This window comes from Pholcus phalangioides, unplaced genomic scaffold (genome assembly GCF_987345545.1).
Source record: "Pholcus phalangioides strain wild (caught in Gottingen) unplaced genomic scaffold, Ppha-v1.0 ptg000039l_1, whole genome shotgun sequence".
NCBI lineage: Eukaryota > Metazoa > Arthropoda > Arachnida > Araneae > Pholcidae > Pholcus > Pholcus phalangioides.
Genome location: NW_028301625.1, coordinates 25,044,233 through 25,312,471, shown reverse-complemented (window position 1 = coordinate 25,312,471; position 268,239 = coordinate 25,044,233). Strand labels below are relative to the sequence as shown.

The 268,239-nt window shown below is 35.0% G+C and overlaps 3 protein-coding genes and 1 long non-coding RNA gene across 15 annotated transcripts; 2 read left to right on the top strand and 2 right to left on the bottom strand.

Moving 5' to 3' along the window:
- Nucleotides 1-18,155: 18,155 nt before the first annotated feature.
- LOC149065754 (solute carrier family 35 member E3-like) lies at nucleotides 18,156-47,454 on the bottom strand. 2 transcript variants are annotated; one of them, XM_089253792.1, is made up of 6 exons: nucleotides 47,019-47,454; nucleotides 35,793-35,903; nucleotides 31,060-31,221; nucleotides 29,934-30,016; nucleotides 25,981-26,119; nucleotides 18,156-19,382 (listed from the first exon to the last, which is right to left on the bottom strand). In XM_089253792.1, the coding sequence occupies exons 1-6, from the start codon at nucleotides 47,427-47,429 to the stop codon at nucleotides 19,335-19,337; spliced, it is 954 nt and encodes a 317-aa protein (XP_089109918.1). In that variant the 5' UTR covers nucleotides 47,430-47,454; the 3' UTR covers nucleotides 18,156-19,334. The 2 variants fall into 2 exon arrangements, with proteins under 2 accessions (XP_089109918.1, XP_089109919.1); XM_089253793.1 differs by having other exon boundaries at nucleotides 18,515-19,382; nucleotides 47,124-47,454.
- A 19,509-nt stretch (nucleotides 47,455-66,963) lies between these two features.
- Nucleotides 66,964-98,561, top strand: Taz (tafazzin, phospholipid-lysophospholipid transacylase). Its single transcript, XM_089253761.1, has 7 exons — nucleotides 66,964-67,286; nucleotides 82,628-82,756; nucleotides 89,604-89,861; nucleotides 91,211-91,273; nucleotides 92,327-92,379; nucleotides 94,663-94,740; nucleotides 97,114-98,561. Exons 1-7 carry the CDS (start codon nucleotides 67,001-67,003, stop codon nucleotides 97,213-97,215), a joined length of 969 nt encoding a protein of 322 aa, XP_089109887.1. The 5' UTR covers nucleotides 66,964-67,000; the 3' UTR covers nucleotides 97,216-98,561.
- A 33,392-nt stretch (nucleotides 98,562-131,953) lies between these two features.
- On the bottom strand, nucleotides 131,954-244,659 carry LOC149065751 (uncharacterized). 11 transcript variants are annotated; one of them, XM_089253824.1, is made up of 18 exons: nucleotides 244,255-244,614; nucleotides 224,225-224,312; nucleotides 175,309-175,466; nucleotides 169,641-169,730; nucleotides 167,985-168,068; nucleotides 166,448-166,649; nucleotides 162,978-163,065; nucleotides 161,760-161,859; nucleotides 160,540-160,611; nucleotides 149,606-149,805; nucleotides 147,939-148,028; nucleotides 146,929-146,990; nucleotides 146,351-146,494; nucleotides 145,732-145,872; nucleotides 135,805-135,951; nucleotides 135,085-135,243; nucleotides 132,913-133,008; nucleotides 131,954-132,340 (listed from the first exon to the last, which is right to left on the bottom strand). In XM_089253824.1, exons 1-18 carry the CDS (start codon nucleotides 244,348-244,350, stop codon nucleotides 132,306-132,308), a joined length of 2,052 nt encoding a protein of 683 aa, XP_089109950.1. In that variant the 5' UTR covers nucleotides 244,351-244,614; the 3' UTR covers nucleotides 131,954-132,305. The 11 variants fall into 11 exon arrangements, with proteins under 11 accessions (XP_089109950.1, XP_089109953.1, XP_089109951.1 ...); XM_089253827.1 differs by lacking the exon at nucleotides 147,939-148,028; XM_089253825.1 differs by lacking the exon at nucleotides 160,540-160,611.
- Nucleotides 213,841-230,659, top strand: LOC149065752 (uncharacterized). Its single transcript, XR_016195623.1, has 3 exons — nucleotides 213,841-213,955; nucleotides 228,787-228,931; nucleotides 230,486-230,659. It is a non-coding gene; the product is annotated as an uncharacterized LOC149065752 (long non-coding RNA).
- Nucleotides 244,660-268,239: the final 23,580 nt, after the last annotated feature.

The following is a 268,239-nucleotide window of genomic DNA, read 5'->3' as shown; positions in this document are numbered from 1 at the left end:
TATGGTTATGAAGCCAAAAAGCATCTTTTATTTTATTTTCCAGGAAATTCAAGCATATTTTTTCATAAGTGCTCAATGCAATCAGTATTCATATAATTTTTTCAATCTTTTCAATTGTCAAAAAATTTTGAAAATGAAAAAATATCATGAACCAAAAAATGCTTCAAAACTAAAAACAAAAATTTAAATGTCATCAACATCCGGTCCCTGGTTATGACATAAGCAGATGTCTGGTTAATATTGATTAGTTTTCTTTTCATCTGCAAAATTCTGTGTTTCATGAAGCAGTTGCTAGCCATTGGTGCATGTTGAATTGTTTTGGACATTTGTAATTTTTATCTTTATAATACTCTATTATTTTATGTTAATATATCATACAATTTGTCAACCTTTACACAAGTTTGACCACATCAGCAATTGATTGGTAATACCCTATTATAGTGTGATTCATCTTCATGTCACTAATACAGTAAACATTAAACTAATGCATTTTATTTTAGTAAAATAGAGCTTTTATGATATAGGTGTCATGTATCATTTTGGGTGGTCCGCAGGGTTTAAAATTATGAGTTCACTGTGTATGAAGTCTGCAAGGTTGGCAGCCACTGTTCTATAATGTTCATAGTACCAGTAGTTTACTACCCCAATGTGCGCTTGCCATGCTAATGAATTTTTTATGGAAACAAATGTTCCTAAAGAGATTGCTTTTATTTCTAGTGCAATTTGATTTTTATACGAGATTTCCATTATTTTTAATTTTATCATTGTGTATTTAATTATTTTGCCATAAAACGTAAGTGGAAAATTTTTAATTGAGCTTTTTTTAATCTGAAGTTATTTTCTAAATTTTAATCCATTGAATTTTTTAAATCAAAAAAAAAAATTTAGTACATGAGATAAACACACCTTTCATCTGAAAAATTTCGTATAAGAATTCAAATTATATTTTTTTATCAGATTTAAGTTATGTGACAAAGATGTTAAAGCAATTCCAATATCTGTTTATTTTGCTTAGTGTTTTCCGAAAGATATATCAGCAGTGGCAGCCCTACAACTTGCAAGTTCCCATACAACTACTTTTTATGAGGCTCCTGAAATGGCAATTGATGAAAAGTTTTTGTTCCAGATTTGTATTTGTTTGCAATCTTCTCGTCAACTTCTAACTTCCTATGATTTTTATCAATGTTTCAGTACTCTGTCATTAGCTGAGCTCAGCTTTACAAAGTTTCCATTAATAGCCATACACTTTTGAAGATGCTCACATCACAAAGAAGAATATGTTCCAACTATGACATCCACGTGGAGTAAAAGAGTAAAAAGTAAAGGCTGAAGGTGGCACCTTGTTTGCGTGTATTTAAGAGGCTACTACTGTATATCAGTGAGTGAAATGAATCTCTTTTTATTATGCAGAGCAAAATTATTTGGCTCTATAATTCATCATAGGCGCATGGAAAACTCAGGGTACTTGAGCTCACCTCCAAGAATTCACGACTATAAAATGTAACAGCCTTTTTTTTGTGTACACATGACATCTGACAACTCTAGGCCCCCTTTTAATGCTTTCCCTGTGTCAGTGCCTAAGGACACTTTATGGCTAGAGAATGTGAACTTATCAAAAATATATTTCAAATATAAAAATATAGGAATTTTGTCATGTCAGTTTTTATAATGATGTAGGAATTTCTAAATATATATAAGCCCTTTCAGTACAGGCTTTTGGCAACAAATTTTGACGATTTGCAGTTGAACTAGCAGAGATACATCCCAAAAATTGGTACTAATGTTGATCCATAGGAAATGGAGGCGAGAAAAGATTTCAAGGAGAAAAACATTTCTGCAAAGGGCTGGTTTTAATTTTTTCCCCTCTCCTAGCCACCCTTTCCTTATGTGTGTAATACTGTTTTTTCACTCATCAAACCATAGCGAAGGAGAAAAGAAAGAAAAAAAACACTGAGGTGAAAATGGGGAAAAAAAGTTTTCGATTACAGGGTACCACACAATAAAAAGTTTTGAAAGAAGGGAGTGAGAGCTCGAATGTATTTCTTATTTACACAGGGCAGAGATATCTTTTCTGTGATCAGAGGTGCTGGCATGAAGAAAATATTAGGAGTGCTGAAAGCTGCTGGTGGTTCTGTAAATATGGGACTTAGGTGCATACGCAGGAGAGTTCATTGCATTGTTTTTTCCTAAATTATTGGGGGCTCAGCCTCCTTACAAAATTTATTGAGGGCCCTCAAATGGCCTCAGCCCCTAGGTTCAAAAAGTTATGTCCCTGATCATTAAGAGGGTTCAGAGATACCTTTTACCTAATTGAGCACTGATTTGACTTGAATATAAAAAAATGAAATGTTAAGAAATCAGTATAATGGTGCATTGGTTAATATTCAAGGGGGGCTTGAATGTTTAAGTCATGACAAAAATTATTTAAAGTACATTGAATACAATTGTATGTGAAAGAAAAAATTTGGTACTTATTTCAATATGGGTTAATATTATGAGTTTTTTTTCACTCAGAATGACAGATAAAAAAACCAGTTTGACAATTGTAATGTTCATTGAAAGTTGGCAATATTTCTGGAATTCTAGTCATTAAATCAATGCTGAATTACAAAAAATAGTTTCAAATATATTTTAAATAACATTGTTAACCTACGCAAACTTGTCAATTGATTTCTGAAAGAACTTTGATTGAATAATTTTTTAACCACACCAAAGATCTTTTATTTCTTAAGAATATTTCAAAGATTTTCTGAAAAATTATCGTTCAAATGAAAAAATCTTATCCACTGCAGCTAATTAGCGTTTAAAACTGTAAAACAGATGTTTCTTTTTTTTCTTATGGGTGTGACAGATACTCAAGCAGCAGTATGATGATGGAACTGTATAAAGGGAATATGCATCAGCGAGTTAAAATTTTTCAAGCATCTCTAAATGGGATTGGGATTTTTCTTCAAATTTTCTTTGCTTTTTCTATAGGAAAAATTAACTGGCTGTGATATTGAGTTGCGTAATTTGATTTGTGAAAATCTACCATAAGATTTTTCTATCATATTCCAAAACTTCAATCCTTTTTGATGAAAATTTTTTAATTTGATTAAATTTTCTGTTTCATTACCTAAAAATTACTATAAATAAATTTCATAATTTTATTGACAAATTTTTCAAAATTTATATTCTGTTAGGTGGAGGATGTTTTAATTTTTTGGACTATAACTTAGATTTCTTTCCCCCTATACACTCAAAAAAAGAAACTTGGTTTAAAAAGGTCAGATTTGTTATCACATGAAAATTTTTTTCTGATGTACAGTAAGTCAACCCCCAATTTAGCAAGTCAGATAAAACAAATTTTAATTTGTTCATTCAAGAAAAATTGTTATATTGGAGTTGAGATTAACACAAATATGTACACAGAAGCCTAAAAAAAATTGTTGAATCAAAGAATTTGTTAATTAAATCAGGGTTAGACTATATATCAGCGGTTCTCAACCTTTTTTTACTCACTGAGCCCTTTCTAATTTCTATGATGGAGCCCCTCAAGCCTCGGTTTTTTGTTTATTCATCAAATTTGCTGACTTATTTATTTTCCTCGAGTGGCCATGGAATCCCCGGGGAGTGCACATGGAGCCCCAAGAGCTCGGTGGAGCATCAGTTGAGAACTGCTGGTATACATAATGCACAGACATATATATGTATATCTATTCAAAACATACATATTTGATGCTAGATATTTTAATTTTAAATATTTTTTTACTGTATTAACTTCAAATTTCACTTTTTTGTAATGACATCTTGCACGTGAATCCTCCCATATGTTTTGGGGATTTTCCCTGTTAATTCTATTGTGATAGCAATCAAAAATTATGTTAAATAAGACAAATAAAATCACTAGTTTTTTATTCTAATTTATAAATTAATTACACAATAAATAACGGTTGAAAATATAATCTCTTTCTTTGGTTTCTTAATTAATGGTTATCAACCAAAAGTAACTTTCGACATATGTACTATTTGTCAGTGCAAAATCCAAGTACAAAAATAAGTTTCAATATGTATTTATCAAATTTCTCCATCATAAGGTACCTATTATCAGCACATAAATTCACAATTTATACAAGTGGTGTGTGTATATGTATATATATTCATATTTCAGTAATTGTGAGAGAAAGCTATAAGAAATTCTGAGACTAGAGAAACAATGTGAAAATACCTGTTATTTTTGAATTGGATGCTTTTTTTTTTATAGCTGTCTTTTTTAGTTTTACACTTAAGTTAGCAGTTTAATTGTTCTTTTTAATGACTTGTGCCATGTAGAGAAAGACAAAGCAGCTTCATGGCTCTATTGCGATGTGAAGTAAAGGTGCAGTTTTTGTGCCTTTGTTACATGTTCATTTTATGTGCGACACTGCACCTACAAAATTCCAAGAAAGAACTGCTCTAAAAGTTTAATTTCTATGCAGTCTTTTACATTGTATTAACTTTTCATATGGAGACCAATTTTGAGCCTTTTATTGGTGTTATTTTCCAACTTTTCTCCATGACGGGTTTTAGATGAATGATTTGAGACATAAATTGACTTTATATGCATAATTTTGTTTTAACAAATACTTCATAGTGCATATTAGCCACATATATCTTTACAAAAAATAGTTATGTTGTACGAATCATAGTAATGTCTTTTTTTTAACTCGTGGAGAAACAGTTTGTAAAAGAGCAGTTAAGTTGACATGAGGTGTTGCTGGCAATAATATTTAAGTTTGGAGATGTAAAATGATGTATACAAAAATTCTATGCAGTTATAAAAATTTAGACTATCACGAATGATTCTTGTTTCAGAGAGAATTAAGTATAGTTTATGTATAGTTTACTTGTACATTGTCTGCTTTGAAATAAGTGAATTTTAGAATGATTTTAGATATTTTGTTTTGATAGACCACAACAATATGTTGCAATAAAGTTGTATACCTAGCTGGCAGTTTTCCCCTAAAAGATGCATTCTTTCTTGATCAGCATGGATTGCTGCTCTTATTGGGTAGCTATATGAAAATATTATCTTTGTAAATATTATTCTCAAATGCTTTACTGCTTTATAAAATTTAATTCAGGAGACTAAATCCTTTGAACATTATTAACTCTGCATCTACATAGTCTTATTTAAGTGCAGACCACTGAGGATTTGCCTCAAATTGAATGGGCATATTGGGTTTTATTTATAACTGCAGTATATCTCTTTTGCTTGATGTTTTTGCCAGTCATATGAATAGTTCTCTTGAGTCGTTCTTGTTTTTTCTACTAGTTTATGTGCATCCAATAAAATGATGGTTAATGTAGTTTCAATAAGTGAAATGAATTCTATTAAACTTTGCTGACTTGGATATTAACACTGCCTCAAATTACTAGTGCTGTTATTTTGAGATATATTTTTAATATAAAGGTAGAGTTATTTGCAGAAGGCATATGTTAAACCTTTTGCACTTTTTGGTAGCCCCTTATGCATCACTTTCAAAGTGGTGAAAAGTGGCTGTGATGGAATGTGCTGTTGAGTCTTAAATAGAGAAAGAAAATATCTGAATAGAATTATATGTGACATGGGAAACTATTATTTCCCTGAATATTTTATTTGGCTGTGCAGTTCCTATCATATTTTTTACGAACTGAGTTATTTGATTTTTATTCAAAATTGAACAAATTTCTAATATTACACCAGATTTATGCTTTTAGTTCAAGATCATGTTTCCTTGTGCATAACTTTTTAAAAATATGCTGTATAGTTTAATATTACCATTGGAATATGTGTAGGCCAACATATCGAAAGATTCTGAAAAGTGTTCTGTTATTGTCAGGGTTTATACAGCAATTTCACTGCCATTACAAGATCGATGATTGTATACTGGGACTGAAGCCCAGTAAATGATGCATGTAGTGATGTATTAAATCTTAAAATATTGATATTTATTTGTTACTATTGTTGTTAATGTTAGTACAACACATTAGCATTGTTAAAAAAAAAAACTGTTGCTCATCAAAATGTTTATTCATATCTTGCAGCTGAGTTTTATGCTTTCTTTTTTTTAATGCATTTGTTCCTTACAGTTTCTGGTTTCTCAGATTTCTTTGTAAATTTCAATTTTTTCATTCATCACCCACCTCAGAGCTTTGGGAAGAACAGAGTGGGTAACTTTGTTACATCTGCACAGTTTTACAATTTATGTCAAAACATTTGTAGATATATTTGTGACATTTTATGTAACCTGCTATTGTTTAAAAAAATATTCCTCTATTTTTAGTTTGTCATTTTTATTCGAGTTATTTTTTTGTGTATCTGAATTTTATTCTTGTACAGTTGAACTTGGTTAATTCAAAATCCAGAGTAGGGTTACAAGACTCATCCTTTAGGATGTCATTTCAAGCATCCTCGTACATTTTAGAAAATTTGTCCTGCTGTTCTATTTTTTAGAGTTCTGGAATTTTTTTTTCCAAAGAAAATTTTTTTCACCCTGAAACATCTCTACATTAATATAACAGTTTCTGATTTTTTCCACACATTTTTTCCACACGCACTTTAACATATCGCTGTCTAAATTCCCAGAATACAAGAACCCAAGTTGCCTCTAAGCAGGGCATATGCTGCATATTTTAAATATAGCCCGGCTTGCTCCAGAATAACATGAAAAAGACAGTCTGAAACAGCTCTGGAAGAACAAAACTGCAACATCCATTTTAAGAATACCATAGTTTGCTCACCAATAGCTAATGTCGTATACTGGGATAGAGGGGGTGTTACCTCTTTCCATCCATAAATAAAGAAAATAGCATGATTCTTTTTTCTGACAAAAAAGCAATGCTCCCAAAATAAAAAAAAAAACCTCACCTTGCTCTAGGCAAAATAATGAAACCAACCAGACTGTGAATAATTCATTATAAGCGAGGGGGAAGCTGATCGTCACGTATTCTTTTTTCAGCGGTTCTGTTTTAGTTTGAAAAAAATACAGGGTGTTTCAAAAGGAATCACTTGATTTGAAATGTGTATATTACGAAAAATATTGAACACAGACACTTAAGATTAATAATTATAATAAAAGTAATTATATTACATGGCTAATCAAAGTTTTTTTACAAACCAAATTAAAGGTGCTCAATATGTCCATACGGTAGTCGAATTCGTCCCAAGCTTTGGTGAGCATGTTAAACTTTTACAAAAGCTTAACTTTTTTGTTAATAATTTGTCGTAGCTGTTACATTATTCCACTGTTCTGGAATCTGCATCACTATAGAATTTCTTGTTTATGATCAACAGTTAATGAAATTGCTTCCCAAATTTTGCACTTTCTAACAAATAACAATTTGTACTTTTTAATATTTTCTATATTCTCAATGATAAAAAAATGTTTCAGATTTTGAATGGTATGACTGGATCCATAGGTTGAGCAACGTTTATTCATAACAAGTGGTACACAATCTTGATGCATTCTGGCTGAACTGAACAATGTTAAAATAGGCATTAAATTTGGGGGAAAAATATGGCATTTTGAATCTTTCCTATAGATCGTTATGCAGAGTTTAAAAATAGCTCACTTGTTATCCAGGCACTGAACAGATAACCTTTTTATGAATTTAGATAATCTTTGAATAATTTTGTGGTTTTGTCTGTTTCTTGACCAACACCTGTAATTTTTTTTTAATGAGTTGCTGAACAATAAGTAAACACGAAAAGGGAACTGTATTCTAATGCATGTTTTGGCTTTCAAAGGGAGAAAAGTTTATGGGAGTAGTATGGTAAAGTTAAAGGGAGAAGAGTTATATTTATCTTCAGGACTGGCCCTACATTTCATAAACATTGCTTTGCAGATAGAATGCTAACCTAGCTGTTCAAGCCAGAAGTTAATGCAAAAAAAACGCCACCCACTGTGTGCGGAAAAATAATTCATCTGAATTCTAACTTTGGTCTTCAAAGATTTACAATTTTTTGAACTGTCTATATTCGGTTGTCCTAGAAAATCATGATATATTTACCTCGTACTTCAAATTATCTAAAATAGAAGAAAATTGAATTAAATAAGCTCTAGAAGTTTGTAAGAGAATTAGAATTTTTGGATAATTTTTCCAAGTTCTACTTATACTAAAGTTTAACCTTTTATCTACTTATATATAGACTGTATTTTAAAGTATAAGCTTAGATAATCATGTGCTAACCAATTGTTTGAAAAACAGAATTTTTTCATCTTTAATCAGAACTGAAATAATCTACCAAATATAAACTTGGATAATTATATTTTCCTACTTTTCATAGAGTGGTTAGATATAAAGGGTTTATGTACTTTACACTGTTTCAAAAATTTGTTTTCCCATCCAGTGGGAAAGATGTGAATGGGGTATCCCTCTTTTTTTCCTCATCTCTAGAGAAGGGAAACTACAGGTATATCCATCCTCACTTTTTGTGTTTTCATTATACAGGGTGTCTACCATCACGGAAGTCCCGAAAAAGTCACAAAATTTGAGTGAAGGTCACAGATTTTTTTTGATTCTCCAGAGATTTTTTTCTTAAAATCTAGGCTTTGGAGAAGCTCTCTGTGGCATTCAATGTTTTTTTTTCTTCTCAGGTTTTATTCCTACTTTTTTTTGTCCGGGAGGGATGGATGGGTGAGTGAGTAGCAACAGAAAGGAACAATGTCAATGTGTAGCCACCCTACATTGGGGCAGACATTATATGGGGGAAGGCAAAAAATAACTTTTCTTTCTTTGCTTGTCTAGACCTTTCAACATCTGTAATAAAGCAGTGTTCTCACGATCACGTGATAATTTCTAGCGTGGTCTATGGCAGTAGGGAGTCCTCTTGGGAACAATATTGGTTTTCCGTAGAGAGGACATGACCTTCCCACAGAACGTGAAGCAGGGCTGTTGGATCTTTGGCGATTCCTCAAGCCAGTTTTCACTGAGTGGGGGCTCTAATGAATTTATAGCATGAAAAAACAATGGTAATTGTCCCGGGCCTTAGCATTATTTCTGCAGCCGCCGCTATGGTGGTCGAGTGGTCATAGTGACGGACAAGGGCGTAGCCAGAAATTTTGTTCGGGGGGGACCAAAGTGACAGAACAATGGATTTGGCCATCTTTTTTCCTTTTTTCGGTCATTTTCTTACATTTCGGGGGGGGGGGGGAGACCAGACCCCCAAGTCACCCCCCCCCCCGCTACGCCCTTGGTGACGGACTCGCATCGCGAGGACCCGGGTTCGAACCCCACCGTCACCATAGTGGTGGTCGGGTGAAGTTGGTTTTCTGTGGTTCCCAACTTCAAGGCGCGAATGCGAGCCGATCTCTCCGTTAAAAAGTCTCGCCACAGAGCAACAGGCCTACAAGAATGCAATCATTACTAGAGCCCAGATTATATGCACTAAAAAAGTGGCAAAATATGCACTTAAAAATGCAAAATGTACTCTTAAAATACCAAAATGTGCTCTTAAAATACCAAAATGTGCACTGAAAATCTCAAAATATGCCTTAAACACCGCAGAATATGCACTAGAAATCTTGAAAAAATCAAAAATTCCAAAATATGTACAAAAAATGAGAAAATATGCATTAAAAAAATCACCATGCAAAAAATGTGTTTTTAAAATGGCTCTTTTCTATTTCTTAATGCATATGTATTCATTTACAAAAAAAATATCCCCCCCATATATGCTTATATAAGAGGGGATTTTTTTTGTGCCCCTTGTGCATATGACATCTGCATGCAAATAGCATCTACACATTTTTTTGTTTGGGCGCAGTAGCCCAGGTCGATATGACACTCGCCTGAAATACCAAAGGATATTTAGAGGTGTCACGAGTTCGATACCCGGTTCGTCCTTGTTAGAAACTTTCCTAAACCTTTCCGAACTGAAACGGTGACATCACCGAAAAAGATTGCTACCGCAGAGAGTCCCATCGAGGGGTTAGCGCATTACCCATTCGGTGCGGTGAGTATAAAATAAACGTCTGTCGTTCGGAATCGGTAATAAATTGTAGGTCCCGCATAATTAGCCCTCGTGTGCAGAAAATGTCCGTGGTGAGACAAAGGCATTTTTCAGTTTGTTGTAGCTGCTCAATAACGAAAATATCAGTAACAAACGAATTTTGAAACTCTTTCTAAAAAAAATTAAAACGTAAAATCGTAAAATACTTTATAAATATGTTTCAATTCACTAAATTTCACCTGCGGGGAAAAAAAACCGATGTTATGAAAATATGAACAATATTTATTTGAATAATTATAAAAAAAATAGAGTGAGCTTGACTAAACCTTCAAAAAATATGCACTTATAGTCTGAAAATTCTTTGATTTTATGCATTTATACGCATTAATGCTAAAAAAGGCCACAATATGCAAATGCCTATGCACATATGCATTTTCATATAATCTGTTCTCTAATCATTACACTTCACTCATACTTAGAAAACTTGATGGCAGATGGAAGCGCTACACACAACAAGCATTACACAGAAACAAACTTCACGTCAGATTCACTACACTCACGCACGCATTCCAACATGTACCAATTCGTTAGAAGTTCTGCAGAGGAATATGGACGAGGTACGTATCTGGGTCAGTAGTAGTAGCCCTGTCAGCCCCATCCTTGTGAAGGCCAGGTGAAAGGGCACAAAATTTTTCCCTCGCGAAGGAGGAAAAAAAAATTTAATTATCACACACATATCAAATTTTTATTATTTTTTGATCGCGTCGATCTTTACCGACTATCTATAGCGAACGACGAAACCGTACAGTATACGCATGCGACAGAACGAGAGCGTTCAAGAGAAGACAGACATCGGACTTGTTCACCATTAATTGTGTTGCGACACAACATTTAGGCCGAATTTAAAGGAGTACCTGTGTTTCCAAAAGTGTGCGTCGCGGCTCCTGGTGTTGTGACGAGCTGAAAATATTGATTTGTGCACCTATATTTATGCTTTGAAGTTGTTTTATATGGTGAAAATATCTGCCAAACTTTTTGGGAAGCCGCCGATGAAACATGAATTACGCAAGGGAGGCAACTGACATTGAAGGACCGGACACACCCCGCTTCCCATCTCAAGGAGATATCGAGGCAACTGACAAAAAGAGAATAATTGGAATACGATGAAAAGCTTGCGATCTACATCTAAACCGACACCTAGACATAACGATAGAGCAAATAACAATCGTCTAATATTAGACTTCGAAAAATGGGAATAGGAAAAGGAATATGTGAAATCCGTCCTTCGGAAGGGCCCTTGGTTGGTCTAGTGCAGGGGCGTAGCCAGAAATTTCGTTCTGGGGGGACCACTTTCATTTAGGGGGGGGGACCAAAGTGACAGAACAATGGATTTGGCCATCTTTTTCCGTTTTTTCGGTCATTATCTCACATTTCGGGGGGGGGACCAGACCTCCAAGTCCCCCCCCCCCCCGCTACGCCCTTGGTCTAGTGCAGTGTTTCTCAACCGCGGGCCCCGGCATCCGCCAAACCGGGCCGTGAGTGGTTTATTTTTACCCATATATTTCCCAGTAACTCTTGTATATGCCCAGGCCTTCCACTCAAGAAAAAGAAATCAACCGTGCCGCGGGATTCCAAAGGTTGAGAACCATTGGTCTAGTAGCCCCACATCATACAGTAGGGGGCCCCCTAAGCGAGAGATCTTTGGCTGGCTTAGGTCAAATTTTTCACGGGGCCCCGTATAGTGAGTTTATAGTGTGAAAAAAACAAAAATGAGAATTATCTCATTTAGGGTCCCCAGGCTGGAACCCTCTATCAGCCCACTACTGTGCTTCCCTCTTAATTGTAAAATCGGCCGGACTATGTACTTTTACACGATGGTTTCTTCTAATTTGTTTATTTTACCTACGCCAATACGTTTCGTCTGCGCGTGGTAATGCAATTTATATCCCGGGAGGGACAGAGCCTGGGTCGTGTCTGGTCTGTCGGAGGTAATGCAATCAGTAAAGAAACGGGCTCATATATTCGTGCACAGTTTATTTAGATAGCGTTTTCTTCTGATGCGCGTCGATATTCCGACGGCGAACTGCCGATTTCGACAGTCGGCGCCGATCGTTGAACCGACTGAACAAAAAACTGCTCGATCAATTACACCTTGCTCCATTCAACGTCGTTCGCAAAGCGTATTAAAGATTTAAAATTAAATTATTGATACGCTTTGGTCGTTCGGGTCTTTTGCTCTGTTTTGAGTCCACTATTGCTATGCGTTGCAGCGCAACGCGGCTGTTGTGCACACGGCTCAATATCGATCAATAGTGTGTTCGATAGTAGTTTTGCATTCGCAGGACGCGTTTTGTATTCAATGAGCGTGGGTGCTCCCACGGCGCTTGCTTTGGAAAGTTTTGGATGATGTAGGTGGCGAAGAAACTCCGATACGACAAAAAAATTGATGAGGTGTGGGGATCTAGGATTGTCAGACGTCCGTATATACGACCCGCAAGGGCGTATGCAGGAATGGATTGCATTGAATATTCATGATCTACTGAGGGCTTAGGGGTTTTTGCAAGTTGGTTGAAGCCATGGGTGGGGATACAGGGGGGAGGGCAATAAAGACGATCGCCACTCCACCCCCCATTAAAAACATTATTGGCTTAGGCAGAAGATGGACATTGGTACCCCCACCTTGTTGGGGGAAACAATCTGTATCCACTTATGCTCTTGCGCGGGGGCGAGGGCTTAGGGACCGTTCAAGTATTACGTCATCATCGATGGGGGAGGGGGTTTTCGATTTGCTGACTTTTGATGACAAGGGGGGAGGGAGGTTTTGGATAATGCTTACGTCATCAACCACCTTTTATGAAAATATTAAATATTTTTAATGGCATCTTATACTCGGTGAACCAAAAACGAGAAAAACCTTTCGATAGTATGTGGGCACTTTTGAAGTAACATTCCCTTATTGATAAGTGCCCTACAGAGCCACTTTAGTGATCTCTAAATGTTTCGCGGATCCAAGTGATCTGGAAATGTGTTCGGGACGCTAAAGTGCTCTGGAACTGTGCCACACATCACTTAAATAATCTGAGAATGTGCATGAAATGGTAATTTGAGTGATGTAGAACCACACTGGGGGCCACTTAAGTGCTTTAAAACTATGTCACGTGTCACTCAAGGGATCTCTAAATGTGTCACGGATCACTTAAGTGTTCTGGAACTGTGCCCCGGGTCATTTAAGTGATCTGAAAATATGCCACGGGCCACTTAAATGTTCTGGAATTGTACCACGGGACACTTAAGCGATCTGTAAATGTGCCGTTTAGTTCATGTTTACAAAATTAGGTTTGAAGAGGGCAGGCCACATCAAGTATACCCCAGGGCCATATTTGGTCCGCGGGCCAAGGAACTTTATGTGATTTATCATTATATGGCTTAGAGCAGTGATTCCCAACGTGGGCGTTAACGCCCCCTTATGGGCGATGGTAAGTTCCAGGAGGCGGTAGAAGCAATGGGCATAACATAGGATCCTATGGGTTAGATTGCGTTGGGGGGCGGTGGGAGAAAAAAATTTCTGAAGAAGGGGCGATGGGACACAAAAAAGGTTGAGAAACAATGGCTTAGAGGGTGGGTCACGATGAATTTATTAAAGATAAATTTTACACTCATAACCTTCAAATAACATTGAAATTCACAGAAATTGATTATAACAACATATAAAGGTATTTTCTTCCGAAACTTCAATTAAAAAAAAAATATTTTTTTTGCATTAAAAAAATAAATTTTTTTGATCGTGGAAAGGGGGCACTAGAGAACCCCCCCACCGTGTACGTCTCTGATCCCACCAATATGTGTTAGGTTTCAGAGGGGCAGAGCTGATGACGAAATTTTGCTGACAAAGGGGGGGGGGGGTCAAAAATGGCTAAAAACTTGCTTACGTAATACTTGAACGGCCCCTTATGTGGCTTGAGTCCTTCAAGGTCCAGTTTCTATGAGCCGTTGTATTTAAATTTAAAATTTTTAAAAACTAAATTTTTTTTGTTGTTGTAAATTCACTTGCGTTCCCTCTCATTAAGACCCGCTATTTTATTTACCCAAACCTCACTAGGTGGTTGCTACTCACAGTTTGGGAAACACTGATATCAGAAAACAGTCCAGCATGGCTCCCAGTCGTCCCATTTTTTGGTAAAATGTCCCACTTTCTAGTTTTTGTCATACTTTTCCTACTTTTTAATGAAATCCTATCAACAAAATTCCTATAATTGATTTTAATTGAGGAGAGAATCATGGACATAATGCGAAATAATACAAATATAGTAGTTTGCAATTAATGATTCTGCCAAAGCAGAAATTTTGTATTGTTTCTAAGTTTATTTGGGGGGGCGGGATGTCATGTGGACCATTTGGTGATTTAGTAATTTTTCATTTGCTTAGTTTGAGGGTTCTACAAGTAGAGTAGTCGTAAAAACTTCTGTCTGGTTGAAAAAAAATAATTTTGTATTTAACTACTCTCTCTTCATAGTCATGGACACAGTAACTAACATTCATCATTCAAAATTATGGTGCACATTTTGTGTATAGGTGAAACAACAGTTTGCATAACAAGCAGTTGGGTAAATAGACCTATTCTAGGGTTTATGACTTTGATGATACCCAGTAGCATTCAACTGTCTTCTGTATTTTTGGGGCATGCAGAGGCATAAACAATATTTACAATGCTCAAGTAAAGAGTTGGAAATGAAAGTGCTTCATTTGTCAAAATGATTACACTACTTTACTGCACACCAACTTGTCATATATCGCCATACAGCAATTTCCAACCAGGGAAGTTGGGTGGGAAATGAAGGCACCGTCTCGGTGGTCACTCTAGGCTCTGTAGGTAAAGAAGTTATTTCTGATTTCTTCCCTGGATTCGAACCCGTGGACCTTAACGGTAACCTTCATCGTGGAAGACGAGAATCTTACCACTGCACCACTCGGGCAAAATGATTACACTGGCATTGAACACTAAAATTTAAACAAATCCTTTTTAAAAGGGATGAACTGCAGTAAAACCATCTGGTCCACTTTGTATCGTACCTTTTGTAATTTACACATTTTGCACTATGCTTTTGGAAGTGGTATTGAAAGAGTGTCATTTTTAAAAAACTTACATATCTTCATAATTTGCTGTGTGTATTGTCGAAGAGCGTTGACAGACTGGACTGTAAAAGACTCCCAAAGAAAGAATGTAATATATATATTGTGAGGAAAGCAGAAAAGAACCTAGACCCTATTTTGGCCAAAAATTGTTTTTGTAACCAAGTCATTTCTGTCATTTTTCTTTGGCTCGAGTCAATCTTACAGGATACTAAAAATCTTACAAGATACTGAAATAGTGCTATGAAAAAAAAAATTAATTTTGAAAATTAAAAAAAAAAACTAAAAAGTTTTAGGGATTTTTTTAATTATGGTATGGTTATGTTGTCTATAAGAGGGGTACCCCCCCTCCATCTTCCTACTTTTTCTAAATTTTTGAGTGGGAACCCTGCGATTGAGAAAAGGTCACAGAAAAGTCCCAGAATTTTGCTTTTGGTGACACCCTGTTATAGTACGATTTTGAAAGTTCATTTCAAAAAATTGCTATCTATAAACATTGACTATGATTCTAATGATTTTAATACATAAATCACAGGTTGCAAATGAAAGATATGGCATGGTTTGAAAAAAAATCTGTTGAATTTGGCGAGACATGGATGAAAGAGTCAAATACCTTTCATCACAGCTTATTTATTTAGCACTTTATTTTCACGTTAAGGAACAGCAGGAATGAATGATACAAAGAAACCATTGTTGTTAAGCTCCCCAAGTAAATAGCTGATTTTTTTAGCCCTTCAACAATGCCTTCGAAATCATTTCCTGAAGAAAATGATTCCAATTAGACTAAAAGTATCACATTTGCAAGAGAGTATTCAGAATTCTCTTGCCTACAACAAAAATTGTTATAGAGAGATAAAAATTGCTGCCAGAAAAGTTAAACCCAGAATGCTTCATAAAAAAAGTTATCAGCCTATTATTTCAGAGAAACAGAGATCCCTGCTAACTAGAGCTAGTACATTCGTCATGCGATTGAAGACTAAAAAATATATATATATATATAAAATAGCACAAATTAAATTCTTTTATCTGGCATATATATAAATTGTTGAGATTCATTTATAATTTTGAAAATGAATTATTCAAAAATTCTGCTGGATCTAAAGTATCAGCTTTTCATCTTTCAGCTAAGAAACTGTCTCTCTCTCTAGATCACTCTTTTTCTACTTGGCATCCCAGCCAGCCATCTTCAAGGATCTGATTTTCATTCTGCTTTATGTAGAACTTGGAACTTCTGAGCAAAACTGGGGGGGGGGGGGCAGGTCTTTTTCCTCGGGCACACAAGACCAGGGTGGGACACCAAAATATGTTTGACCTGGTTGATCAAGTATTTAGTTGCTGTTTTACTTCTGTGGGTTCTCTTTTATGTATTCAACCTTTGATTTAATTGTCGGTCTAGACCAGGGGTTCTCAACCGGTGCTCCGTGTGAACTCCCAGGGGCTCCGCAGCTGCTCTAGGGGAAAAAACCAGCAAATTTGAAAAAATAACAAATATTTTTGAGTAATAAAAATAAGGCAGTAACCTTTGATGAATAAATAAAAAATAGGCCTATGGGGCTCCACCATAGAAATTATATACCAGAAAGGGCTCAGTGACTCAAAAAAGGTTGAGAACCTCTGGTCTAGACCAGTGGCTCTCAACTGGGGGCCTAATGGTACTGGGATACTTCAAGCGGGCCACGGAAGAAAATGAGGAAAAGGGCCATGACAGGTGGTTTGAAGGGCTGCAGAGAGCTGAGAAGAAAAATTGAGGTATGAAGAAATAAAGCTTTTATATTAGTGACTATACACTTACAGAATCCAACAAAACTACCCATGAAACCAGGGTCATTTTAGGGCATATGCACACCGGGCCTCACCCCCTACATTTTGCAGCATGTTCCATGGGGGGGATGGGGGTTTTTCGCAGGCCCCCGGCTAGATTTTTCTCAGACCCTTCTATATTAAATTTATAGTGTGAAAAAACAAAAAATGATGAAAACCATATCATGTCCCCGGCTGTTCAGTCCCACTCTTGTGAGGGTTCTATGCCCATAAGTGACCCCCACCTAATGATATTTTGTATAGTACAATAAATTTTGAAAATAAGTAGGGAATATGTAGGCTGTTTATTTTCACCTAAGTGCAGGACAACCATAGCATCACTTTGTTTAGGGGACAGATGATATTGAGACAGCCCTGAATAGAACTCGGACTAGCGAGGAGCTCAATAAATTCTAGCAAAAACTGGAGACCAATCTTATTTACAAAGTTTTCGTTCAGTATAAATTCATAGAAAAAAATCAATTCAATACGTGTAAAGGATCTCGCTTCTAGATGAGGGTCGAAGACTCTGGGGAAGTCAGGAGAGCCACGAGAAAAAAATTATGCTTCAAAGGGGGGCCCACGGGCAAAAAAAGGTCTAGACCACTGTTTCCCAAACTTCTTGTTCCATTGTCCCCTTCATCAGAATGTTTTCTCTTGTGGCGGGCGCTAATTTGTCACTGCTAACCTACGTCATCGCTTCAGGGGATGTTCTGCTTGTAGTGATGTACAAGGAGTCGTTGCCAACCTTCAACACAACCGATCCACAGTTGTTGCATGGATCATGTCATTTGCATATTCTCGGAAATGTGAAATGTGTGCTGTGTATAAAAGGATTGAGCTATGTTATGTTTTTGCTGCTTTACTCCGTTCACTCACTGGTTATAACTGTTAATTCTCAAATGTAAATTTATATTTTGTCTGCTCGCAGCCCGTAGTGCTGAGTAGCATATCTTAACTTCTAATGTAATCATGTTTAATTGTTAATTGTTGCAATAAACCTGTTACTTGTTACCGCTGTGTCATCCGTCTTTCCATGAGTACCTTAATCCGTTGTGAGAGATGAACACGCTTAATCCTGTCTGACATCGTCTGTAAGGATCCTATTTTTGGAAGCACCTATCTATAAAATACATCCCACTCAATGATAAATGTAAGAGACAGGAATGTTGTGGGAATCTTAATATGCTAAGGTTGCTGTGAATAAAATGTTTTGAAATCTCGGGAATATTTCACCAACACAGTGTGTACCTAAATGCACATATAAGACATTCACAACAGAAAAAGAACAGGCTTTATTTAAAAATGTTTTAGACTAGAAAAAAAATAGCAAAGTTGAAATTCACTGGAATATATTATTTTTCTTGCTCTTAAAATTATTTGCCATTTACTTGTTAAATATCAATTGTCAAGACTTGAATTTTTCTATTATTCACTAGTTCACATACAGAGGGAAGTCAATTATTGGACCTATACATAAAAATACATTTATGCAAAAGAATTTTACTACAGCAGCTATTAGTATTTAATTAGCCATTTGCTCATTCAAATTAGATCAGATAATTGACATTTTAGTGCATCTTCAATTTCAAATCACCCAAGATTCTACAATCAATCACAAGAATAATGCTTAAAGTAAAAAATTTCTTTATTTTGAAAAAAATAAATCTTTACATTATTTCACAAGCTTATAAAAAATGTTTCACATTAAAAATACAGCACAATAAAAAATACCTTCTAGGCATTTAAAATTGCAAGAAGTATAAAGTTTAGTTTTTAAAGTATAACATGCATAAAGTTTGAGTTGTTAATGAGGCTTTTTGGATCGTGTGATATTTCCCTCTTTCTTTGAGGAACATACAAACCATATCCAAGGTAACCAACATGGTGACTTCCTCTGCAGCTCATGAAAGATTGAAAGAACAAATATAAATTAAATAAATGCAGAAATGAAAGATTTCTTTTTTCATTGATGGGTGCTAAATATTTCGATTTTTTTCTTTTTCAAGTTCAAGTTATCTATCTGCCAATCCAACTACCTTAATTGCTGTGGAATTACTTCAATGTGTAATTTATGAGCCATTATTATTTTTTTTTAAATTAGCCTATATGAATTGATGCAGTTGAATATTAGAAGGCAATAATGGGACATGAAAATAATGGATACTCAAAGTGAGGATGATTGACATCTATTCAAAAAGCCCCATTATTAATTTTTTTTTTTTCCAACCAGTCATCTGGTCATGATGTGGTGGTAGTAGAGAGGGAAATTAATTGGCCAGATGAATGGTTAAAAATGACAAAATATCAATATTAGACCATTAATTGATTGCACAAGAACACTTCTTTGGAACAACTGATATTCTAATGATGATTTATTGATGATAATGATGCTTTAATTGAATATCATGCTGACACTCTTCTTGTACTTCCCCATCTGTAGGTCTGGTGATCACTTGTGCAGAGTTGGTAACTGTTGGGCATGTTTCTGGTCTTCAGCCTATAATGTTAAAAGTTAATACATTTTCAACATTATTAACATGTTGCTGATAGTATCATTCAAAATGAATCAAGCCTCAGTTCCAGGCACATAGGGGGCCTGTGCCCCACAAAGGGCTGTATTCATGTTTTTGCTGCACCCTCCCATTTTAGTCCAACTTTTTTTTTATACCCCCTTACGCTTCTCCTATGCCATTACTAATAAATCTTAAGCAACCATGGGTGGAGACAGGGCCGTCATTTCAACTTTTTCCAGGGGGGGACAAAGCACATGTACTCAATGTTTGTATATATATATATATATATACTATTTTTAATGTATTTTCGAAAGCCAGGAAGGGCAACGGCCCCCCCCTGACCCCCCCTAAATGACGGGCCTGGGTGGAGATATGGGAAGGGGGCAATGCTCCCCTCCAGCATCAAAAGTGAAGCTGACTGATTAATGTGTATGCATATATATGAATTGACATCACCATCGTGTCTCCCCCCCCCCCAGACTTTAAAGTCTATTTCCACCTATGTAAACCACAAAGAAAAGAAAATGTTCTAAAAAAAGTGGTACATGAATGAATGAACGCCAGGGTCTCTGCCACCGGACTTATCCCGTTGCAGAGATCTCTTCCAGCCCAGCTTTGTGGTAGAGTCTGGAACAAAGTGAGTGCACCTAACAGTCTGAGTGTGTAGCTAGTGTTGTGTATGATATTTCAGTGCTGCCATCTATACTTCAAATTGTGAGTGAAGTGTAATGATTGAATATTTGTAACGTTGTAGGCCTGTTGCTCTCTGTGGCGAGACTTTTTAACGGGGAGATCGGCTCGCATTCGTGCCTTGAAGTTGGGAACCACAGAAAACCAACTTCAGCCGACCACCACTGTGGGGTTCGAACCCGGATCCTCGCATCGCGAGTCCGTCACTATAACCACCCGACCACCACAGCGGCAAAAAAAAGTGGTACAACAATGTCCACTAACGGGACCGTGAAAATGTGGCCACTATTAGGAAGTGGCTGTTATTGGGAATAGCCATTTTTATTTCAGAAAAAAAAAGAACTATAAAATTTGTGATCTAACATGTAAAACTATAATCCGTTCTGTAATTGATTACGATATACTGTAATCATATAATTGATTATATATAAGAACATATGATTATATTGATACTAATAATATTATAATAATTGATTAATCAACAGAGCTGCTGCTTGAGAGGTTCAGGTGGGTCTGGTGCCCAGATGAGGCTCAAATTTCACCATTAAACTCCCATTCAACATTAGAAGGGTGGCGCCAAAATGTGGGCTTGCCCCAGCTGACCAAGCATCTAGCTACAGCCCTGTTAATCGATCTGCAGCGCTATTTGACATAAAAAAATTTAGGCTTGCAGTGGTGCTTTGTCCTGGCTGATAAAGTATCTAGTTGCGGCGCTGTGAGCATGTATGGTCTAGTTCATAGTTCCCAAACTTTTTGTTCTATCGCCCTCTTCTTCAGAAATTTCTCTCTCTCATCGCCCCCCCCCCTCAACTCAAACAAACCCATGGGATCCTGTTATACCTGTAGCTTCTATTCCCCGGACCATTCCATCACCTACCGGGGGCGATATTGTCCACTTTGGGAAACACTGGTCTAGTTGATCGCAGGTGGGAATAAAGAACTGTTTTCGGGTTGCTGGTATATGGTCTGTATCTGTTTTTCCCACCATCCCACCAAAGTCGTTTCTGTTGTATTACACCTACCCATTTTAGCATCTCTGTATAGGGTAAGAAGAGCAGTTAGAGGGTGGATTTGGCACCACTTCTAGTTCAGTGGACACCAGACCAGCCTGCTCCCTCCTAGTTGCGACCCTGCATGCTCAACCCATGATGCGTGGGCCAAATGTGGCCCTTGGAGTCATCTGATGTGGACCGTGACAATTTGCTGTATTTTTGTTACATTCTTCACATAGGTATAGGACATGAAATCTTATCAGTGTGATTAGAAATATGATAAACATGTTGGGGTAGATAGAGAAGCTATCCATACTTAGAATAAGAGACAATCATAAATATTTTTTATGGCCATTGTATAATATTTTATCATTGTATATATAGTTTTTATAAATGCATTTTTAACTGGGTGCTGTATTTTAGAAATATATGACATTCATATTTGTTATGAGCATCTTTGTCTCAGCCACCTCGTTGGACATTTTGCCTGTTGTGGCATTGTATTTGTATTTCAATAAATAACAGAGATATTCACTTTATAAAACACAAGTGAGCTCTACAGAAAGTAATACTAAAAAAAAAATCTTTAAGCGGCTCTCTTTGTAAAGTTTCCCTTTTGGCACATGGTGCCAATTACCTTAGACATTCTAATATTTCAAACTACAAATGTAAAATGTAAACTTTTAACCAGCCGTGCGTGTGTTTATTAGGTCATGTCCACACTCATATACAAAGTCACAGAACACAATGTTCTGCAACAATCACGGAACAAATCTGGTGTTCTGCGACTTTTCATAGATAAAAGTTGCAGAAGACAACCATACTCATATACAAAATCGCACAATACGTTGCTATGACTTGTCGTTTGACAAATAGAGTGATTTTTTTGCGCCACTTTGTATATGAGTGTGTGTGAATATGACCTTACACATCTGAAAAGCAAGTAAAGTTTAGTTTTCTTAGGAGTAGGTTTTTCTGCGCCACATGCGCAATGTTAATCGCCAGTGCGTCCACATGCCGTCCACTCACCAACAAGAAAAGGAGTATGGCTGTTTTACTACAGAGTGCAATATGCCTAACGCCAGCGCTTTGTGTCAGACGTGATTGGCCGACTGCTTCTGGAGGAGTCAAGTGCACCACACGTTTGCGATTTACTTTACATTTTTGTTGTTTTCTTTCCTATCCCTTCAAACCAAAGCATGCAGATGACAGAACAGCTGATGCACCATGCTAGGAAAACACAAATGCATAGCATGACAAAGTTACACATTTCTGACGATGTGAAATGGTCCTATTTAGTTAATGCGGCACAAAAACATTTGCTCATACACTGCTGGCCACCGTAAATGCAACACCCTGAAGGAAGCATGCAAATAATATGAAATTTACAACATGCATTAGCGGAGGTGAGATATGCAAATGATTAGAATTTCAGCGCAGACGCACATCACGCGCGCCTGTGGCGCCACTTCAAAGCGCTATTTAAGGCTTGGAGATTTCGACGATTTGAAGTACGGCAATTGTGTTTTTCTTGTGGTTTTTTCAAAAAAACGATCAATTATGCCTCGTAGAAAACAGCGATCATCTTTTGATCAAGTATCCGAGTTCGACAGAGGAAGGATAGTGGCCTACCGAGATTGTGGATTATCTTTCAGGGAAATCTGTAGTCGTGTTGGACGAAACCAAACAACTGTAATGCGGATATGTGATTGTTGGATGGGTACGACGGGCAGACGTGTTCGATCGCATCCACCTCAGTGCTCCACTTCACGTGATGACAGGCGTATTGTGCGTATGGCAGTGACGGATCGCTCAGCCACATCACGAACCATAGCACAGCACATTCAGTCTGTACCGCATCATCCAGTGTCTGCGCGTACCATTTGACGCCGTTTACAGCAGAGTGGTCTGTCCGCAAGACGTCCATTGCTTCGTCTACCCTTGACACAGAACCACAGACGTCTCCGCCGCCAATGGTGCGATGAAAGAAGAATGTGGACGGCACAATGGAATGAAATTGTCTTTACTGACGAGTCACGCTTCTGTCTGCAACACCACGATGGTTGGTTTCGAGTCTGGAGACACCGTGGAGAGAGGATGCTGAACAGCTGTGTTATGCACCGCCACACTGCGCGACCACACGTGGCACGCATTGTCCAAAGGTTCTTCGTCAATCGCCAGATTGAATTGCTTCCCTGGCCAGCTCGCTCTCCGGATCTTTCGCCGATAGAAAACATGTGGTCCATGGTTGCTATCAACTTTGGCAATGCGTGGAAGCTGCTTGGTCTGCTGTACCCCAAGAACACATCCAAAGTCTCTTTGAATCAATGCCGAGGCGTGTGGCAGCGGTGATCTCCAACAATGGCGGCTACTCTGGCTACTGATTTTGGCAGGAACCACACTTCACAGAAGTCTATAAATTTAATCATTTGATGCTTGGTCAACATGTTATCTACAAAATAAATATTGTAGCGATATCTCTTGTCTTTCTTGGTGTTGCAATTTGGGTGGCCAGCAGTGTAGAAGAGTGGTGGTCAAACTTTTTCTGGAACACAGGCCAAAAAATAAAACATTTTGGCAAACCAGACATATTCAGACATTGATTCATAATTGGAATTTTTATACTTAGAAATAAAGTGGCAGGATGATCAGTGTTGTATACTTTGAAGACTGCAACTATTTCATTGCAAATGAGAGAAATGGTTCATCTTTTACAACTGTGGAAAATTATAAATAAGTATATTTTGATAACTTTATGCATATTTATTACATATGTGTTTCATTTTTTTTGCATGTGAAAAAGTTTTTAAATCAATTTCTATTTAAATTCTCATAACTATTTTTTCCATATACAAAAAAAGTGCTCCCCCCTTGAATGATGAATTTTTAGTTTTCACTCCTTTAAGGGAGGTCCCATTGACTTTTCCAAAAATTATTTTTTTCTAGCTTTTTTTTTAAAAACACCAAAATTGAAAATTTCTATACTATTATTTTGAAATCTGTGGCGGGCTGGATAGAACCTCTAAGTGGGCTGATAGTTTGCCCATAACAATCCTAGGAAAACCTGGCTTAAGACAGGACAGCATAAAGATCGCTGAGAAAACATGATTTAACCATTGTCACTCTCTTAGGGTTAGTATGTGAGTCAACCTCATATGGTTTTGCACCCAAAATGAAATTAAAAGTACAATAATATTTCTCTCACTTTTTTTAACTTTAATTTCTTAAATGAGCACTAGCTTAATTTTTTTTCTAATTTACTGATGTATCATAAAAAAAATGCATCTTATGCCTCTTATTGAATGCAAGTATTACAGAGGATGAATCCTCTGATCATAAATGAATAATAAAATGATAAATCAAAGAGAAATGAAATTTGCGATTGATTTATGATGATTTTGCATCAATTATCATTAAAGAGAACCCTGAAAATACAAAATATATGAATATATCAAAAATGAGTAGATATATTTTGATATTGCTTACTTTGTTTTCATTAGAAATGTATATAATGAAGAAGAGCTGTTCCATTTTTCTTGTTGGTAATCTTGTGTTTTCAATTTATGTACAACCAAATTTAATTTTTTAATACTGTATACAATTGATAAAAATGTGGGTTCTGCCAATCTCTACATTTGTTCTTTTCCTTTTTTTCCATTTTCAGGAAAACATCACATGAGGAGAGCTATCTTTATAGGACAGTAAGCAGAATCACGTGACCCTGCCCTCCATTCTGCACCATGATTTCTAATTAGGGACTGCAAATGGATGTTGTTCTAGACTGACCAGCTTCATCCTATTTTGGTTCCCGAAACAAGTTTAAAAAAACTGTATTGAGATTGAACTCGTCCATTCAATTTATAGCCACTTAACACTGTTTCTGTTTCCCTGATGGCCAACCATGGCCCAAAGACTTTCATCGAAACCCTGACCAATGCCAATAAAAGAGCCTTTGTTGTAGAAGAGGATTCTTTTATTGTAGTGTCTACTCATCCTACAGCAGGACACACATTTCCCCCATATGGCTGGCATCATTAAAATTAGAGAATACTTTCCTTTCTTGTATTCAGAAAACCTGCATTGTACCTACAGCGTGCGTATTCTGTTTTTTTTTATACTTTCAAAGAGAGCTGAAATTGAACCATTGAAATGCTCTTTGCGGTCAGCTGGGAAGGGTGCGGCAGCCTCCAATCAGGAAAAGAACCCCCTTTTTTCCTTCCAGACCGCTGAATAAACATCCTTTAAGATAGCCCCTCCCCCTTCTTTAGGGAGTATGTGCTGAACTCCATCTTTTTAAACGTAATCTGTAATAAGTGGTGCTTTGCACCACTTTGCACAAATAGTGCACGATCACTATTCACCATCTTGCCTTTACTTGTGACAATACAATTTGGGAAGGCGGCAAATAACACTGTGTAAATACCAAGGTTAGATAATCATATATTTTTTTTACTTCAACTGCAGTCTGTGGGAAAAAAAAACACAGACAAATAAAAATAAATAATATGGTTTATTTATTATATATTATTTACCATAGAAATAAATATACATGACACTTTCACACAAGTTTGTTAAACACGTGAATTTCAACAAAAAAAACCCCTTTTTTCTCTCCTCTCTTTCTCCAAAATTTGCCGCCCCTCTGCCTGCTTAGCCCCCCCCCCCCCCCCGACTAAGAAATAAAAAAATAAATATTTTTGAATATTTTTATACAAAAATTTTTCTTGAAAAAAATGTCTTTTATGGTTCCTTAAACTAATTCTGTTAATTTAAAATGTTTTTTGTCACATTAACAATCACATAGCATCAACAAAATATACAAAAATTATGTAGCTATATGATAAAGCAATAATAATTCATGTGCTTCCGTAAACTTTGGAATTAATCTTTTCATGCTCACCTTTATGTATGCGTAAAGTGAAACTCCTAGAAAAGTAGTTGCAATTCCAAACAGCTGAATCGGCAGTACAGGTTCTTTGAAAAAAACATATCCGCCAAATAAAGTTAGACAAAACTTCATTTGTCCTACAACATTATATCTAAGTAGCCATATAGGATGGATAATATGTAATATCATGGCTAATGTGTATATAAAATCATCATTAAAATAAATTTGTATGATATTTTCAATGTTTAATTTTTTTGGTTGATTTGTGTTTATTGCATGTCAAAATGCCCTTTAAAAAGAAAAAAAAATTAAGTTGGGTTGATATCTTTACTAGGACCATTTGAGTTAGGTACATATATTGTAACTCAGGTGTCTTAACTTGAAAAGAAAAAAAGAATCATTTTTAAAAATGAGGCACACATATGTGTATCCCATTTTTATAATGGTTTTAAAAATTATTCTTTTTTTCAAGTTAAGAACCAAGTTAAACAAGTTAACCACTGTAGCAAAGAGAGTATGAAGAAAATATGTACAGTAAAAGTCTGATACAATGATTATACAGCTTATAACTGGAATCTTAATATAATCAGCGATTTGTGAGTGATTGTCAAAATGTTAATGATATAAAAAATATTTGGTTAGAGCGGGTTTTAAAAATCATTAAGATTTCGCTATTATGCAAAAAAAAAAAAAATTGAAAAAAGATTAGTTTTTCTTCCTTCCCTTGAGAATTGAACTAAAAATATGAATAGCTATCAATTATCACCTGAGACATAAATATTAGTCTGAGGTAGTTCCAACAAAAAAATGTTGACTCAGAAAAGTCACATATTTTGCACCTTCTTCATATTTTTAGGCTTTCCCACAATACACACAGGATATGTTCATTTGCTAATATTGGAACAAAATGATCTAAAAGGTTATAAAAATGCAGACATAACAAGAATTTCATACTGTTTATAACTTGACAGAGCAAAAAAAAAACCAAATCTGCATTTCAATGTTTTGTTCTTTGTTCGTGTCAGCCAAAAGTCATCACATGCATTAATGTTTTTCATGTTTGTTCCAGTTTTTCTTTGTTTGTTCAAGTTTTAATAGTTTTCTACTTCCTAGGTTCATTTAATATTTTTTTGAATGCGTGCCGTGATGTGTGATATTTTCTTAACTTATTCTATGATTTTGTCAAAAAGGTTGTGACATTATACTTAATAAATAAAATTATTTCTGAACTGTTTTTAGTCTGGTATTGTCTTAGGACTTCTTTTATAAAGATTTAAATTGTTCCAAGTTAAAATTAAGGCACTTAAACATGCAGCCCAACACACAAAAACTATACTGTCCCAAGTTAATGTACCATGCCTAATTTGGGGCAAACATTTTTTTTAGGTAATAAATGTGCACCTAAAATTTTCAAATTATCAGTACAAAGAGCCTCTACACCTCCTACAGAATGTGTTTTTTTTTTTATTTTAACGTTTCATTGAGGAATTGATTTTTCAGTGTAAAGTTCAAAATTGTCCCAAATATGTATACTTGACTATATTGAATTTTTAAATTCATGCATAAAATGGTTTCATAATAAAAACATCCATTTATTTTATGATTTCTCACAAGAAAGACAGGTAAAAGTGTTTTCCGAATCGAGAAGGTGTTACTTCTTTCAAATTGGAAGTTGGCATATTATTGTTTCAAATGAAATTTTTTCATCTACTTTTAGTCTGATTGTAAGCTGTAATGAGACTTTTTTAAAGGGTAAACAAACTCACATTTGTATTTTGGATGACCATTTCACCCTCAACAGTTGAGGTGTGTAAGAGTTGAAATAACAGTGGTTTTGAAAACAGTAATCTGAATATTTAATTGACCAATTAACTGTTTTTTCTCCACCAAAATCTTACTGCTGTTATTTTAATAGTAGAAATTAGTTAATAGACATTTAAGATTTAACCCTTTTACATCCAGGTTTTAAAAAATTTTTTTGGATGATTTATGGTTGAAGCACCAGCTTATATAGATATATATGCAAAAATAATTATTTCCTTTTTTTTAAAATAATTCTTTTTGCATATATATATTTTTGATAGAACAAGTGAGCAGCACCAGCGCTTTTGTCATTCAAAAGATATTTTTTCACTTCCTCTTCATTTTTATCCTACTATATATATATATATATATATTTCATAAACTTTTATTATTATTGTGTAGGAAACAAATGGTAAAAGATGAGTGGAGCAGGTTTCCCCACCCCCCAGTCACCTTTCTCCTATCTAGGTGATGCCACATATTTTTTACTTATCAAACTGTAGCAAAGGAGAAAAGATAAAGAAATGATGAAGTAAAGGGGGGATCATTCCCATTCATAGGGTTACCAAAGAAGAGTTGTGAAAGAAGGGAGAAAGCTCTTGAATGCATTTCTTCTATCTATTGTAGGCCATACCATAAAACCATACAAATAAACACATTCCATCCAAATATGTAATGTAGGCCAAGATATCTCACCCCTGTACAGCAAGAGGTTAAATCACCCTTTGTTGAACAAACACACAGTGCATGCTTTAAATTTTAAGGCATTGCACTGTGTGTTTGTTTGCAAAACATGGCAGATTCAGGTTGCAATCTTGAAATGTAACAAGCATTCAAGAACTGTAAACCACAACATGATAAACAACATCTGCTGTCAATAATAGAATAAAAAAAAATATTCCTATCAGTAGTACAATAAAAAAAAATACTGCTATCAATCAATACAAATAAAAAAATACTGCTATCAATCAATACAAATAAAAAAATACTGCTATCAATCAATACAAATAAAAAATCATCTAGTGAAGTTGCGCAAAGACATGCTGAGAATGCAATACAGTGAAACTTTGATACAACGATACTCAGCAGACCACGAAAAAATATTGTAGAGAGATTATCATTACATCAAGAAGCAGAAGTTTAACATTAGAGTATAGACATTTTCAAACAAGACTTGAAAAAATACCGTTGTAGAGGGATTTACTGTTATATCGAGTATCATTTTAGTGAGGTTTCACTGTATTTTTAGGGCTTTTAATACTCCTTGCAGGCCAAAGTTCCTATCAATTGGCAGTTCTATAATTAGCTCACCAACCCTCTACTATGTCTGTGTTTGAATACCAGTTGGGCAATGGTGGTTTCTTTTCCCAAATAAAAAAGAAGCTATGAGTTGTGGTCCAACTAATCCATGAGAGTGACTGAAGTGGAACAAAACCGTAGTTAGAGATAGAACTCAAAATTTGGAAGGTAGGAATGATGATGATGTTTTAATTTACATATGATATGCATCATTATGCATTGGGCTGCGGATCATTGCCCCCCCCCCCCATACATCCCCATGGAAAAAGAAACAAGTAAGAATCATATTTCACTCCTGGAATTAGCAAGTTTATTTTTTTTCCTGTCAAAAAATAAAACATGAATTTCTTTTCGCAATATTTTTCTGATCACAAATCATCACGAAACCAGACTACTCCAAAGAAAATTTCGTTGTGTCTGCATGCATATTGCAGTTTATCTAATGATATCACAAATTATTATTTTTAACTGTCCCATATCTAACTCGAAACCAGAAATAACACATGATGCACAATCATTACAGTTACATTTGTTTACATAACCTAATGCTAGAGAGTACCAATTTGTTTTATCCTCTAATTTAACTTTATTATCCTCATTTTAACTTCAATCCCTGTTCCCCAACTCATCTTTTAAATACTGCATGGTGACCTGTCTTTTGGTGATTTTTTTTCCTTGTGTATTATTGTAATTTTTCTTTCTTTATTAACAAAATATGTTGGTCGATTGAATATGGACAAAAATTTGAGAATTACTGAAAACTAACTTCAACCCCTACTGGGATAAGACCCTGATTTTAGCTAATGATGTCATTCAATTACCTACACAGCAAACAATATTATAAAACAAGTATTAAAGGATACGTCACAGCAGAAGTGTTTCCAATTATCCAATATATAGATAAGTTTATCAAAAATGCCACTAGACCCGATGTAAGCACCAACAGCTGAAATAAAAAGTTTGAATTATATTATAAAAGCTTTTAAAAAATAACAAAAATGATTTCTACATAAAATATTTCTCATGATATGTAGGAATTCACAATTAATCAGAGGTTAAGTCATAAAGGCATCACATCATTGTGTGTGTGATCATGAGAATTGTATCTGCACATCTTACACTAAAACATTTATTCACTGAAACAGAAAGTATTACATAGCCTGCAGAGCTGTTTCATACTCAAGGCTACTCAGTCTCTGCAAACCAGATTAATTTGTTAATAATGAAATTGTAAAAAAGTAAAAATAAATATATTTGTTGAAGCTAACGTAGAACTTATATAAATGAATTTTTCTTTTACATTCTCACTTTAACCCTTTTGGGCATGCTACCCTTTAAAGTTGAAATTTCACAAAGAAAATTTGTAGGCAGTTTATCCAGGCCTAGAGGAGTACGCATGTATAATCTTGTAAAGATTACACTTACAGTTTTAATTTTGTGGGTGTGCCCAATCCTGAATTTGGAACTCGATTTTAGGCAAGCTTTGAATGTAAAAAGTTAAAATTTATACAGAATAGAGAGATTAGTGTACAGCCAACAACATAACATAGAATTTTTTTTCTGGAAATCTTTTTTATTCCCAAAAAAAGAAAAGAAAATTCTTTGAAATTTAAATCCATTTCTTTGAAAAATAAGGGTTTTCAAAAAACAAACACAGCCCAAAAGTATGGGTCGGCTTGTGTGGTGCTGTTATCTAGTGTTGAAGAAGATGGTTCAAAGTAACCCCTAAACTAATTTTCATTTCATTTGTTTATTTTCAGGGAAAATTTGAAAAGGAAATTTTTGGGTGTGCCCAGACTGGGCACACTGAGTCGAAAAGGGTTGAGGTTATTTTTGAACATTGTTTTCATGCATGCTAGAGAAGCAACAAACATAGGCATGTCTTATTTATCATTGAAGAATTAATTCATAAACATTTAAAAAATACTTTTGTTGATTCTCTCAATTATTTTTAATTTCCCTTCACACATATACATAAAATTTTCTCACTATGTCTCCAAATGACCAATGATGAACAAATAAACCTCCTTCAGTCCATGGAGGTTCTATTACAGGCAAACAAACACAGAGAAACATTGCAGATAAAGGAGCCAAATAGTACAAAAGCTGCATAGAGTCCACTTGAAATTCTCTCTGTTTCTCACCAACCCACTGAAAAAAATTGTGAAATAATTATCAGAAAAGAATGAAATAGCTATTAAATAGGTTGAAAGTCTGTAATACACAACAGATTTCAGAATAGGTTCTAGTATAACATAGGGATTAACACAATATCAATCAGCAATATTTTTTCATATCTTATTAAAAATACTCTACTACAACATAGATGAGATGACAGAATATCTCTTTCAGAAACAAGTGAGATGCATTACATCTTTTCCTTATTCACTTGCCAGTATACATATTTGTTTCAAAAAATTAGAACACCCAGGAAAAATGTACAAGAGCAGTTCGTGAATGCTCAAGTTGGAAAGCCAAAATTAACAAAACAATTATAATTTACATTTACATACTCTAAGAGGTTCTTCTTGAACATATCAGTGGCAACTCATAAAGTAAATTGAATGAATCCTAAAATGATAGATCATTTTTTCCTCTTTTATTTCAAAAATTAGAACACCCAGAAAGTGGTTTCGAAAAATTAGAACACCTGACTTAAAATGGATTATTGCATGAATATTTTCAGCCAAAATTTGTATTAATTTGATCGAATAAGTGTTGTATGTCTTTCCTGGTTATGTATGTAAATAGAATAGTTCAAGCTGCACATTATGACTAGCAAAAAGGGATATTTCTGCAAACGTAAAATTACATATGTATTTGCTTGGACAGTATCAGAAAATGTGTGTGGATATTGTATGAATATATTGTACTGCAGCTATCTTTGACCTTGACAATGGATTTTATGCATCAAGACATTAAATTGATAAGGCTCTGGCACAGATCTGGATCTCAATGATGAATCCCATCATCGCCATTGAAGAGCCAATATCAGCTGGTTTGCAATTGATCCGTTTTTTTAGTTTGACTCCACAACCGCTTGATAAGATTAGCATAGGGTACAATCATCAGATATCATGAAACTACCAAAGTATTGATGATGCTTGATGGACTTCGCCGAATTCTTGATGCAATCTGCCTTTTCCATCTTTAAAAAAGTCTTTAGCTGCTGGAGCCAAAAAGTAGATGCCAATGAATCAGATGGGTTTCTGTTGATTTAGGTATACATTTGGCTATCTACATTTTGATTCCAGAAGTTGAAGACTTGTATGAAGATGAAAACTTCATTTGCCAACAAAATTTGACATGTCCAAGAAGTTGTTTCCTTACTTCAGCAATTCACATAGGATTTTGTTACCATTAAAAATGTTGATGGTAAATGAAGTTTTCATCTACATACAAGTATTCAACTTGTGGAATCAAAAAGTGGAGAGCCAAATGTACATCTCAATCAAGAGAAGTCCATCAGATTCATTGGTATTTATTTTTTTGCTCGAGCAGCTGAAGGCTTTTTTTAAGATGGAAAAGAATCAAACATCATCAATATTTTGGTTGTTTTGTGATATCTGATCATGAAGTCATGCTAAAAAACTGATTAATTGCAAATCAGCTGCTATTGGCTCTACAATAGCGATGATGGGATTCATGATCGAGGTCCAATCCAGATCTGTGCTAGAGACTTTTCAATAATGTCTTGATGCAGAAAATCCATTGTCAAGGTCAAAGATGGCCACAGTGCAATATATTCGTACAATATCAACATGAGTTTTCTGATACTCTCTGTCCAAGCAAATACATGTGTAATTTTATGCTTGCAGAAATGTCCCGGTTTTTCTAGCTGTAAAGCACACAGATTGAACTATTCTAGGTTCACATACATAACTACGAAAGACATACAACACACTTATTCGATCAAGTTGATATAAATTTGAAAGAAAATATTCAAGTCCTGCAAACTACGTGGCTGCAGATGTTGCCAACTGAAAGGCAGAGATTTTTTAGGGCACCAACTGAAGGGGTAGGGCAATTTTTTATTACCAAAATATCATTCGCTTGCACTTGAAAAATGTCCAGAACAGGCTCTGTTTATGTAATAATCCATTTTGAGTCAGGTGTTCTAATTTTTTGAAACAACTTTCAGGGTGTTACAATTTTCTGATGCCCAAGAAGAACATCTATGAAAATGGAAATTACAACCGCATTGTTTATTTAAGTATTCATGAACTGCTTTAGTAAATTTCTAGGATATTCTAATATTCTGAAACACAAACATGTATATATGTATATTTTTCTATTGATGCAGTGGAGGCTTGTGGGTCAAAAAGCTGGGTATTATAGAAAAAAACTCGAAGAAAACCTATTATTTTTTGAACAATTAAAAACAGAGCAGTCTGGAATGAAACTCTTTGAGAAGATCAAGGAGTTACACATTGATTGACTCACAAAAAAAAAAAAATAATAATGTATTATTACATTATGAATGTGTTAATTATTAATTATTACATTAAATAAATATATTATTTATTTATGTAATAATAATTTTAATTATATTAATGATCCGTTATATCATAGTAAGATTATCAATATTATCAGAATTATTGAATAGAAAGAAATCTAAATGAATGAAGAAGGGACTCAGAGATTAATATTATTTGCGGGTCATGTAAAGTTAGGCTTATAGTGAACTTTTGATAGAGAGTAGATCATGTAAAATTACGTTTTTATACGTTAATTTTTTAAACATTTTTATTGTGGTTCATGTTACTCATTTTATTGGTATTCAATGTAAAAATAAACATCGCAATATTCACATAACGATTTTAGGCGCAGAGTTCTATAATACTGACTTGAAATTTTTTTTCAAAAATAAACAAGGAAGCAATAAAAAAAAATGTTTCAATTTAAAATAATAAATTCACACAATGAATATCAATCACTTTTTCAAAAATTTGCGCCATGAATATCACTTTGCAAAAAGATATGTCAGACACAAATAATTCCACGAGCATACTTAACAAAGTGCAAGGAAGTGTTGTACATAAACATTACACTGTGTAGTTAGCCAAGATAACCAATATTTTCGAGATCTGTGCTCCAGCAAGAGTGCAAAAAATAATAATTTTATGTGCCCCACAAGCAATGTATTAAGAGAGTACATAAAGAAAAACTTGTTTTTCCCACTTTAAATCCCTGTCACACTGCTCACCATATGCTTTCAAAAGAAATTATCATATATCCATCTGTATAAACTTTTCCATTAAAGTTCTTTTAAAAATTCATGTGAGTATAATTTTGACTTTTTTCTACAACTGACTTTTTTCTGTCTTGTTATTGGTAATATATCACTCAAGTTGACTAGAAATATCAATAACTAAAAAACTGCAAAAAAAAAAAAAAAACTACCTCATATTTGCATTACACATCCATTCAAAATCTTATTTATAAGAGGGTCCATATTTCAAATTCAACACACAAGAATGAGACAAAGTTTTAGAAATGCTCATTTCAAGGTATTTTCAACATAACGTGAAAAATTTGCTGAAACTCAAAGTTTAAAATAACTTGGGGATGTTGACACAATTAAATGAGTAAATACATTTTTATGACATGGTCCTAGCAACATCTTAAACAGGGATGATTACTTAATTCCCCTTGCCCCATTTTACTTGCAAACTGTTGATCCTAGAGCCATACTTCCAATTTGAAAAATTATAAAAATAATGTGTAGAACTCAGATACATCATTTATGTTGCAAGAGGTTGTATAGTTATTGAAACATAAAAATTTACTTCTTATACAGACACCCTGTCTTTAAAAACCCAATTAGAAAGTTGTTGCCCCTTCTTTCCTGAAGCCAACAAAAAAATTCCACGTTTTTCAATGCAATAATCACAGAGATATTTGAGTTAAAAAAGCAGAAGAAAGTTGGGAAAGAACAGCATGAATCAGGGAAAGAAGTGTTGTTTGTTAATTTATGTGTTTTTTCCCAAAATTTTCAACAAATTTTGAATTTGAATATCTTTGCAATTATTGCACTCAAAAATGTGAAATTTTTTTTGGTCTCACAAGATGCAGAGCAACAACGTTCTAATTAGGTTTTTAGGACAGGGTGTCAGTATAAAAAGTTAATTTTTTTATTTTAATAATTAAAAGTTTATTTTTTTTATTTTAATAACTATACAATACCTTGCAACATGAATGATGTATCTAAGTTCCACACATTATTTAGACAATTTTTTTAAATTGAATTATGCCTTTAGGATCAATGATTCACCAGAGAAATGCATGAAGGGGAATTAAATAATCACCCTGTATACGAACTCATATATAACACTTCAGTTAAAAAATCAGTAAGTACCTTAAACATGGACGTATGCAGAATTTTCTCAAGGGGGGAAGGTTTCAATTTTTTTTCTTTTTGGGGTGGGGTTTACGTTTTTCCCTGCAAAATAACACTATAATCTCGGCATGGGGGTGTAATTAAAGTGTGTGAAACAAAAAGGGCATATATATTTAATTTTTTTATTAGATACTTAGAGAGATGCAATAGTAAATGTATAGATACTTAGAGAGAAGAGAGTAACAAAGAAAATAAAATATTTCAGAAATCCTTCATTATAACAAGTTTTTAAGATGCTTTTTCTTTCACAATATAAGAATATAAGGGGTGTGCTTTCTAATATTCTCTTTTGAAAGTTTTTAACTGATGCAAAGAAACTCACAACTTGATAAAAAGATGTAATCACAACAGCAATAAAAGCAAATGAGGTCCCAATAAAATTTAACTTGATATCATAGGCTGAATTCAGAGTGACACCTATGCAAATTGGAATCTGTAAAAAAAAAACTCTTTATTAATATTATACATAATCGTTCCTTATTCAATTCATAAGCAACCAAATTAATTTTCAATATATTTTTCAATATATTTTTAATATAAACATCATAAGAAAAATATTTGTAAACTGAAGATGTTTCTAAATCTTTGGAAAGAACATCAGGCTTTTCAAATAACTAGCAAAAATAACTGGTATTACCCGGGAAAAATGGTAAATGCACAAAGTATAACACAACATACATTAACATATTTCACCATTTTTATGACCCCATGGTTCAAATCTGTAGAATAATGGTCAGGGCAAGATATAGACTTGGTCAAGGGAATCAAGGCCACCATTAGAAATGAAAATTTACTCTGTTGCCTGAGGCAAGGATCCATTTTGGTGTCCTCAACTCATAATTTTAATTGATTAAAGAGTAAACTTGGTGCCCTTCCTGGTCCATCTACAGGGTGAACTAGTGCTAGACACTCCTCCCCCACCCTAGTCTACCTTGATTGCGATCCTGAAGGGAGTGCAGAAAAATGCTACACTGGCTCTTGATGATAAACACTGCTTGAGCTATAAAGAGAAACTTCATGATTTTTTTAATATGTTGTCATTAGAAGAGAGTAGGTGTCACAAAGGGAGATATGATTGAATTAAGATATCCAATGGGAGTGATAAGATGGACCTCGAGTCATTAATGTACTGTCAATCCAATGCTCTGACAAGGGGACACCAGCGTAGCCCCACATAATGCAGCAGGCCCCTCTATAGTAAATTCATACTGTCAAAAAACAAAAAATAATAAGTATCATACCAGGCCCCTGTGCTGGTGCACCCTTGTGGGGGCTATCAACACCAGCATTGATTGGTTAGGATCAATTACAGGTTGTGGGGTTGCAGAAATTTTTTTTCTAACAGAGTTGAACTAAGAGAGAGAGTAGCCTATTCATACTTTTTAGGCTGTTATGCCATGTTTGAGACGTTTTATCAGCAGATGTTTCATCCACTACTGCAATACAACAAGGAGACAAAAAAACCTCCTCGAAAGACTGTAATATACTGCCATTTCGGTAGAAAACTCTGCAGAATTTGTAATGCCATTGTGAAGTGGAACAAGTGACGTATCTATGTTGGTATGATGTAGTGGCTTCTGATTGAGTGTGGGGGAGGGGGTCTGAACCAAGATCAAGATGGTTAAAAGAAACCAATGCTCTCTAGTTCCAATCCCGCATTTAAATTTAAAGACTCTGAACCAAACCCACCAAATCAGAATCTGCCATGTCATGCCCATGGCTCCCACTAGAGTAGGGCCGACAAGACTCCAGCCTGGGACAATTCTCATAATTTTTTGTTTTCCACACTATAAATTCACTATAGAGAGACCAGTGAAATATCGGGCTAAGGCCCTTGCAGCAGGATATGAAGGCCATGGTCATACCAACATAGATACGTCACTTTTTTCATGTCACAAGGACAATGCAGATTCTGCACTATCTTCAACCAAAATGGCAGTAGATCATGGTCTTAAGCGTCATATGCACGATGATGACCACCAGAGTAATGGACAAAACACATCTGTTGATAAAAAGCCTCAAACACAGCATAACAGCCGGAGAAGTATGGATACTCTTATAAACTCTGTTTTGAAAGCTCACCTTCTCTTTTCAAAGTTGAAATAGCTTATTCTCTGTTGTCAAGTATTATATTCAAAGCCCCATTTGACATATTTCAGAAAATACAGTATTAACATCAGGAAAAATCAAGAATCTATTAATGTTTAATTGATGACATCCATATTGATATAGGCCAGGGTCAGGATTTTTGCCAAGGATTTAAAAACCAGGGCAAAAATGACGAAAAAAAAAAAAAAATTGACTCAATGTGTGTGCTATATGTAATAGTCTTGAAACAATAACAATCAACTTTATAACATTGTATTGTGAAGAAATCTGATGGAAAATACATGTACAAATAAATAGAGATACAGTTGATGCTCGTTATGACCCCACATTATAGCGATCATTCCATTACAATGGCCTGTAGGAAAAGTCACTAATGTTTTCATATAACTATCCTATATTTTTCCTTTCACTACAACGACCACCTGTCATCTGGGACAATCATGGTTGTTATAACAATATACAATTCTTTTGTATTGATTTTCTCTAATGATCCTAGATATAATACGAAATCGAGAAGATAACAATAAATCCTTCTACAACAATATTTTTTTCTTGATCCAAAGAGTATCATTATATCAAGATTTCACTGTATAAGGGTTAGCAAGTTTTTGCAAGTCCATAGGTGGAAAAACCATTGTAAAAACTGCCCTGGAAAAACAGATTCTTTCCCCATATATACATGTAAGGCATTGTTATGCATTTATTTTTCAATTTATTATGCAATCACAGTTTTGAACTCAAATTTTGGTTTAATATAATCATTTTTAGGGTTGGTAAGAGTTTTTGCCATAGCTGGAAAAAGCTAGAGTAAAAAACGTCCTGACAAAAATAGGGGTTTTTCCAAGCATAAAAAAAATTGATACTTCCCACATTTATTTATGCAAATAAAAAGCCACAGCAGGCAAAATGCCCAACGAAGTGGCTGAGAAAAAGATGCCCATAACAAATATGGATGTCATATTTCACACAAAGACAAATTGTTTAGAATGTGAGTAATTGAAAGAACAACGCTTGACATTCCTTAAACAAATCGCCAAGTCTTCAAAGCGTATTCGCGAACACCATAAGTTGCTGAAGGGAGCGGAGCTCGGCTGTATATTGAGTATCCAGCAGAGGTTCATGACCTTTTCAGTGCATACGCAAAGGAGATCAAGGGTAAAGACTAGGGCTGATCCAATTAATTGGGTCGGTTAATCGATCAATTGTTAATCACAGTTAAAATTTTACTTGAGTTAATCAACTTGATCAATAAGATAAAAATTCAATTAAAATTTTTATTAAAAGTTTCTAATTTAACTTGATTTATTTGACTAAACCGATTAAATGTTTTAAATTATGTTTCTATACATAACATTTCAGAGAAGTGACTGTATTTAAACATATTTGAATCAATATTTTCATAACATTTTTTTGACATGAAGAAACGCAAGTTGATTCAATGAAAACTAGTGATGATTTCTAAAATTACAGATAAAAAAAACAATAAGATCCAAGTTAAGAAATTCCAGGATATGACAAGCATGTTCAGCATATCATCCCCCCCATTATGCCTGAGACATGAATGTACAAATTTTCACTTTTGGGTTTATCAGCTGGTTGGATCACTTATATTTGCTAAGTTTTGCAAGAAACGCAAATGCATATCCCCTATTGAAACACTATTTACAAGAAATTTTAAAAGAATAACTTTCGTAGAGTAACATTCAAAAGTCGCTTTCCAAGTACTAGAAATCTGTACATTCAGGGGCGTAGCCAGAAATTTCGTTCGGGTGGGGGGACCAAAGTGACAGAACAATGGATTTGGCCATCTTTTTTCCTTACAAGAAATTTTAAAAGAATAACTTTCGTAGAGTAACATTCAAAAGTCGCTTTCCAAGTACTAGAAATCTGTACATTCAGGGGCGTAGCCAGAAATTTCGTTCGGGTGGGGGGACCAAAGTGACAGAACAATGGATTTGGCCATCTTTTTTCCTTTTCTCTGTCATTTTCTCCCATTTCGGGGGGAGACCAGACCCCCAAGTCCCCCCCCCTCGCTACGCCCTTGTGTACATTCATGTTTCTGGTAAAGGGAAATGATATTTTAATAGCTTAAAGCAGGCAGCCTTTATTTCTTAATCTATTTCTATATTTGTTTACACCTGTTTAGTGGATAGATGCGTGAAATGAATACAATATGTTTTTACAGTATTAATCAATATTGTATAGTTACCAACACTACTTTTGCTATGGATGAATAACATTTGAAAATATTCAATTAAAATTTCCATTAATCGATTAAATATTTTTGATTAATCAGTTAAAAATTTTAATCGATTCCCAGCCCCAGTAAAGACTACACAAGGTACTGAGTGAATCAAGCAGAGTCCCCAGAGCGCCCATCTAGGGGTCCCTCTGGATGGAAACAAAGTCCCTTTGGTCAGGTTCAGTGCCTGGTGGCAAGTACTGAGCTGATATGAATAAAGTATGAGCCAACTGAGGGCCCCTCACAAATTTGCCGACAAATACATAGAATATCAAACGAGACAAGCAGAGACTACACAGAGCTCACCTGGGGGTCCCTCACTGATGTAAACAAAGCTTATTTGGCCGGTACCAGTGGCGGCATGCTGAGTCTGAATAGATAAAAAAAACTATCCTGTGCTGTACTGAAACCAAAACTGTCTTATCATGGCCCCTACACATGAGAAGGCAAAAGCTACGGCGTGTAGGTTCAGCTTTTTTTCTGATAGTATGCATGTGGCCATTTAAAGTTGAGCGGTCACATGCATTTTCCGTAAGTGCAGTGTGACTGACTGCGGGTAAGGGACTATCATTGTGTGTCCACAATACATATTTAATTTATAACTGGTTTGGTTTTTGTGTGTCAGGTTTGGATTAATTTTTTCCCACAAGCATTCAAGGATTGTTTCTATTAAACTAGAGATTTAGGGTATCCGAAGGATAGCTCAAAATTGGTTTCTTCTGGTTGATCGAGATCCTTATTTTATTCATACTGTTTTGCTTGATTGTTGCCGAAACGTCACAAAGTGAAAAGTTTAATACTTTCACAGGGATCAAAAAGTTACATTAATAAAGAAAGTATCTACCTACTTTGAAATGAAAAGCTGGAACAAAATGTTTATAGAATACAGGCGGATATATTTTTATTTGTGCATATTATTTTGTTCAGTTAACCGTGAACCTTAATTTTTATCAAGAAAAAGACAAGGAAGTAGGATTCTGGGAACATTTTAAAATAATAATTCTTCATTTGCTTTTGATATTCTTCTCTCTTTTCATCCACAGAGTTTTCATTTATTTGTACAATTGCACTTAATACTGTTAATATAAATTTTTTTAGCTGGTATTGTACACCCATGCTGAGTTGGCCTCTGGCTACATCATGAAACGTCCCGATGGGTGATTCCATTTATCTTCTTTCAGTAAAAAGGTCGCAGGGAAAAGGAGGTTGGTATTTTCCATTCGCGTCTTTTGCGCTATTTTAGCGAGTTTTTCCTTCCCCTTTTCCCCCTCCTTGGAAAATGATCCCTTCGCGCATCAAAGGCCAACTCAGTATGGGCATACAATAATGTGAATCAAAATTCCTCACAATGTTTATAAATATAACACATTATTCAGTCTGCCCCTCAAACTTTTTTTTGCGTACAGTATTTTTTGTGAGGGTAGACGGAACAAATAACCAAATTTATTGTCAAAAACAGCTTATTCATTAATTGTAACACTAGTTGCTGCAAGCAATTAGCTTATGGAAAAATATAAAATTTTTATTAATAAGTTATAAATTTTAATTTAGTTTTAATTATATATATATAACTACCTTTAATTTTTAATTAATTATTTTAAATTAATTTAAATTTTTAATGAATTTTTAAAAATATTAATTTTTATATTTTAACATGTTTAGCGTCTGCGGACACTGGGTTGGACCTCTCTGATCGAAACCTTCACTGTAAAAAATTGCCCCCTCCAACACATCACCCTGGATCCGCAGCTGATCCCAAGGCTTGTTTGGTATCTGCTATTTTTAGAAGACAATTTTATATCTGAAGTCCAATGCAAAGTTTAAAAATAATTCCTACTTTTCACATAGAAGAGTACCATAGCATTATAGTCATAGTAAAAAAGAAAAAGACAGGTGATCTTTCTAAAATTTGATCCGAATTAACCAATATCTACAGGTGTCTCTGAACTCATAGGCCAAACTTTAAAGGAAGGTAAAATACACATAAAAAACATTTTTTGTATAGCAATGTGGGGTCGGAAGTGAAAAGTGTTGGCAGAAAAACATGAAATGCTGAGGAAATGAAAAAACTTTTTATTTACATTAATAATTACAGTAAGTGCTCAAATGTGCCACTACCAACATCGCTACAGGCCTGGCAGCATCTAGTAAGTGATTGGCACACCCTTTCAAAGATGTACCATTTTTAATAAGACTTTTGCACAATGATGTAAACAAAAAGCTTTTTTTCATTTCCTTAGCATTTCGTGTTTTTCCACCAACATTTTTCATTTCCAACCCCACATTGCTATACAAAAAAATGCTTCTTTATGTATATATTACCTTCCCTTAAAGTTTGGCCCGATGAGTTCAGGTACACTCTGTACATGCATTTCTATGGAAAAACTGTACCCCGACTTACATGGTTGTCGTCGGTCTCACCTATTGCATAACTTCGGGGTATTACTATAATTTGTCTATTTCAGAAAGAATTGTTCACTTTGAACAAAATTTGCTACTTTCATAGCAAACACAATTGCATGAATGGTAAGGTATTAGATGTTTTAAAAACTTTTGTAAAATATAATTTATGCTCCTTCTTTGATTGATGAAATTAATAAGCATATATATATTCTTAAACCAGAGTTAGTGTGTTTCAAACAGTTTTTTTTGTATAGAATTTTTCCTGAAATGCTAGAAAAAAAAAAAAATCTGGGAAGTACCAATTTTTGATGCTTGGAAAAATCCCATTATTTTCAGGACATGTTTTACTGCAGTTTTTCAGCAATGGCAAAAATTCACCAACTCAAAAATTTATTAATTCTTATAGTGAAGTTTGTATTCAAAACTATCTTATTTGTATTTAGAGAATTAATCAAATACACAATAATGCCTCATATGCATAAATGGAGGAAAAATCAATTTTTGCCACTTGAGAAAAACCTATTTTTGCTGGGATGGTTTTTCTACCTGTGGCAAAAATTCACCAATCCTGATATAGGAAGTGTATTTTATTTTGCTGAATTTATTTTTCCATCTTTGCTATGATTTCTTCAATTATGGGTTGCTATGGGCCTACCGAGAAATATTTACATCCACATTTATTATGGGTTTTTTCTTTATTTTCTTCAGCCGCTTTGTTGAGCAATTTGTCTTTTGTAGTCTTTGAATTTATAAAAAGCATAACCTCCTAAATTTTTTATTTCAATTTATTTGCCTAATACAGTGAAACCTCTCTGCATTTTATATTGAATTCACTATCTTTATATGGCTCTCAATTATACGACTTTCACAGTTATACAACGTTTGGTTTCGGTCGCTATTCATTCTTTAACATTTCAATGTTAATATTGAAATACTTCATTTATCTATGCACAACCTCAATTATTTCTTGTTTTCACTTTGACCTGAACTCCAAATCTTTAGAAAATATCATTTTCATCCAATCCCCATAATTTTTACAGATTGCAAAAATGTTTCGCTGAAATAGCTCTTCACATGCATATTGCCTCCGCAAAAACCTTGAAACCATTAAATTATAATATTTTCTTCGAGATCTGTGAAGGGGGGACCATTTCAAAGAAGTTTCAGTTATGTAATTTCACATTTATACAATGTTTTGTCTCGGACTCTTGCCCGTCGTATAAACAGATTTCCACTGTGCAATAGACTCTCAATGATTTGCCCATCCAGTAATCCAGTGTTTTTAGGCTGGTTTTATTTTCTTTTTTTCTTTGAGCATACAAGAGGAAAACTTTCTGCTGTATGTCTGTGCAAAGTTTATATTATTCAAAAATAGGTTTTTTTTCAACTAACTTCCAGTAATCCAGTAATTTTGGTAATCTGGCACATCCAGATCTGAGTGTTCACTGTATTTAGATATCATTCACACGATGCAATATTATAATAACTTACCTGAAACAATTATACATGTATAGGCTAATTGAATCACTAAATGTAAAAAGGAGTCATGTCACATTTTTTCAATTTTTATGTTTTGATGGATTCATGTAATAGAGACGCCAACGCATCGTTTTATGGTAAAATGGGTCAAGTCTCGCCTCTAGATGCTGAGAAAAAAACGGATGTTAAAAGTAAAAAGGTGTCAAGTCCAGGACATTTACTTCTCAAGACCGCTAACATGTGGCAGCAGGGTTTTCCTGTTGAGTTACCTGCATAAGAAGGTTTTCTTCATTTACATTGTTTTGTTGTTATTTGTTATTGTTTTTTGTTTAAAACGTAGTAGTTGTTATTATGTAATTATGTTGTAATTATTAGTACAGAAAAGGAGCAAAAAATTTTATGATGCAATGATAGAAGCTAAAGAGAGAAATAGAAGCTTTGCTAAGAAAACAGCGATATTTTCCATCTGTGTATTGACTATATGGCTGTATCCTTACCTCGGATTCCAGTGCAAGATATCTACTATTTTAGGCAGCTGAGTGTTAATACCTTCGGTATTCATAACCTAAGAGATGGTAAAATGAAATGTTTCGTTTATGACGGAACAAATGGAGACAAAGGGCCTAATGAAGTTATGTTCTTTTTGAAAAAATATATTGATGGAGCTGAAAATGGAAAGATCTTGTAACTTTTTATGGACAACTGTGGAGGGAAGAATAATAACACATTGATGAGGTTTTTTTGATGTTCTTAGTAGAGTCAGAACGTTTTGAGGAAATTAAATTAAATTTCCCCATCAGAGGGCATTCTTTTTTACCGTGATAGGGATTTCGCCCTGATAAAAATACTTATCAAGAAGAATGTGAGATTGTACACAGTGGACCAATATATATATATGGATTTGATCAACCAGAATGCATCAAAGTACGCAATATGTCAATGGTATTGGCTCACAAATCTTCCCACTAAAAAAACCTTGGTGTGCCACTAATAATACTCCAAAGCAAAGCTTATTCATCGACAAAACTTCCAATAACCAAAGTAAAAGGGATGACTTGAATAAAACAAAAAATACATCCGGATGGAGTATAATAATTTTTGGGATCAGATTTTTTGTGCACCAACCATTAACTCATTAGATGCAACCGGAAGAGGAGTACTTTTGTGATCCCTGTCTAATAGAAAGTTTGTATAGTATAAAAGCTAAATAAAGTTTGTTTCATTGCATACATTTGTTTATTTATGTGTTTTCCTGAGACTTTTCATTAGAGAATTGGGGCTCTAAAATGTTTAATTGTAAAAAAAGGTCATGTCCGTATCAGATTTTACTCTGTCGTGGCTATTCTTAAGTAATAAAAATTTAAAATCCTCTCTCAAGGCTTCATTAAATGCATTCCACATGCAATTAAATTTGCAATTAAATTTTTTACTAAAAAAAGATCTTTTTGCCTCTCCTGAAAACTTGAGAAAATGTGACATGACCCCTTTTTACATTTAGCGATTCAATTAATTTTGAGCAATTTTTATCTCACTGGTTCTAACATGATTAATTCTTGCAGGCTGAGCCAGTTGAGAAGGTTCCATTGTAAACATATATAATTTATTGCATATTTTCTGCATGAGATTATATATATACATATATAGATAGATATGTCGCACACTTGATTTGACAAGTGACAGCAAATATTAATTATTGACACTTTGTGGCCTTCTGAAAGGACTGGTCTCTCTTGAGAGCCACATAATGCATGTACTCAGGGCCGGATTAACCATTAAGCAAAATAAACAAGTGCTTAGGGTATCAGAAAAAAAATGGGGCACCACAAAAAGTTATCAAAATGTTTTTTTTATGCAAATTTTTTTTTTTTCCAGCACCAAGCATCCAGCATAATATCCTAGAATTTTTGATTGATTGTATAGCTGAAGACTTTCAACAAATGAATGGCATAAATGCAGAAAACTAATAATATTGCAAAATAGGGGATAACGTTAATGCTGAGCTTTTGGAATGAAATTTCGTGCAATTCTCATAAAGTAAGCTTGGGCCTTCTTAACAGCATCAAAGGCCCAACTACCTTGGGCAAACTGATTTTTCTGAGGTCTCTTTACTTAGCTAAAAATATCTACTTATCAATTTACATGCTAACTCTCGCAAACTGTGAATATATCTAATTTTTATGAGGTCCTCTGGCTGTTTCCGGTCGAGTCCCCCACGCATCAAGAGTAAATCAAGTTCTATAGAATACGGATGTGGAGTTAAAAATGTACAAATCTTTATGAGTCATTAGCAGATCAACTGCATGGTTTCAGAGATGATGCAATGAATATGGAGCGAATGAGTAATGATGAATTCAGGATCGTCATCTTATCGTTAATTTGTGTGGGACAGTTTCGATGCCCCTCCTGCGTATAAGCAGCACCAGTAGAATAATCCCAAAAACTAGCAGCTGTGTTCCCAGCCTGATGAAACACATCCAAAATCATGGTTTTCTCTGCAAATCATCAAGTACAGTGCACTCATATGGTTTAAAAAATTTTGCATAACTTTAATTTTTTTGCAATGTTTGTAATTATTTTTCTCTTTCACTCCTGATTCAGTGCTTCGTGCGTTGGCATAGGTTACACAGCCTAGAGCCACCCTTTTGTGGTTTGATCTAGATCCTCTAAATTTTAGGTACTGAATGACTGTGGTTCATCAACAATAAGGTACCTGTTAGTACTGTAATATCGGACATATTATGATTCAGTGGTTGCTTTTGAAGTCGGTTTATGAAATCCTAACAAGCAGTCGATGTGAGAAAATATCTTGAAATGTTTTCAAGATTTTAAAAAAAAAATCTAAAAATTCAAGCTGTGTTTTTGAAAACTATGAAAGAAAAATTCCAAAAAAATTCCAAAGATGTTGCAAAAAAAGAAAAAGAAATCCATGAGATATTATGGACTTTGCAAGTATAAAAAAGGAACGGGGGGGGGGGAGAATTTCAATATCCATACTTGAAAATATTCACATCGTACATAATTTGGCGCTTTAGATTAGTTACTTCTGAAATTTTAAATTTCATTTGTTTTAATTTATAGATTCAGTATCAAGTAAAATATACTTGTAGGGACCAGAGGGGCGACACCGAAATTGTTCAAGTGCTTGACATTTCAAATGTCTTAATCCAGCCCTGCATGTACTCAACGTTTATGGTTTTTTCTTGTTTTATTATATTGTTTCACGTGAGTTTTAATTCCAAATTAAAAACAAAGCAGAGAAGTTCAAATTTACAAGTAAGAGTACTATAAATGTATGCAATGCATCAATGATCCTACCAAAGTCAATTGTATCTTCAAAGGAAACGTTCTTTTATATAAAAATTTTTGAATTATCATCACTGTGGGCATTGTTAATGTTTTGAATATTTGATATGTTCCTACAGTGTTATGACCCAAAGAGAGATTGGTGAACACAACGAAGCCACAAAATGATATGGCAACAGGAAGAAGCTGCACTATTGGCAATCTTTTTGAGCTAAAAATATTAAACTTTTCACAAAATTGCAAACCAACAAAAGTCAGAACAAAATGTATAAAAGTCAAAGTAACGTTCGGAAAGCCCGTTTTTACATAAACCAGCTTATTTAGAAGTACTATAACCACGGAAAGAAATATATTTGAACCAATACACAACGATGTCCTATTAAAATAACACATCTCACTCAAATCACCCGGGTTTTTCTTCATGATTGTAAACAAACATAGTTTTTTAATGAACGACCTTGACTCTGAGTTTATGCTCTGGTGAAAGATTTTTGGTCTTCGCCCGATGGCCATATCACATAAGACTAACCATATTTTCTAAAGGAAAATGTGGAATATGAATTGACTGACCATATTTTCTAAATATGGAGAAATACGGGAGATTGGGATTCCAAATACGGAAAAATACAGGACATTGCCAATTATTGCCAAAAATTACGCCAAAACCAAACAAAGTTGCCAAATATTGTTGAAATTACGGAAAAATCGCAATGGCGGGAAAGGAACCATTACTGCAAATTGCAGTAGATTAAAATGAATTCCACACGTAAAAAAACATTCACCGAGACAAATGAGGGAGATTAATATTCTCATTTATAGTTGTAATTATCATTAAATAATTTATGAGTTGAAAAATAATGTCAATCTTTGACTTAAATAAAGAATAAAAATTCAAGTAGGCTTCGTGTAAAATACGGAAAACCCAGGAAACTTTCACCAAAAAGTCGGGACAACAAAAAAAACAGAAAATACCGGGACTGTCCCAGGAAATACAGGAGACGTATGGTCACCTTAAATATGAGGCTTTTTTTTGGATCACGTGATATTTCCCTTTTTCTTGAGGGACATACTTGGTAACCAATATGGCGACTTCCTGTGCGACTCATGAAAGAAACAAATCTAAATTAAAGAAACATAGAAATGAATCGTTTTTTTTTGTTTTTAATGGGAGCTAAATATTTCGAAATCCTTTTTAACTTCAAGTTATAGATCCGCCTGCTTTTCCTTCAAAAAATGCTTCCAATTTTCCTGCGGAATTTCTTCAATGTAATTTATATGGGCCCATAATTAATTTCAAAACATCATAAACTATATAGATTGATGCAATTGGATAATATAAGACAACACGAAGACATTAATTCTCATTTTCGCGCTTGAGAAGATATAATTAAAAAGTTGAAATCAATGTTATTGCATGAATATCCAACACAAAAGTGGGTCTGGCTCATTAATTTATATTTAATTTTCTGGGCTTCGTATCTCTAAGTGAATTCAATATTTCGAAAATGAAAAATTCAATTCAATTTTTAAAATTATTGATGTGGCAGAAAACCTCACTAAATTTCCGCATTTCTACGCTAAAATCGGCAATTTTAACATTGTCTCTATAGGAATCATCTAGTGCAGCGGTTCCCAACCGGTGCTCCGTGCACACTTCCCAGGGGCTCATCGACGACTCGAGGAAATTAAAACAAATCAGTAACTTTGATAGATAAATAAAAAATAAGAGGCCTACAGGGTTCCACCATAAAAATTATATGCAAAAAATGCTCCTCGAATGAAACAGGGCTCTGCCATAGAAATTATATACTGAAAAGGGATCCGCGAGTCCAGAAAGGTGGAGAACCACCGATCTAGTGTATGTCCCTCAGAGTGATGCTGATGATGATTATGTCGTCTATTCGAAAAGCCTCATCGGGATTCTAAATACGGGACTATCCAAGCATTGCAAAAATTGATGCCAAATTATGCAAAAGTGCCAAATATTACTAAAATCACTGAAAATCGCCAATGGCAAGAAATGAAGCACTACTGCAAATTACAGTGGATTAAGGTGATCATATATAGGGCAGGGGTTCCCAACCATTTTCAGTTCGCGTACCCACGACCCCGAATCCTCCAGGCATCTCCCCCAATCTGTTTCACCCATTGCAAATTCCGAAAACTTTTCTAAAGACGGTATATATTGAATTAAATTAAATGGTCTATTTTTTGATTATATAGTTTCTATTTTTGAAGTAGCCAAACAAATTAACACAAAGATTGAAAAAAATGTGATATTTGGGACTGTATTGAATTACAAAGTTTTGAAAAATTAGACTCAAAACAGGATTAATACAAACTCAAATCCGGAGCTGCGTTCAATTTGCTTCTATATTTACTTTTTCTATAAGTTATATGAAGAAAAAAAAAATGCCCGTTTTTCTCTCTCTCTCTCAACGAACTCAGTGGTACGGCAACGAAAACATGGCTTTTTTAGAAAGTTCACTATGTTCGACCGCTTGACGAAGGTGTGACTTAGTGGAAACAGTAAAATAATAACGATTCAATCAGAAACTTTTAATCAAACTTATTACGTTACGAATTGACGCATTCAAAATAATTTTTGGTTTCGAATTTTTCTGTTGATTCCCACTATTCAACTCTGATTTTTTTTCTCAAGGATATTTTAGTGGTTCAAGGTGATTTTAGGGTGTTTTTGGAGCACTGATTCTGAATCTGACATTGGTTTTATCAGATCGGCTCTAGTTTTTGAGCGAATGAAAGTTGAATTTCGATGGTAATACCATAAGCAAAACGCGTATCTATTGGGGGGGGGGGGGCGAAGCAAAATGCGATAATTCATGAAATTTTCGGAACTTCTATATGATATTGCATACAATCAATCCGTTGAAAATTACCTGTATCAACGTTTTTGGTTAAATAAAGAATTTTGGTAATTAAAGAAAACTTTGACTAAAACATAGGAAAAACCACACTACATTTTTTCAACAAAATTCGGGACGGAGGAAAACAAAAATAACGAGACTATTACGGAAAATACGAGACAAAATGAAGGAGGTATGGTCACTCTATTCGCAGTGTGACTAGCTCATTTTATTTATTTTTGTGTTTTATATCATAAAAAATCTTATTTTTAAATCCTCCTCTCCCAACAGCGAGCTCTCGATCCACTCAGGCCATAAGCCAGCATGCAAATCACATTGGAACTGTACTATATGTGTGTGTATCATTTATAAACTTAATCATCATTTAATAATTTTTGTCGCACCACGGTCATTTTCTACATACGAGGGCTAATTAGACCGGGCAATTTATTGCTGATTCCGAACGGCAGTCTTTTTTTATGCTCACCGAGAGGTTGGTGCGCTAACCCCTCAACGTGGGACTCCCTGCGGTAGCAATCTTTTTCTGTGGTCATGTCACCGTTTCTGTTGTACTCCTGCGTCAGGAAAGTTTCTGACGAGAACGGAGAACGAACCTGGTATTGAACTCACGACACCTCTAAACATCCTTTGGTACCTTTAGGCGAGTATCTTATCGACCTGGGCCCTACCACGCTCACTAAACTTTAAAGATCACCGATGTCTGGTAATGATATAAATGTGATAATGTGTTGAATAAAATAGGAAAGTGAATAAAAATTGTAAAAAAAGTGGCTGCACAGACTACATTGAAATATTGATACTGTACCGAAACCATCAGTAGTTTTGAAATCAGGTGCCCTAATACACCCTAAAACCATTAAAATTCCCTTCGAAACATGAAAATGTTTTGTTTTCAGGCCTAAAATTTTGATATTTTAATCACAACGTTTAATTCTCAAAAGTTTAGTTTTATGGTAGTTATTAGAGCCAGTATTATTCGAAAACTTTGAAGAATAATTTCATTACTGAACATTTTTTTAAGGTCAGTTTAGTAAGAGAAAGTTTCTTTCTCTCAAACCGAACAAAACTTCGATCTATCGCTATGGCCAATTTACTACCGAGTGAGTTCTGCCGGGAATGTGAGTGTGTGTGCCTGATATTCTGATTGAGTGTCTAGCGTTGTGTCTGACGTTTCAATGCTGTCATCTATATTTCAAATTGTGAGTGAGGTGTAATGATTGAATATTTGTACCGTTTTAGGTCTGTTGCTATCTTTTGCGAGACTTTTTAACGGGAGATCGGCTCGAAGTTGGGAACCACAGAAAACTAACTACAGCCGACCACCACTGTGGCGACGGTGGGGTTTGAACCCGGGACCTCGTGATGCGAGTCCGTCACTATGATCACTCAACCACAACAGTGGCTAAAAGGAAGATTGCATCTTACATTAGTAAGTGATTGTCCATTGAGATGCATGCAGAAGCACGGCGTGGGATGGAGAGCTGAACCCGCTCCAGCATGGACGGTGTCACTGTCGTCACTGCCGCATGCAAGGCGGTTACGAAATCTTCTTGCGAGTCAAGCGTATGCTTATACACATGAGCTTTAAGATGGCCCCATAAAAAAAATCTAAAGGGTTTTGGTCAGGGGATCTAGCAGGCCATTGTATTGGACCACCGCGGCCAATCCACCGATTTGAGTATTCTTGATTTAACCACTCGCGGACATTCGATGCGTAATGGGCCGGTGCCCCATCATGCTGCAGCTAAAGATTTCGCAAGATAGCCAAGGGAAGGTCGTCAAGGAAGTCTGGGAGGCAATCTCTGAAGAAAACGAGGTAGTTTTTAGCAATCAGACGGTGTGGAAGCAGATATGGTCCCATAAGATTGTTGTTTATAATGTCTCACCAAACATTAATTCCCCAACGAACCTGATGAGCATTTGGACGTGTTCAATAGGGATTTGAAAAATCACAGATATGGTTGTTACGGCTGTTAAAGACACCTTCACGAGTAAATGTTGCTTCGTCAGTTCATAGAATCCTATTTAGGAAAGTGCTGTCATTGGAATGCTGTTGAAGCAGGCATTGACAGAATTCTTTCCTTTTCGGATAATCTTCTGATGAAAGTGCTTGCACCCGTGTGTAATGATACGGATGCAAAAACTCATCGTGCAAAACGTTTAAGACCCTTACGTGACTTGAATTTAATTCTCGTGCGATCACTCGACTGCTGGTCGTTGGATCCAATTCAACCAACGACAACACGTTATCTTCGAAAACCGGTGTTCTTACGGACGATATTGGCCCAGCGTCTACGTTTGGTTGTGGTAATACACACCCTGACTCGCGCAATCGGCGGTTCAGTCGCAAAATAACTTTATGGTCTGGGTGCTTTCGCGTTGGATACCATTGACTGTATAACCTTGCTGCTTGCAAGACTGATCCGTGGCACTCACCTAATATAAGGTGCATGTCACAATATTCTTGTATGCTGACTGCCATCAAATCAGAAATTATAACAATAAATAATTAGACGCAGTACTTTCTGGAGAATAAAACAAAACGACTAACGCTTATCTATATATATAACCTCTGTGAAGCTAGCTTTGTGAGATGCAAACAACCTGTTCTGACTTGTTAAGTCTAACTTCCAAGTTATAGATTTATTTCAAGCCTAAGATAAAATGTTAGTAGACCGTCAGGATTAGGTCAATTCCAAGGCCACCATTACCAGACACGAAGCCGGTAGAGAAAACGTTTTTCCTCTCTTTCTTGAAAAGTGCGAGGGAAAAAAAACTGGTTTTTATATCTCTTTCTTTTTCTGTATAGCAGGGTTAATACATTTTTATCATTGTCTAAAACGCCAAGTTATACATTTGGTGAATTTGGCCGGAGTTTTAAGTGACGTCATCAATTTTTAAAGCGTTATAACTCATTAATTATGGGTCAGATCAAAAACGGAAAACACTTTTCCATATTAGTTTTTCACAAGGAATCACGTGTGTAATTATTGGGCGGTCGATAGTTACCACCCTGTATAAGTGAGAACGCACAAGTATATCCAGATCTTTCTCAATATTAGAAATGATTCGCTTTACTCTCTACCAACAGTAAAGTTTCACACTACACAAAGAAGATAAAGTCGTTTTCAAGGGAGTATGCATGCGGTACTTCAGACTTCAGAGATTTCAGGAGGAACTGATGCAGATTACCTATCAAAACCAGCTACAGCAGCATACCACAAGACTGATGGAAGTAATAAACATTAACCGCAAGACTATCTTAGGTCGTAAAAAATAACCCACTCGCACCTTAAGAGTATCAAATGGTGGATGGAGGAGCTCAAACGACAAAAAAGGCAAGTACGAGCCATCGAGAGAAAACTAAACCGTATGAAGAGGACTGGACAGGATATTCATGACACTATGGCCTCCTTTCGAAGGGTTCGAGTACTTTTCAAACAAGCAGTAATACAAACCAAATCCAGCTCTTCGAAGAGGCTCTGCACGCAAACTACAACGGCCTATAAGGCAGTATTTCCGCCTAGGCAAACTCAGATGCAACTTCCAATGCAGTCCAGCTCCACACAAAAAGATATAGCAGAGCAACATCTGGCAAGCCTTTTCCAGAGGTGTGTACATCAATACTAACCCGAAACGACCATCTGAACAGCTCTCTTGCATAGCCACCATTTGAGGAACACGAGGTCTTACGAATAATACAGGGTGATTCAGAAAAGATGGGAAAAACTTTAAGAGGTGATAGTACACACCAATACAAACAATTGTCATCAAAGAATGCATGGTTTAACATGAAACGCAAACGCGCTAGCGCGTTTCGAAACGGCCGCTCCGCAAACGTTAAAACGGTATTCCTGTTGAAATTTATCGGGAGAAGAACACCACATGCATGCAAATGTAACCTGGGGGAAGAAGAAGAAACTGTATGCAAATCTGCGTCACAGTGAATAAAAGGCACGGTCGCCAGCCCTGTGAAGTTATTCCAGCGTGCAACCGTTCTAACAGTTGTAACGTACGGGATAATAGCGCACTTTAGTAATACTGAAAAAGTAGACATACATGAATAAAATGCATGTCTGCGTAATGAATGCGTAAATGAAATGAACGTCTGCTTTTTCAGTATAACTAAAGTTAGCTATTATCCCGTACGTTACAACTGTTAGAACGGTTGCAAAACCGTTGAAGACTTGCATAACATACAGCTTGGAACAAAGAATTGGGCGGGGTGGGAGAAGTCATTCACTCTATATGGGGAATATAACATTGAATTTACACTGCAACAATCTTGAGTGGATCTCGCCCCGATCTTGCAACTTTAGTTTGTCGTTTTGGAGATTCACTTCTAAGTATATTTTTTACCTTAAAATAAAAAACAGCAAATTTAATCCATATTTTAAATATTTGGATACTACTTTTTCCCTAAAGATTTACCTAAATTCTGGATACAGTTTTCGCTATATCAGATATTTACTGCACGCTAGACTGAATTTGATCTGCAACATTAATCGCTTTGGAGATTCCTGTATTTTTGTAGTAAACACGTAGTATACAATTTTTACATGTTTTTTTGCTCTTGTGAATCATTACAGGGAATAAGATTGTCCCCTCTTAATGCTCAATAAATTTCAATTTCAGAGGCGATATATTTGATGAAAAATGAACCACATAAGATCATTAGGTTTTTAGATCTTCGTAATGCGATGACAACTTTGAAACCTTGATTTTTTTTCTCATAAGCTGAGAATATAGAGAGAGCAAGCATAGGCGGAGATAGACTCGAAAGTCTGGGGGTGGGGGGCATGATGATGATGATGTCAATTCATATATGCGCAAATACATTAGATCAGTCGGCTTTACCTTTGATGATGGGGGGGGGGGGGGGAAGGGGCATTGCCCCTGTGCCCCGATATCTCCGCCCATGAGAGCAAGCCATGAATAATTTTTTTTTGAATAATTCTGACTTTTCTAAATGTTGACATCACCACCACCACCACCACCATCATCATCAGCAACAACAACCATTTTCAATCCACTGCTGGATGAAGGTCTCCTCTAAATTTTTCCATTCTGCTCTGTCTGATGCTTTAGACATCCAGTTGACTCCTGCCACACTTTCCTGATCTCATCAATCCATCTTGCTTGGGGACGCCTTCTCGGACGTTTAACACCACGGGGGTACCAATCTAGAATACTTGCGGTCCATCTGTTGTCCCGTCTTCTTGCAATATGTCCAGCCCATTTCCATTTCGAACGTTTAATTGTTTCCATGATATCATATACCTTTGTGTGGTTCCTTATCCAAGTGATTTGTTTTCAGTCTCTCCTTGTGATGCCTAGCATACATCTTTCCATGCTCCTTTGTGTTATCTGTAGCCTTTGTATCGTCTTGCTTATGAGTTTCCATGTTTCAGCTCCATAAGTCAGTGCCGGTAGCAAACACTGGTTAAAAACTTTTATTTTCAGACATAATGGCATATGACTCTTCAGAATTACAGTTTTTGCTCCATCCAATCCTGATCCTTCTGTTTATTTCATTAATGATTCCGTTGTCCATGGTAATTTCTTGTCCCAGGTATACATAGCTTTCTACTTCTTTTATCTGTGTTGTTGAGCAAGATTGTCCTCTTTAACGCGAAGGGGTTGAACATAACTTTAGTCTTTTGCAGATTCATTTTCAAGCCCACCTCAATACTTGCCTTCACCAATTATTGTATCATTTTCTCTAGTTCGTCAGGATTACTGCTGATAACAACAATGTCGTCCAACAATGTCGCAACCCGAAATACTTTGAATTTTATCACGTCTAAAAATCAAATAAATTTACAAATTTTTTATCGCAATTTATTATCTTGGTATGTGCCCCAAAGCCTCTCGCTGTGAGAAAAGGAAATTCCGACACAAAGCGAGAAGTGCGGCTTATACGGAAATAATTTAAAAATTTATTTGATCGGAATTTATTGTCCTGGTATGCGGCCCAATGTTCTCGGCTGGGAGGAATGCAAATACCGACAGAAAGCGGAAAATGCAGCTTATACGGTGAAGATCAAAATTTTCAATTCGACCCCGTTGGGATTTTGACCTGTCGGGATTTCATCTATCGAGATTGTGACCCGGACCCGGATTAAGTACGGATGTGGATTACAATTTTTTTTGCATTGCTGACATATCTAAACATAAGCTAAGATTCCCCATCACATGATTTTATAGTACGAAAAATTTAATTCCAGTTCACTCTCTCTGAACATGATTGACATTTTCACGAAAATATCCTTTTTCCTCCCCGTTCTTTCTATACTCCTGTGTGTTTAGTGATCTTTCCCCACATATAATGTATCTTTCTACTATAAATACACTGTATATAAGAGAAAGAGAATATATAGAGAAGAGTGAGAAAGACAGAGTGCGAGGGCGAAATCTAATCTGCTTATCTACACATTATACTGTCTTTCCCCTTCCGTTTCTTTTTTTTCTTTCCTTCTTTTTCTTCTACCTTATTCTTACATGCGCGAACAAGAAATTTTTTTTAACTATCGCCGATGCTGAATAGAGATCTCAACTTTTGTTCCCAAAAGCTTGTACGTGAAGAGATTAAGGGGAAAAAAATTAATTTTTTTCATTAAATATTTCCCATTTTATTTGCTGAGAAAGGAAATTGTTTTCTCTGGGTAAAATTGAGGCCTCTATTTTTATCGGCCCGGTGCGACCGCAACTTCCACACCTGCCGAAGTTCGGGCCCGATTATGAGACAATCTTTTCATGCATTAGCTGAATCTGTTGAGGGAATCCAGTTTTGTAATTTTTGATTCGTACTTTCCAAGAATATTCCTCGTATTAGTAATTGGCTGTCCTGGATCAAATTAGTTTGTTAAACTAGATGTCTTATTATGATTATTTGATGATTATTTGTCATTAGATATGCAAAATTAGAATATTTTTTGCAAGATCTTTGAAGGAAACTCCATAGCTTTTGCAACTGTTTATGACTCTTAACGATAGAACTGTGATTTGCGTAAGTGCGGTTATTTCAATTGCAAGGTCACGATGTCGCTGAATTTGTCTTATCTTGAGTTGTCTTCGTAGACAAAGACCTAACTCTGCGTACGAAGAAAATTTTGAGGAAAATTACATTGAAGGGCTCTACTTCTCTTTGTCCTCGTTCGACCAATATCAAGGGATCTTCATGGCAGGCAAGCCAGTTTTCTGTACTTAAGGAAAGAAGAATAAAAACGATTTTTTCCCCACTTCTGTCTTAAAAAAAAAAAGACTTCAAAATTATAAGGAAAACAGTCTAAAGAAACAAAAATTTTTACTTATTTTATATTATTGTTATTTTTTTAAATAGCACATTATTAATATTTTTCATGAGAATGGCAAATGAGAAGTCAAATTGTCTGAGAAAGAAGATATTTTTAAATACACCCCCTTCAAAACAAAGAAAATAAAGGTATAATGATCCTGGTTTCCGGCAACAAAGCTTCCAATGCTGTCTTTTTCTTTTGGTGATGCAAAATGGAGCTGTTGTGTAGTTTTGACCAGGTTTATTTGCCTCTAATTGAGTCGAAATTTTTTCTTTTTGTTTATTTTTACGGATATCAGTTCAATTTCGTATGCGTATATGCTACCTTTTACAAACTCTACCATTCCCCCCAATAAAATTTACTTCAACATTAACATCAGAAAAAAATTTAAAAATATATTACAATATAATAGAGGATGCTTTTTTTAGATAAAAGATCAAAGTTTTGAAGATACACATATTCATTTTTGTCAGATCAGCAGCTCAAATGAATTTATTTCGCATCGAAAATCGTAATTTTAAATTACGATACTCATTAGGTAAAAACGACTGCAGCAAAACGTCGATCATTTAAATTAATTGACGATCTTAATTTAATTGTTTGTTCCGTTGGTTCAAATGAGTAGTGCTGTGTACTAGTCATTTCGCGAAGAAAAAGAGTCCGAAAAGAAAAAAATTCTAAGGTTGATTCTAGAGCTGTCTCTAGAGAATCATAATCCCCTTAAGCAAAGTTCTGGGCCTCCCCCACCTGACAGGAAGTATCATCTACCAATTTACATACTTTCATAATACCAATTTACATACTTGCATGATACCAATTTACATACTTGCATGATACCAATTTACATACTTGCATGATACCAATTTACATACTTGCATGATACCAATTTACATACTTGCATGATACCAATTTACGTACTTGCAGACAGGGTGCGACCGCACCAGGCTGCTAAATTTTAGGGGCTGCAAAATGGGACAAAAATACTTTGATTACATTTTGACTAAAGCGTTTTAACAAAGCAAATAGCTTAAAATTCTGTTTAAGACCTCTAAAATTCAGACATCGAACCCTTTTGATTAGGGATTTCACTAATTGAAGGTGGATCTATATATATAGTGCTCCGGAACAGAGGGTGGTGCTAAATTCTTCGTTTTTAAATTATTCTAAATTACGTGAGGTAGGCATAATGCATACTTTGCCCGGCTGAAAGAGTATCTAGATTCAGTCCTGGATAGATAATTAGTACTCTAGACCCCTCCACACCTCCAACCTTTAAGCCCTTGGGTGCTCACTTGCATTTTTTTGCTGGTCAGCTGCCAGCTGGCACTCTTGTCCGAATTTATTGCCGAATGTTGTTTTTTTTATGACCATGAATAGTAGTTTGATGTTCATTCTCGCGTGCCCATGTAAACCTGGCGTGACATGGGTGTTCATGGTTACTGGGGGATTGGAAAACTTCACTTTAGAAAACTTCACGCCGCCAATCTGTTTTTGCACCGAGCCGAAAAAAAATTCAAGCTCGGCCCTGCTTGCATAACACCAACTTACATACCAATGTACAACAGAAACACTGACATTTTCCTTCCTTAGAACATATCGCCCCCTCATGCTAGAAACACGAATGTGCAATGTCCTTGGGAAAAAAAAGAACGAGGGAAATGAGAGAGACATTTGTGAATGTTTACTCTACCAATGTTAAGCTATGGAAGTTATTTTCCCAAAATGTTTTGTAACATGTGTTTCAATAGGGATACACATTCGCGTTTCAGGCACAACTTTAGATTGCAAAACGAGGTATCCAACCAGCTGATAGAAAAGTGAAAATTTGGACATTCATGCTTCTAGCATAAGGGTGACGATATGCTCTGAGGAAGGAAAATATCAATGCTTCTGTTGCGTACTGTCACACTCCCCTGGATTGCGAGGGGTCGATGGTTTTATTCCCTGCAGAGGCACATGGAATTTTCCTCCCAAAATTCTCTCCGCATCGTATCCATTCATCTGTATTTTGTGTCATACAAAAAAACAGCAAAAAATATATTTTTATGACTAATAAAAGGAGAAGCTAAAATGAAAAACTACGACATAAAATGAGAAACTAACGTGAAAATTCAGCAAGACTTTGACTTTACGTCAAAAATTTTCCGTACATCTTTTTATGGATCATTCGAATTCAAGAGAAGGACGTAATATAACGTCATTGTGTTTCAAGTCTGTAGCTGAAGACATTTTCATTAAAAGCTGCTAATCATTGGGAAAATGGCCAATTATTTTTGAATTGGTAAAAAATGCTAATGGGTTGGAAGTAAAAGGCTATTGCAGATTGCGTAAATTAAAATGTATTTCATTAACCTTTTGATCACCCGACACCACCCAACCCCCTCATCCGGGGCAATGGCTAAAATTGACAATGGTCGATAAAGCCTGGGCGGTGCACGGTATGAAATGAAATGAACCTTTTGAGCAAGACCGCTGTGGTGGTCGAGTGGTCATGGTGATAGACTCTCATCACGAGTTCGAACGCCACCGACACCACAGTGGTGGTCGGCTGAAGTTGATCCTCGAAGTCCCAACGACGATGCGCTAATGCGAGTCGATCACCCCGTTAAAATATCTTTTTACAGAGAGCAACAGGCCTAAAAAGATATAAGTATTCAATCATTACACTTCATTCACAATTTGAAATATAGATGGCAGCACTAAACATTCTCACGCAACACTATATACGCACTCAAACTGTTAGGTACACACACATCCGGCACAACTGAGTCGGTAGAGAATTGCCCGTGGCGATAGACCGGAGTTGTGCTCGGTAGGACGGCATTGACGAGATAACTCACCTCCTCAAAAGCCTCTTATTTTAGCATTGGTGAGATCAGATAAGTTGATTTCTCAATGGAACAATTTTCCCTACTCCCTATCTTTGCTTCAGCGGAAATTCGGAAGAAAGTCTACTTCATTACGGCCGTATGCACCGTCACAAATAAGATATGCCATTTTATAGGGGAATTAGTGATTACTACTGTGCCACGAAAAGCGTTAAAAAAACGTTGATCATCATAAATAAGAGAAATTCCTATATTAAATTATGTACTGTAAATATATTTATAGTCAAACTATCATAATACCACTTTGAAGTTATGCATTTATTCCCGATTTGGGTGAAGATTACAAGTTAAACTGAGTTTCATATAAAAAACGAGAAAAAAATTATGCATTTTTATGGACACTTTTGTCGCACTACGGTCATTTTCTGCTCGCGAGGGCTGATTAGAACAGGAGCTGCAGCTTATTGCCGAATCGGATCGGCAGCGCTCAACATTTTCTTTTCATGTCTCCCCGAAATGTTTGTGTGCTAACTCCTCGGTGGGGGAATTTGTATAATCATCTATCGCCGTTTACGTTGTACCTCCGCATTAGGAGGAGATTCTGACAAGGACGAACTATGTATCGAACTCGCGACACTCCTGAACATCCTTTGGTATAAATATTTGTAAGGGAGCACTATCTCATCGACCTGGAAGACCGTGGCCATGCATTTTTTATGGAAAAAGCCGATACGGCAAAAAGTACTACAAGGGTCGTTCGTTATAACGACCATGCGTTATAGCGACCGTTCTATTATAACGACCGGTGTGATAAGTCTTAAATTTTTTTCCTAGTCATACCATGTTATTTTTCACCCGATACAACGAACAACAAAGACCATTTAATCCAATACAACGACCGAAATCATTTCTGCCTCGTCCCTTTTATTTGCAAAGGAATGTACAAAATCCGTGTTTTTTTCGTTTGTCAAAATTGTGTTTGACGTTGACCCTTGATATTGGAGAATTCGATACACAGGTACGTGTGCATGTAAATTAATTATTACAATTTTATCATTATTTTTTAACTTGATGCGTTTCCACTGAAACTGATATATTGTTTTTTCTTTATTGAATTATTACTGATATATTATATTATTTGCAGCATTATAAAAAAAATACTGAAATAAGTATTTATTTTGTCGAAATATGAATTCTCTTAAGAAGCTAACTTTTTTAAGCGTTCGATATAACGACCTCTCAATATAACATCTGTTTTCCATGAACAAGTCAAAGGAGGTCATTATAAAGAACGTCTGATGTACAAGGTGATTGAAATTCAAGTTGTGATTTCAAAACTGTAAAATAAGAACCACTGGTCAGAATGACTTCAAAATTTGTATGAATACACTTGAAGAGAGAGAGCAATGGATTTTTGTTTGGCGAAGAAAAAAAAACTTACAAATTTTTACCGATAAGTGACACACTGTGAAACACGGTCAGTGTTCTGCTACGAGTTGGAAGTGTAAAACTTCATGTTCCACAACAGAGCAGAGTGTGCCGATGGTAATGCTGTGGATGTGATGCGTAAGGGTGCGAACATAATGCACTCTGGTTTACGATTCTGCAGGTTTCCGAGCCTGCGCTATGGTCGTACTCTAATGTGGACCTTCAACTCAACCAAGTTCGCAATTTGACCGCTGTACACAATGTTTTGAGGTACCTCCACAGGCCACAGCATAACCACCCGATCTTCGTTGAACATACACTCCGATCTGTTGTGGAATATGCATTTTTGAGTTTTAAACTCGTAGCAGAAAATGGTGGACAAAATATTGAACGTTTCTTGTGTAAGTTGCTAGTGTCAGGGTCTGTTCCTCATAAGTTCTCGCCCCCTGACAAATATGATTTTTGAAGCCCTTTGTACATAGTACTAAGGTAAAAGCATACGCAGGAATAAGGGGAATGTGGGATGTGCTTAAAAAACAGAAAGGAGCTAATTTCGGCGCCCTAGGGACGTGTCCTGTTTGCCCACTGTGGCAAAACGGGTGGGTCATGGCTGGTGTTTGTTTTGTGCATGGCCCCCACAAGGGTGGGGCTGATAGGGCTTCAGCCCTAGGGGCCCGGGACAAAAACAATTATTTTTTGATTTTTCATATTATAAATTCACTATAGCGACGCCCATGAAAAATCCGGCTTGGGGGCCCACCAAAGATCCCAGCCTAGGGGCCTTACCCCAGGATGTGGGGGCCATGGTTTTGTGAGTTGCTGTTTCCATGAATTATGAAATTTTTTGCGAAGTTAATTAAATTGCCATTTTGCTCTGGTTGTGTATGAGACTTTTGAATAGACGTCATAATCATCAGCATCACTTTCAGGGAGAAGCAATGGATGATCCCCATAGAAATCAATGTTAAATTGTCGATTTAACCGTAGGAATGCGGAAATTTAGTGGGGTTTTCCGCCACATCAGTAATTTAAAAAACTCAATTGAATTCTCAGTTTTCCAAATATTGAGTTCGCTTAGAGATACGAAGCTCAGAAAATTAAATATAAAATAATTAGCCGGACCTACTTTTGAGTTGGATATTCATCAAATAACATTGATTTCAACTTTTTATTTACATCTTCTCAAGTATGAAAATGAAAATTAATGTCTCCATATTGTCTTATAATATTCAACTGCATCAATCCGTATAGTTCAGGATGTTTTGAAATTAATTATGGGTCCATAAATTACGTTATAGAGATTCCGCAGCTTTAATCCAGCATTTTTTGAAGCAAAAACAGGCAGATCAATAACTTGAACTTCAAGAAAATTTTTGAAATATCTAGCACCCATCAAAACAAAAAATTCATTTCTACGTTTCTTTAACTTATATTTGTGTCGTTCACGAGACGCGCAGGAAGTCGCCATATTGGTTACCTTGTCTACGGTTTGTATGTCCCTCAAAGAAACAAGAAATATCACGTGATCCGAAAAGCCTTATTGTTTCCATTGTGTTTCCTCATGTTTCACAAGTACACTGCAAGCCTTTTTTTTACATGTTAACTGGCGGGGATTTTGCCCCACTAGCCTTTCTATTTGCCCCACCAGTGAAGATAAAAAATGACCACCGGTGGGGCAGAGCCATTTTGTTGTTTTCCTGAAGCAGCTTCAACTTCAAACCCTACCAATATGAAGGGAGTCGAAGAAAAAACTCACAAAAAGATTTCGTCATTTGCGAGGCCGATTTTCTATGACTGATCTCTTTTCTTCAAGAAGGAAATGGAAAGTCCAACTGAAAAGATAAGTTTTCCAGGGACCGACTTCTCTGGAATAGGTCTTTTGCTCTAATAAAAAGTCAGACAAAGAACAGATGGAGGATGGCCGAGGTGAAGGATATGACCATTGATTGATTTTATTTTTATGCTGTTTAAAGTGAAAACGATTTAGTTATATAGTATAACCCTCGGAGTAGAAAGGATCTAAAGTTACTAGGTTGTCATCAGATGCAGGGGTTAACACATTCTATTTAAGAGCAATATAGATAGATAAACATCATTGTAGTAGCACAAACCATTCAAATTCGGACATTGGGTGGTCTTCAGATCCGAAGAGAGGAGAATGAAGAAAGAAAATAAATACTGAAGAGAGAGTACCCCGTTTATACAACATTCAAAAGACCAAATCACGGCATGGTTTTTATTTAGCCGTGATTGTCCCATAATTTTTATTTAACTTTCGGATTATACTTAAAAGGCATCTGAATATGAAGAAAACAAAGAAAGGTCATCTCAAATTATGATTTTTTGATAAATTTAATCCAATGATGACTTTGCCTCTTTACTTTAATCTCTCTCTCTTCAGGATTCTTACGATTATTTTACAAATGACAAAAAAAAAAAAAAAAAAAGAAAACTAAAAACAAATTTGCAAGATTTTCTGCGAACGATACTGTTTATATTTACAGATTTATTTTTATTATATTTTTTTTTTTTGCAACCGTCTCCAAAAGTAACTCGGCATATTTAATTTATTCACAAGTTTCACTCTTTCATAGATCCAGAATTTTTTTTGTCGAAATTTTCATTTTACGTTCGAGAGAGAAAGGAAGGGGGAAGGGTTTTATTTTTTTCAGAAATTATAAGCTGATTCCACGTAGCCAGCTAGCAAGCAAGAGGTACCACAGCCAAAGGAAATTCTACTGGAAATGAAAGAACGAACTCATATATTGTACTTGTTTTTCACCAGCAGACCAGTTGCAAATGCTTCAGGAATAACGATGGGAAACGAAGCACTAACACAATGAAAAAAAACTCGGAAAGAACTTGTAGTATGTGAAGAAGAAGTATGGTCTGTACATCTAGTACAGTTGCTTTTCGACAAATGTAAATTATTTTGTTTATGGCTCGCCGCGTTTCCCCGTAGTTCACAAAAACTTACAATAAACAAACCATTTTAGACTCCACTTTAAAGGGGTCATCAGTTTGCTGAATGTTTATGTATCCGTTTACAATCATACTAAAAATTATGGCTTTTCTGGCGATAATATTCGTAAAAATATTCATTTCAGTGACGTCTTTTGCTACCTACAAAAAAATTGAAATCCTATTGACCGCAATGAAACTTTTACCGAGTTTCGGGGTTCAGTTGAAATGAAAATGCCGTGCATATATAATATACATTAATATGTATAGGAATAAACTGCGACCGAAGACAAACGTGTATAATGAATGAGTAAAAGTCATATAAATGAGAGTCATATTAACGAGCATTCCACTGTATTGTGGTTTTATGAGTGTGTCTGTGTATACTGAACCCCACTATGTGAGTATAAAATACTTGAAGAGTGATTCCGTTACTATTGAATCTCAAATGCTTGTAAAAATTAGAGGTGGAGGAAGGGGAGAATGGCATGGCATCTGTTTTTTGGGGATGCGTTGGTGACAGTATCTCTTTGTGATGAAGCTAGCCAATGGCCACTCTCAAGAAGGGCCATACAGTAACCACCCATAAAAAATACCAATCAAGACCTGGGGTATTGTCATGGCAACACCAGAAAATAAGCAGTATTATGTTGGACGAAGGTGGCAACACTTCAAGGGAATGACATCATGCCGGGAATGGGTTGTAAATATTACTCCGTAATAAAATAGTTAAGAGTTATCGTTCAGCTCCTGATTCACTTACAGAAAGGGCTCATAAAAGACAATAAAGATATTATATGCCACACACAACGCCTTTTTAGGAGAAGCTGTGTTACGTAAGATGAAATTTGAGATGATTATAACAGGGAATTTCATGTTGGGAATTTATTATTCGCAAATGCGGACTTGTGTAAAATTGCTTTTTGTCAAGATTTTTTTTTTAAAATTGAATATTTGTTTCACATCTCTTGTTGTGTTCTTTTTGGATTGTTTTCTTGTTATCGTTGAAAAAGGATAGAAATCAACATGTATATTTTAACATCGGAAAAAAGGTAGCATTTTTTCTTGTTTTTATTTTCCATTCTAAAGTTTCAGTGCTAGCATGTGTTTCTTTAGTGCCTGCTCAAGCTAGAACAGTGCTGACAACTTATATATTTTCCAACTAGACCAGGCCCTGTTCTTGGTCATTTTGGGTGGAAAAATACCCATCTAGTTGCTAGTTGTTTGTCTTTTTCAAAAAAATTTCTGGTGTACTAGTAGTCTATTATTAAATCACGTGAAAATACAGGAATGTTCCTGGAAATACGAGATGTATGGTCATCCGAATAATGATTAAAATTAATTCTGGTTGTTTTAAGTCCGGTTTCTAGTTGTTTTCGATAAAGAGATGAATCTCTTTTTTTGAAAAACGTTATAATTTTATGACGCTATACAATGTCATCTTGCTTCCTTTTGTACTTCCAATAATTTTCTACCTCGCATATGTTTTTATATTGTTTTTAATCAATGTCAGCACCACGCAACCCTCTTCGATCACACATGCCACACACACTCTTGTTTTTGCCTATTTAGTACATTTTTTGCGTACCTTCATTTATCTATGTTTGCAAATGTTATAAACTCCTGTTCTGCATATGCTATGCAATTTCACCTTGCATCCTTTTGTACATGCAATAATTTTCTACCTCGCATATGTTTTTTATATTGTTTTAAACCTCCCTGTTTTGCATATGTTATGCATTAACAGAGAGAGAGTTATAATTAATTAATGAGTTTAACAATTAATAATTTTATTAGTTAATACTTTTATTGATTAATAATTTATTAATTAACATTTTTATTGATTAACATTTTTATTAATTAATATTGCTATTAAAATTTGAAATTTTCGCCAACTACAGTCGAATCCCGTTTTAACGAATACCGTTATAGCTAAAATCTCGTTCTAACGAACACTTTTCTAATCCCCCAAATAAGTTTACACAGGAACAATGCTAGGTAACCTGGAATTCCTTTATAATGAAATTTCGTTTTAACGAAGTGATTCCTCCGGTCTCTTGGCATTCGTTATAACGGGATTCGACTGTATATCATTTGTACGAACACCCTGGAGCTTACTTCGCTTCCAGTGCCCCACCAGTTTAAATTTCTTATAAGCCTGGTACAGTGCTTAGAGCAGAAATAGAGTGCTTATATTTCTTCTCAATGGTACAGTGTCACCTATCAGAAAATTAGTTTTAGTTTTTTTCCCTTCACCAAACAAAATTATGTTGCAGGAATATTCATGCAAATTTACAAGTCATTCTGATTGGTCGTTTTTATTTTGCAGAGTTCTCAAATCGCATGACATGACATAATTTCGCAACTTTAATAATCCACTGTATGTATAATGTCCCGTAAAATAAGGGGTCATATGGTCATCGTAGTAATGACTACTTCCGGGAAATCCTCATGAGAGGAAATGACGTTGGAGTTAGAGATAAAGTGACGTAATTTCCTCGACCAATAGGAACGTGACTTGATTGTTGGGGGTTTGATGCAAGAAGACGGAGCAGGCTGAACTTGTTTCAGTTCAAACTTCGAATTCGTTGATGCTGGTCATGTCGGATGATCGATCCGAAGTTTTTCTTTTCCTGCAAAGTCAGCCAATGAGCAGCTGCTCTTCAAGCACCATGTCGCGCATGCCCTTAAAAACAGAAAGCACTCGTTGCGATGATGAAGATGTAAACACTGATCTGGAAGACATGCCTACCATCGAAAATTGTCATTCTGTGATGAAATGGCCTTTTCCTTCGAAGTTTCAGAACTTTTCTTGGTGGCATTTAGGAAGTGCAATTCTTATTCCCACCATTGGAATAATCAGCAAAATCATGACAGGTGAGTGTTTAGCACTTCACTGTGTGTTTGCAAGAAACACCTATCTTGAGTTTGTCACAATTTAAGTTACAATGTATCTTATAGCAACAAAAGTATATGTGATGATATACATATGTAGATGCATTCACTTCCACTAAAGTTATGATGCTGAAGAACAATGAAAAACACCCATGCCAGTAGGAAATGCACAGGCAGCTCATACATATCCTAAGGGAAGGGTGACCCAGTAGGCAGCTTATACAGTGGAACCTCCATAACTCCACACCCCAAGGGGGTAGAAATATACAATTGAACCCAGATGTAATGAATCGGAAGAAATTAGCAATTTTATTCAACCTGTTTAAGATCACAAGTGTAATATTCCGTCCAAACATCAATGGAATATATTAAAACAAGTTCTCTGTTTTATTTCCCTTTTTTTCACCATGGCAAAGTTTTATAGCAACCTTATCAAAATCACCTCTGTCAAAATTGTCTTTTTTGGCTAACCGAAAAACGCTTTCTCTTGATAACCCGCAACAACTTTTTAGGCACCAAAAATATTTTTACCTAAGGAAAAAGGCATAAAATAATGCTTCTTTTGACATTTTCAGGACATATCTTTCATTTTGGCAAATATACTGCTATAAATTCCAAACCTTTTTGTGCTGTTCTCAGCCTGTAATTTAGTAACTTCACAAAGAAAATTTTAGGCACCAATACCAATTTTTCAGTCACTGTGGCAACCTGGCACCAGGGATTTGTCCAGCTTTGATATATAGTTACGAAAAATATCATAGCATAATATTTGAAGAACCCCTCGAGACAATCTGTTGCCAAACTGGAAATGTCAAGATATGCTCAAAGCTTCTAGATTTATCTAGAAGGTCTCCAGCCACAAAACCAGAACTATGCAAGAATTCTAGAATTTTCGTCATGTCTATAAAAATCATGCGATAGCCAGTGGGAGAGAGTTGTTGGATTTTATGCTCAATAAGAGAACTCTGATTTGGTTAGCGTGTATCTCTGCTTGTAAATACATGTAAAAATTGCTGTTCTGTAAATTGTGACGTCTTGAAGATTGTTTCATCCTCTGCTTATTTCAAGGACTTGTGAAAAATTATCCAGAACAATTTGGTGTCAGAAGTGGGATGCTTCAAGGACTTTATGGGGAAAACAAGAGAAATGAACAAGATGCGAGAACAGCTGAACCAGCTGATGTCTCTGATGTGACAGATGAAATTGGGCATTGTGGAAGAGATGAACAAATCTGCTGCCACTGTCAACATGTCCATCGCTGCCATCAACACCTCTATCGCCGGTGTGAAGGACGACGTCGATACTGCCATGGCTGGGGTGAAGGAGGACATAAACACACTGCTGTCACAGAAGTGAAAGAAGACATTGCCATCAAAGGAGTGAAGGGAGACATCGCTGTGTTGAAATTAGAGTGGACAGAATGGTCGACGTCGTAAAGAAGGAACTCTTCCAAGAGATGAATGCAGTTGACGAGAAGCTCTCAAAAAGGACACTGGAGCTGGAAAAGAAATTTTGAGAACCTGCTTTCCGCGGACGCTCACCCTGTCCTGCCGACCATAGCTGACATCATGCTCCAAAGCAGAATGTTTTGCATTGTTCTGCAACGAGCCCTCGGCTGACTGGAAATGTTCGGCAGTAAAAGTTCCCATAATTGTGTTTTCTTAAAATTCTTCCAGATTATTCTGAGACGTATGTTGTAGATTTTGGCATATTCTGCTTTGGGGATGTCACGTGGCCGAACATAAAGCCCTCGACATACGACGAGAAGACATTGTGGTCGATCTTCAGGACCAAGTTCGAGAGGATTGCCTCCACAAACGGATAGGACTGTATGCTCTTTATGCTCAAGGCCTTCCACCTAGATGCCACTCTCCAAGGTTCTACAGATGATTGTCGCTGAAGACCGATCCAGCTATCCAGCCCTGACGAACACGCTTGAGATGAGGTTCGGAGAAAATTATCTCAAGGACTTTCACTGGCTGCAATTTAAGACCAGGCAGCAGAGGGCTGGTGAAACATTGCAAGAACTGGCTATGGACATCGAGAGGCTCTCGCAGTTGGCTTATCTCGATTGCCCGCCAGACATTAGAGAGGGATTGGCCTTGTAGAGCTTCAACAATTCCATCAAGGACCCAGACATCCAGCAGGCATTGTGTCTGGGCAAATATAAGAACTTGAAAAGTGCTCTTGTCTACGCTATGAAATTCGAAGCAGCCCAGCAAGCTTTGAGGGGAGAGATGAATGGACAGCAGTGCTGTTGCTGAGGACTCTACAGCGGATATCATCAGAGAGCTGGAAGATCTCCTGAAAAGTGCCACCAAAGATCGTGGGACCCGGAAAGACAAGTCATGGGTGTACTGGAAAAGCCCTGAAAAAGGCCACTTGCGAAGCACATGCTCAGTCGCAGCTGCCAGTATGGGAGATGCACCATGCCGAGTGCACCATGTTTCACAGTTGCATGGTGGAGACCATGTACTCTACGTGAGAGGCGAAATTGATGGACTCCCATGTAGAATGGTAATCGACACAGAGAGAGAAGTCAACGTGAGCATCGTCAGGACGGACCTGGCTCAAAAATTCCAGCGACGACTTCTCTACGTATCACCATCGTTGCCGCTGCAGTCACCGGAGAGAGAGAATGACTGTGCAAGGAAAAGTGGAAGTCTTGATGAAGTTTGCCACGGTCACCTATCAACACACCGTCTTTGTGACCGACATAAAAGAGCAGTGTATCATCGGACTGGACTTCCTGAGGAAACAGATTTTTTTGGACATGAGAAATGACCAGTTGCACACACTGAGGGAAAATATCACTCTACTTGGATGTGGTCTGTAACATATCCATGGGTCCCCAGTGTAAAAGTCTGAAATCGTCATTGCATAAATACATAAATGTTTACTTTTTGTTTTCATTGGCAGCGGTGGTTGTGTGGCGACGATCAAGGCTGATCGTGATGTTTCCGGCTTGTGATCATATGTAAATGATATGACCTTAAAGCCAATTGGCTTGTTTAGACACGTGCGGCCGAGAGTTTTCCCTTTAAATACTGGCAGTATGTTGTCACAATCGCTCTATTTTCTCCGCATTTTAACTCTGATAACTTCTTGTTTGTTAGCTCAAAACGATCAGTTGAGGTTGTTAAACTAAAAAAAAAGTCATGTCATAAATTGAATAACTGTTGTTCTATATTTCCCGGCTGGTTCGGTGGAAATGATTTTATCACAAAAGGTTTCGTAATGAAAGTCTAACAGCTTTTACGAGTTTTACAGCACTGATCAGCTCATTATTGGCCTGCTCTGGATGATGAAACCCTGAATGGATCATTGGTGAAGGAGTCGATCTACACCAATTTACTAGTTTCCAAGGACTTTCATCTCTAATCTCTGAGAGATCTTTGCCTATTGCTGGCTGGCTGTGATTTGCTATAAACTCCGGAATTTTGTTCTTCAATTAGCAGTACTAACTTGGATGGATCTGCATTGTGTCTACCCTGGTCTATGACCAGAAAGGTGATATTCAGCAGAACATGGACTTCCCATGGTGAGAGCGAACCATATCTACTGAATTCAAATTTTTGAACTCAAAGAAAAACTTAAATGTAAAATTGTTATTAATGAAAAAAAATTGAAGGTTAACCTGTTAATATGTAAATTTACAAAAAAAAATCTAAGTGTAATAAAGCAATTGAAGTGATACAAAACAAATTTGTTTGTTTATTTCCTGCTTGTTGTCTGCTTTAACTGGATAATTCGTAACTGGCAAATTTCCTCCAACGAAAGAGTGATGGCCATTCCGGAAGCAGTAAAAGGTTTCATCCCCTTTGGCATGAAGAGGAAGATCCATCCTCAAAAAGAAAAATTGCATAAAAATGTTGACACCCTGATAAGAGGACCAGGTCCACAGAACCGTTGCCATTGCATTAAGGCTGAAGAAAAGTACGGGACAGTGAATCCTGTAGTGAGACAGATAACGTCTCAAGTGACGACCTTTGGAGCAACAAGAACACCCAGAAGGCCCAGCTAGAAGATCCTGACATACGACAGGTAATGGACTTGAAAGAATCCACCAGAAATAAACCAGTGTGGCAAGACGTTGCCTCTTCCAGTCCAATGACCAAAAGATACTGGGCGCTATCGGACTCCCTGGTGATGGGAGATGGCGTGCTGTACCGCAAATGGGAGTCAGAGGATGGAAATACGTTCCAGTGGCAACTCGTCCTGCTAAGGAGTCGTGTGAAAGAGTTAAAAGAATTGCACGAAAGCCTGACTGATGGACATTTCGGCATGATTAAGACTCCAGAAGGTCTGTGAATGATTCTGTTTTGACAAATTCAGGATCCATGTAGAAGAGTGGTGCCACCATGTAGCTTGTTGAATATGTCTTCGATCTTGGGTATTGAGTATCTGTCATCATGAAGTTGATTGTTTACAGTCACCTTGTAATCAGCACAAAGTCTTAGGCTCTCTTCACACGGGGAAACTGAAGTCCGGCAACTGATAAGAGAAACCTTTTCCTGAAGACGAGTACGTATATCGCTCTGGACTCCCTCACATGAGGAAATTGGCATATTGCCGTCAAAATATTGACCGTGACTCAGTCACTTGGCAACTGGCATGCTAGTCACTGCCAACTTTTGTTGAAGAAACCAAGAAACCGCCTCTAGCATTCCTTCATATTTTCATCATTCGAATAAATTGAAAATTAATCCAGAGTAGGCTATATATAATTATAATTATTAGTCGAAAGAATATAATGAAATTTCGACAGACTTTCAGCTCACAGGTAAATGCACAATTTCTTTATTTAAATTGGTATTATTTTGAAATTATAATGAAATCGGGCATCAGAATTATTTCTAAACTGTGGGTGCTCGTCTTTAGTTTTATATCGGAAATTTTAATTTCTGAATCAATTCTGGGAGTGCTCGGATCCATGTCACAAATTACTGTGGCTATGACGCCACTGAATGAAATAGTAAACCAGGCCTGTCATTTCAGCTTTTTCTGGGGGGGCAAAGAACATATACTCACTGTATGTATATATATCATTTCTAGTGTATTTTTGAAAGCTTTGGGGGGGGGCAATAACCCCTGATCCCCCCAGATGATGAGTCTGTGGTAAACACATGAGCCCACCCGGGCACATTTCAAAAGAAGATGGGCATCACGAAAATTAGATCTGGTAAAAAATTTCAGGAGTAACCAAGTGAATTTGCCAAGTAGGAAAAATTAGCCTCAGAAAAAAAAAAAAAAGCTTGAGGGCTTATGATGCTCTTAAAAGACGGCCCTGGGTAAGCACCTCCAGAAATTTTCAAAATACCGTCTACTTTCACAACATGTACCAAAACAAGCACGTGTTGTATAGGGATGGTCCCTGATTTTCCCCCTTGCTTGGAATGTCTAATTTAGGTCACGCACATCTGTGTGTGTGAGTATTTGGGGAAATCATTCCCTTAAATGTAAATTCATGTTGTTTGTCTCTAGTTATGCCTACAGTTTATTTTTTGCCTCTCGGAACTGTAGCTTTCGCCGTTTCATCTAATGAAACCTACGTGACAATACTTTAACTAATAAACAATAAACTTCTATAATAATCAATCCAACATATACCTACTGAGAGGCATACTTATTGAGGAAAAACATATTTTATTGTGAATTTTTTTCCATTGAAATCACTCAAAGCAAATGAAATTATACTAAAAAATTATATAATTTTACCATTTTATTTTCATTTCAAAATGATATCATTTTGAATAAAGAAATTGTGTATTTACCTGTGAGCTGAAATTCAGTAGCGATATTTCACTTTTATAATAGAAACTAATTTACTTATTTCTTTGTAACGATTTTTATTTAAATATAAATAAATAAATTTAGATAAATTTTGATTTTTCCTATCCCGGTTAACAAGATAGTACTGGAAGATAAGAAGAACTATAGACTGGGCTATTTTTACTCAATTCCCCGGGCTTTGAATATTTTTTTAGTAGCGCAGTGTGAGGGAGAACGGGCAACTCAGCTCGTTCAAGTCAACTCAACTCTCAAGTTGAGACAACTTGGGTTCGATTTTAGTTTACCTGTGTGAAGAGGGCCTTACAGAACCGTCAGATTTTGGCACAATGCCAAGTAGAGTTCCCCGTTCTGAATGATCCACTTTTTCTATGATCCCTTGATCACCCAAGTTATCAAGTTCTTTTTAAACTTTTTCACACAAAGCACATGGTGCTGGACGTAGTTTAACCATAGCTGGTCAATTTGTTGCGCTACAAATTTGTAGCAGCTCCAATTCGTCGCATTACAAGTTTGTCGCAGCTCCAATTCGTTGCGGTACAAATTTGTCGCAGCTCCAATCCGTAGCTGTACAAGTTTGCCGCTGTGTCAATTATATATATTGTGACGTCAATTTATATGTTATAGCGCAGAATCAATTCATCGAACTTTCACTGTACATGTTCCACGCGAGCTTGTATGTAGGTTTTTGTCTTACACGTGAAATCAAAAACCCCCAAAGCAGAATGTGCCAAAATCTGCGCCGTACGTCGCAGAACAATTAGCACTACTGCAGAACAATTTGGAAGAATTTGAGAAAAAGTGCAAAAAAACACTATTACATGTATGGGAATTTTTACCGCAGAACATTTCCAGTCAGGTGGGAATGTTTAGCACTATCGCAGAACAGTGCTAAACATTCTGCTTTGGGGTCAAAAACATGAACAAAAGTGTACACGCAGTTAACGGAAAGGTCATCAAAATTAAAATTACAATATCTATTACATTTAAAAATTTAACTGCATATAAAAATTTAATTACATTTGAAAATTCACTTATAAAAATTTGAAATGTTAAATAATTGATTTTTGCTGTGATAAAATTTCAGTATCTCCATAAGGACCTGAAATATCTAATTAATTAATGATTCAATTAAATTAATGTTTAATTTTCACCATGTAAGCTGCACTTCCCGCTTTTGTTGGGATTTCTATTTCTCACAGCGAAGGGAGTTGGGCGCAGATCAAGGGTAGAAATGTACAGTGCTTATGAATGACGATTCGATGAAGTTTTCATATTGCCCACAGGATGAGCACCGACAAAGACCATGTAATCACCAATAAGAAAGACGACTATGGGTCAGTCGCATAGATAAAATATAACCATTAATCTTATGTTTATAATCAGTCGCATATCTTTGGCTGGCTTGTTTGAATATTTTCACATAGTTTTCATTCGTTTTTGGTACAAGGTTGGTGTGCTTCGTCTACATTTTTCTGTTGGCAAAAACATGGAATATTGCAAAACCGAACGTGAAAATGATATTTTGGTTTGCATGTGTGTTTAAAAGTTTTCCCCCCATAATTCATGTTCCGAAATTAGAAAAACTTTTAATGCAATTGAATGAATTAGCCTATTATCAATTTTCTTTATTTGAGTTTAATGTTGTATCATAAAATAGAGATACAGATTATACGGATGACAAAAAATAATGTAGTAATTCTTAAATTAAATTGTTTGAATTCAATTTAAATTACAATAAATTGAAATCTTCTCATACGTATCGTTAAAAAAAGGTGGGGTCAACGGAATGCAGACCATTGGCCTACGTGCATAGAGCCCTCCCTCATGAAGCCGATTACGTACTGTTTGGCTGGACACCCTTCGTCCTGTTGCCAAGAGCAACCGTCTTTGCAGCTGCGTAGCATTCTCTGTTCTGTTTCGACGGGCTGTTAACCGTATATACCGGTCATCAGTTGCTGTAGTGGCGCGTGGCTGACTTTGCCCTGGTCGACGTCTAACATTTCCTGTTTCTTGGAATCGATTCCACAGCCTTGCAACAACACCTCTGGCGACTCCAACAGCGTCCGCGACACTACGTTGTGTTTGCCCGGATTCCAGTCTGCCTATAACACGCCATGCCATGGATTCTGGTAAATCACGTTGTTGAGACATCCTCAAGTCACCTTGTCTCAAAAAAAAGTATGCGCAATCGAATTTCACAGTTACGGCAGTAAAACAGACGTTTCTGCAACATCCCGATTTCTGCCCTTATCTCCTTTTTCTGGTTTTTGACGTCATGAACTTTGATTTGCATACGAAGTTTTCTTCTTCCGTTTCCTGCTAGGCTTTAAATTATGGATGATTCATTTTATGTTACTTATCGGTATACATCTTCACGTAATTTTGTTAAAACCATGTGCTCCCCTAATTGTTTTGAGCAGTGTAGTTTTCCTACCTGTGTGTGGGTGCTATTCAAACCTTGCCTCCCTTCTCTCTTTCTAGTTCATGTTCTTGATCATCAATTACTCAATTTTGGTTACGGCCTTTCACTTGAACTTGTCATCTTGGGATAAAGCCCGCATACCTCCTCCCCACCCAGGAAATATCGATACATTGTCAATAAAAAATTCCTTAAAGATATATTCTCTGCATGGATACATTTAATAGTTAATTACGCAAATCGTGCTGGGGGGGGGGCATGTTGATCACAATTTACACTCATGTCCATAAATTAAGGATAATGCCAGCTCCGGCAAATAAAGGTTCAGAAACAAAACAAACGTTACTTATTCATAAAGCCCATTATTAACCAAAAGATAAAGAACAAAAACGATGGTGTATGTACGATACCATTCATAAAAACTACGATTTTTGCTCTCTGGAGCAATTGTAAAAAATATCTCCTTTACAGAAACTTACTATTACATGGTTGGTATGATGGTTAATACATTGTATGTCTCCCATGCGATGAAATACAGTCCGTACAACGCCTAGGCATGCTGAGTATCAAATTATCGATCTGATCTTGGGGAAGATCACTCCACTCAGCAAGCAATGCTCTCCGAAGTTCCGGTACACATGTAGGAGGTGGTTGACGGGCTGCAACTCGTCGGCCAAGCATGTCCCACACATGCTCTATTGGATTCAAATCAGGTGAGAATGCTGGCCATTCCATACGGGTTATATCCTCAGATTCAAGGCATTCGTTTAGGATGTTTGCTCGGTGAGGACGGGCGTTGTCATCCATAAACACAAATTCTGCACCCCTAAACAAACGTACATGTTGTTCCAGAATGATGTCCCGATAAATTTGGGCTTTCATGGTTCTGGTTTGAACATGTAGATCTGTTCTGGAACCCAGTATAATTCCACCCCAAACAAGCAATACTGCACCACCGTAACGGTGTCGTTCAATGATGTTGTCTTGGTGGTAACGGGTACCTGGCGTTCTCCATATGAAAGTCCGACGTGAATCAGACTGCAAGCTAAACCTGGACTTGTCAGAAAACATCACACAAGCCCACTGTGACGGTGTCCACATTTCATGTTCTCTACTCCAGGCTAATCGCTGCTGACAGTCAGTTGCTGTGAGCGGAACACATCTGACAGGCCTGCGAGCATATAGACCAATATATCCCAAACGTCTGTACACGGTTTGCCTTGAAACTGTGGTACCCGTGGCTGCAGATAGCTGACGAGACAGGTCGGATGCTGTGCTCCGTCTGCTTCTTTTGGCAGTTACTGCCAAATACCGGTCTTCATTCGGCATTGTGACTCGGGGGCGACCTGTACTGTAACGTCTACTGACATTTCCGTTATTTTGGAATCGTTGCCAAAGCCTAGAGATGACACTTTGGGCAATTCCAAGTTTCTCGGATACTTCCATCTGAGTACGCCCACATTCCAGGCGGCCGATAATTCTACCACGTAAAAAATCATCCACATGTGTCCTCTGTCTCATAACTATTCGCTTATGGCACTGAGCGCCTTACAGAACTCTTGTGAACAATTTCACTTCTTTGCCACCATTCCTTATATACCCCCGTCTTACACTCTCGTCATTGTCACGTACTATCGGCATCATCTGGTGGCTTCTTGAAATTTGCATATCATTCTTGCAGATGTGTGTGATAATTCTACAGGTGAAATTTTTACTTTAGATTTCAATTTCCGTGTGATTCTGAATTATCCTTAATTTATGGACATGAGTGTATTATCTCGATGTGCACCCCCAACGCTCCTCGCTGCAAGAAATGGAAATCCCCCCTGAAAGCAGGAAGTGCTGCCTATACGATGGAAACTAAATTTTCAAAATTTATTTGATCCCAATTTATTATCTTGGTGTGCTCCCCAACGCCCCTCACTACGAGAAACGGAAATCCCGGCAGAAATGCGGCTTATATGGTGAAAATTAAATTTTAAAAATTTATTGAATCCCAATCTTGGTGTACGTTTCAATGTCCCTTGATGACTTCAATGAATACTTTCCTTCATTTTTTAAAAATTGAAACAGAGATGGGAAGGGGGAACATTTCCAATAAATGAGAAAAAAATTAATTTAATTTTTTACGCCTAAAGCAACTATCCTATTTATAAGATCACAACAAACATATGAATTTTAAAGCAATTCAAATTTGTCACGACGGAATGACTTTGCTACAACTTTGTACAGCGACGGAATGAGTCTGCGACAAATTTGTACCGTGACGAAATGAGTGTGACAAATTTGTACTGCGACGAGTTCGTGGCACGGCTAATTGACGCTACGACAAATTGAACGCAACGAATTGTCTCCTGACAAGTTGAGCGCAATGAATTGACCTAGACCCTAGTTTAACACTGGTTTGGTATCTTTCCATAATTTTAGGGTGCATGTATCTGGTGCATCTGGAATCTTGCCCACTGGCTGTTGAAAGACATCAGAGTATTCATTGACAATACTACTTCACCAACTCTGGCCATATCGCTATACCGCAATTTACTGCCATTAATGAGATGGGTTGGAAATGAAGGCGCTGTCTATTGTTGGTTGCCTCTAGTTCGTTAGGGAAAATATCTTATCAATATCCTCGCTCGAGTTCGAACCCAGGACCATGACAGCAACCTTCACAGTGTTAGACGAGCATCTTACCACCATGCGACTCGGGCGCTTCATTGACAATACTAGGAACAGATCTTGTTACAGCATACACTGGAATATGCTTCACACTTGTGGAATCATGAATATAATTTATGTGTTGATATCCAATTTACACTAAGGATAGGTTCTTTCTTCAAATTGACAAGGTATAATTCTTCTTCACTGGATTTAGCATTGTAGCATACAGTCATTTTGACGCATCAAATGGGTTTGAAAAATTCACCTGTATAACTTCATAAAAATATATTTGTTTACAGGATTGGATAATTTAGGTTTAAGTGCCTGTAGTTATGTTCATGATGCTCACACAGCTACCAGAGTCACGTTCAAAATGAAAAATTTTCCCATTTAACTGAATGACTGCAAATATTCTATCGTCTTTTTCAGCTGTGTCGGTGCATATATCAACAATTTGGCTTACTTGAAAGTGATCAGGATTTTCCACATAATGAACACTATTTCCTTCAGATTTGCCTTTATTTTTCCATTTCAGGAGGTCTGTAATACATACTCTACTGATGTGGCCTTTTTCAATCGCTAACAAAATTATGAGCATTTTACAGAGCATAGTTCAGCTTTTTGTAGGATTCTTCCGCGGATTTTGGCCTCCTGCAATCATCGTAAAAATTTAGCACATAGCATGAGGTTGATAACAGGTTTTTCAGCACTCTGCATTTTCATAACTAGGTTTGAACTTGGCGGTTTTTGGAAGTTCTTTTAATGTAGCGATATAATTTGAAATTGGCTCACCTGGGTGTTGTGTGCGACAAAGAAACTTCATCCTTTTGCAGAGTGATCTTTCAAGATTTTTAGCAGGTCCTCGTACGTCTTCGATGAAGTGAGAGACTGGAAAGCAGATGATAATACTTGAATCCGAGACAGTTGATTAGCACCATCTTCTTGGCTTTGGAGACATCTGGTGTCGAATCTGTGAGTCTCGGAATTGTTTATACCATCGACTAATGCTGTGAGTAGTTGGAAGTTCAACACCAGGGTATTGTCGATGAAAAGCAGTTGTTACGGACTCACACTTTGTGAAACTTAGAACAAAACGATTTCTGTTGTGCAGTCGCCATCTTGACAAACACTGAAGTGGCGGCCGAAGGAAGAGCATTAGGGCTACCTGTCGGCAAACTGCGTGAAACTCTAGATTTCCCTCTTTCTATCTATACATTATTCTATCAAAACGGATTAAAAGCTGAATAGTTTGATTTTTTAAAATCAAATGATTCTTTTTGAAACACCCTATATAATATACATGCAAAGTTTCAAGTTTTACAGACCTCTGGTGTAACCACCAGTGTTGCATACAATGTGTTATTTGCAATGCAAAAGCCTTTGGATACCATTGGTGCTGCCTAATCTCTGGATGGTACAAAGAGAGCGATCTATTGCCTGACACATATTTTTGCGTTCTTCTCTGAAGGCTCTTACCCACCTTGCTATTGTTCAGTAAGGTGATGCACCGCAAGCCTCTTGCAGTCCTTGGTGACAAGTTGTCTGCTTCCAAATTCAGATGACATCACTAGTTTAACACACAACAAGCATTTCTGAGAAACAAACTTCATGTTTTGGTTCACAACATATACACACACATTACAACATGTACTCATTCATTGGCCCCATACTTTTTTCACTTTTTATTGATAAACTCAATCAGGGTATCGATGGGATTACCAGTGAATTCGCGGATGCTGTGAAGCTAACGGGGGTAGTCAGGAATCAAAGCGGTAGGGAGTTGCTCCAGACCAACTTAAACAGGATTGGAGCATGACGTTTAGCGTTGACAAGGGCATGGTCGCTCATTTTGGTTCAAACAACCCACGTTTCTCGTACGAGTTGAATGATCTCACTATCCCGGATGCAACTAGGGTCTCCGATTTGAGAATTCTCATTGCCAAGCGGTTTAGGTTTTCTGAACATTGTTCAGCGATGGTAAAAAAATCTTATAGAATGCTCGGTTTCAGTTTCAAAAAAGTGTTTTCGCGTTCTCCTAAAGTCATTCTTCCACTTTTCCAAGGCTTAGTTTGTCCTGGACTGGAGTATGCTGTAAGGTTTTGGAGACCATACCTGCAGAGGGACATAGACTTGGTTGAAGGGGTGCAGAGAAGAGCTACACATGCCCTTATTGGCACACTGGGCTCAAGTTATGAAGAGAGACTTCATTTTTTGCATATGTTTACATTGGATGAACGCAGGTGTTGGGGAGATATGATTAGTGTTCAAAATTTTCAATGGGATGGATAGGATGGACCATGAATTATTATTACACCATCAATCCACTGCTTTTACAAGGGGACACCAGTATTGATTGGTGAAGGACAATTCTAGATTATGGTGTCACAGGGAATTTTTCTGTAATAGGGTTGTTAATAAATGGAATAACTTACCCCCGGAGGTAGTAAATTCTAACACAATTGACACGTTTGAAAAGAAATACGATAAACATGTTGGTGTAAATCGAGAAGCTATCCATACTTAGAATAAGACAACCATAAGTATCCTTTATGGGCATTGTATAATATTTTATCCTTTATATATATTGTTTGTAATTGCATTTTTAATTGGGTTGCTGTTTTTTGAAATATCTGACATCTATATTTGTTATGAGCATCTTTTTCTCAGCCACCTCTTTGGGCGTTTTTCCTCTGTTGTGGCATTGTATTTGTTAAATTTTCATTCCATACAGGAATGAATATAGACAGTGTGTGTGTGCCTGTGGGGTTTAGTAGTAGTCCTTGGTGATACCATTGTGCATTGCGACCTCTAGCACATTCAATTTTTAACCACTTCTGGTCTTGCTGCGGAAATATTGCAACAGTATTCCGACTGGCTTGTTCACAACTGCTCTGTTCTTGCTATCACTGTACATGCTCATGGAGGGGAAAGGGTGAGCTCATTTGCTCTGAGGAAGGGTAGACATTTTACTTGTGGTATAAATGACATGGCCAACCATGATCAGGGAACAAAAGATAAACATTCATATATTAATTATATTTCGCATATTATTTCCAGAAAACAAACAAATTAGAGCATAGAGACTATTTCAGACTTTTCCACCAGGGGTCTGTGAATTATGTTACATGTTCAGAAAATGACACTGGTGTGACAAAAATGATCAAATTTAAAAAATACTCAAGTAGTTTATCCTTAAGTCGAATCCTGCTAAGTATAGATGAAGCTTAGTACTGCTTAATATATCCGCTTATATATACATGAAGGAATTCATGAAGATTGGTCAAAATTGTACATTCACATTGATATCATGTACATATATAGTGAGTGACAGTTGATTATATGTACAGGGTGCCTGTGTAACAGGGCATATATTTTACTGGCGAAGCGTTGATCCTAAAGGCATACTTCCAATTAGAAAACACATCCAAATAACGTGTAGTACTTAGGTATGCCATTCATGTTGCAAGGGGTTGTATACCTCTTAAAATAAAAATGTTAACTTTTTATACGGACACCCTATACTCAAGAACTCAATTACAAAGTTGTTGCCCTGTCTCTCCTGATGCCAAAAAAAAAAAATCCATATTTCTAAGTGCAATATTCACTGAGATTTTCGAATTTGAAAAATTGAGGAAAGTTGGAAAAAACAGCATTAAATGTGGGGAAAAACAGTTTACTCGTATTCAACTTTATTAACAAAGTTAATAAAGTACTTTAAAAGTAAAAGTAAGTAAAAAATACTTTATTCAACAAAGTTAATATTTTATTTTAATAACTATGCAACCCTTTGCAACATGAATAACATATCTGAGTACTACACGTTATTTGGATACGTTTTCTGATTGGAAGTATGCCTCTAGGATCAACGATTTGCTAGTAAAATACCATGGTTACCTATACACCCTGTATATAGAGATTACTATGCTAAATTAATTACTTTTGAAATTATGGATTTATTCAGAATGCATTCTCACAATTAACTAATACAAAATGTGCAGTGAAATTGTGAAAAACATTTGCAGAAAAATATGTTGCTATCTGCGAAATAATCTCAAGTTATTTTAATTATCTTATTTTCATAGGTTATTAGTTGCTATTATTAATTAAGTTTTCTGTAAAGAAACCTATTCGTACATAAAATATAAAAACTAAAATGCTTAAACATATATCTTACATAACCTTTTTATGTTAAAATACCTCAAACTGTCTTGAGAATATATTTTGTAAAATGACAAGATATAGTGAATATATATATATCTTATAAAATGACAAGATATAGTGAATATATATCTTATAAAATGACAAGATATAGTGAATATATATCTTATAAAATGACAAGATATAGTGAATATATATCTTATAAAATGACAAGATATAGTGAATATATATCTTATAAAATGACAAGATATAGTGAATATATCTTGTAAAATGAGTAATTTTTTCCATTTTTCAGACTGTTTGAATACATTCAGGGTTCATAATAGAGAAGTTCTAATAGATGCAATTGATAACAGGCCGAAAGGAACACCTCTGTTAACAATTTGCAATCATCATTCTTGTCTTGATGATCCTATGTTATGGGGTATGTTGTTTTAGATGTTTTACACAAATTGCCTAAATTTTAAACTCTCTCCATCCTTATTACAAATCTATATCTCAGATAATAGGTATTTACAGGAAAACCTCGTTAAGTCGTCACCCTAATAATTCGTCTCTCCGGTTAAGTCATCATTTTTCTTCAGGCCCTTCCAGCGTTTATAGACAATAATGTTATTAAACCCTTGTTTACTCTTCTCTAATTTCAGTTAAATCAACACCATGAAAATTTTGATAGAGAAGAACAGATTATTTTTATGGCACCCAAACTCTCTAAAAAAAGGGCTTGTTAATAGCATTGCCATATGGTTAAAAGTCACCATAAAATCCTATGTACCAAAACGGGACAGTTTAAGTAACAAAGGTTATGCTGGGGAAGTTCATTTGTAGAGTAAGGTTTTTGAAACGTTAGGGACTGTTTGAGCTAGACCTGATTTCTGCATGGACCCCCACTAATTTAGGGCTTCAAATTTAAGCAAAATATCTTTGTTGAAAAACCTTCTGTTTACTTTTCCCTGCCCCCAAGTCAAAAGTGGATTCAGTGTTCGAGATTACCTTGTAGCTGTATCATGAACTACTGATGAAGAATTACAACACTAAAATTAAATTTCATGTATATGTAAAATTAATGTGCAATCGAGTTCTATTGTGAAGAAAAGCTAACTATTCTAACAGTTGCTCTGATTAGTCTAAAATAAAAATTTCTAGTATAAATCAAAGTTTACCAGTATATTTTACCATAATAAGTTAAAGAATAAAAGATCAAAAAAGGTAAAGAATTTCTATTTTTTCTTTTGCTATCTATAAATTTTATTAATGTGGGCTCTTCACAGAGAAACACGGCATCTATTTTCCAAACCTTTATTATGCGCACAAAACATACAAGACAATCACACACATACATAACAAAAAACGCAGCCTTTCCCGCTGACTTCTCCCAGCGAACTCCTGTTGCCAAAACTAATCTTTACAATACTACTTATTCCCCTGCGTGCCGCAGCACCATCTACCGATAACAAAAAAGAACTACAACTAAAAATCCTACAGCTCAGCCATCCTGCGGCTCACTGACCTCAGTGACATTTTAAATGGAACACAATATTCGTATAAGCATGAAAAATTCAGAACATAAAATTTGTATCAGCATAAAAAATTCAAAACACAAATATTCGTATACATTTCTAATAACGTTTCATGAGATCAGCTGCAGTAGCAGTAGTCGTGCTGTTCAAGACCCTCTGCAACTTATCAACGTGCTTGAACCACTTTGTTGCATTGTCAAGAGTCAATTTGGTTAGGACTGGTATTTAAAGTATGGTGGATTCTTTCTACCTGTCCGTTCCCACGAGGAACACCTGTGGCAATCTCCAAATACACGATGCCCTTTTTCAGCACAATAATCACTGAAAGCTTTCGAAGCGAATGCTGAGGCTCAACTTCTCTAAGGTGTCCTCTGCTGATGTAGACTTAACTGAATACAACCAGGTGAATTTCATGAACACATCTACAGCAGTTAGCATATGCTGATAATTCTTATTCGTTGAAGGTAAGGGACTTATGAAATCAATGTGATAAGTTTCTAGTGGTACATCTGCTTTTGGGATTGGGCTCAAAAACCCTTCCTTTTCCCTACATTTTTTGTTTGCCAATATGCATGGAACACAACTGAGAATAACTTTCTGTCAGTATTCTTCAGATTCATTGTCAGCAAGCAGTGCTCTAAGGGCACAAATCTGTTCATCTTCTAATTGGGCATTCTTCAGTTTCGCATCAAGGTGTCATTCCCAACTATCATGACTGGGTGTTTACTTGAGGCGTCGACATGCTGCATCCTATGACCAGGCCTATGAGTGATTTCATAATCAAATTCTTCCAGAAGAAGAGCCTATCTAGTGATTCTTGTAACAAGATCTTTCTTGTCCATGGTCTTCTGAAATGCTGAACAGTCTGTGACAATTTTGAATATTACCCAACAGATATACTCAGAACTTCTTCAAGGCTTCGATAATTGCTAGTACTTCTAGCTCATAGCTACTGTACTTCTCCTCAGCGGGACTTGTTTTTTTCGATATGTAGTAAACTGGATGTAAGTTTCCGTCATCAGCTTCTTGTAGTAATACTGCACTGTTACCATGTTTGCTGGCATCTGTATGCAACTCGGTTCTCCGCCCTTGTTGAAAAATACTTAGCACTAGACTTTTGGTTGGTAATGTTTTGAGCTTCGTGAATGCTTCTTCTTGTTCAGGACCAAGATCAAATGAATGGTCTTTTCTCAACAAATCACTTAGTGGTTTGACGATCTTGGCGTATCCACTTTCTGAAATATCCTACAAGTCCTAATAACTCGGGATTTGCTTCATGGGACAGGAAATTTTTTCACTGCTAGTGTCTTTTCCTCGACTGGTGTGTCGACCCATTTTCTACAATATGGCCAAGGAACTCACTCAACCTGTCATTTCAAAAATTAGCATTTTTTTAAATTTGATCTCGAGGCCATATTTTGACGCCAATCTCAGAGCAGTTTCTAACTTATCTAAGCCCTCCCTTTCATCAGCCGAGGGAATGATCAAGTTGTCCATATAAATAATAACAACACCTTTGTTCATGAGGTCCCTAAAAATGCTGAAAACATACCTCTGACACTTGGGCTGGTGCTTAACCCGAATGGGACCTTATTAAACTCAAACTAACCGTCAGGGAACAAGAAGGTACTTTCTACAGTCTTCATCAACATCTACATAGAAAAACCCATTTTTAAGATCCAGTGTGGTGTACAATTTTACACCCTGCAACTTATCTAGAACATCTATCAACGGCAGAGGAAATCTGTCTTTGATGAGCTTCCTGTTCAATTTTCTATAATCAACACACAACCTAGTTGTGTTGTCCTTTTTCTTCACCAGTACCACTGGGCTGGCATAGTCAGAAGAATTTGGTCTGATAATTCCTTCTTCCAGCCATTCATGGATCTGCTTGTCTCTCAGGAAATACTAGGCGTCAAGCTCTCTGATATACAGGTGTTTCATCATTGAGAATAATTCTCATAGAGACATTTGTTTTTTCAATCTTTTCCGGCCTGTAAGACAAAACAGTCTTTCTTAGCTTCTCCCTCACTTCTCTATCACAAATGTGACCCAGTTCAAGTTGGTCTTGATCCAATTCAGATATCTGCATGAGCCAATGTCCTTTCTCCTCTTTGCGAAGAGTGACTTCACTTTCGTCGAAGTGCAATGAAGCCTGTTTTCGGATTCTAGCTCCAATCACTGCTTTGAAAGTTCAGTTGTGTTATGGGTACAACATGCCACGTAAGGGTAAAGTTATTTCCGTCCAACTCAACTTCCTGTTCAAAGGAACCTTTAGTCCACACCTGTCCCGCCCCAATTTCATCTGTTTAGTAGGAACCTCTCCAACTTCAGTACCGTTCCTGTGTTCGGTAATGTGAGTATCTGACGTTTTCTGCTTCTCGCTGTCCTTATTGAACGATGTTGAGCAATTGTTGTTCTTGAATAACTCGGGACACTGGAACTTCAAGTGGCCCACATTGCCACACTCATAACATCTCATCTGACTTTCGTTCTTCTCAGTTTGTCTATTTCCAAACTTCCATCCTCCTCCTGCTTTATTTTTGCCATCCTTGATTTTACAGAACTTATCCTGGAAATTTTTAAATGTTTATTTCGGGAATTTTTGTCGTTCCCACTCACCAGCATGTAATGTTTTGACAGGTCTCTTAACATTTTCGTAATCATCAAACTTTTCTGACAGTTCAGTAGGAGAGACAATTACTCCATTCGTCTAAATGATAATCTCGGAAATCAACTGGGCTTTGTTTTTTAATTCAATCCGTGATGATCTAATCCCTTAACTGATCGAATGTTGTTACTTTTAAAGCGGATGTCCAGCCATCAAAATATGCGCATAATTCATGATGAAAGTCTCGCCAAGTACCGGTCTGCTTCTTCTGATGCGAGACAAACAGCTGACGAAACTTTTCCGCCGTCAATTTAAATCTTTTCATCAACAGTTCTTTTACAAAGTCATAATTCTCCACATTCTCCTCGGACTCTCGTGCAATCAGTTGGTTCATTTCATGAGGTAATAGTCCTAGAAGATGAGTGACCCATTCCTCCTTTGGTAGTGATACCCAGTGAGCTTGCCGCTCAAAGAGCACAAGGTAGAGACTTATATCATCACTCGTATTGAACCTTTGCATCAGGTTTTGGAACTCTCTGCCTGGACTTTTAACATTTTCAAAATAAGTCCTTCCACCTGATCGGGATTCTACCTCGATTTTCAGTTTCTCTATTTCCAGTCTCATACGTTGTTCTTCCAATGCGTCTCTCCTCCATTGCTCCTCGATTTCATCTCTTCTTCGCTGCTCTTCCTTTCTATCACCTATGATAGTTTTCAGCAACTCTTTGCAAAACTCCTCATCATATTCTTTGCTTTCCAGAATGTCCTTCTTGAGATCTATGATTTCGAAGTTAGGAGGAGGATCCAACCCCAATTCACTTGCGAGCACCCTCAAGTCCTCTTTTATAGGAGTTCTTCAGAAGAATGTTTAGGAGGAGCATGTGTGGTTATAAAAGTAGTAGCCCATCCTTGGTGTAAGTTTGAAAAATAAAAATAAAATAGACTTACTAGAATTTTTGAAGCTGTTATAGCGAATGCTTCCTAATTTTGAAACTCGCTATAAATGCATTAGATTGCTTTTATATCTTTAGCATTTTGAGAGTGAAGCTGTACTACAGTGCTGTTTGTGAGATGAGAAATTCATGATATTTAAAAAAAAAAAAAAAGAGACAAATTTTAAATTTGTCTTGAAAATTTGTCAAAACATTTCTTTGAATTGAAACCAGGTGAAGTTTCTCTTTGTGTAATAAAATCTGGGATAGAATTAATAAATTTTTTAGAATGACTTCTAGGTATCACTTGCTAGACAAACTGTGATGGGGGAAACCACTACCGCATACATACACTCATTGCCATAAAAATTTGCGCACCAAGAAATAATTGTGGGATCGAAAGGAAAGTTGGCCTGAAGGTACATGTCGGGCAGATATGCAAATGATTGGAAATGCAGCGTGATTGTGCATTGCGTAATGCCACTAGAGGGCGTTGAACTTCGTTCTCCTTGGAGTATAAAACAGGTAAGCAGAGCTTGCTGGAGTGTATTTAATCGTTTGCAAAGGAAATGCTGAGGTAGACATGCCGTTATGCCGCCGTCGAAGACCATATGAGCAGTTGTCAGAGTTCGATAGGGGAAGAATCATCGGGATGATGGAAGCTGGGTGTGGTCATCTCGGCGAGTAGCTCGTCAACTAGGCCGTTCTGATTTTACTGTGAGGAGGTGTTGGGACCAGTGGACAGAAGAGACGTCATTTACATGGCAACCAGGTTCAGGACGCCCTCGACAGACCAGTCGTCGAGAAGACCGCCACATCATCCGAAACGCACGCGTAGAGCCAACTGCCTCATTGGCCGCTATACAGACACAGGCAGCAGCTTCACTACGGGCCCCTGTGTCTTCCTGAACCATCGCAAGGCGCCTGGCTGAAGGACATCTGGTATCGCAGCGCCCATTACGTGTGCTGCCAATGACACCCACCCACCAATGCCTCCGTTTGGAGTGGTGTCGAGCACGACGGGATTGGACTGCAACAGAATGGAACCAGGTCGTCTTCAGCAACGAATCGAGATTCAACTTGAGCAGTGATGACAATCGTGTTCGTGTGTGGAGGCCCCGTGGTGAACGCTTCAATCCTGCCTTCGCTTTACAGCGACACACCGCTCCCACAGCTGGTGTCATGGTATGGAGTGCCATTGCTTACGATACACGGTCACCCCTAATATTGATCCATGGCACAATGACAGCCCAGCGGTAAGTCCATAACATCCTTCAGCCACATGTGTTGCCACTCATGGCAGGGCTCCCAGGAGCCATTTTTCAACAAGATAATGCTAGGCCACACACAGCAAGGATGTCACAAGACTGCCTCTGCCACATTACCACCCTTCCCTGGCCTGCTCTATCCCCAGATTTGTCACCAATCGAGCATATCTGGGATCATTTGGGACGGCAAGTTGGACACCCTACGAGGTTGGTCGAACTAGAGGCGCATTTACAGCAACTGTGGAACGAGATGTCTCAGGACATCATACGGAACTTGTATGCCTCAATGCCCGCTCGTATCGCATCGTGCATTCTCGCTAGAGGGGGTCCAACAGAGTACTAAAACTTCTGTTCATCTGTACTTTTTTCTGCAATAAATGATTCTTTTTCTTGGATTTTCTAATCACTTACTTATATCAACGTAGTACTTACGTGTGTAAAATTTCGTTTCATTTTGACGACTTCTTCTGGGTGCGTAAATTTTTATGGCAATGAATGTATTAGGCATTGGTCGAATATCAAAATTACATTTGATAGGACACAACAAATCTTCTCTTTTATCTAAAACAATGAATGATAGTGCTCTCAAACATTCAACTGTTTAATTTTTTTTTTATTACTGCCTTCCCCCACATCAATTGGCATGCCAGGAAATACAAATTATATTTGCTTTTATATCTTTTGGGGTATTGCAAATCGCTCATAATAAGGGAGGTTCTTGTTATAAGCAGCACTTATATCAGACTTTTATTGCATTTCCTATTATTTCTTAGTAGTTCGTTCTACATATCTAATTGATTATCATCAAGTACTGTTGTAATATTCAAGTGATATAAGCAACTTTTATATTATTCAACTGAATTAATATTCAAAAATAATTTTTTTTTACAGACCAGTATAAGCTGAATTAATCAGTGTTTTTCTCATCATTATATTTTAGGCATTCTTGATTGGCGCCACATTTTAAGTAGTAAAGTAATGAGGTGGACAGCTGCAGCTCATGACATTTGTTTCACCAATGATTGGCATTCTCAGTTCTTTGCTTTAGGTAAAACATTTCCTGTTATTCGAGGTGCTGGTGTATACCAGAAAGGAATGGATTTTTGCATTGAAAGATTGAATGCTGGTGCTTGGGTGCACTTTTTCCCAGAAGGGAAAGTTAACATGGCCAAAGCAGAATTTCTGCGATTGAAGTGGGGTTAGTATACAGTGTTATATATTCTGATGTAAAATTTAATTTCCCAGTGAGAAAAATTGAGTTTTAACTGTTCAAGTTATGCAGTTAGTTAATATGCAAAGGATCATCTAAGCTCCCCCTTTTTCCAACTCTGAACAAAGTGTGTTAACATTTGTCCCTATAAACATGTGTACTTATAATTATAAGTCCAGTTTAATCTTTCGTTTTTATGGGTTGAGTTTTGGCAGGGCTTGCAAGTCATTTTCTTCGAAGCGATATGTTAGACATCTTTGGTAAGGTGATCATTTTTGACACAGAAATATTGTGCTTAATAGTACTTTATCTGACAGGCATTTCTGAATGATCCAACATTCTAACAATTTGCCTGTCTGTAGTTGTTGCAGCCTCCCGCATCATGGCTATGGCTCATAATTGATATTACTGGCTCATAGTGAATTCTATGTTTAGATTGTTGTAAATCAGTTAAAGTTTTGTTAACAATAATATGTACACGTAATTTCCTACCTTTTACTTTTAGCATCCACATTCTACAAACCAAACCTCTTGGTAAAATGGGGCGACATCTGCATTTTGTGTAAGCTGTGAAAATCTGTTCTGTTTTTATACCACACACCTGACGTGATCCCGAGTCATAGTCCTGATTGTCTAATACCAAAAACCATTAATTTGCATAAAATGGTGTTTGTGCCTAAACTTTTGAAACACCTTATTTTCACACTTTGATGAGCTCAGCATAATCAGTTGTGATTTTTGTGATCTGATATTTATTCAAGGTACAAACAATTGGATAGGATGCAGAGATCAATGTCAGAAGGAAAATTCAACATGCCTCAGTGGGTGAATCAATCATCCCCTCATGCTATCCAGGCAAGTGTGCTAGACCACTGTCACATCAGAGAAGCACCAATCATTTTTCTTCCTTAGAGCGTGTTTGATACCCCAAAGAAGTCGGTTGAATTTTCTTTTTGAAATTCATCTCTGTATCATATCCAGTTGTCCGTATCATGTAGGAACAGAGAAGAGTCACATCTTTCTGTATTGATATTTATTATACAGTCTTATGCTTTTTTAAATTGAAATTCAGAAGATTTTTGTTTTATGTTCAGTAATTTTCTAGAAAAAAAATTTGTATACTGTGCTTAAACTTCTGAAACATACTATAGGTGTATGAAATGAATGATAGAAATTTTTTTTAGCATCATTTAATATTATATAGTTACCAGTACTATGTTTGTTATAAAAATATTGAAAATAAATATGATGTAAAACCATAATTTTCTAGTCAACATTAACATTCTTTTATGGGATTTTTTTAAAGTATTTCTGCTCATTGTTTTGTATTATTTTAGGTATTGGTCGGCTTATTGCAGAGTGTGCAACTAGTCCGATTGTCTTACCATTCTGGCACCTAGGTAAATTTTTTTTTGAAAATTTGCAATACTTTTTTTAATTAAAATAATTCAGGTGGGGGGAGGTGCCCTGGTGTGCCCCCTTTCACCACAGCCTTGACTCTCAGTCACCTCAAATTAATACATCACTATAAATATAGCAAACCACAAAAGTTGAAACAAGATGGTTCAGAAATGCAGGGCGAGTAAGAAAATGTAAGCAAAACTTCAATGTGTAGTAGAGCGTAAGAGAATAAATACTTTTAGCTCTAGAATAGGTGACTCGGTTATAGCAGCAATGGTGGCAGAAGACGCTTTCCCCACACTAAGGACACTACCATTGAAACTCCCTGGGACTTCATCCTCAGAATTTGTGCCACTGTAGCTGTGTGCAAGATGCCTAGTATTTTCTAACACACAAAATTCATTCTATTAATGCTGTGAAGCATATATTAAGTGTTGGCTGTCACTCTTTTTAGCAATTCTTGTAAACAGCTCATTTGCCAGTGTTCATAGTCATTATGGTGCTCATGCCTTGACAATATGTGTAAGAAACACTGTTTCATACTTCCAGGGTAAAGGATAGTACAAATGGGGGGGGGGGGAGAGTTGTTTTTCTCGCTGTAGATAATTCGTGTTTTAACTTTTGTGAGGTCAGCTCTGACTTCAAGGATTGTGGGTGTTTTATTCTTAAAGTCAGGGCTGAACTCCCTGAAGTTAAATAAAGAATACTTAAAGTGAGAAAAAGCAACTCTCACATTTGTGTATACCAGGTCTGAAAGGGTTAAATGGAAGATACCCAAAATATAGTGGAATGACCCAAATGAAGTAAATTCAGGAAATAAACTCGACTTGGAACAGGAAAAAATTCTGTAATTAAATTTTGAAGTGCTTATAAAATACTTTTGAAAAAAATGTATGTGACATAAACAGTAAGTTGATATGTCCAGAAGCATATTTGGAAAAAAAATGTTCCTTGAAGTATTTTTACTAGAATTATTTTTAATAATTGAAATCATGTTTGTCATATTTTCTTTATTCCTTTTATTTTTATAAGTAGTATTTTCTGCTTCACAGGAATGGATGAAGTGCTTCCAAATATAGAGCCCTACAGACCAAAAATTGGCAAGGCAAGTGAATAGCAACCATTGAATTACTGTGATTATAAAAGCTTTAAATGTTAATTGTTGATTTGAATTCTGATTTGTCTTTGGTTGGTGCATTTTCCACATGAAGTTCCTATGGGAAGGGGTCCAATTTTTCAAAGTAATTGGTACTTTATTTAGAAAACCAGATGAAATCCGTGTTTTGTGCTCTTCAGTTTTGTCAGTAAGTGGTGCTTGTGAATGAAAATAGCAATCCCATTCTGAAGAAACCAGTTTATTAGCTGCTTTTTATACATTTTCTTACATAATAAGGGAAAACAAAGATTTGAATATACTATAATTTCCTGTGTATAGTCTATGGTGGCATATAATCTGCACATGCAAATTTTGCTGGTTTGGAGGGGTTTTTTTTTCACATGTTTTGTAGAAAAAATTATCTACTCGCATCTATCTGCCATCTATAAATCTTTGAAAAAACTTTTTTTTCAAATTAATTTTTTTCAATATTTATTTCTGTTATACAAATACGAAGGCCGCAACAGACAAATTGCCCAACAAGGTGGCTGAAAAAAGATGCCTGTAAAAAATGTGGATGTGTATGTCAAATATAGCCAAAATACAGCAACCCAATATAAAAGCATATATCACGAAAGAAAAAAAAACGAATAATATTAAAACTAATATATAATCTGTTGATTATATGCAGGAAAAAATGGCATAGTGAAATCTTAGTATAACAATATTCTGCAGACCAAAAAAAAAACATTGAAGAGGGATTATCATTGTGTCAGAGTTTCTACAACCTGGGAAAATTGGGGAAAGTCAAAAAAACAAATTGTGAGGGATTAGATACAAAAGTCATAGAAGATCAGGGAAATTTCCAAATATTTGGATTTTTCTCCAATGATTGTAACACTATTTTAATTTTTTTTCATGTTTACCATGTTTTGTCTGCTAAGTGAAAGTCCATCCTTTTTTCCCTCTTTGTTCTTATTGCTGTATTTTCAATTTTTTCCTTCATTCACTTTCTTTATCTTTTTTTTTCTATTGGATGTCTGTGTAGGTTTGGTTGGTGATTCCCTTTTAGCATCACCAGTTTACCTGTGACAGGAATATAAACCATATTTCTTTCATTTCAAAATTGTGTTCTGCCTGCAACTCTTTAATTTTTTGCATTACTCAGTCAAATCTTCCACACATGATCAAGGACTGCAGAAATAGGTTGTGACTCTACCTATATTTCTATTTAGCTTGTGCTTTGCAATAACTGATAGTTTAAAAGTTATAACATGAATACACCCCCCCCCCCCATATGTTTAGTGTATCTTACATTTTTAATAAATTGAGATTGGAGTAAACATGAAGCTTAAACTGTTTTAATGTAGTTAGTAAAACAGAGGAAGGATGCAGAGAAACAGTGTTCAAACTGCCCAATCCAATCAATTCTTGGTTAGTCCAGATGTTTAAGAATTGCTTGGAATTTATAATTTGTATTTCCTGGCATGCCAATTGATGTGGGGGAAGGCAGTAATAAAAAAAAAATTAAACAGTTGAATGTTTGAGAGCACTATCATTCATTGTTTTAGATAAAAGAGAAGATTTGTTGTGTCCTATCAAATGTAATTTTGATATTCGACCAATGCCTAATATGTATGGCGGTAGTGGTTTCCCCCATCACAGTTTGTCTAGCAAGTGATACCTAGAAGTCATTCTAAAAAATTGGCTATCCCAGATTTTATTACACAAAGAGAAACATCACCTGGTTTCAATTCAAAGAAATTTTTTGACAAATTTTCAAGACAAATTTAAAATTTGTCTCTTGAAATATGTTAAAAGATTTTTTTTTTTTTAAAAATATCATGAATTTCTCATCTCACAAACAGCACTGTAGTACAGCTTCACTCTCAAACATGCTGTCCTATTCTACTTGTGCATGATGTAATCCAAATGTAGCACCACTATTTTGCATATTGCGTTTTTGCTGTTCAACATAATTTTCTCAATGAACACACTCAAACTATATCCATCGGTTTATTTTTGAATGAGATATATTTTTTGGTGTTTTATTCAAATTTATGGAAACCTCAATGTACAGTATTAGATATAGAGGTAGGGTGTTCGATAAAACTCAGCACTGTAACCAAAGTTTTTTTTGTTCTCAGCCTATTACAGTAAGTGTAAATTACAATAATATCACGTTGCTGTAGCATACCAATATTAATAAGAAAATGGATTTGAATTATGGGAAATTCTTTTGTATAATCGATAGTCATTTAAAATTTTTCTAAATTTGATTTGCGTTTACAGACTGTGACTGTGTTGGTTGGTAGTCCATTCGATTGTAATTCATTAAGAGAAAAGTTATGGCAAGAAAAGAAAACTGCAGTGAGTATAAAAAGATATTGTGCAAATCTTTGAAATAGCATTATTTCTCTATCATTTTGCTTATCAGAAATACTCTTAATGTGTATTATTGTTTTTAATAAACAAGCCTACTATCTTGCTGTTGTTTTTAGCTTTATTAGTTTCAAGACTCAAAATCTGTATTGGTCATTACCATGGCATGTGTGATAAGTTACAAGTGCTAAGGTGGACGCACAAAATATTAAATTTAGTGTGCTTTTTTTAAGCTCAGTTTCAAAATCATATTTATGCCATACATCATATATATTTCCTTCAAAAAATGTTTTTCTTGGGGTAATTCGTGCAAAAACTCATGGTTTATTTGATTCCGAAATCTTAATGCCTATCAGAGATTGATAAAAGCATTAAAATTGTTTTCGCCTTTTTAAAAACAAAGTTTTAAATTTTTAACCATTTCTTTAAACAAAATTAAATTTTATTGTTAAAGAAATCAATTTTATATGTTGCTAAAGTTAGTTTTATGAGTGACAAAAATTTTTCTTTGTTATTGGTATGAAAAATATTTTTTTCCTGAGTTACTTGAACACAGATTACCATTAAATATTAGAGATGGGACAAATATTCTGCTGCTACTTGGTATTCAGCCTATTCTGCCCTTTTGCTGAATATTCGATTTGGCCGAATAGTGCTTAGGTATTTAGCCGAATATATCTGTGTTTATCTTAGCACAACAAACTAATTTTAAAAAACTTTATTAATTGGGATTTTTTACATAAATTATATCTTTATTATATTTACATAAAAAATATCTGTGCAAGAGGTTATGTTAGGGTGAATTTCTACGATAAGTAAAACATGAAGCTGAAAATAGAATCCTACCGCAATAATGTGGAAGTGAGCATGAATTACACAAATTCATTAACTGAAGGATGTACCTAGACAAGAAATGTATTGAGCTACAGAAAGGGACAAAGAACATGTAGAGTGGTAAATTTTATGATGCATTAACACTTGAGAGTAAATAATGGTTGACATTTTCTTAATTAGATGTAAAATTGTTGGAAAAACAAATTGATTCTGTAAGCTCAGTGATACCTCAGCTAACAAATGCTTTGGCTTATGAATTTTCTGGCTAATGAAGATTTTTTCATGATTTTTCTGCTTTGGCTAACAAACATTTTTGATGATAGGTATGCACACACTAACATAAAATATCTGCATCGGGAGTTTAATTTTCGCTCCAATCATCATCAGAATTACGGTCACTGGGGCCCGGTTAACTCATGTCCATCGCGGAATCTTTTTTTTAAATGTACCTGCGCTTCTCTTTCTGAAATTCTTTAAACGGTTTCCAGGGGTGTAGCCAGAAATTTCGTTCGGGGAGGGGGCCAAAGTGATAGAACAATAAATTTGGCCATCTTTTTCCAGTCATTTTTTCACATTTCTACGCCCTTGACTGTTTTGTATAAAATGAGAGGTTCAGCCAAAATAGAAAATGCATTGAAAGAAAACAAAGGTAGCCCATGTTTTCAGAGAATGCATTCTTTCAATGCAAGACTTAACATCAAGCTGAACAGATTCTGGGAGATTATCTTTTCCATCTGCATGTATCAGACTCAGAAATATGCTGACCAAATCACAAATGAATGGGGACACTTATGAACACGATTGGGTTGTGTCAACACGAGCTTTAGTAGACTAAAGCTGGTGTTGGTTGTGTTACATGCTGGAAAATAAAAAGATCAGCATCTTTCATCTTCCTGCATATTTTCATTTATATCATTTTGAAGCTATTAATTTTAGCCTTCAATCAGTTTGTCTTTTTTATAGCATCCCTTGGTGTTTTAAAAACTTATCTTTCAATTTTGGGCAGAAGCTCTTGGAACAAATCAAACAATTTTCCATAGAAACCTATGGGAAATCACATTTGGCTAATGAAGTGATTCTGGAACAAATCATCTTCGTTACTGAGGTATCACTAATATTAAATTAAAATATGTTTGACTGTCAGTATCATGGCAATAAAAATCTGTTACCAGTTTTTTAAATAAAAAATTAAAATTAATATTAGAATAAAATTAATTAAAATTAAAATTTAATATCAATCATTTGAAATTGCCAATATTATTTTCAATTAATGACAATTTTATTTATATTTTTGATGAATTTTAAGAAAATTGATATTCGGCCAAATCACTTCGTCCCATCTCTATTAAATATAGTACTGTATTATAAATTAAACTGTACATTAATATTTTTTTTGCCTTTTCTAAGAATTCCTTTAAAAATTTTCCAGTGTTACTCCCAATTATTTCATAAAACATTTTCTATGGTACGAGTTTGTTATATATAAATAACTTAATTGTGTTAAAAATGGATTTCTTCATCTTTCAGGAGGAACAAAGAAAAATTATAACAGATCATGTTCAAGATGAACTTTTCCGTCTTAAAGCTCAAGCAGAAATGTTGCATTTTGGCACCAATTTAAGCAAATGACATGTTTTTATCACCTGAACATTCACATGGTTTTTAATTCTACACTATTTTTCATTTTCCTAATTTTTTAAGATATAATTTCATGAGTTCTGTTCAAAATATATCGTATATTTATACCCTTTGCGCAATAATTTGAAGAACAGAGTTCTGTGCAATGGAGTACATTGATTGCCATGTTTAACATCATTATTCCATCTACATATTACTTGTTAGGCAGTTGAAAGAATTTTTAGTTATTTTTCATCTTAAAGACTGTTTCCCCATTGGAAATTAAGACAAGTTATGAACAGTTTTTCAGCTTTTACAGCTGGGGTTATTAGAAAAAGATTTTAGACTGAAAACCATGGTTGAACGTAACTCTTATCAAATGTTTTGTTTTCTGTGGTGGCAATAATATCGATACAATCAAGAGTAGCGGGAATTATTATTTTTTGGCTACTATGCAAAAACTGAGACTTGTGATGTACTAATATATATATATGTGGTGGTATTGGATATTCAGACAGCAGACTTGGTTGGGGATTTGATTCAATCACAGATGAGTTAAATTTGATAATTCATAGAAAGGCTAGTAGTATGGTATTATTGGGGGCCCGAGTGATGCTGTGGTAAGATGCTAGTCTTCCACTATGAAGGTTACCATCAAGGTACATGGGTTCGTATCCGGGCATAGAACGTTAGAAGCAAGTTCTTTACCTACCGAGCCTAGGGCGACCACCGATGGATGGAGCCTTCATTTCCCACCTAACTCCTCTGGTTGGAAATTGCTGTATGGCGATATATGACCGTAGTTGGTGTGCGATAAAGCAGTAGTATGGTGTTAGTGTTTTACTCTAATTTCTCCCTAATACGACTTCTGAGTTTGGCATATTAGCCACAGTGGAAGTGACAATGCTGTAGTCAGTTGTTTTATTTATGGTGCACCAAAAGGAGGGCCTACCACATTACACATTATATTAAGACATCTTACAGTGTAGTGTGGGAGGGGGGCTCTAGCATTATTCATTAAATTAAAAAAATCTAGCAGTAGTGTGTGTTACACACATTGTCTTTAGGAGGTGCAATCATTCATCTTCTAAATTGGATGCGAGAAGATGTGTGCAAGATCAAACAAGGCTTTTTTGCACACAAAGCATCATTGATGCCCACACACAAAGCATCATTGATGCCCACATGATCACACAGCAGCAACTTGATTGACTATCTACAACAAAAGTTTGGATTGTAACTTAGTTTATGAGTGTTTCATGAGATGAAAAAATTTTTTAAACCAATCCAATTTTATATTTGATAAACAAGCTAGGTCTTGCATTACAAATAGTATGTATGGGTCATTCCCAAAAAAAGTGTACAAACTGTTTCCGAGACTTTGTAATTTTTTTTTTACAAAATTTCAGAACACTCTGGTGGTAATTTTAATTTTTTTCTAATTTTTCATTTAATTCTGTCATGCAGTGTTTCTTAATTTGTTTCAGATGGTATCTAATTTTTTTTAAATCATTGTTTGTAGTAAAACGTCAAAATCTGGCTGTCCCAGCTTCAAAAAAGTGTTAAACAAAGAGACAGTGCAAACCTGGAATTTTTTTTCAGAAAACTTTTAATCACATTTGATATATGTGCCATAGATGAATAAAACTGACAATAAAATTTTGAGAAAATTTTTTTTCTTATGAAAAACTATTTCTTTGTTCGTGTCCCGAAATGTTTCCCATTTTAAAATGTCCACTCTGTTATGGTCATTTGGTAAATATATTTTTATACAAGATTAAATATGATAACACTTTTGAGTTCATTGAAAAGTTTAATTTTAATGCTTGATCAACAATTTTGGATTTGACTTTTGCAAAATGACTTAATATTCATTTTATGTCTTTAGTACCAGATTTTTCTGTCAAATGTTCACTTGTTACGTCATTATCATAAATAATTAAGATTTTTTCATCTAGCGATAGCACATGGAGATATGCTTCAAAATATAATTAAAGTTTTCACAGATCATTTAAATTTATAATGAAAAAAAATAATTTAGGCTAATTTGTCCACTCTTTTACGTCTTCCAAAAACTCAACCAATGCAACAGAATGGAAACTGATTTAAAGTAAAGTTTTCTTAGTTAAGAGGTTTGAAGTTTTAAGTTAAATTTAATAAGTTATCTGAAACCATAGTTGATGATATCGCATGTAGCGGAGAGTCTAAATCCTGTATGTATGGATGGAAATGTTAGAATTGTCATGACAAGATGGTACCTATGAATGAAATTTCTAAATTGCTGGATGAGGATAGCACTGTACAGTGGCAGCGCAAACAAGAAAAAGTGGAAAATGGCAAAATGATAGAAGCTACAAAAATAACAAAAGAGCAGAGAATGTGGAACCTAACAGACTTGATCAAAGTTTTTCAAAAAGAAGTGAAATTGTTCAAGAAACACATTTTTAACATTCAACACCAATATAGAGCTTACCAAATCTGCATTAGAAACATACAAAAACATGAAACTGTTCTTCATGTGGATTTCAGCGAAAATTATAATTGCAAATTATCTGCAGAAGTGCCAAGTCATCATTTCGGTGGGTCAAGAAATCAAGTATGTCTTCATACCTGTGTGCTGTATGTTACAGAATGTGAGAAGCCAATTTCGTTCTGCTCTTCTTCGTTCATGTACCTTCATCTATTTGGGTTCATTTGGAACCGATTTTGAAAGTGATGAAAGAAGAATATGAAATAAATGTGGTTCACTTTTTTCTGATGGACCTTGTACTCAGTACAAACAAAAAAAATTTTTTTACTTATTGGACAAATATGTTGCAAAATATTTCAAGTAATGTACTTGGAATTTTTTTGAAGCAAACCATGGCACGTTGATAGGATATAAAAGGATGGATTGGGATATAAAAGGAATTAAAATAAATGGAGAATTTCTCAACCATTTGCGTTTTGCAGACGACGTTGTTATCAGCAGTAATCCTGATCAACTAGAGAAAATGATACAAGAATTGGTGAAGGCAAGTATTGAGGTAGGCTTGAAAATGAATCTGCAAAAGACTAAAGTTGTGTTCAACCCCTTCGCGTTAAAGAGGACAATCTTGCTCAAAAACACAGATAAAAGAAGTAGAAAGCTATGTATACCTGGGACAAGAAATTACCATGGACAACGGAATCATTAATGAAATAAACAGAAGGATCAGGATTGGATGGAGCAAAAACTGTAATTCTGAAGAGTCATATGCTGTTATGCCTGAAAAGAAAAGTTTTTAACCAGTGTTTGCTACCGGCACTGACTTATGGAGCTGAAACATGGACACTCATAAGCAAGACGATACAAAGGCTACAGATAACACAAAGGAGCATTGAAAGATGTATGCTAGGTATCGCAAGGAGAGACTGAAAACAAATCACTTGGATAAGGAATCGCACAAAGGTATATGATATCATGGAAAGAATTAAACGTTTGAAATGGAAATGGGCTGGACATATTGCAAGAAGACGGGACAACAGACGGACCACAAGTATTCTAGATTGGTACTCCCGTGGTGTTAAACGTCCTAGAAGGCATCCCCAAGCAAGATGGATTGATGAGATCAGGAAAGTGTGGCAGGAGTCAACTGGATGTCTAAAGCATCAGACAGAGCAGAATGGAAAAATTTAAAGGAGACCTTCATCCTGCAGTGGATTGAAAATGGTTGATTGATGATGATGATGATATAAATATACATACAGATACGTTGTTGTAGCCCAAAATGACATTGAAGGTGATGGGGAGGTCAAAGTTATGTGCCTCAAAACTATGAATGATGCCAGGAAGCTGTTCAGAGCTGATCACAAAGATATCTCTTACGTTCACTTTGACCAGATTTTAAAAATTTTGCCAGCTTCAAAATTCAAACCACGAGAAGGGGTGTGTGTGTGTATGTGTTTTTTGAATTTCCTCATAGCGTGGATGTTTTTCAGATGTCATAGATAGAGGAGTCTCTGGGATACCTTTCATATTGTCTATATAATTGTTGAAAAAATAAAAGTGTATTTAGAATAATTGTGATTGTTTACGCTAAGTTAAAGATTTCTGTCCACTCTGTTACGGGAAGCATTTTTGCAGTTCACAGGCAAAAAAATTAAAATGCATTTCAAACTAAGATGTTAAATTATAAGTTATCAGTCCATTGTCTGCCAGAAATAAATGAAATTTAATTTTAAGTTGTTAGAAAAATTTATTTTTTACATTTTTTCATGTGCTATTTTCAGAACGACCGGAAAAAAAAAGTCAAATTTTTTTTAACTACTTTTTTTTTTCAGCCTATGTGTAAGAAATAAGCTGATTTTATTATTTTAAGGGGTAAAACCAGCAGAGTAATAATATTTATTTTTTTACAGCGATATTTGTGTTTGTAAGTGGACAAAATCCATCATTTTCAGTCATAAAACCCAAAAAATAAAATATTATTACAAAATAAAAGTGAAAAATATTTATGAAATATTAAACTTCAAGTCATTGGCTATAATTTAAGATCAATTTTATTTCGAAAGTTCAAATTTGAATTTTTCATCTCGAAAATGTGGAATGTGCACTTGTTTTGGGAATGACCCATATACCAAAGCCTCCTAGATGGGAATTAATGTACGAGTCTTTGAATATATACATTTTCTGTTGAGCATCATACGATCACAACTGAGTAGATGGCTCTTATCTTTCTCTCATTGTGGGCAGGGCTGTCTTAAAAACCTGGCTTTTTATCTGGAAATTAAAATTCAAAATTCATATATTATATGCATATAATTAAAAACCTTCAAAAATTTAGGGGCCTTTGTTTCACTCAGGGCCTCATCTTAGGTCCCTCGGACCTGTCTGATATGATGAAATGACTGCAGGAAGGGATATCCATAGCACAAGCCTATGAAACTCTTCTTTTTGCATTATGTTGATGCAAGTGCAGATTTCAAAATGAAGCCTCTGCTCTTGTATCATTCCAAAAATCCACAAGCCTTCAGTATAAAATATAAAGTAATTGAAATAAAATAGTGTAAAACAAATTAACCTGCACTCTATCTTTGGTAAGAATTGTGGCTGGCACGAGAAAAAATGTTATGGAACCAACACTCTTAGTTTCTCTCTCCATCATTTCTTATGGAAAAGTTCACTTTGATATATGAGTTTTTAGCTTATGAGAAAGTTTATGGAATGAAATGGGCTACAACCAAGGTGCCACTGTATTATTTTTTTAAAGGTCCATGAGCTGTATGTTTTTTTCAATGGAACTGTTGTCTCAGAAGCTAACTATTGTGAACATTAGTCATAAAAAATATTTTATGAACATTCATAAACACATTAGTTTCATTACATTATTTGATTTGAACAGACATTATATATTATTTGGTAATTGATGGCTGTCTTGAGTTATAGAAAGTGCAGCTGTTAATGCCATAGTTTCATATTATCTCAAGCACCCTTGAAGTTCAATTAAAGTTTTATTGTACATTACAGAAAAAAAAACAAAGTTAAAATATATATTTTTTAATGGAAAGAATTTGAAACCTTGGCATTATTAGAATCACTTCAGTTGCACAGAATCTCATAAGTGCCAATCTTAAGGTGCCTAATGTAATACATTTAAAAGTCACTAATTATTTTGAAAATTTACTATAAGAAAATATATTTATAGCTATTCACAGTTCATCTAGATCAGCAATATCTGGCTAATGTCAGCGATCTGAATTTTTTTTGGTTGAAGTTATGCAGCCTGATTGATTGCAAAACAAGGAGAATTTAATACCATAACAAAGAATCTTTGGTTAGTGTTTTTCAATTTCTTCAAGTATAAAATTATGATGTTGAAGGGATGCCATCACCTAGATTATTTTTGTCTTTTGTGTTTCTTTTGTATCAGTATCCCACCGGGCCTCATTATTCTATTAGCCAAATATTTGATACCAGTGTTTTTAATTTCAGCGAAATTCTTTTTTTTGTACAAAAGAAAAATATAATTTTACCCGCTTATACTTAGGATATTTTAATGTCTTTAAATATATTCATAACCTGCATAATTCCTATATATGTAATGTTATGTGTATATGCATCTTTTTTTTCATGAAGTTCATTTCATTATTTATGTTTTTATACTTTGATTTTCTGTGAATGTTTGAGTCTTTTCTGGAGTCACCTCACTGTGCCTATTGATCTCTGTTAATGTATCTTGTTTTGTAATTAATTTTCGTGAATGTATGAATAGAAGATGAGGAATGTTCAAAGCAAACACTACTGTGAAAAATTTATCATATTGTTTACTAAGTTGTTATAACTTATGCCTAAGTTTTCTAAAATATTTCAAATATTTACTTTTGTATATTTATTTTATGCACATATTATGAATATGGAAGGCAAAGTGATATTAGCAGATCCTAGAGCATTGAAGTCATTTTTTAAATTCAACAATGTATTTCCACAAATTTAATTTCTAAGTGTTGTGAAAATTTATAAATTCTTTTTCAAGAATCACACCAAAGGTTCGAATTATAGGCAGACATATCTAGATAACATTGCCCCTTGTGACAGAATTGAAATTACTTCATAATTAATAATCAGTGTAACTTAGTAATAAGTTCTCTCAACTTGCTACTTATGTTGCAGTGATCTTTAAAAACTGACATTGTATAAGCAGGATGACAGGAAATCATGTGTGTTACACCAAGATCTCTGACTATATACATCAATCTATATTTGTCAATCTCTAAACCGAAGAATTTAAAAATTCATTACAAGAATCTTCTGGGACTAATCATGAAACTTTTGATATTTATGTGCTTTAACATTTACTTTTTGCCAAATATTCCCTGAAAATGGTAACTAAACACACATCTTACAATATTAATTTTTTTTGTCTAAATCAAAATTTTTGTCATCATCAAAGCAGTTTTGTTTGCAATCAAAATAAGTTTTGTCAATCATTTCTATTGCTGTAATTTCTATATTTGGTTGCTTAAATAATTATTTGCTTATAAGTGTTTATTTTGTACTAGTCTTATGATTTAGCATCTCTACAGGTTTTCACTCTGCAATAAATTACAGAGTATATTTGGAGGTCAATCTTGACATTTCAATTTATGAATTTTTATTTTATAATTTAAAATTTACCATGTTTTTATAAGGGTAACTATCTTTTTATCATTTTTATAATTTGTTTGCAACCAGTTTCTATAGACTTGGGAACTTGAAGAAATAATTGTATTTTTTTTAATGTCAATTAAGTTAAATAATTGGTTGTTATCAATTAAGATTGTAGCTTATTAACTTTATGAAGGGTGTTTTCTTTTTGCTGATATCATGGAACGAGTATTTAATTTTCACTTATGATTGCATAATTTACTTTGTTATTTTACACACACACACAATCAATCATATGACAAATGTGCAATAAAATCAAATGTTTTTCAAAATTCCTTTTGACAAAGGGAAAGATCAAAATATAATGCATTTTTGGTTTTTATAAGAATTTAGAAAAAATATGAGCAATATTTGAATGTCAATTCAGTTTACATCACTTGAATGATGCCACACAATGTGCTATTGTGATAAAATATTTTTTTGCAAATTTCTGTAAGGAATGTGAAAACCTGTAAATTTTAAATGATTTTTTAAAATAAAATTGTTACAGAATGTGTTTTCTTTTAATTTGATGCTTCTTTTTCAATATCCCTGTTTTCTTAGGTGCTAGAATACTAAAGTAAATTCTGTGATGATGAGTAAATATGTTCATATATATGACTTGAAATATGTCTTATATGTATTTCATTTGATTTAGTATATTTATTGACATGTTTATCACTTTATAGCTAACTTATAACAAGTGAACGTCTATTACAGTGAAGTTCCGATGTAACAATACTCTGTGGACCAAAGAAAAATATTGTTGTATAGAGATTATTGTTATATCAAGTTATCATGCACCACCAAATTTATGCTATTGTTGACATCTCTTTTAAATCAGTGTGGTTAGTACCACTGGAAAATGCACTTACAAGTATTTATTAGCTGGAAAAAAATTATCATTATTGATTAATAAAATTCAGCTGGATGTTTTGCCCCTGCGGAGTTGTTTATTGCATCATACTCTCTGTACTGCACAGGAAGTAGCAACATTGATAACTTTATTAATACTCTCAGGAATCAAGTGGTGCAAATTACAGATATGCACACTGAAGCAAGCAGCAAAATTAAAAATATATTAGATTTTGAGCAAGGCATAAAAAATATTGTACAGATTTTGAAATCTTAGAAAGTATTATTGAAGAGATAAAGGATATCGTTGTATCAAGGAAGAGTTTGATATTAGTCTGCTGGCAATTCCAAACAAGACTTGAGAAAATATCTTTGTAGAGAGCTTTATCATTATTTCAAGTGTCGTTGCAACGAGGTTTCACTGTATTCTGTTTCTTCAAAAACTCAGAAAAAATTATTGCTATGAATTTACAATCACATTCTCATTAAATTAATATCAACTGTTCAATAATAGTTGTGTTGATATGTTATTTTTTCTATGCATTTAAAAAAATTTTAGTTTTGTTTTTGCAGATCGTGAAGGAAAAACATTTCAATGATGAAAAATGCTTCTTTGGCCACCGTAAAAATTCTGATGTACATAAATATATATATATATAATCATCAGCCATTTTCAATCCACTGCTGGTTATAGGTCTAATTTTTCTTTGTCTGATGCTTTTGCCATCCAGTTTAACTCCAGCCATCTTTCAAATCTCATTGCTCATCTTCTTGGATGTTTTATATTATATATGAAATATATTTATGCATATAAATACATGATCCAAAAGTCACTCAACCAGTTCTAAATATTTAATTTTTAAAATGCTATCAAGAAATAATTATATTAGTTCGAATGAAACAAAATTTATGGATACAAAAACAAAGTTTGTTTCAAAATGTCGCAATATGTTCAAAGTATGAGCCTTTTGTGTGAATGCAAGCTCATATTCTTTTTTTTTGGGTTTCTGGCCATTTTTCTTAAGATAAGTGCACCATACACTGATTATGATCGAATGCAGAGGTTTTTCATGATAGACGTGCAAATTTTCGGTGCACCAAATTCTGCTGTTAACACAACCTGCTAGATGGAACCAGACTTAATCTGTAAAGAGCACAGAATCAAGACTATCAATACCATTTTCATCAATGAAGGATCTGCACCATTAACAATTTTCTGTGCACCAAATTCTGCTGTTAACACAACCTGCTAGATGGAACCAGACTTAATCTGTAAAGAGCACAGAATCAATACTATCAATACCATTTTCATCAATGAAGGATCTGCGCCATTAACAATAACTCAAACGTTTCATCTGATCAGGAGCTTTCCAATACCTGAACAACCCGAACACAATAGGCTTTAAATCTCTTCAGGGCTCTGTGAGCAGTCCTATATGACATATCCATCTGTAATGCCAACTTCCTTACACTTTTTGAAGGTGAGTTCACCATTTTGTCTTCTAGTTCACATCCCATGCTGGACACTCACTTTTCCCACATTTACAGTTTCTTAAAAAAGGGGACACTAATCAGAAGATTGTTGTCTTATTTGGCACAGAAACATTTGGAATTTATTTTTGATTCCCTCAATAACGGCTTCAAACGAATGAGTTGAAAAATATTGTATATATCACACATAAAAATTCTTTTCTTCTGGCAAAAAACCATCTTGATCATACAACAAAGAGCCACTGAGAGTATCAGTGCTGCACATGGAAAATAAGAGAATACTATTTTACATCTTGAACAGTAATATAGTGCTATTGTTTATGAAAAAACATTGCATTTACAATCAGCAGAATTTGAGAAATTAATTATTTTGTGATGGATTGCGTGACTTTTGAATTGCCTAATTCCCCTTGCTGAATTTTACTGACAAACCGTTGATCCTAGAAGCATACTTCCAGTTAGAAAAATTGTCCAAATAACATGTAAAACTCAGATACGTCATTTGTGTTGCAAGGTGTTGTTTAGTTATTAAATAAAAAATAACTTTTTATGCATACACCTTGTCCTCAAAACCCAATTAGAAAATTGTTGCCCCATCTCTCCTGAGGCCAACAAAAAAACCTGTTTCTAAGTGCAATATTCGCAGAGATATTTTAATTCAAAAATTTGAGGAAATTTGGAGAAGAGTATAAACGGATGTTTCTTTCCCCTCATTTGTGCTGTTCTTCCCAACCTTTTCAGTGATTTTATAATTTGAATATCACACTTAGAAATGTGGAATCTTTTTTCCTTGGCCTCAGGACAGACGGGTCAAAAACTTTCTAACTGGATTTTTGTAAGCAAGGGATGTCCTCATAAAAAGTTAATTTCTACATTTAAATAACTATGAAACCTCTTGCAACATGAATCAAGAACATTCTACATGTTATTTGGACAATTTTTGTAATTCAAAGTATACCTCTAGGATCAACGGCTCACCAGTAAAATGTGATGAGGGAAATTAAGTAATTACCCTGTATATATCATTGTTCCAAGAAAAGTATTCAAAGAGAATAAAAACTATAGTTCACCCTGCACACACAAAATCACTATCGGGAAAATGTAAATATTTTAAATCCTTTCTATTAAAAATGTTCTCCAGAGCAAAGAGGTTATGCTGAAAAAGATTTATCCTGGAACAAAATGAAAATGTGATGAGATACTGATGCTTAAAATTCTTGATTTACCCTATTTTTGCATGCTGAAATACTCCGGAAAAGATGTAAAAATCACCAAAAATCAAGAATTTTAATCAATTTTGTGGTTTTCATACCCCACAAAATGATGTTGAATCACAAAATCTGTCTTTTCATAAAAGTTTCAAGTTTTTTTTGGAGAATTTTGTTCTTGTCACTCATATACTTATTGTTGGTTGCTTAAATTGGAACTAGAAAAATTTCTGTACTCTGTTGTGGTTACTGAATTCTAGTCTAATATTACAGAAATGATAGCTGAAGATGATTGTATTGGTACATAAAGCAAAAGGTATACTGACATGTATATTATCACAGCAGTTTTGAAAATCAATAAAATTAAGAACTTTTCATGAACTCACAATTTTCATAATGCTTTAGTGGCATTTTCGTCATATGTGAATGCCTTTTCCGGAAAATGAATGCACATTGATTGGGAACATGAAATAGTCACAGTTATAGACTGCTTGCATTATATAGATACATTTATCCATTCATTTGGTTATAAGAAAAAATAATATTCATATGAGCATTATATAAAAAGTTTTTACAAACTTATTTCCAAAAGTTTTACAGACATAGTGAAGATATTGCACTACTTACTTTTTTCTGCATATCTCTCCTGTCAATTTTTTGTCTAAGATGCATATGATAAAGTAGTTGGTTGTGTCATCATCATCTTTCTTTCAAACTGAGCACAACTCTGGTCTATTGCCATGGGCAGTTTACTACCAAATGAGTTGTGACAGAAGTATGCATGTGTACTTAACAGTCTAAGTGTGTATTTAGCGTTGTGCATGAATTTTAGTGCCGTCATCTATTTTTCAAACCATAAGTGAAAGAAGTATAATGATTGAATATTTGTACCTTCGTAGGTCTGTTTTTCACTGTGGTGACACTTTTTAATGTGGAGATCGGTTGGCATTCGCACCTCAAAGTTGGAAACCACAGAAAACCAACTTCAGCCGATAACCATTGATTCCCAGATAAGGTTCGAATTCAAGTCATCTACCTCTGTTATAACTATAATTTTTTTTCTATAACATATTTTACAGGACATCCAGTTCTTATTTAGAAAATTAATTAATCCATTTGCATCCTTCCTCTAAATTTACTGCCTGCCCAAAATCACCATGTATGGATACAGAAACAGTGTTTACATAGTAGAAAAGCAGATTATATATATTAAATTTTTTTTATAACACTAATTTGTGGATTACTCCACTTTCGGATGCAAATAGGTTAAAGAAAACAGCTTTGAATCTTCATTACCAGAAAAGTGGAATGAACACTTTCAGAGAACGCGAAGAGACGTTTTTGAGAATTGAAATCTAACATTCTATTCAATTTTTTGACCACCGCTGAACAATGCTCAGAAAACCTAAGCCACTCATCAATAAGAATACCCAGATCAGTGATCCTAGTTACATCTGGAATAACACCATTCAACACGTACAACATTATTGGTCCTATGGCAAAGCAATGTTCTGGGGACATCACATCTATCAAAATAGAGGTTACCTGTCTACCAATTTAGATACTTACTCCCACAAAGTGAAACATGGGTTTTTGGAATCAAAATGATCGACCACTCACTTTTCGATGTTAAAAGACATGCTCCATTCTGCCCATGCTGCAATATAACCTCATTAAATGTCATAGCTGGTGGATAGTAAAATTGAGGATATTTACTAAGAGTGTATTCTATTTTTTATGAGATGAAATATGATTGACTAGTCTTTGGCAACCATAAGTTTTACATGCCATTTAGACTTCTGGATTCATACTTTTGAGGGCAGTTTTATACTTTTTGATATACTGGCATGGCACTCACATCTGGTAGCAGGGCCCATAGGCTGAGATATTTGAAAGAGGCTCCTCTATAGTGAATTTATAGTATTAAATTCAGAATCAATCAAATTAGAAATTATAGGTAATTGTCTCGGACCCCCCCCCCGGGCTATAGCCATGTCAGCCCTACCTTGTATGGAGGGGAAGGGGACGTGTGTGTATCCATAATAGATTGTTTCAGATGGTCTAAATATTTGTATTTGTTTACTTTTAGCATGTAACCACACTTTCTCTCTATCCTGCAAGTACATTTTTGCTACCGTATTCTTGAATATTTATTTTACTAACTTTTTACCTTTCTTGTTTGTGTTATATGAGCATCTGTCATCATTCAAATTGGTTTGGTAATAAGATAGGTCTTGATTTACAGTGCGAGAAAATGCTACAAACTCAAACACATTTTACTAAAAGAAATTAAAAATAATTAAAATGCATATATAGTTATCCTGGAGTCAGAAGATATTAAATGATTTTGCCTGTTGATTTGCAGTTATATCTGCAGAATGTTGTATCAGTGTATGTGAGCTGTATATTGTACTATGAATTTCAATCAAATATTCCATGTTAACTTTTCAAACCAGTTCAGAAATCTAAATGCCAAGGCCCTCTTTACGGTATTCAAATTAAAAAAAAATTAAATTTGTGCAGCTCTGCTGAAAATAATTTAACTTTTTCAATTTTAATTCTAAAATTGTAAAAATTTTTTTTATTAGAGTATATATTTTATTTCTGTTTTAGGCCGATACCCATGAGCAAACAAACACAAAATTACATTAGACAAAAGATAAAAGGGGGGGGGGGTGAGTTGAGATATATACACTTTAAAGACATCTGTGAGAAGAACCATGTTATTGAAGTACAATATCTGCTCTGTGCAATTAAAATTTTACTGTGGTTATTTTAAAAAATAATCAGGCGGTAAAAAATTTCACCACGTGTGACTTACTGAGATCTGGTGCAGAGGGGGTTAATTTTTTTGGTATGAATCCATCTTTTTAAAAATTCACACAGGAAGAACTTGCGTTGCATATATAAAACGTGTATAAAAAAGGTAGCCATAATTAAACTTGGCCTACTCAGAATACCCTTTAACTCAAACCATTCATCAATTAACATAAAAATTGGTATAGATTATTCAAAGGTTGCAGAAAAGGAATCTATCATGAAAAAAAATCTGAAAAGTTCCACTCGGGAAAGGGATGGGGTTGCATTTCATTAAGAAACTGCAAAAGAAACCTATAAAATATATCCAACACTACTACCAAAAATAAACATTTCCTTAACATTTGTTGAGCACTTACTGATCAAAAAATCAGGAAAAAATTTCGAATGTAGGCAAAAAAAGTAAAGAATGAAAATATTACTAGTCATCTCTATCTTGTGCAGGATAGTGTAATGAATGTTTTTTGATAAAACCTTAATCATACATTTTTGAAATAAAAAGCCAATGACCTTTGTGTTTAACTGTTGATTGCAACTGGTCAATTGTGATGCTTTCTACATGTAGTGTGACATCATTCTCCAATTCTGCCAATATAACATCAGTGATAAACTAAATTCTTTAAGCAAACCGGATTCACATGAATTGAGACGCACAGATTTTTTTTTTCATAACTCCACCATCTTTCTGTGCCCATGTAAAACTTTCTTTTACAATTGCTCATAAGAGATGAGAGAGTTTTTTCTAGGATTTCATTCGCATACTAGAAATCATGATTAAATGTTGAGAATGTTTTTGTTTAATTTTGGTTATTTTTATGATGTTTGCAGAAAAGTGGCACCTAGCAGAAAATTTTTAAGTATTTTTTTATAGACTCCTTTTTTACACCCTTTGAATAGTTTATATATCAATTCTGATGAACAATTTGAGCTACAGGATGCTTTGAATAGGCAAAGTTAAATTATGGCCACCTTGCATATAAATATCTATTTTATAGGGAATAGTATATCGTTTATACAGTAGAACGTTGATTAATTGGGGTAATGGTGAGAAAGGGAGCCATGGATAACCAAAAAGCATGGTTAAACCACTGGGAATAAAAATCAAGTAATACAACAGTAATTGCAAAATAATTTGAATAAAATATCTATTCATTTTGCCAGTCTGATATGAATATTGTACATATCCTTATGTTATGTCAAGCAACCACAATTCAAATTAAGGAAAGCAAATATGCCCAGAAAACACATTTATCCATAGTTACAATAGAAGCTGGGTTTGATTTGAGACATTTTCCTGGACTCCCTATAATTTAAGACCCAAATTTAAGCTTCATATATTCATTTATAAGCAAACATCTTTGATCCTAGTTACAGGGATTCCAAATGTATGTTTTTTTCCATGGCTTTTCCAAGTCAAAGGTTCTAACTGTAACTAAAGAAAAAAAAATTTGGCCTCATGGACATTGTCATTACAATATTTTTTTTCTGCTTTTCATTGTTTTTCATTATTAAAGACTGCTGTTTATACACAGAGAAAGTTCAGAACAAGTCAAATAATCATACATATAATAATATCTTCTAATTTACTAAATTTAAGCAGCATATATTCGTTCATAAGCAAAACCCTTTGTTGCTTATTTTATAATATTACCCTTTGTTGAACCATATGTTGTTCCTGAATTAGTTTCATTCTCAATTCTCCACCTTCTGTGAGGTTTTCAAATGTTTGTATTCCAGTTAATCTGCTTCTCGGATAATCGAGGGTTTACTGTTTATAGTATAATCACCTAGAGTGCACTTAAGTTTTTTTTTGATGATACTCAATGTTTTTTCCTAGCACTTATTGATTCTTTTACACTTGAAGCAATTAATTTGAAAAAGTCTATGAAAATGTATTTATTGTGATAGTAACTATAAATGTAGATAAAACTTGAAAATTAGTAAAACTGTGAAGGTGCTATGCATCTGTTTACTGTACACAACTTTTTTTTTACCCAATTTAAGTGAGCCACTCATGTTTGAGACTATGAAAACTGAAATTTCTGTTGTAAGTGCTTTGTTTCTTTGGTATCATTTTATATTCTTCTCGCTGGAAAATTTATAATGGTCAGGCCCATAACTAGGCTGGGGTAATCAGGACCCTGAGTTGAATTGGATCCCAAAAAAAAAATGTACATTTATTTTGCATAATAATAACTTTTTCAGGAGAGAGGGGCCCGAGAAGGCATGCTACAGCTCTGCTAATGGTGATGCAATTGTACTGGTGTTGTCTTAAATAATTGGAATATAGCTATAAAGCTGCGATTTTTATTTGCAAATGATACACCAATAATGACAATGATGCATGTCTACACCAATAACTGAATTTGTAGTTGTAGTTCAGTTGTAGTTGCTGAAGTTTAATTAATAAATGTAAATGTTTTTCTTAAGATTTAAAACTACTACTACACTTAACCATGCATGCACCTCATACACATTCGTCTGCAGAATCGGTACATGCCGGAATGTATGTGTTGTGAACCTAATGTGAAGTTTGTTTCTGTGTAATGCTTGTTATGTGTAGTGCTACCATTAATTTTTCTAACTACGAGTGAAGTGTAATGATTGAATAATTGTACTGTTGTAGGCCTGTTATTCTCTGTGGTGAGGCATTTTAACGGGGAGATCGGCTCACATTTGTGCCTTGAAGTTAGAAACCGCAGAAAACCAACTTCAGACAACCACCACTGTGGCGACAGTGAGGTCGAACCCAGGTGCATTACTATGACCACTTGACCACCACAGCGGCTACTCGCAAACTGGCTGGCCAATATACAACGAAATTATCCAGTTTGCGAGCTGACCAATTTCGGGCTTTGTCAGTAACATATATAAAGAAGCTCTTTGTGGGGTAAAGATTGCATATTCCCCCCACTACAAGATAATGCGTCAATTCATGTGTCAGGCCACAAAAAACAGTGGTTCAAGCAACAAAATATCAATGTTCTTTCATGGCCAGCTGTTCCTCTGACCTACCTCAATTCCATGGAAAACTTGTGGGACATCCTTGTGGGTTTTGAGCCCAGGTTCTCGCGATGCGAGTCCGTCACTATGATCACTCGACCACCACAGCAGCAAGATTTAAAACTGATCTTTTTTTTATCAATTTATGATGAATATATGCATGTACATCCTGAGAAAAAATGAAGTTGAGAGAAAAAAAATTCATATATATCTAAAACAAAATAAATATCAATGTAAAATTTTTTAGATAATGGATCCATATGATGGATGGAAATATGCATTAAAAATATATTTTTATAAGCTGATATACTTTATTATATATGTTGCACAATTAGTACAGTATATCATTATAAAATGACAAAAACTGGAAACGATTATGAACCCTCAAGCATTTTTACACACTAATAATAATCGAGCCTTTTCTTTCAATGATTCTTTATCAACCTAGAGCTCAGTAAATCAGGGATAGTCTACAAATTATTGCTGTTTATATTTTTTCATGGAATTTTGATAGAATTTTCCAATTCCTTTTTCACATATACTTTTGACTGTTTTTATATATTTCTTTTGCCAACGTGCCTTAAATTCTCCCTAGGGTTCTAATTAAGGTTAGAAGACATCTACTCTATAGATTTAACATCATTGGCTCCACACCAAAGTTAACATTTTGATTATACCACCATAAGCAGAACAAACCTTCAGGCAAACCCCCCTAAGGGGCGCGGTAGCCCGGTCGATAAGATGCTCGCCTAAAGTACCAAAGGATGTTTAGAGGTGTCGCGAGTTCGATACCCGGTTCATCCTTGTCAGAAAACTTTCCTGACACAGGGGTACAACAAAAAACGGCGACTTGACCGCAGCAAAAAAATTGCTACCGCAGGGAGTCCCCCATCGAGAGGTTAACGCGCCAACCTCTCTGAGTATAAAAAAACAAGCCTGCCGTTCGGAATCGGCAATAAATTGTAGGTCCCGGTCTAATTAGCCCTCGTGTGCAGAAAATGACCGTGGTGCGACAAAAATGATCAAATGATCAAACCCCCCTAATTGTTTTCGTAAAGTTTTCATTCACATTGTCATCTTGCGTGTGAGACAGAGGTTTGTGGAATGAAGACACACAGTTGTCAGTGTTGAGATGACTTGGAAATCAGATAGAAATTTGACAGAAGCATTGTCATACCAAAATGTCCAGTCTCCCGGAGAAAAACGTTTTTTTTAAACCTGTGGTGGCTACTTACTGGTGATAGATGGTGCCCCCCACAAGCAGTCACTATGTAGTCCCACCATCAGCAAACATGTGATTGGCAGTTTGGACGTGTGGAATGAAGTGAAAGTTGAGATGCGTCACTTCGTACAGTCAGTTAAAGTTGGTTTTCCAAGTTTAAGTTGCCAGCTGACTTCCTTTTCAAAATGTCTCGTCTCGTCACAGCAAGACCTACAACACAAATATATACATTCATATTTACACCATGCAAATTAGGGAGATTGGTGTATGCACCTTCTGCACACGTAAGATGCACAATGCTAAATAACCACAATACTGTAGGTATACAAATACAACTCTCCTCATGTGGGATAAAATGGTAGTAAATTGCCTTGATAATAGACCAGGTTTATAGAAAGTTTCTCGAAGTTATGAGAAGAGCAACCGTGTGCTAACAAAATGCCTGCAAGCATGTCTTGATGAATAGTTGAATCTCATTCTGAAAATATAAAAAATATGTGAGTTGTATTTAACCAGTGAAAAAGCAGCCCAAGTTATGACAAAACCACTTTCAAGTGGTTGTTTTTGAAACATATATTTTTACACATAAAATTTGCTGATATTTTAAAGATTACATAATTTTTTTTTGTCTAAAAATACTATACTGGATCATGTATTGTGTTTTTTTTATTGATAAAGATTTGAGGAAGGCAAATCAATAAGTAATTCAGCAGCCTAATAAGCTTATAATCTATCTATAATGGGAGCAGTTGAAGGATTAAAGAATTTTGACCTTTGAAGATATGGACATACGGGGTGGAGGGGGGATTAAAGAACTACCATATTCTTAAGAAAGAAACAGATATTTTTCATAATTGTTGAAGAAATGCTAGTATGATATTTTCATTTTGAATGAAGCCTTTTAAATAAAAATAGTATCTTACGGATGGAATTCTATTCACAATAGTTTCCTATTTATAATTAGATCAGATTTAGAAAATATTAATCTAATATTATGACATTTTCACCAATGTCTAAGAATTCACTTGGATTCATTCAACAGTGTCTATGCAATTTGCCTCCATTCAAACTATATTAGCATAGTATTGATTTCAATGCAAAAAAGTAATGGGGCAGTATTTGTACATAGCGAGGAAGGTAGGCAAAAACAGTTTTTTTTATTTTAGTTTTTATATTTATCTTTTATTTTAGTTATTCGTATTTGTTGTCACTTAACTATGTAAAAAAAACAAAACAAATTTTTATTTTTCTCTCAATTAATTACTTTGAAAAGCTTTGAATGTGAACCCATTTTAGGAAGGAATACGGGTTTGTTTTATATTATGTAGATCATATTTTCCCAAACTTTTTGTTCCATCTCTCACCCCCTTCAGAGATTTTTTTTCTTCTCTCGTGCGCCCCCCCCCCTCCCCCCCGCAATCCAAGCAAATCCATAGGATCCAATGTTATACTCGTAACTTCAGTAGCTTCCATCGCCCACTTCAGGAAACACTGATGTATATAGTTATGATGTGTCATGATATCTTATTTTTATTTGTCATTTTTATAGCATCTATTTTTCAAAAGTTATGTTTGTAATTATGCCAATACATCGATTGTACCTTTTTTACTTATTCAGGTGTTTTAAGATAAAATTTGTAGAATAACAAAGTAAAAATATAATTATATGTGTGAATAATCATCCCTTGCATCACCTGACTATTATCATTTATGTCTTGCTCCCATTGTTTATTTTCATCCTTTGATACTCATAGTCTTGCTGTTATGTTGCATCATTTATTTGATGATAAAACTTCAATTAATTAACAGATGTTTGATAGGTGTTTTGTATTTGAATATTTTTGTCTTAATGGAGATTTTTTTTCTGAACTGACTGACTGAAAATTTGTTTTATCCTGTGAAGGTTGGCAGAGACCAAACAATGAGTTTTTGTTTCGCATGTAATAATTTTTTATTTGTAATGATGATAAATGATTTGCCTTTGGTTATTGCTTTTTCTGAAGATGTTTTGTGAAGTGCATAGAAGTGAAGAAGTGTATGTGTATTATTTCTTCACATCAATATATGGTTCTTTGAAAATTCTAAAGATACAGTGAACAATGTCAAATAATTGAACAAATGAGATGTGATAAAGTCATTTTTGCATAGTTTATTAGCTTGCCATGTTTTTAAAACTGCCATTGGTCTGGAGTATAGTTTAAATTTGTTATTTGTAATGTGAATGGAACTTTGTGGAAGATAAGCTAATTTTTTGTACCTTCAAGAGTTATAAAGATCTCTCACTGCTGCTATATGAATCATGAAAAAATTTATCTTTTTCTTCTAGTTCAATGTTCTATTTCTAAACAAAAAGTAATCATCTTCTATATTGCAATTGTGTTTACGAAGTTGTGTTTTAGTTTATTTCTTTTTATTAAATCTCTGTATTTTTTTAAGTCTAAACAAAAGAAAAACTAAGTATTAATATGCGAAAATGTGGTGTTATATTTATTGAAGATGCGTGTGTGTGTTATACCCACTCTTTATTATAGCATCCATTTGAAATGAAATGATGCTGCAATGAAATGTAGTGAAGTGAATATAGCATGTTACTTTGTATTTTCAAAAGTTTAAATAAATTTTATATGATGTTGACTCTTTTAAATACATAGTCTTACATTATTATTTGAAGTTTTTTTCCTCTATTTATTTTTGTTTCTGTTTTCTATGATCACTTACCGGTTACATGCTCTGAGCGATCAAATTCTTTTCTATATTCTTTACTTTGTAGAATATAGAAAATAGGCCAGGGTCTAGGTCAATTCGTCACGCTCAACTTGTTGTGGCAAATTTGTCGCAGCGTCAATCTGTCACAGTACAAATTTGAATTGCTTTACAATTCAAATGTTTATCGTGATCTTATGAATAGGGTATTTGCTATAGGCGGGATAAATGTAACTAATTTTTTTTTTCTCATTTATTGTAAATGTCGGTTGAGGCCCCGGGCGCAAAAGAAAATACTGGGCCTCTTACATTGGAAAAAAGTGAGGTTTGTCGGGGCGCCTCCAACACAATTTCAGTAATTCACTATTGAATATATCCATGCAGAAAATACAAATACAAAGCCACAACAAGCAAAATGCCCAACGAGGGGGGCTAAGAAAAAGATGCCCATAACAAATATGGATGTCATATATTTCTAAAATATAGTAACCCAATTAAAAATGCAATTAGAAAAACTATAAACAATATATATACATAATAAAATATACAATGCCCATAAAATGTATTTATGGTTGTCTTATTCTAAGTATGGATAGCTTCTCGATTTACCCAACATGTTATCGTATTTCTTTTTAAACGCGTCAATTGTGTTAGAATTTACTATCCGGGGGTAAGCTATTCCATTTATTAACAACCCTATTAAAGAAAAACACATCTTTGAGGAATTTTTTATCGACAATTTATCTAAGGCGGGGATTACACTATAAAAGTTTTAGAAAAGTACATTTTTGTAATACTTGAAGAATTCAACCAATAGCCACATCGATTACATTAGCTGGAAAATAACCAATGCTCTTATCGGTTGCATTACTTAAGTTTTCAATTTTTTCAATTTCAAATTTATTTTACAATTTGTGTGAATACATGTTATATGATATTATTGGCAACCAAGGAGACGAATGTCCCATACAGTGATATTATTTTCAGGTATATGGTGGGAAAAAATACAAGAAAGATACTATTTTTTTATTTGTAACTACTATGATTAAGAGAAAATAAAAATGTTAAAAATTGTAATATAAATAATAAAGGATATTCTCACGCAACGGTGGAGGTGCTATAAAAATTACATATGTACAATATCAACATGAATTCATAATATAGACAATATTGACCCCAAGTATACAAAAGAAAAATAACATGTAAATGATATACTTAATAAATATGGAGCCAGCACATGAATTTGTACAGCATTTTATGGAAGGTGATTTAAAGATACAATTTAATTAAGAGGATGAAATCAGAAATGGGACTCGATGTTAGTGAGGTCGAGCAGATAAAGTTTGAGGCGTTTTTTAAGGGGAATAAATGCAGTAGTGTCAGTGATTTCTCTGGGTAGATTATTATAGAATTTCGGAATCAGAAAACTGAAGCATTTTTTTAAGAATATTTTTATAAACTTTATAAATTAACTTTTCTAAAACTTTCATGGGTGTGTGTGTAATCCCAACCTAAGTTTATATATAACAGCTGTGAAAAAAGTCTTATTTTTAAAATTATTTTTTCGCAATGTAATGTGCATTTTAAATCGCCTAGTATTATTTATGCCAAAATAATATTCAGACACTCTGGTCATAGGTGCCAGAACCTAGGGGCTGAGGCCATTTGAGCCCTCCCTACCCCAATAACTCATAATTATGCAATGCATCATTCCGCCTCCTGCGTACGGGTTTGAGTCCCATATATACGGAATGAGTTTTCAGCCCTCTTAATGTTTCGAACTTGTGGGTTCTTGTCTTGATCTTTAAGTAGGAAATTTTGATTTCTGAATCAATTCTCTGGGTGCCTATTCTCTGGGTAACCTATTTCATAAATTACCGTGTGCACCCACAGTATCCCTGTCTCCAACGCCACTGCAAATGTCAATCGATTTTTGATTATTTTTTTTTCAACTCTCACGGCCGTATTCACCAACACAGTTTCAACTGCAATCGCAGGTGAAAGGATTGAAGATCGAAACGGATTGGTTAAATTAAGGATTTTAACCAATCCGTGTCGATCGCTGATCGTTCAACCTGCGATTGTAGTTTAAACTGTGTTGGTGAATACGGCCGTAAAGTAACAACTCTCGAGTAAAAACAATGACGTCAGACCTTTAATTGGCCCGTTTTATGAAACTATGACACTCATACGGCTCCGGTCAATGATTAGTAATAATTTCTTACAATACAAGTGAATCACATTAACAAAAAATATAGGATTATATTCAGAGGCGTATTTCCTGGGTGGGGAGGGGGTATGCGGGCTTTGTCCCAGGATGGCAAGTTCAAGTGAAGGGGCAGCAAATTTGAGTAATTGGTGATCAAGAATATAAATTAGGAAGGGGAGAGACAAGGTTATTTTTTTTTTTGAATAGCCCACAGGTGGTAATGCCATGAATCCGCCGCTGATTATAGACTATCAGGATAATTTTAATTTAAAAAAATTGCATATTGTACAATATCTAAACCTTTATTTTCAGTACCTTTGAGTAGGTGCCACTTTATTTAAACGCTTATATATACAGGGTGGTAACTATCTACCGCCCAATAATTACCTTGTGAAGAACTAATATGTGGAAAAGTGTTCTCTCAGTTTTTGATCTGACCCATAATTAATGAGTTATAACGCTTTAAAAATTGATGACGTCACTTCAAAATCCTGCCAAATTCACCAATCGTACACCAAACTTATAACTTGGCATTTTCGGAAATGCTAAAGATATATTAACCCCCACACAGAGAAATCCAGAAAACGAAAGAGATATAAAAACAATTTTTTTTTTCCTCACACTTTTCAGGAAAGAAAGAAACTTTTTTTACAAGTCAAAATCAGAATATGTTCTTTGTATCTCACAACGCCAGCTTTACAGGAGGTTATAGATAAGCGTTAGTCACACATACACATTTTGTTCTCCAGAAAAAAAGTACCGAGTCTAATTTATTTATTTTTATTTTTTTGGTTGTAATTTCTAATTTTATGGCATTTAATTAGAAATTAAAACTAAAAAAATTAAAAATTTTTGATACAGATGAAGTTATTCTTCACAATTAATTTTTCGAATAATACACTGGCTCTAATAACTACCATAAAACTAAACGTTTGTGAGTAGGTTAAAATAGCCAAATTTTAGGCCAGAAAAAAAAATTCACTGGGTATATTGGGGCTGCTGATTTCAAAACTGGGTTGGTTTTGCCGGATCGGGGGGGCTCTAGTTTTTGAGATGATGGATAATATCAATATTTCAATATAGTCTGCAGCCACTAATTTTTGCGTGGAAATTTTTCTTTCAACTTTTTATTTACTTTCCTATTTTATTTAACACAACATTACCAGACATCAGTGACCTTTATGCATTAAGTTTATTAATGTGATTTAAATTTCGGGCAGTTTCAATGTGATTTGTATGCTGCTTGTGGCATGAGCGGATCCAGAGCTCGTTGTTGAGAGAGGGTTGACTTTACAAATCATTGGAATAATTGGTGAGTAATAGGGACTTTCCGGGCAATAGAAAACCGCCTTCTACTACGGGAGCCGCTGTTTATAACCAGCAGTACAAATCTCTATTTAACCCCTTTGCGATGAGGGACGTAATATTGCGTCCAAATGCCAGTGGAATAAATTCAATCGAGCTGACTCAGTCTTCAACCTCTTTTCCCTGATCGCGAAGGTTTATTGTAACCCTACGAAAAAACTTGTGTGTGTTTTCCCAACACCCACTAGAAAATATTCTGTGAACATTCTGAAAATTCTCAAGTAGGTGTTGGTTTTCCCCCCTCTTTTTATCTCGCGATATCTCAAAGAGATAATGATCAACTGATAACCATGGTGGCGGTTCTCCTCAGCTTTATATATTCATCCCCCCCCCCCACTTACACAGACACATATAATGTATCTTTATCAGATGATCATTCTATTATATACCGTGTATAGAAGTGAGAAAGAGAACACAAAGTAGGTGAAGGCGAAAAACGCAAGGCACTGTACTAAAAAATACTCTCTTAGGCTAACGGCACACTACGGTTCGGCTGGTGCGGTTGATCTTATCAGCAACCGTGGAATTTCGCGTGAAACACACACTGCTGTTAGCAACCGGGGATTTTTATTTTTTAATGTCACGTGACACCTTGGAATTGGATAAATTATTTTCACCAAGCTGAAGTTGGCTACGATTATCATGCAAATTCATGCTCATAAGTTGCATTGCAGTAAAACCCCTCTTAACGGACACTCCTCAGATGCGGTCACCCCCTTCTTTTACGGCCAAATAATAATTTACAGTTGTATAATATATAAAAGTATGTATTTCAAACCCCTGATTAACGATCACCCCTCTTTCACGGACGAGCCGGGGCAAGCACGCATTTTGGCGCCCCTTTTAATATTGAAGGAGAGATGAAAGGATAACATTTGCGCACCCCTCTGGCTCGGAGTTCGGGGCATCAGTCAGTGTCGTCTTAACGCATGGACCCACCCGGGCACGGCCCGGGGGCCTCAAGAGAAGTGAGGTCTCACAAAAATGAGATCCAGTTGAAATTTTCTAGGATTAACCAGGTTGGGACTCCGGAAAACCACTTGCCCCGGGGGCCCATGATACTCTTAAGACGGCCCTGGCATCAGTCCCGCCTGCTTCTCCCTAGTTGCGGCCCTAGTGCCGTATGTACATGGTGTTAAGCGGGCCGGGATAGCAAGTTCGGAGGGGCGGAAAAATTTTTTACCTGACCATCAACAGAAATAATTTTTTCCTTAATTTTTTTTGGCACATAGGGTTTCCCGAAATTATAATTATGATTAATTTCCATAAATTAGAAAGTTAGTTAATTGGAAATTTACTTTAATTACAAATAAAAACGTGCTAAATTCATGTCCAATTTTTTGAAACTTCAAAAATATGTTATTTGAATAGCCAGTCATCATATACAAAAAAAATTGTGTGATTTGGTCTCGAATTGTAAGAGTGGTCGAAAATGGACAACTTTTGGGTTGTCTTTCTTCAACTCCGAATTAATTTAAACGGCAAATATTGTTACAGAAAATTAAATATAATTTAATTACCTGAAAATTTTTATTAGTATATACTGTAAAACCCCTCTTTTGCGGACACTAAAAAAGGGACAGGACTAAAAAATTCGTCCGTGAAAGAGGGGTGATCGTTAATCAGGGGTTTGAAATACATACTTTTATATATTATACAACTGTAAATTATTATTTGGCCGTAAAAGAGGGGGGGGGGGGTGACCGCATCTGAGGAGTGTCCGTTAAGAGGGGTTTTACTGCAATGCAACTTATGAGCATGAATTTGCATGATAATCGTAGCCAACTTCAGCTTGGTGAAAATAATTTAGCCAATCCCGAGATGTCACGTGACATTAAAAAATAAAAAAAAAACCCGGTTGCTAACAGCAGTGTGTGTTTCACGCGAAATTCCACGGTTGCTGATAAGATCAACCGCACCAGCCGAACCGTAGTGTGCCGTTAGCCATATACAATATATCTCTATACTGTTCCTCTCCACCCTTATTTCTTTTCTTTCTTTCTTTCCCTTTCTTCCTTTTTTAACGTGGAACAACGCTTCTCTATTTATCGCCTATACGAAAATTCATCGCCAACAACTTGTACTCATAGGCGGAGATAGACTTGGAAGTCTGGGGGGGGGGGGGAGGGCGATGATGATGATGTCAATTCATATATACATTTATACATTAGATCAGTTGACTCCACCTTTGACTTCCCCCCCCCACGCCTCCCCCATATCTCCGCCCATGCTTGTACTCGAAGATGTTAACGATGGAGTACGTATTCGCCTGTTCTCAGAAATGAACAAAGTATTTGACATATGCGTGGTAAACATCAGCGACTAATCAGTGAAGTACTGAATTTATACAGAAAATATTGTGTTTTGAATCGGTCATCAAGGCCAGAACCGTAACTAGGATTTTGGCCGCCCGGGGCAAAAATTATTTTGTCGCCCCCACAACTTTAAAATTCCATAATTTTGTAATGGTGTTCTTTGTTCCCACCTAACACTGCCGCATTTTAGAGTAGAAAAATCGCAAGCTCAAGGTTTTGAAATTTATAAAGTTACACAATTTATATACAATCTATCGTGAATATGCCGCAAAGATTGTTTCATCCAAAATTTAACAACTTTCTGTTCTTCAGCTGACTATTAAATTATTAATTATCAGATTAAATACAAAATTCGATCGTAAAATATATTTTACACTAAATTTTATTAACAAAGTGCTAATTAATAAGTGTTGCGTTGATGTAAGTCAGCACAAATGAATTTAATTGTATAGCAAGATTTTCATTGCCTACTGTAAATGGAAAAAAAATTATGCAAAATTATTTTATGAAATTAAATGTTAATTTGATTAATCTCTTCGATTAATTTGCGATCAATTATATTTCCCAATGAGGCAGAGGCACCGAAATGAAGAAAACATTGAGAGGGCTGAATGAGGTCAGTTATCCCGTATATGTATACGGTACTCAAGCCCTTACGAAGGAGGAGGAGGTTTTATTTAATTTATCAATTATAAAGGATTTCAATTAATTAATCAAATAATTAGCACGCAATTAAAAATTAATTGGTTTTTATTAATTATTTATTATCTTATGAACGAGTATACTATTTAAGACAGAGCCGTAGAAATTTGATTCACCCGGGCCACGGTTTCAAAAAGGTTGAGAACCACTGGCCTAGACACACCTCAGAATGTTGGTTTTTTTTTAATTTTAACCTTTCACTGAAGAGATGATTTTTCAGTGAAAAGTTCAAAATTGTCCCAATTAGCCTATGGGCACTTGTGACTGTACAGAAATCTAAGAAATTTTTTCATTTCCACTATTTTACAGTAGTTGTACGATTAGAGCCATTTCAGAGGGTCGTTCGTTATAAGATTGGCGCGCTAATGTATATGCGTCTTTGTTTTTTCCTAAGGACATTGCACATTCGTGTGTCTGGCATGAGGGGGGACGATATGTGAATGCCAAAGCCCGAAGTGCGGCCAAATCATGAAATTGCCGAAAGGTTTGGCCGAAGTCTGATTTTCAGAAATTATTTTGCCGACCAACTTACGTAGTGGTCGCAGATGCCTGGCCAAAGTTCGACGTGATGTAACATGGGTCCGGTCGACATCAAATTCGTTTTTTTCATCATCGGAAACGTAATACATGGTTATATATAGTGCTGTATTGGATTAGCCCCGTGTGACGAGAGAGAAAAAAAGTTTCAGAAGAAAAACTATATATATATATATATATATATATATATATATATATTATATATATACACACACACACACGCAATAATAAATATAGTTTTTCCTGTCAAATTTTTGAAAAAAAAATTGATGCATCATCAGTGCGGTTTCATGGGTGTACATAATTATCACGGAAAAATACGCCAACTTGGCGATGACCCCCGCGAATTATGTCTTTTTGTTAGCGGATTTGGGCCAAAGATCTCGGGCTACTTCGCGAACATTCCTCTGCGGAATATCTAAAGAACTGCTCCATGTTGGAATGAACGTGTACGTGTAGTGAACCTGAAATGAAGTTTGTTTCTGTGTAATGCTTGTTATCTGTAGTGCCTCCATTTGACACCAGTTTTTCTAATTATGAGTGAAGTGTAGTGATTGAATAATTGTATCTTTGTAGACCTGTTGCTCTATGTGGGGAGACTTTTTAACGGGGAAGTCAGCCCGCATTTGCTCCTCGAAGTTGGAAACCGCAGAAAACCAACTTCAGACGACCACCACTGTGGCGACGGTGGGGTTCGAACCCGAGTGCGTCACTATGACCACTCGGCCACTACAGCGGCTACTCGCGAACTGGCTGGCTAATATTCAACGAAATTATCCAGTTTGAGAGCTGACCAATTTCGGGCTTTGGCAGTAACATATATAAAGAAGTTCTTTGTGGGGTAAAGATTACATATTTCTCCCCCCCCCCCGACAAGATAATGCATCAATTTATGTGTCAGGTCACACAAAACAGTAGTTCAAGCAACGAAATATCAATGTTCTTCGTGGCCAGCTGTTCCTCTGACCTCAATTCCATGAAAAACTTGTGGGACATCCTTTGCAGACTAGTATATGAGGTGGGAAGCAATTTTCTTCCATCGATCATCTAATAGCCGCCATATCACAGGTTTGGAATGATGTCTCTTGTGACACTCTGATTGATCTCGGCAACGAGATAAGTCCGGCGCAAGCGCGGATTTAGGGCGATGTGTTAGGAGGGACGATTGCCCCCTCTGGATACGCGCATGAGCCAAGGCCAAGGGCGTAGCCAGGGGGGGGGGACTTGGGGGTCTGGTGCCCCCCCGAAATGTGAGAAAATGACCGAAAAAAGGGAAAAAGATGGCCAAATCCATTGTTCTGTCACTTTGGTCCCCCCCCGAAATGAAAGTGGTCCCTCCCCGAACGAAATTTCTGGCTACGCCCCTGGCCAAGGCAGACATCTTCAGCAGCGAATAAAACCTAGGCAGACATCTTCAGCAGCGAATAAAACCTAGGCAGGCATCTTCAGCTGCGATTTAAATGGAGGCAGACATCGCCAGCTGAGAATACGGCCGAAGTATTCATCTCTAGCTTCCAATGTAGTGGAGGCAGACACCATCAGCTGCGAATTGGGAGCGGAGGCAGATATAACCACCTGCGAATGAAGCCGAGGCAGGCACGGATCCAGGGCGATGTGTTCGGGGGGGGGGGGCAATTTATTGTTTAGAGTCGTTGAACCGTCCCGTATTTTAAGGGACAGATACATTTTTCCATAATTTTCTGGTTCTTAGGAGGGGCGACCATCCTCTGGGTTAGCACATTCTCCGGTTGCCGAGTTCTGGCGTTCATTCATTCATGTGACATTTTTTTAGTTCGAAAAGAAAGGCATAAACTAACGGAAAACGCTGTGCTTTCCCTCATTTTTATGCTATTCTTTTCTATATAGAAACGTCCTCTCCACTTGTCAATACAAGATTCATCGAAAGACTGGTTATTTTTGGAGATGAAGATTACAAGGAAGAAAATTCATGGTAGAGCACTCGTCTGGCAAGCGAGAGACCGGGGTTCGAGTCCCCGTGGGGGCAGTGATGAATTTTTTTCCTTGTAATCTTCATCTCCACAAATAACCAGTCTTTCGATGAATCTTATATTCTTTTTTAATTTTTCTAAGATTTTTGAACTCAAAATATATTTTAGCGAATATTGCACTTAGAAAGGTGTATTTTTTTTTTTTGGTCTCGCGAAAAGGGCAATAAATTTCTGTTTTACTACTTCCAGAAATGTTTTTACTAGTTTTCAAAGAGTTTATCAATTATTGGAAAAGTGCCGAACAATTTAAAACTTAGCACAATGTACATCTTAAGTATTGTATTTTATTGTGCTGCGCTCATTTTTAGCTAGCGATTCTCTTTGGTTAGATGGAACGCTATTTTTTCACAGATGGTCTGTAGGGTAATATGGAATGCTATAAGTATTATCTGAGTTGGGCTGGAATATCTCTTCAAGGTGGAAAATTTTGTGTCCTGTTTTCTGTGGGCCCACCCCTTGACTGTTTTTGGAGATAATAGGAATATTGCATTTGTGACTCTTGTAAATAGACTATGACACTACACCGCATTATCAACTACAAAAAGGAACGATGAAATTTTAATTTTTCATTGTCGTAGACTCACTAAATCTTGTTTTTCATCAATTCGAATTAGTTTCTTTCATTTTGAGTCCGCCTATTCCATATTACACGTGAAAATAATTTTGTTAAAAAAAATGCCTTTTTTTTTTTTGGTTAGTTATAATATTTATTTTTAAATACAATACGCTTATCAATGAAAAGACAAGAAACCAAATTTTATAGAAATACAGGTTTCTATCATGTTTAAATTGGAATTACGCAAAAATAAAAGTGATATTCCATATGACCCAAATGTACTATGTAAATTAAAATTTATGTACGTTTTCAATAAAAAAAAAGTCAATTAGTAAAATTTTAGCTTTCTTTATAGAATTGAAAGAAATCCGCCCCCGTGACATTTGAATGAAATTTTTAGAAATATCGGTAATTGAAATTCTTCATTTTTGCCATTTTTCACATGCTTAAAAACAAGAATCGCATAAAAAACACGTCTGAAAAATTGCCCACACTCCAAAAAGTGGCAAAAATCAATAACTTCAACCAGAAATATCTCAGTAAATTTTCATTCAAATGGTACGTGGTAAATTTCTTTTGGTTTCGAACTCAAAATTGGTTTCGGATAAAAATGTTCTTACATTATTTTTTCCTTTCAACTTTCGAATCAACCGTGCAATTTTAGTTTCTGAAAAGCATTTTTGGACACGAAGAGAAATGTGAAATAAATTGCTTTGAAAAAATTTGAGAACACAAACATCATTTCTTTGTTTTTTATTCTTGAACTATTAGAAAAAAAGAAATCTCAATCATTTCAACTACATATTTGCGATATTGAAGCGTAAAAGAATCGACATCCAATTTACTTTTAGGCTTAGAGCTAAAATCAAATCAAACACAAAAAATAAAAGAGAAAAAATTAAGAAAAAAAGCAGTACTTAATCCTTAAACAGGAGCTCTTTGAATGTATTACATAATATATTATTATTTTTTTCATCTTTTGAAATATCTGTATGAAATACATCACACTTAAGTACAAAACACCAGATACGTAAGCTATAGCACACAATGCACATCTACCTAATAACATATTGGTTTGTTTTCGGTTCGAGATATATTACATAACCGACAAGAACTACCACATTTCGTAAGATTTTAAAATGCAATTTTTTTTGATAAGGTGGGAAAAGGATGATCTATTGTCTTTTTTTTTGTTTGTTAAATATTATTTTCTATGAAATAAAATCATTTGCCAGCTATGACAGTAGAAAAGGAAAAACGGCACAATAACAATCAACCAAACAATTTCTTTTGTTAATTAACGCTGCCAATACCGTAAGTACTTTTATTCCGTATCAGTTTCGGTTTCACATTTTCGAATGCTTTGCTCAGCTTTCAGACGAAAACACGTGAAAAAATATCGCGGCGCTATAATCACATACGTTTTTACGAATAAACACTGCAACAAATGTTTTCTGAAATATAACTTGAACAATGGGTTTGTTCGCTATTAATTAACTGCATTATCGCGGTTTTAAAACTTGCATATTAATTATTTTCTTGTGTATTATAAATGTCTTTTCCCCCTAACGCGTAAACAAGTGCTTTTAGCACTCAAATAGCTCAAAAATTAATTATTTATTTGTGAATACAGGCCTTTTTAGAGGGGTTAAAGCTGCATGAAGGCCCTTCCTTTAAAAACGAAATTCAAAATTTTCATGCATTTATTGCAAAATCGTTGATTATTGCAAATATTTTATTGCGAAATCGTTGTTTGCCAAATTGTGCTCTGAAAATATATAAAGATTCTAAATTTTTTTTATGTCTCATACACACATGCTAGAATATATATATATATTTATACTTGTATATATGAATTCAAATTTTTCTATTTTTTTTAAGCTCTTTGAGTTAGAAATGTACGCTTGCGGCTATGTATTCCCTAAAAGCCAATATTTATTAAATTTTTCTATGCTCCCCTGTGCCTTGTGAATCATTTCTAAACTTTGATGTCTGTGGAGGGGGTTCATCAATAAAAGTGTACAGTAATATCTTTAAGTACGTGAATTTTATAAATAAACATTTCTAAAAGATGGAATGTATGTATACCTATATATTCCTATGAGTTTACTAAATTTAGAAGTAGTAACAACTATATTTGAATGATCAAACTTGAATCTCACCTTATTATTATTATTTTATCCTCAAAGAACAAAAAACAGAAAGCAATTTTGTTTTTTCTTGAACTTTTTTCAAATATATATAAGTGCAGAAATGTGCTAATAAACATATTTCGAGATGAAAATTTATTTATTCTGCATGAATATCGACATGCAGATCGATATAGCATGTTTTGAAAAGATTCATTTATATATTTTTTAATTATATATAAAATACTGAGGCCACTCATAGCCCATTTATGAAATTAGGGAAGTAAGAAAATTTAACGTTCTAAAATTCTCTTCATCTACTCGTTTTCCGACTATACAGTTACAAAGCAAACGTACGGCAGTGTAAAGCATATTGAGTCTGTATAATATTTGAGATATTATAAAACTGGGCATATTATTTCTAAGCAACAGTCAAATAAATAATTCGGGCATAATACTTTCTGAAGATGCAACTCAGCTTTCTCTTTAAAGATGATTATAACTCATTGAAAATTTTGGCAGCCGCATTTGCACATAATTTTGAAAAACACCAACGTGAACTAAAGCAATTCCTTTTTACTTATGACAATGAAGAATTAGTTTTTTTTATACTTAATACAGTCTATCACCTAATTTTAAATCTCATAAGTTTTTTGAAGTTGGCTCTGTCGAAGTAATTTATTTCTCGAATTTATTCTCTCAGGATCCTACAGAAAAAAAAAATTTATGTACAGGAACATAGGCACTGGCGAAGTTTTGTTCAACTCGCGTTTCTCTCTTATTTATATACAAATATTATGCACAGAAATATCGTGTTTTTTTTATCTCAATATTCCGATTAATTTTGATATTTTTATGTAATTCAGTTACCTTCTGAAAGCCGAACGTTCCCCTTATACAAATAAAAATCCATACTTACTTCTCATCTTTCATTCTTGCTGTGCAGCGAATCGATAGTATAATAAGATCGCGATTTTTATCAAAATATTCTTAACGATAAATCTACTTGCCGGATCATTTATTTATGGAATGATGGGATTATGGGGAGGAATATATAAGAAAACATAGTTAGGAAAGACACGGCGAGTTTTTACTTGAAGATAAAAGAAATTCTTAATCGGATGATCTTGGATTTATTTACTTACAGAAATAGGAAGAATATTTAATTTTTACTTTGCCTGCACAGCATTCAAAAAAATACATTCAAAAGATATTTTTGTCATTATTCAAGAATTGCATAGCAATTCCCTTTTCGACGGTGTCAATCCAAATGAACAGATGGCATTGTTTTACGGATATGTCAATCTACACATAAATACATCAAGATGTACATATAAATTATATGTGAACTTCGTTTCACTTCTTCACAACTTGCAAAAAACAAAAATTTATATCCACACAGCGATGAAAAATATCGATTTAATCGAATGTTCAATGTTGCACCACTCTATCTGAGATCTGAAAGAAATATTGAAAATTTAACATGGGGGGGGGGGGGAATGTTTGTGTTAACGTTCATATGTCCGTGTACTTTTTTACAGTGAGCTACTTTAGCTCATTTTTTTCCGCTCCTGTAAGAATTGATGCCCACAAATAAAAAAAGATTAAATTAAACTTGAATAAGGGTTTCATAGGAACCATGCCGAGAAGTTGACATCTTTCACACGTTTTGACACGACCAAAATAATAATAATTAATAATAAAATAATGATAATAACAAATCCACACTAGAGTATTTACATATTTACAGCAGCTACATCAAATCGGTCTTGCAGTGAGTAATAATGTTAGTTGCACACACATTTAATAAATGTTTTTTTCCTTTTCTGATCAAATTTTTATAAATTTCGATGAGCAGTTATGCTGCCTATACCCCACTATAAGCGAAAGTAATTAGTGAATGTCATACCGAAATCTTTGAATTATTAATGAAGATTAACACCTTTAATTTCAAATTTTTCTGCAAGATTTATATTATAAATTTTTATCGAACAATGAGGAAATCATGTCGGCATAAAGTGGATTTAACAATAGCAGCAATTGATTTTCAATCAAAGGTTCAGAGTAATTAGAACGGTAAAGCATCAAACTTATGGCAGAGTTTCCTTTCTCGTGAAACCCAGTTAAAGTTATGTGAACAAAATATATCCTAGAGATAAGTTTTGAAGATTTTTCAAAATTTCTCTTAGACTTAAAATGACTGTCCAAACCCAACGCACATATATTTCATTCAGATCGAAATAGGAGGGGATCAATACTGATGCCTGAAGACGAATTACGTTGCCACTGCCAGTAAAAAAGTCATATCGAAAACGGTAAATCTCAAGTCTATTAACGATAGACAGGATTCACGTTTTGCTTCGTGTTTGACTTTAACTTTACTTCGAGGCATCAATGTCGGTTTGAGAATTCATTTGTGTCCGTGGATTCTTTCAAGTCAATAAAAATCACCTATAGTTTTTATTTTATTTTTCAGATCTCTCTGTTCATTTCAATACATATTTATTTTGTTCTATAGGTTTGTGAATTCGCAGCCTGTATAGTTAAGGCGACTTGTATAGGATGTAAACCAATAGAACAGTTAATTCAAAACTTTTTTTTCTAAAAATAGCTTTTTCTGTAGTTTTAGATTTCGCAAACTAACATTATTGCTCAGTTGGAAAATAAAACCAACGCTACATAAAAATAACAGTTCGTCAGCAGCCAGCAAGACAACATAATAACACAATAAGTTGGGATGAAGCTAAGCAGAAAACACATTATTAGCTTCGAAGTCAGTTCCATCTTTTCATTTGATATTTTCCTATTTTTGATGCGAATCACTAAAGTCAGACAAACTACAGGTCGACACTTTCGCCACCAGAGGCACTGCCTATAAAAAGAAAAACATGCATACATTAGAGAGTGATCATAAACCAAGAAAAATAAACAACTTCCACAAACACGAGCTTTGACTATCTATATAACAATTTTCCTTTTGTTTTTTCTCCAATAATTTTAAACATACAATCCTCCATAGATTTCAATATATTTCATATGATTCCAACACCAATACTATATCACGCTTTCTTAATAGATTTTTTGCAATCATCGAAAGACGAACACTGATTTCTATTTGCTGCACTTACAAAATTCTAAGTATGCTCCAAACGTTTTCAGTGGGATTCAGGTACAGACTCTTCCCTAGTTTTCGAATTAAATTTTTTAAGAGGGAAACGTTATGCACGTTGCATCTTAATTATGTGCATGTGGCTCGCAGTAGGGCTGCAGTTAGATGCTTAGTCAGCCGGCGCAAGCATGCAATTTAGCGCCCCTCGCATTTTTACGTGCTATATGTTAGGATGTCATAAGGTGTGAGCATTTTATATACTGTATACTGAAGACACTGTACTGTAAACACTGTATACCGTACTTTAGTTTATTCTTGGTAATTTACCAACTTACCTGCATCACAGACGAAATATTCCTTCTGCCCTAGTCCTACCAAGGAAGACTCTTTCAAACGTTTTGATAGGTTTACAGGGACTTTTTGTCCACCATCTGTAACGAGAGAAAACATGACGGAATCATTTTAGAAAAAAAAAAAATAAAAGTTTTTTTCAATTAAATTTATAAGGTGAAGTTTTTCATTAGTGCATCGAAACTAAAATCCGATTTTCACAAAAAAAAAAATTTAAACATGCAAAATGTACACTGGAAGCAATAAAATTTAATATTCGCATCATTGTGATTAGTGAAGTCAAAAAGGTTTTTCCTACAAGATTTTCGGAAGACTGGTTATATCTGGAGATGAGATGATTTAAGGAGAAAATTCATCTCTGCCTCCACCGGGACTCAAACTCCGGTCTCCTATACAGGACGAGTGCTCTACTCCCCTAAACTATGGAAACGTAAAATATTTCTTCCTTGGAGCGTATATATTTCGTGCTCGCGGTAGCCCAGGTCGATAAGGTACTCGCCTAAAGTACCAAAAGATGTTTAGAGGTGTCGCGAGTTCGATACCCGGTTCGTCCTTGTCAGAAAACTTTCCTGATACAAGGGTACAACAAAAACGGTGACATGACCGCAGAAAAAATTGCTACTGCAGGGAGTCCCCCATTGAGGGGTTAGCGCACCAATATCTCGATGAGTGAAAAAAACAAGCCTGCCGTTCGGAATCAGCAATAAATTGTAGGTCCCGGTCTAAAAAATTAGCCCTCGTGTGCAGAAAATGACCGTGGTGCGACAAAAATGATCAAATGTATATATGTCGTTGTTCCTGCACGGAACCATTCAGCATATCCGAGGATGATATCCCTCTCCGATATACATACCAAGGTTTTTAACAGCTGGCTGATGCGAAGATATAATTAGGAAAGAGAAAAAATTCAACTGCAGGGCCGCAACTAGATATTTGGTGACCCGGGGCAAGTGTACATTTTGGCGACCCCTTGTAATGCTGAAGCAGACGTTCGAGAATAAAATTTGTGCCCCCTCTGGTCCAGCGCCCAGGGCACGAGACCCGCCTGCTCGCCTCTAGTTGCGGCCCTGTTCAACTGTCCTTCCCTGAATTCATCTTCGCATCAGCCAGCTGTTAAAAACCTTCGTATGGATAGCGAAGAGTGACATCATCCTTGGGCAATTAATGTTCCCCACCTTCAAAACTTTGATTTAAAAAAATGCAAATAAAAATTTTTTTTTTTAAAAGTGATCGATTTCAAACACCGTCTCTTTTATGCTGTTATCAAAATATGAGATATCTCCACACCCCCACTGCCAGTTGATCTGACAAGTTGGGAGCGGGGTGGGGGGGTCGAATGGAAAACTTGTCAAATAAAGGCAACGAACGTCTCAATCTTTCCTTAGAGCTCGTGTGTACTAAACGGGACCGTACATGGACAGTCGGACCTAATTCAGGCCAAAGCTCACAACTGCTGTAAGGAAAGATTGAGGCACTCGTTGCCTTTGTAGTCTAGTGGTCTAGGGCTCTCATCCGGCAAGTGAGAGGATGTGGGTTCAATTACCCGCAAAGGGCAGTTTAATTTTCTCTCTTTCCTAAACGTATCTTCGCATCAGCCAGCTGTTAAAAACCTTCGTATGTATAGCAGAGAGTGACATCATCCTCGGATAAGTCGCCATCTGGTGCCAGTGTCAGCAATTGCGAGCTTTGGCCTAGTGGTCTGCTGGTCTAGGGCGCTCACCCTGCAAGTAAGAGGACGTGGGTTCGATTTCCCGCCAGGGCAGTTGTCTTTTCCAAATGTATCTTCGCATCATTATCTGTTAAAAACCTTTGCATTCAGCATATATATACACATATATCAGCATATAAATCATCATCATCTCCAGATATAACCAGTCTTCCGAAAATCTTGTATTAAAACATGTGGAGAGATGACATATTTCCTTACATAAGGTTTTTCTTATTGATACGATCCATATAAATGTTATCGGATACTCACACAGATATTAGGCCTATCAGTAATTTATATACTTATCTGAATGTTTTTAGCAGCTGTCCAAGTATAAGTATTTTTGAAAAATGTATGTCCATATGTGTGGTGTGTGTGCATTTCTCATTTTCCGCTACTTAATTCGCCGGAATACATACGGTCATAAACTGCCGAAGAAATAATTAACCTGGAGTTTTGCCGTCCATCCATTGCAATCCTTTTCCTACTTCAAGGGGAACTGTCCAGCTCTCTGGGTCGGGAGAGCGGACTCCTGTCACTTCCTCAGGAGATTTTACAGTAGTGAGTGGTACTCTCATGGGAGGCTTCATAATGGCAGCAGGAATGCCTGAGTGTAAAAAAGAAAATCAAATTTAAATTAACAATCTGAAGTTGTCTTCAGCAATTTTTTAAAGGAAAAGCTCATATTACCGTATTTTTCTGCCTGTTATCATACGTCAAAAAACATTGGAATTTCTTAGTGCTGATTATATAAAGCTGTGTCTTATCTGCCAACTTTTTTGAGAGCTTTGTGTAGAAATAAATATTTTTATAATTAACTTTCAAAAAGTAATTTTTTTCAAAGATTTATAGATGTGAATGGAAAAAATCGACATTTCTTTCTACAGAAAATGTAATAAACAGCCCCTTCCAGTTTTCAAGATTTCATCATTGATGAACGAAATTTTCACATGTGGATTATATGCCACAGCGGATTGACTATAGGATGATATTTTTATTTCTCAAAGTAGCGAAATTCGCATCTGCGGATAATACGCAGGAAAATACGATACTAGAATTCTGAAAAGCATTGCCACATAAAAGGAATTTTAACAAAAGTTACGAGAAAGATTTATTAATGCAGAGATTGAAAAATGTAGAATGAAGCACACTTCAACTGTATACGTACCTGGTTCTTCATGACCATTCATTTTAGAGTCCTGGACGGAATTCTGCTCGTCAGACTCTCCATTAACTAAAGTCCTATCAGGTTTATCGCTGTCTTCAGGATAACCATTTACCATAGTTTCTTCCTCTTTCTTTTGTTCACTATCATCTAAAAAGGAATTCAAACGCATCAAACTCATATATTCTTACTCGAATATATATATATATATATTGTATATGGAAATATACATGGAGAAACTATAAATTCTCAAGTCTATTTTTTTAACAACAGAAAAAAAAATATAGAATCATTAAAAAAATGAATTTTTACTGCATATTTGTTAACTCGTTGCTGCATGTAAGCGAGTACAGTGAATTTGCCAAAAAAGTGGTGCGTGTAATAAATAATTGGTAGCTCCCCAGGGATGCGCATAGCTGAAAGAGAAGGACGGGGACACATACTCCTAGACTAATAAAATAATTTTACAGGAAAATATGGCATCATGCATTCTGTATGTTCAAGACAACCATAATCTTTTTTATGGGCAGTGTATTACATAGTATTAATTATTAGTTTTTTTCTTTCGTGATATATGCTTTTACATTGGGTTGCTGTATTTTGGTTACATTTGGCATACATATTTTTCATGGGCATCTTTTTTCATCCACCCCATTAGTCACTTTGCCTGTTGGGGCTTTTGTGTTTGTATTTGTAAAATGGTTCACAGTTTTATTACACTCAAAAGTACTGGATTTTAGTTTCACAGTGATATCTCGGCGGATGTTTCACTTAAAAACATGGAATTTAATCTGTTAGACTCTTTAAATGGAAGACGGAAAGTCTCTAAATAACATGTAAATTATATAGGTATAAAAAAATAATATTTTTTAATTTAATGCATATATACAGACTCTTGAAAAATATCCACGATTTATAAGTTCTTTGAATGCTTTTTCTTAATTGGAAACATGTTTCTGTTGTTAACGGTCTAAAACTCAACCCTTTTTATATTCAAGGAAGTCTGGAAGTCTTAGGTAACATGTCTGTGATGCCGAATTTTGAAAAAAAAATCATGTTAATTGAAAAATTTAATTATAGCTATTTATAGTATTATAATAATATCAATTTAAAATATATTTCTTAGATTATACATATAATAATGACTAGAGCCCGGAAGTTAGGCAAAATGTCATAAATGCCTTTTTTGCCTATTTTCAAAGTTTTCTGGTAAAAATAACTTTTTTGAAATTTTCGTGCCATAAATGTGTGTGTGCCTATTTTAACATATTTTTAAGTTTATTAATGAATTTCAGAGGCCTTAATCTGTAAAACTTGGATATTTTGAGCATTGAGAACTTCAAAAAATTGCCTTTTTTAAAATTTTCCAACTCTCAGTATTTATTATCATCAGAGAAAGAGCCCCCCCCTCCCTCCCTCCCTAAAGACCCATTTAGACGGAAACAATTGATTTGAAAGATTGGTGTTGACATGCATAAACTTTGCTTTGACCGGATGGCATTAGACATGAATGAATTTGTTTCACATGAACGCAGCCCGAGTTAGAAAAACAGAGGAAAATTAGAAATTTTTGTTTCTCCACATGCTTCACATAATATGTATCGCTCAGGCATTGGACTACTACTACTAAACCAAACATGCACCTCGTCCATATTCCTCTGCGGAACTTCTAACGAATTGGTACATGTTGGAATGTGTGTGTATGTGTAGTGAACCTGACGTGAAGTTTGTTTCTGTGTAATGCTTGTTGTGTGTAGTACTTCCATCTGCCATCAAGTTTTCTAATTATGAGTGAAGTGCAATGATTGAATAATTGTATTGTTGTAGGCTCGCTGCTCTCTGTGGCTAGACTTTTTAACGGGCAGGCATTGGACTGCATTGCATGTGTATAGTGGACCGATGATTGTCCCAAGAGGTCATGAATTGACGTTATGGCTCACACAAGGGGGATTGGAGCAGACAGGTTCTGGGGGCATGTTGTTTTGATCCTGTTTTTTTTGCACCATAAATGCACTGCAAACAGCCACCGCAATTTATTAAATATACATATTCAGTTTTTGATTATAATGACCAGAGGTCATTATATTATTCACCTCAGGGGTGTGTGACAGACGCGGCCACACAGGGCCCCGCACTTGAAAGAATCTCGCATATGTTTTAATATATAAAGAAGTTAATTTTTTTTTACAAAAATACAAGATGGCCATGTTTCAACTATAGAAATGATACTGATTATTTCAAAAATAATTCAAAAAATAAACCAGAATTATTGCCCAGCTCGAGGGAACCCCACAGACATTTTCTCAACCGGCTTTCGTCTAGTAATGGTGTCCCTGGAACTGACCTAATCCTGAGGGTTTACTAACATTTTATCTTGGGGTTAAAATAAATCTAACTTGGATAACAATGCAGTTATTATAAACTATAATTAAAACAATGGACGGATTAAGTGAAACCAATTTTTAAGCTAGTTTTTGGACCCTTAATATCTTTGCTTTTAGTTCCTACCAAAAGTAATAAATGCCTTTTTTTAGTGCTTATTTTAGGAATTTCGACAATTTTTAGTGCCTAAACTTCCGGGCTCTAGTAATGACATTACTTAATACATTTTCACTCGTAATGCCTTCTATATCGTCATTAGAGCCCGGAAGTTTCGGCACACTAAAAATGGTTGAAATAGGCGGGCAAAAAGGCACTAAAAATGCCTGATATAGGCTCTAAAAAAAGGCATTTATAATTTATGGAAGGAAAGAAAAATAACTAAAAACTATTTATTAAGGGTCCAAAAACTAGCTGAAAAATTGGTTGCACTTAATCAGTCTGCTTGTTTTAATTATAGTTTATAAACTGCATTATTATACAAATAAGATAGATTTCGAGCGTAAAATGGCATTAGACCTGCAGGATTAGATTAATTCCAGGGCTACCCATGATCAGACGCAGAGCCCGTAGAGAAAATGATCTTTGGGGTTCCTTCTATAGCGAATAATTCTCCTTTATTTACTGCATTATTTGTGGAATAATAATTATCTTTCTTGTTTCAAATTCCCTTTTATTTGTTGCATTATTTGTGGAATAATAATTATCGTTTCTTGTTCTAATAATACTTATTCGTTTTTAATTACCTAATTTGATCTATTGTTGTAAAAAAATGTAACTTTGCTTTTATATTACCACATATGCGGGACTGTGTGGCCGCATCTGTCACACACCCCTGAGGGCGACTCGTGAGGGCGACGTGAATTTAATCGAATACTAAGTATGTTTGTGAAATAAACAGTCATGACTGTTTGCAGTGCATTTATGGTGTAAAAAACAACATGAAACCCCACAGCCCTGTCTGCTCCTACCACGCCTTGTGTGAGTCATGACGTCAACCGATGACCTCTTGGGATCATCGGTCAGCTATACATATATACAGTGCAGTCCAGTGCCTGAGCGAAATATGTTTATGGGGAGAAAACTAATTTATAATATTTTCCTCTGCTTTTCTAACATGGGCTGCGTTTATCGGAAACAAAATCATTCACGTCTAACACCATCCGGTCAAACCAAAGTTAATGCATGGCAACACCAAGATCCGCATCTCTCAGATCACTTATTCGCGTTTAAGTGGGACTGAAGGGGGGGGGGACTTTCTAACACTAAGAGAGTTGGAAAATAAATTGAAAAAAGCAATTATTTTTTGTTTCAATGCTGAAAATATCCAAGTTTTGCAGGTTATGGCCTCTGAAATTCAGTAATAAAATTAAAACTATGTTAAAATAGGCTTTTATGGCAAGAAAAGTTCAAAAAAGGTATTTTTACCAAACAGTTTGAAAATAGGCAAAAAAAAGCATTTATATTATGGCATTTTGACTGAACTTCCGGGCTCTAGTGATTACCTTTATTCTCATTCACACGAGATCCCACCGCCCCGCGTGACATCGTTAATTAATCGCAAATAATTAACGATTTCACTTTTATTATGCCATAGATAAATATAACGATTAGAAAAACGATAATTAATCGTTAAAGAAAATCCGTTGGATTTAGTTGGATCGTTAATTATCATCTTTAATTGTTTACTTATTATCAGTTGTTAATTATATGTATTTACTTTTTATTTTTTTTGATTGACGTCGGGCAGCATAAAAATTGTTATATTTTATATTTCCCACTAATTTTCCCCATTTTCCGGAGGTGCCACACAAATGAAGTTCCCTCTTTTTTACTGATATTTTTTCATATTTTATTTCAATTTTGAAATCTTCCGTAGAATTTTTACTCTTTTCGGACACGCTTAGTAAAAAAAAACACACACATGCACTATACTATACTTACATTATAATTGTTCTTGAAGCTCGTCTGAAATCAAAATCTGATAAAATTTGTTTTACATTAGTTGACTACTGCACCGCACACCAACTCCAGTCGTACACTAAAGTGCCAGAAGCCATGGGATACCTCTTAATATTGCTGCACTTCGCCGGGTAAAAGGAGGTCCCACACGATATCCCATGACTTTTGGCACTTCAGTGTATATCGCCATATCCAACTACAGAGCTGGGGGAGGTGAAGACGCCATCTATCGGTGGTCACCCAAGGATAGATATGTAAAGAACTTTTCTGATGTTCTTTTTAGCTGGAATCGAACCCATGGACCTTGACGGTAAACCTCCATAGTGGAAGACGAGCATCTTACCACTGAGCCACCCAGGCGCGGCCCACGCGAGTTGACTGGTTCATTTACGTGAAAGAGCTGAAACTCGATCGTATATTATGAAATATTGAAAGCTGTCTTTTTTAAATTGCGCACAACCTGCTAGACCAGCACAAGAATTTATTGTCTCAACTGTGAGTATGTATTCAGCAGTTTTCGTATTGGGACGCATCAGCTTTCCTCCCCACCCCAGTACCATTTGAAAACAGTTTCAGTGGAAACAAGTAATACCGTGAAACCTCTATGCAACGATACTCTGTGGACCAAGAAAAATATCGTTGTGGGGGTTATCGTTTTATCGGGAGGCAATATTATCATCACGTCTCCCCAAATTTATGCGGTTGTGTACATCTGTCCTAAATCGGCTTTGTAAGAAACACTAGAAAAAATGTGCTTTCAAGTATTTATTCGCAGCTGAAACTATAATTGATTAATAAAATTCAGCTAGCACTGCCCTGTGCAAAGGTTTGCTGTGTTGCACTTTTGTGTCTCACACAAAAAGTAGCAGTAGCAACTTCTTCAACAACGCTTTTGGTGATTAAATGTTGCAAGATACCGATATTGTTAGACACCCTCGGAAGAACAAAAGCATATGAAGAGTTTGAAAATTATTGAAAATTATTTTGAGCGAGATTTAAAAAATATCGTTGTAGCGGTTTCAAAATTTCTTCAAAAAATATCGTTAGAGATTTATCGCAGTAAAGAGTATGCAGTAGAGAGTTGTACCGAGAGGAGTTTAACATTAGACTATAGGCAATTCCAAACAATATTTGAAAAAATATCGTTGTAGAGGGATTTACTTCTCTCTCTCTATCTATCTCTCTCTGTTTCATCGAATATCGTTATAGGGAGGTTTCACTGTAGTACAAACATCGGAAGTAGTTTCGAAATCGATGACTAACCTAAAATAGTAACTGATTTTTTAAAAAAGTAACAAGATCCAAGTCAAGAAATTTCAGGATTTGACAAATATGTTCAGCATATCAAATTGCTTCGAGTAGGTGGCCTCAATTTCTTTTAATCCATTCCTAATATATTTATTTACATCCAGCGAATAGATACGTGAAATAGACAAAATATGCTTTTATAACATCAATTAACATTATATAGTTACCACAATATACATTACTTATATTTTTTTTGTAAATTTGGAACATATGAAACTGTTCGAGTAAAATTTGATTAATCAGACGATTAATAGATTAAAATTTTTGATTAACCAGTTAAAATTTTTAATCCATTCCCAGCCATAATTTTTACTATATATTCAAGTTCTTCAATAATTAAGAAAAACAGAATTTTACTGCAAGAAAACTGCTTTAATAAAAAGAGATAAAATTTGAACTGGTTAGATGAAAAAAAAAAGCTCTTACGTCTCTCACACTAAGTACTGCAGCAATACTTAATGCCCATGTGAGATGGATTTTTTGTCTTGTATAGTTAAGAAATCCTACGATTGGGAGAATTTTATTTATGGAAAATTTTTTCAAAGCATCATTTTTGCAAGAGAATAGAGAAAAAAAGAATGTTTTTACACACGAAGAGTCTTGACATTTAATCAAAATTTGATTTTAAGTGTTAATTGGCTTAAAAAAAAAGAAAAAGTAATGTTAATTTTCATGTCACAAAACCCAGCTCTAAGCAGACGGTTGCTTTTCCAAGAAGAAAATGGGGTTATATGAGTATGAAGGAAACGCATCCAACTTGAAGATGCTTTTAAATGCACTCATAACAATCCTGCAAAACGTCTTTAGGAAATGAAATATATTTTCATATCCGATATTTTCGTTGAAAAATTAATGATCGCGATTATCCGATTCAACAATTGATGTTCGAAGGTTTTTAACAGCTGGCTGATGCGAAAATATAATTAGGAAAGAGAAAATTCACACTACTGCCCTTTCCTGAATTCATCTTCGCATCAGCCAGCTGTCAAAAACCTTCGTATGGATAGCGAAGAGTGACAACATATCCTTCTACAATTGATGTTCTCTGCTTTTAAAAATTTGATTTAAAAAAATGTAAATAAAAATAATTTGTCTTAAATGTCGTCGATTTCAAACACTGTCTCTTTTATGCTGTTATCAAAATATGAACATAAGAGTCCATCCACCGCCAGTTGATCTGACAGGTTGGGAGCTGGGGGGGGGGGGGGGCAAATGGAAAACATGTTCGACGGAGTTACGTAATTTACAAATTTTTTGGGCCGAAATAAGAGGCGTTTAATGAAGCGAGATTTCCCGGCATTGCAGCTGAGAGTTAAAAAAATTATCTCGACAAATACGATAAAAAATGATATGATCTCCATCACTAAGCCAGCAACTGAAATGTTTATTAGCTATTGAAATTCTTCCCATGATGGGGCGCGGTAGCCCAGGTCGATAAGATACTCGTCTAAAGTATCGAAAGATGTGTAGAGGTGTCGCGAGTTCGATACCTGGTTCGTTCTTGTCAGAAACTTTCCCGACGCGGGGTACATCGGAAACGGCAACATGACCACAGAAAAAGATTGCTACAGTGTGGGGAGTCCCACACTAGTGATTAGCGCACCAACCTATCGGTGAGTATAAAGGGGCTACCGTTCGGAATCGGCAATAAATTGAAGGTCCCGCTCTAATTAGCCCTCGTGTGCAGAAAATGACCGGGGTACGACAAAAATGATCGAAGAGACTGATGAGCAGTCCGCACACTAACGCCTCTTGAGATCCCAGTCCTAAATTTGACCTTATTTGGTGCGGTGTTGCATGCCTACTAAGTAAAACGATTCTTGTCTGTCATGGTGGTAATGTTCATATATAAAGGTTTTTTCACAATCATATTGTTTTCGAAAGTCAGATTGTTGTGTTGGGATTTTTGTACCGCGGCACATTCTTAGAATGAACGTTTTGAGAGTTCATATGTTTGCCTCAATCTCGGAAACGCTGATACACATCTCACGTGTCTCAATTTTTGAACCGCGTTGAAATGAGTACGTCACTTGAATCGTGACAACCAAATATTTTTTTTTTTGATGCTCTATAAGCTACACTGCTGGCCACCGTAAATGCAACACCCTGAAGGAAGCATGCAAATAATATGAAATTTACAACATGCATTAGCGGAGGTGAGATATGCAAATGATTAGAATTTCAGCGCAGACGCACATCACGCGCGCCTGTGGCGCCACTTCAAAGCGCTATTTAAGGCTTGGAGATTTCGACGATTTGAAGTACGGCAATTGTGTTTTTCTTGTGGTTTTTTCAAAAAAACGATCAATTATGCCTCGTAGAAAACAGCGATCATCTTTTGATCAAGTATCCGAGTTCGACAGAGGAAGGATAGTGGCCTACCGAGATTGTGGATTATCTTTCAGGGAAATCGGTAGTCGTGTTGGACGAAACCAAACAACTGTAATGCGGATATGTGATCGTTGGATGCAGGAGGGTACGACGGACCGACGTGGTCGATCGCATCCACCTCAGTGCACCACTTCACGTGATGACAGGCGTATTGTGCGTATGGCAGTGACGGATCGCTCAGCCACATCACGAACCATAGCACAGCACATTCAGTCTCTACCGCATCATCCAGTGTCTGCGCGTACCATTCGACACCGTTTACAGTAGAGTGGTCTGTCCGCAAGACGTCCATTGCTTCGTCTACCCTTGATGCAGAACCACAGACGTCTCCGCCGCCAATGGTGCGATGAAAGAAGGATGTGGACGACACAATGGAATGAAATTGTCTTTACTGTCGAGTCACGCTTCTGTCTGCAACACCACGATGGTCGGATTCGAGTCTGGAGACACCGTGGAGAGAGGATGCTGAACAGCTGCGTTATGCACCGCCACACTGGTCCTCCACCGGGTATTATGGTATGGGGCGGTATTGGATATCACTCTCGCACTCCTCTAGTACGCATTGCCGGTACTTTAAAAAACCAGCGCTACATCTCCGAGGTGTTGGAGCCAGTTGTCCTTCCTTACCTTCAGGGCTTGCCGACAGCCATATTTCAACAGGATAATGCGCGACCACACGTGGCACGCATTGTCCAAAGGTTCTTCGTCAATCGCCAGATTGAATTGCTTCCCTGGCCAGCTCGCTCTCCGGATCTTTCGCCGATAGAAAACATGTGGTCCATGGTTGCTCAACGATTGACCCAGATTACATCCCCAGCTGCCACACCAGATCAACTTTGGCAACGCGTGGAAGCTGCTTGGTCTGCTGTACCCCAAGAACACATCCAAAGTCTCTTTGAATCAATGCCGAGGCATGTGGCAGCGGTGATCTCCAACAATGGCGGCTACTCTGGCCACTGATTTTGGCAGGAACCACACTTCACAGAAGTCTATAAATTTAATCATTTGATGCTTGGTCAACATGTTATCTACAAAATAAATATTGTTGCGATATCTCTTGTCTTTCTTGGTGTTGCAATTTGGGTGGCCAGCAGTGTACTTCACATGTCTATCGCATTATATACGCTCTGTCGGATGTGTACGATGACGTGCATAGGTAACTTTGCATAGAATTTCTTGCGCACTAGTTTTTCTGGAACTTTTATGCGATTTATTCTAAACATATACAGGGTGATCAGCGAATAAGCCCTAATTTCAAAATTAAATATCTCTACAACAAAGATCAATAGAATTATGCGGTAAACGGTACGTTTATTAGCAAAACTGTAAGAATGTTGTACAGAAATTTCGAAAATTTAGTTTTTTTTTAAATTTTTTAAAATTAAAAAAGAAATAAACAAAACTGGTGATTTTGGGGTTCTGAAAATCCTCATTTGTGTGAAGAGAAACCACTGCATTCGCCTAAAGTTACTGCATGGGCTGCGGTATGCGCCAGAGGCATTATCGACCCCTTCTTCGTGCGAGAAACGATTACTACTGAACGTTACGTTACAATTTTGGAACAATTTGTCAGCACACATGGCGCATACCGCAGCCCATGCAGTAACTTTAGGCGAATGCAGTGGTTTCTCTTCACACAAATGAGGATTTTCGGAACCCCAAAATCACCAGGTTTTTTTTTTTTAAATTTTTAAAAAATTAAAAAAAAAACTAAATTTTCGAAATTTCTGTACAATTTCCTAACAGTTTTGCTAATAAACGTACCGTTCACCGCATAATTCTATTGATCTTTGTTGTAGAGATATTTAATTTTGAAATAAGGGCTTATTCGCTGATCACCCTGTATGAGCTAATGATTGTGTGTGTGTCAACAGATATACGTATATTAACCTGTTTCATCCTTTGTGTCGGGTTTCAACCACACTTTACCATCTTCTCCGTTCACAACTGCTGTGCTGGCAGCATGAGGCCTGGGTACTGGACGGGCTTTACTTTCCATGGGTGAACCTTTTCCGTGTGGAGAACTAATACCTGCATAAATAATATTATCACCTAAAATTCCAATCTGTGATAAATTTGATAAAAAAAAAAAACCAAGTTTTACATTACAAATGTACAGTATTATCAAATCCAGACTGGCCTACTCGGCTACTCTGCAATCATCCAGCCTCTAAAGTGGTGAGCTCATGGAGAAAAATAATGTCTGTAGAAAATGTTGGAAACATCTATTAAACCAACTAGCGGGTATATGCAGTTTACCATTGAATCTCACAATGAATTTTAATTTTATGTTGTTCAATTTTTATTGTTCTTGGCAGCTTGCTTATAGTTGTAGCTTATTAGTTCAAGGTTAGAATCTCTGGTATGACCTGCCCCCTCAAATGAAACGGCAAAAATGTGGTCTATTGACTATGTCGGTGCTGTGGACATTCTGGAAAGGAATGCAGATTTTCAAAAACAGATATAAATATGAATTTTTACCCTTTTTTTGCACCATCTTCAATTTTACCTTGCTTTGAAGCTTTTTTTCGGCCAGACAGGTCACCGTGTCCATGGACTGGCAAATCCTTTGGAGCCCGAGGTCGTGTTCGCTTCGGTGATCTGTTCTCCGCTTTTCCCGCAGGAACTACAGGTTCTGCTGATTTCGGTCGAACTGAAATTAAGTCTGTAATTAGTAGGTGGAAGTAGCAAATTTTAGCATTAAAATAAAATTGAAATCAAACGTGTTAGTGCAGCTTTCATTTTTGTATAATGAAGGTTTTCAGACACACTTCAAACAATTTCGTATTTTATCAAACGATCCGTATCGCTAAACCGAGCTATCCTCTTTGATGGTGAAAAGAGCTTTAATACTTTATTACTTATCAACGGGTGTCTCTTCTATAGAGAGTTCCTGTATATAGTCCATCACGCATCATGTAGAAATGTAGAAATTATATTTATGGAGCTTTATGTCATTCTATGTTGCTGGATTTAAGTCATAAAATCTCAATCCATTTTGCCTGATTCGTTGATAGAAACATCGCATTAGTTGTGTACGTACGTGTCATTGCCTATAGATTTCTTGTGACTAAGAACGAAACTCACCTGTCGTTTTCTCGACCGCGGCCTTCTTTTTTGGGGATCCTTTCGGAACTTCAGCTCCTTCCCTGAAAAAATAATTACTGTCAAATGAATTTTGTAAATTAAGGAAATGAATAATTTTGATACTCTAGATGACTTAAAAATGATATTTTCATACTCTACGAGGTACAAACTGACGTTCCATGCAAGAAGCTATGCATACAGAATGAACTTTCGAAAAGTCAATAAATTCAATCGAAAATTCAGACTGAAATCTATCTATAGCTATAATTGCGTGTGAATTTTCAGGCAGGAATGCACCGCACATTGCAAGTAATGGATAGGGTGATTTCAACAACGTTTATACCCTAATTTGTTTCAATTCGGAAATGCTTTTTTTTTATATACAACATGACACATTTTGATGAATCTAACTGTCACAATGCGATAGAATAGATGAACACACTTTTAAAATATTTCTTAATGGAACATTCTGATTAAAAGTAATTTATGTGTAAATAGTTATGTTTCTTCAGACCTGTTCAAATGTACGCTCAGTAGAAATCTTACTATTATTGGTTGTAAGAGTTCAAAGTTAAGATGGGTATGGAAATTCGATGATAAGGATATAAATTCAGGAGTTTAGAGCATACGGGGGTATAAAACACATATACTTAACATCGCACTTATACCCCTTGTACTTTAGACCCCTCAATTTTAATTATTTCCGCACAAATTGGCGTAGAATCCAAATCTACATAGGTTATTCTTTAAGTATTTCGTGGATACTTGTAATATATTATTGTATTTGACCAGTGAAACAATATTAAACAGACTATCACTAAGCATTTCCTCCAACGAATATTGTTGACGAAATCAACCAGAAAAATTAAAGAAACAAAAAATATATATATTACTAAGTTTCTTTTCTAATTATTCAATATAACTATAGCAAGCGGAATTTGTGGGACTATTTCATGTGTGTGTGTGTAAGAAGGAGATTTTTCTCCCTTACACGTATTCCAAATACTTACGCAGCTTCTTTTTTCTCTTTTCGGGAATGGTGAACTGGCACCGGTGCTGTTCGTGATTTTTCCTTGACCAGCTTTTCATCTTTCCATGTCCTGAGGAAAACAGCAATTTTGTAACCAGCTGATTCAGTTTAGCTGGATGAAGTTAAAGTTGGACATTTGTTGTCATAAATAAGGGGGATCTGGTTTGATATTTGACTTCACGTTATCGCACGTTTTGTGCCTTAGTGGCAGTTAGTACTTAATATAAATTACTAGAGATAATTTTTAAATAGGTTATATTACGAAAGTAGAGAAAGGTGGATTTTTTAGGTGTACTGGTTAAATACGTATAGTAAAACCTTCCTCGGTCAAGGTGACGCCTGGCAGTCTAGTGGTTAGGGAGCTAGCTTCTGACTGTGCAAGTTTGGGTTCAGGCATGGATGTGGACTAACAAATTTCCTGGACAGATCGTAAAGATCTCTTGGGAATACGTGATGATCACGTTATTTATTTAAAAAAAAAAGATCCCCTTAAGACCTGCTACTTTGTGACAATCAAATGAACACCCGTTTATTTTATTGAAAGAACGGAACCGCAAAAAAGATGACACTGCCAAGATAAGGCGTGCTGTTAAAATTTTAAAAATCAGCAAAATGGGTGAGTGTTCTAACTCCAGACAAAACACGTTGTTTTCAATTTTTTAATGTATTCCGGTGGAGTGCAAAAGCAACGCAAAATACCTTAGCATGATATTTCTCAAGCAAATGACCTAGCTTTGACCAGTAAAAAAAGCAGTTTTTTCCAAATAGATAAAATGCTCCGACTGCATTCTATTATTTTTCACTAAGACTTTACTTTACAGTTTTACATTCATAGTGTCGAGAACGTGAACCAATTATGAAAAATGATCCCAAGCGCTAAATAAAAGCTAGAAAAGCATTGAAATTAGACAGTAAATGAAAAGCAATAGTGTGCACCAGTTCATTTGAATAAATTCCTACATATTAAAAACCTAAAGATCTCTGGTTTCTGTGGCCGTCTTTGTGAATGAAGAACTGTTGAAAAATATTTCCTTTTCACTCACTGTTCAAAGGGACAGGTATGTTCGTTCTTGAGCAGCAAAATTAGAAGAATAATTACAAACGGCGATGACTTATTTGAGAGTTCGTTATAATTAGGGATCAAAAATAAAGAGGAATCATACGTAATTTTTGCCATATTTATCAGAAGATTTTCAAGTACAAAAATTTATTTTCAGTGTTTTTGCTCAATATTTTTAAACGTTTCATTTCCAAGAACTGTTCATGTTTTTCTTGAATTCGGATCAGATAAAATTTCATTCAAAATCGTATTCCTAATTTGTTAAATGTTTAAAGTCAACACTCAAGGCTCCCATTAGAATGCAAATTAAAAGACCACATTGCATATATAAGCATAATTGTGCAGAATGTGCTTACGATTAAGCTTAAGAGATGTATGCATATCATTTTGGCGCAGAAATAGAATGAATATTTTTTATATTTGGAAACATGCTGCCACGATAGCATTTCTGCTCATTTTTTAGGTAGGAGCAACATTCCACTGAAAATCTATAAAGCTGTAGCCATTTACGAAGGAAAGCTTTAAGAGCCAAATCGTTTAAGCAACATCATGAGCAGTACCATACAAGTCGAAAATGAATAGTTTACCTCGCTGTTGACGTCACTGGAGAAAGAACAGCACGGTCCTTTACGTGCGAAATTAGTTCAGGAGGCAACGATTGATCAGCTGAACCGTAGAACGGAACAGCCCCATGGCTTCTTACACGGTATTGGTCAGCTTTTTTTAGTCGCTCCACAACTTCAGAATACCAAGCATGTGAATCCATGTCCGGTGGCACTTCGCTATCCTATACAAATGAACAGAGGAAAATAATATTTATAGATGGAAAAAATATGAGTTCTTATGTATCTCCTCGTAGCACGAAGAACGAGCAGAATTTTGCTTCTTTAGCATCATTTTTAAGGAAATTGACGCATAGATTTTTTTCATATGGTTTATTTGGCCCCCCCCCCCCACAATCATTTTTGGACTCAGGTAAGACAATTAGATCAGATTTCAGAGTTAAAAGTCGAGTCTAAGAATGTAAGTAAACTCTTTATTCCGACCCCAAAACTATACAGCAGGAAGTAAATGCTAAAGTGAATGAAAATTATTCTTTTTTCTCCCAGGAAGACTTCCGTTCGTTTTTATTTATTTAATTTTTTTCTCTCTCGGAGATCAAGGTCATGAAGTTTATACGAGTATAAATTCTCTCACATGCGTGTGCCATGTCTTTATTCATTTTTTCAATCGATGTCAATATTTTGGAGATTATGTCATGTATGAAGATGAAATTTCGAAATTAGGAAAAATTGAGTTTGTTATTTTTTTATGTATCTAAATCTTGAATTTCAATATTTAAAATTTTGTCATATATGAATGGAAGGATTACCATTACGGACAGCCACAACGAAAAAAACCACGATATAAAATTAAATTTATTAGAAGTAAAACTAAAGAACACTATATACATAATTAATGGAATCTCTTAAACAGGAGAACATTATCATGTGCAGAATATTTTCTTATTGTGTTTTTTTATCATCACAACATTGTATTCAGACCAGTGTTTCTCAAAGTGGGCAATATTGCTCCCTGGAGGGGGTGATGGAATGGTCCAAGAGGCGATAGAATCTACGGGTATAATATAAGATCCTATGGGTTCACTTGAGTTGGGGACGATGAGAGAAAAAATTCCCGAAGAAGGGGGCGGTGGAACATAAAGTTTGGGGAATAATGATTTAGAGATGAACAAATTTTTTTAATGCAGCATCAAGTATTCATAAGAATTGCATGTTTTAACCCTTTAAAAGGCACAGCAGAAATCACTAAACCCCCTTCAAAATGCCATATCTTTTTAATGAAGTGGGTTTTTTTCTCGATTTTCAGTAGGTGCAAAATCGAAGATCTAGGAAAAACCGTTTCATTGAGAAATAAACTTTGCAAAATATCTGGGCTTGTCAATACTAAAATAAGATACTTTTAAGGGGGCGGGATATTTCGTCGATGCCGCTTAAAGGGTTAAGTAATCAAAACGGCATTATGGGGAAACCATTCTAAATGTGAGAGCAAGTAATTATCGTCAGTGAAATTATACTTGATTTTTTTTAATGTTTGATTATTAAGGAAAACCTGAAATAAATTTTGTCATCTAATTTTTACGAGAGTATGACTGCATATTATGTAACGATGTGTATGCGTGTCATCACATTAGGAAACGATTTTCATATTTCTCTTTTAGACAACATTTTCTTGTAGATTAAATATTGATTCTTCAAAGTGATTTGGAAACCAAGACTTACAAGTAGTAGTTCCAACATGAGTCGATTATAAAAAACATCCTAATTATTCTAATAAAAGTTATAAAACCTCTGTAAAAAAGAAATTACATTATAAATGAGGTCTAGGTGCTTAATAGAACTACTATATTGAACTCTGTTCAAGTATACGCCTTCGACCAACGTGATTGAATGCATAATAGTCGGTAATGAATTTTTCAAGTGAATAAAACAGCTGTAAATAAAATGTAATTCAAAATTACAATTATCAGAAAGACAGGAAAATTAGGTACATGAGTTAAATATTTTTATCACTAAAATATTAATCATAGCCTAATCGATATTGAACACCTTGCGCATGACTTAAGCACTATATCTCGTCCACACGAACAGACACATTCATACAACATGATGATTCAGGAAGAAAATTTTATGCAAGCGTAAAGTTTTTGTGCAAAAAATCTTTCACAAAGAAAGAGGGTCATTTTACAAGTGCATGAGCAAAGGATATATCAATGTTTTCCGGGGAAAAACATAAATAAATAGCTAATTTTCAGATAAAATTCGATTTTTAAACGATAATAGGTTTTTAATAAAGTCTTCAAAATAAAATCAGGAAGTGAAAATGGAAAACGTAATTAAGAAATAATAAAATTAAAAAAAAAAAATAGCAAAAATTAATCGAACAAGCAGTTAACTTTAAACAACCTAAAGTGGATCAAATATATGAAAAAAAAAAAACATCAATGTGGAACATTTATTACATAAACAAGACGCTGAGATGCACTAGTGAAGCGTCAATGATAAGCGCATATGCAAGCTATAGGCCCGTAGCCATTGGAAAACAACAGACATCGAACAATTTCTGGTTAATGAGGCTTTAATTAAATGAATTGTGCCTGGTTTGTGTTGTCTAATTGAGAATGAAAAAAAAAACCTATCATTCACATTACGTTTGTGGTTTTGATTCTTTCGAAATTAATTTGCTCGCTTTCTGGTCATCTTCTGTACACAACTGGTATAATTAGACTTGAACTTAACAATCTATACCACATCCGGAACGTTCAACGTTGTCCGTTCTTTACCTAAGGCTTTATCTGGATAACTGTAGGGTGGAATTTCAAAATTGAAAAAGGTATAAAAAGGGACCAAAAGAAAAATCTTTTCCATATAAAATAACTTGCGAATATATATATATATATATATATATATATATATATAAAGTGAGCTGCAGAGCTATGCAATTTAGAAAACGGTATAGTAAAAGGATTACGCCCGATCAGATGCCACGAACAGCAGCGAATAAAATAATAATTGGGAGGGGGAATAATTGGATAAAAAAATTAAAATTTGTATACGACACTCCCAATTTAAAAAATGACGATAAGTAAAAGTTATATCAAACTTATACTGGAAGAAATTCATTTTTGACACTCAGATAGAGATATACCAAAAAATAGATGATTGAAATTCTTAATTTTTTCCACTTTTTTTTTACAATCATCTCCGTTCGCAAGTTATTTCATATCGAAACTTTCTATTAAACTTTCTTATTTTTTCTTTCTTACTTTCTTATCAAAACTTTCTTATGCACCCGGTTCAAGTGTAACATGGTTCCATATTTAAGTTGTTTTTCTAGTGCGTATATCAATTAATTACACTGACGTTCTACCAAAAAGTAAAACTTCGTGCAAAAGGTGCAAATCATTCATGTTTTGGTAGCACATCAATGCAACATGCAGCCAACCTTATAATTCAAACAAGAATAGACCAAAATATTCGTTATTCAGTCCAGCTAAAATGTGCTACACAAAATCACCAATCAACAAACCATGAAAAGTTCAGGATTAACAAACACCAAGGATCAGAGCGAAATTGAACATTATTTAAATGAGAATGTTAAGTTTACCTTGATCCTTGAAGTAATGAAGAAAGAGAATTAACATTGTTTAAATCCCAAAATATTTTCGCAAAAATGAGAAAAAAAATTAATCATGGCATTAGCAGCATGTATCACACTAATACAGTAGAACTTCGTTAATTCGAACTTAGTTATTTCGAATTTTGTATAATTCGAACTTTAACGAACTTCCCTTGAGAACAATTTTCTATCTAATTTAATGTTAAAATTTCTTGTTTAATTTGAACTTCTTTCGAATTTTTTGAATAATTCGAAGTTGGGGGAAAACCATACTTTCTGCATAAGCAAATTTAGTTTGGAAAAATTATACAAGAAGCCAGACACTGCTTTTCTCGATCCAGTTGTTAAATAAAAAATTTTAAAGATTAATAAAAATTTGAAAATTATGTTTTTCTATAATCTTTTTTTTTGAAAATTTAATACCCGTTTTAACATTGTTCATCTTGAAATGCATTGAGACTGTGTACCATTTAATACCGATTATGCTTTTCAACTTATAGATCAAGGTGTAACATTTAAAATCTGAATCTTTTTGTCGTCATTAAGAGTATGAGAAAGTATATGAAAGTTCATATTGTAATTCGCTAACAAAGGATATAGCCTTGATAGCATAAGAATGATAAACAAAATTTCGGAAACTGTTTCCGTAAATCAGGATTTGAACATGGTCAAGAAATTCTGTAGTGATACTGATTCCAGAACAGTGGAATAATGTAGCAGCTAAGATAAATTATGTATATATATATACATAATTAGTGGTAATAATAATAGTGGTAACTATCGACCGCCCAATAATTACACACGTGATTCCTTGTGAAAAATTAATATAGAAAAGTGTTTTTTTCCGTTTTGGATCGGATGAATATTAAGTGAGTTATAAGCTTTTGAAATTTTGTGACGTGTCATTTTTCTAACGGTCAGTTATGGGGCAAACTCCGAACGAAAGTACATTTCTCCGCCAGTAGCGGGTTGTCAGTTCTTGAAAATTAACTGAAATATTCAATACCATTCGGCCTTCTTCTTTCACGATTGGCGCTTTTACTCTCAATGCAGTGTGATAGTATAACCTTGCTGTTACGTGTAATTACGTATTAGTTTCATCCATTATATTGGCAAATTTATCACCAGATTTTTAAAGTGTTAGCCAAATGAGATCTACTTGAAATTTTTTTTAACCAAATCAACACTTTTTTGCCAAAATGTGGCAATTTGTTCTCTTTCACTATCAAGTCAGGACAATATTTTTTGAGTTATTTTAAAATCTCATCAAAACAATCACGTGTAATAAACTTCAAAGAAGATTGCAAAAACGGTAGCTTGACGAAGGTGACTTGTGAAAACACTAAAATAATAACATCGCTTCGATCAGAAACTTTCAATCAAATTAGTCATTTTATGAATTGGCATATTCAAAATAATTAGTGGTTTCTTGGATATTTTCTATTGATTATTCATCGAGCCACATTTTCATACCGATTTCTGCATGTTGCAATGACGATTTTTCATTTCCTTTTGACTGCAACTGATTTTTATCGCAATGAAATATTAATAAGTTTTTACTTTATCTTTTCACAAGAAAGATTTGGACTACTTTGAAATTTTTAGCAGAACTTTGTAATTTTTTTTAAATGAAGGTTTATTCAGGGGCGTATTTATTGGATTTTTGTAGGGCAAGGACCAATTAGGTCAAACTGCACCAAAACAAATGACCAATTGAAAATAATTGTGCATGTCATCTCAGGAAAGGAGGCAATTGCCCTGGGACCCCTCTTAAGACGGACTTCAGGATTTTACAAATACAAATTACAACAGGCAAATTGCCCAACGAGGTGGCTGACTTAAGAACACCATGGATCCCCGAGAAATTTTTTGGAGGCCGTACCTACTACTGCTACACCACACATGCACCCCCCGCGGAACCCCCAACGAATCGGTACATGCGGGAATGTGCGTGTACGTGTAGTGAAACCTGACGTGAAGTTTTTTGTTTCTCTGTAACGCTTGTTATGGGTAGTGCTGCCATCTGCCACCAGTTTTTCTAACTATGAGTGAAGTGTTATGATTGAATGATTTATCGTTGTATGACTGTTGCTCTCTGTGGCGAGACTTTTTAACGGGGAGATCGGTTCGCATTTGCGCCTCGAAGTTGGGAACCACAGAAAACCAACTTCAGCCGACCACCACTGTAGGGTTCGAACCCGGATCCTCGCATCGCGAGTCCGTCACTATAACCACTCGACCACCACAGCGGCACAATTTGCCGCCCCATTGCTCTTATATGTGAATTTCGTTTTTTAATTTTTTCCGAAAGATCATCCCCCACCCCCCTCCCAGTTCTCAATTTTCGAAATTAGCGAATTTTTTTATCACCATGTCTTTACTGTCTGTTGCTCCGAATATGGTTTTGAGTGAGCCTACTGTTTCATACGCACATTCATAATATAAATGAAATGCCGTAAAAATTTTAAACTGTAATTGTTAAACTGTAATCGTGATAATTTGTAACTGTGATCGATTTCATTCATTATGTTTGTTGTGTTACTCAGTTAATTGTGTTGTAGTATTTCAATCAAAGGCTGTGATGCAACATGTAAATCTTCTAGAACTTCTGAATTGGAACTGGAAAAAAAAAATCTCATCTTAAAATTGTTGGAGATGATTTATTCATTTAAGGGGTGTCATGACCCCTAAAAAGTCGAATTTTCAAACATGACTTAAAAAAATATTTCATTCAATCGTGAAAATCCGATGCAAAAATTTTTTAGTCAAACGGGTCAATTTTTTTTCAAAATAAAACAAAAAATTAATGAATTATAATGTAAATGTGAACAAGAAAAAACGCTTTGAACGCGATTTTCACAAATCGCAGTTTTTGAGCTCATACGTTTAAAATTTGAAAGAAACCTACTACACACCAAAAATTATGAAATTTTGCAGAAATATTTATATGGCATTTTTTAGTGAAATGAATCTCGAATTTCAATGTTTGATCGTCCGTTAGAATTTTATGAATTTTAAAGTTTGAAAAAATGTATAAATTTTCAAAAATATGAGAAAATATTCAATATTTGTTTCAAAAAATGCTAGGGTTAACTTTGAAATCCGAGGTACATTTTACTAAGTATGGCGAGAAACACATTTGAGCAAAATTTCAGAATTTTCGGGGAGGCAGTAGATTTTTTTAATCTTATGGATAACTCAAAAACATCTTCAACCTTATAAAATCGTAATATAATCAACACCCGCTTAAAAATTTGAAAAGTATACACACAACAAGAAAAGATGGAAAAGAAACTGGTTTACTTTCTTGATTGCATAGGGTTATATCATTGTGCAGTTTAAAAAAACGCCAAGTTATACGTTTGGTGTACGTTCTCTGAATTCGGCAGGATTTTCAAGTGACGTCATCAATTTTTAAAGCGTTATAACTCATTAATTATGGGTCAAATCAAAAAACTGAAAACACTTTTCCATATCAGTTTCTCACCAGGAATCACGTGTGTAATTATTGGGCGGTTTATAGTGACCACCCTGTATATATATATATATAATTTTATAAATTATTAAAATTTGAAAAACAGTTTCGTAAGTGATGATAAAATTTTAATAATTGATATTATCCTATGTGAATATTGATGATTAAGTTGCAATTTGTAGTCATTTTACAGATCAAAGATAGAGTAATTGGATAATTCGAACTTTTTTTCAGTGACTTTCGTCAAACGAAGTTCGACTGTATATTAACAAAGACATGAAGATGTCGTTTTTTCTGAGAATGCGCTAGGAAAAACTAGTCGATACTAACAAAATAGTTGAATATATTTTAAAATTAATCGCGTATGTCGTATAATATCTATTGTAGTGTTGACGTTTTTAAAAAATAATTTTGGCAGTGGTTAGACATGACGTCAATTTTGGTTTTTTAGGATCTCGTTAAAGAAAACTATATTGCGGACCTTTTCTTTAATACGTTAAGTGGTGGGCTTTTTTTTTAAATTCCTGGAGCTCTACATTTGTACAATGTCAAATTCCCTAAGTGTGCAAAGCTAGATTAAAGGCATTCTTTAACCGGTTTGATTGTGTGTAAAACTAAAATTTAAACACATTTGGAATAAAAATTTTTTTCCTAAACCACGGCACCTATGCTCGTGTGGTGCTTATTCCGAGAAATGCGATACTTCCTAACCTTAGCAGTGATTATTTTGACATAAAATTTAAACTAAATTTTCAAACTCTTGCATAAAATTGCATTAGTTAATATTTATGCGGGTGATTTTCAGCTGCAATGGTAAAATTAATTTACGTTTCTTCTAGGTGCAACACTGGTACGATATTGCAACCCTGTCCAAAGCCGGATTATCACACACCCCTTCCTGATATATATATATAATGTACCCACATGTACCCAGAAGAGAAATATATACTCTATTTTTATTTATTATATACCGTAGGCGTATTTTTTCACCAATTTGAATTAGACAAAGGAAAGAGATTGAAGAAAGACTCTAATCCGAACATAATTTCTTTTTCTACATTTTCAAAATGTGACAAAAAATTCCACACTCAGCAAGTTTCTGCAGCTTAAGAATGAGTTTTAAATTCCAGTCACACAGACGAGGTTGGACACAGATCTCAGTCGCCCAATGCGACGTGTTGAGAATGAAAAAAAAAATACTGTTGATTAAATAAAAGGTTTTTAAATAGAGAGAGAGATGCGCGGCTTTTCCTCAGTCCAAGATATCAAGGAAACAGATATTTTCTGGTAATTATGCCGTGGTGCGGAAAGAAAAGTCATCACGCTACAGTGCATGAAATGAGAAAGGCAGGTCGTGTATCCAGTAGTGTAGATGGTAGCATGCTTGCCTGGTACGCAAGAGGGCCTGGGTTCGCATCCCGGTGGAGACAGGATGACCTTTCTTTCTGAGTTCACCTTAGCATAATATCCAGAAAATATCTGTTTCCTGTCTTTTAAATAGCTTCCGACAGTGCGTTTGGTTTGCCAGCACTCATTAAATTTACTTATAACACACATATAAATCACTTCAATTACATCTCCAAATGGCCTATTCGGACATGAACTAGTGATAAATGTACAACAAATAATCGTAAAAGGATATTAGTCGGGATTGTTATCAGAAGAAAGAGCAATTTTGAAAGTTATCACGTTTTTTAATCGTCTTAACGAAATTGATTAGGGCAGTTTCTTCTTTTCCTTTCAATTGTTAAAATTTTCTTATTGATTATCCTACGTTTCATCAGCAATATCGCAAGACCTTTTTTTTTGTTCCAGGTCTGCTAAATTTCTGTCTCCATCATAAGACATACATGTACATTAGAATACTGGCAACTTTTCCGTTTGAATGAATTCTTCTACTAGTACTGTATTGCGTTTTTTACCTGCAGTCAATACGACAAAAATTAAAGATCCGTAAATAAACATAGCGTTGAATGAGTAACATTTTCTTAAAGATGGGCAGTTGAAATCTATGGAAATCAACCATGGTATATATATTTTTAGAATCTGTGCATGCATTATTCTTCCTGGCTACGGGCCTATAAAGTAGTGTTACGTTAAGAATAATTTCGGAACATTGTTAAAAAAAAGCTTGACAGAGTTCAATAAAACGCATTACAAAAATATTTTATTCATCTTTAAAAAATAATTGAAAGGTGATAAATAAATAATGCGTATACTACAATTTCTTTGCGCGTAAGAAATATTCATTCACGAAATTTCTCCATGAGTTTTGAAAAAAAGCAGATATTGCAAATTTGTATTGTCTTTCAGAAATTCTGTCGATACATATCATATAAAAATATTCTCCCCCCCCCCCCGACGGATTAACATCTCAAATACTAATAAGTTAGTAAGAAAATATATGATGTATGTTGCCATGAAATTATATGGAAAACTCTGGGTTACTGAAAATCAAGTCGAGTTAAAGGGGAACATGTGCATTATCTGATCAATGTTATAGAATTTTGTGCTTTTCAACATGAATCATACATCATGAGCGTTTCTAACAGAAAAAATAATAATACAAGACTCAGGTATATAATCTTATTGGAAAACAACTTTTTGCGTTGCAATTTTTTTGTCGTATGTGCAACAGATAAGAGCACCTACGAGTACAGTAACACGTGATTTGAAGTTATTTCCATTTTCCTCGTCAAAGTTTTTGTAGGCTTTGAAGGTTGGCTTTAAGCTCATTAAAAACTAATCAATAATCTAAATCGTGTGCGTGTGAACTCCGTTTATGTTAAAGGTAACTTACCTTGAACCCACGGAAAATGAAAATTCACTTTGATGTCATGACTAATATTCTCAATGTTACTAAATAATTATTTTAAAATGTAAATGAAATCGGAGATATTAATCTATGTCATTTTCCTTATCCAACCTGATCAACAATACATGTGTTTATATCGCGGAAATTCATATTTTATCGAATGGTTTCTCTGTACATCATTCTGAAAAATTTATGGCTAGAACTTTGTTTATATAGAAACGTTCTCTCCACTTGTCAATACAAGATTCATCGAAATACTGGTTATTTATGGAGGTGAAGATTACAAGGAAGAAAATTCATCACTGCCCCCACGGGGGACTCGAATCCCGGTCTCTCGCTTGCCGGACGAGTGCTATACCATCTAAACTATGGAAGCAGATAGAATATTTCAACCTTGGAGCGTATATATATGTTGGCCTTTGTCATTCACGAGCTATTAGTTGATTGTTGACGCCGTCCATGTACGGTGCCTTTCAACATATATATACGCTCCAAGTTTGAAATACTCTATCTGCTTCCATAGTTTTGATGGTATAGCACTCGTCCGGCAAGTGAGAGACCGGGGTTCGAGTCCCCGTGGGGGCAGTGATGCATTTTCTTCCTTGTAATCTTCATCTCCACAAATAACCAGTCTTTCGATGAATCTTGTATAGAACTTTGTTACCTGCGTAGTTATGTGAAAAACATTTTTTTTTCTTCATATTAAAAGCAGAGCATAATGACACAAAGAAGAGTTTTATGTGGATTTTACTATTTCTACATTAGTAAATTAACGCATATTCCCTGAAAATTCCAATGACAAAACTGTTATTAACTTATATGTCGAAGCCAAATAATAAAGAAACCGATTTTCTGTACAGAAAATCATTTGTTTTACATTTGTTAGCAAGCTTGTTCGTCTGAGTTCCAGGCTACGGGCCTCGAAGAAGCAAAGCTAAGCCTAAAGCTACATGAAAGAAAAAAAAGCATAATATTATAGTCACATTCAGCCATGGGATGCAAGCAGCAGAGATTTTATTTACTATTGGGATTATAAACGTCAAGAGACTTACACTGAAGTCGGCATCTACAAAAGATGGAAACGAGAAAGAAGTGTAAATGGTCATGTCCTCCTCAGTTCCATCCTGCAAACAACAGCACATTAAGGATAAAACGCCACCACCACGATTAAAGATTACTCTAAGAGGAGATTAAGAAATTTAGAGAAAGAAGCAGGTTCAAAGCGTTTTGATATACGAAGTGAAGCAGCGAATATTAGCTACTTAATGATGAAAGCGTAAGCAGCAATTCAGATTTTCTTTCTTTGGTTTTCACCATGCTTTTTTTTAACAAAGAAGAAAACAATACCTGCTAACAAAAAAAAAACAAACGGTCTTCTGCTGATTCTCCAGAAAATGTCATCTTGAGAATGCACGCTGAGCTCCGCAACGAAAAAGTGTTCAACATTAGGAATTTAATTGTGCAACAACGACACAGGTTACAAGCTCTATGTAAAAAGATTAATTGATGACTAAGGAAGAAAGCGCCATAAATCACGATTCAAGTATGTTCGTTTGCATTCAGGCCAACAAAAGCTGGTGTGCCATTGTCATCACTTGCTTTTGAGGTCTTCCATGTCAAATAAATGATATAAGAGTTAATTTTTTTCCATTCCTTGGGCCCATAAAAATGCCATTGCTTAAAATGTTTGGAAGAAAATTGAAACAGTCGTTATAAATCAGTTTAATGATATGTAATGCAGATAAAGAAAAGTACAGTATATTTTTCACTGGCATTTAGATGTAAGAAGTAAAATGTGAATATATTCTGAATGGATGGATTTGTAGATGGAAATTAGCGCTTTGATCCTAGCCCAATCAATCAAAGCCATGAGGAGTAAGCACAATAGCAGAAGACGCGAAATTCCAATAAAATATTTCCACAAAGGCTAAGCTAAAATATTTCACGATAATTCAATAATATTTCAAAATATTAACATGCAAAAAGTGAAAGAAACTTAACACAGCAATGAAATTAAGCAGGGTTAGTTGATACTGAGGCTCATCGCCCCATTAGGAAGGTTGAGCAGCAAGACAAACTTCAACAAAGATTTTTCAATCGGATTTTCTCTCATAATAAAACCCATTATGAAAGTGCGGGTAAATTGTATGACGGTGAAATTGAATAAGATGTGAACGCAAGTGCAGATAGCCGTGTTTTGTGCTGAGAGCTATCATAACATCGTGCAGTTTAGTAACGTACAGGTGTGGGGCGCTGAATGAAATTCACATACCTTGATTAATCTGGTAGCTTTTTTCCAATTGCCATCTACGTACGTATAAGCAGAAAAAGGTCGAAATTTAGCTTTATATTCCGTTTTCTTGATTCGCCCCCTAAAAGCAATAAATATGTTCTAAAGTACTATCGAACAAAATTATAGTGTCATACAATGCTTTGATGATAACTGTTTATTAAAACCTCATGGAAAATTTCAGGCCCACTGATCTAGGTTGTTCAGATCAGATCATACTATAAGACTTTATATACAATATTAAAAATATTTCAAGAAAAACGCATTTACGATAAGAAATCTTTCAATTTCTATTTTTCAGCTATTCCGTTGAAAAAAACAAACCATGAAAAAATCATATTTGTTTGTTTTTCTTAAATTTATTTTTGATTCACGAGATTCTTCAGAATAATAAAATTAACTATTTGCATTTCGGTCTTTTGTCTTTTCCGTTTTCGGTCTTTTGTTATTAAACATGGTAATAGTTTACAAGAGGTCATGGGATTTAATTTTCCGGGAAAAAAAAGGTTCAAAAACTCACCACCAGCGGGGAATGGCGCTGTATGCAGTATTGTTAAACGAAATAAGACATGAAGACATCGGTTTGATTGAAATGTTTTTAATCGTTTCTAAAATGAAACTTTTATGGAATTGTGGCGAATTGAAAAATGCGATACACCGACATGTCCTCCTGATAAGCTAAAAGCTACTGTTGAGAACGCAGTAATGCGATTTAACTTGCTTTCAGAAAATGGTGGACTCCACATTGGACATGATTTGTAACACGTTTTAGAAACGATTAAAAAATTTTTTAACCGATGTCTTTATGTCTTATTTCGTTTAACAATATTGCATACAGCGCCATTCCTCACTGGTGGTGAGTTTTTGAACTTTTTTTTCGGAAAATTGAATCCCATGACTTCTTGTAAACTATTACCAAGTTTGATAACATTTTGTCCATTTGTTTTTCTTTTATGGCCATTTCAAAGTGGAACTTTAATTATAAAGACTCTGTATAATGCCTGCCAGCAGTTTATATTAAAACATGTTAAAAATATACTTCTAGCGCAGGTAGAACAAAAACTCGCAGAAAATTTTATAGTATTTGAAAATTGAAAAATTCGAAAATGCATTTTTTAGAAAATTTGCGTACACCAACCCCCTTAATCACGTTAAAAAAATACTTTTCTTCGTAAGAAAAAGTTACAAAAGAAAGTTTACCGTTTCACTGCATCCAGAACTGCGTCTTCATCATCTTCCGGTTCATCAGGTCTTCCACTTGCTACTTCTGCCGCACTTGCGTCACCGTCTAAAACAAGTATTATACAATTATTTATCAATAGTTATAAATAATGAGTAGTATATAGTAAATAATCAAGTGCATTATTTTTTATTCAGTGGAAAAAAAATCCATAATTTTCGAGAATCAATCTGAAATGTATAATTATATCATACACAAATAGATGTTAGTAAGTAACTATGTATAATATAGAGATGTAGGAGTTTATTTATTCCAAACATTTTTTTTTTCGATTTGTATATACAGTTCTTCGGGTGTTAAAAATTGTGTCAGTGTTTTCCCCTTCATTTGTAATTTTATATCACGCCTATTAGATAAACTGAATTCGAGCAGATAAACAGAAGGAAAAAATTGCAATGGTCAGCATTTAAAAAAAGATGGTGACCACCTTCACTTTTCAAATGTATATAATGCAGCACTTTTTTTTTTTTTGACGATTTCGATTTTAAGCTCAACGAAAATTTTGTTTCTAAAAAATTACAGTGAAGAGTATCAGGCTTTAGAAACTAAACGTGTGGATGAAGTTCCAACACGTATACAAGTAGCACGTCACAAAATAGAAGAAAAAAGCGATGTTATAAAATATCACTTTGAGAGCCGTAAAACAAAATTTTGCTGATCATATCTCCCCTATTTTTCGAACATTCTTTTCACTGGGCACGTCCAACGGCACTGAATCAAATGAAATATAAATAAAGTGAAACTACCGAGACGCAACCATGCCAAACGTGCTTTCGTTTTTTTATTTCGAACTCAAAAGTCGAGACTATACTCAGTATATTCTTTAAATTATTTTTCTGTTTGGAGAAGAATTTTGGATACATATATCAAGTAATAAAATCATAATAATAAGTAGCGAGAGAGCTCATCCTGCCTTCTTTCGCGTCTCACCCTAAACTTGTACGATGATTTGCAAAGGCGAAAATGTATGAATCGTCATAGACGTAAAATAAAAAAAAGGCGAAATAGAAATTTCATCATATTCGACATTTTCAATGGCTTTGCATCTTCAACTTTCGCTCAAACGATGGAAACGTCTGATTCAAGCTTAATTGTTCACAATAACTTACCTGAATAAATATTCCCGAAAACTGCAGTTCATTGAGATATTACCTTGATAACTACTGCTTAAAAATTCAGATCGTAATCCATGATAAATTAAATTCAATCACCATTATAAAACATCAGTACTTACCACAAACAGGTTGTTTTTATCCCACACTGGAAATTAATTTTATGCACTCATTTTTTTATGTAAAACACACTCATAAAAAAAACTACGTACCAAGAAAGGAGTTGTTTTTTTTGAACGAAACATGGAGTACAATTATGACTCACGATATTTTTATGGAAAGTGATTGAATAAATGGGCACTCTAGAAGCATAAAAATGCTTCCTTTCAATTAAAGGCTCTCTACCACAGGTTACTCATCTGTAATTTACCTGTTGAGGAGGGATGTTCGACCGCTAGACATACCTTTACACACAACCGAAGAGGATTCACCTTATTAACAAAGTTTGAAGGGGGCTAAATTATTAGAATGTGAGAGACTGTATGGTTGTATATAGATAAATTTCCCGACACCTAGGCAGTTCATGACCACATAGTTGGCCTAGAATGCCCTCACGAGCACCAGTGAAATTGGTGAGAAATGTAAAAAAGCAGAAACCGTTCGAATTGTTTCATTGTCGGCCATCAGGTGATATTTGAATGTTATTTTATAATTTTAATAGTAAATTTTTTTATTGAAAATTGTTTTTTTAGGAACAAAAATTAACTGAGGCGCTGCAAGCCCTCAAAGTTATATTTAAAAAAACGTAAGCGTCGCGGCGTATATGCCAAAAATAGATTATTCAACTCCCCATTAATAAATAATTGCTGAACGAAATTTGTCACGATGAAATATCTCAGAATTATGATCAGTAGGTGAGTACCCGAGGATGATGTATATCCGCTATCCATACGAAGGTTTTTAACAGCTGGCTGATGCGAAGATATATTTAGGAAAGAGAAAAAAAATTCAACTGCCCTTGCGGGAAATCGAACGCACGCCCTAGACCACTAGACTACAAAGGCAACGAATATCTCAATCTTTCCTTGGAGCTCGTGTGCACTGAACGGGACCGTACATGGACGGTTGGACCCAACTCAGGCCAAAGCTCACAATTGCTTGGTGCACTGTTAAAAACCTTGGTATGGATAGCGGAGAGTGACATCATCCTCTGATAAGTCGCCATCTGGGGGCAGTGTCAGTAATTGTGAGCTTTGGCCCGAGTTAGGTCCGACCATCCATGTACGGTCCCGTTCATTGCACATGAGCTCCAAGGAAAGATTGAGGTAATCGTTACCTTTGTAGTCTAGTACGTTCACCCGAAAAGTGAGAGGACGTGGGCACGATTCCCCGCAAGGACAGTTGAATTTTTCTTCTCTTTCCTAAATATATCTTCGCATCAGCCAGCTGTTAAAAAACCTTAGTAGGTGAGTATTTTGAAACTCCTTCGGTATAACAGTTTTTATAATTAACTTTTTGATTTATACTTTTGTATAGAATTATATACTTTTGTATAGAATTATATACTTTTGTATAGAATTATATACTTTTGTATAGAATTATATACTTTTGTATAGAATTATATACTTTTGTATAGAATTATATACTTTTGTATAGAATTATATACTTTTGTATAGAATATTTTGTTAGAACTTTTGTATAATATTAAATTTTTAAACCACAGAGGCTTCCAACGTTTCAGTTCCCACGGAACCCATGATGGTTACGAGACTGTTTCACGAAACACATCACTTAACATAATACTGCAGTTGTGTCGCACGAAACAAACGTAAATATTTCTGAAATATGTAATGTTTTTGTTGCTACACCGATGAAAATTTTTCCAGCTTTTGGGACAGTCAGCTTAGCGCGGTTAGATTATAACATGAGATAAACACTATCCCCAAAACCCACGGTAGGGATTTCGCCCTATATAGAGCAAAAAAAATTCATATGTGTGTAAAGAAAATAGCATCATATCCACCTATATCCCATCTTGCACGTAGCCTACAGGTGGCACAACAGAATAATGGAGCCATTTTTTCACGTGTTCAGTTTCGGCGATAGAAAAACACATATCATTTCGCCCTTGCTTATCGAAGATCGAATTGACGAATCTTCGCAATATTACATTATGAAATGGGGGAAAAATATAATACAGACCGTTATTTCCTAATTTATTCGTAAGTGGTCGTGCAAGCAAACTAGTTAAAATAGATACTGAGATACAAGAAACGAAAATGTTCTCGCATCATTATTTGCGAATTAATGATTGTTCGTTATTTTACTGGAAAGACAGAAAGAGAGGAGAATTATTTTGAATCATTAGAAAACATTACCGATTGCATCTTTTTTCATGATTTGAGAAGCGATTCCACCCATGGATGCAGATTTCCTTGCAGTAGTGGAAATGCCGCTTTCGTCTTGCAACCTTTTCGTCCATGCTACAAACTGAGAGCGATATTCCGTAGTTTTTGGTACTCCTTCGGGACCTTGAGGAGGTGGGGTTCCTGGATTTCCTTTCGTACCTCCTGTCATGAGCTAAAGCAGATTGAACATGAGAAATTATCATCAAATGAAATTATTATCAAAACTTATAGCAAGCATTAAAAAAAAAACTGGATGATCCGACAGAAATAGTCAAAAAACCAATTTCTGAAGCAGCTGTTTGCTATACAGGCTGTCCCAAATTGTTTGCACAGTGGATAGGCCTATCTCTGCAACCATTGACTTTATAAACATACTTTCAATTACAAAAAATTTTCAAATGACGTGTAGTTACTTAAAATCTGAAAATTTACTTCAGGGGTCGTACACATTAGAAAATGAAGGAATTAACTTTTTATTCAGTTTCTATGTGCTCAAAAACCCAATTAGAAAGTTGTTACCCTGTCACTTTGGTGCAAACAAAAAAAATTCCACGCTTCTAAGTGCACTATTCACTGAGATATTTGAATTCAAAAAACGGAGGAAAGTTGGGGAAAAACAGCGTTAAATGCAGAAAAACCATTTTACCCGCATTTAACGCTGGTTTTTCCCAACTTTTCTCCGTTTTCAAATTCGAATATTTCGTTGAATATTGCACTTAAAAAACGTGAAATTTTTTGTTCTCATCAGGAGAGACAGGGCAACAACTTTCTAATTGAGATTTTGAGTACACGGAACTGAATATAAAAAGTTAATTCCTTCATTTTCTTATGTGTACGACCCCTAAAATAAATTTTTCAGATTTTAAGTAACTGCACGTGATTTGAAAATTTTTTTGCAATTAAAGGGATGTTTGTAAAGTCAACGGTTACTGGTATATCCACTGTGCAAACAATTAAGGACAGTCTGGATAGATAAAAGATAAAGTATTGTTTTCAGAAAAATATGCTCGAAAATATATCAGCTGTTGTGGTTTGTATGATCGGATATGTATATACATTGACATTTTCAGTCAATAAAGCTCTCATGCCAACTCCCAGTGTCAATGAACGTGAAAAAAGTTACGTTTTCTACATTTTCAATCATTTCATGCACGCGATAAACAGATAAAAAGTACAATTCAAAATCATGTTGCCAATGATGGGTATGAAATAGCTCTTTGTCAGAGCTATTAACAAATGTGGAGAAACGGGAATCTCGGAAGTTTTAAAAACGTCAGCAGATTCTTTGGAAGCATTGCAAATATTACTTGTGTTAAGCAACGGGGGGGGGGGGGGGTATCCTATAGCCAAACGCGCTGGTTGATTTCAAACCAACCCCCCGCCCCTACTTTGTAGTTAAATTATATCTTCATAATAATATGCTTCAAAAAGAAGAGGAGAGTGATTTTTTTATTTACTACCATAACAGTTTGTCTAATATCAAAGAGAAACTGGCTGATGTATTTACCGGTTGTTTTTCACCAGTTTTTTTCTCTTCCACGTCTTTCTCATCCGATCCTTTTGATGATGGCTTACTTTCTTCATCAGGAATCTGTTTTTACAGACGTAAAATAGAGAAAGACACAAGAGTGAACACAATGATCATCTTTTGTGGCTGTCAAGTTTAACATATTTTTTCAAAACATAGTTTCAGGCCCCAAGTTCTTACAATCACAAGAAATAAACCCCAGCTTTGATTCAGTTTCAAAATTACAGAGTTGTTAATCGTTGAACAATTTTACATGCTACGTTTTAACGACGAGATGTAATGTAATTATATAAGTTATGACATGTATAATCAAGAGATACAGGTCCAAGTTTCAAAACTTTCTCAAGAGCAATACATTCTCTTCAAATAAATACATTTTATATTTTAATTTAAAGATATACTGGATGCTTAGCGATGAATGTTGGATAAAAATGGAAATTCTACGCTCCATCTTAGAGTTAAAAGTAAAATATCGAGTCATCGTCAAAAAAAGATTTTTTTTATACGGGTCCCCAATTAAAAAAATGTCAGTAACTCGTAAAATTTACATGTTTCATTATTGCACCGAAGGAAATTTACAATTTTCATTATTATACCGGAGGAAATTTACAATTTTCATTATTATACCGGAAGAAATTTACAATTTTCATTATTATACCGAAGGAAATTTACAATTTTCATTATTATAAAATAGGAAATTTACACTATAACATGTAAAGGAAAATTCGCTGAGATACCAATAATTAAAAAATGTTTGATTTTCGACAAGTTTTCTATTCAAAGTTATTGACATTTTTGTAATTTCAGAACGTTAAAACTTCTCAAAAATAAAATAAGAGAAGATTTTGTAGTTCACTATCACTAAAAACATCTTTATGACAGTATTTCGACTGAAAACTGAACTTTATCCTTATCAAGTAGTACACGCACATAGCGATAAATAATAATGCAACAAACTTTTTTACACGAAGAGCTTGTATACTATTATTGTCGTCTTAGAGAACATTGTTCTTCAGATTATTTTTGAAAGTGAATTTCTACCATGATATTTCACTCGTAGAGAAGCAAAGTTTACGGCAAAGTATGAAATAAATTTGTAAATATGGTTGGTTATGCTTGGTCAACGTGTACGTGTTATCTCTCTGCAGAATTACCGATGCCTTAATTTATTGAAGCAAGCTCATTCAACAGATGCAATTTCAAAATATCTGAAAGAAGCGGTACATAATCGTTCTTCGTTTTGAATAGAATGTTTACAAAATAATCTCAACAATTCCTAAAAAATTATGAACAAAACAATGTTATTACCTCATTCTCATTACGAAAATGATTCTCTGAAAATTTATTTAAAAAATACGTAATTCTGTTGAATATATGCATATAACTATATTTACATCCAAGACACTGTATATCACAAATGGATTAAAATTCGTAGTAAAAGTAAAATCATTCGTAATAAAAAGAGTTTAGTTTCTTTCACAGGTAGAGTTGTCAGATGGAAAATATATCTTCAGATAACATGCAGAAGTACTGAAGAATACGCATGCTAAAAGACATTTTTTTTCATGCAGAGATTCAGTAATTGCAGATGATGTCCATGCAGTCCTATTTAAGAGAGCATGATGGTATTCTTACCGGGGCTGTCCTCAACCTGCGACTGATGCTGGAGTCTGCGGATCTGCTGCGGGGTGAGGCCCGATTCCTGCCAGCGTTTCTCTCTTCAGACTGCTCAGGAACAAAATGGATACACACTTATGGAATTTCATGCGTCGTTAGCTTTTAAGAGCAAAGTAATTCAACAAATAACAAGTCATAAGACCAACTACACAGCAGTCGAAACGCATAACAGTTGACGGAGTAAATTAACGCGTATTCTTTTTATAGAAACGCCATGTTTCTAACCTTTTGGGATATTTCAGAAAGTTTCACGAATGGTATAAAAACTGGAAAAATATTCAGAACATGTACTGCAGAACTTTAAAGAAACACAAATGTTTGAAGAATTTGGAAAAAATATTGTGAGTAAATCTGGGATTCTCATTTGGTTGAAGATTCAATAAAAAACAAAAATGCATATATATATATATAAAACGACGTCTTTTTCACCTAGGGGCCATTCAAGTATTACGTAAGCAAATTTACAGCCATTTTGACCCCCTCCTCCCCTTTCAGCAAAATTTCGTCAGCAGCTTAGAATATTTCATATCTTCCAAAAGGGGTGGTTGATGACGTAAGCAACCTTCAAACCCCCCGCCCCCCCTTAACTAACCTACGTATTATAAATTTTTTTCATTCATTTGGCGAAGATTTTAATCGTAAGTATCCAAAAAAAAAAAAAAATCTAAATTCAGTATCATTATGCAATAAATGGTTTTCAACAAAGCCTCCATGCCCTAATGATCATAAACACACGGCACCCTCATGGTACTAACGATAATGTATGCGTCGGGTGAATTCCGATTCCCACTAACCATTAAATACGCGCACGTCAAGATCCTCGGCTAAGCACGACGCACCTGACAGAGTTTGGTGGCATCCCTGGAAGCCTCGACGTGCATTTTGAGAAATATTGAGCAAAAATTAAGTGTAACTATCACCGACTATCACCTTTCCTCCTTTTTTTTTAGTTGATCAAAATCACTATCATCCTTTTAATGAAAGTTTTTCTTGCATCGAAGGTCCAACAACAATTTACTGACTGTTTGCACGTAGTTAATGTGTTTCAGACTCGTGGCTTCCAAATTTCGGCAACGTTGTATTTTATACTCCAAAAAGGATATTTAGACAGTATCAAAAGGGAATTTTCAAATCATAACAATAAAAGCAGTTAGAGCGTAATGCCGGCAGGAAGTCAACTCCAAACTAATATTCACAGTTCAATGGAGCAATATATTTCTCAACAGTGGAACATTGTTGGATGGTCTTCAGTCATGAAACTTATTTTTTTACCTTTTTGCAGGCCTAATTCAGATTTAGATTGATTTTAATTATTTTTCCCTTTCATTGCTCATTCTGATTTTCCAGTGTAAAGTTATCAACAGGAGAAATTTACGAAAATATTTTTCTGGACTGATGGATCCCTATGTCCATAAAAACTACATAAAAGATAAGAAGTTTAACATTAGACTACAGGCACTTCCAAGCAAGATTTGAAAAAATATCGTTGTAGAGGGATTTATCGTTATATCGAGTATCGTTGTAACGAGTTTTCACTACAGTCAAACATATATTGCTGCTTAGAAACATTGGTCCTTGAAAGGTTAATCAAATTCAGTAGTAGGTAGGGCCTCCAAAAAATGGCTCGGGGATCCATGATGCTCTTAAGTCAGCCACCTCGTTGGGCAATTTGCCTGTTGTGGCGTTGTATTTGTATTTGTATTGTAAATTGAATAGAATTTTTTTTTATGGATAACTTAGCCGTATTGAATGCAACATGCACAGAAATAATCCCAACGGACAGTGTTTAGCCTCTGGACAACAAAAAATAACAAAAATGTAAGATACTCATAAAATAAGATTTCTTCTCCTTTTTTTACGCTCACGTCATGGGTCACGAAAAAAAGGACTTCAGTGGCTACATAATACATTCGAACAATCTTTGAGTCCAACAACCATTATTCGCTTCTCCAGAGAGAAAAAGAGAAGAAATCCACTCACAAAAATTTTTTCTTTCATGAAGAGACGAGTGAGATATATCATTTATCAACTGGAGAGTTCCAGTTTTCCGTCTAGAGAGAAAACGACGTTAATGATATTGCTTTGAGAACCGGGAAATTTCACGCTTGCGTTAAATGTCAAGAGAGCAGTTACAAAGGTGTTTTTTGCCAGTCTGCTTTATTCAGTGGCTCTGAAGTAATTACTTGATGAAAAATTTTAAAATAGTTGAAGCTTAAATGTCAAGATACGCCCATAACCTTGAAAACAATAACAAAACATTAAAGCTGACTGGTTAAGCGTGAGGTCTCATTAAAATCTTATCTCACTTTATAACGATTTTTGAGGTGCAAGCGGTTTGCAGGGAAATAATTCTCATCAATTTTTAGGAAGGTTTAATGTCAAGAAAGTTATACATTGACTGATTTTAAGGTATCTCATATGTACTTTTTAAGATGGTAAAAACTATGCTCTGGACGAAGTATCATTAAAAATACTATTTAACCGTTGATTTATTTCAAATTTTTTACGCATATTTTTGATTAAATATATGCTATCCTATGCCAGTATAACGTTTTACATATCTGTAATACTTAATTTTTTGAAAATTTATAAAAAATGCATTAAAAACGGATTTCGCACTTAATAAAATGGTATGACATCAATTTAACCATACAATATTGGAATTAAAATGAAGAAAACGGTTCACACACACACACATTTCATAAAATGAACTAAAAGATTGATTGTTAATTCTTTAGTAGAATTGTGAATGATGGATTATTTGTTGTTTTTATATAAATTCTGAAAATAGTTTCATTCTTGAATGTAGGCCTGTTTACTTGTCAATAAACACGAATATAAAATGACTGATACAAATGCCACATTTCGTGAAGAAAAACATTTTATATAAGAAAGAGTATAAATATAGAAAAAATTTAAATCCGTATAAAGTAAACTGCACTTTATTTTGTGATTTTTAATCTACAGTTTATCGGTCACGTCCGGGCTATTTTGATAATCCATAGCTTTTTTGGGGCAAATAGTGAATAAACAAATCTAGCTTATTTTTAGTCCTCCGCAAAAATAAGTGCAATAAGTGCTAGTCTCAGTGGTATATGAGGCACTGGAGTGGCGCTGTGGTAAGATGCTCGTCTTTCACTATGAAGGTTAACTTCAACGCCCACGGGTTCGAATCCAGGCAAAACACCAGAAACAAGTTCTTTACCTACTGAGCCTGGGGCGACCACCGATATAGGTGGAACCTTCATTTCTCACCCAACTCCACCGGTTAGAAATTGCCGTATGGCGATATGCAACCGGAGTTGGTGTGCGGTAAAGTAGTAGGTATAAGAGCAGAAATTAATGACTCTCAGGTCGGGATTTATACTATACCATAAACGTTCATTTACAATAATACTATAAAGTTCATAAGGGCATCTGTTGAATTTGCTCGGATGTAACCGATATAACCTTATTGGTTGAAGTTTTATAAATGAACTTTTATGAAGCTTTTACAGTGTAATCCCGGCCTAAAAGAAGGCATGTCGTTGGAACTAGCAGCGTGCTATGCATATTTCGTAAAAGGAATACACTTTCTTTGTTGTTCACTTATGGCGATCAAGCATGCTATCAGAACAGACTGAATCCTCAACAAACATGGGGTTCACGGAGTCACAAGGGTCAACCACGCATGATAGACCGCCTAAGAGAGGCGTATGTCGCGGATGGTTACGCAGCTACGACGTCGTACGACAGCAGCGCAATTGATTCAACTGTTGTGCAATTTGAGCCACACTTCCTCTGGTATGTATTACAATTCCATTGGCTTCCATAGTTGAAGATCAAATTTAGTAACCATGATAAGCAAGAAACAAGCATCAAACCAAATCTTGAAATCGACCAAAAAGCATCAAAAGCCAGAGTCAACGGAAACCGTTATACGACAGAAATCTCCGAACTGATTAATTAATGGTTTCTATTGTACCATATGGATAAACGGGTGCGCCTTTGTTTAACAAACAAAACGCTAACTGACTTTTAATTTGGAATTCAACAGACCAGTGGTGTTGCAGGCATTTTTCTGGCATAGTTTAGGTATTTTTGTTTATTATCCCAGAAACACTGCAGAAACTTTCTAGCAGATCAACTTCTCGCGCACGAGAACTAATGCAGTTATTGCAAGAACCAGGATTCCAATAATTGGAGCCCTGTTTCTTGCATTTGTTATGGATTTTTGAATACTTGTGGATTCCCTTTTGGGCGTACAAAAGCCCTTATTAACAGAAATGTGAACCTAGAACTGTATACAGGTTGTGTCCTGTAAGTGCTAATGCGGCCTTTATCTCATCAACCGTTTGTCGTATAGGTATGGTTTCAATTTAAAAAATGCTCAGAATGTGTTCGAAAATTATCCTGTACCAGTTTTTAGAGTGAAAATACAGTGTGACAAAATAAAAAAAAAATCTAAATTTTTATACGGTTCCCCTGCCCTCTGACTTACAATTATAAAATTGTTGCCCTGTCTTTTTTGAGTCCAACAAAAGAGACCCCATGTTTTTAACTGCAAAATTTGCAGAGATATTCGAATTCAAAAATCGGAAAAAAATGGAGAAAGGCTATCATATATGAGGGAAAAGAGAGAAAAAAAAGAGTCCGCGAGAGAGAGAGAGAGAGAGAGAGAGCTTTTGTTGTCATTTCTCAACTTTTTTGCGATTTTTGAATATATCTCAGGGAATATTGAAGTTTAAAACATGTGATTTTTTTTTTGTTGGGCTCAGAAAAGATAGGGCAACAACTTCCCATTTGGAAGTTAAAGGACAAGGAAACCGTATGAAAATTTAGATTTCTTATTTTGTGACACACTGTATTTTCACTCTCAAAACTGATACAGGGTAATTTTTGAACACTTTTTAAATTAGACTCGTACCTCTACAATAGACGGTTGAATAAAGGCCAAATTAGCACTTACAGGACACCCTGTATAAGATAGGTATTTCTGATCTAAAGATCACTCACTGTACATAGTATGCACATAGTGCAAAGATGATAAGAGATAGTTTTATTATAAAATAATATATTAAAAGAATATTTTATATTTTTAATCAAGATTTAAATTATAAACTCTTGTCCCTATAGGGCCAAAATTAGAAAATGAATGCAACGGTGGGAATGAAAGTTCAGTAAGTACAAAAGAATAATGTGTTGTGATAACAGATAAGTTTTAATATAAAATTTTAACAATCTAGACTCTAGCAAATTTTCCACATTTGCCTTGGATCCTCACACCCTTTTAGCTGACGAAAATTAATTGTGGAGACGTTAATTTTCATAGAAAATTTAATCTGAAATAAATATTACGGAAAGAATGTAGGCGGAAAATATCTCATAGAGATTGTTGAATGAAAAAAATATTAATCTGGCTTTCTCTTCAAGTTGCGCTTTTTGAACTTTTTAAAAACTGATCTATCAAAAGTGAAAGGTCGTATAAACTAACTTACAATCAGTTTTCCAATACTCCACAGCCTGCTCAAAATCAAATAGCGCTAGTTAGTGACTACAAGCATTTCCCAGGTTGGCGATCGATTAAGCCAGCGTTTGCATTTCTCAACAGCTTGTACACTGTATATTATGTGTATTGAATACTCACTCTTGCCCTGGAGTCTGGATCAGCATGAGATCCCGTGACTATTTCCTGAGAGTCGGAGCATTCTCCTTCTTCGTAATCGAATAACAGTTCATGAGTTCGATATGCGAATTCAGGGTGCTTCTTTTTACGAGGCAAGGGAGGTTCCACAGTTGCATGTGCTGCAAAACAAAAAGAATATCTTACGATACTTAGGCAGCAACTTTTAACAACTTTGTAAGATTAATTTCCGAAAAAAAGTGAACAGTATGCCATTTCAGAAATAAATTCGAGACAGTTATGAATATAAGATTCATATAATTCTGCAGCCGCATTTTTTTTTATCAAAATAAGGATTAATTGAGGTATGCCATTCAATTTGCAGCTCGTTTTTTTAACGAGAATAATTTGTCTCGAAGATACACCACAAAAGTAGGGCTCCTCTACTTAAATATTCAGTTTACGAATTACAAGAAAAACACGTAGTGGTGAAAGAAGATGAAAAATAGTTGGGACACCCACTCACAAAAAATAAGGAAACAAGACCATCTTTCATAAAATCAAGAAAAAAAAGCGAGAAGTGCTCAACAACGTCAGCTGCTGTCTCTCATCATATTCGTTTGAATTCTGCGTTTCCTTTTCAGCTAAGGCCTAAAGTACTATTCACAAGCGGAAGTCAAAAACCTCATTATCATATCATGCATTTACTTGTCCGGTGTACGAATTTTTTCAAATCAAAACATTATTATAAACAGAAGTTCGATTTTTTAAGAACATATTTCTGAACATTTCTTTTTAAAGTAACGCTTATTTTATATATGTCCATTTTCCTTTCTTTAGACGGATGAATATCTTAAGATATAATTCTAAAAAAACGAAAAAATTTCTCTGTTTTATACTTTGTATTCGCATCTAATTTGTAGTGCTTTTCACATTTCATACTCATAACAAAAATAAACATTAATCATCTTTTTTTTCAATGTCTATCTAACAGAACTGAAATGTACTAGAATTAAATATCTTAATATGTGTGATCTTCATTCCAAACTTCCATAAGTCTCTTTAGGATCATTGATTTGTTTAGATGTCTCAAATAGAATTACTAATGATTAGAGCCCGGATTACATGCAAATGCATACGTGCATAAGCATTTGCATATTTTGGCTTCTTTTAGTATTAATACATATAAATGCATAAAATTGAAGAATTTTTAGAATAAGTACATATTTTTGAAGTTTTACGAAAATTCAATCACATTTTTATAATTTTTTGAATGAATATTGCTCATAAAGATGTGTCATCGATTTTTTTCCCCGCACAATGATCGCTTACGTAAAAGATACAGACACTCTCCAACATTTAGAATGGATTTTTTAGTGAATTACTTAACATGTTTGTAGCCTATGCTGATATCCGTTACTCAAGCCGAGAACCTAGAGATCGAGTTAAAAATTACTTCATTTCATCCTCGTTCGATAGAGCTAGTATTAAAATTATCTATAGGTTCTTTTATAAAATTTGTTCAAGACGAACCAATTACTGTATAAGAAAAAAATTGAGTCAAATATCAAATCTCAAGTGAAAAAACTGGCCACTTTTGACGTCATGTAATCGAATCATTGATGTGCACGTATACTTCATTCCTTTTTAGAGCAGTTTTCTTAATATTATCGAGCAGCTACTAGTAACTAGCAACTAGAAATTTCCAAATAAACAACACGTAGAAATTATTTGTCTGAATAGAAATACATATAAAAAAAATGTCTGCATGTTTGAGAGTATTTCATTTTTAAACGCATTATTTTTCTGTTGTACGTATTTTGAAATTTTCAACGACTTACCAGAGATTTTTTTTGTTGTTGCATATTTTGGCTTTTTTTAGTGCATATTCGCATATTTTTGACCCTATTTTGCCACTTTTATAGTGCATAGAATCCGGGCTCTAGTAATGGTTGGACTCTCACCATTAAATACAGTTATTGAGTTGTTTCTGTTACTGACAGTTCGGATTGACCTTGAATTTTTCGTTCAGGTGAAAACGAGATTTACTCAAGTTTAATTTATTCCTCATTACACACAACTACTTGAAGTACCTATTTAAGATTTCTAAATACCAAATATCAATACCTCTTTTTCACAAAAATACATACCTCATAAAAGTACATTTTTCTGCGTAGATGCAAAATTCATCTGATTGTAGTATGTTGATTCAATAAATGTCAAGAGTAAAAATAATGCCGAAACAAAATGTCACAACCAAAAAAAAAACTTTCGAGATTTTCTCAGAAAAAGAAAGTCATTGTGGCTTGGGTTTCTGTGATAATTATTAATTAGTATTCTTGACGTTTTTGACCAAACTAGTTGTCAACACACCACCCACACACCCACCACACACACCCCAAACATTGAGTATAAAGTTAAATAGAAAAAAAAATTTCTTTAACAGGAAAGTGTAATTTGAATTAAACGTATGAAATATTATAGCGAGAGAGAGTGAAAAACATGGAACCAGAGGAGTTTCTTCTTACTTCAAAAAAATGAGAAACGTGATAATGCTTTCAACAGTCAGTGAAGGGTCTTTTTAATACATCGGCTAATATTTGTAATCTTCAATTACACGGAATAGAGCAAAATATGCCATTTCGTGTTTTTTCAGAAAGAAGTGTTTGAAAAGACGTGAGAAAATATATGTGAACAAACATGAGAGAAAACTTATCTAATGTTCCAGACATTCAAGTGATCGGAAAAAAAAACTCATGGTTAAAATCGTCGGCTTCGTGAAATGACCACGAACATAATAAACATACATTGTGTTTTAAGAGGAAACATAAGTCATTGTACTTTATAAACCATTAAACTAGCCAACCAAAAATCGTTTTTCAAGATCAACGTCACTGACCACATGCAAAACAGAAGAAGATGTAGTTACGAGTGAGTAAAAATGAAAGATTGTCAAATTTTCAACGTATAAAAAACAATGGCACTAGCATTTTACTTCATTTTTATAGTGTATGAGTACTACTTCTTTTTAAATTTCCGGTGCATGATATGTGTTTTTGAGTTTCTATTGTGTTCTACCCCCGTTGTAAAGAAGCACGAAACACGAGGAAAATGACACAGACAATAGAGATCTACTCGTCCAAGCTGACTCACGACAAGTCACACATGACTGGATTTACCCTTATATACATCTGGCGTCTATATCACAGCTTTTAAACAAGGTCCACGGTTCTAACATGAATGAATGAACGCCAGAACTTTGCCACTAAACTTATAACTTATCCTTTTGCAGATTTGCAGAGATCTCTTCCAGCCCAGCTTTAAGAGACGATTCTAACAGCGAAAGTCACTCATACAGCTCATCAACTACAAACTTCATGCCAATATAATAATTTAGCTTGAAAAGAAAACTTATATTTTATTTATCGGTTTTTGCAACTGACTAGGCTATGAACGCTAAACGTTGGCAATCCGCATTGCAGAGGGCTTTGATTTACTATGTAAAAATTATTGTGATTGATCCCATTAGAGAGGTAAAAAGCAAGGTAAAAAGTGATGTTTACCAATTTTTAAAAAAAAAATCTATTTCATTTTTCAACTTAGTCTCCTTCAAGCTCCACACACTTTTTTCAATGATGTTCAAGTTTCTTTATCCCGTCAGAAAATTATATTTTCTCTAATTCTTCAAAAAAATTATTTACAGCTGCTATGGCCTCTTTATTTAATGAACAATTTTTTCCACCAAGCAAAACTTTAAATATTGATAGTAGAAAAAAAGTCACGTAAGACAAAATCCGTAGAATTTGGTACATTCATTTCTGTGAGATAGGGCATTGGCTTGGTGAGATTGGACTTTGTTTTGTGTCAATCTTGGCCGTGTCATCTGTAGCTGTTATTTCACTCTCTTGAATGTAATATAGATGAAATTATTGAAAATATTGAAAATATTTATTGAAATATTGATGGCAGCACTGAAAAATCATACACAACACTAGATACACTATATACGCACTCAGACTGTTAGGTACACACCCTTACACTTCCGGCACAACTCACTAGGTAGTAAATTGCCCATAGCAATAGACCTGAGTTGTGCTCGGTTCGAAAGAAAAGAAAGAAGGAAAGCTGTTCTTTTTCAAATTTCCCAGAGGTATGGCATAATGCTCCCCAATTTATTGTCTGACCCTCCTGGAAGTAGTCTATACCGTTTATGTCTTGATAATCGCAAAAAATGTGGCCATCACTTTTCCAGCAGAGAAAACAGCCTTTGCCTTCATAACTGCTTTGGCTGTTGTTTTGACTCTAGTGTACAGTGGCGAATCTATGTTTTACTCTCGATCAGAAATCGACATAGAGAGTCTTCATAATTATGAGCCATATTCGTCAAATTTTCTTTTGAAATGTCTTTTGCATTCACCTTTGATCAATCGTCAGCAATCGTGGCACCCATCTTACACAAAGCTTTTTCATTTCTCATGAAGAATATTATGAACCCATTTTACTGAAGTGCCCACAACATCAGCTATCTCAAGCACCTTCAATCTGCGATCTTCCATGATAACATGGAATTTTCAATGATTTCCTGAGTGGTTGCCTAAGCCGGGCAACCAGGACGCTCTTCTTCGGTGGATGTGTGCGGCCCGTTCAAATTCATTGATCGAAAAATAAATGGTCTTTATTTAATGATGGCGTGGTTCCCATGAACTTATTCCAATTCAGCTTTGATCTGGGCAGCTTGCAACTATTTAAAAAAATGTTTTTTTCACTGCACAGTACTTATTTTTATACTATTTGTCTAGGGTGCTCACCCGGCAAGTGAGAAGACGTGGGATCGATTCCCCGCAAGGGCAGTTGGATTTTCTCTCTCTTTCCTAAATTCATATTCCCATGAGTCAGCTGTTAAAAACCTTCGTATGGATAACGGAGAATGACATCATCCTCGGATAAGTCACCATCTGGTGGCAGTGTCAGCAATTGTGAGCTTTGGGGCCTGAATTAGGTCCGATCGTCCATGTACGGTCCTGTTCAGTGCTCATGAGCTCTAAGGAAAGGTTGATATATTCGTTGCCTTTGCAGTCTAGTGGTCTAGGGCACTTACCCGCAAGAGCAGTTGAATTTTATTTCTTTCCTAAATTCATCATCTCATGAACCAGCTGTTAAAAACGTATGTGTTGATTGCATCATCCTCGGAAAAGCTGTTTGTGCTCTAACTTGTTGTGACAAGTTTTGAAAAGTGATACTTACAGTTGTTATAATTTGATAGTGATCATGGTGTTATCTCATAGAGATTACCTTACCTTACTTATCAAACGATCTACGTATTCGTTACATGCCCATACCAACACAATCTATATCAGAAGGCCTCCGTGCGAATCTTGTTACGTCACTGAAGAAGGTCATCTCACCTATAACCATTGTATATAGCAGGCCGCGCCATCTTTACCCTTTTTTGTTGTATATCTAGTGGCTACAGGTGAGATGACCTGTTTCAGTGACGTCATGAGATTCGCGCGGAGGCTTTTTACTATAGATAGCGTTACCCAATGCCATCACGATTGTAAAATCGAATGCTTTTCCATCAATTTTAGAGAGTATCCGAAAAAATAAAAATTTTATAGTGGTTTCTATATTTGAAGTAAAATATAAGCAAAACGAGGGAAATTTATCTATAAAAGTAGAACTTCCTCAAAATAATGTTCCCGAAGAGGTATAAAAATTAGGATTTCCATACGGCTCCCAATCAATAAAATACAAATTGATAAAATTTGCGCCTCTTTGTACTGAAAGAAATTTTACCCGTCACATTTAGATGAAAATTAATCGTGATATTTGATGAGTGAAGCTTTCGATTTTGCTACTTTTCACTGTTAAAATAATTAGGTTCCAGAAACTTTCAGGACACTTCTCGTGTTTTTTCGAAGTCTTCAAAATTTGAATGCGTAGTTATTTTATCATCAGAAAAGTAGCAAAAATCCAGAATTTCAATCATCAGTATATCAGTGAATTTTCATTCAAATGTTGCGGGATAAATTTCTTTCCATATAATATGAAAAGGCGGAAGTTCATATTTTTTGAGAGAAGTCATACAAAAAATTTTAAATCTTACATTTCTTTTAAAATTACACGGGTCTACAAAAAAAAACTTTTTGAAAGCTTTTTAGTTTTGATAACTAATTTTTGTTATTTTCAGTGCTGAATCCAAATATGCAATACTTTCTATCATGTAAGATTTTCTCACAAAAGGATTTAATATTTCTGGGGAAATAACTCAAATGTAAATATTTTGAAAGTTTTATTTTTATTTCTCAATTCATAAAAACGTACTTCACATTTATATCCTAGCTGTCATTATAATGATAGGTCCTAAAATCAATAAAATATCTTTGGCAATGATTTACTATATTTGTTTATAGCGCATAGTATCAATGTTATTCATATACTGCTTATGGCAGGGCTGGACAAATCGCAAAAAAATCTAGGCGCCAGAAAAAATGTTTAGACGCAAAAAATTTTTACCCGGAGAAAAAGGTACAAAATAAGGTCCTTAACGCTTTCTTTGACTTTTTCTGGGCATATTGACGTTGGCAGATATGCGGCTATTAATTTCAAACAGTTTGCATTGCTCCCAACCTGCAATTTAGTAACCAGACGAAGAAAATTTTAGGCGTCAATACCATTTTTTAGTCGCGACGGCGACCTAGCCCCTGTGATTTGTCCAGCTCTGGCTTATGGTATATAACTATTGAAATTTAATTTTTAGTTTTTCTTAAAAAGTAGAACCAATATGACAAAAACCAATGCCAGATTCTGAATCAATGCACTAAAATCACTGGTCAATATCAATATCTTTGGAAACGATTCACTATATTTGTTTATAGTGCACAGTTTTAATGTGGTTTGTATGCTGCTTATGGTATTACCATTGAAATTTAATTGATGGAATTGTTTAATTATTTTTCCAGCAATTAGGATCCAAAAAACTAAAAAAACTCTAATTATTTTTAAGAAAGGTTTTTCATCGCAGACCTGTGTTATTATTTCGCAGAAGTGCTACTATCACTGATAGTTCTCCTTTTGAATCCCCACGCCTTTTTTTTTCTTGCTCTAACTTTGTCATATGTATTACTTTAATTTCAGAATTAACTGTGTGTGTGTGTGAAATCTTTTTATTTCTCTTGGACGCTTAAAATCCCGTTAAATATACCGTATACAGCATATACTGTATAAACAACTTATGTATCAGCGTCAGTTAATTATAGAACTCGGGTCTGAATTTTGGCAGAATAACATTTTCTTGAGTACTATCCTTTGCTCATAAAGCACGGCTGGAAAAAAAAATTATAGTTTTAAGCAAGAAAATTCAAGTATGCTAAAAGATGATGTTAAAAACTGTAGTCGATTACATTAGGTGAAACATTTTTAAAGCCTCTTATTGTCACAACCACCCACATGATGTTATGTCCGAATGTGACCAAGCATGTCAGAAGTTTTACAGATTACTCGATTCAGAAAAAATAAAAGAAAGCATGCGGCACGGTATTATTGACCCTGATATGCATTAAATGCAAGATTATGTCAGATAACTTCGTTATTGTCAATTATCATGAAAAAAAAACCTTATTCATGCAGTGAAATTAACCAGTTGAATGATTCATCCGCATCACTTGCAATTTCGAGACGAATGACCAGAATACACAAAGCAGACTCAAATCACCTTTGTTTATGTAATATCCCAGAGTTCGGTTCATTAGTCAAGGAAGAATCTTTTAGAGATTATTTAAAAAGCACCAGACAGTTAAATACCCACGATGAATGCATGTGAATACCCACGATTCAAAGAGTTTTCTGGATATTCAGACAATTTTTTACGTAGTTTGCTATGTGTCTCCGAATTTTTAAATGTCAGTCTCTTTTTTTGTTTTGACTAATTCACATCCCAGACAAGCTAAACAATAGCCGTATCTTTCGCAATAAGCGCTACAATGAGCATTAGCCAACGCGTTTTGACGATGAAATTCGACTTTCAGATAACACAACATGCGGTATTTGCTTCCTTTCGCAATCATTTAGTTTTCAACTGTTCTAAATTAATCGCTGTATCATCCATGATGATTTCCAAATTGTTTTTATGCAATTTGATGATTTGATATTTAGATATAAGGCGATAACAATAATTAGTATTTTGAGGCTTTTTTAAAATAAATTTCTATGAAGCTTCTTTCAAAAAAAGAGCTGAAAGTAATGTATATGTTACGGTCACGGTAAATCGGTGATTATATCCATAGTCGTCGGTTATTTTGCATAATCATCACAATCGTCTCGATAAGTTTGATAAATTTTTATACATTTATCATTTTTATTGATTATGCGCAATTCCCCTATGAAGGTGGTGAGTATAATAAATATTGAAGAAATCGTACGGAAATATCACTTAAATTCAACCACTCCCGTACGTGATGGGTGCTTACGAATGGGTGCGCTACACATATTTTGCCACGAAAATTAAATTAAATGAAAATGGGTCTTTTATAAGGAGATAAAAAACGTTTAAATTATCATCAGCCTTGTAATATTAGCTTTCAACATTTATTTCATTTATTAGTTTTGAACATAATATTAGCATTTTTTATCAACATTTTTAAACATAATCAACATCACCGATCGAATCCATCACCTTTGACTGAAGTTTGAGCAAAATTTTAGGTAAATTTAAGTAATTCACATTGACGATTTATCATATTTACCACTATGAGCTGTGGATACATAATCACCAGTAAATATGGTAAATTCGTAAAATTTATCGAACTTACCAAAATGATCGGTTATTATGCATAATCATTGGATTTATCACATTCACCCCGTAACATATATACCACATCAGTATCATCGTCGCAAGCTCCAAAATTATATTGAGAATTTGTGGTACGAAAGCTGTTGTAATTATTTTGAAAATAAAGTAGCCTAATTATAATGATGTCATAAAATTCAGAATTTTCAGAAATTGTGAGTTTATCTAACCACTATGAGAGGGAGGAAGTAAAGGATTCCAACGGTTTTTCAATGAACCAGATCCAATACATTCGACAATTTCTGTTTCTTAAAAATAAGAACTCAGAAAATACAAAAAGATGAACGCGGAAACGTTTCATACCAAAAAAAAAAAATTCCGAAAATGTGACGCAATATAGAATAAAAAAATGATGATGATGATCTCTTGGGAAAAAAATATGGTCAAGGATATCATATTACCACTTATTAGAGTCAGTGACACGTAAAAGCGATGAATGAATGAACCGTGGAGGAGACCCGTTCAGAAAGTTTTCTTTTTTTTTTATCTTCATCGATCCAATGTAAGATCACTTGAACTTCATAAAACTTCATCTTAAAATTTTCTCTTTCACTTCTTTTCTGAAACGCATTAATGGCCGTGAACATCACATATTTCTTTTCCAAAAAAATTGGTATGAGATAACTATATACTTGACAGAAAAGGGTTAAAAATGTTTTTCAGCACAAGTTTCAGGCCAATTTAACATTGATATTTTTTTGTAGATACAGCAAAAAAATTTTTATTTCGATATGAGGTGCGATTATGTTGCTTCTCTAGTAAGCTTAAATTTGCATACCATTTGAGCTAAAAATTTATTGGTCTCACAAATTTTGTGTTATTTGATGTTCCCCTCAAACATTGTCCCCATTGGGAAACGGAGTTTCTCCTCTCTTGTGCAGAAATTGTACGTACTGATTTAAATTTTTAGTAAATTAAAAAGCCAATAATAAAATAATTGGATGAAGATGGACCAAATAGGATCCCTAGTCACGGGGTAGGCAAACGCATATTAATAAAAAATGTGAAATGACATAATTGGGAGTGACGAATAAGGAGGATAAACACCAAAACATTGACCACTGTTGGTATGCAGTTCGCTTTTGCTTTTATTTCCTTTTTAATCTCACACGTTGAGCATGAATAGTTCAAGAACGGATATTGAACAATTTTTTCGGAAATTTAAAAATTATAATCAAACGCTCCAACTCTTGTAAGAAATAATTGCTATGAAATATATGATTAAAGGTACGTGAAAAATGCTAAGAAATGCTTCGCATCATTTTTTTTTATGTTTCCACATTGTGAAGAACTCATGGAAAAACATCCCCCTCCCATACCTTTTAAGAAATTACATAGACGTTTAAAAAAATCAAATGCATTTTTTAGCACTCTTATACGTGTGTTATGATACGGTAAACGGATCGATTCAGAATCTAAAATAAATGCATCCCACAAATAACCTCCATAATGAAAAATTTGCAAAAACGAATCATTTGTATGATCAAAAGCAAGATCTGAATCTATTGTGAAACTTATTTGTTTGGGTTATTGTCACGATTCAGCTAACAAACTGGCGATGCAGTTCCTAATAATTCCATATATTATACTAATAAGTATAATGTATTCATTCCACCATGTTAGATTTACTCTATCATTTCTCACACTACTAAAATCAGTTGGTTATAGATGAGGTATGAGAGCCTGAAATAATATTATAATAAGATTAGGCTAGCATTCTACGCTTTCTCTCGAAATGGTATAATTATAGTGAGCGGAACGACATAAGAAGAATTGATTTTTTATCTTAAATTCTATTGTGAAACAATGTCATAAGTAGTTGCGTCTTTTTTTAAAGCAGTTTATTTATGAATAAACTATGTACACACATACAATGCTCTTACTTTAGTGGCAACGATCGTGAGACATCAAATTGCTTAATTTTCATCCTAATTCTCTTATACGCTATATTTTAGATGCTGACTCTCCATCTTTTAAGCACTAATATAGCTTATACAGAAATAACTTTTATAAACAATGGAACGTTTGACGGGACAACACTGAGATAACTTAGAATTACAATCACCATATCTTATGGAACTGCAAGTTTTTATTTCCTAGATATAAATGTTATCTTTTAGCATACGTTTTTCGTACAAAAGTTGACTGATTAAATGAATGTACCAATAATATAATGTTTATATATGATAACCAGGAAAGTAGTTCAAATAATCTGTGATGTTCCTTTGCATAAAAATATTTATGAACCTAATACACAGTAGAGTCTCAAAAGTCTGAAGTTCCAGGTAATCTGAGGTGTGCGCTAGAACTTTTCGAAATTAAATTCTCAATTCTCTTTACATATTTCTTTCGTTTGATTCTTCCAACGAATGCGAGTAATTTCAGTTTAAAGGGTCTTTGATCCCTACGTTGGAGTGTTCGGTGGACCTCCCCCCCCCCCCCCCCGATGCCAGAATTTTCCAAACAGGTCGTTCTATAGTAAATTTATAGTGTAAAAATATATTCATATTGGACCCCAGGGATGTAATATGTCAGCCTTCTTTATAAAGAGGCCATTGGTCTTGACAGATCTAATCCTACTGAACTAAGACAGTGGTTCTCAAAGTGTGCATCGCGGCTTCTGGGGGGGGGGTCACCAACCTGTAGGGACTTCAACAGCTTACATACCGCGGGCTATATTTGACGTTCTATCTAGGCCAGCGGGTCACTAAACTTACTTACTAACCGAAACGGCGACCCAATCCATATTCCGAAGAATTTCTAACCGATAGGTCACCACCGGGGTAAGGTCACTAAGGAGGTAGGATCTACTGCACACGTTATCAAAGAGCTCAACGGGCCACAAGTATCCCATGAGTCATACGTTGAAGATCCTTGATGTAATAATTCCTATCTATTCAGTGCTTTGAAGTGATTCATAGACTATTCTGGGATGCCGTGGATAAATGATGACAAGGCTAAGGAAGTCGTGGATGGAAAGGGTTAGAGAACCATTAAATTAAGAACAAAATCGGTGGGAATAAATAGTAAGTACGATACGTAAGTCTAAGCGCCTGAGTGGCGTGGTGGTAAGATGCTCGTCAAGTCCCAGGTTCGAACCACGGAACGAATATAGATAAGATATGCTTTGGTGCCTTTTTATTTCCAACCAAACTCGCTAATGGCAGTGAATTGCGATATGACCGGAGTTTATGTTTGGTAAAGTAAAAGTCGATTTCTATTGTTTTTTGTATAATCCGAGTTGGTCTTGGTTCCTTTCGCCTCGGATTATCGAGACTTTACTGTAATTTATTCGGATGTTCTGATTTTATGAAACAAAAGGACAAAACTAATGTTATATTTTGGGACGTTCAATCCACTTGTTCAATAAGAGAATTGTTTTCCACAAAATATGGTCGAGAAGAATCTTGGAGAGAACTTTAAATCTAAAATTTCAGACATATTAAGTTTTTTAATTCGAGCATTTAAAGGCCTGCGTTTTTTTTATAACCTCTTTTTGGTTTTGTTTTTAAGTAATCAAAATCAGCAGATCAACTGCTTTATTGCCTTAATTGATAACTTTTTTATCTTGCATTTTTTCGATAGACGCATTCATTTGATCATTTAGGCATGGGTGTCTTTGGTATATAGTAATTGACGACGAGACTTGTCTATGAAAATCCCGGCACGGGACAGAGAACTTTTGCGCAAACGCATAACTTCAAGATTGAGTGAATCGATAAACTTGGGCGTTACCTTGTAAGTGGTCTCTTGCTTTTTTTGGAAAAAAATAACTTTGGTGACTTATGCAGAAACCCAGCCAAAGACATCTGCAGATAAAGAGAGCATTTACTGTAAGACTGACGCCGATTCATAGTTAGTAAAATGTATTTATTCTGTTCGCGTATTCTGTGCGATGTTCAACCAAGACATCGAAGCCAGGTTTCTTATGCAGCACGGAGTAGACATCTGCAAGACACGATTTAAACATGAATATTTAATTCTTAATGCTGCCCTTTGCAACTGTTTACTCTATCTCACAATTCCTACTTTCGAAAGCAAATTGAACTCATTTCAAATACCCAGATTGCGTATAAAATATTGAGACAAAACGTTTTATTTCATATTGACTCAAAATATTAATAAAACTCTTATTCTATCAAAGAAAATTGATTAGATAAGCGAGAGGATTTCGTCATATCCTTTTGGCATAAATCAACTGTATTCTATTCACACGCATTTTTGGTCAAGTCTCTTTAAAAAATCGCTTTTAATTTGAAAATAATAGATCAAAGTAACCTTCGAAAAAGACGAAATATGCGCATTTTAGAAGAGAGAAAATGAAAACTGTGTATGAATATTGTATTACATCTGTATGATACATACAGAAATAATACAATATGACAGATCACTTTATATGGTAGGTAACAGCGATGTATAATGTCATTCAGCGTACAATATAATGCAGTTGAATGAAAAACGCTAACGCGAAAGTGTTTCTTTTTTTACCGAAGTTATATTAAAAAGCATAGGAGAGAGATAAGCAGGTTTTTATGTGATACACTCTACATAAAAATATACATACAGACATCCGCTTAAATGTGGACTCGCAGCATCGTAAAAAAAACTGTAATCTTGAGTCGAAACAATACTGACAATGACTCAGCGATGAAAACAAGCTCATTCACAAGTTCGCATGGCCATGGTGTCTGGACTTACCATTATTATGATTTCGGATACCGCGTTTTTCATCTGCTTCGCGTTTCGCTAGTAAAATCGGTATAAAATACAGTATAGTACTGTATCAAGAGCTCGCGGTTATGAAATTAATTCAAAACATGAAAACGAAAGATTTACTCTTTTATTAATTATTTTATTAACTTTATTATTACTCTTTTATTAACTTTTACATTTAATGCACAATACGGGTAAGTCTATTGCTTTTTTACAGAACCAACAAAAAATCACCCACGAAAGTGTTCCAAAATTTTTTTATTGTGATCAATTGGTGAACTACTTTCTCTTAACTATGTCATTTCTGAAACATAGAGTATTCATAAAAGAGTATGCTAAAATCAAAAGACAAAAATCATTCCTGAGACAACAGGCACTCATAATCTATATCCAGACCAGGGGTAGATAAATCCATAGTTGGCGTACAAATCATTCGAACATAAGGCGATTATTTGGAAATATTTATTTTTGAATCGGCGTTCAGCTGTAAATCAAATACTTTAAATTCAGAAATCAGCATACCACAAGGCTAAAAAACATAGCAAAAAATACTACCTTTACTAAAAATAACAATATTTACATAAAATGAGCCGGTAATAAATTTTTTAGTATGAGCAATTTTGAAGTTCAAATTTGTAATTTCTCTAAGGTCTAGAAACTTTTCCTAGCTACGAAGAGTCAAAAATAATGCCGGGTTATATGATGAATGATATACTTTTCTCATGACCTCAGATGTGAAAAATGACGTAAGTATTTGTTTTCTCGCGCAAAATTTGACAATATTATTTTGATTGTTTGCATGTACGTATTTCTGTTGTGTGCAAATAACGCTTCTTTTTTTGTTGATTTTTTTCTATTTGCTGACACTCCTGTTTAACAAGAAGCACTGGACCAAAACATACAGGAATCAGATCACGCTTCCAGAAGTAACAGCGTGACGCTTGAAAAATGGCAATTTTCATTGGAACAGTCGGGAAGACATAAACTTTCCAGTGAGTGAATCTTATCAGGCTGAGTTGTGGAAACACACACACACAAAATCAAATATTCTCGGTCGTACGATGGTTATTCAGTAGTATATAGGACAGAGAGCAACCATCAGTCAGACGAAGGGATACTTGTGTAGAACTTCAATATTTATGGGGAAATGTGTGTGTCACAATATTTTAACATTATTAGATTTTACAATGCTTTCACATAAAAATAAACTCCTAGCCTTCATAACAGCATGTGGATGCATTTCTAAAATATTAAAATACATTTTAAAGAATAATTTTTTAATCAATAAGCATATAAAATTTTTCTCTGAATCTTTCTATTTTAGCATATTTGATGTGCCTTACCTATTCACTCTTTCGAAGATTAAAAAGATCATTGAAAATTTTATGGAAATTTAATTATCTCCGATCTCAAAGTACATTTTCAGAATAAGATCGTATTTTTCTATAAAATATGAATATCTAATGTAGTTATTATTCGTTGTAAATGATGGAGAAGGAACCACGTTTCAATGTTTTATTTAATCTATTTTTCGGTCTCACCTAATCTTAACAAAATTAGCATAATTTTAAACTTTTCCCATCAAATAAACTGTATAATAAATACTTTTGAAAAAGAAAAGAATTCCAAGTTTTCGAGGGAAAAGCTTAAATAAGCTTCATTGATTTTCCCACATTCGGTGAAATCGAACACCCAATCAAACCGAACGGTTCAAATGTGGAACATTAAATTGATTGATGGAAAGAGTCAGGATCGATTTTTTTATACAAATCTGCAACAATGACCTCTATCTTATAAAGCTCAAGATCATGAAATGAAAAGAAATGGTTTAATTCAATAAATCTTCAAGTTTTTTTTCTTTTTATAGAAGAAATTCAGGTGAAAGCTATACTAATGTCAGCTATTAAACCGATAAGCATCGTATCAGACAAGAATAATAGCAAGTACGTAATGGTTTTGGTAGACTGTGGAGGGCTATGTAGCAAAACAGAGTATCCGTGACGAAACCATTGATATCAACAAGATCATCCCATGTTCAAGAAAAGTGATGCTGATAATCTTGAGAAAGATTCCTCCTTGGGGAAATTGATAAAACCGACACTACCAATTGTGTCGCATTGTCTAAAGGATCAATAAACCGTGACGGGTTTAAAATGTGGTAAGAATATGTGAATAACAAAATGTATTACACCGGTAACTTTTACTCCACCACTGCATGAACAAGCAAAAAGAAAAAAGAATATTTTCAATTACAAATATTTTGTCATGTTTGTTAAGTGATAAGTTTTCAACTCCTAATCTACGGATACTGTCGACATGATATACATGATGGACTACGGGTATTTGAATACCAAATATTCAAATAATTATTAATTTTGCATATATAGGCCTATATGTGCACTTAAAAACTCCGTGTGTAATGTAAATATATATTAGATATTCACTGAAATAGATTATTTATTTTTCGAAAAATAAAGTTGAAGAGGATATTGTTCGAATCGGCGTTCATCAATATATTATATAAATTCAATATTTATAAAAGGGAAAAAAGTTCGAATTTTTTAACACGGGTTTTTCTTGAAAAACTTTATCACAATTTTTTAAAATAAATTTCTTTTTTTTTTTTTTTTAAATTGTAATAAATTTTATTTAAATTTTTTTTTAGAAAAATAATTTTTTTTAAATTGTTAAATAAATTTCATTTTTTATAAAAAAAATTAAATAAATTTTATTTTTTATAAAAAAAAATTAAATAAATTTTATTTTTTATAAAAAAAATTAAATAAATTTTATTTTTTATAAAAAAAATTAAATAAATTTTATTTATGTTGTAGAAACTGTTTTTTCTTAACAAATTTTGTTTGTTTTTTTATTTAAAAAACATTTCAACGAATTTTCTTCTTCCATACCATAGTTGTTTTATAACAATCAGAGATAATATACTCTTGCTAATAAAATATTATCCACAAGTTTTCCGTATGATTTTTTGATTTAAATTTTCGGAGAATTAAAAAAAAAAGAGAAGAGATTCCAAAATTACGAACATTTAACTGCATAAGCTACACTACCTTACTTTTAAAATATATATAAATTTCTGGTGATTGAGTAATAGACATTAGATTTATGCATTTAAAACACGTGGCTGTGTACATACGATCATAAAAAGAGTGGTCTTTGTGTTTGTATTATATAAATATTGTATTCAAATGAAACCATTTACAAAATAGGCATAAAAAAATAGTTAATTTCATAATTTTCTTGTAGAAATGAACATAAAATGAAAATGAAAATTACAGCCACATGATATCATGTGGCTGTCAAAACTCATATGAGTTTGTCAATGAGGCTCAACTCATATGAGGCTGATGAGTTTTGATGAGTTAATAAGAATACCTTAGCCAAATATTGAATTATCGCATTGATATCTGGCGGGTATGTCGTGAAAGCATTTGAGTTTTGGTTTTGTTATTTTTTCAAGCTTGTATTAAAAATTTATAACTTCATTTTGAATGCGGTTGGGTTAAGAGAGGAATTATTTATTAATGTGAAATACTTAAATAGTTAATTGAAATTGTGGGACACAACATAAATGTTTCAGAGATTTTTTTTCTCAATGAGTATATGTTTGTTTTATTTTATTTTAATATACAGTATATGCGTGACCCGGCATCACGACAGGTGCGCAAAGAACATTACAATTTCTTCTAAAAAAACTAGTTTCGTGTAAGTAATTTTATTATTTATTTTTTTTTTTTGTGTGTAATATTATTTTTATTGTATATAATTTTTAAATTACCTGTTTATTTTTTGTCCACCCTAACATTCCGTTTTACAATCCGGCGGCACTTGTTTTAAAGCATAACTCTCTTAAAAACGAAAATGCCCATGCGAGGTGGAAATACTGTTGGTAACTGAATGTTTACATGAAGTGAGTCATGTGAAAAAATCTATAAAAAGAGATTGGGGACCGTTAGTAGATCTGGCGCGCCACGAGTTGGAAAAATAAAAATAAACGTGTAATTATATATATAATAAAGTGTTATTACCCCTGCTGTTAGTATCCACTCCATTGAGAATATGGCACACGGAACACAACATGATACGACACTGCTAAGAACACGGGCCCATCATCAACATCACCAGTGTTATAACAGAAAAGTGTGAAGAACGAAACTAAGAGAGAAAATGTTTTTCGGTGTGGACTTGAATAGCACAAGCAAAATAAACGCTCTTGGAACAATACTCGCTGCACACACAAAATCCAGTCGACAACCTGCTGTTGAAGTAGCCAGCAGCAGCAACATCAAACTCACTCACTCACTCACTCATCCTCCAAACGAAAAACTAAGGGAAAATTTTTCATTGCTATAGGGATATTTCCGACGGCGGATAGGGATAATAAATGGTGGCTTATTCATGCTGCCGTAGTTCCCGCTCTTTGCTGGTCATGACGACCGATACAGCCGCGTCGTCTGCTTTTTTTTTTTTTTTTCTTTCTCTTCCCCCCGTTTTTTTTTTTTGTCTTTTTTTACTGTTAACTCGCACGTGACGAAGATTTGCCATTTTCATATCCTGTGATGCCTCGGCTAACGAAGATAATTCGTTCCGACATTACATTCGTAAGCCGAAATCTTCGTTAGCCGAAACGCGATTTCCCATAGGTTTCTATTAAAAATTGTTTAAGGCAAAGGTGTCAATCTCTTTTGAAGAGGGTGGACCACTTCATTGGTTTGAAAACGTGTCATGGGCCACATAAGTGATATGTAAATGATGCGGGCCACTCAAGTGATCTGTAAATGGGCCACGGGCCACTCAAGTGGTCGGTGAATGTGCCTTGGGTCACTTGAGTGGTCTGGGGTTGTGTTGCGGGTCACTTAAGTTGTCTGTGAATATGCAGCGGGTCAATTAAATGATCTGCAAATGTGCCGTGGATAACATAAGTGGTCTAGGAATGTGCCGTGGGTCACTTGAATAATCTGGAAATGTGCTGTGGATCACTTGAATGATCTGTAAATGTGCCGTCGGTTACTTGAAGAATTTGTTTATGTGCTGCTTGGTCATTTTGACAAAATTAAGTTTGAGATCGCGAGCCACATCAGATACTCCGAGGGCCACATTTGGCTCGTGGGCCATGGGTTGGGCATGTATGGTTTAAGGCGACTGCCTACCTTCGGGGTACTTTTTTTAATGTCATTTTGAATGTGGTTTTAGTTTGGATATGGTATAAAATTAAAAAAAATAAATGTAATTGATGAACATTTTGGCAAAAAAGTTATTGCCAGTTTTATGTGTAAAATGAGCATATTTTCAATACTTCTGCTAGACATTGTACACTAAAAACTGCTGCTTGTATCAACATGTTCTTCACATAGATTATTTCTCTGGCAATGAAATAAAAGTTTTAGAGTGCTGTGGAAACTTTGACATATGAGTGTTTGCGAGAAAAAATACGCATTATTCGTTAAAAATACTTGATATTCTCAATTCAAAATCATGTAAATCAAAAAGTTTCAAACATATCTCTTAGATTTTAGTTCATTGCACAGCCAAAGCTGTTAAAAATACAGTTAAAAAGTTTCATAGTTATGTTTTACAAAATGCTTGAGAAAAAAAGTTTTTCGTGAAAAAACAGTTTTCATTCAACATTCTTAAAAAACAGTTTTTATGAAAATTACCCACAAAAAGACTTCCCCTCGATTCTTCTTACACTATCAATAACTCCTTAATCACCGAAGTTTCTAATTATAAATATCTGGGTGTAATTATTTCCGCCGACCTCCATTGGAATCTCCATGTTGATTACGTCTTTCATTAAGTGTCTCTAAAAACTCTTTTTTTTTTTTTTTCGTCGGAACCTCAAAAACTCCTCACCTCAGACATCTCTGCTTCCAAACCTACATCCTTCCTGTACTCTCATATGCCTGTGAAATCTGGGACCCCCCATACTCTCTCCAATATAGACTAATTAGAATCTATTCAAAATAAATCCGCCCGCTTCATTCTTAACTGTTGGTCATCCTCTGCCTCCGTCACTGAACTCAAGTGCCAGCTCAATATGCAACCGCTTTTTACCCGTATAGATATATATCTCTCGATTTTCTTTCCTTTTCAAAATTCTTCACGGCCATTTTCATATTGGCACATAAAATTTTCTAACTCCAGCTTCATACTTTTCAAAAAGAATTAACCATTCACAAAAATTGAAACCTATCTTTGCATCCACAGATTGTTTCAAATTCAGTTTCTTTCCTCGAACAATAACCGACTGGAACAACCTCCCGTCAAACATTATTGATTGTACAACAGTTTCCGATTTCCTTTGTAACATCAATCGTCTCTGTCAAACTTCACCGCCGCATTCCCTTGTATAAGCCTCAGCCAACCAATATTGAATAAATAAATAAGTGAAAAAGCAAAAAAAAAAAAAAAAAAAAAAAAAAAAACGCAAATCTTCAGAAAATGCATTCAAAAATTTTATTTTCAGACTAAGAGCATTAAATTCGTTTTACTTAATTGGCAATAACTTTGCTTCTAGTTATTGTAGAGGTAAAAATGAAAAAAATTTAAATTCTAGACTAGCTGCGATTTCAAATAAATACATATCAATTTAAATTTTTTTTGTGAAATTCGTCATTTGAAAAGAGGCAGTCGCCTTTCGTTCCAGATACTGCCCAAAATTTAAAGATAAGTCTTGTAAAACACTGAAGAAGCACAGTGGAAAGAAAACAAAAACTTGTCAATGATTGAAACTGACTAAAGTCCGGATTATGAGATATTACCTAAAATCGGATATATAAGAATTTACAAAGAGATGAGGAATTGAATATCTTTTCATACCCCATTTCTGTTGTAGTCACCATTCATTTGTTATTTGATCAACTCATTTCTGTGTCTCATACACGCAGATGGAAAAAGACAATACCTTAGATGTACACACCGTTCAGTTTGATGCTAAGAGTCTTACACTGAAAGAACGCGTGTCCAGACCATTCAGGATATAAAAAAAAAATTACCGTGTTAATTGAAAACATTCGAGACACTAGGCATTCCTTTCTTTCTAGGCATTCTCTCTTAGCTTAATCTTTTATTTCACGTAAAATGATTCGAAATAAGTTATAAAAAAGAAGTGGAGATACATCTAGAAAGTAATTATGAGGTGTATGTGAATTAATCAGACTCGAGCGAGCGTAATTCTGATTATGATGAATTTCAGCGCACAACGCGGCTGTGTCAGGTTAGCATGTGCATCCATATTAATAAAAATGTTCGTTAGTCGAGGTAGTAAAATCACTGAAATAATCTTCGTTAGCCAAAACATTCGTAAGCCGAGGCGTTCGTTAGCCAATGTATCACTGTAAATCACTGTGTGTGTGTGTGGTCCCCTCTTGCCTCCAAACCCACTTGCACCTTTAAACTTTAAATTATTGATTTTCCGATTAAGTTTTATTCCCCCAACGACCATACTGCAGCAAGATGAAAATGTTAACATATTGTATCAGGGAACGCTTAAGTATTATTACGCTGCCCCGTACAGTCATCGATCATCAGACACTTGTGGTGGTTTGAGGGAGAGGGGTCCCGTGACTTCTTTCAGTATTCTGATTATAAAAAGATTAATGATACATTTCCATGGATGGGATATATTTTCCATATTGGGATACACTGTCGTTTTAATACTTTGATATTGAATGTATTTAATGCGACGTATTGTCTTTTGTGGAAACGATGGTGAATTTTAAACATTTTGTACTTTTATACCTTATATCAAAGAAGCATTGAGGTTTTATTCAATTCATTCAAGTGAAGAATATTTTTTTTTAGTTTCAATCTTTTTATCGAAAAGATGGTTGCGGAGAGAACAAATTCTATAATACTGTATACATTATATTTTTATTTTATTCTTCTCTTAAATATAATTAATTTCTTCCGATGTGTTGACTTTTTCTGCTTCGTGAAACAAATTGTACTCGATACATAGATAAGATTTCTAATGCATCTGTCAAATTATGACTTTGTTTTACAAAAGTCAAAAATATTACAAGACACGATATTTGTCACCACTTGAGCACTCGAACCGAATACATCACGAATCGAGAGTCAGTCAAGAACTACTTTAGAAAGTTCAACTGTGTAATAATAAGAAAAATTGATTTGGACAAAAAATCTTTTGATGTGAAAATAGTCACTAAGCTATAAAATTCTTATTAAATGTAATAACATCAACTGCAAGTATACTGTATATTATACATATAATACAAAATTATACAGTATTTTTTAAATTACATTATTTTTGTTATTTCATCACATGATTGCATTGAACAGGATCTCGATTTTTCACCACATCATCAAACTTCTGATATCACAAAAAAAAAACCTTCCTGTGTTGGCAACTACACCAAGAAATCGGGGTGAGAGAATGCATTATTATAATTACAAAATATGATATAGATCTACTATGTTAGTATCAGTACATCCCTACATTATTAGTCAATGGCTCCGATCCAAGATCGAGCAATTAAGCAAATGAACAACGCTTTCTACGAACAATTTTTCACTCATATTTTGCACACTTCTTATTTCATTATCATAAGATACCTTATGGATTTGTGACTGATTATTTGATTTATTTATTTTCGGTTGCCATTCTCGTATATGATTATCGAATTGGATTTGAGTCCGGTAAGCTTTCGATTTGCGGACTATTTGGTTTACGAACAACATTAGAGATGATTCGGTTCAAGAACTAGTCTTGATTTACGAACACTCAAACAATCAAAAAGCAAGTCTTGCGGACACGTTGATGAACTAAATCCCGAAGGAAGCATAATTTGGAAGCTTGGGGCTACATGGCTATTTTTAATACATGTGTTGAAGAATTAAATTTCATTAAATTTCCAGCTCCTAAATACGACACCTCTCATCCAGTCAATGGATTAGCAGGTCATTTCAAACTTTATGAAGCTCCAAACCAAAGAACTTTCAAAAAAATTGTTAAAATTGTTTTACAGTAATATTTAACATAAAACTATAAAACAATCAATGACGTCAGTAAATATTATTTCAATATCCTACATTGCATGATTCTTGACAAAGCTTGACAATAAATGTCTTAAAGAACCATAAATTTGGTTTGGAAGATGTTGTGGCCAGATTGTGTAGCAGATAGAGATTTTGAAGGTTTTGACTATGATATTTTATGTGATATTAACGAATATGGCCTGTTATTGTTTTGTCATTTTTTGTCAGTCTTTCATATATATGGTTACTTTTTCAGTGTTAATTTAATGGTTTTCGTTGGTTTTACGTTATGCAGACAGGAGATATTGCAAACATTCATACTAGAAGTCTTCGGGGTCCCAGGAACGGATTTATTTATTTTATATTGATTCCTACGTGAGAAATTGTTTCGATTTATACAAACGTTCAGGAACGAATCAAGTTCTTAAACCGAGGGTTTACTGTGCTCACAAATGAGAAAAATCGATGTTCTAATTAACATGACGGGGGAAAAAAATGACAACAAGATAAATTTTGACGTTCAACATTTTTCTCACATCGAAAACAAAACTAAAAAAAAGCTCTCAAAATAACATTAAATACCAAGATGCTTATTTAATGCAAAAATATTCTGTGCCTTGATGAATTGCACATGCGCCTGAGGGATTGGGTGGATGCGTTTATTCCAGTTCCTAATAAAACTCACACACCTGTCGAATTTCTGGATCAGCTGGGGGGAGAAGAGTTTTCTTTTTCCCTATTTCCTTCAACGAAATTTCCCTATTTGTGGCTGGACGATCAGCTTGCATCATTGTGTGTAAAAAAAAGAGGGAAAAAATATATCTAACAATAACTACCACTACTAATACCCCCTCGCCAACCGATATATCAGACGACAGATGAATAGTAATCAAGAGAATATTCTTTTTTACGTATATGGAGTCTGTATTTTCATGGCGTTCAAAGCTCTTCACCGTTGAGTGGACTGATAGAGAATATGATGGACTCGGAGGTTTATTTTTATTTTTTTTTTCTCTCTTTCTACCTTGATAATATTTTACTATTTTTATTTCCAATCGTTATCACCGGCCGCACTTTCATGATGATGAAACTCATTGAAAATTTTATAAGTAGTTCTTATATTTCCATTTGCTATCCACCTCATTTCTATTAAAGACCAAACCAACGAGAAATCATACAGAGCAAAAAGAAAATTGAATGTAAAAGTAGTAATGGTCTTTTTTATGTTTGCAGAGTAGGAATGTTCTCTCGAACCCGGAAAAAAATTTAGATATAATAAAGCGTAGCTGTAATTTCGCTGTAAACGTGAGGTGTGTTTATTCTATGCACTACACGAAATAGAATAAACTATTTGTTATGTTAGAGTAACAGCAGCTGTTTGACTCTGCGAAAATATACACAGTTTAAATTTTATTATAGAAGTCGTTCTCTCTCTCTCAACGACTTTTTCAATTGATGTTACAAGTGCGTTATGAAAGTGATAGTAGTTACCATTGTTGTAATGGAGAACTCATTTCCGTTCGGTCGTGAGTGTATTATTTTCCATTTTTAAATTTAAAAGAAAAAACTGTAAAGCACCCGAATGCAACTGGGTTTTCTTCAGCAACGAATCCATATTCAGTTTGGGTCAACTGTTTGCTGTCGAGAAGGACACTGGTCCCATAATTTATGTGATGGGCTGATAGTGGCGTCCGTCGCAAATGACAAACTGTCATCCCTAGCACTGTATTGATGCGAGGACAATGACAGAGAAAAATGATATGTTCAGAAATCCGATAGCCACATGAAATGCCCTTTTTTTTTCAGGGCTGCCTGGGGGCAATTTTCATCAGGATAATACTTGGCCCCACACACAGCAAGGGTGTTACAAGAATGTCTCCACCAGATTGCAGGGCCTGCATTTTCATTAAACTTAAGGTTCGTTTACACGCGTTAAGTGATTAAGTAGTTAACTAAATTTCAAGTTGCCAAGTACTTTAAAATGTATGCAGACGATAACTGCAGTCTACACGGGTTTAGATTGTAAGTGATTTAGTAATTTAGTGGTTAAGTAGGCAGTATGCGCATGCGCTAGTGGGCATGGGCTCGTTTTATCCAATGAACATTTACTAAATCACTTAAACGTGTGGGCACTTTTTTGAGCACTTAACAACTTGAAATTTAGTCAACTACTAAATCACTTAACGCGTGTAAACGGGCCTATATCGTCAATTGAATATATGTGGGACTATTTGCAACAACAATACTGTTTACATAGTACATACTTTATTATACAACAATAGAGCTCTTATAATTATGAGATGTAGTTACAATTTTCTAGAGTAAGCGTGTATATTGGTAGGGAGGCACTTCTTTCGTGTATATTGGTAGGGGGGCCCTAGAAAAATCACTTTGCTTAGAGGCCTATGCAGGGGCGTAACTAAGATTTTTGCCGCCCGGGGCAAACATGATTCAGCCGTCCCCACAGCTTCAAAATTCGATAATTTTATAACCGTGTTCTTTGTTCCCACCTAAAATTGCCACGTCCTAAATTTTGCGGCCCGGGCAGTTGCCCGCCCCCAGCTACGGCCCGAGGGCTTTTGATACTGTTTTCTGAAATAAACCATCTTTTTACTCTGATATTGTAAAAAATGGCTTACTTATACACTATTAACATCACAAACATATAAAACCTCCACCTAGTGACAATCTATTGGTGCGTGATTTCTTCAAACACAGTGATTGAATCTACAGCTAATTGTCCATTCTTTAAGTGTAATAATATATATTTTTTGAAAATGCGTTTATAAAAATTTGAACGTCTAAAACATTTGGTGTAGTTCTCATATTCGCTTAAGATTCTCAAATTATCAGAAGCCAATAAGAAAGATGCAATGACTTGAAAATACAGCTGATAAAAGGCTGTTTCGTTATTTTCCACTTCCTTAAATTATTTCTCTATCGTAATTATTTCACGCACAGTTTAGAAATCACAAAACTACTGCAAACAATTTCATAAGTTTTAAAACACAAGCATTATGTTTCTCAGGAGACTAATTCGCATTTTCCAAAATTTACGATCAGAGTATCCAAATATGACGAAGAAAACATTTACTCGATTGAGAATTATTGGCTGTCTGCATACAATCAAAAATATTTGGTCATTATCTATCTACGCAATCCGAGATGATTCTGAAAACCGTGGCATATGAAAAGCTACTGTGATTTATAACAATGGGTAAAACCTACAACTTCATGAAATATAGTTTCCTACGAAATCGAGTCATACTAATTTTTCCTATCAGATTGGTGTTTCGAATAGATAAACGCAACGACTGACTAGGAATACAACGATGAGAAATTCGAATATTTATTAACTTTACTCAGAAAATGGGAAACATTCTGGAAAATTTTCGGTAAAGTAATAGGAAACAACGAATTGTTTGAGCCAAATTTTTCGCAATATCTCAAGCAACTCTGACAAAAAGGACATTTCTCTTCCATCCAACAACACGGTGCTTTGCGTATTAAATATCACGAGTTTCTGAAAATGCTTTGTCAGTGGAAATATTCCATCAGCATAAACCTTATATCATTCCATATACCCAGTCTCTTCATAAATAAAGCCGAGATTCACGCGACGCGTTGTGATATAGTAGCTTGTACAAAAGTGTTTTCTAGCAAAAAAATAAAATAAAATAGATATTTTCCTTTTATATAACGACGAAATTCTAGTGGTTAGTTCGGCATCTTCGGCAATCGATCCATTCCGTGTAGGTGGTCCATTGATAGGTACTACAATTTGACCATATATATCCTTGAAAAGGGAGTGGTGTCCTGTGCAGTAAAGATATGGCGAAATGTTTTTTTTCGGAAAAAAGAGACACGCTATCAAGGAAAGAACATTTTATGTCTTCTTGATGACGTCCTACTTGATGTCGTGGATGGAATTTTTTCGCTTAGGAATGGAAAAAAAAAAATTATGCAACTTCTTTTGATGAAAAATATTCTTCTATAATCATTTTTTTCTCTTATATTTTGTATGAAGTTCTTTCGAATTTATCGTAAAAAGAATATGATAAACTAGTTGGCAAGTTTGATGTATGTTAGTTCCATCGTCGATACATAGACGAAAAATAATGAATGAAAGTTCTATTTTAAGTTTATACGCCCACACTAAATACGTAAGTATACTTGTATTCCAGAAATTACGAAATTTTTCGATAAGAACCATACGGAATATAAAGGGTGACTTTCTCTCTCGCTAGGGTTATCGAACCACTTCAAATATAAAATTATATTATCAAGATGATGAAAATTTGTTACTTTCAACAATGCGAAACAGGACATACTTATAATCAGGGCTGAAAAAAATTATATACAGGGTGATTCAAAACTCAAAGTACAAACTTTGAAAACACAAAAACAAAACAAAATCACATAGGAATGTATGACCGGAAACCCCAACCTGATCAGCTGGAGAATAAACGAAGATGCAGAAATGACAAGTCAATAATGGGTGGAAAAACTCTTTATTTAGCGATACTTTACACGAGGACAGTACGTGTAGACGTTTTGTTTTTGTGTTTTCTACCTCCCCTAAAAGTTTGTACGTTGAGTTTGGAATCACCCTGTATATATATCCTTCTACATTTTTAAATTCAACACTAAATTTTAAACGTCACCATACTAGAAAGTTTTATCTCATCTTAAATCTGCCAAGTTATTTATTTGAGGCTTATTTAAAAACAAAATGCAATACTCGTAAAAACACTGTAAACCCAATCGAAAACAACTAATTTAAAAAAAAAACGTATTCAAGTTTTTTTGAGCGTAAAAGAAGGAAATTTTCAGCATCGATTTTATACATTGATTATAAACATGTCTTATTTTAAATCGTGTAAAGAGTATGTGCCTGTTAATTTTTAAACCATGAAACAATATCATAATTCATTACAGAAAATCGTTCACCGCCTCTAGCGAAAGAATCGCCTTTTATATAAAATAAGATTTTATGAAAAGAGCTTGTTCTTTTATTTTTAGAAAATATTTCAATTATTTTACCTTATCTAAAGCTGTCTCTAGAAGCTTTATCGATTTCAACTGTTTGTGTAAATAAAACGATATCGAAAACTAAACGAACAAATATTTATAAAAATTGTCGCATTAATCAAAGAAAACGAGAAAAAAAATCGCAAGTATAAATTTATGTGAAAATATGCCTCGATGAGTTACGAGACGATTACAAGCGTCGATGCACAATCGAAAGCGGAAGAACAATGAATAAAAAATTATGATAATTAACTCTTGTGGCGGAGTATTAAGACCCATTAGTTTATGATATGAAATTTCACGAGTAATTATATACTGTACATATTTTATTTCTTTGCTCACTCCATAATGTTTTTACCATAAGATAAATTCGAGAAAAATGCCATAAAGAGAAAAAAAAAATGTTTTTTTTTTCTTTTAGAAAAGTTGTTTGTTAGACCGTAAACAGGTTTGATGAGAAAGGGGTCTTGTTTGTTTTATTAGTTTAAAAAATATGCATAATGAACAGGATATGTGGATCATATCCCAAGAGTAGCCTACTTCGAAATTAACTTTTGTGTGTGTGTTCTGGTATCTGCTAGTTACACCTTCTTCGCTTTTATGATTTAAACCACGGCCAACATCTCTCGACTGGGGTTTTAATTTACCGAGACAGAGAAACACGTCACGCTGCTTGTAACAACAACAATAACAACGCGTCCATCGCTATAAAGCACATCCTAAAAACAATGAAGCTACAGACAGACAGATAAAAATGAAGGTTATCTAGAAGAAGCTGTAGTAACGAAAATGAAACTGACGAGGACCTTCTTTGACTGCAATTCATATGTATATCGTTGCGTACAAAAAAAAAAACTGGCTGGTTATTTTTTGTACCGTGAATTGTATGAAAATTGCTAACGAATTTCACACACGTTACAACATGAAAGTAATATGGGCTTACGTTTATGAAATACGTGCATCACGTGTTCTGTCGAAAGAAAAGAGTATTAGAAAAGAGAAGCATAGACCATTTAATTTGGTAAAACGTTCACTTACTGCTGTTTCACAACCGAGGGTTTGAGTAATGTCGAAAATTTATTGTAGTAGATGCAGCCTGGAAGTGGATCTGTTTATCGATATTTGTGAGGTTATGTTAGTAGACGGCTATATATTATCAAATCAGCACTGAGTGAATGCGACGTTGAAATGCGAGACATTTTAAATGAGAAAATCAGTTCGCATTTAAAAAAACTGCAGGAAAAACAAATCGAGCCGTCCAGTATTGTGTACCGTACCCTGGCTCCTCGACGTAATATAAAAGAGCTGTCGAGACATCAAAAAAGTTAGATGATGTTTTCCCCCGCATCTTCGAGTATCTTTTGTATAAACAAGATATGACTTTAACTTCTTTATTGATGAAACTTTGGCAGCAAATTTGAACGATGATGTTTAGAGGTTCCAACGAATGTTTAAAAATGGAATCTGTTTATATCTAGAAAATGGGGCAAATCAAATTAGTTTAGTGCCTTACTCTTTGTGAACAGTCGCGTACGCAGGTTTTTCTCGGGGGGGGGGGTATATTTTACCGAAAAAAAATATATATAATATCGGCCAACCCCCTTGTGTACGCCAGTGCTGCTGAACTACCCCCGCCCCGAGTGGCGCGGTGGTAAGATACTCGTCTTTCACCATGAAGGTTGCCGTCAAAGACAGTGGGTTCGATCTTGGGGGAAGAACATTGATAACAAGTTCTTTTCCGTAACGAACCTAAAGCGACCACAGATAGATGTCCCTTCATTTCTAACCCAACTTATCGGTAGTAAATTGCCGTAAGGCGATATGATCCTCGAACATCTAGTAACAATTCTATTTCGTTTTATTTACTAATACTTCACAAAGAGAAGAGAAAAACGATTACACTGAGGTGGATGGGAAAAAAATTTTCATCCACACTCTACGGTTGCCAAAGAAGAAAACTTTTATGCATTACTTCAAAATGAGACTGGAACGCATTTACTCGTCCCAGTCAGGTAAGTGATTGAATTGTAGGAGTATCTTAGAGTGTGTGTTCTCTTTCCGATGAAACACATCAATACACTTCTTTAGATTATATCGATATACAGTACAGTATAATAAAGGAATTGAACAAAACTTGAGAATTTGAGCGAAACTTGGTGTACGAAAATATGAAGATGAATATTTAAGGAAGTAAACATTATTTTTCCTCTAAAATAAATCACCATCACGGGGTCAAAAATGGTAAACCCTGATGGTAACATAACTTATTTCAAGTCACGACAAGTCAAATCACGTCCTGCACGATGTTCATGCTCCAGCTGACACTGATTGAATAAACGAAAAAAAAAAAACCTCAAATAAATAATTATAATTGGTGCACGTGACTGAAGCAATGGGTAAAATTAACTAAATTCTTCAGCAGGATTACTTTTCTCTATCTTCCGAGTGCAGTGAAAATTCTCATTCGTCTGTTCGTAGTCTAATATATAAATATTAATAATCTTGACCCATCCCATTGGCCATACAGGGTCATTTCATATGAACGAAAGTGTTTCTCGTGAAATACATGAACGATTACAGTTCAAAGTTCGTAAAACAAAACGACATTTGCTATGAGAGATTACCTTAAATTTGAATAAGCAAAGAATGTGACATAAAATAAAATTGTAGAATACAATAGAATACAATAAAAAGCAATGAAAAGAAAGTAAAAAATACTGTGTACAATTTCACATTCAAATACATGATTTTCAAAATGTATTTTTCAGGTATTTTACCATACACGGTATTTTTTTCTTGATGTGCTGAAAACCACATTAGGTTCATGACAATGCTAAACTTTTCTTTATTCACGAAACATTCTCGTAAAACGAGAAAACCCCAAGGAAAAAAAAAATCAATTTTTTTATAATCATTATTGTCCATGCGTATTCATTGATCACCACTAGATGACACCACTAGCTCGATTTTGATGATGCTCGTTGCCCTTTACTTCCTTCGCATTTCGTATTTTGGCACTAATTCAAATAGCCTTGGACTCTAATCAAAAAGTCTCCGCCAAACGAAAAAAGAAAAAGATCGTAGCCGTCTGTTCCAACCGAATGATGAATTCGACGGGGCAAAGCAAGTCTTTGAGATAAAGATCACTTAACATTGGCGAAACATAAGACTCAGAGAAAAAAAAAATAAAAATAGAAAAAAAAAAATATATATATATATATATATATATATATATATATATAAGTAGTGTAGTTGCATCGAATTTGACAGGCTCCGATATATGTTTGTATAGAAAGCGTAGAGTGAAATGAATTTTATCTGAATTACCCTGTTGAAATTTAAGAAAATATTGGACTTTGAGAATAAATACTTTTGAATGAATATCTAATCTTTCAAGAAAGTCTTAGTGCAGCGATTCTCAACCTTTATCAACTCGTGGAACTTTTTTCATTATATAATTTCAACAGAGGAGCCCCGTAGGCTTCTTTTTCCATTTTATTATTATTTTTTGTCAAATTTACTGATTTATTTTATTTTCATCGCGTGGACGGGAGCCCAGGGCTCCGCAGAGCACCGATTAAGAACCAATGCCTTAATCCTGTCAATAACCAATATACAGGGTGAATTGATCATTTTTGTCGCACCACGGTCATTTTCTGCACACGAGGGCTATATACAGGGTGGAAACTTAAGTGCGTTTCACCCCAAATAATTCGTAAACCATTGGTGAAAGAAACATATTTTCAACTAGAAAAAGTATCGAAATAACATGCCCATGTTAGATGTGTCATCTTATTTTACTAAGTGTCATAGATGAACTGAGATACAGAATTTAATTTTTTATTATACGGTGCCCCGTCTTCTATTTTCCAATTAAAAAGCTATTGCACTGTCTCTCCGGAGCACAACAAAGAAAAAACTGTTTTTAAGTGCAATTAGCTGAGATATTTGAATTCGAAATTACTAAAAATTATTGAGAGAATATAAGAATGAGCTTTCTCGATAGTTTATGTGGTTCTTTCCCTCATTTTCAGTGTGTGATTTTCAAATCAAATATCTCATAGAATATTGCACTGAAAACATGAAATTTTTTTGTTTGGCTCAAGACAGTCAGAGCAACAACTTTCTAGTTGGAAGTTAGAGAACAGGAGACCGTATGAGAAAATGAAATACTGTATTTCGGTACAGTATTTCATTTTGTATACAAAGTAGTACAGTATTTCGTATTTCATATTGTATTTCATGTACGGCCCTAGTAAAATAAATGACACATCTAAGATGGACGAGTTATTTAAAAACTTTTTCAAATTGAAAGTATGTGTCAATACGCCAACGGTTTACGGGTTTACGAGTTATTTGAGATGAAACGGACTTAAGTTTTCATGCTGTACAGGTAATCATTTCTTGTGGCTTTGATCACTAAAAAAAGTATCCATAAATAGGCTTAAATATTCCTAATTTTGTCTTCAAAATAAGTATTCGTATCAGAATTTATTCTTATCGACCGGGTAATAAAAATGTCCAAACAAATCAGATCAAAGAGTTAGATAACCATTACTCCGGACAACATGAATCGACTTATTGGGTCAACAAAACACAGTATTTTTTTCTGAAGATCATCTGTCATGGATATGATCAAGAAATTGACCCAATATTGGTATAACACGAAAGACATTAATCATGTCGAACAAAGTAAAATATATCCACCTGGTCCAATCTACTATCTTGTTCATGTTGTCGATCATGCAATCACGGAAGACAGAATCGTGATTTAAAAAAAATAGAGAGAGTAACATGATATTATCATAAATTACATATTATATAAAAAGTTGTTTCAGGCTTAGCGATAAAATATGTATATTCAGAAATCGTGCGATAGTATGGAATTTGATCGTTTCGATTGAGGTTATTCTACAGATCTATATGTAATATTTGTGTGTGTGTGTGTGATATTTTCACTCTTTCAAGAAAAGTTTTTGTTTGACTTTTTTATGTTCTTGCTTAGTAATAGAATTACAACATTAAATACTGAAGAGTTGGCATTTCTTATGTGCTTATACGGTAGCTGATATATATGTGATTTATGTACGATAAATAGCTGTTACAAGATCATAAAACATCATTGAACCATATATCAAGGCAAACTGCTTCCAGCTTCGAATTGCCGATCCCACTGACTTAAGAAGAAGAAACTGAATGGCACGAATGATATTTTGTCGTATAAAGACGGGCGTGACCACTTACAGCAATGATACTGTGAAAACATTTGATATAGACTATGTATAAATAGATAAGCGCACCTTCCAAAGTAAGAAAATCAAAAGATTATTTATTCACGATACTGCATCTTTATCTACGATATTTGGCCACATCGTTTGATAATTCTATCGTAGCAGTTTCCAAAATCCTCCATCCACGCCAAGCTAGTTGAAATAAAACGGGAAGGAGTGGAAAGATAACGATAAGCGATCTATGGAAATACAAACAACTTTGGGTGAAAGTTTGATACAATATAGAAAAATCAATCGAATCTCTGTTTAAAATTAAACGAACCATTTAAAAAGAACGGAACGGAATTCAAACAATAATGTTCCTGGAATTTGGCCGATGAAGTAAAAATGTTTTAATGTTATCCTTCATATTTTATACATAAACCCAAGTTTTACCAATCCTTGCATCTTTTATGAAGCAGTGTAAAATAATGTCACTATTGTTTCGAACGCGATAACCTGAGTAAAACAAGTAGCGTAAAATTTAGGCAGCCAGACACATCTTTACGAGTATTTCCATTATACTTTTATTTAAAAAATAAATTGAATACAGAGCATTTTATTTCAACACCGTTCGTATAAAATGCAAGGTAATAAGATATATCGTAAATAACATGGGAGGAAAATCAATTGTACGTTGTGTTAACTCTTAAGAAAGGACGTAAAATATTTACGATGTAGTCGTTTTAAAAGCTTTTATCAAGGGTCTATTAACGATAGGAAACGTTCGCTTGTGGGTGGAGCATAGTATTCAACGATGCATTCAGCAGGAAATGACAATTAATCCAGTTTCAGTCTTTGTTCTTAATAACATTCTATACATTCTAAGGTTTCAATTTGAGCCTCGCTACTAAAGCATGGGGGATTTCACGTTAAGTAAATCTAGTGAAAGCATGTCTTTTGTGAACGTCGTCGTCGTCCCCCCACCAAGTTCCCATAAGGTGTTTTCTTAGTTTTCATCATGACTTTAGAATATCAGGAATATTTAGTAAAAAATGGTGATGATAAAAAATAATAATGAATGCAAAGAAATATCACTAAAAATATCAATAAAACTTTGAAGTTTATCTAAAAAAATGTGGTAGAGTAGACCTCCCGTTCATACGACCGAAGGTCGTATTTTCAAAAGGTCGCATTGTCGGGTATTTCACCGGAAAAGAGAGAGAGAGAGCTAGCCAAAATTATTTTTACATTTTCAATGCGCTATATTGCGCCGGAATATTAATCGATTTATCGTTAAAATATTAAAGAATAATGTTATGAGATAAATTATATAAAATATGAGCATATAGCAGCATAATATACTCTCTGAGAGACATACATATATAATTTTCTCAATGGTGAGGGACATTCCTCAATAAAAAAGAAAAATCCAATGGATGTAAGAGAAGTTAGCGTACACATTGTTGAACTGTCTAACGTTGCGGAGAACATTTTATGTTCATTGGCTTATTAATTTACATCGATATCATTCATTATGATTATTTGTTTGTTAATATTAAAATGTCGACATATTTCTCCACTTAAATTCACTTACATAATTCTCGAAATAGTTTGTATGTGCATGAGTGTCTTTTTTTTTATCTTGCAAGTTAATTTCCTCGAATGCGGTATCACAGAGGAGCGCAGAACAACACGCTGTTTGTAAAATTGTGCAACAGAAATGGGTTTAACTTTTTTATGTGTAGCTCATGAACGATTTTTAGATCATACAGTTTCAACAAACAGCGACAAAGCTTTGATGTTTGTCAACTGATGTGTCAACTGCTTTGTTGAGAATTGATGTACTCCGTTGCTTGTTTATGTAAGACAACTGATTCTTTCAATGATTTTGAAGCAATTTCAATAATTTTCATTTTTTCTATCTGTTTTCGCACCCTCTTTTCCATATACAGCAGAAATTATTCTTATGTTTTTTTGAATTTTCTGTATTATATATACAGGGTGTATAGCAAACTGGGGTATGACATTACACTGGCGAACCATTGATGTTATAGGTACACTGTACTTCCAATTAGAAAAAGGTTTCAAATAACGTTTAGTACTCAGATATGTCATTCATGTTTTAAGGGGAGGTAAAACGGATTTTCCGCATTTAAAGCTATTTTTCCCAACTTTTCTTCGTTTTTCGAATTCGAATATCTCATTGAATATTGCACTTGGAAACATGGATTTTTTTTTGTTGGCATCAGGAGAGACAGGGCAACAACTTTCTAATTGGGTTTTGGGGCACACGGGGACTTTGCTGCAGATGTACAAAAGGTTATTTTTTTATTTTAATAACTATACAATCTCTAGAAACACATGGATGACATATCGTAGTACTACACGTTATTTGGACACTTTCCGCAAGTATACTTCTATCATCAACAGTTTCCCAGTCAAATGCAATACCCCTGTTTGCTATGTACGCTGTATATATATTGGAGTTGCTCGGTTTTCAGATTTTAGCACTTTCGTTTGAAACATTAACTTTTTTTCGTCATTCGATTGAGTTGTTACTATAGGCTGTTAAAGTTGCCTGGAAGTCACCAACTTTTATCAATTTCTTGCACATTTGAGTTTTTTTAATTACAACACCCCGAAATTCACAATCTATATCTAATTTTAATCAGCGTTGTTTTCAATCACTATAAAGTTAGATGCCATACCGAGTTGCGCGTGTTTACTTGCTCTTTTCTGAAAAATAGCTAAATTAAGCGAAAAATGTCCTGAATAATGTACCACATTATGAATATATTTGCCTTTGTGACATTTCATGATATTATAAAGTTGATATCCAATCAATATTTTGACCTCCGATTGAACTATAGAAAATGAAGTAAAATGTTTTAAAGTGAGAATAATTAATTTCAGGTGTAGTAGTCTCTTCTATAGTTTATTTTTTATTTAAAAAACTATACAAATGTGCAATTAAAAACCTGAAATTCAGGTTTTCAACCAATACGACGTGTAACATCGCTTATCGTATCGGTTCAGTGTGAACCCGGTCTCAGAGCTCGTGTGCACTGAACGGGTCCGTAGATGGACGGTCGGACCTAACTCAGGCCAAACCTCACAATTGCTGACACTGCCATCAGATGCACATGACGACTTATCCAAGAATGATGTCACTCGCCGCTATCCATACGAAGGTTTTTAACAGCTGACTGGTGTGAAGATGAATTTAGGAAAGAAAGAAAATTCAACTACCCTTGCGAAGGAATCGAACCAACGTCCTCTCAGTTGCCGGGTGATCGTCCTAGACCACTAGACTACAAAGGCAACGAATCTGAATCCTCCCTTTGAGTTTTTGGGCACTGAACGAGACCGTACATGAACGGTCGAACCTAACTCAGACATAAAGCTCACAATCGCTGACACTACGACCATTGCCTTTAATCATATTCCCTCCCCGGCACCTGCGCTCTTCCTATGTAAACACATTCAAAAAATCAAGTCTCTATTCATAGCTCAAGCCCCGTGTAATTGCACAAAGTAGATTTAATATAGCAATGCCAATGTGTGAGAGCTACAGGCACATTTCACGTTTACTTTTATAAAAAAAAATGAGACGTTCGGTGATCTCATGTAAGATGGCCAACAACATTCTCCGTAAAAAATTCCGGAAGTATCCGGAAAGGTATTTTGCTCTCGTACGTTGCGTGCACAGCACGCGGAAACTTCCCCCCGCTGTGCGAGGACAAATCTTGCATTCCTTGATTAATCTCCTAAAAATCGCACGTGGTAAAGAAATTCTCCAGCGGCAGAAGCCAGCAGCTGCCGCCGTGTAGCAATCAATATGAACCAACGCCCTGAAGAAAGTCGGCTGAAATCGCCGAGTGAGTGAGTGTATTTCGGCTTGGGATACTAAATACCACTAACAGCTAGCGACGGGTAAGGCTCTACAAGCGGAACCGCGTGACGTCAGGGCTCTGCAGCATAAAACTGCTTCCCGCAGCAACAAACCTTGAAACTGAACGCAGAAGCAGCGAAAGCAGAGAATCGCGATCGATACGTATTCTTATTTTCACATCCTCACAGACTTGGGTCAAGGACCGCTTTTTCCAGAAATCCTTCAATTTCATTGATAGGATAGACGATGAGAGAGAGAGAGAGAGATGTCTGCGAAATGCTTTCTGCTGCTCTTTCTTTCTCTTTTCACGAATTTCTAGTGGCATCACTTGGCTGCAACGAATTCAATGTCAAGGTTGTCATTTTCTTTGAGGATCGCTGAAAGCTGCTCCTGCACAAGATTCTATGACCCAAGTTGTCGACGGTAAGTCAGTTCACAGCCGGTGTGCAGTAATGAAGTTTGGAAACTCTTGAATAAAATATAATTTTTTTTTATAGAAATACACACACACAGCCTGTTTTAATAAAAAACTAGTTTACCACATTCTTCACATTTTTCTGAAAAATAGATTTTGGATTCTATATATCACTCTCAAGCTCGTGCTCGTTAGTCATTAAAGTAATATACTTTGTATTGTTTTCTTTGCGAAGAATTCCTAGAAGTCAATAACATCTTGGGTCATCAACATGTTGGTCATCAAACACTACGAATACATGCCGAAAACCATTAAAGAGTTGGAGAGATGCCAATGGCATTCAATAGCGTCAACATTCTCATATTAAGTTCATTAACTGCTAAAAATCGAAAATCGCGTCAGATGACATCTTGTCAACTGACCTTTGATGAAAAAATCGAATGTTGTCTACTATTCCTACGAGTCCAACTGTCTGTGGCTTGAAACCAACAGAATTCGGATCCACTCGCTTAAACTTTACAGCAGCAATGACGAGATATCTCGCCTAACTTGATGTCTTTTATTTCGGATATTAAGAGATATCTCGCGCCCTTGAAACCCTCTTATTTCGGTGATGCCAAGCCCAACTAGCTCCGTACAGAGGGCTTTGTTCTCAAACATATTTTCACCCCCCAACCTGTCAGATCAATTGCCAGTGAGTGGAGTCAGCTTTTATTCAAAGTTTAGTAACAGAAGGAGAGGGACGCTGTTTTTTCCTTCGCTTGGGGGTAATATAGGAATATGCATGCAGTATAAATTAATAGAAAAACATGGAGTTGGTTTTGCTTCCTTGTTTTTTTTATTATTACTCTCGGTGTTTCGGGAAGAGCACTTATCAGCTGCACAAAATCGAAAAAAATTCTTGCTTAAAAAGTGTTGGCATTTTGCAGTGGGTTTAGTGATTTCATGTGACAGTTATAATGTGGATCAGGGAATTTTTAAAATCCGCTTAAAGGATTAATCAAAACAAATATCCAACAACAACAACAATACTATTATTCGCAGCTAATGATACAAGAAAGAAAGTTTCATTTAATAGTTCATATACATAATAAACGTACAGTAAATTCGCGATAAGTCGAACTCCAATAACTGCAATATTTGTTTAGAACAATTTTTTTGTCTCGAATTCCGTCATCCCCGGTAGTTTGACACGTTTTAGTAATACGATATTCGTAAATAGATAGCATTATTATTTTAATAAATATCTTTTATTTTCTCCACTGAAATTATCATATTTTCTGATAAGTTGAACTATCTCGAAGTTTTTGTTGGCCGCTGCGCATTCGACTTATCGAGATTTGACTGTGTAATCAAGGATAACAGACTGGCAGATTAATGCCAGGATCAACAGTAGGACTGCAGCTATGGGCCTATCTTTCTTTATAATGAAATCCAAACCATTACACTCATTTTGAGAAATCTCATGTCATAGCCTACTTAACAAAAGATTTATGGAAAAATTATTGTTATAGATTCACGCCCAGTGGACAATACAGAAGGTAAGCAGAAGAAAAACCTGCACGAATTCCAGAAACTTTGTATAAAAAACAAAAATTGCAGCAGCTCCCCAGTAGATTTCATTAACTATTCACACGAATTAACTGGTAGTTATATTTGCTTAATCAATTTACACGAACTTTCGGCTAGAATAACAAAATTAATCGAGGCGAAATGAATAAGTCAATGAATTTACTGAGGCGAGAAATGGCGGATCCCGGAGCTCTTTTTTCGCATAGACGAGCTACACAATTGAAAAAAAAGAAGAAAGAAAGCACTTGTTAAGATGGTCTCCTGAGAACAAGACAAACGGCAGATAGTGAATTAGAATATAATAAATTATTCAGACAAGCAGCGGCTTCTTATAGAGACAAAACTAATCAATGATATAAATAATGATCCTTGCCTGATCTGATATTTTATTAGAAGCATTAAATACGTTCGATTTTTAATGAGACATGAATTTTTTGAAATTAATTTTCTATCGAAAGTTATCGAGTCAAGATTACGTGAAACGAATACGTGCAGATTTCATTAACTATTCACACGATATATATTCGAGTACATAATATTTTAATATCTACCTTAAATTGAATAAAAATAATTTATGTTTAAAAAAATTAATTAACTAGTCCCTTTAGCTCAGATAAAATACGACTAATCAGTATTTCGTTTATAACAACAATCAACAATTCCTTCTGGAGCATTTTTCCGTTTTGATCAAATTTTAATGAATTCAATAAATGTCAATCAAAATCATCATATATAAATACCAACATACCAGATTCCGTTACGATGGTTGTGTGTCTATATACGAGATGCTGTATCATGTACATGATAGTTAGGCTGATCATGCATCAGCGAGTAAAATACAGGAAATATAAATCGAAAATACACGGGATGTTGCCAAGTATAGCCAAAAAGTTGACAAACGCGGAAAAAAATTGCCAGTTATGGCTGGAACCGTTAAAAAATTCTAGTAGCAAATATATAGAGGGGCTACTGCAAATATCGCGATGAATTAAATTGTATTGTGTGGAACTAACGTTGAATAGAAAATATAAAAAATATGTAAGATTAATATTTATATTTATAGTTATATATAATTATCGTAATTAATTCGAGAATTTTCGGCTAGCGCGATATATATTGTTCTGAGACAGGTTTGTGATATGCATTTTAGAATACGTACTTTCTTGATGAACCATGTAGATACCGAACTTTATAGGCGTAAACTTGTATTCGGTCCATGGGCCGGAGCCCCTCAAATACTAGCCACCCCATCTCCATAATACCAATAGAAATATTGGGTTTGAGCTCCCCCACTCCAAATATTTTTGGCCCTTTCTAATATTTTCAATAACTTTACGAATATGTCAAACTTTTATAATTTCTCATATTTAAAAGACAGCAGACGAATGGAAGCCAAGAGAATGATCATTCACAGCCTCATGGGCTTCTGTTGACTGGGTATCTTTCAGGATATTCTGAATGAGATACCTGAAGATAATATAGCTAAGCTACGCTTTGACGGTTTGGGAAATTCTGGAAAAGAATTGATGATAAAAAAAAATCTTAGAGAGCGTTGTTACGAGAAAAAAAACTCATTATATAAAATCTGTCTGAAAAAGAAAGTATGAAAATGATTTTTTTCTAAATCGTTCATATTTCGGAGACATTGAAAAGAGTGATAGTAATATTGATCAATCTAATTATAGCAAATTTTTGGAAATTAGTGGTAATGTAAAGAATACAATCGGAATGTTAATGGAAGGGAAAAAAATTTTATACCCATAACTCGACAAAACCATGAATCCACTTCAGTTTGAAGTCACACCGTTTGTACAAATCTGTTGGAATAATCTTACACGAGTCGGCGAGTTAACAATGTTTTGATTTTCTTCGTTAAAAAAGTAGAGTGTAAGTGCTACTAACTGCAAAATTAATTATGAGGAGACAACCATATAAGACAACCATAACTGTTTTTCATGGACATTGTAAAATATTTTATCATGTATATATAGTTTTTATAATTGCATTTCTAATTGGGTTACTGTATTTTAGAAATATATGACATCCATAGTTGTTGTGGGCATCTTTTCTCAGTCACCTCGTTGGGCATTTTGCCTGTTGTGGCCTTGTATTTGTATTAGAGTCAGCGTTAGTGTCAGGCTTTACATTTCAAAGAAGTACGTTATATACATCACTCATAATTGATTTAAAATCAATTTACATTTTTGACGTGAATATGTCTTTTAAATCATCTGACGATACTGGGAGCATTAGCAGAAATTTACGTGACGAAATTCTTTAAACACTCATATCTCAAGACGAGCCTACGCTACGCAAGTCAAAAGCAAGTATCGTTAGATGTGCATTTTAAATATAAACCCAATGCTATCACTCCGGTTTCACTATCTCTTCCTGCCTGGGAAACAGGCTCGTTGCCTTGATTCGTATTTTATAGTGTAAAAAAACAAAAAAAATTCAAGAATTTTCCCAGTCCCCCCATACTGGAGTCTCGTCAGCCCCACCCTTGGGGGTCATAAAGTCAGTACTTACCACACGAGGCTAAGCACAAAAGCATATTCACGTCAGAAATTCTATTCTAGGCTGCTGTGTCTATGACGCAGCCTACCTCAATTTTTCTTTTACATTTACAAATGAAATAAATAAATAAATAAATAATAAATTTAATTAAATAAAATAATTTATGTGAAATAGCTTCAATACACTTAATTGCTATTTAACTTCACGTTTTGAAACTCTATAAGAAAAATATACTTACTTAAATCGAAATAATAAACCAAAAAAAATAAATTAAACCGAAAGTAAAAAGTCAGCGATATTCAACATCGTTCATTTTTGATGATTTTACACACGCATAGCCTGAAGGAAAAATCAATAGGAGATAAACGGAGAAAAGCAAAATCTCCAGAATATTTTATTTATCATCTTTAAACTATTCCAATTTATTTTTTTCATTTTTAAGTTCCATGAAAGTTTAGGTTTGAATTCTACAAAACAATTTAATACTGAAAGGACAGGAAAAAAAGTTCTGCGCCAGTGTTAAGTTTTTAACTCATAATTGGAAAAAACACGAAATGAAAATAAATTTCAGACAAGTTATTGAAAGAAAATTCTAAAATACAAAAATAACAAATTGGGAGATAACTCTTAAAATTGATTTTTTTCCCTCCAAAAAATTTTGAAAAAAAATTAGAGAAGCAATTTTTAGATGTGAATTTCTTGATTTTTCAGCAGAAACTGAAGCAAAAGTAAAAAATAAATAAAATGCCAAGATAATGGCAACAACTTGTTTCTCATACGAAGAAATAAATGAGCATTACACGAATAATTGTCATACTGTAAAGAAAAAATAAACATTAACGACAAATTGAACTCATTGGAATTATGAAGGAATGAAAAGCAACAGAGTTTGCTTTGAATAAGTCACAGGAAATAAATCTAATGCCTGCTTCAAAGAATAAAACCGCGAGGAAATATTTTCGCAGGAAATGGGAAGAGCAAATTTATTTTGAAGACCATAACCCTTTTATTTTTTCTTCTAGTATATGCTCTCTTAAACGTAAAAGGAATGTGAAAGGAATATTTTTCCCCGAAGGAATATAAAATTCCTTGGTGTTAGAAAGTATAAGAAGTAAAAGAAGAAAAATCCAGCGTTGATGTGTTTGGAATGGTTTTTTACTCGTTTATTACTACTATTATTCTATAACAGAAATTGTTTGTATTGTAGATTAAATGTATGGGAATATATATATATATATTATATATATATTGAGTGACTTTTTTACAAAAAGTACTTTGTTGACATATATAGCAAATTTGTATAGTCATACAACAATGAAACCTCCCAACAACGGCCGCTAACGGGATCGAGCAAATGTGCGGCCGTTATTGGAAGGTTACCGTTGTTAAGCGGTTCAGTATTTCTGAAACATGGATGGAATGTTTTCGTTGCTTGTAAAATTATAAACCTATGCTATAATTAATTAGAAAAACAGTTTTTTGTTAGCACAAAGACATTTGTTTTGTATTGATGATGCGTGAAATTTTCATGAAAAACTTTATTTGTGATTTTTCATTTCATTCAAAAATTTCATGAAGAAACATGCGTACAGCTGCGCCGTAATCCTTGTATCCTGGGACCCATTCATCAGATCAGATTCATCCTTCGATGCAGTCAATTATTTTTTGTTGTTATCTAGGGCAGTATTTTTAATGGGGTGCTTACCTGACTCTTAGGTCTAACGCATAGCCATTTGCCGAATTTTAACGCTAATTTATTTTATTAGCTTTGTTCAATCTGCAACGCGTTTAGCCCACCCGTAAGTATCTATTTGAGGAAACCCCGGAATCAGTGGACCACATTTTGGAAACCACTGACGTAGGAAAGAACCCATAGTTATTTTTATGTTCGAAGGTCTCAAGGAAGGAAAAACTCCTTCAAAAATCAAATCTTTAGGATTTTTTCTTATGTGATGAAAAATGCATAATTTTTCTTTTATTTTAATTTCCAAACTCGGTCGTTATTCAGAAATCGTTGTTCGGAGGTTAACCTTAATGTTAATCCAATAGAATGTGTTCTGTTCCAAGAAAACGTGGCCGTTGTTCGGTGGTGGCCGTTATGTCAACATAATGCATTATACAAACAGAGACCTGGATATTATGTAGAGATACTGATTTTCAAAAAGAAAATTTCACCTTTGCCTCTACGGGGACTCAAACCCACGCCCTTTCGCATTCCGGACGAGTGCACTACCACCACACTATAGAAGCAGATGGAAAATCAGTATCTCTACATAACAGCCAGTTTTCTGTATGTGTTGTATTAACAAGTGGAAAGGATATTTTTCTCTACATGCCCCATCTGGTGGCCTCGATGTCAATTTCGAGCTGATTGCAAGTCACCGTCCATCGCTCGGTACCGTTAAGCATATATACACCCCAAGGAAGAAACGATCTATCTGCTTCTGTAGCGTAGTGGTTGTGCACTCTTCCGGAATGCGAGAGGATATGGGTTCGAGTTCTCGTAGAAACAGAGGGACTTTTCTTCCTAAAACTCAGTATATCTACATTACAGCTAGCTTTCGGTAAATCTTGTATTAACAAGTGGAGAGGACATCTTTCGCTACGTAATGCGTCATTACACCTAAAATGAAACTGCGGAGCCAGGAATCTAATCGTTTTCTATAGGATGTATTCTGAAGTCCTAGTCATTCCAAATCGTTCATTTTTACATGCATCTAAAAAACTGAACATAACATATGCTACTTTCAACCTATCCATTCATCAGGAATAGATTTCATGACTATTTACATATAAATCAGATGTCTTTCAAGGATTTATCGACTTGAAGTGCTTATATAAAATGAACGGTATAAGCTTATTTCTGCAACAAAACTCCAGTTAAAATTGAAGTTTTAGTGAGTTCATTATCCGATCGAATCTTTTTTTCGTACAATCTGAATAACTTATCTTCGTTGTACTTTAGTGTGCTTCACACATTAGTAGTTAATGATATAAGGAATAAGTCAGCTTCACTGATAGCGGAGCCGGGAGAGTAAATGTGATAAGATCACCTCTTTGCAATCAATAATGAGGAATTAGAAGCTTATTTACTTGAAAATCAAAAAATAATAATGCCCTGTAATAGGTATGTGCCTACACACACGTACACACATTAGGTGTTTTTTTTTATCAATGAAGTAATATTCAAATTAGGCAGATGTCTAGACAGATTCTTCAATGATAAATTTTAGAGTAGGAAAGCATCTGTGTGTGCGTATTGCTTTTCTTTTTTTTTCTCACCGATATATTTTATTTTCTACATCTTGGGGAACTACGTGTATTGTACAGAATATTCATTTTTTGCTTGCACACGCAAGTCATGTACAGACTATGGGTTCTTCTGATCAAATTTCTTCGCAAATTGTCTTTGCAAAATTTTTATTTGCACTGAATATCAATGAAAATTTAAGTTGCATAATGCAATTTAAATTTTGCAAACCCGCCAACTTTCCAGAAATCAGGAGACTCTCCCAGAGGTGCAGGGAATGTAGCCTGATCAAAAATTGTCATTATTTTTTAAAAAAAGTTGTAAATACAGATTAACTAAAAATACCAATTGATGAAATTAAATTAAATTTTGCAGTGGGTCTGACTGATTTGGCTCTGTTTGCAAATAGTATGAATGCAACTCTTGCTCAAAGCAATGTCCTCTCATTTTGTACTTTATAATTGCCACATTTTGCAGTATGTATGTATATGTATGTAGAATGTGATAATTAAAATCGTGTGCAGAAGTGCCAACTTTTAGGATTCAGATCAATCAGGAGATTTTGAGTTAATTTGAAAAATCAAGCACTCTCGACATATTTACAGCAAAAGATTGTCGTGAGAGGATTTCCAGACTTCTTTCATCCAATTCCATATGTTGTTTCCGTATTTTTGTATCCAGAAAGGGAAGAAGAAAGAATGTCATTCTTCTCCATTTCCTACAGGAGGCAGGTTATCAAATACAGCCTGATGATTGGTAAATGAACTGCGCTGTAGTTTTCATAAAAATGCTAAATGTATTACTTTTTTAGGAAGAATACAAACATTTCTGAATGGTAAATTCGGTTATTGTCATGCAAATCATGTTCATATACCGATAAGAGTTAATCCAGCATGTATATGTAAAAATATACTGCGTGAAAGATTCATCTAGAGAGCTTCTAGAGATAATGCAAGGCGGCCACCTTCTATAGTCACCTTAACCTATGACGAACGCTCGCTAGCATAAAGTACCATCAAAAAATTCAGAGAAAATGTTTTTTCCAATAAAATCAGAAAAAATTTACATTAATTCTGGAGAGCAAGTGAGAGGATAAAAAATCAAGAGTCTCTTGCCTGAATCAGGAGAGTTCACAGATCTGTGAATTTTGCATCTTATGAAGTTCAATAAAACTGTTGAACTGAATTTCTTTTTAAACATTGTATTCAACAATGTTTGTTTTAGTGATAAAATAACATAACATAAAAGAAATAAAATACAAATGCAAATACAGCAGGCAAAATGCCCAACGAGGTGGCTGAGAAAAAGATGCCCATAACAAATATGGATGTCATATATTACTAAAATACAGCAACCTAACTAAAAATGCAATTACAAAAACTATAAACAATGTATATATATACATGATAAAATATATTATACAATGCCCATAAAATGTATTTATGGTTGTCTTATTCTAAGTATGGATAGCTTCTCGACTTACCCCAACATGTTTATCATATTTCTTTTCAAACGTGTCAATTGTGTTAGAATTTACTACTTCCGGGGGTAAGCTATTCCATTTATTAAGAACCCTATTAGAGAAAAATTCCCTGCGATTTTTTTTTAGTATCATAAAATGTTTTTAGAATGTTATTTTAACATTTAGAATGTTAAAATAACATTTTAGAACACATTTTAGAATGTTCTCTTGAATTGTTCAATAATCTATTTTCATGAAGTGGTTCAGCAATTATACATAAAATATTGAAAAACTTTCATTGTTATGGAAGCTGTATAAAGTTAATCCTGCGTTGAACATATATAATCCTTTTTTCAATTCAAATTTACAGTATTTAATGTCAATAAAAACTTTTCTAAATAATATTCGATTTATTCTTAAAGTTTCTCCTTTTCCGCCAATGTTATGAACCCTACGATTTATATAATGCAATCGCTAATGGAGATCCTCAATTGAAATGGGGCATCTGCGTTTTTTTTTTATGCTTAATTGTTCGCAATTAGGAACTACCAGATCCCGTTCGTTACCTGAATTACTCAGTCTCTGTAATAGCGTCGGAAGAACCACACCCCTCATGTCGATTGACGAATAATTAGCATTATGTTATGTACCGTTAGAAGTTCAAAGACTTTAATGCAGTTGAGACATTGAACTCTTTGCCCTGGTCGGTAGCTTGTGTCAGGAACACCCGTTTTATTCTAGGAATGGCGCTGGAAAGCAACTAGCGGTATTAACCTCAGGATCAGTGACCAAAATTCCTGATTCGATACAAATTTGGCGAGTTTCCCGAATTTCTCAGGTAAAAATGATATCCGCTTTTTATTTTTTTGTCTATAGAAACAAAGTTTCAGTCGATATGATGAATTTTCATGATATTAGGACACGCAAAAGAAGATCGATGAAAGTGTTATTTCGGTTGGATTCGACACGCTACAGTATATTTTATATTCAACGTTGCATTTTTCCAGACAACTACTTCTATACGGTTTTCTAATTCACTGTCTACACCAAGGAATATTTGTTGTATTTGTCAGTAAAAGAACGAAACGTATTAAATAGCTAATCAGTGATGTATAAAATCCTAATTTCCTCGGTTTTGGTTATATTTTTCTAATACTTGACAATCGAGAATATTTTCAACTACCCGCAACCTAGTCTCGAATAATTCGAAAAATATTGTCTATGGGGTTAACAATTAGCCAGGGTGGAGTCTGACTTTCTCTCAACTAAAATAACTGAAATACCACATAAACGTCAGCGATAGCTAAAAAAAATATTTTCTGAATTCAAAAATGTTTAGTAGTCTACTATTTAGTGTTTGTTTTACATTATAAAACCATACAGTAACATGGAAAAACTGAGAAATTGACACAAATCAGATTAAAATAGACTTTGTATGATGTCATGCAACAGACTGGTCTAATATTTCGTAAAAATTTTTGAATTATTACCTTTTTTAGTTATACCTCAAAAAAATTCTAGAACTGAGAATGGCAAAAGAAAATGAGATTCTAGGTGATGAAATGTGCTTTTTGTATGCAATTAGGAAATACAATGCCAAAATTCTGATGTATTTGTTTTCAATAATTCAGAACCCTCTAAACGGCGAGCTTCATTAAGTGATACAAAAAAGTTTTAAATAAAGATTAATACTCTCTCTTCACGAATTTGTATTGCGTGCTTAAATTACGACTCTGGTTTTATTTTATGCATTGCAACCAATACGATTGGTGATGAAAAGAACCAAAATCAATATAGCACTTACATTAAAATTTTACGACAAAAAGAAAACTTGAAGAAAATATTTTAGTTCCACGCAAAAGGCATCACTGTCAAACTTTTTTCCTATTCCACAGAATTATTTGCCATTCATATGGACGAGAAGATAAATGCAGCAGCAGCAATTTTCCGCAATAACTACAAGTTTTCGTGAATAAGAAAAAAATACTGAATCGAGTCTGCATATCTTCCGTATACATCTAAAGTCGAACTCGTGACAGTAATAACAAATAAGCACGTTCTCTCCTCTCTCTCACCCCCTTCTTCTCTTTCTCCAATTCAATCAATACATTGGGACATAGATTGATCTCATGGGAGAGAACTCATAGTATAATGGTTTTCGGGCAGCTAGACAAAAACTGATAGATACCGCATTCTTCCAGGGAGCTAACACGCAAACACTGAATTAATGAGGACGATGCGATTTCGTGCGATTCGGTTCATCAGGAATTGAAAAATTGAACCCAAATAAATCATCATTAAAAAAATTAAATTTTGAAAAATAAGGACACACAGAAAGGCCTAATATAAAACTCTCAAAAGTGTGCGGTTTGCTACGAATAACGCATTTCAATTCACCCGATGAGTTTTCGAAAAGTATATACGTATGCTAGTTTATGTGTCTAACGGGAATAACACGGATATGCCAAAATGTATGTTTGAAAAATATATGCTCCGTATATTTCTTACGGTTTATTCCCGAATATTGAATTTACCTTGAAGATGTAAAACTTGGGAAGAGAGAGCACATTCCCACCGCGATTATATATGTTTCCAAGTAAACCAAGCTTTACGTGGGATGTAAACCGAGCAGAGCTTCGAAACGGGATTCTTGTCTTATATGAAATAAGAAACTGTTTCGTCGACAGTTTTGTTCAGAGTTTGACAGTTACAGGGATACTAGATATCTTCCAGATCTCGAAGGAAACTGAAAAATAAATAAATTGGGACATAAAACAGAAAGAAATATAAAATTTTGAGATGCTTACCATAGATTTCTTAGATGTTCCGATATTCCTTATCTATTTTAACGTAAACGCTTTCTTTCTTGTCTGAACTTGACTACCATCGTTTTATAAGTACATACCGCTTTAACTTTTAGTTGGGTGCCATGATTCATTGAATGAAACTGTAAAGACATACTCATTCTTAAGAGTGTAAAAGGAACCTGTGATTGAACTTGGTACTTACGTAGGGATGGAGCATTTTTGATTACATCTACTTTTGCAGCCTGATACCCGTCATGCCACGTGAAGTTTCGCTTGTACTCGGAATTAACCTGTACAAAAATATAAGAAAAACCTTATTGATTAGATTCCTCTTTTTACAAATTCTAATTCCGTATCTATTAATTTTAAGTATTTTAGAGTAAAAAATTAATTAATAACAGAAAATGTGTCCAGTTAGAACTTGCAAAATTAAAATAAAATTTCGTAATTTTATTTTATTTCGTAGTTAATTTTCCCTCATGATATGGCAAATTACCCGAATGCCTGCCTCAATACAAACTATACACTGAAATTATAATTGCGCAAGACAAAACTTTGTTTAGTCAACTAAAAGTGAAAAAGAGAAACAATAAGGCCCATAATATACACATGTTACTAAGTAGCACGAAAGCATGGCACTTTCGAGCATATTCAACAAATGAGATTATTGGTAACATTCGTGTGAATGTTGAAAGCATGTGATTGTTTCATCATACAGGGGCGTACGCAGGTTCGACCTTTGCAGAGGGCACATCGCGTTGGAGGGAAGCACAAGGGCTTTCAAAGAAATGAGTTACTAACCTTCAAAAAAGCAATTTAGATCAACAGAAATTAGTTAAGGTAACATATAAAGTTATTTTATTTTCGAAATTTTTTTAAATTTTACAAAAATATTTTCAGTTTTTTGATCGTCGGAGGGGGGGGGGGTAGGTAAGAAGATCTAGCGAATACTTATATAGGTCAGTGTGCATAACTCCTTTTTCAGTGTATGGGCGTATATAATACAGATTCTATTGCATCTGCTATTGAGTATGGCCAAGATAATGTTCAATCATTTTAGACGGTTCCAAACTCGCTGTGCTACACCACTCTGAGCTACACAAAAAAACATTTTTTTTGGCAGCAAAATAAGTGAAAATCATGGCTCGGAGCGACGTAGCGCTGCGGATGTGGAACAGGCCAAGGCGTCTATATAACCGGGTAGACTCATCGTCTTCCACCTTGGAGCGGCAAAACCAGTATTTTGTTCAAAGTGACGTCTAATCTTTGAAAAAGGCTGGATGGGAAACAGTGATTAGTAATAACGATAATACTGGCATCCGACTTCACTCAAAGATTTCGGGTTCATCCTGGGGTATCAAGGAGCCCTAGAACCGGCTTAAGATGTACCCTCTTCTTCAATATAAACGTTGTGCAGTGAAGGCATTGGGGTGATTTTTGATGCACGCTGTTATTCGAACCGACCATGTTGATAAGCGCAATATAATATTTCCGATATTCCTTTGTTATAAGTGCAAAAAAAAAAAAAATGGGATTATGTAAATAAAAATTCTTAAGATTTTTATTATGCCATTTCTACTATGTGTTTCAGCTACTACTAAGCCATACATGCTCCTCGTCCATATTCCTCTGCGGAACTTCTGACGAATCGGTACATCTTGTAATGTGCGTGTAAGTGTTGTGAACCTAACGTGAAGTTTGCTTCGGTGTAATGCTTTTTATGTGTAGTGTTGCCATCTCCCATCAATTGATATGTGTTTCAGCTATACAAGACATCGAGTTTTCTCCTTGCTTTGTTATGCTGTTTGGCCGGTCGTCTACTGGCAGTGACACCAAGCGATAAACAAGTCGCGCTCAGTTGTCTGTATTTACAGGACTAATCCCATTGCACAGAAAGTACGAGAACTTCGTCCATTAGCAGCGATCTTCAGCTAGTGAGTTCCGGCTACAACAGCAGACGAGAGAAATTTCTGATTCCTGTGGTATCACACGGCGCTTGTCGCATCTGCGCAGGCCCAATATGGTTTTTACTCTTCTTTTTTTCTCGGCATTAACTCCATTTTTTCCTTCCTCTCCTTGGTCTCTCTCTTTCTTTCTCACACCCCTTCTCGCTTGAACATGGAAGCTGGAAATTTGATAATTGCCGTTCTTGGGATGTGATGGCTAGTAGTATAATCGATTAAATATAATTATTCATTTATTTACAACAAGAACGCCTTCTCCGCAGATATTGTGTCAGATATCTCATTAAGTATGGACTTACAAATTTTCTCAAAAATTTTAGTTTTTCAATATTTCCTCAAGATTATTTAACGAACAGAACACACTCGTTTGCATAGAGCGTAGTCGCGAACTAAGTCGTGTGTAGAGGTCGCTGTCAGTGGACGACGTCATACGTCTTTTGTTATCGGACTCAACGTCGGCTGTTGCCACTCGCATAGCATGTTGTCGCTTCCAGTGGACGACCGGCCTCGAGGTATTTTGAAGCGAATGGCAGACGTATCAGTCGCAGCATGAACGAAATCGGTAGTAAATTAATTTTCCAGTCACTGATAATCTCACTGATGCCCCCTTGACCCACCCCTAGGGGTATACAGGATAATTTAGTAAATGTGACGTTATAGTCCTGCCCAATACGAAAACTTGGCAGGGTGAAACGGCCAATCACTGACAAAGAAATATTAAACTCCCTGAATGGCAAGGAAAACTAAAAGCCTAAAATTTTGTGCACGTACAGGCTTATAGTACTTTTATACTCCGGTTGATCTATTAACTACAGTAGTTTTAGTGCATGTTCTTCAAGTGTGGTCGTATAAATACAATGCCTGAAAAAAAAGAGAGAAGCCTTCAAAGAACTCGTTCCTTTCATTTTCATACATTCGTGTTCTTTGAACATGACACTGTCCCGAATTTCTGTATCAAATGGACTTCATGCATCATGAGCAAATCAAACAATAAAGAGATTTTGAATAACGTAAAATGTCACAAAATATCATTAATCAATGACAAACATTTCAATGTTCTTTTCAATTTTCGAGTACATACGTGTAGGCAGATATAAATGAAACATTGAACGCTTACGTATATCTAGAGAAATCAATGCACGTGACGCAATATGTCTTTCCGCATTTCGGATTTCTCAAGGAGGAGCTTACTGGCGTGGGGGAAATTATTCGCAATTCTACATGACTTCGGGGCGAATTGCCAATTTCTTTTACTCTCGTGGATTTGAGATTTGTGCCTGACACTGTAAAAATATCGCATAACCCGGACCATTTTTCCGACTTTTCAACATTTTATAAAAACGAAAATCATTTCCTACGTGGATACATGATTCATACGTATATTTTTATCTATTGTCTGATAGAAACAAATTATAAAAACAAAGAATTAGTTTTTTTTAGCCATTTCAACTAAACATATCGTAAAGATGCTCAACTTAACTCTGAAATGCTACTCGTTCAGATGAGTTTTCAAATTCTATTCCTAAGATATACAAGACGTTTAGAGAGTTAAATTCAATAACTGGAATACCAGCATTCGACTGACTCGATTTCATTCCAATTCACTCGCTCGTTCAAAATTAATCACGATTCATTATTTTATATATATTGCCCATTTATAATTATAAAATGTAGTATGATATAACAACAAATTGAAGTCGCAGTGGAGGTCCTAGTATCAGGATGATCCAAATTCGTAGGCTTAATAAAGCAACGTGGGTGAAGAGTAACTGATTCAAATGGATGTCATGTGTGAGGTTCTAAAAAAGTATTAGTATGAAGAACAACGTGAGCACAGAAAAGAGATGAGCATATCTTGTAACGGTGATGAAATGAATATGTGACGTTTATTCAAGTTTTTATAGCCAACATTTTATATGCTTATGAGCTTATCGAGTGAATAGAAATTTTTATAGATGAATGGCTTATATCAGTGGTTCCCAAACTTTTTGAAGCACGACTCCCTTTTAACAATAATTGCTGACCCCCCACTATATAGAGTGATCATATGTCCCGGTTTCTGGCACATTCTTGGTTTTTTGTGTGTTAATGAATATGCTTTAATTTCTATAATCAATAATGAATGAAATAAAATCATTTTTGTTGACAGAACTGTTTTATTATGACATTTCAAATCAACATGTTTTAGCTTTGAATCCTGCAAACGGTGAAACACCTGTAATTTATTGTACTACTGTAATTGAAATAATGTAATTATTTTTCAATTACAGTCGTAGTATTTTCTGTTACAGCGAGTACCTGGTGTACTTCAAAACAAAAATATTTTCATCTCCCCCCCCCTTCTTCCAGATATTTTTGAGCCTTCCTAATACTTTCAATAACTTCATTTCTTTATAAACGACAGTTAGAGCTTCATAAACGACACACTAGCGTCACTAGTTGTTCATAATCAAAAATGTAAACATTTTTCCTATACATTCACATATTACTCATCATTCTGTGTTTCTAACTTTTTTAAATATATAAAAATATTTAAAAAACTGTTGATTCTTTCTGAATCCCCCTCTATATAAATATTAGCTTGATCCGTCGATCCCCCTCTATATAATGAAGAGGGGATGGCATGTAGAACATGGGATGGAGGGGCGTGTAGAACATTAGATAAAATTACATTATATGACACATGTAAATGGTAAGTAGCTGTTCAGCTGAGCTAAGACATTTTTTAGTTCTGACATATTTTTGCTTATGTTGCGAAAAATAAAAATAAATTTCTCATTTTGACTTTTTCATTTTGTAGAATCACTCGTGACTCCGCTGGTTCAATAACGTGACCCCCCAGAGGGTCGACAACCACTGGCTTAGATAATTAGTACACTGCAACTCAAATTGTTCACAAAAACAACAGAAACAATTCAAGTTTATTTTGGAAATGTATAATGCATGTGAGCTATTCTTCTTTTCCTTTATTATATTTATGAGTTATTATATATCCTTTATATTATATGTTACCCTTGCACGTAAGCTATCCGCTTTTACCAAACTTGTCCATCCTGGTCTGAAATATGATCCTAAGCTATGGAAGTCATATGAACAGAATAACACAGACTCGATTAAAAGGATGCAAAGAAGAACTAGTAGAGTATAGTTGTCGGTATTCGTTCGGGCTTCATTTACCTTTGAAAAAAACTCAAATGATAGAAATTTTCCATCATTTGAACATTTTTATCGCATTGCAGCCATTTTAGGCACACGAGGGATAATTAGAGATGGACCTACATTTTGAAGGCAGTTCTGGGCGTTTATGTTCCCATGCCTACTCGCTAGGATTCGAACTGGGCGTGTCAATCTGGAGAGTCAGTTGACAGGTAACTTCAATATTTTCGAAGGAATATATACGATATAAAATATTAGTCAGTCGTTTTACTCATGGTCACTCCAGTGTTGTTTTTTTGGTTGCATGAGTTGGTTACGTCTAAATTTTGGTTCTTTATCAATGTTAATCGTTTTTAATCCACTGCTGGATGTAGGTATTCTCTAATTTTTTCCCATTTTCTTCTATCTGACACTTTTCCCATCCAGTTAACTTCAGCCAGCTTGGTGATACCATCGCTCTTTTTTGTTTGGGGCATCTTTTTGGAAGTAGAACCATGATACCAATTTAGAAAATCCATACTTCATGTATTCTCATAGCGATGTCTCTCTCTCGTCTAGCGATGTGTCCAGCCCATTGCCATTTCAAATGTTACCTTTATATGACACATAATATACTTCCGTTTTTTTTATCCAATTATCAAACTCATTTTACTAACAATTAATTTTGATCTCTGCGATACCATACATCTTTTTATACTCCTTTCTTGTTTGCAGTACGTATTGTTTTGCTTCTAAATGTCCACGTTTCAGCTCTATCAGAAGTTCTTGTATGTTATATCCATTTACATAAACAATGGGTGTGCATCTAAAAATATCAATTCGGCATATATTCTACCCGAAACATTTTATTTGTGTTTATTACCTAAAATATCCAAAATATTCAAATACAGTTTAAAATCAGTGACGCGTTATAATGGAGATGGAATAAAAATAAAGCATTATTAATCAAGTTAATGAGTTTTGTGCGTGCATCTAATTGTTCACTACATTATGAAAACACTTTTTGGAGAAGAAAATAATTTAATACATATTTCATAATTTTCATTCTCGCTGAATGAAAAACACATAAGGTAAAAGTTAGATGAAAAACCCGAAAAAACATGAATATCACAAATATTTTTTTAAGAAGTATTTAATATAAAAGTAAGAATACGTTGCAACAATAATAAAAACGTTTATTTATTTTTTCGTCAAAAATTTTGTCAAGTTTCACAGTAATTAAAAGTTTTTCTATTAACGTCCATGCATTTTGTTTATGAAGAATATCTACCAATAAATGTGTATATTATCAACTTTCAAGTTAAATCACACACAAAATTCATTTTCTGTTTTCTAAATGCAAGGAGGTGCAATAATAAGCGAGCACTAGAAATAGTGGAGGCTGAGATTTTTTGACGCTGCCGTCCATCTTGACAGAGGTCGACTTGGATTCATTTCAAGAATCGTCAAGGAGAAGAGGGTAATGTAATATCTCACTTCCAAAAACAAAAAAAGTGAAATAAAAAATATACTCTGAAGATGCCAAAAAATGCTTTATCTTAAAATGCTCTATCAAGTCCACTTTTCTTTTGTCCACGTATAAGACTATGATGATTGTTTGAACATACATGTGTAGAACCCGGATTATATGCACTGAAAATGTCACGAAATATGTCTAAAAAATACAAATATGCGCAAAAAATGGCAAAATATGCACTAAAGATGCCAAAATATGCACTAAAGATGCCAAAATATGCACTAAAGATGCCAAAATATGCACTAAAGATGCCAAAATATGCGCTAAAGATGCCAAAATCTTCATAGTGAAGATGCATAAGGGCTGACCGACACCCTCACAGGCGCTCGTACTCGTGTCTACTGAACACTTCGATCATATCCCCGACACCTGCGTTCTTTCAATGTAAACATATTCAAAAAATGAAGTCTCTCTCCATAACTCAAGCCCCGTGATTCCAACAAGGACGAGCGTAGATTTTCTGTGCACCCCCTTCAACCAAGTCTATCTCCCTCTGTAGTAGGGGCGGCTCAAACTTACCTGCCTTCCGGTTGCAAAGCCTCGTGTGCTGCCCGTAAAGAAGACCCTGGCGGGTGGCTGACATGGCATTAGCCTAGGTGACCCTGGGATAAACCTGATTTTTGTTTAATACAATGCCACACACCATTTTTCCGAACAAAATTCATGTGACCATACGCCCCGCTTTTAAAGAAATTGCTCCGCATTTTGATATAGGATTATTTTATCATTCTTAATTATGCCAGGTAACTTAATATACATACAGCACTTATTGGTAAGAGATCATTGCCGTGACCCCACAACCTGAGCAGAGTCTCTAGACGGAGACCTCGAGTGGGCCCCTCTATAGTTAATTTATAGTGTGAACAACAAAAAATGACGAGAATCCCCCTGGAGCACTGTCAGCCCTGCCCCAGAAAATTTTAATCTGTCAGTCAGGACCAGTATCAATTTTGACCGCCTAATCCCCGTAATTTTTAACGGGAAAAGAACCACTTTCATGGTTTAGCGTCTGGGACACCAGATCCTTCTGTTCTCCCTTAGTTGCGGCCCTGATCATTACTTACACTTATATCGTAAAGAAGAAGCATAACGAGGCAACTTTTATTAAGAAATTCATTTGAAATTTGTTTCTGTTCTCCAGAGTACATTCTTGTTTCTGGTGTAGAAATTTTCAAAAATTTTAGTGTCTAACTAAAGTCTAAGATGCCGCCTGGTTGTACCGCACCCCTTGCACCCTCGCTTAAGTTACCCCTGCTCTGTAGGTATGGTCTCCAAAACCTTACAGCATACTTCAGTCCAGGACAAGCTAAGTCCCGGAAAAGCGGAAGAATGACTTTAGGAGAAAAATGTTGTTATATTATATTACTACTAGCTATAATACCCGGCGATGACCTGGGTTTTCTTTAATGAGATTTTTTGGATCTCTTTCTTTGTGGGACATGCAAACCGTGTCTGAGTTAACCAATATGGCGACTTCCTGCGCGACTCATGAAAGAAACAAATCTATATTTAAAGAAACGTAGAAATGAATATATTTTTTCCCCTTTTTTAAGGGGTGCTAGGTATTTCGACTCCCCTCCCGGCCCCCCCCCCCACCTTGAACTTCAAGTTATGCACCTGTCTGTTTCAACTTTCAAAAATGCTTAATTAAAGCTGTGGAATTTTTTTTTTATGTACTTGTTTACGGGCCTATAATTCATTTTAAAATATCTTAACCTACATGAATTTATGCAGTTGAATATCAAAAGGCAATACGGAGACATTAATTTTCATGCTTGAGAAGATATAAATGAAAAGTTGAAATCAAAATGTTATTGCATGAATATCCAACTCAAAAGTATATATAGGTCCGGATAATTACTTCATATTTAATTTGCTGGGCTTCGTATATCTCTAAGCGAACTCAATATTTCAAAAATCGAGAATTCTATACAATTGTTAAAATTATCGATGTGACAGAAAACCCCACCAAATTTTCGCATATCCTAGGGTTCTAAAAACGAATGTGCTAATGAACTGGTGGGGCCAGTCGCACATATATTTACAGGAGAAGTGTTACTGACGGTATCGTCCCGGGGGATTGGAAGCTTGCTAATGTGGTTCCGATATTTAAAAAGGGTAGTAGAGAAACCGTGGTGAATTATCGTCCAGTGAGTTTGACGAGTTCCCTTTCGAAAATTTTGGTAATTATTATCACAAAAGAGAGGCAATTACTAAAGTGGATGGACGAGAAGAACGTATTGTTGGAAAACCAGCATGGATTCAGGAAGGGGAAGTCGCGTGTAACTAACTTCCTTTGTTTCTACGATCATGGGACTAAGGCTTTGAGAAATGCAAAAACGTCTATGTTGTTTACCTTGATTTCCAGAAGGCATTCGATAGGGTCCAACATGGACTCTTGAAGTGTTTTTACATGAGATTGGGATTGGCGGCAACTTACTTATTGAATTTGATAGAATCGTGGTTGAGAAATAGATCACAACGGGTTATGGCAGATGGGGAATTTTCCTCTCGGACAAGCATGAAGAGTGGAGTCCCTCTAGGAAGTATACTTTTTTCACTTTTTCTCGATAAACTCGATCAGAGTATCGATGGGATTGTTAGCAAATTCGTAGATGACGTTAAGCTAAGGGAGGTAGTCGGGAATCCAAGCGACAGGGATATATATGCTCCAGACAAACTTGAATATAATTGCAGCATGGGCTAATGAATGGCCCATGACCATCAGTGTGGAAAAGTGCTTAATCGCCCATCTTGGTTCAAACAACCCACGTTTCACTTACGAGGTAAATCGTGTTACTGTCCCGGTTGCAACTAGGGTCATCAATTTGGGAATTATCATTGACGAGTGGGTTAGGTTTTCTGAACATTGTTCAGCGGTGGTCAAAAATGCGAATAGAATGCTTTGTTTCATTCTTAAAAAGGTCTCTGCGTTCTCCTAAAGTCGTTCTTCCGCTTTTCCGATGCTTAGTGCGTCCCAGGGCCATCTTAAGAGTATCATGGGCCCTCGGGCTAATTGATTTTTCTGAGGCCCTACCAAACAGATTCTCGAAAATTTCAACCAGATCTAATTTTTGTGAGGCCCCCTCTTCGCTTGAGGCCCCTGGACCGTGCCCGGGTGGGCCCATGCCTTAAGACGGCACTGGTTCATCCTGGACTGGAGTATGCCGTAAGGTTTTAGAGCCCATGCCTACACAGGGATATAGACTTGGTTGAGGGAATACAGAGAAGAGCAACGCATGCTCTTGTTGTCACACAAGGCTTGAGCTATGAAGAAAGATTTGATAGCTTGAATATGGTTAGATTGGAAGAACTCAGATGTCGGGGTATACGATCGAAGTGTTTAAAATTTTCAACGGGATGGATAGGATGGGACACATGAGTTGTTAATACACGGTCAATCAACCGCTTCTACAAGGGGACACCAGTATCGTTTAGTAAGGGACAATTCCAGGTTGTGGTGTGGCAGGGAGTTTTTCCTCTAATAGGGTTGTCAATAAATGGAATAGCTTACCTTCGGGTGTTGTGAATTCTAACACAATTGATGCGTTTAAAAAGAAGTATGGTAGACATAGTGGGATAAATCGAGAAGCTATCCATTTTTAGATAAGACAACCATAATATTTTTATGGGCAGTGTATTATCTATTTATTTGCTTTTTCTTTCGTGACATGTGCTTTTACATAGTGTTGCTGTATTTTGGCTATATTAGGCATCCATATTTTTATGGGCATCTTTTTTCCAGCCTCCTCGATGGGTTATTTGCCTGTTGTGGCCTTTGTATTTGTATTTGTATAACATGACATGTTTCAAGATACAAAACCCGATGTTGTACCTTAGAACACGCTTTAGCCCGCTCTTAAATACCTTTCTCATGGTTATAGTTGAACAGAAAGGTAATTTAAATAGCACCCGATGTTTCTAACAGTGCACAGATACTAAAAATTAATTTAGTGAAATTTTACGGGTAAAACTAACTTGGGAAAAAAATTTGAAAATAATGTTCCAAGTATATATAGCAGTCTCTTCTATATACCAAATTTTAACTTAATTTGGCCTAATAACATTTTATCTATCGAGCCCCCAAAAATTCCTCTTTAATTATTGCCACTTTATAAATATATAAAAATATGCATAACGTCAAACTCGCAATTATCTCTTTTTCAAGAGTAAGATGAATTGTTTCATTTTTGGAAACAGGAATTTTCGTCTATTTTCCTGCTCTACAAATCACTTTCCCTATATCATTCTAGAACACATTTTATCGCGTAGACTTTTTGGTTTTTTAAACTCCGTACTCCTTCCTTAGATTTATTTTTAACACTTTACTTTTATTTATTTTTTAAGAGTTAAAACAACCGATTATTTTTCTTGAAGTAAACAGTTAATTTACGAAGAGTTAGACGGAGTTCATTGATTGTCTCAGACATTACAACATATACTCCACTATGCAATAATTTCAATGTTCCCCGTTTTTAATCATATTAGTTTTCTATTTAAATATTCGTGGCATTATTCACTAAACAAGAGTGGAAACTCTTGTTTTTACTATCACTGTTGCTGGATAACGTCACTGTATTTATTTAAATATACAGTATACACAAATATACATCGCAAGGAGCAACGCGATGTTTTTAACGATCGAGGAAACAAGAAACAGGCATCGTTCCAATAATGAAAGAGACCTTCAACAAGGTGTAATTTTCTTCAGTAAAAAATCTTCCATTTTCCTGTTTCGAAGTATAAGACTTGATCGCCGAATGGATTTAGAAATTTTTCTATAATATTGATTTTTAGTTCGAGTCTAAAGAGAAGAAAAATGAAAAAGTTTAATTGCAGAGAACGTGTTGAATAATAGACACTGCGGAAAACAAAACCGATGATAATGAAAACAGTAAAAGAAAATTTCTGACAAAATTTAATTAATTTTTCAAGGATAAAATTATTTCTCAATAATGGAATAGAGTAATAGATAGAATAATAGAATAATTCTTGATTAAACTTCTCTGTGTTCAGAAAATTGTATTTTTGCGAGAAAAGTCACCAAAGCTTTTAAAAGGAATTGAACCTTCGCCCATCAAAATGACCTCTAGGTAATTGCACTAAAGATAGGAAACTCACGCAAATATTGTCTTTTAAATTACGTGTGAAGAAAAGCCAAAGCCTTCGACTATTGTTTCCAAGTCTTGCGTCAGTAACTTCTAGGATGTTCGAGAAGATTTATAAATGGTAGCTCGTAAATTGGGCTTAATGGTGATTAAAGTTCTGCCTAAGGTTCGGTAAAAGTAAATTCTGTTACTACTAGCCTTTCCTATTTCCATGGTTTTATTGGGAGAAAAGCTTAGAGTTTTGAACTTACGTTGTTAATGTAGTATATTTCGGTTTCCACATTTCACGTTAACCATAGAATGTTTCGGCGGGTATTATATGAAGTCGTAAGCACGAAAAAAATGGATGCTCAATTTTGATTTAATTTGCTAAGCATTCAAATTTAGATCGCAAAGTATAATGACTAATGAAGAGCATTCCGGTTTGTTAAGTTTGCTAACAGATTTCGTCAGACTAATCCTCCAAAAATACTTTCACTTTTCATCGATAATAAAAAAAATGGGATTGAACGCGATTTACAGTGCATTTGCTGATTGAGTCAAGTTGATGCCATCAGCAGAAAAATTAAATGATTAAAAAGAGTTGCTGCAGTCTACTTTTTGACTAGTATAGAACACTATTTAGAATAGTACACTAAAAAATACAATAGTGTTAAAAAATGCTTGATTACTTCAAATCGAAATTTTTTGCCCATACTCTTTCTTCAGTGTATAACGGATAAAGCCATTAATTAACCCTTCGTGATGACCCACTTCATGATTAACCCTTTATATCCGACATCATGAAAAGTAAAATAAGTATAAATGTAATGATAGTAATAATTATCATGTAAATTATTTGGTAGGTCATTTTAGTTCTAATGAAAGACAAAAAAAAACAATGTTTTGAAACAATTAGTTAGTTCAAACGAAATTATCTAACCTCGTACTTTGAAATAACGTCAGGATATAAAGGGTTAAAAATGGTCCTTCAGTCTGTTAGAATAAGGAAGAAAAACTGAAATGAAAGTTTTATCGTCATTATTTTCTTATTTTATTTCTGTATTTAGCGCAGAAGATGAACGTTTATTACCAAGACCCGGATGTTGTTGACCTAAAAAAATTGCCCAAAAACTCAAAAAAGTGCCCTACAAATTCTAAATAATGCCTTAAAAACTAAAAGATAAATTCCTCAAAAATGACAAAAAATGCTATTAAAATAACAAAACAAATTTCTTTAGAAACTGAACCAGTCATTATATTGACTGGCGGTAAAAGAAAAAAAAACCTTATTGTATCTGTTGAAAATCAACATTCATTCTAAACATTATATTTCATTAAAAATTGCCAATGAAATTTTTCAAATAAACAATTCATAATTTATGAGTGGTCTAGGAAATGGCCAAAATAGAAATTTCTGAAAAGACAAGATAAACTTCTCTCAACATCAACAGATGCTATTGAAGATATGATCTAATCACAGTGTGTAATAGCACACTTACTTTATCGATAGTGTAAATAAGCTCCATACTGTTCTGCAAGGACTGAATGGTGGAAACCAGAATGCTGAAGATTGATCTGATGTTCGTCATCAGTTCTTCAATATTCCCAAAGCAAAATAAAGCTAACGAAATATTACTGCATGCAGCGTGGATGAAAATTATTCAACGTGAATTTATACCGATTTCAAAATTCTCTCTGTATTACATACAAGTATTGTACCAGCTCCCTATAACAATAGCTCCCTCCAGCTCCCTCCCTCTCCTCATATAACGATAATTCCTCTCTCTTAACATTCCATATAGGATCATAATTTCTTGAATTCACTTTCATGTATTGTTTGGTTAAGTACGGCCAGCTCTTGACTGTGTAATAAATTTACCTGGAAGTAATTCTAAACTTTCGTCATTTATAAAGGAAGATACAAGTTAAGTGATGAAAGTAATGTTGTTTTTTTTTACATTTTTTTAGCATACTTTTTATTTTTAAGAAATTCAAAAGTGAAAAAATTTCTTAAAAATGCCAAAAAATGCCCTAAAACCTGAAAAAATGCTTTAAAAGTGAAAAAGTATTGCAAAATTTAAAAAAAATTGCAAATGTCATCAACAACCGGGCCATGTTTATTACGTTTTTGTTTTATTTAATTTTAATGCTTTTCTCATTTGTGTGTTTTTATGAGAAGATTGCATTATTATGGCTGCCATGCGAGTCATAGCAATGGGGCGAAGCTGTTTTGCATTGCATTATACTACTCTTAACAAGGGTGGCGCGATAGCCCAGGTCGATAAGATACTCGCCTAGTGTACCAAAGGATGTTTAGAGGTGTCGCGAGTTCGATACCCGGTTCGTCCTTGTTTTAAACTTTCCTGCCATAGGGGTACAACAGAAACGGCGACATATGACCACAGAAAAAATTGCTACCGTAGGGTGTCCCACGCCAAGGGGTTAGCGCACCAACCTCTCGGTGAGTATAAAAAAGGCTGCCGTGTTCGGAATCGGCAGCAAATTGTAGGTCCCGATCTCTCTCTCTCTCTCTCTCTAATTAGCCCTCGTATGTAGAAAATGGCCGTGGTGGGTGCGACAAAAATGATCAAATGGTACTCCTAACAATGATTTTTTTTTGGATATATTATTCCAATAATAAGTATATGAGGTTCTTAGGCCAGCAATTCATTCGTGGCCGAATCACTTGAACCAACCAGCATGCAGATAATTAGCGTCCACTTTCAACTTTAGATCTCATTCGTGAAAGAAATAATTTGATGACATCTATGTACAAAAAAATTCCACGATAAGAAATGCACGAATGATTCTTAAAAGGTTTTCTACATTTTTTGTAAAATACGTAAAATACAACCACAATTTATCAAGAATGACTTTTGTTATGAACATGATCACCATTATATTAAAAATACATGACAGCTAATAGGCACATTCACAAATATCAAGAACATCCTAATCATGTCTTTTCAAACCTCATCGCATCTACCTCAACCAAGATTTTGCTTCTATATTTTTGTTTTAAATCTATAATGCACTTCCTGATATGTTGTAATGTGTTCATCTTTATTGAAGAAAGAATAAATATTACTAATTTTTCTATAATCTTATAATTCTGTCTCTCCAACTTCAGTGTATTCCTTCGCGATGGAGAAAGAAATTTACCTCTGGGAAGAAATCTACGCCGGCTCATATATCAAAACGTTAAGATGAGGTTACCCAGACATGCGATGAGTGAGCTGTCATGCATCGCGAAATTAATTTTGATGTGTGATTAAGATTTATGGCTCACGGTATTGCCAGAAACAATAGTGGAATATGTAGCATCTTCCACCAAGACTCATATGGGATTTCAAGGGATCTTTGCGATTTCGTTAAAAATACGGTATTAGATTTGCGTTTTTTTTTAATTGCTACCGAATAAATCCATGTAATCTCTCCAGAGAATATAGTTCGAGTTTGTTACAAAAATACTTTCACTCCAAACCAATATTCGAACTCATACGTGAAAAGCCAAAGATCTAAAAAGCCATACGATTTTAACATAAAAAAATATATTTAAAAATATGATATTTTAAGGTACAGCTTAAGAATCGAAAAAAAAATGTTTTAATTAATTTAAGTGAATTACGAAATATTACGAAATATTCACGCATAAGAATATGAACATCTTTTGCTCACATTGTGTACAAAAAAATTAAAAAAATGTCTGGCATTTTAAAAAAAGTATTTTTGAATCATGTTATCACATTCGTATAGAAACATGTTACCACGAAAATTCAATCACTGAGATGAGTTTATGCGCCTTCAAGGATACGCTGAATATTTTAAGGACATTTAAAGATATTCTTGTAGTACTGCCAAACATAACGTTAAAAAAAAACCCGATAAATAATCTATGTACGTTCAACTATTTTTTCTTTAAAAACTAACTCGTGGTAGTTAGAAGTGCACGTTCACTGCTTTTGAGAAGAAAGAGATATTCGTTTTACTACATGCCACTATCAAAAGACTTTTCCTGAGTTCTTTGTTACCTTATCTCTCTGCTGGAACGGTTTCAGGCAATACCCAAAAGAGAAAACTATTTGGAAGTAGCCTAAACTATTCCAGTAACCAGGGAGACGTTGAACCGTACATTAAACATGATCAATAACCATGTCTACTGGACCAACTATGATTTTTTTGTGTATATGTTTGTCCCCTATCTTTCAACTTGAGAGAGATTCATCGAGATTTCCAAACTAATTTAATGCATAAGAGATGATTCACGTCCCTTTCTTTATTGTTATTATATCACAGTGTATTCAGCATTCTTAAAACATTACATTACAAAATAAAAATTCACATCTAAGGAAATATGATTTTGATAAATTTTATGTGATCTTTTTTTAGAGAGTAAAGGCTTTTATCTGTATGAATAAACTACATACAATGACATAACAAAACCAACACAACACATGAACTACACACAAACTGTATACAAAGGTATGTCTCCAGAGGAACCGATGTCCGTCCAGGGCAGATTCATAAAAATAACACCAAAATGTTTTCTAGTGGCAGCACATCATTTAATATATACAAGTATGTGTTACACGTACACGCACACACATACACGCATATATATTGCCCCCATGGTTTTTAAGTATATGTTTATTGGTTTGTCTTAACATGTTTTCCACATGTTTTAATCAAAGTTTTATATTTTTTTAGGCATTTTTTTCATTTTTTATGTGTGAATCCAAGGTAGTAGAAAGAATTATTTGAAATTGGGTCCCGTTATTTTGATATTTCTTTGAGTTTGTCTTATTTTAAACCAATCCGCATTTCTGAATAGAAAGAGTAATAGTCTATAAACATAGGTTTTACGGACATTTGATCTGTAGTCATTTATTTGGATATTTGATGGATGATGAGTATTTGGCCTGATTATATTTAAGCTTTTGTTTATTGTTTTATTTAGTAATTGGATATTACAGTCATAATCACCTCCCCATACACAAATTCCATAATGAATGGTGGACAGGATCCATGCATTGTAAATAGTTATTAAAAAGTTTTCTGAAATAATATTTCGGAGATTATATATTCTTATATTATAATATTTTATTCTATTGTTGATCATTTCTATATATATATGATTTTTCCATTTCAAATCTCTACTAAATGTTATTCCTAAATACTTGAAGGTTTCAGTCTTTTCTATTTGAGGGCAATCGCAGAGCTCATCCATACAATTTAGAGAGTGATACCTTATCTGATATGAATTCTCAATGTATTTTTTTAACTGTTATTATTATTTTGTTATTTTACTTCAGTATCATTTTTTATTGCGAATTCAAGGGCTTAAACATTATTGTTGACATTGAATATTACCTCTTTCTAGCAAGTGATAAAGAAAGAGGCATAAAACCGAGGCGTGCTCATTCAAATTTCTTTCGTGAAAGCCATTGTAGAGATGGTTACAATAAATCATCCACTTTTCTTGCAAGTTGGTTTCTTTGCTGAATTTGTTAACGTGCAACGAATACAACTTTACAACTGCGGTTTTTCCATTCTGGTCCGACGGAAAAGAGACGTTATAAATAGTTGGGAGTTTCTTCTCGAAACTACAGCATGCATTTTGAAAGAAAGTCATCCTTTTCTTATTTTTTTTTCAAAAAATAAACACCCACGCTGACTCTAATCCTCTTGGCAAGTTTTCTAAGAACATCAAAATGACAAGGATGGAGGTTTTCTAGACATGGAAGATGTTGGAAGTTCGAATTTTAGTTTCAGCGATCAATCAAATTTTGTGATTGATATCTCCGGACAATTTCAGCTTTTCAAGATGTCAACTGAAAAAAATTTTAAGCCTTAACCATTTTAGTTATTTTTCCTTCACCACAGAAAACCAGCTGATAATATATAGTAAAAACTGTCGAACACGAGTGGCTAAAACTATTTTTCTCTCTGTCCTTCACATTCCAGTTTTTATTCTAAAAACTATACAAAACCCAAAGGAAAATATTGAATTACTTCTGAAAAGAAGAAGAATTCTTTTTGCAGAAAATATTTATTCTCAATTGCTTTTGCCATTGATTCTTCCTTGCATCATGATTGCTATGGCTGACCATAGCAGCCATTTTCCCAATAGTTTGATGCATTACGGACGTTACTTTCATTTCTTTGTTGCGAGATTCATACAAAATTGTAGTAAATAGAAATGAAAACCAATAATGTATTGATGCACAAAAAAATCAGAATAATATCGAATTTATGTGTATGATATTTGTTTTTTATGAAACAAAAGTCTCATGTGGAGCTGGTGAGGTATATTATTTATGAGGTTAGTTATAATATATGCTTTCAGAACAAGTCGGAAAACTATTGATCCATCCAACCGTGACCTATGTTACTAATAATTTATCGAATACTTTCATAAACCCGTTAATCGATTCGTTTTAGGTATTCAGATCACCAATATCTAACATACCTTACAAGCGGTGTACATTCCTAGAGAATTTACTACACGCATTTACATCAATCATTATTACAACAACGCAAGAGAAAATTGGGAAAACCCATTACTCGAGATTGATTGGCGGTTAAATACTGCATGGAATTAAGGTTTCTAACCTGCTGAGAGAGAAATTATGAGAAAAACACATTATATAATTGTTCAAAGTAAAGCAGAGATCGCATTATTTGCTACTCTCCAAGATACAGTAATGCAGAATCTTCTATAAGGAAAAAAAATATTCCGATACATCTTTTAATCAAGTAAAAGTCTTTATTTTCTCGATTCTATTAGATCGATTGATCGAATGGAAAAAAAAAATCTCTCTATTATGAATCCTTCTTTTATATCCTTGAAATGTTTACCCATTATTATTTTTTCATCTTGACATCTCATTTTCATCGTGAGAAGAAACCTTGAAACTTTCTTTCCGTTTTTTTTAGCTGCTTTTGCTTCTAATCTAATTACCATTTTCTCCACGAATAGTTCTTCCCACATTATTGCTGCGAATGATGAATTTATGAAGCATTGCCCTCGATAAATTTTTATGAGGATCGGCTAGTTCATCTCTAAATGGATTTCTGAATATACGTAGACAATCAATAATAGTGATGAGTTTTTTTACGCCATATTCGTTCATTTCCTTGCACAAAAGTATTTTTTTCAATAGATTCTGAAAGCAAATGTCAAGTAAATGCGTATAATTATGAAGGTAAGCTATAATTTGAAAAAGAAAGGTGTATCTGAGGGTCTTTTTTTGCTGTCTCAATATGTTATCATAGTATCAAGTTCAAGATTATGTATGAAACTGTAAGATCTCGTCTAAAAATTGAAAGAAAGTGAATGAAAATCTATCTAAATAGAATGTCACCGAAAATCGATCTTGAAGGCTTTGTCATCACAATAGGCAACCATGATATTAAGTTCAAAGAACAAACTTCTCATATGGCAGTTGAGAAACGGAGTAAAGTGAAATTATTGGCTGTGCTTCTAATTGGCTTCAATGAGCAGGTCAGCTCAACTGTGATTCTATATACTAACAAAATTAATGTAAAAACTTCTTTGGGTGTCCTAAAAGGGAATACTTATGTTATCACATCAATTTACAAGGATTATGATTACTTATATTCAAAATCTCATGTTCAACATAGTATGTTCAGCTGCTTAGATGCTCTTAGACATTAATAATTGAATAGACCTGTTTTCATTGAAAGAAAATTAAATTATTGATTTTTTTTAAATAGCATTTTCAAAAATCTTAGTTTCGTTTTCAACTATTGGTTTTCATATGAGGTATCCGATATATTTAAATACTCTACACATATGTATATAAAATACGTAGAGAGCTATAAATATATGAAAATAAACAAGTAGCAATACTTGTTATTTGTTTACTCTCTTCTTGTGCAATACATAGCAGAAAAAATGTGCTCTATATACAAATAATTTGATCTCTAAGAAATTCATTGAAATGTCTACCAAACTGAACATACATATTCAAATATGTTTTTGGTATCTCCGAAATAAAAAGATTGAAACGAAGTTACTTATTAAAGTTTCTGACCAATTAAATTTCACTGCCAACAAAAAAAAAACATGTCATGTTGACGTTAATGTCCGAGGCGATAATTTTGAATGCCAAGTGCGAGAAAATCATTTGCCCTGACCGCGAAAATGACGCGGAGGCGAGAAAAAGCCTGGGAGGGGAAAAAAGATTATCTTCAGAGATGCAAGTAAGCGTCCGGTACACCTCTTTTAATCTCTCAAGATATCCAATTTGATCCGTTGGCTAATCCTCTATGATCGCACAATATCTCCCGTCACGTTCCACCAATAATAAATCAACTTGAAAAATTTATATTCAATATCAATGTCAGTCAGGTAGATCATAACGAATGCCATTAATCTTCTTACACGGACGTTTCCCAAGTAAGCCGAACAGAGAACAATAACTTAATATATGAATACACACACTTATATATGAATATAATGAATGCACACGGACTCACATACCTTGTCATCAGAAAGTACAGGGCACACTCGGCACAAATTAAGGAAAGAGTTGATCATGGGACTGTTCTTCCCACTTTCCTGCTTTGGTTGCTGCATCCAGATTCCTGAGTTGGGGCGGCAGAAATGGAAATTATGATATATTTAATTTGTTTATTTAATTGTTCGTTTTTTTTTTGTTTATTTTATTCGGATCGATATTATATATATTTTTTTTCCTCGATATTTGGATTCTTGTTTTTTCTTGGGAACGGAATGGAAGACGAAGGGATAAACTTCGCACACCCTCTCCCTTAGGATTTTCTTGTTAGTGGCAGTCTTCGCGCACGCAGCCGGCCGGATTGTCTGCCGGGTATGAGCAGGGGTTGCTGCTATGGCCGATCATATTGAGATGGACGTCGCCAAACTGTCGCCACGATCTCGCTTTGTGTGTGTTTCTATATACTTTTTTATTTTATTTTATTTTTTATATTTTCTCTCTCTTTGAGACCTCTTGGCATGAAGCCCGTACAGGACTTCGGCCACGGATCAGAAGGAGTTGGTATTAGTTCCACACAACACACCCACGCGCTCCCCTTTTTTTTCCCGTTGCCCTCTCTAATCAACTAACCAATACTACCTTCAAACACACACGGCGAGAAAAAATTCCAAACGGGCGTGTATTAAAGTATAACGTGGCGATTTCTTTTGCTGTAAAACTACAATTCCCGGTACATTTTCCGTGGATTTTCTATGGCAGTGATGGGAACAAATTGCTTGCTTCTGAAAGGTGTTTTCTTTTTCCTTTTTCTCCGGGGTTTTTCCCTCTTATATGTATATATATATATATATATGTCTCAAACAAACTCAAGGCCGTACAATAAAGAAACAAAACCCCGTGTGGTGAGCAATTCTGTTAGGATATTAATTCGGGCTGATTTGTGTGGTAAATTTACTAATTCTAGCTGGTCATTTATTTATACGTTTAATTTTTTTCTTGACCCTCTAAGTTCCTTGTATATTTGAATATACATGGCAAATTCATGACAAAAAAACCATTATACCAATTTATTTCTAAAATTTTTTGTTATTTTATTAAGTATATCTTTTGGTGTCATTTCAGTACAAAATACGGCTATATGAGAGTAAAATAACTTTCAACCTAGAGAGTCGGTTCCTTGTCGGTGTCATTTTTTGAGAGCTGCTGAAATTTTACTTGTTCAGAAATTCATGAATCGCATAAAATTCAGGGAATTGGAAGTTATCTTCAAGGTAGCGACTATTCAAATTTGCTGAGCGAGATTTAATCTGTTTATAGTTAACATTGAAATAAATGTGTGCAAACTGTATATTTTTTCTTTAATTAAATTAACCACTTTAGCTAATTAAAAAATTCCCTCTAATTAATTAAATTGCAGTGTTGATATTTTCAGTTTAAACTGAAAATATGCTAACAGCACCTATGTACATCCGTATATTTGTAAAAAATCAAAATTCAATACGTTTTCATGGGGGTGAACCCCATAGAGGGTTAAAGTTCATAAAGAACTTTTCTACAAAATTATTTATGGATTGATAATGCCAGCAGATTATTATTAATGATATTATATTCAATATGCTTACTCTAGTATATATATTGATGTCATTTCAACTTCTAGATATTGTCGTGTATAAAAAAATTTTTTAACCGCAAGTATTAGCTGATCTCATGCCTATGATTTATAAATCGTTGTTGAATTCTGAATAGTATTCCAAATGCACACTATTAATTCATCACTTATACTTTATAACGCCATATTAAAACCAAAGTCATGATCGAATACGAGAACGTTCAAACTTTTAGGTTCCAGTTTGTATGTAGTTGTACAAGACACACGCTTGAAAGTTGGTAAAATTGGTTTGAAAGTGTATATCAGCTACATATGTTTAAGTGACGATGAAATATATGTGATATAAACGGAAAAACTAGCAAAAAAAATACTATTCTAGAAATTCTCTGCGTCGTAGCCGGAGCAGAGATAATCTATTCGTTACGTTATGCTACTTATTATCTGATAGTCTAAATCTAGAGTGATCGTGGTATAGGATACTAATTTTTTGCTGTTCGTTCCATGTCACCTAAATTATTTCATACACCTATAGAAAATAACGCATGAAATTTTCCATTTCACATTGTCAAAAACGCATGTAAAAAAACTGCTCTTTTGTTTATGGTATCGCCAATAGATGTGCTTATCTTCTGATACAATTAAAATATTATGATATATAAGTTACCAATTTTATTAATTACTGCATTCTATAGATTGATCGAGCATTACCTAGAAAACGTATTTTTAAATGAATAGTGCACATATTCAACGAAAGTATTTTTCAACGAGGACGAGAAAAGCAAAATATGTTTCTTTCCCATAAAAAAACCTTCTTCGCGTCAAATGAAGACTTCATATAATTAAATGTCCATAACTTTTTTCTCTGTTTTATCCAACATGAAACAGATACAATCAGGAAAATCATGTCCTCTCAGTCTTTATGTGTATTTTTTCTATATGTTATCATTACTGTGGAAACTGTTGGCTGCTGTTATCCTACATACTGTTCATACTGCGGTGTAAGGCAACAAAAGCACAAATGCATCAATCGAACATAAGTTGGAAAATCGCCAGCCTGAAAAGTTTCCATAAAACCTTGAACGTTGGCCACCACGTTGCTTTTCAGAAATAGGTTGTAATTTTGCGAACTCCCAGACACGATTATCAGAGGGGTCAGACACTTAGATTACCAATATAATCGGTCAACGATTTTTTTTTTTTCATTTACACACAAGTTCATTTCGAAAAAGTAAAAAAAGTTACATATTTTCTTTTCTAGTGTTGTGTATGGCACATATAGATACGTCGTTTCTACGGAAGCTATGAAATTCCACAATTTACATAAAATTGAAAATTAAAAAATTTATTCAAATTATCACTTACATTTTATGAAAATTAAACTTTTTTAGTATTATATCCAGGGCCAGATTTAGGTTTGATGGGACCCTAGGCTATCACAAAAAAAGTTAATGGGCCCCGTCATCAAACTCCGGCTGTCCTTTGTCAATAACAAATTGTAGCTTTATTGTGTCGACATAGCAGTGACACTAAACTTCTCAATGTGTTAAAATTTTATCTTTGAGCAATTTTTCCAAAAAACAACAGTTTGAGATTTTTGAGGACTTCTACGGACCTTGAGGTCCTAGGCTGCAGCCTGTCTAGTCTCTAGGGAAATCTGGCACTAGTTATATAATATGAATGAAAAAATTTTAATAACAATTTTAATCAAAAACCAAATAAGGCTTCCACGAACCGTATAAACAACATGCTTCGGCAACAAGTCACACGACAGTGATGAATAATCTCATTGAATGCCCAGAAGATATTCCTCAAGCGATTTTGAAAGACTTTTTCAAACGCGTTTTCTTTGAATAATGAGTTTTTCGAATTTCTATTCGATTCTTCATCAAATATTACACATCACAAGGAGGCATTTCTATTTTATTTCTGCTGGCGTGGATGAAGTGAAGTTGAATTTATTGTACAACAGGAACAAAACACTTGGCGCGAATAAATTACCTTAATTCACCGCTCGCACGGGAAATTTCCTATTTTCCTTTAAGTTAGATAAAAAATTTCCTTTATCGGGAGAAAGGAAGAGTGAGAGGATAATTCAATTTGAAGTTTAACGATATGCATCAACCTCCCGAGGCAAACAATTTTCGTGTATGGGAGGAAAAAATAAACAAAAATGCGATAAACTGCCATTCCTAGTAGATATCCTTGGGGTTCTCCTGCGCCTCTTTCAAACCATCAGCCAACCTTCGGGAACTCCTGCATTGCTGTCGTCTCCGACAGTGAAACTGTCACTCAAAACACACGCCGAATTTTCCACCTTATACCCCTTTTTTCCCTTCTCAGAGATATTCCATTCAACAAAAAAAAGTGCTACTCCACGTATGAAATTTTTCAGAATCTTTCTCGTCGGGAATTTAACTTGAGAGAAATTAAATTAACAATTAAGGATCTCAGTTGATAATGACCAAATTAATAAATCCCTCTTGTATTCAATTTATTTTTACCTGTTTTTGCTTTGATTTCGCACTTCATATAAATTTCTAGGTTCGATAATTCGCAAATATTATGTGCGTATAAATGGTTTTGGCAAGTAGAAACCCCACCCACCATTAGCATATATTCTGACGTATTTAGCTTCGTTATTCATGTGTTAATCAGTTGAAAAGCTTTTGATAAGTTTTTTTTCCCTCTTTCCTCTATTACTTTGAGTTTCTGCTTTAACGAAACTGAAAATAAATGGATTATTTCTCATATTGACGTACCCAAGTTTCATTTTTAATAGGCTTCAGCACCAACGGTCTCTTGACATTATTAATATATGTAACTGTTTTTTATTATCATTATTGTCTCGGCGGTAAGCCAAGTAAGTGATGTAAATTTTAGAAAAATACGCAGTATTTTCACTGAAATGAAAACCAGCCAGTTTTAAGACAAGGTAACTTTTTGTAAGCAAGAAGAAAACAATTAAGTACGACATTAAATCTAATTTGTTTGATATTTTTCTTACATTTACAAGTAGTCCCCAACACGCAATTTGGGTAATAAACAAGTAATTTACACATTCTCATAACTTGGAAGTATATACAGCGTAATTAAAATGAATGATGCAAAAGAAAATATTTCTGTGACTGCTGCAATTAATTTATCCCACGCATATCAACATGATATGAAAGGTAATACTCTCCAAGTTTCATTTTGTTACACTGAAAAGCTGCCATCTCGTTGTATGTTCATTAGAAATGCTGCTAGTTTTTGGCGCACCTGTGCCAGCATAGCCTGATCTGAAGCTCCTTGAAATACTAGATTGATTGGGCAATTGAATTGATGGCATCACCTATCCGCCGTTTTAATTGTATTAAGTCCTGTGAGAGGGACTTTTTCATGTACTCCCAAATTAGTCAAAAAAGCACAAGACGTTGAGAAGTATTGGCATATTCTAGCACACTCTGTAACCTTTTTATTTCGTTTACGCTTTCATTTTGAATAACAGTACTCGTAATGAACATTTAGGAGGTATCAGCTTTTCAATGTTGCCAAATGAAACTTGGAGATTTAACATCATGTTGATATGTGTGAAATTAATTAATTACAGCAGACACAAGAATGTTTTCTTCTTATGCCCTTCATTTTGAATTACCCTGTATATGATGTTTTGTGCAGCAATGCAGTGCTTTTCTCTTTATTCAGCAGTATCATGAAATCTGATACCATGATTTTCATATGTAAGCTGTTACTTCCAGCTAAGTATTTAGGACAGCCAGAGCAACGGTTGGTGTGTTATGAGGGTCGATTTATCATGCATGTTCGTTGGATCGTACCGTATTTTACGCAGACCGTTTTTTAACATATAATTCGACTCCTGGGAAAGATGATAATCCCCCATTTGAGTGCGTGCCTAGCCAGGATTCCAGAGATTGATCCGATTTATTAAAATTTCATTCATAATAAAAATATAGAAAGTATCTCAATCTTGGGTGGGTGGGGGGGCCTGGATAGGACAGGGGGGTCACGAGAAAAAATGTGATCCATAGGGGGCCATGAGCTGAAAAAGGTTAAGAAACACTGATCTACAGAGTGCGTACCTCGCGCCTAGCTGTTTTCCCTGATTCAAGTCCAAAGATAAATCGAAACACTCTTGCATACGGATTGTTTCACAGAGAGTGTCCGAAAGGAATATAAAACTTGGTGGCTGATTCTACACAAGTGAAGTAAAATATGAAAAAGTATCAGCAGAAAGAAGAAATTAAGCTATAATTGTTCCGCTCACGTGAAATGGTAATTGGGCTGTAACTTCGTGAATTATAATGGTGTACAAATTAAAATTCTCATACACCCTCGACCCAATAAAAAATAGCAATTAGTAAAATTTTCATCTTTCTGTAACGTGCCGAAAGAAATTCACCGCGTAACATTTTAATGAAAATGTGCCGAAATATCGATAGTTGAAACTGAATTGTTGAATTGACCCACCGTGGACATCGTGTGTGCAACACTCTCTATAGCGAAACTTAACGTCTCTGAAGGAATGTCCATCGCTGCAGGTGTTAAATTACCTTTTGAGGTTACCAAGTTCGGGACTGCACCAACATAGACCTTGAACTTCAGATAAGCCCACAACCCAAAGTCGCTTGGGGTTAAATCAGGTTAGTGGCGTAGCTATTCATTAGAAAAGAAACGACTGGTGAGTGTTTCACCTGTGATGCTTTAAAAACTGCCGTACTGATGCAAGAAGTGTACTTTATCTCGTGTGAAAATTATCTCGAACGAACATTGTTGAGAGTGCTGATTGACGAAACTGTTCAGCAATTCGCGGCATTTCGGTGTGTTATTGGAACAGGTGACTTGCACTGTCAGAATAACATTCTCAAAATTAATGGTTCAATGATGAAATCTGTTGTGAAGTGGATTCTTCTGATACTTATACGTCCTACTGGTAGATTTTGGAACTTTTCTCCCACGGAATCCTACTTTCCGTGTCTTCAGTAACCCCCATACGAAATTTCGTGTCATTGTGGTTGTTAGATCGTGCTACAGGTGACTTTGTGTAGTGTCAGTTTGTCGTCTACTTGCCATCGTTTTTCTATGTAACGAAGTCGTTTCATTTCTTAAAATTTCATAAAATTTCTTAAAATTTCTTTCATTTCTTAATAGACAAATATTTTTCAATGTATAGTAAATTAATCAAAATCCAAGCTTTCTGGAATTAATTTTTTTATGTAACAATTCGTAAGAGTAAAGTTTTATTATATAAAGTAGCGATTTCTAAACCATATGCTGTGACACCCGAAGGTGCTATGAGTTCGATTAGAGGTGCTACGAGATATTTTAAAGATAAAAATTATGCATAGACCACTATAATGTTAGGATTACTAACCAAGGCATCACGGCAATTCATAGTGCTGCGAGATTTTTATAATTCTCAAGGGTGGGCGAAAGTTGAAAGTTTAGGAATTCTGTATGTGTGTGAATATTAAAACTCTGCTTTGTATATTTTTCTAAATACTGTGAAATCTGTCAACCACTCTAATTGTATTTTTACATTTCATCTTCTCGAATGTGCTTTTTAAAATAGCATCTACAGTTTACAGCCCACGCTGAAGAACTAAACGAATAGGCCTAGACATGTCGATGGCCCAGTTCATAAAGGCGACAATTTAAAAAATTGCATTTTTGAGTTGCGCCAGCCATGAGAATGGTGGAAAATGCTTCTAGATATTGCAGAACAGCAACAACTCCCAACTCTGTTTACACGCTCCCTACTTTAATTAAATATGCGTTGTGATTCCCATTAAGTTCCATACAAAGTAATCTTTAAAATGCAGATATCGCAAAACAGACATTTGAGTAGTTGTCTTTTTGAACTAAGCCGCCGATGTGTACTAGAATTGAGATTGATCCCCACATTTGCACTGCTGAAAGAGCCAACTACCGTAAAACCCCACTTCAACGATGCTTGATAAAACGATAAATCTCTCTACAATCATAATTTTTTAGAATCATGTTTTCAATTGCCTATGTTCCAATGTTAAGTTCTTCTCGATACAACGATATCCTTTGCCACGATAAATCCCCTCTATAAAGATATTTTTAAGGATACATGTATTTCGAAACAGCTACAACGAGACCACCTTCAATATATTTTCAATTTCCTCAACAGTTTTTGCTCCCGGGTGTTTAATGGCATCGGTATTTTTCACTATATGACCACCCGAAAGTGTTAATAAAGCTGACGTCCAGCCATTTTCTGTGTAGTACATAAACGTATTGCGAAAAAAACTACTTTACAGGGTGTAACAACTAACAGAATTTTCCGAGGATGATGTCGCTCTCTGCCATCAATACGAACATTTTTAATAGCTGGTTGATGCAAAGATATATTTAGGAAAGAGAGAAAACTCAACTGCCCTTACGGGGAATCACGTCCTCTCACTTGCCGGGTGAACACCCTAGACCACTAGACTACGAAGGCAACGAATATCTCGATCTTTCCTTGGAACTCATGTGCACTGAACGCAAGGGCAGTTGAATTTTCTGTCGTTCCCAAATATATCTTCGCATCAGCCAGCTGTTAAAAACCCTTCGTATGGATAGCGGAAAGTGGCATCATCCTCGGGTAAGTCGCAATCTGGTGGCAGTGTCAGCAATTGTGAGCTTTGGCCTGAATTAGATCCGACCGTTCATGTACGGTTCCGTTCAGTGCACACGAGCTCCAAGGAAAGATCAAGATATTCGTTGCCTTTGTAGTCTAGTGGTCTGCTGGTCTAGGGCGCTCATCTGGCAAGTGAGAGGACGTGGGTTCGATTTCCCGCAATTGCAGTTGAATTTTTTCTCTCTTTCCTAAATATATCTTCGCATCAGTCAGCTGTTAAACACGTTCATAGCAGAATTTTATTCATCAACTAATCAATTAGATTTTTTGCTGAGAATAAATATCTTATAAATGTATTTTATCATGGTTTTTTTTTCCAATAACAATTCAGAACAGACGCCACCAACAGCATTAATTTATTAATTTGGTGATGACTGACAATAATGCTACCTTTCGATATAACGATAACCCCTTTACAATGACATTTTTTCTTGGTCCGCAGAGTATAGTTATATCGAGGTTTCACTGTACCTACTTACTTACCTGGCGGGAAGCAAAAAAGAAAAAAAAAACAAACAAACATTGAAATGCATTGTCTTAGGGAAAAAAACAAGTGGTATTGCCGCTGCTAAACTTGGATCTCCTTGTCCATTCTACGAATCCATTTTTACTTTAAGGAAACAGATTTTTTCTGGATATTATGGCAAAGTGAACTCTGAAAGAAAAGTCATTTGGTCTCCACTGGAACACCACAATGTAATAGGCTGAGAAAAAAACCCGTCTATATCTCTCTCATTTTTACGTTGTATTTGTGTGTATTCTCCTTTCCCAATTAAACATTACTAGAGCGGTTATAATTTAATGTTCTTTTTTTTTCCTTTTAACGCCAATTCCCCTTATACTCGTATATGTTCCGATTCCGATACACTTTGTTGTGATTTGCGCGCTTTTCTTTTCCTAATTCAACGTATCAATCGATACGAGAGAGAAGTTTAGAACAGATTTTTTTTTCCAGTGGGAGCTTGCACGGGCATCCCGTGATTCATGCCACGATCACCAGTTTCATTGTTATTCTAGTGTTTTCTTTGCTCTGAAACACATCACGGACCCTCCCCCCCCCCCTTTAGCAACCCCGCACCATCTTTTGCACAGCACTGGTCTACATTGAAACATTTTCACACAGGAAGGATACTGCATACGAAGGTTTTCAACAGCTGGCTAATACGAAGATGAATTTAGGAAAGAAATAAAATTCAACTGCCCTTGCGGGGAATTGAACCTACGTCCTCTCACTTGCCAGGTGATCGCCCTAGAATACCAGACTACAAAGGCAACAAACGTCAATCTTTCGCTGAAGCTCGTGTGCACTGAACGGAACTGAACATTGCACACACGAGCTCTAAAGAAAGATCGATGTTCGTTGCATTTGTAGTCTAGTAATCTAGGGCACTCACCTGGCAAGTGAGAGGACGTGGGTTCGATTCCCTGCAAGAGCAGTTGAATTATCTGAACTTTCTCTCCTAAATTCATCTTTGCGCCAGCTGTTAAAAAACCTTCGTATGGATAGCGTAGAGTGACATCATCCTTGGAAAAGATACTGCATTGTCAACATAGAAAGTCTAAAAAACTATGTATTTGATGTTCCGTATCTTCGTAAAATTATGCCAAAGGGAGAACACCTCCTATACATATCACTTTTTCTTCTTTTATCCAGTTTTTTAATTGCTTTCCTGACGGATGACTTAACACGTCCTATTCCGTATTTTGGCATAATCATAGGGTAAAAAAAACCCATTTATGTAGGAAAAAAATATTTTTTTCATTTAACTACAGTAATCGTTTTTCCTTTTTTTTCATTCAAGTAAAGTTGTTCGTCAAGATCATAACACAAAAAGAGATTAAGGAAGGATGGGTGGACACTTGAAGAGGTAGGTTGGTCGAAAACAATAAAATTGGGCTAGGAATCAATTAAAATTTTAACTGGTTAATCAAAATTTTTTAATCGAATATTTTTCGTAACTATATAACATTAAATTGATGCTTAATAATATCTTGTATTCATTTCACGCGCCTATTTGATAGACATAGTCAAATATAGAATAGATAAAAAAATTAAGGCCGCCCGCCTGAAGCAATTTATTAGCTGAAAATATTTCTCAAATGCTGGAATTTCTTCTCTTGGATCTTGATGATTTTCTATAAAAAATCTTCAAATACAGTATATTTCAGGTTATAGTCACTGATTTCGAAACTACTTTCGATCACTGTCGGCGAAAGTATGAAAACGTCCGAGCCTAGGGCGACCACCGATGGATGGAGCCTTCATTTCCCACCCAACTCCACTGGTTGGAAATTGCCGTATGGCGATATATGACAGGAGTTTGTGTGCGGTGTAGTAGTATGAAAACGACGACAGACAAGAAAAAGCAACAGTCTTTCTCTGTAGCTTTTTTTTCTAGAAACTTATCCCAAATGGTACTTGTGAGGAGAGAAGCTGATGCTTCCAAGAATACGAAACACTGCTATTCACGGTGTAGACATTAAATTTTGATCTTGTGTTCTGAAATTCCCATCAAATTCAATTCGAAACTGAAATCACTCGTTTTCATTGAATCGGCTTGTTACCCATGCCGAAAAATTTGATCGAAATATTTTCAAATATGGTTAACTTATCCAAAACGTAGGTAGTGGGTACATTTATTTATTTGACATCTTATCGGTTTCGCTAAAAAAATCAAGTTGAATTACAAACTTTTTACGCAAATTTTAATCCAGATTAATTGGATTGATCGAGTCGATAAACTCGACTAAAGTTTTAATTGCGATTAATAATCGATCAATTAACCGACCCGATTAATCGGAGCAGCCCTAATAAATACATAAATTTTGTTTTTATTACAAATATTTAGACTACTGGAAATTATTCTTTTATGTCTACAATGTAAATCTTCCTAGTCAAAGAAGCCTGTTTTTTGGAGGGTTTATCTTTTTTAATACAAGAGAGCGAGATTCAAACGAATACCAAATCTCATCTTTCAGCTCTGACTTCCAATCTTTACCATTTTTTCCATGATATTCATCATAAAAAAATTTCAGTAATCTGACACCTGGGTATTTTTTTCCCTCATATTTGACCTAAAATAAAATCCCCAACTCTGATGTCGGGTCTACTTTGTCCTTCATCAAACTGTTCTGCAGTAGGAGTTACAACAAGAATGTTATCTCTCATCTCTTGCGATCCAGGAGTATTGATTTCAGAATCTTCAGGAATAAAAAGGATGTTATGCACCTTGATTGGTTGATAGAAGGATTGGTACAGTTAGTTTACTTGTGTTTTTGGTCTTTGGTCAGAAGCCTTTTAGTCTTTAAATAAGTGCAAAAAAAGTGAAGTTGAAGAAAAAATGAGATTTTTTCAAGAAAAGTGGCCATCCCTTTATTTTCTCGTCGAACACAAGGCTAAATCAGTTTGCCTTATTTGCAATGAGTGCGTAGCCATAATGAAATAACACAATATTAAGAGACACCTTGGAGGGACAATGGATTGGATTGGAGGGACATTTTCGAAGAGAAAAAGTCAATGAACTGAAATCGAAGCTGAACTGTCAACAGTCATTATTCTTCGGAAGAAATGAACAGTCTGAAAATTGTGTTCGTGTCAGTTATATAATAGCAAAAAAAATTGCGAAACGTGAGAAACCCTTCGTTGATGGAGAATTTGCTGAAGAATGTCTTCAGTCTGCAGTTGATGAGTTTTACCCATCACAGGCTCAAGCTGTTTCGAACATTAGTTTGTTTGGTGTGACAGTAGTAAGACGCGTGGAGGATCTGTCAGCAGATGTAATCAAGACCTTTAAATATTTGTCATGTGTATACATTGTTTACAATTTTTGTCTAATTGCATTTTTAATTGGGTTGCTATATTTTTGAAATATATGACATCCATATTTTTATGGGCATCTTTTTTTCAGCCACCTCGTTGGGCATTTTGCCTGTTGTGGCGTTGTATTTGTATTGGTATAAATCCAAATGTTAGGCATTTTTGTTTTACTCAGTAGCTATGGAAGAATCGATGGATGCAACAGATTTCATTTGTGATTCAACTGATTTCACAAGCAGCCATTTTCATTTGTGGTGTTATCGACAAAACCTTCAATATTGTGGAGGAGTTAGCCAGTGATGTTGCGCTTAAGGAGCACAACACGAAGTTCCGACTTACATTCATGTTTGGTAGAAACATTGGCCAAATGTGAGCTGGACTTAGGCAACATATCTGGAGTAACTACAGGTGGTACTCCCTCTATGATCTGTAAGAAGACAGGAGTAATCACATTGATAATGTCAGATGCCGAAAAATGCAGAAATACGATGATGGCTTTCCACTGCACCATACACCAAAAAAACTAGTGCAAGAAGTTTTTCCTCCAACTTTGAACACGTAATGTCTGTTGTAGTGAAAGCGGTTAATTTCATTCGATCCAAAGGACTTGACCATAGACAGTTTGAAAAACTCTTAGAAGATTTGGAAGCTGAGCTTGGTGACGTTATTTATTATACAGAAGTACGCTGGTTCAGCCAGGGAAAAATGTTTCAACGTCTGTTTTCCCTTGAAGGAGGAAGTTGATGAATTCATGAAATCCAAAGGAAAACTTATTAGAGAGTTTCAAGATGAAAAGTGGACAAGAGATTTCTAATTTCATGTCGATATCACTGGTCATCTAAATGATCTAAACTACCACTTACTGGGAAAAGATCTACTTGTTCATAATCTTTATGACCACGTGAAAGCGTTCGAAACTGAATTAGTCCTTTGGGAACGTCAACCGCAAAACAAAAACTTCATACATTTTCCTAAATTACTGGAGTTGAATAGATTTATAACTTGGAAACCGGACGATTATGTACAGTGCATTTCAAATCTGAGAATGCAATTCAGAAGCTGGGTTTCCGACTACCACGAGAATGAAATTTCCATGAACATTTTTTCCTCGACATTCTCGGTCGATATCGAAAGTGTTCCACCAAAGCTACAATTAAAATTTGCAGATTTGCAATGTGATTCTGCAGTGAAATGCAAGTTTTTTGAAATTCCTTCATTAATTGATTTTTATTCTAAGTATGTGCCCGAAGAAAAGTATCCAGAAATACGCAAATATGTATTGTTCATGTCCTCTATATTTGGCAGCACTTACATATGTGAACATTTATTTAGTCGAATGAGGAATACAAAGTCAAAAACTAGAACACGTCTGACTGATCGGCATTTGGAGGATACTTTACGAAAAGCAACAACACAAATTTTACCTAACATTGAAGCTTTAGTCAAGCAAAAACAATGTCAAGTTTCTCATTAAGACGGAAATTACACCCACCCGCATTCGTAATATAAGTAACCAAAGATTTTTTTTTGATTTGTTACGTAATTAATTTAACATGTATAAACAAAAACTGTCCATTTTCATTCTTTTTCATACAATATAAAAAGTACATAAAATAATTGGTCTGACCCCAATTCAGCTTAATTTTTAAAATGAAAATGCTACATAATGGAATCATAGAATATGTCATACGCGTCGCATTTTAATTTGTCGTATCTGAGTAGGATCAACCTTTAGCGGCCCATAGGGATTGATTGGAGGCACAAGGAATCTGAGATAAATTCAGATTTACCAACTTTCAAAATCATTTTCAAATAACAAAAGTATATTAATATAGCAAAAAAGATACTTTTGTGACACTATAATTTGAAATGCTTTTTTTAAATCATTTGAAATTAATATTTGTTAAAATTAATTGAATTAAATATTTAAATTTTTAAAAATATTTTGAAATATATTTATTTTTTGATCGTCTTTGGGGGGGAACCCACCCCTCCACGCCATTAATGAGTGGCCCGCGGAACCCGACAAATTTTTTATGTGGCCCTCGAGAGCAAGTAAAACGTTGAAGACCCCTAGTTTAGACCAGTGGTTCTTAACCGGGGGTGCGGGAGAACATTTTTGGGGGTGCGAGATGGGAAAAAATTAAAACATGTTGACTAATTAATTATTCAGGAAAATTGAAATAATGATAGGAAATGAATTTTTCAATTCTTAAAAAAATATGAATCCTACCAATATTCCGACATCTCATGTCTTGGCTTTCTCTTACGCGAAATTAGCGTTGTAAAAGTTTTTTCTTCGATTAACGATCGTACTTGTTTTCCATTTCGGTTGAGAAAAATACCATAATTTACATAAACTATTTTGCGGTTTGTTTACATTAGTATCTCGTGTTATTAGCATGTGGTGCTTAGATTCGATACTGTCGTGAACATGACTCAGGAAAAACGTCAAAACGAACTTGGTCAAGTGTGAAAGAAACATTAATTTATAGTTTTTCGGCTGGAATAAATACACGATGAACTATTCAATGAATCTTTCTTCCAAATCTCAAAAAATGTTAAAAAATTTGTTTTTTTTAAATTTCGTTTTTGAGTTAATTTTAAAATAATAATAATAAAGCCGAAATCAAATATTTGCCACAGCACAGCTGAAAAGGGCGCTAAATAATAAGTAAATATTTCATAGAAATTAATTAATGTAATTAATTATAGAAAAAAACTGAATTTTTTTAACAGATAAAAAAAATTATCCAACAAGGGGAGGAAAAAAATATTAATAGCCACTGGTTTAGACTATCCAGGTCATCAATGTTTATTCTTTTCCTGGAGAAACTGATATAAAATACTGTCCCCATGTCACTGCACAATTCTTAAACATCTCATTAATCATACAACCATTAATTAACAAATTGATTTAATTAGAGAATTTATCATCCACAGTTGAAACAATAAGTGTACCTGTCAAAGCAAACTTCTATCAAGACTGTAAGATGTAACCACTAAGAGCTGTAAACAAAGTTTTCAATGTTTTCATGAAATCTCTCAAAACACAGGTTATCATAAAAATAGACGGGAAAAAAGACGGAATAATTATGAGATATTTGGGCACAATTTTCAACCACGGAGGTTCATTCTTGCTGCTGGACCTGGACTCACCTCTCTATTTCATTCACAGTAGCTATGGCGTCATCTAAAATAAAAAATTAGAGCATGTACCAAAGTCACCCTATTTGACGGTAATGTACTATTTGATTCACAGTTACATAATACGTATGTACATCGTTTATATCTATATTATGTACTTAATGATGTTTTAATAGTGTTTCCCAAAGGGGGTGATAACAGCTATAGATAAAGTATAGAATACTATGGGATTGCTCAGGAAGTGGGGACGATGAGAGAATATTTCTTCTGAGTAATAATTTAATCATGTAATTAAAATTATATAGGCCTGCTGGAAGGACTTCATAGTCCCTTGGGGCTACATAGTGTATGTATTATATGTGTGTGTGATTTTTGTGTCGTGTAACATATGTTTGTATTTGTATATTGTATTATATATTTGTATATTGTAATTTGCTGTTTGTTCGTTTTAATTTAAAAAAAAAGAACTGGTGCGGTAGAAGAGAAAAGTTTTAGAATTAATTTACAAGATCCTTAATCCCCATTTCATTAAAGGAAATTAATCATCATCGAGTATTCAATTGAAATGCACGCTCCTTTTTTTAGACAATCGCAATTTTATGTCGAATTGAGAGCGAGTGTATCGTTAGAATGTTGAAAGGCGCAATTTTTCCACCCTGTATCAGTTTCTTTCATCCATATCAAAGAAGTTATTTTCATCGATGATGCTGAAAAAACTCTTATTGAAAAAGTTTTTTGTTTTTAGATTTTGCCAAAATGTTAAGCGAAATGCCATTTGCATTCTGCTTTATGGAATTCACATGGTGCATTCTGTAACAAGCAAGAATCAGTATTACGTATATTTCCAATGTTTTCCGCTATGTAGGTTTCCACGAGATCTTCATCACGGTAAGTCACGAATTATCGAGATGCTTTATACAGCCAACACTTGATATACAGTAGACTCTTTACAATCCGGCGTTTTCAGGCTGGATTTCATCTTGTGCGGAAAAGGAAAACATGTTACTGCGTGTTCAGGGCCCCGACTTTGATATGTATTCTTAAGGTCAGAGATGTTTTCTTAGTGAATGGATACATCTTGTTTAAATTCTGGTGGCAAATGCCCCTTTTGCCCATGCAGAAATCAGACCCTGCGCATGTCTATGCATATAAGCTTACATTATAGAGTAAATGGGGTTTTTTATCAACCGCCTTCCAGCCGGATCACTGGAAGGTGGCTCTAATATGCGCCGGATTAGTGAGTCTACTGTTACGTCACCCGTAGAGCGAATAAAAATGATTCCATATAACCGGAGTTAATAACGAGTAAGCTTGCGAAAGTGATAGACGCTATATCGTCCGAACAGTCTCCAGTACTAAAAAAAATACAGTATAGGGATTTTAATTCAAATGTTGACAAAAAAAAAAAAACCAAACTTGACCGACGAGCCTCATAGACAGTGCCGTCTTAACGAATGGGCCCACCTGGGCACCTGAAGTGTAGAGGGGGCCTCGTGAAAATGAAATCGTGTTTAAATTTTCGAGAGCAAGCATGCAAATTAGCAGGTAGGCATTCCTAGCCAGGAAGGGGCCTCAGAAAAATCACTTTGCCCGAGGGCCCCACGATGCTCTTAAAACGGCCGTGCTCAGAGTTCTTTTGCCTACTAAAGATCGCCTTGCATTTCGTATTTCTACATGCTGTACATTCATAAAGTCTACCCGAAAAACTACGCGTTTCGTCTTTTACCCATCTAAGTACAATACCTTTTGTATGCAAATGCACACACACTCTAACAAATTTTCATAAAATGCTATGGGGATTTTTAAAGGCAAAATTCTCAAAAAAAAAAAAGTTCCGCGAGTTGCTGATGGCTGGTTCAATCGCAGCGGATAACGGAACCAAGTAATATGCTACATTTCATAGGAGCTCAGTAACGCTTCGATTTTATACTACCACTGTCAGAAAGTATTCGTTCATCGACGAAAACACTGGCAATACTAAGTTTAAAACGCAAAAAAAAAATAATAATAATTCCTTTTTTTTTCGAGAAGAAATTTTTGGTGATAAGGAATCGTTCTAAACACGAAATAAATAAAAAAAAATCATAAATATATTTCAGTTTGACCTTGATAATAAGTTGATGAACTGGCAATACCCGAGAAAAAAAGTGTTCGATCACTGTTTAAAAAATATATTGGCTTGAAATATGTAAATCAAATTATGTTTCGCAATTATAGGGTAACCCGACAATGTATTGCAGGATTGTTTAACTGTGCTGCATGTACAGTGCCTTTGAAAAAAATATATCAGAGAACTGGCGGTCTTGAGAATTCGTACCGGGCTTGTCGCACACCTGGAACCATAAGGAGAAATGATAGAAAACTTATTGCACTTATACCTAGAAGAACCATCGTGCCACCCCCGAAATGACAGAATGCAGACTGAGTAGTGTACAAGGTTCTTGTCTACAATTGTACTTCAAGCAACTTTCACGAGAAGAGAGATTTAGGTACTGCAAATAAAAACCTTAACCTCACTGAAATCGACAGCAGACGGGGTCTCGATTGCAATGGCGTAAAAAAATTCACGAAATCAAATTACTGGATTGTTAAGAAAGAAAACAACACAATTTGTTTTGTCGTTCATTTAATTTTGGACATACATGACTGACAACGGACTAATAGAACTTTGCATTGTCAAGTCTATGATTTCAGAAGTTCTCTACATGGACATTACACTGGAAGGCGCGGTAGAATAGGTCGATAAGATACTCGCCTAGAGTACCAAAGGATGTTTAGAGGTATCGTGAGTTCGATACCCGGTTCGTCTTTATCAGAAACTTTCCTGACACAGGGGTGCAACAGAAACGGCGACATGAGCACAGAAAAAGATTACTACCGCAGAAGGACCAACAAAGTGAGGTGGTTTTCTCCGGATTCAGTGAGAAGTAGAGGGCTTTTGGCAAAACCGAATGTAGGAGAAAACTAGAAATGTTAGCGCCTCAACCTCTCGGTGAGTATAAAAAAGGCTGCCGTTCGGAATCGGCAATAAATTGTAGGTCCCGGTCTAATTAGCCCTCGTGTGCAGAAAATGACCGTTGGTGCGATAAAAATGATCAAATGACATTACACTGTAGAAGAATTTTTGATTGCGAGTGTCCACAAATGGTTTTGGGATGCAGCTAACTTCACATTAAAAGACGACGAAGCGTATTGCCATCGCTGCAAAAACGAATAGGCAGTGTCAGACACTCAAATATCTCAGTGGCACATGGAAACGGATTTTTTTTGCACGCACACAGTTCATGACGTCTGGCTTCCATGGTTGTCAAAGTGATATTGGCACAAACTTTCATCTTTAAAACGACACCAAGATGGCTTCGCTATGTCTATTTTTAGTGGAGTTGTTGAAATTTGAAATTACTTCGACAGAAACTGTCGTTCATTTGGACAACACATTCCCACTAACCCTCCTAAAGCGACAACTTAAACAAGCAACCCTCTAGAAATGGCAGCAACTTTAGGACCAAGGAACAACAGCTAGGAAAGTGCACGAAATTGTCCCTTGAATCACATACAACACATTAAACTGGAATAGGGAGGTGACTACATTTTCATAACAGGACACGGCCCATTCCCTAAATATCTACACAAACGGAAACGCCCCGCCGAACAGACAAATATGCCTGCGGTATGGCGGGTACTCCAGTTCATTATACTACAGTGCTAATTTACAAAGCATCTACAAATATTCCGAAAACAATAAAAAAAACAATGGTTCACTCAAATCATCAAAAACAAAAACGCAGCGACAAGAATTACAAGCCGTGTCAAATATATACACGCTAACGAAAAACAAAAAATTTGCCCACCACATTTATAAAAGAATGTTTTTAACTTTTGCAAAAATAGGAGGGGGGGGGGGATAATAGAAATAGATAAAACAACAACAAAAATCACATCCATATGACTGCCACTACTAATACATTACTAGAGCCCGGAAGTTCAGGCAAAATGCCATAAATGCCTTTTGTTGCCTATTTTCAAACTGGTAAAAAATGCCTTTTTGAGCTTTTCCTGCCATAAATGCCTATTTTAACATAGTTTTAATTTCATTAGTGAATTTCAGAGGCCGTAACCTGCAAAACTTGGATATTTTGAGCATTGGAACAAAAAATATAATTGGTTTTTCTTTTTAAATTTATTTTCCAACAGTTTTTTTTAGAAAGTCCACCCCCCCCCCTCTTTCAGTCCCACTTAAACGCGAATAAGTGATCTGAGAGATGGGATCTTGGTGTTGCCAGGCATTAATTTTGGTTCGACCGGATGGTGTTAGACGTGAATGATTTTGTTTCAAATGAACGCAGAAAGGTTATTAGAACAAGAAAGGATAATTATTATTCCACAAATAATGCAACAAATAAAAGGGAATTTGAAACAAGAAAGATAATTATTATTCCACAAATAAAGGAGAATTATTCGCAACTAGAAGGAGCCCCAAAGATAATTTTCTCTATGGCTCTGCGTCTGATAATGGTAGCCCTGGAATTAATCTAATCCTGCAGGTCTAATGCCATTTTAGGCTCGAAATCAATCTTTTTTTGTATAATAATGCAGTTTATAAACTATAATTAAAACAAGCAGACGGATTAAGGGCAACCAATTTTTCAGCTAGTTTTTGGGCCCTTAATATACCTTAGTTTTTAGTTATTTTTCCTTCCTTCCAAAAATTATAAATGCCCTTTTGCCTGCCTATATTTCAACCATTTTTAGTGCCTAAACTTCCGGGCTCTATACATTACCATTACATGAACAAGATATACTATGTACTAACGGGACCCGAACACGAATTTTTATGACATTCCCGTAACAACGATGTAAATGTGACAACCACAAGAGTCCTCCATTCAACTCTTCTAGCTGGAGTGCTCGGAGGAAGGACACGAATGAATTTTCTCTTTCCTAAATATATATCTTCGCATCAGCCAGCTGTTAAAAACCTTCGTATGGATAGCGGAGAGTGACATCATCCTCGGACACGAATGGTTTCACATAATATATAATTGCTTGTAATTTTTATTTTATGTACATATTCATTTTCTATAAATATGACCACCCAGAGCGATATTCAACCAAAACAACAAGACCGAAGCTAATCCTTAGCTAAGACTCTCTTTAGACAATCCCCCATTTAAACTAATCAATCCCACATTGCTCACCAAAATAGGTGAAGAACGAGATGACTTGGCCTGGCAATTATATGTATATGAATGTGCATGTTTTTCTTTTTCCCTCCTCCTATTTCAGTTCATGCATTTCATGTCCACAACACACCACACATGCGTACTCATATTGTCGTATTCATGTTGCTCACCGAATGAGGTGCTAAGCGAGGTGGCCCCTAATTGCATATACATTCCCCCCACACGTTATTTTTTAGATCCACCAAAAGCGTGAACTTACTCAATAAAACTGATGCTGACTTCTAGCCCACAAGTTAACAAGGCCAATCCAACCCATTTGCTCACCAACAAGGTGTTAAGCGAGATGACTTCCCATAAATATTTTATAATATACAATAAGATTTTTGTTTTGTTTGTTGTATCCTATGTATATAAAATGATAAGTGTAAGATAACAGATGAGATGGCATGGGCCCCCTCCAATTGCTTCTAAAATAATGTACCTTTCATTCTAATATGTACATTCACATTCTTCTTAACGAAACCCTGGAACTTTTTTCCATCTCTCGTCTGCCATCACCACAAAATCTGTTAATCGCCACACACACACAGAGAGAGAAGAGAGAGTACCCAATTACTTTTTTTCTTTCTGACTCACAATAGTGTTCCGGATTCTGCCACGAAACTGGGCTGAAAGAGATCTCGGCACCGGGGTAAGGGGACATTCAAGTATTACGTCAGCAGATTTTTTGCCATTTTTGACCCTCCTCCCTTTTTCAGCAAAATTTCGTCAGCTCTGCCCTCTACCACCTAATGCATATTGGGATCAAAAACGTACGCAAGGTGGGGGGGGGGGAAGGGAGTGGCACAAGCCTCTATTTCTTTCAGACGATCAAAAATTTATTTTTGATGCAAAAAAATATTTTAAAAAAATAAAATATCGAAGGAAGATACCTTTTTTGTCATCATAATCAATTTGTTAATTTCAATGCTATTTGAATGCTAAGAACTCTAAGAAATTCATATCGACTCACCCCCAAGCCTTTTGTGCCCCTGCAAAGGCCGATCCTGCATACGCCTCTGATTGGATAGCCCTTCGAGAATACTGCTGTAGTGAATTTTGCTATGCACGAGATTATTTTTCACATTATATAAACTGGACACACTATATTTTTAGCTTGTGTTTTGTTTATTAATTACTGGCATAAGCATTAATCAAAGGAGGGGTATAGATTGCCGTTGCTAGTTGGTGCGGAGTACCGACCATTGAACTCTCGTTTTCATCATAGTTTTTCTTAATTCCAGAGATGCAGATCAGTTAGGGGCCAGATGGTTGCTAAAAACAAGGATTTGCGTAATTTGAAGAAATTGCTTTGCAATTTAGTTATCGATACAATTAATGGAATTATTCCGAGTGTGCCTGGTCTTGGTTAGCCCAATGATTACCAATTTCTTTCCGAGTGCAAGGTGGGCCCACGCCCCACGGGATCAAGTATTTCCGGGAAATAGTAAATAAATACACCAAACGGTTTTTTTTTTGCTTTTTTTTAAAACCCACCTACGCACAAACGAGTTGCGGTCACAGCTTTCCAAATTATACAAGAAAATTGTTTTACGAATAGTAGTTTTTCTTTGCTTGTCTCATCTATGTCATAAAGGAGCATAGACGGTACAGGAAGGGGGCAATCTGTCTTATCATTAGCATAGATAGCACGGCAAAAATAGATATACAATCTCCCCCTCCCCGATCACCATGCACACCCTCGGTGAATCACATTCGCCCCGTTCGAAGAGCATGTATCGCATATGTACTGGAGTCCAACAAATCCCTCAAGGACAACGCATGTCAAGACATCAATAGGGGAAGGCTAGTTCAGGTGCCCATAAACTAGAGAGAAAGGTTTTTATTGTTTTTAGCATTACTAGTAAATGTCATTAAAAATATTTATTTTTGCAAAGGGTGGTTGATGACGTAAGCATCATTGACACCCCCCCCCACAATCGATGTTCACGGAATATTTGAATATAGCGGGCCCGCGCCCCCCCCCCCAAGTCCTGTAGCAAAGTTCTCTCTGGGTGGGCATTATTACCTCCCCACATCAGGCACTTATTTTAAAGATCTTTTTGCGTCAAAAACACCGCCAGCCCTCTGGTATTTTTAACAAAGATAGCGCACTCTCTACCTAAAGCACAGACAATCCTGCAACTTTTGACAAACTATCTTCCAATATGGAGATTATCAGCTTTAGAGATGATCAGAAGATATCTTTTGGGAGCCATCTCTTACGACCGTATTCACCGACAGCCTCGTCATTGACAGACAAGGATTGGTTAAAATCCCGAATTTAACCAATCCGTTTCGATTTATAATCGTTTAATTTGCGATTTCCGTTAATCGCTTCACAAAAAGTTTTTTTCACGCGCTACGGATTCGTCCGTACGGAGACATTCCATTCTTGGCGTGAGCAATTGGATAGTAGCTTTCACATACGGACGAATCTCTGTCGTGCCGTTTTCGAGAATACAGTGGCCTACGCAACTAAATGAATGTTTTCACACGCTACAGACACTCAGCCGTACGGAGATACTCTGTAATAAAGCAGAAAGCAATTATGTCCATGCGAAGGATCCTCCGTACGGACGAATCCGTAGCGTGTGAAAGGAGCGTTATAATGATCGTTGCATTCATTCTTTATACAATCTGGTTACCCTGCAACTACGTAAACATTTGAAGCCAACATTTTGTTTAAACCGCAAAAAAAATTCCAATAACTTTTTCCCGGGTGTTGCCAGTGCATGGAACTGAATTTCAAGGTCAAATTGCAATTAAATTTATTTTTTCCATTTATTCCGTATTTAGAATGACCGTTTTCACCAAAAATTTCCACTCGGAGAAAAAGATTTTTCGTTTCAAACTGCTAGTGTTTTCGTGGATAAACGAACGCTTTCTGCTAGGGGTAGTACAATGGCATATACTACATTCCATGTACGCAGTGCTTAATGACCTCTTTTGGACCATTTTTAGTACTCAAGACCCCACTACCCTCATCCAGGAGCACGAGAACTTTTTCACTTAGATTTTTTGAATGAATTGAGACAAAAACTTCATGGATAACGTCGATCTCCATACCCTTGAACTTAATTTTAGTGAGTTCTCGCTGGTAGAGGGGTTCTATATAGGACAGTCTCTCCACATCATGATCCCCTCGAGCAAGGGGGTGTTTTGGGAGCCTCATATTTAACTGGAAGCAATCTACAAATTCAATCTCGAAAATCATTGTACTGTACACTATCTCAACATACAGGCTTTTTACATACGAGACCCCTGGGCTATGTCTGAATGGGTCTATACGACAATTCTGAAAGTACAATATAGTAACTATTTTCGTACCATATTTTCACTTGACCTTTCGAGCGTAATTGATGAGTATCTCTTTTAAAAGCCTCTTATTTTAACATCGACAAGACCAGATACGTCGTAAAGTTAGTTTCTCCATGGAACATTTTTTCCTATACCATCTTTACCCACTGAAAATCGGAAGTCTACTTCATTTGAAAAAGATGCCATTTTATACGGGCCTATTGATTTTTACTGTGCCGTGGAAAAGGTTTCTCCGTCGCCCCTTAG

Bases quoted from the DNA above. Each gene is read 5' to 3' on its own strand.
- LOC149065754 (XM_089253792.1), bottom strand. From the start codon at position 47,429: ATGAAGAAAAACCCGGGTGATTTGAGTGAGATGTGTTATTTTAATAGG. The intron at 35,904-47,018 runs GTAGGATCATTG...TTTTTTTTACAG, and splicing joins TGAAGATACAATTGACTTTG to ATTCCAATTTGCATAGGTGT. The intron at 26,120-29,933 runs GTATCCTTTAAT...ATGGCTACTTAG, and splicing joins GGAAACACTTCTGCTGTGAC to ATATAATGTTGTAGGACAAA.
- Taz (XM_089253761.1), top strand. From the start codon at position 67,001: ATGCTGGTCATGTCGGATGATCGATCCGAAGTTTTTCTTTTCCTGCAA. The intron at 67,287-82,627 runs GTGAGTGTTTAG...TCCATTTTTCAG, and splicing joins AATCAGCAAAATCATGACAG to ACTGTTTGAATACATTCAGG. The intron at 89,862-91,210 runs GTTAGTATACAG...GTATTATTTTAG, and splicing joins ATTTCTGCGATTGAAGTGGG to GTATTGGTCGGCTTATTGCA.
- LOC149065751 (XM_089253824.1), bottom strand. From the start codon at position 244,350: ATGCAGCAACCAAAGCAGGAAAGTGGGAAGAACAGTCCCATGATCAAC. The intron at 146,991-147,938 runs GTAAGTATTTGG...TTATTTTTTCAG, and splicing joins AAAGAGAAAAAAGAAGCTGC to GGAAGGAGCTGAAGTTCCGA. The intron at 132,341-132,912 runs GTAAGTTGGTAA...TTCTTTTTATAG, and splicing joins ATATTTCGTCTGTGATGCAG to GCAGTGCCTCTGGTGGCGAA.